The sequence below is a fragment of the Papio anubis genome, chromosome 12 (assembly GCF_008728515.1).
Source record: "Papio anubis isolate 15944 chromosome 12, Panubis1.0, whole genome shotgun sequence".
NCBI classification, from domain to species: Eukaryota; Metazoa; Chordata; class Mammalia; order Primates; family Cercopithecidae; genus Papio; species Papio anubis.
This window is the reverse complement of record NC_044987.1, coordinates 11,787,793-12,061,298: the sequence shown is the minus strand read 5'-3', so window position 1 is coordinate 12,061,298 and position 273,506 is coordinate 11,787,793. Positions and strand designations below refer to the sequence as shown.

Sequence of the window (273,506 nt, the reverse complement as noted above, 5' to 3'; positions counted from 1 at the left end):
CATGGTGTGTATGTACCACGTCTTCTTTATCCAGTCTACCATTGATGGGCATTTAGGTTGATTCCATGTATTTGCTGTTGTGAATAGTGCTTCAGTGAACATATGTGTGCATGTGTCTGTATTGTAGAATGATTTATATTCCTCCGAGTATATACCCATTAATGGGATTGTTAAGTTGTATGGTATTTATCTTTTTAGATCTTTGAGGAATTACCACACCATCTTCCACATGGTTGAACTAATTTACAGTCCCACCAACAGTATATAAGCATTACTTTTCCTCAGCAACCTCACCAGAATCTGGTTTTTTTTGTTTTTTGTTTTTTGTTTTTACTTTAATAATAGCCATTCTGACTGGCATGAGATGGTATCTCACTGTGGTTTTGATTTACACTTCTCTAATGGTCAGTGATGTGGATCTTTTTTTCATATTATTGTTGACCATATGTATGGCTTCTTTTGAAAAGTGTCTGATCGTGTTCTTCGTCTACTGTTTAGTGGGGTTGTTTGCATTTTTCTTGTATATTTGTTTTAAGTTCCTTAAAGATGATAGCTATTAGATCTTTGTCAGATGCATAGTTTGCAAAAATTTTCTCCCATTCTGTAGGTTGTCTGTTCACTCTGTTGATAGTTTCATTTGCTGTGCAGAAGCTCTTTAATTTAATTAGATCCCATTTGTCAATTTTTGCTTTTGTTGCAATTGCTTTTTGCATCTTCATCATGAAATCTTTGCCTGTTCCTAGTCCAGAATGGTATTGCCTAAGTCATTTTCCAGGGTTTTTATATTTAAGTCTTTAATCTATCTTTCGTTAATTTTTGTATATGGTGTAAGGAAAGGGTCTGGTTTCAGTCTTCCACATATGACTAGCCAGTTATCACAGCATCATTTATTGAATAGGGAGTCCTTTCCCCATTGCTTCTTTTTGTCATATTTGTTGAAGATGTGCAGCCTTACTTCTGGGCTCTCTAGTCTGTTCCATTGGTCTATGTGTCTGTTTTTGTATTAGTACCATGCTGTTTTGGTTACTGTAGCCCTGTAGTATAGTTTGAAGCTGGGTACCATGATGCCTCCAGCTTTATTCTTTTGGCTTGGAATTGCCTTGGCTATTGGGCTCTTTTTCGATTCCATATAGATTTTAAAATAGTTTTCTCTAGTTCTGTAAAGAATGTCATTGGTAGTTTGATAGGATTAACATTGAATCTATAAATTGCTTTGAATAGTATAGCCATTTTAATGATATTGATTCTTCCTATCCATGAGCATGGAATGTTTTTCCATTTGTTTGTGTCCTCTCTGATTTCTTTGAGCAAGGTTTTGTAGTTCTCCTTACAAAGATCTTTAACCTCCCTGGTTAGCTGATTCCTAGGTATTTTATTTTATTTTATTTTCATAGCAACTGTGAATGGGATTTTGTTCCTGATTTGGCTCTCATCTTGACTATTGTTGGTGTATAGGAGTACTAGAGATTTTAGCACATTGATTTTGTATCCTAAGACTTTGCTAAAGTTGTTTACCAGTGTAAGGAGCTTTTGGGCAAATAACCTGTTCCTGAATGACTTTGGGTAAATAATCATATTAAGGCAGAAATCAAGAAGTTCTTTGAAATTAATGAGAACGAAGAAACAACATACCAGAATCTCTGGGACACAGCTAAGGCAGTGTTACGAGAAAAGTTTACAGCACTAAATGTCCACATAAAAAAGTTAGAAAGATCTCAATTTAACCACGTAATAACACAACTAAAAGAATGAGAGAACCAAGATCAAACCAGTCTCAAAGCAAGAAGAAGACAAGAAATAACCAAAATCGCAGCTGAACTGAGGAGATTGAGACACGAAAAACCATGCAGAAGATCAATGAATCAAGGAGCTAGTTTTTTGAAAAAAAATAATAAAATACATAGACCACTAACTAGACTAGCAAAAATTTTTATAATGTAAGAATAACACTGACACCTGGCAACAGATATAAAACAAAGCTAAAGAAGATTAAATTTTATAATTCTTCTCTAGCAAGGGCTCCTTCCAAAGCCCTGGCCCAAAATTTATACTAGTAATTCACTGTTCTTTTTCTTGGAGTGCCCCCCAAATTATAGAAGCATCAGGCTTCTTAAAACCTAGGTCAGGCCGGGCACAGTGGCTCATGCCTGTGATCTTGGCACTTTGGGAGGCCAAGGCAGATCACCTGAGGTCAGGATTTCAAGACCAGCCTGGCCAACATAGTGAAACCCTGTCTCTACTAAAAATACAAAATTTAGCCAGGTTTGGTGGCACATGCCTGTAGTCCCGGCTGCTTGGGAGACTGAGGCAGGAAAACCACTTGAACCTGGGAGATGGAGGTTGCAGTGAGTCGAGATCACACCACTGCACTCAAGCCTGGGCGACAGACTGAGACTCCATCTCAAAACAAACAAACAAAACCTAGGTCCACCTCTCCTAAAATCAAAACCCAATAAAAATAGCACAAAAATAAGAAAACCACAGTATGATTTTACTTATGAATATCAATACAAATAATCCTCAAAAACTGTCATTAAACAGAACTCAGCAGCATATAAAATATAACACATTATGACCCACTGGGTTTTATATTAGGAATTCAAAGATAGATAGAAATTCACTAATATAATTTATCATCATAATAGCTCTAAGAAGAAAAACCACACATCTTCATAGCTGCTGAAATCCATTAGTTAAATATAATAGTCATTTTTTAAATTTAAAAACCCCATTAGGAATAAATGGAGTCTTCCTTAACATGATAAAGGTACATCTAACTATACTAAAAAGTCTGCATTCCACTTGTCTATTACTATGTACCAAATGCATTTAAAAAATAGTGGTTTTACAAAGATATGGAGTTAACCTAAATGGCCATCAATGATAGACTGGATACAGAAAATGGTGTACACATACACCATGGAATACTATGCAGCCATAAAAAAGAGCAAGATCATCATGTCTTTTGTGGGAACATGGATCGAGCAGGAGGCTCCTTTGTAATCCTTAGCAAACTAACACAGGAACAGGCAAACAAATTTCACATGTTCTGTCTTACAAGTGAGAGCTAAAGGATGAGAACACATAGACACATAGAGGGGAACAAGCACACACTAGGGTTTTTTGGAGGGTGGAGGGTAGGAGAAGGGAAAGGGTCAAGAAAATTAACTAATAGGTACTTGGCTTAATGCCTGGGTGATGAAACAGTCTGTACAACAAACCCCCATAACACAAGTTTACCTGTGTAAAAACCTGCACTTATACCGCTGAACTTAAAATAAAAGTTAAAAAAATAGTGGCTTTAAAACAATAACAATTATTAATTTTGCTTACAAATCTGGAGGTTGCCTAGGCTTTGCTAGGCAGCTTTTTACAGGGTCTGTCAGAGTTACTGTCAGACAGTGGCTGTGCTCAGGCCACCTCCAAAGGTTTTTCTCTTCAATGTGTGGTGCCCAGGCAGCAAAGACTGAAACAGCCAGGGTGGCAGCAGTTGAAGTTCTCTGGCATTCCTCTCTATATAAGACCTCCAGGTAGAGACCTCAAGATAGCTAGATTTTTAAAATGACAGCTAAAGGTGCCCGAAGTGAGTGTCTCAGTAGAGAGAAATTGGCATAGTCTTTTCTAACTTTCTGGGAAAGCCAACAGAGCTAACTTTGTTGCACTGTATTTCTTGAGGCAGCCATAAAGCCCTATCCAAGTTCAAGAAGAAGATACATAGGTTCCATCTCTTAAAAAGAGACTGTCAAAAATTTGCAAATAGGTTTTAAAAGCCACTGTGGCGTTATACAATGGGGAGACAAAAGAAGCATTCTGATTAAAGTCAAAAACAAAATAAGGATTCCATTATTAATTATGATTTAGTATTTGATATTATTCTAGAGTAGAAACGGGCAGACGTTTTCTGTAAAAGGCTGGGGAGCAGTTATTCGTAAACCATAATGTCTCTGTCACAACTACTCAACTGTAATGCAAAAGCCATAGATGATACATAAATGAATGGATGTGGTTGTGATCCAATAGAACTTTATTTACAAAAACAGGTGGCAGCCTAGATTTGGTCCATAGGCTGTCATTTGTTGACCTTTTTTTAGAGTTTGTGGCCAACACTAATTCAGGAAAAGAAAGCAAGAAGTATAAAAATTGGAAGGAAGAAGAAAAAATTACTATTGTCTTGTAAATAGTATGATACATATCTATAAAAACCCAAAAAAATCAGCCGTAAATCATATAATAAACAATAAGAAAATTCAGAAAGATAAATCGGTACACAATGGAAACACAAAAATGAATATAACTCGACAATACAAGTATTAGGCCGCGCACGGTGGCTCACACCTGTAATCTCAGCACTTTGGGAGACTGAGGTGGATGGATCACTTGAGGTCAGGAGTTCGAGACCAGCCTGGCCAACATGGTGAAACCTCATCTCACTAAAAATACAAAAATTAGCTTGGTGTGCTGGTGGGCACCTGTAATCTCAGCTACTCAGGAGGCTGAGGCAGGAGAAGCACTTGAACCCGGGAGGCAGAGGTTGCAGTGAGCCGAGATTACATCACTGCACTACAGCCTGGCCGACAGAGCAAGACTGTGTCTCAAAAGAAAAGAAAAAAATAAATAAATACAAGCATTAGGAGATATAACAAAGGAGTAGCAAAAAAAAACCTAAAATACCTAGGAGTATAACTTTAATACCCAAGAAGCAAAAATTATGGACAATCTATAATGAAAATTTTAAAATGTTCCAGAAGACCATAATTTGTTCTACATATTTGCTTGTGAACCTGCAAGATAATGAAAATTCAAGGTTATATATTACAGTAGTATTTGAAATTGCAAACCATTGCAAACAACACATCTGACAATAGAGTATGGGTTAAATTATTGTATATGCATCCAATAGAATATTAAGCGTCTCTTAAAGATGAATGACGAAGCCTTTTGTGTATTGATGTGAAATGTGTTTCAAGTCATATTGTTGTCGGGCATGGTGGCTCACGCCTGTAAACCCAGCACTTTGGGAGGCCAAGGCAGGTGGATCACCTGAGGTAGGGAGTTCAAGACCAGCCTGGCCAACATGGTGAAACCCTGTCTCTTCTAAAAATACAAAAATTAGCCAGGCATGGTAGTGCATACCTGTAATCCCAGTTACTCAAGAGGCAGAGGCATGAGAATCACTTGAACCTGGGAGGTGGAGGTTGCTGTGAGCCAAGACCGCACCACTGCACTCCAGCCTGGGCAACAGAGCAAGACTCTGTCTCGAAAAAAAAAAAGAAAAGAAAAGAAAAAGAAAAACAGAAAAAAAGAGATATAAGAGATATATCATTAACAAAACACACCTGTATAAAATATGAAACATGTACAGTCTTCTACCATTTGTCTGAAAAAGGTTGAAAGAGGGAATATATAAAAATACATACATGTAGGCATTTGCTAAGATGTTTGTGAAAAGATACACAAGTGACTGAGAACATTTCTCCCAGAAAGGGCAAATGGTTGGCTGAGAACAGAAGTGGAGGAAGACTGTGCACCAAATATCCATTCTAGGTTTTGATTCTTGAAACACATAAGCACATTAACTATTCAAAAATAAATACTATTTTTAAAATATTGTTCATACATTAAGTAAAGTCAAGTGTTTTTAAATCCTTTAAACCGTTCGTAGTTATTGTTTACTTTTCCTCACAAGTCTTTATATGCCACAGGCTTTGGAGGCGCACAGATCAGAGCAAGCATAGAGAATAGTGGTTAAGAATACAGACGCTATAGCTCCAAACCTCCTGCATCTGAATCCCAGCCCTTCCAGTTAGGATCTGTGTGATCCTGAACTAATTAATGAATATCTCTCTGTGCCTCAATCTACATACCTGTAAAACAGCAATATCAATAACTCCTTCATAAGATAAATGGAATTATCTCTGTTGAGTGTTTTATCCAGTGCCTTGATGGAGTAACTGTGTATTGTAATTATGCTGTAGTGTCTAGACAAACAAAAGATGGAGGAGGAAATAGAAAAGAGAGCATGTTTCTGAGGATATTTATCTTATAGGTTAGTGAACCATAATTTTAACAGGCCTTAAATTTGAGAACACTTCTCCTGCTATAATCTCCTGTCAGAGCTTTGCAATGCAGGATAGAATACCTGTTTGGCTTTGTTAAAATCCACCTGCTAAATGCAGATGTTCCTAAGCTTGTTTGATAATGGTACCTTAGACACACAAAAAACCTATTATTATCTCTCAGGAAACTTTTATTTAGAGCCGAGCTTCTCAAACTTTAATATGCATATGAACCACCTAAATTTATTCTTAAAATGCAGACTCTGATTCAGTAGGTCTGGGGTGGGGACTGAGATCCCTTTTTTCTATTTCCCAGATGAAAGGCTTTTTAGAACCAGCTTGGGAAATGCTGACATGTATCATACTTCTATAGATAACTGGAAACATCTACAAGTTTCCATTCATTTCTCCATTATTCAAGTGCATTACTTGTCAACTTGTATTTAATGCCTTTTCACCCTTTCACAGGACAGATTTTGTTAATTAAATGTGCCAGTTGGCTTATTATGCAGTCAAGAAAAAAAAAAAAAAAAACCTCAACCAGCCCCAATAACAGTGACAGACATCAAAACTTGTAACAGTGCATACATTTTGCTTCAAATGAAAACAGCAACAATAACAAATATGCTATTTTTAAATGACATTCGCATAACATTTGTTACTTGGGTATTGTTTGTATTTTTTAAATCTTAGGATAGTGGACAGAGCCCTGGACTTGTAATTGCTTACTTTTCCGAGCTCTAATTTCTTCATCTGTAAAAGGAGAATAATAATTTGCATGTCAGAAAACTAACTAGAGATCAAGTGGCTTAAGCAAGATGGGCAACTAGAGGTACCTAGTGCTAATCTCTCCCTCCAAAAAGGACCAAAACAATAAATAAACAACTACATTTTGACTACAGGGTCTAAAGGAGAGTGCTGGAGTAGAGCAAAGAAGTGGCAGAATCCTTGTGGAAATCTAGAATGGCAGCAAAGGGAGGTGAACAAAGCACTCTGCTTCTGCCACCCCATCTGCCCCACCAGGATGGTCTTGGAGCCTGGGGTGACTTCTTCTTGTAGGGAAAAGATAAGCTGGAGGCTTCTAGCAGACCCTGTTACCACCACAGACACTTGCAGTCACTACTACAAGAGAATCCCACGGTCCTCACAGGCCTTGAGCCCAGGATGGGGAGCTACCTGGAGTTCACAAGGCTGCACTGCTCCAGAGTAGGAGCCTACGTTGTGCACCGCCCACCCACCCACACATCTACAACACAGGGTCATCTTGAAGTCAGACCTACTGCCACAGTATGTCCTGCTCTTGGGCCACTAGCAACTTTGTCTCTCCATCTCTGAGACTCCACCATTATTTTTCCATGTCTATAACAGGTGGATGCAGTGCTCCTACTCAGAGCCTAGGCCCAGTGGAACAGCTACGACTCTGATAGCTGAGCCTGCATGGTGCCCAGCCCTCCTCCCTGACCAAGAAATAGGCAGTCCCGCACAGTGGGGAAACCAGTCCAAAACCAGTGGACCTGCCATATGTGCATGCTCTTAGCCTGAGAACCAGCCTGGAGGCCCTGCCTCCAGAGAGCTTGTCCCCTAGTCAGGCAACCCATCATATATGTATGCCCTTGGCCTAAGAAGCAGTCCAGAGGCCCTGGACCCAGTGAGCTTTCCCCCCAACCCAGCTGATCAGCCATGTGCATTCCCCCCTTGGACTGAGAGCCAGCCAAGCACGCTGCTCACAGCAAAGTCACACCACTGCTGATATGGTTTGGATCTGTGTGCCGACCAAAGCTCATGTTCAACTATAATCCCCAATGTTGGAGGTGGGGCCTGGTGGGCCATGGGGGCAGATTTCTCATGAATGGTTTCGCATCATCTCCCTTGGTAGTGTCCTCATGTTAGTGAGTGAGTTCTCATAAGATCTGGTCAATTAAAAGTGTGTGGCACCTCCCCGCCCTCTTGCTCTTGCTCCTGCCATGTGAGACACCTGCTCTCCCTTTGCTTTCTGCCATGATTAGAAGCTTCCTGAGGCCTCCTCAAAAGCAAAAGCCTCTATGCTTCCTGTACAGCCCGAAGAACCATAAGCCAATTAAACCTCTTTTCTTTATAAATTTCCCAGTCTCAGGTATTTCTTTATAGCAATGTGAGAATGGACTAACACAGAAAATTTGTATCAATAATTGGAGCATTGCTCTAAAGATACCCGAAAATGTGGAAGCCACTTTGTAACTGGGTAATGGACAGAAGTTGGAAGAGTATGAAGGGCTCAAAGAAGACAGAAAGATGAGGGAAAGTTTGGAACATCTTAGATATTGGCTAAATGGTGACCAAAAAGCTGATAGTGATATGAATAATGAAGTCCAGGCTGAGGAGCTCTCAGGTGGAAATGAAGAACTTATTGGGAACTGAAGCAAAGGTCACTTTTGTTATGCCTTAGCAAAAAATGTGGCTGCATTGTGCCCCTGCCGTAGGGAATCTGTGGAACTTTGAATTTGAGAGTAATGATTTAGGGTATCTGGCAGAAGAAATTTCTAAGCAGCAAAGTGTTCAAGATGTGACCCAGCTGCTTCTAACAGTCTATGCTTATATGCATTTGCAAAGAAATGACCTAAAGTTGGAACTTATATTTAAAGGGGAAACAGAGAGTGAAAGTTCAGAAAATTTGCAGCCTGGCCATATGGTAGAAAGGAAAAGCCCATTTTCAGGGGAGTAATTCAAGCAGGCTGCAGAAATTTGCATAACTAAAAAAGAAGCAAGTGCTTATAGCCAAGACTATGGGGAAAAGGCCTCAGTGACATTTCAGAGATCTTAGAGGCAGCTCCTCCCACCATAGGCCTAGGAGGACAGCATAGTTTTTGTGTGCTAGACCTAGGGCCCTGCTGTCTCACACTACCTCAGAGTGCTGCTCCCTGCATCCTGGCCACTCCAGCCGAGCTGTGACTCAAAGGGACCCAGGAACAGCTCAGGCCACTGCTTCAAAAGGTGCAAGACGTAAGCCTCGGCAGCTTCCACATAGTGTTAAGCCTGCTAGTCCACAGAGTGCAAGAGTGAATAAGGTTTGGAAGCCTCCACCTAGATTTCAGAGGATATATGAAAAAGCCTGGGTGTCCAGGCAGAAGCCTGTTGCAGGGACAGAGCCCAGACAGAGAACCTCTACTAGGGTGGAGTGAAGGGGAAATGTGGGTTAGAGCCCCCATATAGAGTCCCCATTGGGGCACTGCCTAGTGGAGCTGTGAGAAGAAGGCCACTGTCCTCCAGACCTCAGAATGGTAGATCCATGACAGCTTGCACCTTACCTCTGGAAAAGTCACAGGAAGTCAACACCAGCCCATGAGACCAGCCACAGGAGCTGAACCTTACAAAGCCACAGGGGCAGAGCTACCCAAGGCCCAGGGAGCCCACCCCTTGCACCAGTGTGTCCTGGATGTAAGACGTGGGGTCAAAGGATATTACTTTGGAGCTTTAAGATTTCATGACTGCTTTGCTGGCTTTCAGACTTGCATGGGGCTTGTAGCCTTTTTTTATTTTGGCCAATTTATCGCTTTCAAAATGGGAGTGTTTACCCAATGCCTATACCTCCAATGTATCTTAGAAGTAACTCACTTGTTTTTTATTTTGCAGGCTAATAGGTGGAAGGGACTTGCCTGTCTCAGATGAGACTTTGAACTTTTCAGTTAATGCTGGAATGAGTTAAGACTTTGGGGGATTATTGGGAAGGTGTAATTGTATTTTGCAATGTGAGAAGGACATAAGAGTAGGAGGGCCAGAGGCAGAGTTATATGGTTTGGATCTGTGCCTCCAGCAAATCTCATGTCAAATTGTAATCCACAATGTTGGAGGTGGGGCCTGCTGGAAGGTAATTGAATTATGGGGATGGATTTCTCATGAAGAGTTTAGCACCATCCCCCTTGGTACTGTCCTTGTAATAGTGAGTGAGTTTTCATGAGATGTGCTTGGTTAAAAATGTGTAGCACCTCCCCTCCTCACTTTCTCTTGCTTCTGTTCCTGTCATATGAAATGCCAGCTCCCCCTTACTTTCTGCCATGAATGGAAGCTTCCTGAGGCCTCCCCAAAAGCAGAAGCCACTATGCTTCCTGTATAGCCTTCATAACTGTGAGCCAATTAAACCTCTTTTCTTTATAAATTACCCAGTCTCAGGTATTTCTTTATAGCAATGTAAAAACTAACACAACTGCCACCATGAACTCTCACAGCTAAGCCACTGAGGCACACATAAACATTGCTGACATGAATTACAGCTGAGGAAACTGCTGAGACTACACAACTGCATCCACCAGAATCAAAGCCAACACACCTTACAAAACTGACACCCTAGAACTTATTTGCATTAAAAAGGATTTTCCTTAAAAAGCTACTTTAAAATTGGAAGAGGCGACCGTTCCGTAGATGCACAGATACCAATATAGGGACATGAGACACATGAAGAAGCAAGTAAACACAACACCCCCAAATGAACATAATAATTCTCCAGTAACAGATCCAAAAACAACAGAAATTTATGAAATGCCTGAAAAGGAATTCAAAATAATAATGTTAAGGAAAATCAGTGAGATTCAAGAAATACAGATTCAATGAAATTAGAAAGACAATTTATGATATAAATGAAAAATTTAAGAAACAGATATCATTTTAAAAGAAACAAACAGAAATCTTGGAGTTGAAGAATTCAATAAATGAAATTTTAAAAATGAAATTTAAAAATACAATTCAGAGCTTTATCAACAGACTAGACCAAGAAGAAAAATATTCTGAACTTGAAGGCACATCTTTTGAAAAATCCAGTCAGAGGGGAAACCATAAAATAAAAAAGAATAAAGAAAGCCTATGGGACACCATTAAGCAAACAAATTTTCACATTATTGGATTTACAGAATGAGAAGAGATAGAGAAAGGTAGAGAAAACATATTTCACAAAATAATAGCTAAAAACTTGGGAAAGATACAAGCATCCAGATCCATGAAACTCAAAATTCCTCAAATAGATTTAACCAAAAATGTGCTCTAAGGCACATTATAACCAGACTGTCAACAGTAAAAGGCAGAATTCTAAAAGCATCAAGACAAAAAGCATCAAGTCACATATAAAGGAATCCCCATTAGACTATCAGCAGATTTCTCAGCAGAAGACTTGCAGGCTAGAAAAGAATGGAATGATATATTCAAAATGCTAGAAGAAAAAAAAAACTGCCATCCAAGAATACTATACCCAAAAAAGGTTTCCTTTAAAGATGGAGGAGAAATAAAATTCTTCCCAGACAAGCAAAAGTTGAGGGAATTCATTGCAACTCGACTGGCCTTACCAGAAATGCTTAGGGGAGTGCTACAACTAGAAGCAAAAGAATAATTACTATCATGAAAGCACATGAGATTATAAAATTGACTAGTAACTCTAAATTCATAATCAAACTCAGAATACTCCAGTACTGTAAATGTGAGATGAAAATCTTTCAAACCTCTAATATGAGGGTTAAAAGTCAAAATGGTAAAAATAACTACAGCTCAAATTAGCTGTAAGAAACATAATATATAAAATATAAATTAAGTCAACACAGATGTAAATTGTGGGGGGCAGGGTAAAAGTTTAGAGAAGTTTTATGCAAACAAACATAAGTTGTTATCAGATTAAAATAGTCTAAGATTCTTTATGTTAGCCTCATGGTAAACACAAAGAAAGAAATTGCAGCAGATACACAAATACAAAAGGGAGGAAAAAATAAAAGCTTAGCACCACAGAAAACCACCCAACCACAAAAGTAAACAAGAGATGAAGAAAAAAAACAAAATATCTACAAAACAACCAGAAAACAATTAGCAAAATAGCAGCAGTAAGCTTTTACCCATCAATAATAACTTTGAATGTAAATGGATTAAATTCTTCACTTAAAAGAGATAGAATGGTTGAATGCATAAGAAAAACAAGACCCAACTATATACCGCCTACAATGGACTCACTTTCCCTGTAAGGGCACACAAAGGCTAAAAGTGAAGAGATGGAAATAAAAATATTCCATACAAATAGAAACCAAAAGTAAGCAGGGTGGTCATACTTACATCAGACAAAATTAACTTTAAGTCAAAACTGTAAAAAAGAAAAAAAAGGAAAAGAGGGTCATTATATAGTGATAAAAGGATCTATTCTATCAGAGCATATCACAATTAGAAATGAATATGAACCCAACATTGGAGCACCTAAATATATAATACCAATATTAGAGCTGAAGGAAGAAATAGACTGCAATAGTGTAATAGTAGGAGACTTCAACACTCCACTTTCACCAATTGATAGATTATCCACACAGAAAATCAGCAAAGAAACATTGGATTTAAAATGCACTCTAGACCAAATAGACCTAACAGACATGCACAGAACATTCTAATAGCAACAGAATACACATTCTTCACAACTGTACATGAAACATTCTTCAGGATAGATCATATGTTAGGCCACAAAACAAATCTTAACAAATGTAAGAAGGTAGAGATCATATCAAGTATCTGATCCCAATGGTTTGAAACTAGAAATCAATAACAGTATTTACAACTGCTACCAAAAATATAATAAATAAGATACCTATAAATAAATTTAAACAAGGAAGTGAAAGATCTCTTCCCTGAAAACTATGAAACATTAATAAAAGAAATTGAAGAAGACATAAATAACTAAATAAATATACCTTATTTAAGGATTGGAAGAATTAATATAGATAAAAATATCCACATTATTCAAAATGATCTACAGATTCAATGCAACTTCTGTCAAAATACCATTGACATTCTTCACAGAACTATAAATAACAATCCTAAAATGTAAATGGAATCACAAAACTTTCCAAATAGAAAAAGTAAGTTTGAGCAAAACAAAGCTGGAGACTACACTACCTTACTTCAAAATATGTTACAAAACTATGGGAATCAAATCAGCATAGTACTAGCAAAAAACAGTCCCATAGGCCAATGGAACAAAACAGATAGCCCACTAATAAAATCCACACAGTCAAATGATTTTCACCAAAGATACCAAGAACATACATTAGGAAGAGGACCCCACTCTTCAATAAATGGTGCTGGATAAATCAGATATCCATATATAAAAGAATGAACTGAACCACCTATCTTTCACCATACAAAAAAAAAATCAACTTAAAATGGATTAAATACTTTTTTGTGATTTAAAATTTTGATTTAATTTTTTTCCATAGGTTATTGAGATACAGGTGGTGTTTGGTTAAATGAGTAAGTTCTTTAGTGGTGATTTGTGAGATTTTGGTGCACCCATCACCCAAGCAGTATACACTGCACCCTACTTGTAGTCTTTTATCCATTGCCCCCTCCCACACTTCTCCCCAAGTCCCCAAAGTCCATTGTATCATTCTTATGCCTTTGTGTCCTCATAGTTTAGCTCCCACATATGAGTGAGAACATACAATGTTTGGTTTTTCATTCCTGAGTTACCACACTTAGAATAATAGTCACCAGTCTCATACAGGTTGCTGCAAATGCCATTAATTCATTTCTTTTATGGCTGAGTAGTATTCCATTGTGTATATACATATATATGTGTGTGTGTATATATATATATATATACACACACACACACCACAGTTTCTTTATCCACTCATTGCTTGATGGGCATTTGTGTTGTTTCCACGATTTTGCTATTGCAAGTTGTGCTGCTATAAACATGCATGTACAAGTATCTTTTTCGTATAATGACTTCTTTTCTCTGGGTAGATACCAGATAGTGGGATTGCTGGATCAAATGGCAGTTCTACTTTTAGTCTTTTTTGTTGTTTTTTATTTATTTGTTTGTTTTGAGACAGAGTCTCACTCTGTCACCCAGGCTGGAGTGCAGTGGCATGATCTCAGCTCACTACAACCTCCGCCTCCCGGGTTCAAGCAATTCTCCTGCTTCAGCCTCCTAGGTAGCTTGGATTACAGGTGCCCACCACCACGCCTGGCTAATTTTTTGTTTTTTTAGTAGAGCCTGGGTTTCACCATATTGGCCAGGCTGGTCTCAAACTCCTGACCTTGTGATTCACCCGTCTCAGCCTCCCAAAGTGCTAGGCTTACAGGTGTGAACCACCACGCCCAGCCTCTACTTTTAGATTTTTAAGGAATCTCCACACTGTTTTCCATAGTGGTTGTACTAGTTCACATTCCCACCAGCAGTGTAGAAGTGTTCCCTGATCACCATATCCATGCTAACATGTAATGTTTTCTTATTTTTTTTTATTATGGCCATTCTTGCAGAAGTAAGGTGGTATCACACTGTGGTTTTCATTTGCATTTCCCTGATCATTGCTGATGTTGAGCATTTTTTCATGTTTGTTGGCCATTTGTATGTCTTCTTTTGAGAATTGTCTATTCATGTCCTTAGCCCATTTTTCGATGGGATTGTTTTTTCCTTGATGATTTGTTTGAGTTCATTGTAGATTCTAAATATTAGTCCTTTGTCAGATGTATAGACTATGAAGATTTTCTCACACTCTGTGGGTTGTCTGTTTACTCTGCTGGCTGTTCCTTTTGCCATGCAAAAGCTCTTTAGTTTAATTAAGACACAGCTATTTATCTTTGTTTTCATTGCATTTGCTTTTGAGTACTTGATCATGAAATCCTTGCCTAAGCCAATGTCTAGAAGGGTTTTTCCAACATTATATTCTAGAATTTTTATAGTTTCAGGTCTCAGATTTAAGTCCTTAATCCATCTGGGGTTGATTTTTGTATAAGGTGAGAGATGAAGATCCAGTTTCATTCTCCTACATGTGGCTGGTCAATTATCCCAGCACCATTTGTTTAAACGGGTGTCATTTCCTCACTTTATGTTTTTGTTTGCTTTGTCAAAGATCAGTTGCCTGTAAGTATTTGGTTTTACTTCCAGGTTCTCTATGCTGTTCCATTGTTCTATGTGCCTATTTTTATAGCAGTACAATGCTGTTTTGGTGACTATGGCCTTATAGTATAGTTTGAAATCAGGTAATGTGATGCCTCCAGATTGGTTCCTTTTGCCTAGTCTTGGTTTGGTTATCTAGACTCTTTATGGTTCCCTATGAATTTTAGATTTTTTTTAATTCTGTGAAGAATGATGATGGTATTTTGATGGGAATTGTGTTGAATTTGTAGATTGCTTTTAGCAGTATGGTCATTTTCACAATATTGATTTCACCCATCCAGAACATGAGATGTGTTTCCATTTGTTTGTGTCGTCTATGATTTCATGATTTCTTTCAGCAGTGCTTTGTAGTTTTCCTTGTAGAAGTCTTTCACCTCCTTTTCATTAGGTATATTCCTAAGGTTTTTTTGTTTTTGTTTTTGTTTTGTTTTGTTTGCATTTATTATAAAAGGGATTAAGTTCTTGATTTGATTCTCCACTTGGTTGCTGTTGGTGTATAGGAGAGCTACTGATTTGTGTACATTAATTCTATATCCAGAGACTTTGCTAAATTATTTTATCAGTTCTAGGAGCTTTCTGGAGGAGTCTTCAGGGTTTTCGACGTAAACCATCATATCATCAGCAAACAGTAACAGTTTGACTTCCTCTTTACTAAATTGGATGCCCTTTATTTCTTTCTCTTGTCTGATTCCTCTGGCTAGGACTTCCAGTACGATACTGAAAAGGAGTGGTGAGAGTGGGCATCCTTTCTTGTTCCAGTTCTCACAGGGAATGCTTTCAACTTTTCCCTATTCAGTATTATGTTGGCTGTGGGTTTGTCATAGATGGCTGTTATTACGTTGAGGTAGGTCCCTTGTATGCCAATTTTGCTGAGAGTTTTAATCATAAAGAGAGGCTGGATTTTGTCAAATGCTTTTTCTGCATCTATTGAGATGATCATGTGATTTTTGTTTTTAATTCTGTTTATGTGGTATATCACATTTATTGACTTGCATATGTTAAGCCATCCCTGAATCCCTGGTATGAAACCCACTTGATCATGGTGGGTTATCTTTTTGATATGTTGTTGGAAGCATCTATGTTCATCAGGAATATTGGTCTGTAGCTTTATTTTTTGGTTATGTCCTTTCCTGGTTTTGATAATTAGGGTAACGCAGGCTTCACAGAATGAATTAGGGAGAGTTCCCTCTTTATCTTGTGGAATAGTCTCAGTAGGATTGGTACCAATTCTTCTTGAATGTCTGATAGAATTATGCTGTGAATCTGCCTTGTCCTGGACTTTTTTATTGTTGGTAACTTTTAAGTCACCATTTCAATCTTGCTGCTTGTTATTGGTCTGTTCAGGGTATCTACTTTTTCCTGATTTAAGCTAGCAGTGCTGTATCTTTCCAGGAATTCTCCATCTCTTCTACATTTTCTAGTTTATGCAGATAAAGGTGTTCATAGTAGCCTTAAATGATCTTTTGTATTTCTATGGTGTCAGTTGTAATATCTCCCATTTCATTTCTTATTGAGGTGACTTGGATTTTCTCTCTTCTTCTCTTGGTTAACCTTGCTAGTGGTCTATCAATTTTATTTATCTTTTCAAAGAACTACCTTTTTGTTTTATTTATCTTTTGTATTTTTCTGTTTCAATTTCATTTAGTTCTGCTCTCATCTTGGTTATTTCCTTTCTTCTGCTGGGTTCGGGTTTGGTTTGTTCTTCTTTCTCTGGCTCCTTGAGGTGTGATCTTAGATTGTCAGTTTGTGCTCTTTTAGTCTTTTTGATGTAGATGTTTAGGCTATGAACTTTCCTCTTAGCATGCCTTTCCCGTATCCCAGAGGTTTTGATAGATTGTGTCACTGTCATCGTTCAGTTCCAAGAAGTTTTTAATTTCCATTTTGATTTTGTTTTTGACTCAATGATCATTCAGGAGCAGGTTATTTAATTTCCATGTATTTGTATGGTTTTGAAAGTTCCTTTTCAAGTTGATTTCTAGTTTTATTCCACCATGGTCTGAGAGAGTGCTTAATATAACTTCAAATTTCTTAAATTTATGGAGGCTTATTTTGTGGCCTATCATATGGTCTATCTTGGAGAAAGTTCCATGTGCTGTTGAATAAAATGTGTATTCTGTGGTTGTTGGATGGAATGTTCTGTATATATCTGTTAAGACCATTTGTTTCAAGGTATAGTTTAAATCCATTGTTTCTTTGTTGACCCGGCCTACTAGGTATATATTTAAAGGAAATGAAAACAGTACATTGAAAAGATAACTGTATTGTCATGTTTCTTGCAGCATTATTTACAATAGCCAAGATATAGAATCAAGCTAGGTGTTCAATAACGGATGAATGGTTAAAGAAAATGTGGTATATGGCAGGGTGCGGTGGCTCACGCCTGTCATCCCAGCACTTTGGGAGGCCAAGGCAAGCGGATCACCTGAGATCAGGAATTTGAGATCAACCGGACCAACATAGAGAAACCCCATCTCGACTAAAAAGATAAAATTAGCCGGGTGTGGTGGCACAAGCTTGTAATCCCAGCTACTCAGGCAGCTGAGGCAGGAGAATCTCTTGAACCCAGGAGGTGGAGGTTGCGGTGAGCCGAGATCGTGCCATTGTATCCCAGACTGGGCAATAAGAGCAAAACTCCGTCTCAAAAAAAAAAAAAAAGAAAAGAAAAAGAAAATGTGATATATATACACAATGGAATACTATTCAGCCATAAAAGAGAATGGAATCCTGTCATTTGCAACAACATAGATGAACCTGGAGGGCATTATGTTAAGTGAAATAAGCCAAACACAGAAAGACAAATACAGCATGATGTCACAGGAATCTAGAGAGTTGATCTCATAGAAGTAGTGAATACAACAATGGCTACCAGAGGCAAGGAGGATAGGGGAAAGGCAGAATGGGGAGAAACTGACCAGTGAGGAACCTGGATAGCTCAGTTGGTAGAGCATCAGGCCTTTAATCCAAGGGTCCAGGGTTCAAGTGCCTGTTTAGGTACCTGCATTCCTCCTTAGGCTGGGTGGAGCGGAGCTTGCCGTGAGCCGAGATCATTGTGCTCCAGCTTAGGCAAAAAGAGCAAAACTGCATCTAAAAGAAAAAAAAAAAAAAGAAGTTGGGCAATGGGTACAAGGTTACAATTAGAAAGGAAGAATAAGTTTTGGTGTTCTGGCCGGGCGCGGTGGCTCACGCCTGTAATCCCAGCACTTTGGGCGGAGCTTGCAGTGAGCCGAGATCGCGCCACTGCACTCCAGCCTGGGCGACTAAGTGAGACTCTGTCTCAAAAAAAAAAAAGTTTTGGTGTTCTATTGCACAGCAGGGTAATAATATGGTCACGTATTTTGATGTTCTGTTGCACAGTAGAGTGAGAGTATGGTCAACAATAAAGTATTATATATCAAACTACCTAGAAAAGAGGACTTTGAATGTCCCAACACAAACAAATGATAAATATTTTAAATGATGGATATGCTAATTACTCTGATTTGATTATTATGCGATTATATATGTACCAAATCATCACATTTCCCATAAATATGTACAAATAGTATGTGTTTCATTAAAAATCTAAAATAATTTTTAAATTAAAATAAATTAAAATGTTTAAAAGTTTAAAAAGAAAACTAACTAGAAAGGTTCATATACAGAATACATGGCATTCAACAGTTAATCAATACATTTTTAAAATTTTACATTCAGGAGTACATGTGCAGGTTTATTAACATGAGTATATTACATGATGCTGAGGTTTGGGCTTCTAATGATTCCATCACTCAAGTAGCTTTTCAATCCTTCCTCCCTCCCCCTTTTCGGAATCTCAGAATTTGAAATCTATTATTCCCATCTTTATGTCTGTGTGTATCCAGTCAATACATTAATTTTTAATTAAAGTAATTCTATATCACATAAGTTAGGATTTCTTTAGAATGATTCTCAAATTTTATTGTGCAGCAGAATTACCTGGAAAGCTCGTTAAAACAAATAGAGAAATAGGCCGAGCGGGGTGGCTCACTCCTGTAATCCCAGCACTTTGGGAGGCCAAGGTGGGTGGATCACCTAGGGTCAGGAGTTCGAGACCAGCCTGGCCAACATGGCGAAACCCTGTCTCTACAAAAACTATCCGGGCATCGTGGCACACGCCTGTAGTCCCAGCTACTTGGGAGGCTGAGGAGGGATTATTGCTTTAACCTGGGAGCCGGAGGTTGCAGTGAGTGGAGATTGCGCCACTGCACTCCAACCTGGGCAACAGACAGAGACTCCATCTCAGAAAAAAAATATAAAAAATTGGAGAAACCCCCAGAGTTTCTAACTCTGCATTTTTTACAAGTTCTCAGGTGGTGCTGATGCTATGGGTACAGGGACCACACTTCGAGAACTCTAGAAGAAAAGAGAAAAAGATGTGAGAAATTGTATACATTTATAGAGAGGCTAATCTGATAAACAGTACTTTGCCATAGTACTAGTGATAGGACTTTGTGATACAGTATAATTTTTTGGAACAAATTTAATTTCCTCATTCAATTTAGTTTCAGTCCTTTGGATTTAGGTTTCCCGGGCACCTAAAAAGAAAAAACAAGAAACCCAGAAGGGTGCTGATTGACACTTTTTCAATCACATAACTTTCAAAATAAAAATAAAGCCCTATGTTATTCCATAGTATTCTAATATTTATAAATGTTTTAAAATGTGTTTTTCCATATGCTACTGATAATCACCTGGGAGGTAGGCAGGGTAAGAATTTGTATCTGCATTTTATAGGGGAAGACCTGAAGAGTATGGGAATCAAATAATTTATGCAAAGACACACAGCTAGTAAGTAAGAGAGCCACAACACAAACCTGAGACCCCTGATTCCCCAGCCTGGGCTGTTTCCACTAAACCCCACTGACTTTAATGAGATAGTATTAAATTATATCTCTTCATTTCTATGCATTGTATCCCTTGTTTAAGTCTTATTGCGCCATCTTGTTTTGAGTCTTATCAAAGACTTGTTTTAAGTCTTGTTTAAGTCTTTTTTTTTTTTTCTTTTGAGACTGAGTTTCACTCCCATCGCCCAGGCTGGAGGGCAGTGGCGCCATCTTGACTCACCACAACCTCCGCCTCCTGGGTTCAAGCGATTCTCCTGCCTCAGTCTTCCTGAGTAGCTGGGATTACAGGCATGCACCACCATGCCCAGCTAATTTTGTATTTTTGGTAGAGATGGGGGGTTTCTCCATGTTGATCAGGCTGGTCTCGAACTCCCAACCTCAGATGATCCACCCGCCTCAGCCTCCCAAAGTGTTGGGATTACAGGCATAAGCCACCGCGCCCGACCTAAGTCTTATTTTAAGTCTTGTTGCTCCATAACTCACAGTCAGAAATGTACATAATTAAACCATGGTATTCCTAAACTTCCATCAGGGTTGATTTTCCAGCCACCACTCCTAACCTTGATATTTAATGAGTGCCACCAACTCACCTTCATTCGTGCCAAGTATTGATAACATTAAAAATACATTCCATGTAGAACTGGGAATAAATTCTCATACACTTTGAAATTCCAGTCCTATGGTTGTTTTTGTATGAATAACTAAAATGTATCACCAAGATTCAGGTTGAACAGTAATAATTCATTTTAACAATATATATTCCTCCAAAAAGTTTATAATTATTACATAAGCTCACAATATAATACAGCTCTAATATTTAGTTAGAATGCAATTTATTCAGGGGAATTTTACATATATTATAATTTTGTGCCTTTATCCTCTTTTCTTTATAAACATTCACTCTAAATTATCAATTTCTTACTTAAAAACATTAGTTATACATTTCTCCTCTTGAAATGATATCTGAAAATTGTATCAGTTCTTTTCACAGGTCAAATTATATAGAACCATAAACTCTGAAAAGTTTTGAGGCTCAGCAATATTTTCTTTTCAATGTGGTAAAATACTATGTGGTAGAAAGTAGGAAAATTTTCAGAAAAACATAGAGAAAAATCAAAGAAGGGACATTTACATGGCTATTTAGAAATACTGACAGAAGGGGGTGAAGGATAAAAGAAGACATATTGGATACAGTGTACACTGCTCAGGTGATGGGTTCACTAAAATTTCAGAAATCACCACTAAAGAACTTATCCGGCCGGGCGCGGTGGCTCAAGCCTGTAATCCCAGCACTTTGGGAGGCCGAGGCGGGTGGATCACGAGGTCAGGAGATCGAGACTATCCTGGCTAACATGGTGAAACCCCGTCTCTACTGAAAATACAAAAAACTAGCCGGGCGTGGTGGCGGGCGCCTGTAGTCTCAGCTACTTGGGAGGCTGAGGCGGGAGAATGGCGTGAACCCGGGAGGCAGAGCTTGCAGTGAGCCGAGATCAGGCCACTGCACTCCAGCCTGGGAGCACAGCGAGACTCCGTCTCAAAAAAAAAAAAAAAAAAAAAAAAAAGAACTTATCCATGTAACCAAAAACCACATGTGCCCCAAAATTATGAAAATACTAAAAAATCAAAAAAGAAACACTAAAAGGAGGAAATAGTGATAATTCAGAACTAAAACTGGTTCACCAAGAGCATGACATGTCAGACTAACCTTGAGTTTTTCACTGACACGGTCACTGAACGTAAATAGATTTTATCAAAGCATGTAACAATGACTTTCAATGGTATCATGTAGGAAATAAAATATGTTTATGAAAAAATAACTGAAGTGATATCAGAAAGATGGTTGACTAGAAATGCCTGGCACTAAGCAGTACTAAGAGGCAAGATTATATAAAAAATGCTTACATCAATAAACTAGAAAAGTTTCAAATAAACAACCTAATCATACATCTCAAAAAACTAAAAAAGGCTGAATGTCGCAGCTTACGTCTGTAATCCCAGCACTTTGGGAGGCCTCCACACAAGAAAGGACTAAGAAAATGAAGAAATGACTAAGGTTTGGCTGGAGTGTCGAAGGGAGCATGCTGAAGTGCAGTGGGGGAGTGGAGGCACGCCTGTGGTGAGTGGAAGTCCAGGAGGGCAGCATGGAGGCACCCAGCCTCTGCAGCCCCATCACCCAGGCGCAGATCACATCTGCCCAGAGTCAGAAAGGACTTCCCATTGCGAGGAAAAGATAAGAGGAGATCCCCACCCAGACCCCATTGCCACTTTACCTGCAGTCCTTACAACAAAAGAATCCTAGAGTCCTCGCAAGCCCTGACCCAGTTTGGAGAGCTGCCAGAATTCACACAGCTGAATTGCCGCAGATTACCTTACCTGCCCACTGTGAGTCAAGCTGCTGCAGCATGGCACCATCTTGAAGCCAAAATCATTGCTGGAGTGTACCTGCTCTAGGGATCAGTAGCTACTGCTCCTCTCCAGCACTGGGCTGAAACAAATTTCTTGAAACAAATGAAAACAGAAACAAGGACAGGTGTGGTGGCTCACACCTGTAATCCCAGCACTTTGGGAGGTCAAGACGGATCATCTGAGGTCAGGAATGCAAGACCAGCCTGTCCAACAGAGTGAAACCCCATCTCTACTAAAAATACAAAAATCAGCCGGGCATGGTGATGTGCGCCTGTAATCCCAGCTACTTGGGAGGCTGAGGCAGGAGAATTGCTTGAACCCAGGAGGTAGAGGTTGCAGTGAGCCGAGATAGCGCCATTGCACTCTAGCCTGAGTGACAAGAACAAAACTTCATCTCAAAAAAAAAAGAAGAAAATAGAAATAAAACATACCAAAACCTATGAGACACAGTAAAAGCAGTACTAAGAGGCAAGATTATATAAATAAATGCCTATGTCAATAAACTAGAAAGGTTTCAAATAAACAACCTAATCATACATCTCAAAAAATTAGAAAAGGCTGGGCGTAGTGGCTTACACCTGTAATCCCAACACTTTGGGAGGCCGAGGTGGGCAGATTACCTGAGGTGAGGATGTCGAGACCAGCCTGGCCAACATGACGAAACCCCATCTCGACTAAAAATACAAAACTTAGCCGGGCGTGGTGACAGGTGCCTATAATTCCACTTACTTGGGAGGCTGAGGTGGGAAAATTGCTTGAACCTGGGAGGTGGAGGTTGCAGTGAGCCAAGATAGTGCTATTGCAGTCCAGGCTGGGAGATAGAGTGATATTTCATCAAAAAAAAAAAAAAACCTCGAAAAGTAAGAACAAGCCAAACCCAAATTAGTAGAAGCGAAATAATATATATAAGAGAAAAAAATAAAATTTACACTAAAAAAATACAAAAGACCAATTAAAGAAAAAAAATGCTTTTTAAAAAAGAGAAAATCAACAAACTTCTTTCCAACATATAGTCCCCATCAGTAAAAAAAGTCAACAAAGCATTAGCTAAACCAAGAAAACAAGAGACGAGATCCAAATAAATAAAATCAGAAACAAGAAGACATCACAACAGATACAATGGGAACAGAAAGGATCATTGGAGACTACTATGAACCACTATATGCAAATAAATATAAAAATCTAGAGGAAATGAATAAATTCCTGGACACATACAACTTACCAAGATGGAAACAAGAGGAAATAGGAAACCTAAACAGACCAATAACAAGTAACAAGATTGAATCATTAGTTTAAAAAAAAAGACTTCCATCAAAGAAAAGTCTAAGACAAGAAGACATCGCTGTTGAATTCTGCTGAACACTTAAAGAATAATTAATATCAATTCTTCTCAAACTATTCCAAAAAATTAAAGAAGAGGAAATTTTTTCTAACTCATTCTACAAGGTCAGCATAATGCTGATACCAAAACCAGAAAAGAACATGCACATAAAAGAGGAAAACTATAGGCCAATATCCTTGATGAACATAGAAACAAAAGATTCTCAACACAATAATAGCGAACTGAATCCAACAAAACATCAAACAGATAATATACCACAATCAAGTGGCATTCATCCCAGGAATGCCAGGATGGTTCAACATATGCAAATCAATAAATGTCATACATCACATCAACAGAAAGGAAAAAAACCATATGACAATGTCAGTAGATGCAGAAAAAGCATTTGATAAAATGCAACATCCCTTCATAATAAAATTTCTCAGTAAAATGAGTATAGAAAGAAAGTACCTCAACATAATAAAGGCCATATATAACAAACCCACAGCCAGCCTCATACTGAATGGAGAGAAGCTGAAAGCTTTTTCTAAGAACTGCAAAAAAACAAGGATGGCCACTCTCACCACTCTTATTCAACATAGTAGTATATATCCTAGCTGGAGCAATTAGGCAAGAGGAAAAAATAAACGTAATTCAAATTGAAAATAAAGAAGTCGAATAATCCCTGTTTGCAGACAACATGATCTCATATATAGAAAAACCTAAAGACTCCAACAAAAAACTGTTACAACTGATAAATCCATTTAATAAAGTTGGAGGATACAAAATCGATGTACAAAAATCAGTAGCACTTACATATGCCAACAGTAAACAATCTGAAAAAGAAATCCAACTGTCTGATGCAGCAGTCTCATTATTGGGTATACACCCAAAGTATTAAAAATCGTTCTACTATAAAGACACACACATGGACACAAGGGAACAACAGACAACAGGGCCTCCTTGAGGGTGGAGAATAGGTAAAAGGCAATGATCAAAAACTACCTGTATATCAGGCACTATGCTTATTACCTGGGTGATGAAATAATTTGTATACCAAACCCTCACAGCATGCAATTTTACCTATATAACAAACCTGTATATGTATCCCTGAACATAAAATAAAAATGTTAAAAAGAAAAGAAAAAAGGAAAACAATCCCATTGACAATAACTACAAAATGTAGGAAATGCCTAGGAATGAATCTAACTAAAAAAGTAAAATATTATACAAGAAAAACTATAAAAGTCTGATGAAATAAATTGAAGAGGACACCAAAAAAATAGAAAGGCATTCCATGCTCATAAAGTGGAAGAATTAATGTTGTTAAAATGACAATACTACCCAAAGCAATCTACAGATTAAATGCAGTCCCTATCAAAATACCAATGGTATTCATCACAGAAATAGAAAAAAATCTTAAAGTGTATGTGGAACCACAAAAGATTCCAAATAGCTAAAGCAATCCTAAACAATAAGAACAAAGCTGGAGGCCTCACACAGACTTCAAAATTTACTACAAAGCTATAGTAACCAAAACAGCATGGTACTGACATAAAAAAAGAAACATAGACCAACTGAACAGAATGGAGAATCCAGATATAGATCCAAGCATTTATAGCCAACTCATCTTCAACAAAGACACTAATAACATACAATAAGAAAAGAACAGTGTTTCAATAAATGGTGCTGGCTCATGTGTTCATCGCAGCACTATTCACAACAGCAATAACATGAAATCAACTCAGTGCCCATCAATACTGGACTGGATAAAGAAAAAGTGGTACATATACAACATGGAATACTATCCAGCCATAAGAAACAATGAGATCATGTCCTTTGCAACAGCATGGATGGAGCTGGAGGACATTATATTAAGAGAAATAAGCCAGGCACAGAAAGACAAATATCACATGTTCTCATTCATATGTGGGAGCTAAAAATGTAGATCTCATAAAGATAGTAGATTGGTGGTTACCAGAGGCTGGGAAAAGTAGAGTAGTGGAGGAGATGAAGGGAAAAAAAAAAGAATATAAATGTAATTATTATGACTGAACTCTGTACTTAAAATGGTAAATCTTATATGCACATTTTACCTCAATAAAAATTAAATTAAAAATAAATTAAAAATTTTAAAAGGCATAGCATTTTGAACCCTTTAAAAAGAAGCAGAAGCACAGGCAATAAAATCCAAAAATAAACAAATGAGATTATATCAAACTAAAAAGCTCCCGTGCAGCAAAGGAAACAGTCAACAGAGTGAAAAGACAACCTACAGAATGGGAGAAAATATTTGCACAAACTACCTATCTGACAGAGGATTCATGTTCAGCATATACAAGAAACTCAAACATTTCAACAGAAAACAAAACCCTGATTTTTTTTAATTTAATTTTTTTTACCATTTTAAAACTGGTTCTTACTTTTTTTTTTTTTTTTTTTTGAGACGGAGTCTCGCTCTGTCACCCAGGCTGGAGTTCAGTGGCCGGATCTCTGCTCACTGCAAGCTCCGCCTCCCGGGTTGACGCCATTCTCCTGGCTCAGCCTCCCGAGTAGCTGGGACTACAGGCGCCCGCCACCTCGCCCGGCTAGTTTTTTGTACTTTTTAGTAGAGACGGGGTTTCACCGTGTTAGCCAGGATGGTCTCAATCTCCTGACCTCGTGATCCGCCCGTCTCGGCCTCCCAAAGTGCTAGGATTACAGGCTTGAGCCACCGCGCCCGGCCTTAAAACTGGTTCTTACTTTTTTAAACGTTTTATTTCCGTAGGTTTTGGGGGGACAAGAGGTGTTTGGTTTCATGAATAAATTCTTTAGTGATGATTTCTGAGATTTTGGTGCACCCATCACCCAAGCAGTATACCTCAAACAATCTGATTTTAAAATGAACAAATGACCTGAACAGACATTTCTTAAAAGAAGATATACATATGGCCAACAGGCATATGAAAAAATGCCACAAAGAGGTATCATCTCACCCCAATTAGGATGGCTGTTACCAAAAAGACAAAAAACCAACAAATACTGACAAGAATTCTGAGAGAAGAGGACACTTAAACACTGTTGGTGGGAATGTAAACTAATATAGCCACTAGGGAGAACATAATAGAGGTTCCTCAAAAAAACTACACAAAGAGAACTGCCATATAACCCAGCAATCCCACTAATGGGCATTTATCCAAAGGAAAGAAAATAACTACATTGAAAAGACAACTGTATCCCCACGTTTATTGTTGCACTAGTTACAATAGCCAAGATTTGGAATCAACCTAGGTATTCGAGAACAAATAGGTGGATAAAGAAAATGTGGTATATATACACACAACAGAATACTACTCAACCTTTAAAAATAAGAAAATCTTGTCATTCACAGAAACATGGATGAAACTGGAAGACATTATATTAAACAAAATAAGCAGGAACAGCAAGTTAAAGATATGTTCTCACTCATATATGGAAAATTTTTTAAGTTGACCTCATAGAAGCAATAGGTAGAACAGGATACTAGAGACTGGGAAAGGCAGTAGGGAGGGGAGGATTCGGAGATACTTGTTAAAGGATACAAAATTACAGACAGGAGGAACACATTCTAGTGTTCTCTACCATTGTAGGATGCTTATAGTTAACAATAATATGTTTCAGAATGGGAGAAAATTTTTGCAATCTACTCATCTGACAAAGGGCTAATATCCAGAACCTACAAAGAACTCACCAAACAAATTTACAAGAAAACAACAACCCCATCAAAAAGTGGGCAAAGGATATGAATAGACATTTCTAAAAAGAAGACATTCATACAGCCAACAAACACATGCAGTAGGAAAAAATGCTCATCATCACTGGCCATCAGAGAAATGCAAATCAAAACCACAATGAGATACTCATCTCACACCAGTTAGAATGGCGATCATTAAAAGTCAGGAAACAACAGGTGCTGGAGAGATGTGGAGAAATAGGAACACTTTTACACTGTTGGTGGATTGTAAACTAGTCTCAACCATTATGGAAAACAGTATGGCGATTCCCTCAAGGATCTAGAACTAGATGTACCATATGACCCAGCCATCCCATTACTGGGTATATACCCAAAGGATTGAGTAAATTATGCTGCTCTTAAAGACACATGCACACGATAAGCCTATTGCAGCACTATTCACAATAGCAAAGATTTGAATCAACTCAAATGTCCATCAGTGACAGAGATTGGATTAAGAAAATGTGGCAATATATACACCATGGAATACTACAGCCATAAAAGGATGAGTTTAGGTCCTTTGTAGGGACATGGATGCAGCTGAATCCATCATTCTTAGCAAACTATCACAAGAACAGAAAACCAAACACCGATGTTCTCACTCAGGTGGAACCGAACATTGAGATCACTTGGACTCGAAGGAACATCACAATAACCGGGCCTATCATGGGAGGGGGGAGGGGAGGGATTGCATTGGGGAGTTATAATCTGATGTAAATGACGAGCTGGATGGGTGCAGCACACCAACAAGGCACAAGTATACATATGTAACAAACCTGCACGTTATGCACATGTACCCTACAACTTACAGTATAATAATAATAAATTAATTAAAAAAAAAAAAAAAAACAATAATATGTTTCATAGTTTCAAATTGCTAGAAGGAGGATATTGAATGTTCCCAACCCAAAGAAATGATAAATGTTTGAGATGATGGATACACTAATTACTGTGATCTGATCAACATACAGTATGTGTGTTGAAATATCACCATGTACCCCATAAAGATATGCAATTATTATGAGTCAATTTTTTAAACCCTAGGAATTAAAAAAATAATAATAACTAAGGAAATTAGCATATGGTAGAACAAGAAAAAGGAACACTTATACACTGTTGATGTGAATGTAAATTAGTTCAATTTCTATGAAAAACAGTGTGGAAGTATCCCAAAGAACTAAAAATAGAACTACTGTTTGATCCAGCAATCCCACTACTGGCCATCTACCAAAAGGAAAGGAAAGCATTATATAAAACAGACATCTCAGACGTTTATTGCAGCACTAAACACAATAGCAAATTCTTGGAACCATCCTAAGTGTCCACCAATGGTTGATTGGATAAAGACAATGTGGTATATATACACTGTGGAATATTACACATCCATTAAAAAAGAATGAAATCAACTGGGCATGGTGGCTCACGCCTGTAATCCCAGCACTTTGGGAGGCCGGGGCGGGCAGATCACGAGGTCAGGAGATCAAGACCATCCTGGCTAACATGGTGAAACCCCGTCTCTACTGAAAATACAAAAAACAAAATTAGTCAGGTGTGGTGGTGGGCGCCTGTAGTCCCAGCTACTCGGCGGGCTGAGGCAGGAGAATGGCATGAACCCGGGAGGCAAAGTTTGCAGTGAGCTGAGATCGCGCCACTGCACTCCAGCCTGGGCAAGAGAGGGAGACTCCGTTCCCCCCACCAAAAAAAAAGAAAAAGAGAATGAAATCATGTCCTTTTCAGAAACATGAGTGGAGCTGAGGCCATTATCCTCGGCGAACTAATTCAGAAGCAGAAAATCAAATATCACATGTTCTCACTTATAAATGGGAGCTAAACAATGATTACAGGCCGGGCGTGGTGATCCATATCTGTAATCCCAACACTCTGGGAGGCTGAGTGGGAGCATCACTTGAGCCCAGAAGCTTGAGACCAGCCTGGGCAACGTAGTGGAACCCTGTCTCTACAAAAAAATACAAAAATCCGCCAGGGGTGGTAGCGCATGCCTGTAGTCCCAGGTACTCAGAAGGCTGAGGTGAGGACTACTTGAGCCTGGAAGGTTGAGGCTGCAGTGAGCTGTGATGGTGCCACTGCACTCCAACATGGGCAACAGAGTGAGAACCCGTTTCAAAAACAAAACAACGGGTACACATGGACATAAAGATGGAGATAATAGACACTGAGGACTCCAAAACAGGGGAGGTTGGGAGGAAAGTGAGGGTTGAAAAATACCTGTTGGGTACAATATTCAATATTTGGGCGATAGGTGCATTAGAAGCCCAATCCCCACATTACACATGTAATATCCTTATAACAAATGTACTCCCTAATATAAAATAAAAATTTTTTTAATGGTAGGACAAATAATCAAATGATTAATTGAATTTAAAAAATTATACATTAGGAGTTTCCTGCTGGTGGATCCTGAGTCAACAAATGCAAATTAGCCTTGGCCGGGTGCAGTGGCTCACACCTGTAATCCCAGTAATTTGTGGGGCTGAGTGGGGAGGATCACTTGAGGCCAGGAGTTCAAGACCTGCTTGGCCAACATGGTGAAACCCCATCTCTACTAAAAATACAAAAATTAGCCAGGCATGTTGGTGGGTGCCTGTAATCCCAGCTACTCAAGAGGCTGAGGCATGAGAATCACTTGAACCCAGAAAGCAAAGGTTGCAGTGAGCCGAGATCCTGCTACTGCACCCCAGCCAGGGTGACAGAGCGCGATTTCGTCAGATGGACAGAGCAAGATTCCAAAAGAAAGAAGGATGGAAGGAAAGAAACAAAGAGCGAGAGACAGAGAGACAGAGAAGGAAGGAAGGAAGGAAAGAAGGAAGGAAGGAAAGAAGGAAGGAAGGAAGGAAGGAAGGAAGGAAGGAAGGAAGGAAGGAAGGAAGGAAGGAAGGAAGGGAGGAAGGAAGGAAAAAGAAGGGAGGGAGGGAAGGAAGGAAGGAAGGAGGAAAGAAAGAAAGGAAAAAGGAAGGAAAGAAAGAAAGAAGCAAGAAAGAAAAAGAAAGAGAAAGAAGAAAGATGAAAGAAAGAAAGGAGGGAGAAGAAAGAAAGAAAAGAAAAAAGAGAAAGAAAGAGAAGGAAGAAGAAGAAAGAAAGAGAAAGAAAAGAAAAAAAGAGAAAGAAAGAAAAGAAAGAGGGAGGGAGGGAAGGAAGGAAGGAAGGGAGGGAGGGAAGGAAGGGAAGGAAATGTTCAAATATTCAACCTCATATGTGGGGAGGTGTCCTATCACAGCATCCCTCTGTTCTTAATCCCTTGATGTTCCCCAACTCCACTGATGTGTTTGCAAATCTCTCGCTCTGATATGCCTCATATACACCCAACATTTTAGCCAAATCGAATTGCACACTATTCTCCAAACATATCCCAGACTTCCTTGTCTCTGCTTTTCTTTATGCTACAGCCTCTAAAATGTCTTCTCTCTCTCCCATATCCCTCCTCTGCATGGCAATGAAGCTGGAAATCTACTATCAGTACACTCAGATGTGAGCTCGTTTATTTTATGCCTTACTGATCCAGTGTTCTCACAAGCCCCTACTCGGTGGTTAAGTAGGAAGGAAAATCTGCCTATATTTAGTTGAATTCAGTACGGTAATCTAAATTGTCCTTTAGAACATACTTAGCCTTTATGTGTAAAACTGAATGCCCGTCCCCTCAGAACAGCCATTCTCCCGCCTGCCTCTCCAGCTCTCTGTAGCGACATCTGAGCATGCCGTGGGGAGGCAGGAGGGGAGGCTTGCTGGATCTCTTGGTGGAAGTAAAGACTATGGGATTCTTGAATGTCTCAGCCTCAAGGGGGAGAGAGGAAATGAAAAGGTGAAATCTACCTTTCCCATAGCCCACTCTCTCTCTCCTTTTCCTTTGCATTCCTTCTGTAAGATTCCTAATCTAGGCTGGGTGCGGTGGCTCATGTCTGTAATCCCAGCACTTTGGGAGGCTAAGGTAGGCAGATCACTTGAGGTCAGGAGTTCAAGACCAGCCTGGCCAACATTATGAAACCCCATCTCTACTAAAAATACAAAGATTAGCCTAGTGTGGTGACAGGAGCCTGAGGCAGGAGAATCACTTGAGCCCGGGAGGTGGAGGTTGCAGTGAGCCAAGATTGCACCACTGCACTCCAGCCTGAGCAACAGAGCAAGACTCCATCTCAAAAAAAGAAAAAAGAATCCTAATCTACCTCTAGGTAGATGGGTATCTAAGACCAAAAAGAAGATCATGTGCTGAGAGTCCAAAAACACAAGAACCCAAGCCAAAGCCCCTTCCTAACTCCTGCATTACACTTTTACCATTGGTCATCCTATGTTGCATTGTTTCAGTGTTTCTTGTATCTCTTAAGGAAAGACTTAACAAGATAAAAAGCAAGGGAAAGGAGTGAGCCAGGCCACTCCAGCAGTTACTGAAGCAGGTGTGACAGGATGGGGAGAAGAGCGGAAAGCTGATTGACTAAAACATTCAACAGAAGAAAGGGAAATAACAGATGAAGCAGAAGGCTTTGTCAGAAAGAGCACATCAGGCCAGGTGCAGTGGCTCACGTCTGTAATCCCAGCACTTTGGGAGGCCAAGGCGGGTGGATCACTTGAGGTCAGGAGTTCGAGACCAGCCTAGCCTACATGGTAAAACTCTGTCTCTACCAAAAATACAAAAAGTTAGCTGGGTGTGGTGGCAAGCACCCATAATTCCAGCTACTCGGGAGGCTGAGGCAAGAGAATCACTTGAACCTCTGGGACGGAGGTTGCAGTGAGCCAAGATCACACCATTGCACTCCAGCCAAAGCAACAGAGCAAGACTCTGTCTCAAAGCAAAAAGAAAGAAGGAGTATGCCCTCCAGGACAGCTTCTCTGATTCTCTAGCTTTGTGCTGGATGCCTCTCTTACTGTGTTCCCACTGTGGTAAACCAAGAGAGGCTGCACCCCAGGCAGTGAAGTCTAAAGTCATGGAAAATGTTCCTAGGTTCTAGAGGTAGGATGGACACAGAAGGGTAGTGGCCCTAAAGGGACAAATTCATATGGACTCGGGCCACTCAGCAGACAGTGGCTGACAACCATTGACCAGAAGAGCCTCCCCAGTGGTTTAGCACTGGGTGACCTTTGTGCCTTTGTATGTTCTTGGAGACAGGAGCTCTGATAATGACTGAGGTTTAATTTCCTGCCAGCAAATTGGTTATTTTGATTCCGATGCAATTTTTTAAAGGAAATTAAGAAATTTGATATGCTTTGCACACCTGGGTTTGTACACTATGATCTGTTCCCACTATAATAGCCCAGCTTATCCCAGGGGAATTTGAACCTGGAGGTGAATCTGTGCTTGCAGTCTTTTAGTTTAAGACCTTATGCTCTCCACCCAGTGTCCAGTCAGATTGGTTCAGTCAGCTTGGTCATGTGCCTAGGTCACTCTGACTGTCTCATTATTAATAGGTAATATGAACCCAACACCATGATAAACCACAGAACATTCCCTGATTCTTCTCTTTTAAGCTTCACAATTCATGCTAGGAGATACATAGCATAGTGCATATATGTATAGATATTATATCTATATATGTATCTATACATGTATAGATATCTGTGTATCTATATATAATCTATGTATATCTATATATGTATCTATACACATGTAGATACATATGTATAGATATTGTATTGTATTCTGTGATGCTATCTCTATGTAAAATGTAGATACATTGTGTGATACTACTTTATATCTATCTACCTATCTATCTATAAAATAGTATCACACACTATAATATCTTGCCCATTTCCAACAGTGTTGAAGAATTCATTGAGCTTATCTGTGAGCCATAAGCATCTTCATCAAGTGATTATTCTTTTCTCCCCTAGCCCAACCATCAGGTTCCACGCACCCATACCCTGATTCAGGTTGCTGAATATAGATGTCAGCCAAATGTGTTCAAAGCTAAAGCCCTCAGAGGTTCCTAAGACTCTAAGCATCCTAAGGCCCTTCCCCTTCTGACTTCAAACTACCTTTCAGGTTTTGTCTTCCAGCATCCACTTGCTGTGTGAAGACACACACACACACACACACACACACACACGCATACACACACATGCAAATACTACAATTTAGCCATATCCAGCAGCTTCCCTTTTTTGAATGTACCATAGTCATTTACACCTTTGTATCCCTACACACACACACACTATTAATTCTTGGGAATGCCCTCCTGTTTCTGTCCCCCTCCACTTGATTAACACCAACTGAAACATCAAGATGCATCTCAGATGTCCCTCCCTCTCATGACTCAGGACAAGCTAGAACTCCCTAGTCCCCGGGCTTAGAGTGTTTAGAGAACACTTTGTTACACAGTGCATACACTTTTATAGCAACTGGTTTATCTGCCCAGTCATTAACACATCAGCTCCCACAGCATGTACTGTGTGTGCATCTTTGGATTCCTAGTTGATTGCAGTATCAAGCACAGAGCAAGCACTTGATACATATTTCCTGTATAAATGAATGACTGATAAAGCAATGAGGTAATCAGGAAGTCAAAATGATTACATTACCCACTACAGAAATCAAAGGAATTTGGATGGGATGCTCAATTCAATCCTATTTTAATATATTGCCAAATAAATTTTTTCTTTACATTTTTCTTTTTTAATTAAAAAATTAAATTTAATATAGAGATGAGGTTTTTCCGTGTTGCCCAGGGTGGTCTTGAACTCCTGAGCTCAAGCAGTCCGCCCATGTTGGCCTCCTAAAGTGTTGGGATTATAGGCGTGAGTTACCACCCCCAACCCAAATACATTTTTAAATGGATATTTTTCATCTACTAATGCCATTCTTGGGCCTTATCCTAAAGAAAACATTTTAGATGCATTTAGGTATAGCACAGATTTATTTCATATATCACTCTTGAGCATAGGGAAAAAACAAGAAAATACCTACAAAATTAATCAAGATATTTTTTTAAATTTCTTATTCAGACTGCAACTGTTCAGAATACCTCAGAGCTGTTGATATCTGTGTTTTCCCACATACCATTTATGGCATTATATACCATCAATGCCATTAGTCATTAAATGCTTATAAAATGATGGAATAACTTGTACATGTTGCCGCGTTTTCACTTCTATGATCTTCAAAATGCTCACTGCACTTGCATTTGGAGAGTGTTGTGACCTACACATTTTGTAAGCACATGCTGTTCACTTGAAAAACTGGTTATTCTTGGCCATTGCAAGTAAGCAATTTTCTGCTTTTGTAGCACCAATAATAATTAGCTTTTTATCTTTCACCACTAAGGAGCCTCATACACTTAACTTATCGCAGCCTTTTTGCAAAGAAACAATTTCACAGCTCTCTTTCATTGTGTAGTGAAGAATTCGGTCAGAAGGAATAATATTCATCTTCTCCAATACCAAATCTATGAGTCAGGGTTCTCCAGACAGACAGGAGTAATAGGACATATACATAGATAGATGAAAGAGGGTTTATTAGGGGAATTCATTCATGTGATTATGGTTGCTGAGAAGTCCCATGACAGGCTGTTTGCAAGTCAGAGACCCTGGAACAGTGGCAGCATGGCTCGATCGAAGTCCAAAGGCCTCAGAACCAGGGAAGCCAACGGTGTAACTCTTGGTCCAATGATGAAAGTCTCAGTATCCAGGGGTCCCCTGGTGTAAGTCCCTGGGTCCAAAGGCCAGTGAACTTGGACTTCTGATGTCCAAGACAGCACCAGCAAAGTCCGTCCCAGCTCTCAGAGAGAGACAAATTCGCCTTCTGTATTTGTTCCTTCTGGGCCCACAGCCAATTGGATGGTGCCCGCCAGCACTGATAGCAGATCTTCCCCCACCTAATCCACTCAGACCCACACACTAAGCTCCTCTGGAAACACCCTCACAGGCACATCCCAACTCATGCTTGACCAGGTTTCTAGGTATTCCTTTTTCCCGTCAAGTTCACACCTAAAATCCAGTTCAGAAATCCACCCTTCGTCACCTTGGCACTCGTATGCATCTCCTTCAACCATACTTAATTTCCAAGTAAAGACAATAACAGGGTAATAGTCCCACCTACCATAACACAAGTGTGATTTTGGAGATTTTAGATGCTAGAAATTTTAGATTTTATGAATTTTAATTTTTAGGGATTTCAACATTTGGGACTAAGGCATTCGGGACTGTCTTTCGGGATTATGATCCACACTCAAGCCAGCACATATAAGGAATACGGCAGTGTGAAAAATACTTCATCAACTGTGATTTCATTTGATTCTCATAATATTCCTCTGAGACTTGGTCCTTGTAAAGTTCCTGATGCTGGTGATGGAGCCAGGACTGAGCCACCGTGAACTAGATCACCAGCTTTCCTCTTCCTCATTCCTTCCAATATTAGGCATCATCCAAAGTTCTGGACTGTGGCAGACATTCCTGAGATGTCCTTGAGATCATTATTCTGACCTTGCTCCAGTTTTCCCTCGCATTTATCCACCTGAGTTTTTTCTGATACTTCAAATCATGGCTATAACAGCTCTTCATCGGCTGCCACCGCTGCCTCCTCTTTCTCCTATTTCTGTTCATGGGCCCAGCTCCCTTCCAGTTAGATAAGTCAGAGTCTCTGTTCACTTCATTCTGAACCTTCCTTAACATTCAACTCCCTCTCCACACCATGTCTTGTATCCATCTCCATTCTCCTGCTCTAGGGCAAGCTCCTAGGGCCTACGCATACATAGATGAAAGAGGGTTTATTAGGGGAATTGATTCATGTGATTATGGCGGCTGAGAAGTCCCTCTTCCATTACGAGATTGTCCCAACGAACACCCCTCCAACCCATCCTGCCTGCTTGCAGGACCAGACCCATGAAACATCTGGGGGCTCCACATTCTCTACTGAGTATCAATCTGCCCTTTGTCCTAAATCCTCACTGATCTATTTTCTGACGAGTTGTGGTCATGGGCCAAATGCAACCCCCGCCCCCATCCTCTCAAACCTGCTCATACCCAGAGGCCCCTTTCAGAATCTGTGTCTTCGTCAGAGGTCAGCAAACTACAGCCTGTGGGCCAAAGTGGCCTGCTGCCAGAGCTAAGGATGGCTTTTGCATTATTTAATAGCTGAAAAAAATCAAAAGAAGAAAACCATTTTGTGACACGAGAATTAAGTGAAATTCAAGTTTCACTGTCTATAAACAGGGTTTTATTGGAACACAATTATGCCTGTTTACCTGCTGCCTATGGCTACTTTCATGCCACAGTGGCAGAGCTGAGGAGTCACCACAGAGAATGCACAGCCCACAAACCCTAAACAGTGACCATCTGGTTCTTTACAGAAAACGTTTGCCAATTTCTAGTCTATGCTATGATCTTTCCAATCTTGATGACTATGCTTGTTTTTAAAGTATTTCTGATACATATTGTAAATGTTTCTCAGTTTGTCTCTTCTGATGTTAATTGCTTAATGTCTATAAGTTTTTACTTTTGTGAGATCAGTTCCATTTTTGTGTGCATTTATGATCTGCCCTTCCTTTTATGCTAGAAAGGTCTTACCTGTGTTGATGACAGTAAAATACTCATATTTTCTTCTAATTTTTCTTTTTTTTTTTTAGAGATGGGATCTTGCTATGTTGCCCAAACTGGTCTTGAACTCCTAGCCTCAAGTAATCCTCCTACCTCAGCCTCCCAAAGTGCTGGAATTATAGGCGCGAGCCACCGCACCCAGTCCTTCTAATTTTTTAGTGATTTATTTTCAATCTTTTAACTTTTTCACATATATGGGATTTCTATTGGTGAGTGCTATGAATTAAAGAAACTTAGCTTTTATTCAAATCATTATCCAATTGTCCTAGCACCATTTGTTGGATATATTTTCCTGATGATGTGAAAAACTGCCATTAAAATACACTGGGTGCCAAGTGCACTGGTACACACCTATAGTCCCAGCTATTCAGGAGGCTAAGGCAGGAGGATCACTTGAGCCCAGGATCTTTATGTATCTATTCTGGATTTTATTGGGTTTTTGTTTGCCAATTTGAGTGTTCTCTCGTTTTGTTTTATAATTCATAAAATCTTGATCCAGGTGAGGTGAGGAAAAAATTAAAAATAAAAATGTAAAAATCTTGGGAGCCCTGCAGTTCGGTTTCCAAGCCGCAGGTGCCCCTTTGTCCACCAGATGGCAGGGCAGCTCTGCAGGTAACTTCTGGAGCCACCTCCGGCGGCCTCTGCCTTTGCCCTGAGCAAGCAGCGCCAGTTCATCTTTCAAACAATGTCTCCCTTCCTGTCTTTAGGATTTTCCCCAAATAATATTTTCAGCAGAAGTATTTTACATCTCAGCCTAGAAATGAACTTCCCCAAGAGTGTTGTGTGTAGGCTTGTAGGGTTTTTTAAAATTATTATTATTCACTATAAATCTGTATTAAGAAAGATTTAACAAACACCTAGGTACAGAAAGTCGATGTGAGGAAAGAAGACAGAACACACACACACAGCTGACGCTCCGACACAGGGCGACACACACACACACACACACACACACAGCTGATGCTCTGACACAGGGCGACAGCACAGCACAGCACAGGCTAGTTACAGCTCTGACACAGGGACGACACATGGTTCCTTAGTAAGTCTGGAAAATACGGTATTGCCACTTAGGGAAAAACAAAGAGGCGCGCTATACTGCCACCCAGTGGTGTGAACTGTTTCTTTCCAGGCTTAATGCAAACAAAACCCTTTTTTTATGCTTCTGATGGTGGCTGAGATCTTCCTCTCAAAAAACTACATTACACACTACTGCTTGTGCCTACCAGTACCTGACACGGGTGTCAGGCCCAACCACGTGCTCGGTATATTCATAGACCTTAGTCACTGGAAGCACAGTCTTGTCCGGATGCACAGCATGTGAGGACTTGCTCTCCAAACTTACCATCTTACTGCTCCAGTTAATATCACAGCAGACCATTCATGCGTCTAGGAACGTAAGAATTACCCTAGGACCCTGCTATTATTTGGGCAAGAGACTCATAATGACCTTACTTGACTGGCTGCATAAAAAGTCCCAAATCTTCCTGCCATTCCTTCCTAGTCTTGGCCTCTGGTCCAGGAGCAGAGAGCCTAGGAAAGGACGCGGGGACACCTCTAGGTGCAGATAAAGGAAATATCGAGGCACTGTTTTTCCCCCTACCACCTCGGCTTGGCCGAAGGAAATTTTCAGAGTAACTGAGCTCAGCTCCAGCATCCTCCTCTTCTCTTCTGATGTGGTTAGGCTTTGTGTCCCCAACCAAATCTCATCTTTTTTTTTTTTTTTTCAGTCACTCAGAGAGATATGTATAACCTCTCTCTTTTTTTATTTTACTTTAAGTTCTGGGATACATGTGCAGAGCATGCAGGTTTGTTACATAGGTATACATGTGCCATGGCGGTTTGCTGCACCTATCAATTCATCATCTAGGTTTTAAGCCCCACATGCATTAGGTATTTGTCCTAATGCTATCCCTCCCCTTGCCCCCCACCTCCTGACAGGCCTGGGTGTGTGATGTTCCCCTCCCTGTGTCCATGTGTTCTCATTGTTCAACTCCTACGTATGAGTGAGAATATGCCGTGTTTGGTTTTCTGTTCCTGGGTTAGTTTGCTAAGAATGATGGTTTCCAGCTTCATTCATGTCCCTGCAAAGGACATGAACTCATTCTTTTTTATGGCTGCATAGTATTCCATGGTGTATATGTGCCATATTTTCTTTATCCAGTCTATCATTGATGGGCATTTGGGTTGGTTCCAAGTCCTTACTATTGTGAATAGTGCTGCAATAAACATACGTGTGCATGTGTCTTTATAGTAGAATGATTTATAATCCTTTGGGTATATACCCAGTAATGGGATTGCTGGGTCAAAGGGTATTCCTTGTTCTAGACCCTTGAGGAATCACCACGCTGTCTTCTACAATGTTTGAACTAATTTACACTCCCACCAACAGTGTAAAAGCATTCCTATATCTCCATATCCTCACCAGTATCTGTTGTTTCCTGATTTTTTAATGATCGCCATTCTAACTGGCATGAGGTAGTATCTCATTGTGATTTTAATTTACATTTCTCAAATGACCAGTGATGATGAGCTTTTTTCATATGTTTGTTGGCCACATAAATGTCTTCTTTTAAGAATTGTCTGTTCATATCTTTGCCCACTTTTTGATGGGGTTGTTTGTTTTTTTCTTGTAAATTTGTTTAAGTTCCTTGTAGATTCTGGATATTAGACCTTTGTCAGATGGATAGATTGCGAAAATTTTCTCCCATTCTCTAGGCTACTTGTTCTCTCTGATGATAGTTTCTTTTGCTGTGTGGAAGGTCTTTAGTTTTATTAGATCCCGTTTGTCAATTGTGGCTTTTGTTGCAATTGTTGTTGGTGTTTTAGTCATGAAGTCTTTGCCCATGCCTATGTCCTGAATGGCATTGCCTAGGTTTTCTTCTAGGGTTTTTATGGTTTCAGGTTTCACATTGAAGTCTTTAATCCATCTTGAGTTAACTTTTGTATAAGGTGTAAGGAAGGGGTCTGTTTTCAGTTTTCTGCATATGGCTAGCCAGTTTTCCCAGCACCATTTATTAAATAGGTGCTGGGAAAACACCTATTACATCCTTTCCCCATTTCTTGTTTTTGTCAGGTTTGTCAAAGATCAGATGGTTGTAGATGTGTGGTGTTATTTCTGAGGCTTCTGTTCTATTCCACTGTTCTTCCCATTGTCCACATCCGAATCCATAAGCACAAATTTCCTCTCCTCTCCCCATTCTAATTATCCCCATCTCACGTGGGTGGCAGAAAGTTTGCACATTTTCCAGCCTTCATGGCTTAGAACTCCTTAGGGAATGGTTCCAGTCTCTACATCCAAGATAAGTATGGAGTTATTTTGTAAGAACAGGACATTTCTGGAAGAGAGAAACCACGTGAGCAAAGGCAGGCAGGTGTGGAGTGTGCACACCAGTGAATCTAAGATTGTGCAAACGGCATGAATACCAGATGAAAGGAAACAGAGCAGGCCTAAGTTTCAAGTGTGAGAATGGCAAACAACCTGTTACCTGTATCAACAGTTCATTCTTTTTTCTTATTGAGTAATATTCCATTGTAATCACTCACTATAGTTTATCTATAAACCTGTTGAAGGACATGTGAGTAGTTTCCAGTGTTTGACTATGAAGAATAAAATTACTACAAGTATTTGTGTACTGGATTTGTGTATACATGTTTTAATTTTTCTAGGGTAAATATCCAGGAGTGAGAATGATGGTACATATGGTGAGTGTATAATAATTTACAGCAAATTTTCAAGACAGGGCACAGTGGCTAAGGGCCTGTAATCTCAGCACTGAGAGGAAGAGGTAGGAGGAAGGCTTGAGGCCAGAAGATCAAGATCAGCCTGGGAAACACAAAATTTCTCTACAAAAAAAATTAAAATTAAAGTTAAATAATTTTCCAAACTTTTTCCAGAGTAGTTATATCATTGTTCACTTCTACCAGCAACGTACAGACGTTCCAATAGTTCTACATCCTTCTCAGCACCTAGTATTCTCAATATTTTAATTGTAGCCTCTCTAGCACGTGTGCAGAGGTATGTCACTGTGGTTTTACTTTGCATTTTCTCTTTTTTTTTTTTTTTTTTTTTTTGAGACAAAGTCTTGCTCTGTTGCCCAGGCTGGAGTGCAGTGGCAGAATCTCAGCTCACTGCAGCTGCTAACTTCTGAGTTCAAGCAATTCTCCTGCCTCAGCCTCCTGAGTAGCTGGGATTACAGGTGCATGCCACCATGCCTCACTGATTTTTGTATTTTTAGTAGAGATGGGGTTTCACCATGTTGCCCAGGCTGGTCTGGAACTCCTGACCTCAAGTGATCCACCCGCCTTGGCCTCCCAAAGTGCTGGGATTACAGGCGTGAGCCACCACAGTAGAAAATGCCTACTTTGCATTTTCTTAATGGTGATGTTGAACAGCTTTTCACGAGCTTATTTGCTACCCATATATCCTCACTGGTGAAACATCTGTTCAAGCTTCTCCCCATTTTTTAATCTGCTTGTCTTACTGATAAGTTTTGAGCGTACTTTATATATTCTGGATGCAAGTTTTTGTCAGATACATGATTTGCAAATATGTCTCCTAGTCTAGAATTTGTCTATCTCTTAACAAGTTCCTTTCTTGTTTAAATTTTACCAAAATAGGCCTGGTGCAGTGGCTCACCCCTGTAATCCCAACCCTTTGGAAGGCTGACGTGAGAGGATTGCGTCAGGCCAGGAGTTCAAAGTTGTAGTGAGCTATGATTACACATCTGCACTCCAACCTGAGTGACAGAGTGAGACCCTGTCTCAAAAAAAAAAAGAAAAAAGAAGTTTACTAATATATAAGTCCCTTTACACATACACCTTTGGGTCATACTTATCTTATATATTACATTTACATGCATTGAAACTCCGTTAAACAATATTGTGATTTTTGCTTGTACACATCAACACATCGTAAAGAACTCAAAAGGAGAAGAATACGCTCGTATACTTACCTGATATTTATCATTTCTTCATTTCTATTTCCTCTTCCTTCATTTCTTTGTTTTTTTGTTTTCATTTTTTGAAACGGGGTCTCGCTCTGTCCCCCAGGCTGGAGTGCAGTGGTGCGATCTCGGCTCACCGAAATCTCTGCCTTTCTGGTTCAAGCAATTCTCCTCCCTCAGCCTCCTGAGTAGCTGGGATTACGGGCATGCACCTCCACGCCCAGCTAATTTTTGTATTTTCAGTAGAGACGAGTTTCTCCCTGTTAGCCAGGCTGGTCTCGAACTCCTGGCCTCAAGTGATCTGCCCACCTTGGACTCTTAAAGTGCTGGTATTACAGGTGTGTGCCACTGTGCCTGGCCCTCTTCCTTCATTTCTGATGATCCCAAAGTTCTTCTGGTTTTTTTATTTGCTTGTTTAATTTTGTTTAGTTTTGCTGTCTAACAAACTTTATTTAGCAATTCTTTTAGTATGGGTCTGCTGGTAATGAATCCTATTCTATTCTATTCTATTCTGCTCTATTCTATTCTATTTTTTATCTGAGAATACCTTCACTTCATCTTCATTTCTGAAAGATACTTTTGCTGGATTTGGAACACTGGGTTTACAGTTCTTTCAGCACTTTAAAAATGTGTCATTTCCATCTGTCCCCATGGTTTCTGATGAAAAATCTGTAGTTGTTTAAATTGTTGTTTCTCTGCAGTAACATGTTGTTTTTCTCTGGCTGCTTTCAAAGATTTTTTTGTCTTTTCTTTTCTTTTTTTTGAAACTGAGTCTCACTGTATCACCCAGGCTGGAGTGCAATGGCGCTATCTTGGCTCACTGCAACCTCCCCGTCCTGGGTTCAAACGATTCTCATGCCTCAGCCCCCTGAGTAACTGGGATTACAGGTGCCCGCCACCACACCCAGCTAATTTTTGGTATTTTTAGTAGAGACAGGGTTTCACCATGTTGGCAGGCTGGTCTTGAACTCTTGAGCTCAAGTGATCTACCCACCTTGGCTGCCCAAAGTGCTGGGATTACAGGCATGAGCCACCACACTCGGCCAATTATTTTTCTCTTGTCTTTAGTTTTCAGGAGTTTGATCATGGTGTGTCTGGATATGCATTTCTTTGGGTTTATTGTGTTTGAGGCTCTCTGAGTTTCTTCAATCTGTAGATTTACATCTTTCACCAAATTTGGGAAGTTTCCAGCCATTAATAAGTCAAACATGTTTTTCAAGCTATACATTTTTCTCTTTGTTTCTAAGACACCAATGATGTAAATGTTAGACTGTTTTTGTCCCACAAGCCCCTGAAGCTCTGTTCTTTTTTTTTTTTTTTAACGTTTTTCTCTGTTGTTCATATTGTATAATTTCTATTGATCCATCTTCATGTTTATTGTCTCTTTTATTTGCCATCGCCATTCTGCTATTGAATCCATCCAGTGTTTTTTAAATTCATTTATTATATTTTTTGGTTCTAAAATTCCTATCTGTTATGTCTTCTATTTCTTTGCAGAGGGTTTTTATTTTCTTATTCATTTCAAGGGTGTCCATGATTGCTGTCAAAGCAATTTTGTAAAAGCTGCTTTAAAGTCTTTGTCAGATAATGCAAACATCTGTGTTCTCAGCATCTCAGCATTGACATCTGTTGTTTGTCTTTTCCTTGTGCATTGAGATTTTCCTGGTTCTTCATATGGCAGGTACTTCTGAATTATATCCTGGACATTTTGGATATTATGTTATCAGGCTCTGAGTCTTGCTTAAATAAAGTGGAGAAAGTTGACATCTTTGTTTTTGTAGGCAATCAAACCAGTTGGGCTCAGGTCACAAGTTCTAATCTGCCTTTTGTGGGCTATGGTTCCTATGTCATTTCTGTTTTCAAAGCCTTTAGTATAATTTGGGCCGCTTTGTGACTGAGACCTGGGCAATGACTTATCTGTTAGTTCAGTTCTCAAAATCTTTGGTATACTAATTGGAATCAAAAACATGCATGTGTGCCTAGAAGATGAGCCCAGGACCTCATAAATAACGTCACGGGCTCATCTTCCGAAGTTTTCTCTTTCCATGATTTCTCCAGTCCTTTCTGGTTTTCTTGGGCTCTCCTCAGTCACTGATCAGAAAGTCAGCAGTTTAAGCTAGATGTGGTGGCTCACGCCTGTAATCCCAGCACTTTGGGAGACTGAGGTGGGTGGATCACTTGAGGTCAGGAGTTCAAGACCAGCCTGGCCAACATGGTGAAACCCTGTCCCTACTAAAAATACAAGAAATTAGGTGGGCATGGTGGTGGGTGCCTGTAATCCAAGCTACTTGGGAGGCTGAGGCAGGAGAATCACTTTAACCTGGGAGGTGGAAGTCGCAGTCAGCCAAGATCATGCCACTGCACTCCAGCCTGGGTGACAGAGTGAGACGAAAGGAAGGAAGGAAGGAAGGAAGGCAGGAAGGAAGGAAGGAAGGAAGGCAGGAAGGAAGGAAGGAAGGAAGGAAGGACGGACGGGAGGGAGGGAGGGAAACAGACAGAAGGAAGGAAGGACAGAGACAGAAAGAGAGAAAGAAAGAAAGAAAGAGAGAGAGAGAAAGAGAAAAGATGGAAAGAAGGAAAGGAAGGAAGGAAGGAAGGAAGGAAGGAAGGAAGGAAGGAAGGAAGGAAGGAAGGAAGGAAGGAAGGAAGGGAAAGAAAGAAAGAAAGAAAAGTTTAATTACCTAACTCAACTGTGTATTTCTATGGCCGTGCTTACATCTTGGGCAAACAGTAGAAAACAGAGAGGAAAAAAAAGGCAATGGGGGTTTGCCTCACCCTCATGGAACCACAACTCCACCAGCCAGAGAAAGTCCTGCTTGCTCAGTGTTTCAGCTCTACAGACTCCTGTTGCTGCTGCTATTTCCAAAACAAGATTACTTGGGGGCTGGAGTTTGAGAGAACAGAGATGAGGAAAAAAAGCAGGGGGGAATTTCTTCATTCTCTGGTTGTTAAGTTGCCTGCTCCTCAAACCAGAACTAGGACCCTTCCCCTGAAATTCTTTCTGCACTTCTGTGCTCACTTTTGGGCTTGAGGCTGTGTTGGGTTCAGGACAGAGAATACTGGAAGAAAAAAAATAGCAAATTTACTGCAGGTTCAATGGTGCTTCGAATTCTAGTCTTCATCCCCAATTCACCCATCACTACTTACTTTCCAGAGTCCTTAAACAGCCGTTCCATGCATCCTGTCCAAGGTTTTAGACATGTTCAGTAGGGGACGCAGGGTAAAAAATGTTTACCCCATCTTACCCAGAACCAGCACCCCTGGCTGTTATCTAAGCACCAAGTGATATTGATATGCATTCAGGGTGAAAATTACTGCCTTCCACTGCTCCCTTCATTTTCCTACCTATGCTTACAAATATTGTGCTGATCCTTGGAGGCCAGGCTCAAATATCCCTTCTTCCGAGCTGTCTTCTCTGAACTCCTCGCCAGAGCCGATCTCTTTCCCTCTTCTGATCTTCCACAGTGTTGACTTGTGCCGACATGACAACATCTGTCCATCTTCTACCTCTAGACTTTTAGTGGCTTCTTAAAATAAAAGATACTGTCCGGACATGGTGGCTCACGCCTGTAATCCCACCACTTTGGGAGCCCGAGGCGGGTGGATCATGAAGTCAAGAAATTGAGCCCATCCTGGCCAACATGGTGAAACCCCGTCTCTATTACAAATACAAAAATTAGCTGGGCGTGGTGGTGCATGGCTGTAATCCCAGCCTCTCAGGAGGCTGAGGCAGGAGAATCACTTGAACCCAGGAGGCAGAGGTTGCAGTGAGCCGAGATCACACCATTGCACTCCAGCCAGCGCAGCAAGAGTGAAACTAGATCTCAAATAAACAAATTAATTTAATTAAATAAAAAATACTTTGTTTTAATCTTTCTTGGCTTGCTCTCAGTCCTAGGCCTGGTGTTTAGAACATAGTAAACAGCTACAAATTCAATTACAATAGAATTACTAAAGCACTGGCCAATTTTTTGTGTTTTTTAAAAATGATAAAGGAAATCAGGACTTCTGGTTATAACATAGTCTAAAGATGCATTTCCCTCTTTTCTTCTTAGAAATTATCCAAAGGTAACTAAAGAATGTGAAGTATTTTTAATAAAAGAAAACCTGAAGGCCAGGCGTGGTGGCTCACACCTGTAATCCCAGCACTTTGGGAGGCCGAGGCAGGCGCATCACTGAGGTCAGGAGTTCGAGACCAGCCTGGCCAACATGGTGAAACCCCATCTCTACTAAAAATACAAAAAATTAGCTGAGCATGCTTGTAATCCCAGCTACTTGGGAGGCTGAGGTAGGAGAATTGCTTGAACTCAGGAGGCGGAGGTTGCAGTGATCCGAGATCGCACCATTGCACTCCTGCCTGGGCGACAAGAGCGAAACTCCGTCTCAAAAAATAAAAAAGAAAACCTGAAAATATTTGTGTAAAATAGAGGGAAGAGACTCAGTAAACAGCCTTGCAGCTGCTAATCTGTTGATTATGGAAACTTAACATTGAAAGAACCCACTCGACTACAACATGGGGTTCTAAGGAAAACCTGCCTGAAACAGGGCACACTTCATCTTCTATATAGTTGGTATCGGAATACTTTATCTCATTCAAAGATGACTGATAATTAAAAAGAAGAAAGAAAAAGAAACCAATAGATGCTCTATAAAGATACACTACAAAATAAGGAAAAAAAGAAATGGGAAAATAAATCACAGAAAACACTAATGAGGGGAAAAAACCTATCCTCTTAATTCTTGGGTCGAAGAAGAAACTATAGCTAAATTACAAAACACTTTAAAATAACAATAATGAAAATGTCACATAGGAACAGAAGAAGATATTATTTATAAAAAATGAATGGGTGCTGACGAGTTGATGGGTGCAGCACACCAACATGGCACAAGTATACATATGTAACAAACCTGCACGTTATGCACATGTACCCTAGAACTTAAAGTATAATAATAAAAAAATGAAAGCAAGAATTAATAAATTATAAAATGGGGGAAAATGATAGAATTGATAAATAAACCTAAGACCTTGTTCTTTGAAAAACATGACCACCAAAAACATTTAGCTAACCTGATTTGTTTATTAAGTGAGCAACAAATATACAAAATAAGAAATATCATTGGAGAAAACTCTTCACCCTTACAGAAGAAATTAAAGGTATCATAGAACTACTTTGCTCAAGACTATGCATACAATTTTGGGAAACTGTATGAAATGGTTGACATCCTGGGAAAGATTAATTACCTAAATTAGCTTCATAAGAAATGGATCATTGAACAGATCAATTACCATTGAAGGAGTGAAAGTTTTGTTGTTTTTTTTTTAAGTATGAACCCCATACCTACAGGTTTAACAGAGGACTTCATCAAACATTTATGGAAATCGATGGATCCTATGTAAAAGTGGTATATCAAGTAATAGACAGCTGGGTGCAGTAGCTCACACCTGTAATTCCAACACTTTGGGAGGCCGAGGCAGGTGGATCACTTGAGGCCAGCAGTTTGAAACCATCCTGGCCAACATGGTGAAACCCCATCTCTACTAAAAATACAATAATAATAATAAGCCAGGTGTGGTGGTGGGCACCTGTAATCCTAGCTACTTGGGAGGCTCAGGCAGGAAAATTGCTTGAACCCAGGAGGTGGAGGTTGCAGTGAGCCGAGATCCTGCCACTGCACTCCAGCCTGGCGACAGAGCAAGACTCCATCTCGGGAAAAAAAAGAAAGAAAGAAAAGAAATACGGATGTGAATGATAGAAAAGCAGTTGAAAGAGTTCAATGAGCTTCTTCCCTGGCATAGGCAGGACTCTTGGGGAAGGAAGGATAGAAATGGGAGTTGGTCCCTTTTTTCTTTTTCATGTGGGGACTGGTCTTTTTGACACAAGCTTTTTAGAATCATTTGATTTTTTTAAACTACAAATATGTATTACTTTGCTAAAAACAAAAACTAATTAAATGCTTTAAAAGGTTCGTGTGAAACAGGACAGGTAATTGGATAATTTGTTGGGCTGGGAGCCTAGTGAAACGCTTGGGGAGGTCAGGTCCCCACTGTTTCAGATTAAGCTGACTCTTGTTCAGAGTGTGAATGACTACCCAAATTCCAATAGACACCCCTTTGCCTAGATATTGATGGCACTGGGCTTTCCAGCCCTCCTGACAGCCCTAACATGGCCTTCATTCTTCTGTCCTCCAGGTTCCCCGCTTCGGCCAGGTTAACATTGTCTCTTTCTGCACTTACTTCTCCTACCCCTGAGTGTCTGACTCATGGGTCTTTCTGAAATACCATCCATGCCCAGAACATTTTCCCCATACAGTTCTCCTATAACAGTATTCATAAACCACTTTACCTAGGTGACTTGCGTTTATCTTCCCTTCTTATCACACTTCTCAGCATCTTGAGGTTGCAAAAGTGAGTGTCTCATCTGGGGCTGGATGCATTTCTGCTGTGAACAAAAATGGGATTTATTAGCAGATAAGAAAAGGTAAATGGATATTGCGTAGGCAAATAATACGGTCTGCAGTAGAGGGTAATGGAAGGAGTAGGAGAAATCCACCCTTTCTCCCAGAAGGACAATTCAAGGTTCATATGCACTTAGATGTATGTGCTCAGTGCTCATGAAATAGTTAAACTATAAAGCAGTAAGGAGGCAGAAATTCAAATGTCTAAGCACAGCTGCGATAGAGGAATAAAGATTTGAGAGCGAGACATAAGAAGCAATTGTGGGGTAAAGGGTTTATCATCGTAGGATGAAAATCTCTCAGGAATTACTCAGCTGGGAAGTTCTTTCTCTGCCAAAATTCAAACATTCTAAAAATCTCACTTCACAACCTCAGGGGGTATTAACATGAAGCTGGAACAAACCTATTTGCTTCTAAGCAGAGTATGCAATCAGAACAGAAACTGCTAGGGAAATGCAAATCTGGGGGTGAACTTGAACTTGAAGCAGTTTCAGGATGAAAAACCAAGAACCCTTTGCAATTAGTATGCCAGAAGTGATAGTAAGAGGGAAATGGGTACTGTTGGAGAACACAGGAGATAATCAGAGAATGTCCACAAAAGGGGAGGTGGGAGCGGAAGACCTTAACTAGAATCAAAACAGGTTATTTCCCAGTCATTCCTGACAAGAGTTTCACGAATGAAATGGGTATTCGTATAAATGAATGACAAGCAGGTATGGACCTGAATCAGTTCATTACTATTGCTGTGTTTAGTAATTGTTATTGAGCACATTCGATGACCAGAATGAGAATGGTATGCTTTATTCTCACAGTAATTTTGCACATAAATATTATTTTTCACCAATATGCCAATAAAAAGAATAACATTAAGAAAGGCTTAGAAACGTGCCCAAACCCAATTCGATAGTAAGTGGCAGAGGCAGGATTCTGACTAAAACCTGTACGTCGCCAAAGCCCAAGCATTTCCACTCCTCCACAAAGCCATCTTTGGTCACTATGACACAAGCAAACTGTATTAATAATTATTTTCTTATCTGCAGTTTGTTGAATATATTTTAACTGCTTAGTAAATTCAGTTCAATCTAGTCTTGAACACTTTACCATGGGATCATTTTACTTTTTAATTGAAGACATTCTAATGGCATAAGAACTTACCTGTAATCCCAGCACTTTGGGAGGCCGAGGCAGGCAGATCACCTGAGGTCAGGAGCTCAAGACCAGCCTGACCAACATGGAGAAACCCTGTCTCCACTAAAAATACAAAATTAGCCGGGTGTGGTGGCACATGCCTGTAATCCCAGCTACTCGGGAGGCTGAGGCAGGAGAATCACTTGAACCCGGCAGGAGGAGGTTGTGGTGAGCCGAGATCACACCATTGCACTCCAGCCTGGGCAACAAAGAACGAAACTCCATCTCAAAAAAAGAAAAAAAAGCTTCTTTCCCCTTTCTCTTATGTGAGGTTACAGCGAGAAAACACGTCTTCACCCGGCACTGAATCAGTCAGTGTCTTGATCTTGGACGTCTCAGCCTCCAGAACTGTGAGGAATAAATGTCTGTGGTTTATAAGCTACACGGTTTAGGGCAATTTGTTATAGCAGCCCAACAGACTAAGACACCCATCGTCTTGGTTACTAAGATCCCTGACCAAAGTTTTGGTTGCTATGGCTCTTTGGGGACCTTGGGATGAGTTAAAAGACTAAAACTATTTGGCCAGAAGAATTATGATATTGTGTTGGTATGACTTTCTGTGCAAATTAGGTAAGATTTCCATTTCAGCCTGAATCACATAGTTTCCAAAAGATTTTACATTAACTCCCCAGTGCTCTCCCTAATGGCGCCCCCTGTCTCCACGGAAGGGGGAAACCTTGGAGATCAAGTGATACCACCGGGTAACAGTTCTTCGTTCTCATGAGAATCGGGCAAGATGAACAGACTCGGACAATTGTCTGTTGTTCTTAAGGAGAGTACTGGAAGGATCTGTGTGTGATTTTCCAAAAGAGAAGTTGTATATTTGCTACAAAGGAAAGAACATACTATGTTTTCAAATTTCCTGTCAAAAGGTCATCTTTGCCCAGAAATGATATTTCTTTGTTTTCTGGATATTTTATTAAAGAATATAGAGAGAAAGTTTCTCAGTGTCCAAATGAGATTTTTAAAAAGCAAGTTGGGATGGGATGTCTCTATAAAATTTGTTCCAAATTATGTAAGAGACTTATATTTAAATAATACAATTATCCTGCAACTTCTGCACTGAGGAAGACAGTAAAAGGGGTTAGAATACTTTAAGGTGGCTGGGCATGGTGGCTCACATATGTAATCCCGGCACTTTGGGAGGCCAGGGAAGGCCGATCACTTGAGGCCAGGAGTTTGAGACCAGCCTGATCAAAATGGTGAAACCCCGTCCCTACCAAAAATACAAGAATCAGCCAGGCATAGTGGCCGGCACCTGTAATCCCAGCTACTTGGGAAGCTGAGGCAGGAGAACTACTTGAATCCGGGAGGTGGGGGTTGCAGGAAGCAGAGCTCGCACCACTGCACTCCAGCCTGGGCAACAACAGAAGGAGACTCCATTTCAAAAAATAAAGAAAGAAAGAATACCTTAAGGTGAACACCTGGTTTGGCAGCCATCCCCTCCATCACCTGCTTTCAAAGACCAAGTAAATTGAACTTATTCCACAGTCCTGAACCACATGGATGATCAAAGACATTCACCTTCAGAATCAAGGCAGAAACCATGTATATAGTATAGAAGCATTTTTTTTTGTTTTTTGAGACAGAGTCTCACGCTTTCACTTGGGCTAGAGTGCAGTGGCGCCATCTCTGCTCACTTCGATCTCCACCTCCTGGGTTCAAGCGATTCTCCTGCCTCAGCCTCCCGAGTAGCTGGGAATACAGGCGCCTGCCACCACGTCCAGGTAATTTATTGTGTTTTTAGCAGAGTTGGAGTTTCATCATGTTGGCCAGGCTGGGCTTGAACTCCTGACCTCAAGTGATCTGCCTGCCTCAGCTTCCCAAAGTGCTGAGATTACAGGAGGGAGCCACTGCACCCGGCCAGAAGTATTTCTTGACACTACATTTTGATGTCCTGACATTTTCAACTCATTAAGAGTAAAATAATCAAATTACGATTTGGACTAAACAAAGGAGGTGTCATGTTTTGGGAGACCCTAACACAAGCCCATATAAGAAAGAGGTGGAAACAGAGGTACTTATTACTGTTTTGTCTAGGAGTCTTGTCCTGCTCTTCCAAGATTTATGAAGTGACCAATAAATTCATTTTTTAAAAAACCCAGTTCCTCTACATTATTACAGGTGAAGCTGTTTATTTATTTTTTTAAAAAATTGGAGGGAAAAAAGTAATATATAGAGACAAAAAAGTACCTTGAAGAACAATAGAAAGTATATAATGTAAATGTCTAGTCATGGATATCCTTTTTTCTGGAGGAGTTCAGTAGCAAACAGGGTCTGAAGGAAGGTGTGAAAGCTTTCTGCTCTGATGACTTATCAGGGTTCTTTATTAATTATTGGATATATTCTAAGCATTAATATTGCTCAATACTAACATAATGCCAATCAGAATCACAGAATATTAGAATTGCAAAAGTTCTCTCAGTCTAGTATTTTTCAAATTTTATTTAGCTATAAAGCCCATAATTTTTAATAAAGGAAGGGAGGGAGGGAGGGAAGGATGAAGAAAGGAAAGGAAGGAGGAGGGAAGGGAGGGAGGGATGGAGGAAGGGAGGGAAGGAAAGAAAAAGAGAGCAGCTGCTACATAATATGTAAAGCAGATAAAATAGGAGTAGCTTTGCCCAAAGAAATGAAGAGGGGGCTTACTGGCTTCCACTTTCTTCTCCATAGAGTCCTTCAAAACTTCTAGAGAAGTCCTTAGTCTTCTGGAATACAGATTTTAAATCAATCATTCTAGTCCAAACTTCTTTTACAGAGGAAAAAAATGAGGTCCCATTGGGGGAAATCATTGTGCAAAGCCATAGCTAGAATTCAGATCTTGCGGCATCAAATCCAAGACTTAGAGAAAGAAACTGTCCTCCTTCCAACAGCTGTGATGGAAAGATGAGCCCCGAAGACGTCTCTGCTGAGCCATGTTAGTTTCCTAATAGAAAACATGAAGTGAAATCCAAGCCTAGAAGCCATCAGGAAATTGATCTTCATAACAAGATAACGAGCCTGAGAAAGTGTGGTTACACTTTGCTGACAGCTCCACGTGCTGTTGCCAGAGTAAGCTCCAGAACCAAAGTGGCAGTGGGCCCATCCTCCCCCCTTGAGTGTAAGTCATATATGATGCTGTTCACAGTTCAATCTAACACACCCTGCAATTACAGAGAAAATTTTTCCTTTTTTTTGTTTTTTTTTTTGTTTTTTGGTTTTTTTGAGACAGAGTCTTGCTCTATCGCCCAGGCTGGAGTACAATGGCATGATCTCAGCTCACTGCAGTCTCTGCCTCCTGGGTTCAAGCGATTCTCCTGCCTCAGCCTCCCAAGAAGCTAGGATTACAGGCATGCACCACCATGTCTGGTTAATTTTTGTATTTTTAGTAGAGATGGGGTTTCACCATGTTGTCCAGGCTGGTCTCGAACTCCTGACCTCAGGTAATCCATCTGCCTCCACCTCCCAAAGTGCTAGGATTACAGGTGTGAGCCACGGCATCTGGCCACATTTTTCTTTCTTTCAAAGGAACAGTATTAACCTATAAAAACACAAGCAGTGTTAGCACAGAAAAAATCGTGGCTAGACTCCTGGCCTTCTGTGCCTTGTTTTTATGTTTGAGAAACTCACAATGATACACCAAGCTTAGTCAAAATAGCTCCACTGTAGTTTGTTTAAAAGGAAAATGTTTGGAGCCTCAGCTGAAGACCATGGGAATGCATGGAAACTTGTGGAGGGGAATCACTGCAGGTTTGCAGGGAATGGGGCTGGTGGTGAACTCCACCCATGGAACAAGAACTGCTTACAGTGGTCACACACCAAGTGCCCACTTTGAGCAAGACCCTCTAAAGGCACTTTACATTGAGTGTTTCTAATGGTCACTACACACCCCCAACATGAAGGGTGTATTATTATCCTCATTTTTCATATTAAAAAATAGGCCAGGCGCAGTGGCTCACACCTGTAATCCCAGCACTTTGGGGGGCCGAGGCAGGTGGATCACCTGAGGTCAGGAGTTCAAGACCAGCCTGGCCAACATAGTGAAACCCCATCTCTACTAAAAATACAAAAAATTAGCTGGGCGTGGTGGCAGTCACCTGTAATCCCAGCTACTCGGGAGGCTGAGGCCAGAGAATCGCTTGAACCCAGGAGGTGGAGGTTGCAGTGAGCCGAGATCGAGCCATTGCACTCTAGCTTGGGCAACAAGAGTGAAACTCCATCTCAAAAAAAAAATAGCTGGAGCTCTGAGAAGGTTAGGAACCCAGCTAAGTTTATTTAGAGGTAAGCTGGAAAACCAGTATTCATTCATTGAACAAATGTGGCGTCAGCACCTACAGCATGGTAGGTGCTGGAGAGTCAGTGGGGAATGAAGAAGAACAGCAATATCCACATTCATGGGGCTTATAGTCCAGGGAGGACACAGAGAAGGGAGCAGCCACACTGGAGTTGGCGAAGCGCTGTCCTGGTGGAGGCACAGAGCGTCTGTGAGTCATAGGGGAGCAGCCAACCCAGACGTGGGGGTTGACTGCTTAGCTTCTCAGCCTCCCGTTCTTATTGACACTGAACCTGTCATGAAGAAAGCCAGTGTGACCTCAGATAATCTCCCCAGAGCACCTCATAGCCTTCTCTCTGAGTCTCTCTGCAGAAGAGCTTCAAGTTCAAGTTGTCTAAGCCTTCAAGTAGAAAGAAGCAATTTTGTCTCTAGTTCTGGGCAACACAAGTGCCTGGGGAAGGGCATAGTTAAGTCCACTGAATGCTTAAATTTTATTTATCTACTAATATGGTGATAAATCGTACCTGGCATATAAATTTCACTTGGGGAATGTATGCAATGTGGCAGAAGGATTCCCTTCTCTTAATTACAAAGCGTGAGTGCTCCAGCACAGAAACATCCCTCAGGGGATGCCCACAGGGCAGCAGTGGCTATTTTTACCTCTCCACACCCACATCCCACCCTATTGCTCAGGGATGCTGTTCCCCTCCTAATCCTTCCCACCACCTTCTATGGCATCACATGTCCTTTAGCTGAGAAGGCAAAAGCACCCTTTTACAACAAACCCCTGTGAAGTTCTCCCCTTCCTTTTTTCCCTCCCTAGGTTTCCCCCCATCACCCCCTTCTCTTTTATACCTTCCCTAATCCTAACCACCTTCCTCATTTTGCTTTCTCTGGCTTGTGCTTTTTGTAGCTTTTTTTTTCTCTCTCTCTCTTCTTCATCTTCTTCAATAAAATCAATCCAAAGGGGAGGTAAAAGACAGGCTGAAGATACCGTTCTGCTTCGCTTATGAGCGAGGGGCCGGTCTTCCATCTCAATGAATCACAAACTTGCTGCACACTGCAATCGCCCGGATCTTCAGGAAACCCACGTCCTGACTCCCACCCCAGACTTCCTGGTCTCGTGGGAAGGAGTGCAGCCTGGACATCAGGAATTCTGAGAGCTCCCAGGGTGATTTTAATGTGCACCAAATATGGGGGACTACTATGCAATTCTGCTTCTCACGTGGGCACCCACAATAAATATGGCCTTCTGAATGGCAGACCTGGGCATTTGGGGTCAGTGGAGGTCCATTTTTAAGATTCCCAGCCAGGCTGATCCGTTCAGAACAGAGCCCTTGTCCCTTTTGCCGGTCTCTAATTCAGACTGTCATCCTGCAGAGAATATAAAAACAAGCATGGTTAAGTCAAAGCTAGAAAGAGCACTGAGCTGCTCAGAAAAAAAAAAAAAAAAAAAAAGACCTTAACTAATGATTACATTACAATCTTGAAGCCAATGTATTATATATGCAGGAGATGTCGACTTCAGACAAAACTCTATCGTTCTCTCTAACAGCTCCTCTTCTGGGAGGCAGAAGTGGAATCTATACTCTAAGAGTGATCAAACTGGAGCCCAGGAAGGTGGAAGCCTTGTCCTAGGGTCATACGGTCAATTTGTGGTGGACCCAAACCAAGGAGAATTCAGGTGATCTATGAAAATGGTTAGGGCCAAGCATGCTGGTTCATATCTATAATTCCAGCACTTTGAGAGGCCAAGGCGGGAGGAGTTTGAGACCAGCCTGGGCAACATAATGAGATGCCGTCTCTACAAAAAAAATAAAATAAATAAAAATTAGCTGGGCCTGGTGGCATGTGTCTGTAGTCATAGCTACTCAGGAGACTGAGGCAGGAGGATCACTTGAGCCTGGGGGGTCAAGGCTGCAGTGAGCTATGATTGTGTCACTGTACTCCAGCCTGGGTGACATAGTAAGACCTGGTCTCAGAAAAAAAAGAAAGAGAGAGAAAAAAGAAAAAAGAAGGAAGGAAGGGAAAGAAGGAAGGAAGGAAGGAAAGAAGGAAGGAAGGAAGGAAGGACGGACTTAGGCAAATCAAAATTGACATCAAATTCTACTAACATTATTAGTACCATATTAATAAATCATAATTACCACTAATTTTACAGTCATAATTTCATTTGGCTCTAATGCTGCCCATAAACAAGAAAATGATGATGACTTCTAGATAGCATCTCTCCATGCTTGTATTAACCTCCTCCATCTCTACCGTGGTCCCTGGAGTATCTGACTGGGTTTCCTGATGATGATACCGCAAGCTTTTTGCTGAAAAGTGATGTATTAGCCTGAGTGACTGGGTGGTCCTTGAGAACAGCCACGAGGGTATGCAAGGTCACTTGGTTTCGAGCACAGTCAGCTGCCCAGAGGGAAAAAAGCTTGTGCTGCATGTTACCTCAAGTTCCTAAACAGTGATTGACAACCTGGTGTAGAGGAAGGCACTGGGTCAGGGATCCCAAGCCACGAGTCCCTGTCCTGGCTCTCTACTGACAGGCAGGGTGGTCTCGGACAGCCACACTGTTCCTATTTGGGAAAAAAAAAAAAACCTTGGGCTGAACCATCTCAAAAGTCCCTTCCAACTCTCAGATCCATGGATTTCATTATCTGACTCACAGAACAGCAATGCAACAAGCTGCAGAGCCAGGCATACATGGAAATTTGCAGCACCCTGGAGTTCCATAACCTTAACTGAATAAGCTTCTTGGAGTGAACTCGAAGTTGTGGGAATTATATGCCTCTTTTATATTATGTAAATATATATATTATATATATATTATATCATATGACAGGGAAATCTGTGTGCGAGCAGACAGGTAGCATAATTATATAGAGAGAGAAACCAAAAGTTAAGATTTTCTAAGACATTTCACATTTTAACTGTTTAGTCATCCCCATAAACACATTTTAGTTGTGCAACTATAGTCCCTGATAGTTGGACAAGAAAGCACAATCTCTATTGACATAAATCTTTTAGACCTTCAACAAACACCAGATTCTGCAATTCATCCTTGGCTTCCAACAGAGCATATGCACATTTCTTGTTCTTTGGTTTTATTCTGGAGAGGTAAAACATTTATGTCTTTTGTCTCAAAATGATGCTACTTTATAGAGCACTTTGCTGTGTATTATCTTTTTTTTTTTTTTTTTTTTTTGAGACAGAGTCTTACTCTGTTGCCCAGGCTGGAGTGCAGTGGCGCGATCTTGGCTCACTGCAACTTCCACCTCCCAGGTTCAAGTGATTCTCCTACCTCAGCCTCCCAAGTAGCTGGGATTATAGGCACGTGCCACCATGCCTGGCTAGTTTTTGTATTTTTAGTAGAGATGGGGTTTCACTATGTTGGCCAGGCTTTGAACTCCTGACCTCCGGTGATCTGCCCACCTTGGCCTCCCAAAGTGCTGGGATTACAGGTGTGAGCCACCTCACCCAGCCCATGTATTATCTTTATTTATGGATTTGGGGTCCTTATCCATCAATCCTTCAAGATAGGTGGCATGGCACATTGCCCTATCTTACAGATGATAAAACTGAGGCCCAGGGGAATTAAATATTTTGCTAGTAAATGTCAGCATCTCTGCTGATTCAACTCTAATCTTCCAACTTCATTTCTTGTTCATTTTTAGTTCAGAATGATAATAGTCTCTACCCTGAGGAAACTTAGGGTAGACACTGATTTGGGTTTACCCAAACTTACAGTAAAAACTGATTAGGGGTTTGCCACTTGATTTGGGGTCTGGGATTTGTCAGTTATGAAATAGGCTTATTTGGCCCATTGTGATGGCTCATGCCTGTAATCCCAGCACTTTGGGAAGTAGAGGAGGGCAGATTGCTTGAGGTCAGGAGTTCAAGGCCAGCCTGGCCAACATAACGAAACCTCGTCCCTACTAAAAAAAAAAAAAAATACAAAAATTTGCCGGGTGTGGTGGCATGCGCCTGTAATCCTAGCTACTCGGGAGGCTGAGGCAGAAGAATAGCTTGAACCCAGGAGGCAGAGGCTGCAGTAAGCCAAGATCGCACCACTGCACTCCAACCTGGGCGACAGAGTGAGACTCTGTCTGAAATAATTAATTAATTTTAAAAAAGAAATAGTCTTACTAGTATGAGACAAGGATCAATACTGGCTCATGGTCACAGTCAATGTCTATAGACTACACTGGAAGGCTCAGAGTCCAACTCTGGACTGGGCAAGCAGGCCCAGTGCACAAAATAAGCCCTGGGTCCACAGATGCTTAACTTTATGAACCTCTAACATGTTATTAAACAACTAAACATCACTATCAATAAAAGAAGACGGCATCATGTTGGAAGCAGTAGTGTTTGAGACTGACTCAGATGGCGTTGGTCTATATTCTTACTGCCCAACTGGGATACAGCAGCATAAGTGTCACCTGAGAGCTTGTTAACATGCAGAATCAAAGCCAGGTGTGGTGGATCATGCCTATAATTCTAGTACTTTGGGAGGCCAAAGCAGGAGGATCACCTGAGGCCAGGAGTTTAAGACCAGCCTGGGCAACATACTGAGACCCCTGTCTCTACAAAACAATAGAAGTAAAAATGAGTTTAGCATGATGATGTGCACCTGCAGTCCTAGCTACTCAGGAGGCTGAGGAAGGAGAATCACTTGAGCCCAGGAGTTCAAGGCTGCAGTGAGCTATGATAGCACCACTGCACTCAAGCCTGGGTAACAGTGCAAGACTCTGTCTCAAATAAATACATAAATAAATAAAATGCAGAATCTCCACTACCTCAGAAGCACTGAATCAGAATCTGCATTTTAACAAAGGCACCAGGTGTTTCATATACACACTATGGCTGAGAAGAACTTCTCTGACCTTCCTACATTCTTGAGGTTCTAAAGACAATTATTTTATAAGTGCAGCTTCTAGTTCATGCTGGCAAGTGGGGTAGTTACAGCAAGCCCATGGCTGGAATCCTGAACATCAAGTGTTCACATACATGGGTCAAAAAAAAGCAATTATAACAACTGCAGCAGCTGAGGTGGTGGTTCATACCTGTAATCCCACATTTTGGGGGGCCAAGGCGGGTGGATCACTTGAGGTCAGGAGTTCGAGACCAGCCTGGCCAACATGGTATAACCCCGTCTCTACTAAAATTACAAAAATTAGCCAGGGGTGGTGGCAGGCGCCTGTAGTCCCAGCTACTCGGGAGGCTGAGGCAGGAGAATTGATTGAACCCGGGAGGTGGAGGTTGCAGTGAGCCGAGATCAGGCCACTGCACTCCAGCCTGGGCAACAGAGCAAAACGCTGTCTCAAAAAAATAAATAAATAAAAATAAAAAATAACAACTGCAGAGCATTTAGCATCATGCAAGGAGCCACTTAGAAAGTTGCTTGTTGGCCGGACACGGTGGCTCACGCCTGTAATCCCAGCACTTTGGGAGGCCGAGGTGGGCGGTTCAGGAGGTCAGGAAATTGAGACCATCCTGGCGAACACGGTGAAACCCCGTCTCTACTAAAAATACAAAAATTAGCCGGGCGTTGCGGCGGACACCTGAGTAGTCCCAGCTACTCGGGAGGCTGAGGCAGGAGAATGGCGGGAACCCGGGAGGCGGAGCTTGCAGTGAGCCGAGATCGCGCCACTGCACTCCAGCCTGGGCGACAGAGCCAGACTCGTCTCAAAAAAAAAAAAGAAAAGAAAAGAAAATTGCTTGTTGGTCCATTTTATGGGAAGGATTGTGAGATTACCAGGCCTCTCACTTTCCTCAATTCGAACTTAAGAAGGTGAGAGTTGAGATTTCAAAAACTGATGTCGCTGTCCTTCCTTCTCACCACCTGGTACAGAGAAGAAAGCTGGTTTTCTCCCTCTGCCCTCTCATTGACTTGTCTCTGCCTCTCCCTCGCTCTCCTTGTTTCTCTTTCTTCCTCGATGCACTCCCCTGCCCCCAACACACCCCCGCACACAAACAGTTGTATCTTCAAAGTTGAAGAAACGTGAAGATCCATCTCTTTTGATTAGGGCCCGGGAGAGAAGTTTCTGCAAAGACATTTGCATTAATTACCACATTAATTTCTTGTCCCAGGGCAAACTCAGCAAACCCAAAAGGCTTCCTGCAGGCAAACACCTGCAAGACCCGGCAGTGGGCTGGGGGTTCAGGGTTAGCGAGGTGGCAATGGCAGTGCTGGAAAGGAGCCTGCTAATGGCTTCCGCACAGGTGTTCAGCCTCATAGGGTGTTAATTGGGTAACAGGTGGAGGCACAGAGGGTGGAGTGAGCAGCAGAGTGAACAGGGCAGAAGCTGACTGCCATAGCCTAATTTCATAGAGAGTGGAATTTTCCTTCTCCTTACTGCAGGTTTGACTTAGAAAGCTCAGCCACATTAGAACTGAACAGCACATCATCATGTACCACAACTAATATTTATTGCTGCTTTCTAAGTGCCCAACACTGAGCTAAGTACATTACTTGCTTTATCCCTAATCTGCAAAGCGATTCTACAGAATAGGTATGAGAATCTTGGCCTTAAGAATGCCGAAGCCAAGGCTCAGAAGAAGATGAATAATTGCTCAAAGGCACACAGCTAGTATGTTGCAAAGCTAGGATTCTCTGCTACTAAATCATCTGTGTACCATCTTCTATATCGTTGATCTTCTTATAAGAGGCAACAAGCCTGTTAGACGCATATTGGTCACCCTCATCTGGAGTGTCGTCCTCCAGAACAATCCTCTCAACTGATGAAAACCTAGAAACCATGTGAGAACTGGCTAAATCCGAGATCGTCTAACTACCGCCCAAATCCAAGCCTACCCCGTTGTTGTAAATAAAGTTTTATTGCAATACAGCTAATATTTAAATGCTGTCTGTGGCTCCTTTCATGTGACAATTGCAGAATTGAGTGGTTGCAGCAGAGACTGTATGGCCCACAAAGCCTCAAGTATTTTATACTATGTGGACATTTACAGAAAAAGACTGCCCACCACTGAGCTACATAAATCATTGCCCTTGAGCATAATTACAGAGACTCTGTTCTGAATCACCACTCAGCGCTGCCAAAGAAATTGGAGGTGTTTGGCCTGAAACAATGAAAACTCAAGGCACATACTTGACATCATGTAGAAGTGGATTTGTTTGCAAGCCAATGGGTGGAAATTTCCAAGACGTGCTTTTTGGCCCAACCTAAAGACCTAATGTCTTTCCTGTTCCTAATGTTTATAAATTAACTTATAGGGCAATAAGTTCTTCATTGCTATTAGTATTTAAATAGTCAGATGAGCATCCTTCAGAAATGTCATACAGGTTGTCCTTCATGACCTCTATGATCCTTCGCAACTCCTGTGATCTTATGACTTTGTGAGTTTCGATATGACTAACGAACCATGGGAACTTTTTTTTTCCTGAGTCTCTGTGCCCCAGTCTACTAGATTAGATCCCAGCTACTCGGCAGGCTGAGGCAGGAGAATGGCTTGAACCCGGGAGGCGGAGGTTGCAGTGAGCCAAGATTGTGCCACTGCACTCCAGCCTGGGCAACAGAGTGAGACTGTCTCAAAAAATAAAAAATAAATAAGAAGCACTATGGTAGAGGCTTGAACTTTGGTAAAGAATAGGCATGGTTAAACAATGACCTATCATTTCGTAGCTTGCTTTTCCAGAAGTTGTTTGCTGCTCCACAGTCACATAACTGGGAAGGTCACAAGATTTATAACTTCCCCAACTACTGCTATAGATAACGTCACTATTGTGAAATAAAGAACTGGTCTTTGAGATATTTTTCAGATTTAACATTTCAGCAGACCAAGAGATGCTATTGATCCTGAGACCCCGTCCCAGGAACTGAGTCAACTACACAAAGACAGTTTAGACACCCTTGTGATTTCATCTCCAGACAATCAATTATTTCAGTTCCTGAGCTCCCTGCTTATCAAAGTACCCTGAAAAACTCTAGCCTCCAAAATCTCGGAGAGGCAGATTTGGGAAATGCCTCCTATCCGTGGGCTTGGCTGGCCCTGCAGTTATTAAACTCTTTCTTTGCCACAATACCTGCTGTTCTCAGTGTATTGATTTTTGTGGGCAGTGGACAAAAAAAGAACCCATCAGGTGCGACAGTGCTGGAATTACAGGCGTGAGCCACTGTGCCCAGCCTGTATGAAATGTTTTAACTATGTACAAGATAACATATGGCCAAGTACCAATGAAAACGGCACAAGGTATAAGTGGCTTAAAAGAATTTAAAAGACAATAGAAAATATTTAAAATTTTATCAAAGCTTCCCATTTAAAAAGCAGTAGATGAGTGAGAATGTAAATTAGTATAGCCTTTAAGCTACATGCAGATTCCTCAAAAAACACAGAGTTACCAAATGATCCAGTCATCCCACTTTTGGGTGTTTACCCAAAAGATTTGTTATCAGTTTGCCTGCATTCCCATAGTCATTGCATTGCTGGGTACGGTGGCTCACACCTGTAATTCTAACACTTCAGGAGGCCCAGGCAGGCGGATTGCTTGAGCCCAGGAGTTTGAGATCAGCCTGGGGAACATAGTAAAACCCTCTCTCTACAAAAAAATACAAAAATGAGCCTAGCATAGTGGCATATGCCTGTAGTCCCAGCTACTCGGGAGGCTGAGGTGGGAGGATGACTTGAGGCCAAGAGGTGGAGGTTGCAGTGAGCCAAGATTGCGCCACCACACTCCAGCCTGGGTGACAGAGAGAGACTCTAGACACTATAGCAAAAAAAAAACCACACACACACACACACACACACACAAAGAGAAACAAAAACAAAACATGTTCATTGCAGCACTATTCACAATAGCCAAGTTTTGGGATCAAACTTAGTGTCCCATCAATAGATAAATGGATAAAGAAAATGCAGATATGTACACAATGGAAAACTACTTGGACTTTAAAAAAAGGGAATCCGGTTACTTGAGACAACATGGATAGAATTAGAGAACCTTGTGCTATGTGAAGTGAGTCAGGCACAGAAAAAAAATACCACATGTTCTCACTTATATGGAACCTAAAACAATCAAACTCAAAGAAGCAGAGAGTAGAATGGTGGTTATAGAGGCTGGGGTATGTGAGGAATGGGGAGATGATGGCCAAAGGGTACAAAATCTCAGGAAGAATAAGGATTTTTTTTTTTTTAGATCTATTGCACAGCATGGTGAATATAGTTAATAATAGTGTAATTGCACACTTCAAAATTGCTGAGAGAGTAAATTTCAAATATTCTCACCACAAAAAAGTGATAACAACTTGAGGTGATGTATATGTTAGCTTGATTTAATGATCCCACATTGTATTTATAAATCATAACATCACTCTATACCTCAAAAAATATATATACCTCTGCCAGGCATGGTGGCTCATGCCTGTAATCCCAACACTTTGGGAGGCCGAGTTGGGGAGATCACCTTGAGGTCAGGAGTTCAAGACCAGACTTGTCAACATGGTGAAACCCCATCTCTACTAAAAATACAAAAATTAGCCAGGCATGGTGGCAGGTGCCTGTAGTCCCAGCTACTCGGGAGGCTGAGGCAGGAAAATTGCTTGAACCCAGGAGGCGAAGGTTGCAGTGAGCCAAGATGACACCATTGCACTCCAGCCTGGGCGACAGAGCAAGATTCCATATCAAAAAAAAAAAGAAAGAAAGAGAAAAGAAAAAGAAACAGAGAGAAGTCGGGGCGCAGTGGCTCCATACCTCTAATCCCAGCACCTTTGGGAGGTAGGGTGGTGACCGAATCATCCTAGGGTCAGGTTGAAATCAGCCTGGCCAACATGACAAAACCCCATCTCACTAACTAAAAATACAAAATTAGCCGGAATAATTGATCGTCAGGTCCTCCCAATCTCCCTCAGTCGAGCTCGGGAAAATCCTGGAAATCGAATCAAATCAGTCCTATAAACCGATCCCTATCAGTAATCCTCAGACAATCTCTTCCTTACCGCTTTGCGGCAAAACACGCGGCGGCGGCGGCGGCGGCGGCGGCGGGAAAAAGGAAACGTACGGGTACGTTTCTTTTGCAACGCGCGGCGGCGGCGGCGGCGGCGTGGCGGCGGCGGCGCGGCGCGGCGGCGGCGGCACGCGCGCACGCACGCGCACGCACGCACGCGCGCACGCGCGCACAGAAAAGAGAGAAAGAGAGAAAGAGAGAAGTTGCGGGTAGAAATGTCCTAAACTGGAAATGCAGGTTAAGGGAAGTTTCAACAAGACCATCGGAGGACACCCGAATAATAAACAGTCTAAAAGATTACAGGTCTTCCCGAAAGGGATTTAGCACCAGTTAGCATCTCCCAACACTCACATCAGTGGTGAGAGAGTTTCACACATATATGGCAATGGGGTTTCAAGGGCAGCAACTGAAAACGTGGGTCTCTTACACTGCTCCTCGCAAGAGGAGGCCAGCAGGTACCTGTGAGTGTTATGAGAGCTGGACAAAGCACAGAGAAGGCTTTCCCTCTACATGCATCTCATTGAATAGGAAAATAAAGATGATCTGGGTTTTAAGGGTCATTTTAAGAGAGGGGACTTGGGGAAACGGAGAGACTGCTGGTTTGGCAGTTGACAGAGCTCCTGAGAGGGGACATGGCAGTACCATGCTAAAGTGAGAAATGTCCTATCTTCACTTTGCTACTCTTTAAGACCAAGGGTTCCAATTCCCTTATGCTCCAAACATTTTCAGAGTTGTTTTTGCGTTTGTTTTTGTTTTTGTTTGACAGGGAGTCTTGCTCTGTCCTCTGTCACCCAGGCTGGCGTGCAGTGGCGCCTTCTCGGCTCACTAAAACCTGTGCCTTCTGGATTCAAGCGATTCTCCTGCCTCAGCCTCCCAAGTAGCTGAGATTACAGGCAACCGCCACCATGCCCAGCTAATTTTTTGTGTGTGTTTTAGTAGAGACGGGATTTCACCATGTTGGTGAGGCTGGTCTCAAACTCCCTGACCTCAAATGATCCACTCGCCTTGGCCTCCCAAAGTGCTGGGATTACAGGCATGAGCCACTGCACCCGGCCATTTTCAAGTTTCTGATAAAACTGTTCTTTCTGTGTTGCTTCACCTGCAGGTCCTGTCCACTCCTCCGGTGCCCTCCTAGGATATGGGATCTGTGGGGTAGGGCGAGGACAGTTAGCGTGGTGGCCCAGTTCTCCATCTGTCTGCCTGCCACCCTGCTCTTTCAGGAGAAGTTCTTTCTCAGGGGGGTCCTTAGCCTCTCATGCAAACACATCCCTGTGGGTCAAACTCCAGTCCTCCAGGCTTGAACCCACGTGTCAGAATCCTAGGCCAAGGGCAGGTGAATATAACTCAGCTGTGTATCTTCTCTACATTTCCTCCACGAAGCAATATCTCAGTCTCTTCCAAAGGTGCCCCCTTTTGTCTAAGAATCCTGTCTTCTCGTGGTAAGATCCACATGCATTAAGGCATAAAGTGTGCTTTCTTGAGTGTAAAGGAAGCTGCTATAGTACTGTGGGAATCTTATTATAAAGCAAAGACGGAGGGTACTAACTCCAGAAAATATACATGTTTTTTGTAGCTTTCTCTTTGCTTTGCTTTGTTTTTTGAAACAGAGTTTCACTCTTGTTGCCCAGGCTGGAGTGCAATGGCGTGATCTCAGCTCACTGCAACCTCTGGCTCCCAGGTTCAAGCAATTCTCCTGCCTCAACCTCCCAAGTAACTGGGATTACAGGCGTGCACCACCACACCTGGCTAATTTTTTTAGTTTTAGTAGAGACAGGGTTTGACCATGTTGGTCAGGCTGGTCTCAAACTCCTGACCTCAGATGATCCACCTGCCTCAGCCTCTCGAAGTGATGGGATTACAGGCATGAGCCACCGCACCCGGCTTTCTTTCCCTTTGTTTTATTCCAAACTTTGGCCATCGTGCACCACATGAAAATGTGAAAAAAATTCATGTGGAATTCTGCTGAGTGTCCTTAGCGGAAGGCAAGAAGTCCAAGAACCCACTTCCCCACCTAATAGAAAGGAAAGACTTGCAGTGGGAGGAGGACCCTTCCACAATACCAACCACGCATGGGTGACCTCTGGGGTCCCCTGAGAACAACTTGGTTCTTTCTGAAGTCAACTGGGAGTGAATTTCCAGGCTAAGCCAATACATTGCACAATTTTAAAATGAGAAGAGGACTTAGATATTGTACCATCTAAAGTTTCTGTACATTGGCCATGGCTTGGATTAGCAGTCTAAATTTCACCTTTTGTATGGAGGTAGGTGGGGGAAACATTAATATGCAAATTCCTGGTTCTTGCCTATAAGGATTCCAGTTCCATAGATCTTAGGCGATACCCAGAAATCCTTCCTTTAAAAAAGTTCCATGGGAGCTTGGGAGATTTTTAGGGTAGTGAAATTATTTTGTATACTGTTATAATGGTGGATGCATGTCATCACACATTTGGCAAAACCTATGGAAAGGGCTAGGCGCAGTGGCTCATGCCTGTTATCCCAGCACTTTGGGAGACCAAAACGGGTGGATCACTTGAGGTCACGAGTTTGAGACCAGCCTGGCCAACATGGTGAAACCCCGCCTCTACAAAAAAAAAATACAAAAAAGTAGCTGGGAATGGTGGCGTATGCCTGTAGTCTCAGCTACTTGGGAGGCTGAGGCAGGAGAATCGATTGAACCTTGGAGGTGGAGTTTGCAGTGAGCCAAGATTTCATGCCCACTGCACTCCAGGTAGCCTGGGTGATGGCAGAGAGACTTCACCCAAAAAAAGGGGCCAGGGTGCAGTGGCTCACGCCTGTATTCCCAGCACTTTGGGAGCCTGGTGCCTTGATCACAAGGTCAGGAGATCGGTGACCATCCTGGCTAACTCCGGGTGTCCAGTTTCACTTAAAAATACAAAAATTAGCCAGGCATGGTGGTGGCACCTGTGGTCCCAGCTACTCAGGAGGCTGAGGCAGTGAGAATGCATGAATCCAGGAGGCAGAGCTTGGTGAGCTGAGATCGCAGCCACTGCACTCCAGCTTGGTGACAGATGACCCTGGCCTCAAAAAAAAAAAAAAGAGGAATGTACAATTAAAGAAGGAACCCTAATGTAAACTATGAGCTTTGGTTGATAATGATGTGTCAATCAATGTTAGTTCACCTATTGTAATGATGCTGATGGTGGGGGAGGCTGTGTGGGTGGGTGGGGGATATGTGGGAACTCTCTGTACTTTCTGTTCAATGTTGCTGTGAATTTAAAACTGTTCTAAAAAAATACTCTATTAGAAAAATAAAAGCTCTGTGGGTTTACGAAGCCATCAAAAAAAGGAAAGAAGAATCCTGTCTTCTAAAGTAGAGAAACAGGTCTGGGCGCAGTGGCTCACACCTGTAATCCTAGCACTTTGGGAGGTCGAGGTGGGCAGATTGCCTGAGGTCAGTAGTTCGAGACCAACCTGGGCAACATGGTGAAACCCGTCTCTATTAAAAACATAAAAATTAATCGGGCGTGGTGTCAGGTGCCTGTAATCCCAGCTACTTGGGAGGCTGAGGCAGGAGAATCGCCTGAACCCGGGAGGCGGAGGTTGGAGTGAACTGAGATGGTGCCACTGCACTCCAGCCTGGGTGACAGAATGAGACCCTGTCTCAAAAAAAAAAAAAAAAAAAAAAGAAAGAAAGAAAAAAAAAAAAGTAGAGAGATGGACAGTCTTTTAACCAGAGTCCCCTTTGTCACTTTAATGAGCCTTGACCCCGGAAGTGCTGACTTCCACGTGCTGGAGAGTGTTGAGCTGTGAGAGTGTCGCCCCTTCCCCCACGCCCTGGAGCAGCACACATCCGTCTCCATGAAAGTGCTATTTCTGAGCCTCATCCACTTCCCACCTCAAGCATAACACACTCGGGATAGTCTCTTCCTGACTCTGGGAAACTTCCTTTGAGACTCTGTGGCCTGAAGGTTGGTCTCTTCATGCATTTTGGCTCAAGGTTAACAGCTGGACCTTAAGCTCCAGCCAGCTAGGCATGCTCCTTCTCCTGCCCCTATTAGCAGCCACGTCAGAGTCCAGCACTAGCCAGGGCTACAGCTCCCAGACGTAGAGAGGAGTTTTCTGCCTTTTCACAGATTGCCTCCTTCCAGCACTAAGTATTCCAGAAACTCCACCTCACATTACAGGGTGCAAAGGTGCCAGGCTTTGGAAAGGCTACAGATGGTTTAGACATCTGCTTTCACTCGCAAAAGTGACCTGCCCCTCTGTTTTCCATACTGCAATTGTTCTTATTTTGCTGCAAGAAGCTAGAGTCTTCTCTTACTTTTTTCAAAGTCCCAGCCTCCTCCAAAACACTTCACTAAGGGATCTCTGGTAAGAACCTATTTGAGGAGAACCTGTTCCACTGCCCCATTTCTGTGACTTTCTGGAACAGAGAGGAAAGAGGAATTGGCAACATCCCCTCACAGTCCCGCAACTCCACCAAAGTGAGACTCTGAAGCCAATGGACTTATTAAGGTTCATTCCCTGAGAAGTAAGAATAGAGAACCACTGAAAGCTAGTGTCAGTTTTGTTTGTTTGTTTTGAGATGGAGTCTCACTCTTTCGCCCAGGCTGGAGTGCAGTGTCACAATCTCAGTTCACTGCAACCTCCGCCTCCCGGATTCAAACGATCCTCTCGCCTCAGCCTCCCAAGTAGCTGGGATTACAGGTGTGCACCACCGCACCCAGCTAATTTTTGTATTTTTATTAGAGACGGGGTTTCACCATGTTGGCCAGGCAGGTCTTGAACTTCCGACCTCAGGTGACCCACCTGCCTTGGCCTCCCAAAGTGCTGGGATTACAGGCATGCGCCACCAGGCCCAGCCTAGTGTCATCCTTTCGTGATGTTGCCAGGCCTTTCCACTGAAACAGAAAATAAAATTCCCAAAGGCTTTTTAGCATTATAACAAGGACACTTGTTTAAAAACAGTCACAGTCTGGGCGCTGTGGCTCACGCTGGTAATCCCAGCACTTTGGGAGGCCGAGGCGGGCGGATCATGGGGTCAGGAGATCGAGACCATCCTGGCCAAAATGGTGAAACCCCGCCTCTACTAAAATACAAAAAATTAGCTAGGCATGATGGCACGTGCCTGTAGTCCCAGCTACTCGGGAGGCTGCAGCAGGGGAATCGCTTGAACCCAGGAGGCAGAGGTTGCAGTGAGCTGAGATAGCGCCACCACACTGCAGCCTGGCGACAGAGCAAGACTCTGTCACAAAAAGAAAAAAAAAACAGTCACAGAGCCTTGCTAATGGGGAAAATATCCTTTTCCAGGTATGAATTTGGATCATATAGTCTCTAGGAAATACCTAATGTTTGTCTCGGAGATTGGTTCTTATTTAACAAGTCAACCAGTAAAGGAATCAGCCGTAACAATTCTACCTGTTGGGAAGATTGGAAAGAAATTGGCTCCCAACATTCCCAACCAGCCATAACACCCAAGCTCATCCTCTCTGCGAAATATGCAATGCAGACAGACTCCCTGCTCATCTGGCAGAAGTCCAGAGTGACACAGAGATTGCAGGACTAAGGCAAGAGCCAAGGAGTGAGACTCCCTTCTCTGGAATGGACTGGGCTTTCCCTAATGGATCTTAGAACAGCGCCTTTAAAGTCCCACACACATAAGCTGGTTCTAATCCTGGGCACAATGGCAGATCACAGCACCAGAATTCATAAGGGCCCCAGACAAAATATCAATATTTGTTTTCTAAACTCAATAACAGGCTGGGTGGGGTGGCTCACCCCTGTAATCCTAGCATTTTGGGAGGCTGAGGCAGGTGGATCATTTGAGGTCAGGAGTTTGAGACCAGCTTGGCCAACATGGTGAACTCGTCTCTATTAAAAATACATAACTTAGCTGGGTGGTGATGGCAGGCACCTGTAATCCCAACTACTGGGGAGACAGAGGCAGGAGAATCGCTTGAACCCAGGAGGCAGATGTTGTGGTGAGTTGAGATCATGCCACTGCACTCCAGCCTGGGCGACAGAGCTAGACCCTGTCTCAAACAATTAAAAAGTAATAAAAAATAAACACAACAAAGGGCCAAAAAGAAAAATCAGGGCCCAATAAAACACTTCTAACTTTTTCTGCATCACTTAGCACAGTCCTTTGAATAGAATAGATAGGCAATAAATAATTGCTATCAATTTCAACTAAATAGCTTCCACTATCATTGAACATTAGTTTATCTGGTTTCATCCTTACAGCAGACTTCCCCAGTTAAAAGTCATAAAAAACTATTTAAAAACGTAAGCATCATTAAAATTTCACCCCATGGCTTTCAACTCCCTGAGGTCAACAGTGCCAGTATTTTTCACCTGCTCAAGTACAAATCAGCTCTTAGATCAGATGGTTGCTGCAGGCCCGGACTCTTCTGTTCCAAAATAGTTGTTTCACTGTGGTTGGAAGAAGCACAGTGGCTGCTGTTGGAAGGGGAGGGATGCAGGGAAAAGCTGTGAGGAGGCTTTGTGGGTTGGCAGATGCTACGACTTTCCTCTCGGTGCAGCAGTTGTGTTGAGCTATATGTTTTTGCATAGACACGTTCCTTTGGCAAACAGACTGTTCTTTTTTATTTCTGCTTCCAACAGACTGGTGGCATCCTGTGCAGTAAGAGGGAGGCATGCTCCTCCTCCAAGGGGGAACCCAAGGCTGGCTACTCTCATCGGAGCCAGCCCTTAGGGATGGATGCAGGCCCCAGGGAAAGCCACAAGGGGTCGCCTCTGTGCACGAGTGAAATCTGGTTTGAGAGACAAAATACCATTGTCAGTGGATGGGCGAGAAGGAAGCTGGAGATGGCGACTGGAGTTGTGAAAAGGAGAAATTACTTGTAAATCGACTGAGCCAGTTCAGCAACACACAACTCCTGGGTCTTTTTCAACAGGTGAAAATTATCTGCTCTCTTGCAACCTTGTGACCGGATTGAAATGAAAATAAGCCCCAAGTCAGATATGTACAAAAAGTTATTAAACAAGCCCTTCTTTGCAAACTGGCAAAGAACAGTTCATATAACCAGTTCTTTCTTTCTTTGTTTGTTTTTTGTTTTTGTTTTCGTTTTGAGACCGAGTCTCACTCTATTGCCCAGGCTGGAGTTCAGTGGCGCAATCTGGGCTCACAGCAACCTCTGCCTCCCAGATTGAAGCAATTCTCCTGCCTCATCCTTCCGAGTAGCTGGGATTACAGGCATGTGCCACCATGCCCGGCTAATTTTTGTATTTTTAGTAGAGACGGGGTTTCACCATGTTGGCCAGACTGGTCTCAAACTCCTGGCTTCAGGTGATCCACTCACCTCGGCCTCCTAAAGTGCCTCTTTTTGAGACAGGGCAGGCAGTGATAATAACAGGGTCATAGCCAAGAACTGTGGGAATCACCACTATTTGGTCACCCAGTTGGTGCTGCTAACACACAGTCTCCCAAGGAGACTGGCAGTGGGAAAGGCTCACTTTCTGGTGTGAGCCAGCCCCCAAGGAAAGGATGTTTTCTATAAATCCTGTTCTCACATATCCCACTCCCAAAACACACACACACAGACACACACCACTCCCTCAACGCTACCTGAACACCTTCATCTGCACTGTGATGAAGAGCAGTGACCTCAATCCTCAGTCCCCCACACATGACGGTTTCCACACATGTGGACCCAAGAGCAGACAGAAAGGTTGGAAGGCAATGCCAGGAATCCAAAGCTTTGGACTTTGCTGCATGATGCTGACTCTTTCACCTTTTATTCTTTCGTGTGGTATAAACTTAGAATGAAGGTTGGTTTGTTTTTTCATGAACTAGTCAGACAATTGACAATGTGATGTAGCATTTAGATTTCCCAATACCCAACTGCCCACCAGCAGAAAGTCATTGTGTCTACTCCAGGCTTTTTGAAACAATGTTTGTATTGAGGGCATCAGAAGCACCTGAAACTTGAGATGTTAAAATCATTGTCTGTAGGCAGGTCTTAAGGTATTGTGGTGGTTTGTACTGTGTCTGTTTAGCTCAGCTGGAACTACGTTTCCTGGAATCTCCTCTCTATATGGTCCTGGATTAGGGTCAGCCTCTAGGGAGATGTACAGGAAATGTGTAAGGTGAAAGAGGCACAGCAGGAATTACCTAGGAGGGTTAGGTGAGACTTCGGGTGATGCCCCAGTTGGTAGGTCATTGCTCATGGGGCTGGGAGGGTCATCTCTTTAGCACGGGGCCGTCTTAGGACAGGATCATGTTTTCAGTTCCTCCAAGTCCTGCTGGATCTCCCACTTCAAGTTCTGGAAGTCCTCAGCCAGGCATGTCTGCAGTTTTATGGCAAAGAGCACCAGCCTCTTCCTATGTCATTGGGATTAGTGGCAGTGGGAGGTGGATGAGGATTCTATGTTGTCCTTAAGAGCAGCCTCCAAGGCCGGGCCCAGTGGCTTAAGCCTGTAATCCCAGCATTTTGGGAGGCCGAGGCAGGCGGATCACCTGAGGTCAGGAGTTCGAGATCAGCCTGGCCAACTTAGTGAAACCCCTTCTCTACTAAAAATACAAAAATTAGCCAGGCGTCGTGGCGCACGCCTGTAGTCCTGCTTGGGAGGCTGAGGCAGGAGAATCGCTGGAAGCCAGGAAGCAGAGGGTGCAGTGAGCCGAGATCGCACCACTGCACTCCAGCCTGGGCGACAGAGCGAGACTCCGTCTCAAAAAAGAAACAAAGAATAGGCTCCAATTTCTCCTCAAGGGTTCCAGTTTATTCCTGTGGATTCTTGTGTATCTTCACTTTCCCCTGCTTCCTACTCAGCTGTTCTTCCTGAGTCCTTACCAACTGAGCTTCACTACCAGAGACAGGGTCTTCCACAGACATCTTCACCTATTGGGTAAGGTCCAACCCCTGTAATAAATCTCTTATTCCATATCATTCATAATGGTTCTTCTTGCCTGATGGGACCTCAACTGTTAAGACTTATGTCGATATTTTTCTGCCTCAAAAATATGGTTCTGTGGGTGAACAAATAAACAAATGTGGTCTTTCCATACAATGGAATATGATTCAGCCTTTCAAGGAAAGAAATTCTGGCACATGCACAACATGGAAGGAACTTGCAGACTTCTCTTAAGTGAAATAAGCCAGACACAAAAGCAAATATTGTATGATTCCACTTACATGAGGTACCCAGAGTAGTCAGATTCACAGAGATAGGGTTATGGTTAGCCATAGTGAGGAAGTGGGGAGTTATTCTTTAATGTTAATGTGTACAAAGGTTCAGTTTGGGAAGATGAAAAAGTTCGGGAGATGAACGGTGGTGATGGTTGCACAACAATGTGAATGTACTTAATGCTACAGAACTGCACACTTAGAAATGGTTAAAATGGGACCAGGTGTGGTGGCTCATGCCTATAATCCCAGCACTTTGGGAGGCTGAGGGGGGCAGATCACCTGAGCTCAAGAGTTTGAGACCAGCCTGGTCAAAAGGGCAAAACCCAGTCTCTATTAAAAACATAAAAGTTGGCCGGCCACCATGGCTCACGCCTGTAATCCCAGCACTTTGGGAGGCCGAGGCAGGAGGATCACCTGAGGTTAGGAGTTTGAGACCAACAGACCAACATGGCAAAACCCCCTGTCTACTAAAAATACAAAAATTAGCTCGGTGTGGTGGTGTGCACCCGTAGCCCCAGCTACTCAGGAGGCTGAGACAGGATAATTGCTTGAATCCAGGAGGCAGAGGTTGCAGTGAGCCAAGATCATGCCAGCCTGCACAACACAGTGAGAATCCATCTCAAAAAAAAAAAAAGTTATATCATATAGGCTGGTGCAGTGGCTCAGCCTGTAATCCCAGCACTTTGAGAGGCCAAGGCAAGTAGATCACCTGTGGTCAGGAGTTCGAGACCAGCCTGACCAACAGGCAAAATCCCATCTCTACTAAATACAAAAATTTAGTAGTGGCACATGCCTGTAAGCCCAGCTACTCAAGCAACTGAGGCAGGAGAATCATTTGAACCTGGGAGGCGGAGGTTGCAGTGAGCCAAGACCGTACCATTGCACTCCAGCCTGGGCAACAAGAGAGAAACTCTGTCTCAAAAAAAAATATATATATATATATACACACACACACACACACACACACACATATATATATATATATATCATGTAGTGTACTGAAGTTTTTATCACAGAAAAATTAGATTCCAAAGTTTTTCTTTTTTTTTTTTTTTTGATATGGAGTCTCACAGTGTTACCCAACCTATAGTGCAGTGGCTATGCACAAGCATGATCATAGCTCACTCCAGCCTCAAACCCCTGTGCTCACAAGCATGATCATAGCTCACTCCAGCCTCAAACCCCTTGGTTTAGCCTCCCAAGTAGCTGGGAACATAGGCACATGTCACCATGTCTGGTTCAAGAGCTATCTTGAATCTACAAAGAGCTTGAATACGTGATGGGCTGTCATGTAGAAAGCAGGTTTCAAAGAGTTTTCAATTCCTCCAATGTATAGGTTTTAGATCTAAAGGGACAAAAACTGTAACCCCATATAAAGATTTCTGGGCCAGGCACAGTGGCTCATGCCTGTAATCCCAGCACTTTGGGAGACCAAGGTGGGAGGATCACTTGAGGCCAGGAGTTTGAGACTAGCCTGGGCAACATACTAAGACCCTGTCTCTATTCACAAACACACACACACAGACACACACACACAAATTAAGATTTCTGTCTGAAATAGCTGCCTTGATAAGTGATGCATTCCCCAGAACTACAGTTGCTCTGGCAAATGGGGAATGACCTTTGGCAGGGTTGTTGTCAGTGAGTTCAGTCCTGGTCTGGATGCTTGCAAATTAATATTCTAGTCGGCTTTGTTCTATTGCTTACTTTGAATATTATCAAAGATTTACCCATCTTCTCAAGAGCATCATGGTGGGTTAAAAAGAGGAAAAAGGGAATACAAAGAAGTAGAGAACCAAATTTATTTCTTTGAAATATTTCCAGTATCCTCAGGCAAACAAGATACACAATTCAACTTAATACAATAAATATTTACTAAAGCTGACTTTGTGGTCAAGCCTAGGCTTGTTGGTAAAAATTCAAAGAGGAATTGAGACAACCCCAAGAATCCTGGAGAGGTATATATTAGAACAAGTAGTGTAAACAACAAGGTGGTATATGCTAAGGGTTCAGTGAATTTTTGCACTGTATGCCCTATATGAATTCAGAGGAAGGAGAAATCCTTTATTCTGAGCAGAAGCATAATTATGTATAGTCAGTAGTGCCTTAACAAATACTTTGTACACACAACTTGTCCTACTAATTGCAATAAAATATGTTTATATCTTGACCTGAGGACTTGCTACAAGCAGGGTCATAGTGAGAGGTGACAACATGCTAGCAGCCCTCGCTCTTAGAGCCTCCTCTGCCTCAGCGTCCACTCTGGTGGCGCTTGAGGAGCCCTTCAGCCCGACACGGCACTGTGGGAACCCCTCTCTGGGCTGGCTGAGGCCGGAGCCGGCTCCCTCTGCTTGCAGGGAGGTGTGGAGGGTGAGGCATGGGCGGGAACTGGGGCTGCGCCTGGCTTTCGCGGGCCAGCGCGAGTTTCAGGTGGGTGTGAGCTCGGCAGGCCCCGCACTTGGAGCAGCCCACCAGTGCCACTGGCCCTGGACAGTGAGGGGCTTAGCACCCAGGCCAGCAGCTGCAGAGGGTGCGCTGGGTCCCCCAGCAGTGCCCACTGTGGGCGCTGTGCTCGAATTCTCACGGGGCCTCAGCTGCCTACCCACGGGGAGGGCTCGGGACCTGCAGCCCCCCATGCCCGAGCCTCCCTGCACCGTGAGCTCCTGCGCTGCAGCGCTTCCCCAGCTAGCACCACCCCCTGCGCCGCTGCACCCCGTCCCATCGACCACCCAAGGGCTGAGGAGTGCAGGCGCGGTGCGTGACTGGCGGACAGCTCCACCCACGGCCCCAGCACAGGATCCACTGGGTGAGGCCTGCTGGACTCCTGAGTTGGGTGGAGACTTGGAGAATTTTTATATCTAGCACTCTGTCTCCAGCTAAAGGATTGTAAATGCACCAATCAGCACTCTGTGTCTAACTCAAGGTTTGTAAATACACCAATCAGTACTCTGTATCTAGCTAACCTAGTGGGGACTTGGAGAACTTTTCTGTCTAGCTCTCTGTGTCTAGCTCAGGAATTGCAAACGCACCAATCAGCACTCTGTCTAGCTCAAGGTTTGCAAATACACCACTCAGTACACTGTATCTAGCTAACCTAGTGGGGACTTAGAGAACTTTTCTGTCTAGCACTCTGTGTCTAGCTCAGGGATTGTAAATGCACCAATCAGCACTCTGTCTAGCTCAGGGTTTGTAAATACACCAATCAGTACTCTGTATCTAGCTAACCTAGTGGGGACTTGGAGAATTTTTCTGTCTAGCACTTTGTGTCTAGCTCAGGGATTGTAAAAGCACCAATCAGCACTCTGTCAAAACGGACCAATTAGCTCTCTGTAAAATGGACCAATCAGCAGGATGTGGGTGGGGTCAGATAAGGGAATAAAAGCAGGCTGCCCAAACCAGCTAATAGCAACCTACTTCTGTATCCTTGCCCACAGTGGAAGCTTTATTTTTTGACTCCTTGCAATAAATTCTGCTGCTGCTCACCTTTTGGGTCCACGCTGCCTTTAAGAGCTGTAACACTCACCGCGAAGATCTGCAGTTTCACTTCTGAAGCCAGCGAGATCACGGACCCACCAGGAAGAATCAACAATTTCAGACAGGCCGCCTTTAAGAACTGTAACACTCACTGCGAGGGTCTGCAGCTTCACTCCTGTCAGCGAGACCATGAACCCACCAGAAGGAAGAAGCTCCAGACACATCTGAATGTCTGAAGGAACAAACTGGGGATACACCATCTTTAAGAACTGTAACACTCACCGCAAGGGTCCGCGGCTTCATTCTTGAAGTCAGCGAGACCAAGAACCCACCAATTCCGGACACAATAGGATAAAAGCAGCAAGCATGCATTTGTCAGACTTCAACCACAAGAAGAAAAGTCAAGACCTTCAAAGCCTTCCAGAGTGGGGACAGTAAAGGAAGGAATACACGGAGACAGAATGTAAGCAAAGGAGTTGTCTACTGCGCATGATGATGGGCCAAAATGATACTATTGACTAATTTGTCATTTTTAAAAATTTTGCTTTGTCATTATGTAGGAAACTTAACAATTACTAAATCCTTTGATAAGTTCACAGCACATCCAATTTGCCTCAATTGTATCTTCACTCATTCTTTTCAAGAATTTCTGGGCCAGACTCAGTGGCTCACGCCTGTAATCCCAGCACTTTGGGATGCCGAGGCAAGTAGATCACCTGAGGTCAGGAGTTCGTAACCTCCCGGGTTTACGCCATTCTCCTGCCTCAGCCTGGCCAACGTGGCAAACCTCGTCTCCACTAAAAATACAAAAAGTAGTCGGGCATGGTGGCAGGCACTGGTAGTCCCAGCTACTCGGGAGGCTGAGGCAGGAGAATGGCTTGAACCTGGGTAGTGGAGGTTGTGATGAGCTGAAATCTTGTCACTACACTCCAGCCTGGGCAATGCAGCAAGACTCCATGTTTAAAATAAAAATAAAAAAGAATTTCTGTATTCCTTAGAGAAAGAAGTGAATAGGAAAGGAAGTACATTTTTTGAGACTACATCAGACACTTTATATACATTGTCCTATTTTCTCTTGAAAATGAGTATTATCACCTCTACTTAATCAATGAAGAAACTAACACACAAAAGTGTAATTTGCCCAGGTAATATCGCTGAGAAGAAACAATTCGAATTCAGATCCATTTGGCTACAAAGCACGTGGTTTTAAACTACCCTACACTGATTTCCCATTGTCTTCTGTATGTGCACCTAGCTATTGATGGTGATGATGATGGTGAGGAGGAGAATATTGATTGCAATATGCTGATGAACTGAATTACAGAATCAGATTCTCATGGTTCTAGAACAGAAGCAAGACAATGTTAACAACCAACACAAGAGGGACCTGTAACACCAGACTATAGGGAAATAGAGTTGTGGTTTTTTTGGGTTTTTTTTCCTGAGACGGAGTCTCACTCTGTCGCCCAGGCTGAAGTGCAGTGGCGTGATCATGGCTCACCACAAGCTCCGCCTCCCGGGTTTACGCCATTCTCCTGCCTCAGCCTCCCGAGTAACTGGGACTACAGGTGCCCGCCACCACACCTGGCTAATTTTTTGCTTTTTAGTAGAGACGGGGTTTCACCGTGTTAGCCAGGATGGTCTCCATCTCCTGACCTCGTGATCCACCCGCCTCGGCCTCCCAAAGTGCTGGGATTACAGGCGTGAGCCGCCACGCCCCGCAGGAAATAGAGAGTTTCTAAAGCCAGCCTGCCTAAGCCTGAATCTCAGGAGAGAAGCAGTCCTGGCAACACTGTTGCTGCTTCCAATACAGAGAGTTTGATATTGCATTTTAATCCTTAACTGATTTAAAAGTCAACAATCATCCTTTGATTAACTTTTTTAAAATTTTTTAATTTTAATTTTTTTTTTTTTAGAGACAAGGACTTTGCTGTATCACCTGGGCTGGAATACAGTGGCATGATCACAGCTTATTGCAACCTCAAAATCCTGGACTCGAGCAATCCTCCCGCCTCAGCCTCCTGAGTAGCTGGGACTACAGATGTGTCACCAAGCCTGGCTAATTTTTTAAGTTTTCTGTAGAATCGGGATCTTGCTATAGTCCCCAAGCTGACCTCAAACTACTAGCCTCAAGTGATTCTCCCACCTCAGCCGCCCAAAGTGCTGGGATTACAGGCGTGAGAAACCACACCCAGCCATTTAATTAAATTTAAATGAGTCTGTTAATAAGGCATTAAGAGGCTGGGCGAGTTGGCTCATGCCTGTAATCCCAGCACTTTAGGAGGCTGAGGGGGGTAGATCACTTGAGGCCAGCGGTTCAAGACCAGCCTGGCCAACATGGAGAAACCCCATCTCTACTGAAAAATAATTAGCCTAGCATGGTGGTGGGCACCTGTAATCCCAGCTGCTCAGGAGGCTGAGGCAGGAGAATTGCTTAAACCTGGGAGGTGGAGGTTGCAGTGAGCCGAGATTGTGCCACTAACTCCAGCCTGGATGACAGAGTGAGACTTTGTCTCAAAAAAAAAAAAGACATTAAGAAGGAATTTTGCATGGATTTCAACAAAACTACATGTGGCTTCATCATATGTTACTTTATTTATTTTTATTTTATTTCATTTAGATTTAATATCTAGATTAAATACAGAAACAATTTTCATGAAAAAAACATTTTTAAGTAAACAATTTCTAATTTAATCCCAATAACAAATCTAGCATTCTCAAAGAAAAGATAGTCAAATAAGGCCACTATGCCCCTGGTTGAACTGTGTGTTTTCAGGAGTGGGAGAGAGTGAGAGAGGGAGAGGATCAAATATAAGAAATTCAGAGAAGAGAGGGGAAATAGAATGAGAAACAGATGGTCTCAGATTTCCAAACCGGAACTTTTTTTTTCTTTTTGGGGGTTGGTTATTTACCATTTGTAATCTGAACCAAAAAGAGGAGACAGTTATAATTGCCTTCTAGTGACAACTCACGCAGCTGGTGGTGGCTGGAAGTCAGGCCAACAACTTCCTGGAAGCAGGGTAAGGCGAGCTCCGGGCCTTTTGCCCCACCCCACAAGCGGTGTAGGCTACTGTTCCTTCTGTTCGTGGTACCTTCCAATTTAGGGCTTTGTTCAGGCTGACTGAGAGAATCTCCGGTCCCACGGAACCAGCCTTGGTTTGGGCCCTGTGTGTTTTGTTGTTGTTGTTGCTGTTGTTTTGGTTTTTGGTTTTTGGTTTTGAGACAGAGTCTCTCTCTGTTGCCCAGGCTGGAGTACAGAGTGGCACGATCTCAGCTCACGGCAACCTCCACCTCCCAGGCTCAAGCGATTCTCCTGCCTCAGCTTCCCAAGTAGCTGGGATTACAGGCGCATGCCACCACACCCGGCTAATTTTTGTAGTTTTAGTAGAGACAGGGTTTCACCGTGTTGGCCAGGCTGGCCTTGAACTCCCAACCTCAAGTGATCCACTCACCTTGGCTTCCCAAAGTACTGGGATTATTACAGGTGTGAGCCACCGCGCCCGGCCCTGTGTGTGGATTTTATACTCGGCCCTATCCATGGTGTGCTGAGTGCAGAGGCCCCCAGTCCAGAGTGTAGCAGGGTGATCCCTACTGGTTCAAAAGAGAAGCATTTATGTCTGTCAAGTCCCACTTTCATATTTCCAGTTTGCTGCCATGACACCTTTTTCAACATATCCGAAATAAATTTAGCAAACCCCTCTCTTCCTGTCCTAAATAAGCTTCTCTTCTTGAATAACCAGTTTTTGAGAATGGCATTACCATTTTCTTAGTCCTATAGACTCAAATATTTCTCCTTCGTGGTCTCAATCCTCTAGAAAGGGTGGATTTACTTGGAAAAGATCTCTTTTACCTACTTTTTCATTTTTAACTGCACTGCCAACATCCTATTCAATTTCTCAACATCAAAAGTCAGTCCTTCTCTATCCCCAAAAACATGCTGTTTTCCTTGAGAAATGGATACTATTTTAAAGTGGGGAAAAAAAAAACACACACCACTGGGCGCGGTGGCTCACGCCTGTAATCCCAGCACTTTGGGAGGCTGAGACGGGCGGATCACAAGGTCACGAGTTCGAGACCAGCCTGGCAAATATGGTGAAACCCCGTCTCTACTAAAAATACAAAAATTAGCTGGGCATGGTGGTGTGCACCTGTAATCCCAGCTACTGAGGAGGCTGAGGCAGAAGAATTGCTTGAACCCGGGAGGTGGAGGTTGCCGTGAGCCAAGATTGTGCCACTGGACTCCAGCCTGGGTGACAGAGCTAGACTCTGTCTCCAAAAAAAAAAAAAAAAAGCCTGGGTGAGGTGGCTCACATACATAATCCCTACACTTTTAAGAGGTTGAGGGCACAGGATCCCTTGAGACTAGCCTGGGCAAAATAGAGAGATCCCATCTCTGTTAAATAAATAAGTAAACAGGGAAACATTCTATAGCCTTTCAGTGTTGATGTAGCTCATTTTGTATTATGATATTATTTAAATATATACAAAGACCAGGCACAGTGGCTCATGCCTATAATCCCAGCACTTTGGGAGGCCAAGGCGAGTGAATCACCTGAGATCGGGAGTTCGAGACCAGCCTGGCCAACATGGTGAAACCTCATCTCTACTAAAAATACAAGAATTAGTTGGGCACGGTGGCAAGTGCCTATAATCCCCTCCACTTGGGAGGCTGAGGCACGAGAATCACTTGAACCCGGGAGGCAGAGGTTGCAGTGAGCTGAGATGGTGCCACTGCACTCCAGCCTGGGCGACAGATCAAAACTCTGTGTCAAAAAAAAAAAAAAAAGGCCGGGTGCAGTGGCTCATACCTGTAATTCCAGCACTTTGGGAGGCTGAGGCAGGCGGATCACAAAGTCAGGTGTTCGAGACCAGCCTAGCCAACATGGTGAAACCCCGTCTCTACTAAAAATACAAAAAATTAGCCTGAGGTGGTGGCAGGCGCCTGTAATCCCAGCTACGCGGTGGCTGAGGCAAGAGAATCATTTGAACCTAGGAGGCAGAGGTTGCAGTGCGCCGAGATCATGCCACTGCACTCCAGCCTGGGCAGGAGAAAGAGATTCCATCTCAAAAAAAAAAAAAGAAAATTTTTTTAAAAAGAAAATATTAAGCATACACAAAAGTAAGGCAAATGGCACCATGAATCTCTTTGTACCCTTCACCAAGCTATAGCAACAATCACTTCCTGAACAATCATAATTCATCTATATCCTCAGCCACTTCTCTCCAGTCACTACCCCACTGGACTATCTTGAAGCAAATCCTAGATTCCATGTTAGCTCATATACAAATCTTTCACCATGTATCTCTAAAAAATAAGAAGTCCTTTTAAAGCACAACCACGATACCATTTTTATTTATTTTATTTTATTTTATTTTATTTTATTTTTGAGATGGAGTCTTGCACTGTCACCCAGGCTGGAGTGCAGTGGTGTGATCTTGGCTCACTGCAACCTTTGCTTCCCGGGTTCAAGTGATTCTCCTGCCTCAGCCTCCCAAGTAGCTGGGACTATAGGCATGTGCCACAACACCCAACAAATATATATATATATTTTTTGTATTTTTACTAGAGATGGGATTTGACATGTTGGCCAAGCTGGTCTCAAACTCCTGACCTGAAGTGATCCACCTGCCTTGGCCTCCCAAAGTGCTGGGATTACAGGCATGAACCATCGCGCCCAGCCCCAAAAAAATGCTATTTAAAGTGGACTGATTTCTGGATAGTTTAGCTCACATTTGTTCTACTGGGCTCCAGGTCATACATTGAGTTTTCCAATTCTGTCCTTTTATCTGGGAGAAGGGAAGGCACTACCACAGTGGGGCCTGGACTGGACTGAGAATGAGAGCCAGACACCTTCATTTGACAACCATTTGTGAGGAAGCTGGCCCGATGGGAGCGGATGATAATCTTTATTCTACCACTGCCTTAGCGGGTTCTCTCCCTCCTCCTGTACTCTGCCATTTCCCTCCAGAGTATCCATCGGCCCACGCCATCCCCCACCAGCTGCTGCTCTTCTTATGACCACGAAACACTTCCCACTTCACATCCTTCCACAGATGTACAAGTGCAAAAGCATCACCACAACAGGAAGCAGTTAAAGGAGCCGATCTCTCTCTCATGTCCATCCTTTTTGTCTTCTCTCCTCTCTCTCACCCTTCCCTTCCTCTGTCCGTCCTCCCCTCCTGCCTTGGGAATACAGCATGCCTTCTATTTATTATTAATATTGAGACCAAGTCTTATTCTGTCGTGCAGGTTGGACTGCAGTGGCTTGATGTTGGCTCATTGCAACTGCCACCTCCCAGGCTCAAGCAATCCTCCAGCCTCAGCCTCCCAAGTAGTGTGTGCCACCACAACTGGCTAATTTTTTTTTTTTTTTTAGATGGAGTTTTGCTCCTGTTGCCCAGGCTGAAGTGCAATGGCTTAATCTCGGCTTACCACAACCTCCGCCTCCCGGGTTCAAGTGATTCTCCTGCCTCAGCCTCCCAAGTAGCTGGGATTACAGGCATGCACCATCACACCTGGCTAATTTTGTATTTTTAGTAGAGACGGGGTTTCACCATGTTGGTCAGGCTGGTCTCGAACTCCTGACCTCAGGTGATCCACCAGCCTTGGCCTCCCAAAGTGCTAGGATTACAGGCATGAGCCACTGCATCCGGCCGGCATGCCTTTTAAACTCCTTCAGACTAACAGCAAAGGACAACTACTGGGGGTTTCTTGAAGTGGCTTCTGTCCCCTATGATGGACCCAGGAGATTTGAAGTTGTCAAGAATTTCAAGATATTCACTTATTTTCATTCCTTACAGATCATTTCTGTGAAACTAGCTCCAGCTCTCATTGTGTGGTTGTTACCCCTGGGATGTTAGCAATAGGCAAAGAGCTGTCCTTCCCAGGTTTTAATGAGTAGAAATAAGAAAACTCGGGGATTTGGAGGTAGATGAGCCTGGACTGTATTTTCACCTGTACCTATTTTGTTTTCCCTTTTTCTTTTCCCCCTTGCATTCTAATTCCAGTATTACTGGTAGTTAGCAAGTTAGCTAGACCCAAGCCGATTGTAAGAATGACTTCTCCTTTTAGCAAGCAAGTCCCTGCTAGGGACAGTCCAACTTTAAATATTGCATCTTATTGTCAGGTGACACGAGCTGAGGTTTGCCTCAGAAAATATGGCGGCTTCATTTGTAAGTGGCCACACACCTTCCCCAGGGACCTAGCAAGGCCTGTTTCACACCCGTTGCTTCTTAAGGAAGAACGCCAGCCAGACTGCAGCCATCTTGTCTTCATTTTTTTGTTTTGTTTTTTTGAGACGGAGACTCGCTCAGTCGCGCAGGCTGGAGTGCAGTGGCGCGATCTCAGCTCACTGCAAGCTCCGCCTCCCGGGTTCACGCCATTCTCCTGCCTCAGCCTCCCGAGTAGCTGGGACTACAGGCACCCGCCACCACGCCCAGCTAATTTTTTGTATTCTTAGTAGAGACAGGGTCTCACCATGTTAGCCAGGATGGTCTTGATCTCCTGACCTCGTGATGCACCCACCTCAGCCTCCCAAAGTGCTGGGATTACAGGCGTGAGCCACCGTGCCCGGCCTTGTCTTCATTTTTATAGTGTGTGCTTAGCACCCCATGAGAGCTTGTAGGGGCTCCAGCAATGTACAGGCTAAGAAGATGAAATACACCTCAACAAACATCCCCAGTCGGAACCCTGACATCCTTTCCCTCAAGGTGTTCTCACCTGGCAGTGGAGACAGGAAATTACCTTGAAAATAGATGTTGTCACTTTAGCCATTGTCATTAAAACGATTCCTAATTTCTTCATTTATGAAATGGCAACAGTACTGCCACCTGCCCAGGACTGTTGATGTTATAACTGTAAAGCCCCACACACGAGAGCTATTCCAAAGCCAATCCAGTTTCAGCTTCATCAGCCCTGCATAATGAATGAAGAAATAAAGGAATGTATGCATGAGTGGATGATTACATGAATACAGCGGTTTATTTTCAGTATAAATGGAGGGATGCGCTAGCTCAAAGTCTGTAGGATTTTGCAGTCTGCAATGTACTTGTTTTTGGGTTTTTTTTTAATTTTTGAAGACGGGGTCAGCCGGGTGTAATGGCTCACACCTTTAATCCCAGCACTCCAGCACTTTGGGAGGCAGAGGCAGAAGGATCACTTGAGCTCAGGAGTTTGAGACTAGCCTGGGCAATATAGCGAGACCGTCTCTAAAAAATAAAATTAAATTTAAAAACCAGGTCTTCCTTTGTTGCCCAGGCTGGTCTCTGAACTCCTGGCTTCAAGCGATCCTCCCGCCTCGGCCCCCCGAAGTGCTGGGATTTACAGGCATGTGCCATTACACTCAGCATTTTTGTAGCATTTAAAAAAATCTTTTTGTAGAGCAGGAATATGAGATTCAGAATTGCTTAAAGTGAACTAGGTCGGAAGTAGAAGAATCAGAACTTGAACTCAGGTCTTTTCCAGGTAAATCACTGCTATTTTCATCTGGTATGTGCACCTCCTGCTGAACGTTCAGACCTCAGCTTAAATATCACCTTCCTGCTGCCAGCCTTCCCTTCCAGCCCAGCTAAGGTGCCCTCTTCCCCTTCACTCTCTTTCTCATTCACCTGCTTTATTTTCTTCATTTATCACTACTATGATTTGACGTCATTTCATTTTTTGAGTTGAAGTCTGCCAGGTATTCTATGTGTCGGTATCTGTGTTGGACTTGACCTCCATTATTTAATAATCACACAGCCTTAGGAAGATAGTCTTCTATCTCTATTTTACCTATACAGAAACTGAAGTTTGTAGAGTTAATTTCCAAGTTTAAACAGCAGCTAACAGTGTTACTCTAAGTAGAAAGGCTCTGATATTTAATTGCAATGGCCACACACACTTTTAAATACTGGGCTAGCCTCCTAAAAGTGTTATTTGATTACCTTTCAAGGTACTGTTTTATTTTATTTTTTCAGATTTGATGTATAGTGTCTACATCTCTTTTTCTGTTTTGTTTTTGAGACAAGGTCTGGTTCAGACAAGGCTGGAGTGCAGTGGCGTGATCTCACTGCAACCTCTGTCTCCCAGGCTCAAGGGATCCTTCCACCTCTTGATCCTCTCACCTCAGCCTCTTGAGTAGCTGACACCATAGACACGTGCCACCATGCCTGTCTGAATTTTGTATATTTTGGGGGGTAGAGTCAGAGTTTCGCCATGTTGTCCAGGCTGGTCTTAAACTCCTGGGCTCAAGCAATCCACCTGCCTTGGTCTCCCCAAGTGCTGGAATTACAGGAGTGAGCTATCGCTCCAGCCCTACAACATCTCTTAAGAAAATTGGTGATATCCGCCAGGTACGGTGGCTCACACCTGTAATCCCAGCACTTTGGGAGGCCGAGGTGGGCGGATCACAAGGTCAGGAGATCGAGACCTTCCCGGCCAACATGGTGAAACCCCGTTTCCACTAAAAAATACAAAAACTTAGCTGGGCATGGTGGTAGGCTCCTGTAGTCCCAGCTACTCTGGAGGCTGAGGCAGGAGAATGCCGTGAACCTGGGAGGCGGAGCTTGCAGTGTGCGGAGATCGCGCCACTGCACTCCAGCCTGGGCGATAGAGCGAGACTCTGTCTCAAAAAAAAAAAAAAATTGGTGATATCCTGTTATCTATTTATTTCAGAATAATTGAGAATGATCTAAATCAGTGATTGATTGCTACAATAAAGGAATAATTCAAGTTTATTTTTCAGACTAATGGAGACAAGCAGCAGTGTGGGCTTCATTAATATCTGGCTTGAAAATAATTGTTCTTATTCTTCTCAACAAATTTCACCGAAAACCATTTCACTGAAATCATGGGCTAACTGGTCAGGAAAAGGAGACAGCCCAGATGTGTGGGGATGAAAGGACTATTGACCATCACGTATCAAGAAAATAGTAGAGTTGACTACAAATTACTGGAAACGGCAGACAACAGTGGAAAGAGTGTGGATTTCAGGTTCTGGTACTTACTAACTGTGGGTAAATCTCAACTGAGTCTTGCTTTTCTCATCTTGTAAAATGAGAAAAATAAAACTTTAGTTACAGGGATGTTATAAGGATTAAATGAAACAATTCTTATAAACTACCTGATATGCACTTGGTGATAAGTTAACTTTATATTTTTTTTTTCTTATTATTTTTCAAGATGGAGTCTCGCTCTGTCGCCCAGGCTGGAGTGCACTGGCGCAATCTCAGCTCACTGCAACCTCCACCTCCTGAGTTCAAGCCATTCTCCGGCCTCAGCCTCCCGAGTAGCTGGGACTACAGGCATGTACCATCATGCCCAGCTAATTTTTTTTATTTTTATTAAGAGGCGGGGTTTCTCCATGTTGGCCAGGTTGGTCTCGACCTCCTGACCTCAAGTGATCTGCCTGCCTTGGCCTTCCAAAGTGCTGGGATTACAGTCGTAAGCCACTGTGCCTAGCCGGTGACAAGTTAACTTTAGTCTCTTTCCACTGTCTCTTTTTCATAACAATTTACTAGTCCATATATGAGATGTGATTATGAAATAAAGAACAAGATCGATATTTCATGTGACTGTACTGAAATGAAAACATCTAAATCCATGCCATCCCCAGCATAGCAGCACATCTTGGGAAGCTACCCACTTAGCCTAATTCCACTCACTGTGTTTGCTCAAAACATTTTTGGAATGCTTCTCTCTGCCAGTCAGAGCCCGGTGCAGAAGACATTCACAGGAAATGAGATCAATGATTTACTATTCATCCACCATAGACTGTTACTCATCCTGAACAAGTGAATGAGTGATTATTTTCAAAACAGACGAACAGATAAGAGCAAGCCACAACCCTCACACCACTTCACAGAGTGGCCATTCAGCACTCAGACCAGTATCCCTCAGCTTCCCAGAACTTTTTCCAGATATGCTCAGAGAAGCACTTGTTGGCAACTTCACTAGGAGCCACTTTCTAAATGGGGAAGTGATTGGCTCTGAGGAACAGCATGGCTTAGTCACAGGAGGCGAGGGATGGTGACATTCCTGAAAACAGAGGGGACCAGAAATAGAATTACACATGTCTAGGACACTCTTTTCTCTAGAGAAAGGTTTAAAAACACTGGCTCTAATGAGGGGTGGGTGGTATGTAACAAGGGTAATGTGGGAGAGAGGCAAACCCATTTCAAGGGAAAGCATTTCCCTGGAGATGCTCTCAAGAGCCTTTATTTACAGAAAAAGTTGTGTGACCGTGAGCATCCTGAAGAAGAACCACCTTCCTTAGATTTCAAAGACCAACCATGTTGATGCTCTTAGCCAGTGATTACCAGCTGGATCTGTGGATTTGTGAGACGCCTGTGTGGTGATGTGAAAACGGAAAAGTCCAAGAACTGGAGGTCAAGCAGCTTAGATGGCTCTGGGGCCCTTCGGGCCAGTGCTAGGCACTCAGAGTGAGACCATCCCCTGCTCAGGTGAGGCATCTTTCCTGCAAGGCTCTGCCACCACTGGAGGGAAACCCAAGGTCCTCCATCATTTGAAAGGCTTAACTGCAGCCAGGTGCGGTGGCTCACGCCTGTAATCCCAGCACTTTGGGATCACCTGAGGTCAGGAGTTTAAGACCAGCCTGACCAACATGGAGAAACCCCATCTCTACTAAAAATACAAAATTAGCCAGGGTGATGGCGCATGCCTGTAATCTCAGCTACTCAGGAGGCTGAGGCAGGAGAATCGCTTGAACCTGAGAGGCGGAGGTTGCGGTGAGCCAAGATCGTGCCATTGCACTCCAGCCTGGGCAAAAAGAGCGAAACTCTGTCTCAAAAAAAAAAAAAAAAAGAAAGACTTAACTGCAATTTCTTTTTTATTTTACTTTTTGTTTAATTTTTAAAATGGAAACAGGGTCTCACAGGCCAGGCACGGTGGCTCACGCCTGTAATCTCAGCATTTTGGGAGGCCGAGATGGGTGGATCATTTGAGGTCAGGAGTTCAAGACCAGCCTGACCAACATAGTGAAACCCTGTCTCTACTGAAAATGCAAAATTAGCCAGGAATCGTAGCACGTGCCTGTAATTCCAGCTACTCGGGAGGCCAAGGCAGGAGAATCGCTTGAATCCGGGAGGCGGAGGTTGCAGTGAGCCGAGGTCACGCCACTGCATTCCAGCATGGGCAACAAGAGCGAAATGCAGTCTCAAAAAAAAAAAGAAAGAAAAAGAAAAAAGAAACAGGGTCTCACACTGTTGCCCAGGCTGGAGTGCAATGTCACGATTTTGGCTCACTGTAACCTCCACCTCCCGGGCTCAAGCAATTCTTCCACCTCAGCCTCTCCAGTAGCTGGGATTACAGACAGACACCACCATGCCCGGCTAATTTTTTATATATTTTTTAAGAGACAGGGTCTTGCCATGTTGCCCAGGCTGGTCTCGAACTCTTTGACTCAAGCAATCCCGCCCACCTCAGACTCCCAAAGTACTGGGCTTACAGGTATAAGCCACCATGCCCAGTCACAATTTCTTAAATGTTTTTAAAAAATTGAACATTTTCATGTCTTAATTTTTTTTAAAACGGAATATTTTAAAACCCCCAGAAAATTGGAAAGAATAATACAAAAAAAAAAAAAAAAAAAGGAGAGACTAATACAACAAATCCTCATATGTTTTCTCACCTAGATTCATAGCGGCAGGTTTTTGCCATATCCACCTTACTTCACTCTTTCTACTCACACACACTTCCCTTTAGCCAAATCATCCAGAAGGCTGCGCATATGATAACATTTCACCCCTAAAACTCCAGCCTGCATTTCCCAAGGGCAAGAACATTCATAATCACAACCTAATCACAACACCAGTATCACATCTATGAAAATTCACATTCATACAAAAACAGCATCCAACACTGCATCCACATTCAGATTTCCCAAACTGTCCCAAAAACGTCCTTTATAGTTGATTTTTTGGGGATCCAAGAACCAATCAAGGATCTGGCACATGATATTCTAGGCCAACCTTGTGATTGCCCTGCCTCTGACCTGGAATCAGCATCTCTCCATGAAGCTCTGGCTCCTTTTAGTAGAAAATGATACTTAGAACTCAAAATCTAGGTGCCAGGTATGCTGTCTCTGCCATTTTTCTTTTCTTTTTTGTGGAGATGGGGTCTCACTATGTTGGCCGGACTGGTCTCAAACTCCTGGGCTCAAGCGATCCTCCTGCCTTGGTTTCCCAAAGTGCTGGGATTACAGGCTAAACCACCGCACCTGACCTTAACATTGCTTTTTTTTTTTTTTTTTTTTTTTGAGACCGGTCTCACTCTGTCACCCAGGCTGGAGGGCAGTGGCACCATCACAGTTCACTGAAGCCTTGACTTCCCAGGCTCAAGGGATTCTCCTGCCTCAGCATCCTGAGTAGCTGGGACTACAGGCATGTGCCACCATGTCCAACTAATTTTTTTGTGTATTTTTTGTAGAGACAGGGTTTCACCATGTTGCCCAGGCTGGTCTTGAACTCCTGGGTTCAAGCAATCCAGTCACCTCAGCTGGATTGTGCTGGGACTACAGTCATGAGCCACCACACCTGGCCCACTACAAGTTTTATTTTTATTTTATTTTATTTATTTTGTTTGTTTGTTTGTTTGAAACAGAGTCTTGCCCTGTCACCCAGTCTGGAGTGTGGTAACTTGAACTCAGCTCACTGCAACCTCCACCTCCCGGGTTCAAGTGATTCTCCTGCCTCAGTCTCCCAAGTAGCTGGAATTACAGGTACATGCCACCATGTCTGGCTAATTTTTCATATTTTTAGTAGAGATGGAGTTTCACCATGTTGGCCAGGTTGGTCTCGAATTCCTGACCTCAAGTGATCCACCAGCCTTGGCCTCCCAAAGTGCTGGGGTTACAGGTGTGGGCCACCACACCCGGCCTGTGTGTATGTATATATATATATATATATGTGTGTGTGTGTGTGTGTGTATGTGTGTGTGTGTGTGTATTTTTGAGACACGGTTTCACTCTGAGGCCCTGGGTGGAGTGCAGTGGTGCAATCTCGGCTCACTGTAACTTCTGTCACCTGGGTTCAAGCGATTCTCTTGCCTCAGCCTCTCAAGTAGTTGGGATTACAGGACCTTGCCACCATGCCCAGCTAAGTTTTGTATTTTTGATAGAGACGGGGTTTCACCGTGTTGGCTAGGCTGGTCTCAAATTTCTGACCTCAAGCGATCTGGCCACCTCGGTCTCCCAAAGTGCTGGGATTACAGGCATGAGTGACCATGCCTGGCCCACTGCAATTTTTAAATGCAATTTGCAATCAATAAATTTCCAGGTCACTGTTCCTCATCCCAGGCATTCCTGAGACATGATGAGGGTTACTAGCAATACAGTATGACTCCAGAGGACAGTTCAACCTTCATCCTGAGAGAATTTCTATTTTAGATGCCTTTCAGAGGCTGAGGGAGTGAGTGAAAACTTCACTTGGCCTCACCTGAAACATTCGTCTTCACTGCTTTAAGGAACTTGCCCTTCCCTCCTAAGAGCACCAAGTCATAAGACATTTCTAGACCCTGTTCAAGAAAGAAAGATGAACATTAAACGTATAGCTTTGATTTCAGAAAACCTGCATTTCAACACTGATTTACCATCTTTCATCACTCTATTATCATGGGTTACTCACATAATTTTTCTAAGCCTCAATTTTTTGTTGTTCTTCCAAAGAAAAATGTATTGAAGCAAATTTCCCATGTTGTTTTAAACAAGATATTATGCCTGTAAGTGCTAGGAAATTGTAAAGAGCTATGTAAACACTATTACCAAAGAGGAACAAGAGTGTGACATTTTAGGAGGGCTGAAGTGGCACAGACAGTTGAAGGCCAGGAGCAGTCTCAGTCCGCAGCTTTTCAATTAGAGCCTTGAGCTAAGAGGTGGATTGGGGCTTGCTTTCCTTCCCCTCTCTTAGTTACCCTTAACAGGAGCTGCTAATAGAGGAGCAGGCCCTGAGGAAGCTCTTAGGAGGCTCACCTTGGACACTCAGTCCCAGCAGCACTCATACGCAGTCTGGTGGGAGGGCAATGACTAATGCAGACATCAGAGCCAAGAAACTGAAAGAAATGTGCCTCTGGTCATCTAGAGACGTGTTTTCCAAACCACACTTTCCATGGAACATTGGAGATTGGCTAAAATATCATTTCTTTTGCTGGTTCAGGCCAGCCCATTCTAAGAGGGTCATTTTCCCTCAACGCCCCCCTCCTCAAACTTCCAGTTGTCCTTGCTCCACTTCCTGTGTGTGCCCCTTCGACAGACCCTTCAGGGACTGCCTTTAAGGAGAATCCCCTTGAGGTTACTCACAGCACTCTGTGCACCAGAGACATGAGCAAGGGATGAAGGTCTGTCTAATCAACAATGAAACGAAATCAAAGGAGGGAGAAGAAAGATTATGACCAGGGCTCTGAGCCAGTCCAGCCCAGGTGGGGCTGTGAGGTGGAAGAAAATTTGTTGACTCAGTCTCAAAACCAGGGAAAAGAGAAAATGCAACTGTACTTGTGCTATCAAGACGCTTCTCATCTTAGCTGAAATGCAATTCAAGTCAATTCAACAGACATTTATTAAGCCCCTACTGAGGGCACAGCTAAAGTAAGATGCATAGAGCCTTATGGAGCTCCCATTCTACCCTGGAGATAAGCGCTTAAGCAAATGAAATGTGCTTCATTGTGCTTGGTGCTATGATAAAGGGGGCACAGAGGACAGGATATCCACTCCCTCATGAAATCAGCCCATTCCCTTTTGAATACGTCTTATAATTAGGAAGTGTCTTTTCTCTGTTCCTTCTCCCTCTACCCTCCTAGCCCTTCCTTCCTCTCCTCCTCCTTCTGTTTTTCTATTTCCCTTTTCTCTTCTTCTTTCTGCCCTGTCCCTGTTTTCCTCTTCCCTCCCAGGTCCCACCAGCTCTGAGAACCTGAGGTCCTGCTCCCTACCCTCTCTGTCCCATCTATGCGATGTGGGCAAAGAAGGGAAGTGAGGCCAGACAAGCCCTCTTAAAGGAGGCCAGAAGAAGGAAGAATTCCAGGCAGAGGGAAAAGCATAAATTGAGAAGTGTGGCTTTTCCCAACAGGCTTGGGGAAGTATGATTTACTTACTCATTTCTTGTCCCTCCCATAATCTATCTCTTCCCCTTAACCTAAGTCATGAGGCTGAAAAATCTGAACCTTGAAGCCCATTCAGCCTCAGAATTAGCTGCTCTAAGGAATAGTAGTGTGGTAGGTAAAATAATGGCCACCCAGAGATAGCAAGTCCTAACCAGGGTGTTTGGAGATGTAATGAAATTAAGGATCTTAGGCCAGGTGTGCTGGCTCACACTTGTAATCCCAGAACTTTGGGAAGCTGAGGCGGGTGGATCACCTGAGGCCAGAAGTTCGAGACCTGCCTAGTCAACATGACAAAACCCGGTCTCTGCTAAAATAAAAAAAATAAATAAAAAATAAAAAAATTAGCTGGGCATAGTGGTGGATGCCTGTAATCCCAGCTACCTGGGAGGCTGAGACAGGAGACTTGCTTAAGTCCAGGAGGCGAAGGTTGCAGTGAGCCAAGATTGCGCCATTGCATTCCAACCTGGGCAACAAGAGCAAAATGCCATCTGAAAAAAAAAAAAAAAAAAAGGAAAGAAATTGAGGATCTTGAGATGGCGAGAGTATTCTAGATTAGTATCTAAGTGGCCTTAAATGCGACCACAAGTGTCCTTATAAAAGAAAAGGTAAAAAGATGTCAGAGAGATGCACACAGAGAAGGTGATGTGAAGACAGAACAGGAAGACTTGAAGATGTTGCCTTAAAGACTGGGAAAGGTCAGGCACGGTGGTTCACGCCTGTAATCCCAGCACTTTGGGAGGCTGAGGCAGGTGGATCATGAGGTCAGGAGTTCGAGACCACCCTGGCCAACATGGTGAAACCCCATCTCTACTAAAAATACAAAAATTAGCGGGCATGGTGGCATGTGCCTGTAATCCCAGCTACTCGGGAGGCTGAGGCGGGAGAATCACTTGAACCCGGGAGGTAGAGGTTGCAGTGAGCTGAGATCGCACCACTGCACTTCAGCCTGGCCAACACAGCAAGACTCTGTCTTGAAAAAAATATATTAAATTATGTTTTAAAAAACTAGGAGGATGTACTGCCAAGCCACGGAACTCCAGCAGGCACCAGAAACTGGAAGAGGAAAGAAATAGATTCCCTTCCAGAGCCTCCAGAGGGAGCGCAGCCCTGAGGTTAGCCCAGGGATTCTGATTTAGAACTTCTGGCCTCTAGAATTGTGAAATTAACATTTCTGATGGTTGTAAGCCACCCAGTTTGTGGTCACTGGTTACAGTCACCACAGGAAACGTGTACAATCAGATTCCTCCAGAGATGAAGCATCTCTTTTGCCTAGGAGTCTTTTGGAAGGAAGGAGAGAGGAGAGAAAGAGGGTGACCTGTCTCTTCCTTGCTTAGATGGTGGCCAACACTGGTTGGTGGTCTCCAATCCAGAGAGCCACACTTGTACAAAGACTTGTCCTGCATATTTTTTGTTTGTTTGGGGTTTTTTGTTTGTTTGTTTTTCAGAGTCTTGCTCTGTTGCCCAGGCTGGAGTGCAGTGGCGCGATCTCGGCTCACTGCAACCTTCACCTCCCAGGTTCAAGCAATTCTCCTGCCTCAGCCTCCTGAGTAGCTGGGACTACAGGCACTTGCCACCAAACGCAGATAGTTTTTGTATTTTTAGTAGACACGGGGTTTCAGCATGTTGGCCAGGCTGGTCTCTATCTCCTGACGTCATGATCCTCTTGCCTTGGCCTCCCAAAGTGCTGGGATTACAGGTGTGAGCCACCATACCTGGCCTGTTTTTTGTTTTTTTTTTTTAATTATTTATTTATTATATTTTTTTGAGACAGAGTCTCCTTCTGTCGCCCAGGTTGGAGTGCAATGGTACAATATCAGCTCACTGCAACTTCCACCTCCTGGGTCCAAGCACTTCTCCTGCCTCAGTTTCCCAAATAGCTAGGACTACAGGCATGTGCCACCACGACCAGCTAATTTTTGTATTTTAGTAGAGATGAGGTTTCACCAGGTTGGCCAGGCTGGTCTCAAACTCCTGACCTCAGGTGATCCGCCCACCCCAGCTTCCCAAAATGCTGGGATTACAGGCATGAGCCACTGTGTCCGATCTATTTTGTGTGTGTGTGTGTGTGTGTGTGTGTGTGTGTGTGTGTGTGTGACGGAGTTTTGCTCTCATTGCCCAGGCTGGAGTGCAATGGCGTGATCTCACTTCACAGCAATCTCTGCCTCCCAGGTTCAAGCGATTCTCTTGCCTCAGCCTCCTGAGTAGCTGGGATTATAGGCATGCCCCACCTTGCCCAGCTCATTTTGTATTTTTTGTAGAGATGGGGTTTCTCCATGTTGGTCAGGCTGGTCTCTAACTCGCGACCTCAGGTGATCTGACCACTTCAGCCTCCCAAAGTGCTGGGATTACAGGTGGGAGCCACCGTGCCTGGCTAGTGCCAGGTCTATTATTATTATTATTTTTAATAGAGATAGGATCTCATTATGTTGCCCAGGCTGGTCTCAAACTCCTGGGCTCCAGGGATCCTCCTGCCTTGGTTTCCCAAAGTGATGGGATTAGAGGCCTGAGTCACCACATCTGGCCTAAATTTACATTTTAAAAAGTCTATTCATCTGGGAGTGGTGGCTCACCTGCCTTTAATTCCAGCACCCTGTGAGGTTGAGAGGAAGTTAGAAGGATCACTTAAGGCCAGGAGGTGGAGACCAGCCTGGACAATATAGCAAGACGTTGTCTCTACCAAAAACAAAACAAGTCTATTCAAAATTAGATCTTGAGGCCGAGTGTGGTGGCTCATGGCTATAACTCCAGCACTTTGAAGGTTGAGGCAGGAGAATCAGTTGAGTCCAGGAGTCCAAGACCAGCCTGGCCAATATAGCAAGACCTCATCTCTACAAAAAAAAAAAAAAAAAAAAAAAAAGCAGCTGAGCATGGTGGGACACACCTGTAGTCCCAGTTACTCAAGAGGTTGAGATGGGAGGATGGTTTGAGCTGAAGTTGAGATCCCTGCACTCCAGCTTGGGTAACAGAGTGAGACCCTGAAAAAAAACAAAGGAAAACAAAACAAAACAAAAGGAAAGACAAAAAAAAAAAAAAAAAAAAAAAAAACCACTTAAAAAAATTAGATCTCAGCCAGGCCCTATGGCTCATGCCTATAATCCCAGCACTTTGGGAGGCTTAGGTGGGCAGATCACTTGAGGTTGGGAGTTCGAGACCAGCCTGGCCAACATGATGAAACTCTGTCTCTACTAAAAATGCAATAATTAGCTGGGCGTGATGGCACATGCCTGTAATCCCAGCTACTCGGGAGGCTGAGGCAGGAGAATCGCTTGAACCCGGGAGGCAGAGATTGCAATGAGCTGAGATTGCGACACTGCACTCGAGCCTGGGCAACAGGGAGAGACTCCGTTTCAAAACAAAACAAAAAACACACAGAACGACAACAAAAACAAAACATCCCAACATATAAAGCTGATAGACTCACAATGAAAGAAAAGAGGATACCACACTACCCTCTTAATCCTCAGTTGGGTTACCCCAACCCCTGTCCCTCAGAGTTCCCGAGGGTCCCTTGACAAAATCCTGGCGATCCCTAGGCTAAGCTAACTCTCTCATTTGGCAAGCAAGGAAGTTGAGGCCCAGAGAGGGGCAGCACGTGGTTTCAAAATCTTCTGACCACGAAGGATCCCCTTAAAGTCTAGGGGTGAAAGTCATTCCCAGCAGTTCCAAAGCTGCCTTCGTTTGGCAAGGCAACAGCCCAGCCCTCAGGACTGGAAACACTGGGCAGACTTTACTGCCTGTTTTTGTTGTTTGTTTGTTTATTTGTTTTTTGTTTTGTTTTTTTTGAGACAGAGTCTAGCTCTGTTGCCCAGGATGGAGTGCAGTGGCGGGCGCCATCTCAGCTCACTGCAACCTCCACCTCTCAGGTTCAAGCAATTCTCCGTCTCAGTCTCCTGAGTAGCTGGGATTACAGGGGCCCGCCACCACGCCTGGCTAATTTGTTTGTATGTTTAGTAGAGACAGGGTTTCAGCATCTTGGCCAGGTTGGTCTTGAACTCCTGACGTCGTGATGCACCCACCTCAGCCTCCCAAAGTGCTGGGATTACAGGCGTGAGTCACCACGCCAGGCCTTGTGTGTTTTTTTAACAGGGTCTCACTTTGTCACTCAGGCTGGAGTGCAATGGCGCCATCCCGGCTTGGCTCACTGCAACCTCGACCTCCCGAGTTCAAGCAATCCTCCTGCCTCAGCCCCCCAAGCAGCTGGGACTACAGGCACGCACCACCATGCTGGGCTAATTTTTATATTTTTAGTTAAGATGGGGTTCACCATTTTGCCCAGGTTGGTCTCAAACTCCTGAGCTCAAGCAATCCACCCACCTACCTTGGCCTCCCAAAGTGCTAGGATTACAGACCTACTGCATGTTCTTATTGTTATTACTTGACCATTTCTTAAGGACAGAGTGAAGGAGAAGGAGAAGACATACGACATGCTTCAGAAATTATGAGTGCAGCCAGCTGGGCCCATCCTGGGTCTCCCTCTGGCCATCTGAGAGGATATACCATAGCGAAAATGTGGCAGGGGCCAGTGAGGGAGGGTTAAATATGCTCACATGAACAAAGAGAGCTTTGTGGTCCAGTGTGGATTCTGACCTGACCGCACATGGGGACATGTCAACTTGCTCTCCCTTCTGAGGGAGGAACTTCATGCTGATATGTCAGCTCTGTCCCTGTGCAAGACCCCTACTCCCATCTCACCTTTCTTGGCCACTGTAAGATATACTGCCAGATGAATAGTCATTTCTCTTCTTTCAACTTATTTATTTATTTATTTATTTTAAGATGGAGTCTTGCTCTGTCGCCAGGCTGGAGTGCAATGGCGTGATCTCAGCTCACTGCAACCTCCACCTTCTGGGTTCAAGCGAGTCTCCTACCTCAGCTTCCCGAGTAGCTGGGACTACAGGTGCGTGCCACCACGCCCAGCTAATTTTTGTATTTTTAGTAGAGATGGGGTTCACCACATTGGCCAGGATGGTCTCGATCTCTTGACCTCGTGATCTGCCCACCTCAGCCTTCCAAAGTGTTGGGATTAAAGGGGTGAGCCACCGTACCCAGCCCCACTCTTTTCTCTTTGTAATAGAACAATGTAGACATTTATGAAGCTTTTCCTAGCTTTTCAATGTCAACACAATTAACACAACACAATGCATCTTAACTGCCAGTCCCCCGACCCAGTGCAGAACAAATGGCAGGGGTCCTAAATAAAACAGGGCTTGGCACTGAGCTGAAGACAAGTGAGGAAGCGAAGCTGGGATTTCTGTAAAAGTGCCCCAGACAAAAACAGTTTGCGTCTAAGGTGGCTAGTTTTCCATAGTGCTTTTTCCAGTCTACCTAAAACTATTTTTATATCCGTCATTTCCTTTATCTTACAGTTTGCCTAAAGGCAGGGAGAAAGACAATTAATTCGATTTTTCTGGAGAAACAGAGATCCAGCATTTCTATGTCAAGGGGCATAGGTGGAGTCAAAAAACTATCTTAAAGGCTGATGTCGTCTCATCATCATAACAATGGTCATAAGTAGTTGTTTGGCCAAATGTTAAGAGTTCAAATCTTGGCTCTGCCATTTACTAGCCATATGACCTTGGACAAGATACTTGACCTCTGTCGCAGCACCTTCATTTGTAAAGTAGTTCCTGGTTCATAGTCTTATCAAGGAATTGTTTGAGTCACATGTGTAAGAAGCAAAGAACAACACCAGCATATAGTAAGTACTCAATAAATTTGAGTTGTCATTTATGTAGCGGTTTATGGTTTACAAAGCGCTTTCACGTACATTATTATCTCTTGACTAAGATCCAGATCACTTGACTTTCAAACCAGGCATTTGGAAAAAAAAATTCAGAATACTGGGTAAAATCCAGCATATTTTACTGAACACATCCAAGGAGGCTAATACTAGGTATGGTGTTTCCAGCCTAGTCTTGTCTTTTTGCTCCATACCCCGAAGAGCATTGTGCAAGGTCTCCAGGATATCCCCTTTGCTCTGGGAGAAGCTCCTATCCAGGAAGCATTAATTTTCCCTCATCCTTTATATAGCAGGAAGCAGAATTAATGCACATTGTTGCTTAAGCTCCAGCTGTCTTATCTCCCTGCTTCCAAACACCACTGGCTATTCTTTAGGAAGCCAATTCCTGGCTCAGGGAGTTACACTGTGTCATTTCCCCTGGTAAAACCTTTAGAGGCCTTATAAAGCAACCTCAAAATGCCACTCCATGGGTGCTGGTCACCATCCCTCCCCCATACTCCAACCAGGGACAGGCCCTGACTGACATTTCTGGAAAACCCAGTGTGTGCAAGGTTAGGTTACCACGGTCCATACAAATGAGGAAATTAGGCTGTAGAGAGAAGTAACTTGTCTAAGGCACTGTAGTGGATACAAGTGCTCTAGCTAGGCACTTACCAGCTCTATAATCTTCCCCAACCTCTCTGAGCTGAGTTTTCTCATCTATAAAACTGGGATAATGATTAAATACACTCCTAGGGTCAGTGTAAAAATTCAGTGAGTTAATTCATTTATTACGATCAGCACAATGACAGGCACATACAAGAGCCCAATAAATGTTAGGTTTTATTATTACTATTATTACCCAAAAAAGACTATTGGTTATGGTTTACTCATTGCCTCTTTCATTATAGCAAGTGGGACCCTTGTCCCTGACTGAAGACAATGACTTTGTTTCCAAATGAAAGAGCGTTAACATCCCCCTGCCAAATTTACCAGGTGGGGCATGGGGCATCAATATGGTTATGACTTCCACCATCTTTGCAGTGGGAGTAGTTTTGTCCAACCTACGATACAATTCACTTATTATTGTGCAGTGGTGATTCAGTCCTTCTTTGAATCCTTTTATTGACAGGATATCCACTCCCTCATGAAATAAGCCCATTCCCTTTTGAACACCTCTTATAATTAGGAAGTGTCTTTTCTCTGTTCCTTCTTCCTCTACCCTCCTAGCCCTTCCTTCTACTCCTCCTCCTTCCTCCTTTCTTTTTCCCTTCCCTCTTCTTCTTTCTGCCCTGCCTCTCTTTTCTTGTCCCCTCCCGGGTCCTGCCAGCTCTGAGAACATGAGGTCCTGTTCCCCACTCCCTCTGCCCCACCCAGAAGGCACTATCCAGTCACTGACCATAACCTTGTAGAGCACAGTAAGTCTTGAGTGCAGCCACTTGGACGGCTGATTGGGAACTCAGCCTCCGATGGTCCTAACAACCCTTTGGGTTTTGCAGGATCTTTGGGAAGCAAAACCTTTTACCTAGGACTTATGACTTAGCCTTCTGGTCCATTAGTATCATCCATCAGTTCACCCGATTTCCATTAATAACCGCATCTAGAACCACAAGAAACTTGAAATGGGTTGATCTGCTGTCTTGAGGCCCAGCTGGGAGGGTATGCCAGCCAAAGAGAGGGCTGGGGCGCCCGGGGTGACGGTCGGGAGGTGAAGCACACAAGCAGCCCATAAGGTTGGGATCCTCCGCCTCCAAGTAGCGCGACTAGAGCTCTTCCACGCACCGAGCAGCCTCGGACAGCGCGGCCGCTTTAAGAGAGGGGCGGGGCCCGGGTACAGGCAAGTCAGGGCCAGCCCACAAGGCTCCTTTTCCTTTTTGATCCATTCAAAAATTACTCATTGCAAATTCCCGGACTGCTAGGCGAGGAGAGGGAAGGGGGCGGAGGAGACAGGACTACTGCAGGCGCAGCGCTGGGGGCAGCCGGGGGCCCGAGTGGCTAAGGCTGGTCCCGCAGCGGCCGCTCGCCGGCGTTCTGGCTCCTGTGGCCTCACCAGGAAGCGTCAGAGTCTCGACACTGGGGAAGCTCGGAGCGCCGCCTCCGCCGCCGCCGCCTCCTGCCTGGCTCTGGGTCCCCGAGCCCCCTCCTCTGGCCGAGCCCGACTCCCTCCTCCTTCCCGGACCATCCGGCTCGGGCTCCTTCCCTGGCGATGGCTGGCCGCTGAGCCATGGCTCAGTACGGCCATCCCAGTCCGCTCGGCATGGCTGCGAGAGAGGAGCTGTACAGCAAAGTCACCCCCCGGAGGAACCGCCAGCAGCGCCCCGGCACCATCAAGCATGGATCGGCGCTGGACGTGCTCCTCTCCATGGGGTTCCCCAGAGCCCGCGCGTAAGTGGCCGGGCTCGCAGCCCTCGGCGACCACTCCCGCGCGCGCGGCCGGCCCTCGGCTTCGCTCCGGCTCGCCTCCCAGCGCCTGCGGGACAGGCGGCGCGCTCCCCGCTGCCCGAGACCTGTTGGGGGCAGGATGGGCGCGCTGGCAGCCCGGGACTCGGCTCCGGGCGGGGGTGCCGGGGAAGACGCGGCGCGGGGACATTGGGCCGGGGCCTGCCGTGGGATGCCTAAAGCTGTGGGAGGAGGGCGCGGGGTTCGAGTCCCGGGTACTATGCCCAGCCTCCGGGCCCCGCGGGTGGAGCTCAGCGTTTCTCTCGCGCGCTCCCCTAGGTCTCCAGCGCCGAGCGCCTAAGGAGGCGGGGCCCTGCGGAAGACTCGGGCACCCTTTCCGCCTGGAATACTGGGCTGGCCTGGGATCCTCCGGTGTCTGGGAAAGGGCGAGAGACTGCGGGGCAGGGAGGCCGGCGCCCCCGTTGCAGCGACTTCCAGCTCCGGATGTCGCTCTCGGGTTCGGTCTCCCCCTGGAGTAGGAGGAGCGGGAGCGTGGGTGTTGCTGCGTGTTCATTGATGGGGAGGATGGAATGAGAAGGAGAAGCGATCCCTCCAGAGAACCTGGGTTCTCGTCAGTGGTGACGGCAGCTCAGAAATCTGTGGGTGCCTGAGAGTAAGGAGGGGGAGCTGTTCTCCTTCATCCTTGCTCTAGGAGAGTGGGGTAGGGAAGGGCAGGGAGAGAGCAGGTGGCTGCCCCTGGAGCCTGCTGGGGAGAGGCCTCTTTGCCAGCATAGGGCGGCGGCGGCCGGAGTCGTCTTAAGCCGGTCGGCTCAAGTCTCAGGGGCTGGAACTCTGCCTAAGAGGAAGCCAAGGCCCAGCGGCCAGGCCCTTCTCCCCTGGTTAATCCCTGGCGTGCAGATTTCTTAGGTGAGGACACAAGGCCTGGGGTCCGGACTGGGCGCAGCTTCTTTTCATCTTTGAATTACATCACCTAAACAGGAGAGTTGGGCAAACTTTATCAGCAAGGGCCAAGTAAATGAAAGCGCTTTTTATTTTTTCCCTTCTCACATTTTTTTTTTTTCAGGTGATAACTTCATTTATTTATTTATTTATTTGAGATGGAGTCTCGCTGTGTCCCCAGGCTGGAGTGCAGTGGCGCGACGTCTGTAACCTCCGCTTCCCAGGTTCAAGCGATTCTCCAACCTTAGCCCCCTGAGTGGCTGGGACCACAGGCGTGTGCCACCACGCCCGGCTAATTTTTGTATTTTTAGAAGAGATGGAGTTCCGCCATGTTGGCCAGGCTGGTCAGGCTCAGGTGATCCACCCACCTCGGCCTCCCAAAGTGCTGGGATTACAGGCGATAACTTTAGGTCTCCCCTCCCCTCCCATGTCCCTGGGCAAACCTTGTTTATTCTTTACTAACTTGGTTGTAATCTCTTAATCAAAGTAGACCCTTGAATTTGTTATTCTCCAGGCTGCTGGGACACGTTGGAGTGACCTTAGAAGGCCGTAAAATGGACTGATGGTTTCTGCCTTCCACTGACTTCCTAATACAACTTCCTAATACTAGGGCTCCAGTTCCTGATACCAGAATTACAGGGAGAAAATGTGGGTTCTGCAGGGGTGTGTCAGGTGTGGACGCTTCAGGTGAAGTCATCAGTATGGATGATCAATGTGCATAGCTCTCCTTAAAAACTGGAGGTGGGGCTGGATGTAATCCCAGCACTTTGGGAGGCTGAGGCAGCCAGATCACTTGAGGACAGGAGTTCGAGACCAGCCTGGCAACATGGTGAAACCCTGTCTTTACTAAAAATACAAAAATTAGCTGGGTGGGGTGGTGCATGCATGTAATCCCAGCTTCTTGGGAGGCTGAGATAAGAGAATCACTTGAGCCCGGTAGGTGGAGGTTGTAGTGAGCCAAGATCGCGCCACAGCACTCTAGCCTGGGTAACAGAGCGAGACTTCATCTCAAAAAAAAAAAAAAAAAACTGGAGGTGGGAGTGGGGAAGTCAGCTGGGGAATGCTGCAGAATTAGCAGAGTCTCAGGCTACTGCCTTTTTTGAAATGAGGCCAGCATTAAAAACCTAAATTGCTTAATTAAGGGAAGAAATACTTAACCGAACTCCTCAGACAGTCATATTTGAGATTCAAATCAGCTTTAAAGGGACATCTTTTCTCTTGCACTGAGTCCGGGAGGTCTTGCTATGTCTTGACAGATTAGCATAAGGGTCTAATTTTGGCTTGCTCAACCCCTGAGATCTCCTAATAGCTAGCATGTATTCAATACTTATTCTATACTGTTCTAAGTACTTATATCTTTATTACCCATTTTATCCTCCTAGCAACTCAATGAGGAAGGTACCACATGCCCATTTTATGAATTGGGCAACTGAGGTGTAGAAGGGTTGCATAACTTACTCAAGGTCACAACAGTAAGCAGTGAAGCTGGGATTCAAACCCAGGTATCTGCACAGCCCAGGCCTCACACCATCTAGGGCCAGTAGGGCCAGGATAGAAATGATTTAATGTGGGTAAAATGCTTAGAACAGTTCCTGGCACATGGTGAGCAATCATGAAGTATTAGTTACTGTGTTAGCTTCCTGGGACTGCTGTAACAAATTGTCACAAACTGAGTGGCTTAGAACAGCAGAAATTTATTCTCTCATAATTGTAGAGACCAGGAGTTGAAAATCAGTATCGCTGGGCTAAAATCAAGGCATCAGCAGGGCCGTGCTCCCTCTGGAGGCTCTAGGGGAATCCACTCCTTGCCTCTCCTACCTTCTGGTGGGGGGCTGGCATTCTTTGGCTTGTGGCTGCATCAGTCTAATCACTGTGTTTGTGGTCAGATTGTCTTTGTTTTCTGTCTGTGTCCAATCTTCCTTGGCATGTCTCTTATAAGGATACATGTGGTTGTACTTAGGGCCCACTTGGATAATCCAGAGTAATCTCCCCATCTCAAGATCATTATCTGCAAAGTCTTTAAAAAAAAAAAAAACATATAAGGTGGCATTCACAGCTTCTAGGGATTAAGATGTGGGTGTCTTTTGGGGGATCATTATTTAGCCTATCACGGCTACTATTATATTACTCCTAGCACCGCCCCTCTTTACCAAAGAGGTAACAAGAGTAGGCCTGGAAAGCGGGAGGTTGGGTTTGCTGCTCTTTTTCTTAAATTCTCTGCCCAGAAGGGAGTGAAGCTCTGGGAGGTCACCTGATCTAGTCGGACTCCTTGCTCAGGCTTGCTTGCCTCCTCTGCTTCAACCCAGAAAGGCTGATGCGGTCAGCCTTCCTCCTAATAACTTAGACCAGTATGAAAAGGGGCCATCGGAAGCTTCAGAGAGCAGGCATTTAACTTCATTTTGGAGAGTTGAGAAGAAAGAGCAAGGGCATCAGGCTTAGCTCATCAGAAGCTTCTCTCTTGAGCTTTATGCCTGGAGAGCTGAGCATAATGAAAATCCAAAGCCCCAAAGAGCAGTGATGGTCTCCTGGGTCCAGAAGACTTGGATGTGATGCTTTAAGAAGGGGTAAGATGGTTGTCTCAAACCTGGCACTTTTGACAGACTGACATTAGCCAGGGCTGACTGCTCTAGGCCCTTTTGACAGAGTGACAGCAGCCAGGGCTGACAGCTCTAGTTTCCCCTGTGGGTGTCACCGGGTCTGGTGGTGTGTGGCAGCAAGAAGGGGCACTCGGGCCAGGCTCTTGGTGGGCTGGCAGAGAGGGTTGAGGCCAGCAAGGCTGGATCCCACCCAGCTCATGCTGGGCTGCACTGTGCTGTGATCTTGCAAAAGTCACTTAGTCCCCTCAGGGCCATGCTGGTGCCCTCTGAGGAGAACGCAATTAATGACTGCATGCTTGTTAAGTGCTTGACAGAGCTAAGAGGACCAGAGGGCTGCAGGGCTGGCTGGAGCAGGGTGACCTCAGGGTGTGCTCTCTCCAGCTCATTACTCCCTGGAGCTGGGCTCGGTTTTTTCCATTCCACTCTATGAACTTCAGTCCAACTTAGAGACTGCTGTAGGAGAATCTGCCACATGGAGAAGGACTGAGAAGTGGCGATTTCACGGTGCGTGTGTGTGTGCTCGTGTGCAAGTCCAAGTTAAGGAGGTGTTAGGGAGGCATCAGGAAGGAAACCTTTCAAGGGTCAGAATGGCCAATCGCTTCCTTTTTTCTATGCCCACTAGCACTTCCCTGTTTTAAGAGTTCTAAAAATAAGGGTCCGGCTTCCTTGAGGCTAGTGAGGTTGGTTGAGGGGAAAAGAATGTATTGGGGGCAAAGACCTGAGGAAGAGGAGGCCTCAGAGGCCAGGAGAGGGTCTGAGCCTAGAGAAGATGGGGCAGAACTCAGATCAGGGCCATCACTTTGCACAGCCAGACCTGATACCAGCACTAACATCCCCCTGCTGACCTCTGGTTTCTGGGGAGACAGGCTCTCATCTCTTCTGTAGCTTGGGGCTGACGCTGGGCCTTGTAGCAAGTCACTGAATAATCGAATTGGAGGAATCCTTGCTGATACAACCCTGATCAGTTTTTTTTGTTTGTTTGTTTTTTGTTTTTTGTTTGTTTTTTTTTTTGAGGCTGCCGGTGGCTGGAACTTTGTCTACAGCAAATGGCTTTCTAATGTTTTCAATGATTGAGAGATAATAGTCTTGGGAGGGACACTGTGGCAGGGGTCAAAGGTTCTAAGGTCTGGTCTAGCTCCTGAATGACATCTGCACATTTTAGGTCTTCTATTTAACCTCTTTTCCTTAATATCTTCACCAACTTCTGTGCATGGCAAGACTTGTCATGTGTCATCGGTCTTTGCAAAGACAAAATGAGATAACGGACAGAAAAGAACTTGGGAAAGTTAAAAATAGGATCAGGATGCAGGATGTGATTGTGGCATTATTGTGTTGGATTGGAAGAAGGGAGAGGAGGTGAGATGGTGGTTGAGGTGTCTGGCAAGGATTTACATGTATTACTGGACTGTCCTTTTTTTTTTCTACTGAGAATATTTGAACAATGTCAGATTAAAGAGCAAGGCAGTGGCAGAAGGAAAGAGCTGGAACGAGCGCCTTTGACTTGGCTTTGGACAGTAAGCTGTGTTAGCTATGCCTCACTGCCCAAAGATAAAAGCAGCTCCAAGTTGGCTGCATGAGGAGTCGAGAAGCGGGGTGTGGAGCCCATGAATTAAAGTATCTGGTTTCCCTGGCTTTCTCTATCTTACCTGTTGGTTGGCATTGGATCCTCTGAGAACACTTGGCCAAAACCCAGCATCTCGGAAATGTGGCTGACTCTGGCGTGGGGGCTGCAGCTGCTTTCCTGTCCTTAGATAGATAGAGGAACCCGCCTGGAGCTGAAGGGCTCTTCTAGGTGGGCAGGGCAAGGAGGTCTCTCATCTACCTGCTGTGACTGTGCCCCCACACAGCACACCCTTCTATTTGTGTTATTGTACACTGTAAAAATTGCTCTTATGTGCGTGAGATACCCCACAGCAGTCTTGTGAGGTAAAGCACACAATATATGCTTTGTTTTTGTTTTTGTTTTTGTTTTGTGTGTGTGGTTTTTTTTGTTGTTGTTGAGGTGGAGTTTCACTCTTGTTGCCCAAGCTGGAGTGCAATGGCATGATCTCGGCTCACTGCAACCTCTGCCTCCTAGGTTTCAAGTGATTCCCCTGCCTTAGCCTCCCAAGTAGCTGGGGTTACAGGTGTGTGCCACCACACCCAGCTAATTTTGCATTTTTAGTAGAGACAGAGTTTTATCATGTTGGTCAGGCTGGTCTCAAACTCCTGACCTCAAATGATCCACCCGCCTCGGCCTCCCAAAGTGCTGGGATTACAGGTGTGAGCCACTGCACCCAGCCAGCCGATGTGCTTTTTTTAAAAAAAAACTTTGTTGAGTTATAACTTATGTATAATTAGCTAACCTATGTGATCACCTACTACAGGACACAGCACATTCATTGCCCCTAAAAGTTTCGTTTGTACCCCGTTGCCATCAGTCCTCTCTCAACCCCCAACCCTGAGCAGCCACCAGTCGTTTTCTTTTTTTTCTTCTTTTTTGCGATGGAATTTCACGCTTGTTGCCCAGGCAGGAGTGCAATGGCGCGATCTTGGTTCACTGCACGCAATCTCCGCCTCCTGGGTTCAAGTGATTCTCCTGCCTCAGCCTCCTGAGTAGCAGGGATTACAGGCACGCACCACTGTGCCTGGCTAATTTTGTATTTTTAGTAGAGATAGGGTTTCTCCATGTTGGTCAGGCTGGCCTTGAACTCCCGACCTCAGGTGATCTGCCTGCCTCAGCCTCCCAAAGTGCTGGGGTTATAGGCGTGAGCCACAGCACCCGGCCCAGTTGCTTTCTTTCACTGTACATTAGTTTGCATTTTCTAGATTTGCATGTAGGTCATACAGTGCATACCCCTGTACTTACCTTCTTTCCTCCAGCATATTTTTGAGACTCATCCTGCATGTATCAATAGTTTATCTCTTTTAATTGCTGAGTAGACCTTCAGGTATTTGGATATACTAGTAGGGCATTTGTAACCCCTTGCACACAGCTTCTGTGAAAATTCCGTCTTATGCCCTAATTTCTTTTTTTTTTTTTTTTTTTTTTTTGGAGACGGAGTTTCGCTCTGTCGCCAGCCTGGAGTGCAGTGGCGTGATCTCGGCTCACTGCAACCTCCGCCTCCCGGGTCCAAGCAATTCTCCTGCCTCAGCCTCCTGAGCAACTGGGACTACAGGCACACGCCACCATGCCCAGCTAATTTTTTGTATTTTAGTAGAGATGGGGTTTCACCGTGTTGCCCAGGCTAGTCTTGAACTGCTGAGCTCAGGCAATCCGCCCGCTTTGGCCTCCCAAAGTGCTGGGATTATAGGCGTGAGCCACCGCGTCTGGCCTTACGCCCTAATTTCTAATAATACCTTAAGTTTTTAGACCACATTCGAGCTTACAAAGCAGAGTCACATATATAATCACTATCACATCTCAAACATTGATAATTTAATGAGGAAACTGAGGTTTGGAAGATTAAGTGCCGCAGAGATTGAAGAGTATCCTGCCTCACTGTTCTATCCTGTGGCTTTGATCACCGCCTGCTCCCCACCCTCAGCTGCCTCAAACTCCAGCTGCCTTTCAGGGAGTGGACAGTCATTCGCAGAGCTAAAGGCGCTGCTTTCTAGGGAAGCAGTCAGCCTAGGGAATTCTGTGTCTCCCGCCAGCTTTGCTCCAGCTGGTGATGATGTGGTGGTACGATCAGTGCATCCCCGATCCTAGCAGGCATCAGCCTGTGTAAGGGTATCTCCCTTCTTAGCCATCTACAAGTTGAAGAGACCCCATCATGATCTGCCCCATCCATCCTGCCCTGATAGACAGAAGTCTGAACTTGTGGCAGCCTGGCCTTGAATTCCAGCTCTGCCCCCTTACCAGCTGAGTGACTGACCTTGGGCAAGTTGCTGAACATGCTAAGCCTCAATTTTCCTGTCTGTACAAGGCAGGCAATAACAGCACTTACCTCGAAGGACCTTTGTGAGAGAAGGGTGCCAAACCACACAAACAGCTCGAGAGCACCTGGCACGGGGCACACCCTCAGTAATGAGGTAGATATTAGTGCCACTCGAGTGGCGATGTTATTCCACATGGCTCCCTCTGCGGTTTGGTTCCTTGGTCGCCTTCCACTTTGATGGTTCTCTGCTCCTCACTGAGCTCTGGGCATAAGGTGGTAAGGTGGGGCAGAGGCCAGTGGATGCTTTCTCCCTGGGAACTGCATTCTGCTATCCGTGCCTCTCTCTCTAGAGTGCCCAGAGGGGTGCGGGGCCTGAGAAAAAGCAGACCCAGGGCAGAGCGAGCACCACGCAAGCTGCTGACGATAATAAATGGCAGGGGTTGGGGAGTGAAAGGGGTACCATATGGTTGTCTTCTGATTACTTTCAAATGGAATCAGACTCAAGCCTCAGAGAGAGAGTGGGGAGAAAAACACCACAGTCAAGAATGGATCCTCTCTGCACGGTGACAGACACAGCCAAGCAGGATGCAGAGCCATTGCCAGGAGAATGACATGCCTGTGATCCTCATTGAACTGAACATTTCCGTCATTTTCATGGATGGATTCTCCCAGGGGCCACTTTGTATTTGCCCAAAGGTGTATGGAGAATCTCTGGTTTTTCTCTTTTTCCCTGGAGGATGGGTGGGTAGATGTGGCGGTGATCTCAGTCCTCTGGATCCTCTGCCCGGGGCCCTCGGTATGTGATAGGTGATCCCTTTTCTTGTTTCATCTTGCTCACATCCCTGTTTTCCTGGCGACTTTGCAGTCGTGCCCTTTGCCACCTACTATCTATGACGGTGAAGCCTATGGTGAAGTGTCCTAGATGAACATCCAGAAACTGTCTGAGCTTTTACTGTGCATACAGCACCCTACTAAATTCTGTGCAGTTCTCCGGAGGAAAAGGTAAATGTCAGGTTTTCCCATCTGGCACTCTGAAGTCAGCTGCTCTTCTGAGCTGGCTGCACGTTCTCCACAGTGGCCCTCAGAGGGGCAGGCCTGCCTCTTTGAGGCCTGTGTGAACACAGCTCTACAGAGTCCAGCGGCTCTGGATTCTGTGCACCGCCCACATGGAGCCTGGTGGTAGCACACTGTGAGGCGAGCTAGGTCTTCCTTTTGTTCAGACCCTGTCTTTGGGATGTCACTCTACTCTCAACTATTGGCTGCTTAGACTCATACACATCCTTTTCCTTCCCAGGCCTCAGTGGTCCCAACTGTAAAAGGAGTTGATGTCAACCACCTCTGCAATTCCTTGCAATTCTGACGGCTGGATCAGTGTGTGTGTGTGTGGTTTTTTCTGTTGTTGTTGTTGTTGTTGAGACAGGGTCTTGTGTGTCACCCAGGCCGGAGTGCAGTTGTGTAATCATGGATCACTGCAGCCGCCACCTCACAGGTTCATGTGATCTTGCCACCTCAGCCTCTCGAGTAGCTGAGATTACAGGTGGCATGCCACCATGTCCGGCTAATTTTTGTATTTTTTTGTAGAGATAGGTTTTCGCCTTGTTGCCCAGGCTGGTCTTGAACTCCCGAGCTCCAGCAATCTGCCAGCCACGGCCTCCAACAGTGCTGGAATTACGGGTGTGAGCCACTGCGCCCAGCTCAAGAGTGTGTTTCACTATCTCCCAGGCTACAGTGCAGTAGCACGATCCTAGCTCGTTGCAGTCTTGAACACTTGGGCTCCAGTAATCCTCCTGCCTCAGCCTTCTGAACAGTGAGAACTACAGGTGTGCCCCACCACACCTGGATAATTTTAAAAATTTATTTTATTTTTATTTTTGTAGAGATGGAGGTCTCACTGCGTTGCCCAGGCTTGTCTCGAACTCCTGGGCTCAAGTGATCCACTCGCCTCAGCCTTGCACAAGTGCTGGGATTACAGGCATGAGCCCCTGCGCCCAGCCTGGACCAGTGTTTTTGCACAGCACGAGGATGCTGTCACTGCTTCATGGGTGTGCTTCTCTGTTCCAGAGTATTTGGCTTCTCTGTTCCTGTTTTTGTTTTGTTTTTCGCAGTGCTTTATGGTCAAATTCTTCTCCTCTCCCTTTAAAGAAAACTCTTCTTGACTGTTGATACTCTGGAGAGTAAATAAATGGAAAGGAAGAAAGATATGAGGCAATTACAGTGGCGGGGAGCCGTTTACTAGTATACAATAGTGTAATTCTCAAATTGGTACAAAACAAAAACAATTTGTTTTCTTGCGAAATACAACCAAAGTGCTAGTTAAATAAGAGGAGGGGAGTGCCTTGAGCCCAGCCCCTGAGGTAAATAGATTGCTTATGGGTGCCTTTTTAATTAAAGGGACATCTTCCCTTCTGTGGAGTCACCAGCTGTTTGTGTGACACTTCCCGTGGTGCTCCCGGCCTCTGTGGAAGCATAAACATTCTCGTACATAAAGCAACTGTGGCAATGAACTCCACCAGGACCAAGGCTGTTCCCGTGCAGAGTGGGAAGCTGAAAGAACCACCGCTGTAGCCTCTCGCGGCAGTCCGGAAAGTGCCGGGGGGAAGCCGACAGCACAGATGGCCAGAGGCAGCTGAATGCTTCCCATTTCTTTCAGGTTTTGTTGGATGAACCTTCTCGGTGATTCAGGGAGCAGGATTGTTTAGAATCCTACTTCCACGTTGATGGTGCTCGTTTCAAAAACATTTACCGAGAGCATTCGCTCCCTAAGTGTTTATTCCTTTACCTTGGGAAGAACTCTGCCTTGCTGATCGCTTTTGTGTGCCGCCCATTTAGACACAGGCACATGTGGAATGATGCAGGGTTGCTGGAGTTCTCAACCAGTGGCATCTGCAGTTTCGTTTTGAATCAACTTTTCCTTGAATTGCCTGTTTGCTCATTTTTTTCTCCTCTTTTTCCCTAATCAGATTTTACCCATCCTGGAGAACTAGTTCCACCGTAATGCATCTGGCTCCTCTTCCCTTCTTTTCACTCTCTCTTCCTCTCCTCTCTCACTCTCCTCATCTCTTCTGCCACAGGACTTCTTAAGCGTCACACCCTGTGAAGCAAGCCAGGCTAAGGGGATTACCCCAAGTCACCTACGAAGATACACAGTGATCTGCCCAGGGTCCTCAGCCACTTTCTCCATGACATGTCCCCTGGTATAATGCCATTCTTTTTTTTTTTTTTTTGAGAGTCTCACTATGTTGCTCAGGCTGGAGTGCAATGGCACGATCTCAGCTCACTGCAACCTCCACCTCCTGGGTTCAAGCGATTCTCCTGCCTCAGCTCCCTGAGTAGCTGGGATTACAGGTGTGCACCACCATAAACCTGGCTAATTTTCGTATTTGTGGTAGAGATGGGGTTTCGCCATGTTGGCCAGGCTGGTCTCGAACTCCTGACCTCAGGCGATCACCCGCCTCAGCCTCCCAAAGTGCTGGGATTACAGATGTGAGCCACTGTGCCCGGCCCATTCTTTCTCTCTCTCTCTCTGTATATGTATGTATCTACTGTACAGACACTTCACACATTTATGTGCAACTATAATATCCTATTATAACAGGAGTTGAGAATATAAAGACAATTAGCTATAATCTCCACCCTCAGGAAACTGGCAATCTAGGGTGGAAGATAGACGATTATGATAAAGCGTGGTAAATGCGATGCAAGAGACAGAAGACGGAAGACACATCAGTGTGGGAGGGTGAGGGTCATAAACCAGATGGGGAGCACACGATTACATCTGAAGCACCAGTAAGACAGGAGCAATACTCTTCAGTTTGAGAGGAGAGGAAAAAGTCTGGGAAGGCCAGTAGACAGTTCAAATGACTTAATATTACGCCCCAGGTGTAAGATTCTGCTTGGAAGAAACCTCCAGAGGTAGATGCTCAGAAATCTCTAGCTGGAATTGCTAGTAGAGCTCATCTAGTCTAGTACCCTTTGAAACACTTAAGTAAAATGAGACCAGAAAATTAAGTGATATTTTCAAGATCCCACACGGCTAGTCTGTGATAGAAACCAGAACTTAGGCCTGCTGATCTCAGTCGAGACCATGGTTTCTTTTTTCCACATCAGGCTACCTCTCTGAGTCCAGGCACCTAGAGACAGTTTTCTTTTTTTCTTTCTTTTTGAGATGGAGTTTCATTCTTGTTGCCCAGGCTGGAGTGCAATGGCGTGGTCTCAGCTCACTGCAACCTCTGCCTCCCAGGTTCAAGCGATTCTCCTGCCTCAGCCTCCCAAGTAGCTGGGATTACAGGCACCTGCCAGCACACCGGGCTAATTTTTTTTTTTTGTATTTTTAGTAGAGACAGAGTTTCATCATGTTGGCCAGGCTGGTCTTGAACTCGTGACCTCAGGTGATCCTCCCACCTCCCAAAGTGCTGGGATTACAGGTGTGAGCCACCAAGCGTGGCTGAGACAGCTTTCTAACAAGGTTTTGGCTCTGTTTTCTGGAGGAATGGGATGATCTGTTATCTGAATTAGCCTTTTCATATGTTTTTCTCATCTTTTCCTTTTGCTCCTCTCTTGCTCCTGGCCTTTTGTTTGCATCTTAGCCTGTAGAAGACAAAGCTAACCTGTCCGTAGGCCATGGGAGTGGTCACCCCTCTAGGTGGGTGAGATGCTTGGGTGAGAAAGTGCCACTTGCACCAGTGATAGGATATTGAAGGGATAGACGGTGGTCTCAGTCACCCATCCATGAGGGTAAGAACAAGTGATATTCTGCTACAGCAGAAAGAAAATTGGCTTTAGAGACAAAAGACTTGGCTCAAGTCCTGGATCTGTCACTTTCTGAGGATGTGGTTTTGAACGTTATTTCTATAGGTGGCTGCATCAAAATGAGGCAATGGATCTAAAAGTAATAGAAAACCACAAAAAGTCATGCATATGCAAAGTGATACTATTATTTGTTACCAACAATTGGGTCCTGGTAGTTTGAGGCTCTCAAAGTACTGTGAACTGTTGGTTTTGTGTGGTATTTACTGGGCTATTCTAGTCTTCTTCCTTGCCAAGCACCACTGTTTCAGAGAGGCTAATTCTGTCAGGGTGAGGAACAGAAGTAGTCACTCGAGAAGCCATCTCCACCAAAGTAAACACATCCTTCTGGAAGCTTAAATTTTCACTTTATCTCTTTTGGGAACTAGGGACATGAGTCATAATGAGTTAGCAAGTGGCTTTTGTGAAATACAAGAGGCTTTGTGAAATGCAGCAAATATAGCCAAAAGCATGTGTAGTAGCTTCCTATGGCTGCTCTCACAAATTACTACAAATTCAGTGGCTTACAACAACACACATGCATTCACATTTATTCAGTTGGGAAGTCAAAAGTCTGAAATGGATATCATGGGCTAATGTCAACGGGTCAGTAGAACTGTGTTCTTCCTGGAAAGAATGTGTTTCCTTGACTTTCTTCCAGAGTCCGCCTGCATCCCTTGGCTAGTGGCCCCTTCCTCTTCCATCTTCAAGTACATCACTCCAAGCCCTCCTCATCATCATCACCTCCCCTTCTGCCTCTGACTCTCCTGCCTCACTCCTTTCCTTATAAGGGCCCTAATGATTGTATCTTCCCAGCTCAAGCTCCTCAGCTGAATCACATCTGCAAAGTCTCTTTTGCCATGTAAGGTCACATATTCATAGGGTCTGCAAATTAGGACATGGACAGCTTTGGTCACTATTATTCTGTCAGCCACAGCATGTGTGTGTGTAAGCGCTTGGTCTGCCTTTCCCCTGAGTTCATGACATTTCTGTTGCTAACTCATCACCCTTATCATTCCCAACCCAAGCAGCAGGTAGTCATAGCTAACCTTCACTGGGTACCTACTTTGTGCCAGACAATATCTTAAATACCTAACATATGTACTATTTTGTTTTATTCTTCATAACAACCCTATGAGATAGGAACTATTATTATACCCATTTTACAGACAAGAAAACTGAAGCACAGAGATTTTAACTTGCCCAACATCACACAGCTAGAAAGTGGTAGAAACCAGGTTGCAAACCCCAGGCAATTGACTCCACACTCAAGAGTTCTTAGCCAGCACCCATGGTATTGGCATGTAGCTAGTGTTCAGTAAGGTTTGATGAATAGCAGAAGGAAGGAAACTTGAGATCCAAATAAATGATGTGAAGTCTCTAGATTACATGGAACTGGGGTCAAGAGGGCAACCCAACTTGCCCATTGGTTTGGTCTTTGACTTGGCCCCAGCTAAATGCAGTGTGATGGGCTGTCTAGTGATGTGGTCTGGAGTTGGAATGATGTTATCACACTTTCTAGAATAGTGTGTGTGTGTGTGTGTGTGTGTGTGTGTGTATACACTGCCCATCTCAGCTCCCAACTGTGAGAAGATGGGCACAGGATTGTACTTACGGGTCACAGAGCACCACGTCTCTGCCAACCACCTATCCCAGCCTCCACCTGCTGCTGCCAGATGAACCTCTGTGGTAGAAATAGGAAGCGTGTTCTTAATCTTGCGGCCTCGAGAAGGGGCTCCTGGCGCAGAATGCATAGTGGTGTGTCTGGTACTTGAGTGTATGATCAAACTGATGTACATTGAAATTCATACTCCACTTAGGTTACCAAATCCCTCTAAGCTCAGTTTTGTCTTCTGTTAAATGAAGGTAATAGTCTGTGCCTCAAGGAATTGTTACAATAATTAGATGAGATAATACATATAAGCATGGTGAGTGCAGAGCCTGACCTTAAGTGCATGATAAATGGTAGGTACGGTGGTTGGGCTCAGTGTTGAGTACAGAAGGGGACTCTGGGTATGTTAATAAGCTATTCTAAGCCTTTCGGTAAGAGTGTGTTTCTGTTTCCTCCCCACCCTCTTCAAGACCTGGGTGGAGCCTAGGAATAATTTATTATTTATTTATTCGTTTATTTATTTGTCGAGACCGAGCTCTGTTGCCCAGGCTGGAGTGCAGTGGTGCGATGTGGCTCTCTGCAATCTCCGCCTCCCAGGTTCAAGCGATTCTCCTGCCCCAGCCTCCCGAGTAGCTGAGATTACAGACATGCTCCACCACACCCGGCTGATTTTTGTACTTTTAGTAGAGATGGGGTTTTGCCATGTTCCCCAGGCTGGTCTGGAACTCCTAACCACAGGTGATCCGCCCGCCTTGGCCTCCCAAAGTGCTGGGATTACAAGCGTGAGCCACCGCACCCTGCTAGAAGGAATAATTTCAATAGCATTCAGTTTATGTGATGAGTGTTCTGAGAAGGGGAACAGAGATGCGGGGAGCTGGCTTAGGAGTATGGAGCAGTGCTCCTCCTCAGCGCGCAGTGGGAGCCACACCACTCCTGCCTTCTGCTTGGCCTTGCAAGTTCAGAGCTGCTGTCTTGTCAAGAAAAATCCACGGGCCAGGCGCAGCGGCTCACGTCTGTAATCCCAGCATTTTGGGAGGCTGAGGCAGGTGGATTGCTTAAGGCCAGGAGTTCAAGACTAGCCTAAGCAACATGGTGAAACCCCAGCGTGGTGGTGTGCACCTGATCTTGAAAATCCACTGATCAATCAAGATGTCCCTCCCGGGATCTGCAGCAGCTTTTCTACATCAGGATGGAGGAGAACATTTGAAGTTCTTATCTTCCTCCAAACGTAAGACCACAGGCCCACAAATGGAAGACTGAACAGACAGCTGTGTCCGCTTGCTGTCTGGCCGCCTCAGGCGCCACAGATCTCCCGGTATCACTTTATCCATCAGGCCTTGGCAGGGAGGCCGCAAGTGGGCTGTCCTGTTCCGGCCTGTGGCTGCCAGCCCTGCAGACCAGTGGAGCAGGAGATGGGCCTCAGAGGAAGAGTGGTGGGACACCAGGAAAACCGCCTTCGTGAGATGGTCCACATCGTGTGTGACTGGTGAAGACTTCCGAATGGGATGACTCCCAGGGGGCGTTGAGTAAACAGACGGTTGCTGTTAGCTGTGCAGCTGGCTCCGAAGGATGTGGAGGATGGAATCTCAGTATTTGAAGTTTTTTTTTGTTTGCTTTTTGTTGTTTGGTTTTTCAATGTTCCCTTTCCATCTTCTGCATTCTGGGGCACCAGCCGCTGCCCCAGAATGGGTTGTCCTGGGAAACAGGTCGTGCAGGGCTACCGATGTTTAGTCTGGAAAAGACATGCAGAGATAAGGAAGATGTTGAGGCAGGACAGAACTGGGCTCCTGTTAGTCCAACAAAAATTTACTGAGCAGTGACTTTGTGCCGGGCACCTGGGAATTGTGCCGCATTCTGAAGGTAGAATCATGAATAAGACCCTGACCACAAGGAGCCCCCAACCTCTTGGAGAAGACAGACTCAAGCAAATGACTTCAACATAATGTGATATGATAGAGAGGGAGGGAGGGTATCTCTCCTCTAATAGTGAAAGGGCTGTCATCTGAAAAACAGATGCCTATTTTGTGAACTTTTTTTTTTTTTTTTGAGACGGAGTCTCCCTGTCACCCAGGCTGGAATACAGTGGTATGATCTTGGCTCACGGCAACCTTTGCCTCCCAGGTTCAAGCGATTCTCCTGCCTCAACCTCAACCTCCCGTGTAGCTGGGACTACAGATGCGCACCACCACGCCCAACTAATTTTTGTGTTTTTAGTAGAGACGGGGTTTCACCGTGTTGGCCAGACTGATCTCAAACTCCTGACCTCAGGTGATCTGCCTGTTTCGGCCTCCCAAAGTGCTGGGATTACAGGTGTGGGCCACCATGCTCGGCCTATTTTGTGAAGTTTAATGAGTGGTTATAATTGCTGGGGACAGGGTCAGATTTTAGTTCACAAGAAAAACAACTTTGGAAACCATTGGCCCACGTACAGATGCTCGACCTCCTCAGGGAGAGTGTCCTCTGGTTCTGGGTGAGCACAGCAGAGCTTCCTGGTTAACCTCCTCAGAAGGACCCAAGCCTTCTGCGTTGGAGTCAGGAGCATACCTAAAGTCCCTGGGGGACCAGGCTGGCCAGCCTGCAGTGGGGACATGGCCTCTAGGGGTGTCCTTTATGGACTAGCTTCTGGATAGCTGCTTTCATGGGCATGATTCCCCGGTTGGTTAGGGATGGATTATCCGCACCCCAGGGCTGAGGGGATGTGCAGTGATGAACTGATGGAATTGAGCAATGGCCTTAGGAAAGATGAGCCCTCAGCATTCTCTGGTTGGGCAAGCATTCACTGGCCAGCCACTGTCTGGCCTCTGGGCATGTGACAGTGAGTTGCGCTCAGCATTTTGGGAAGGGGTTAGTGCTGAGAGAGGCCTCGCGAAGGAGATGGGAAGCAAGTCCAGTGTAACCAAGCCAGGGCAGAACAGCCACCTTAGGAGGAAGAAAAGGAACTGTTGAGCTGGGAGTGCAGGTACTTGAGACTCAGGAGGATTTGAATTTGTAACAGTCAGGAGGCTGAAGTTTTCAGCAGTAGGAGGAATAGCTTTAGCCAACCTTTAACTCCTTACCATAGAAAGTTCCAGGGCTGGGCACAGTGGCTCACGCCTGTATTCCCAGCACTTTGGGAGGCTGAGGCGGGCAGATAACGAGGTCAGGAGATCATCAGATCATCGAGACCATCCTGGCTAACACAGTGAAACCCCGTCTCTACTAAAAATAAAAAAAAATTAAAAAATTAAAAAATTAAAAATTAGCCAGGCATGGTGGCGGGCACCTGTAGTCCCAGCTACTCAGGAGGCTGAGGCAGGAGAATGGTGTGAACCCGGGAGGCGGAGCTTGCAGTGAGCTGAGATCGTGCCACTGCACTCCAGCCTGGGCGACAGAGCGAGACTCCATCACTTAAAAAAGTTCCAGAAGGCCTGGTGCTCTTTCTGTTGTCACTGCCATTTCTGATGATGGAGAGAATGTATATTGCAACCCCTTTTTTTGCTAAAGAGTCCAAGACTATTTCCTTGTTTGGTCCTCTTTGCTCTGGAATTGCTCTTTCTGCAGAGGTGGTTTTCTACTTTAAAAGAAAAAGAAGATCATGATGAAGAAGGAAGTACTCTCAAATTTCTTCAGCCGTTCTCAGCTTACTGCTGGACTCCTGCCAGAATATTAAAGTATCTTTTTAGAGCTGCATATCTAGGGTTCAGGATGCCTCTTTTTCTTCCTTCCACGAATTTCCTGTTAATAGGGCTGTGTTGTTGTTTTTCCCACACACGTTTATTAAGTGCGTGCTCTGCTAGGATCAAAAGAAACAGATGTGAATAGAGAATGAGCTGCCACCTTGGTGCTCCCAGTCTAGTCGGGAAAACAAAAATTAAAATTAAATTATATTAAAATAAGAAAAAAAGAAAACCAAATAAGTATATAGCAGTCTGCTAAGTGCCCACAAACACAGAGACGTAAATGGTGCTATGGAATCATGGAAGAACTAGTGAAAATAACTCCAGTTGGGGTCCCTCATTCCTCTGAAGAGATGGATTTTGTCAAGTGAATTGATATTAGATCCTCAAAGGTGTTGGAGGTAAATACCATTCAGTCATCTCTTATGTGCCAATCATAAGCCATGGCACCTTACAAACGTTGTCTTTATTTTGAGACAGAGTCTAGCTCTGTCCCTGAGGCCGGAGTGCAGTGACACGATCTCAGCTCACTGCAAGCTCCGCCTCCCGGGTTCAAGCCATTCTTCTGCCTCAGACTCCCAGGTAGCTGGGACTACAGGTGCCCGCCACCACATCTGGCTAATTTTTTTGTATTTTTAGTAGAGACGGGGTTTCACCGTGTTAGCCAGGATGGTCTTGATCTCCTGACCTCGTGATCTGCCCGCCTCAGCCTCCCAAAGTACTGGGATTACAGGTGCGAGCCACTGCACCCAGCCCAAACACTTTCTTACTCAGGACAGCAAACCTCTGCAGTTAGTTGTTTTTTGTTTGTTTGTTTTTGTTTTTTGTTTTTTTGGAGACAGAGTCTCGCTCTGTGGCCCAGGCTGGAGTGCAGTGGCACAGTCGCAGCTCACTGCAACCTTCACCTTTTGGGTTAAAGCGACTCTCCTGTCTCAGCCTCCTGAGGAACTGGGATTACAGGCATGCACCATCACACCCCGCTAATTTTTGTATTTTTAGTAGAGACAGGGTTTCACCATGTTGGCCAGGCTGGTCTCGAACTCCTCACCCTCGCCTCCCAAAGTGCTGGGATTACAGGCGTGAGCCACTGTGCCTGGCCTGCTGTTAGTATTAATAAACCCATTTTACAGATGAGGAAACTGAGTTTATTAAACATGCACCATGATTAAGTGGCAGAGCTGGGTCCCTAACCCAAGTTTTCCTGGCTCCAAAAACCTTTTATTAGACCCATGTTTACAGTGCCTCAGTTTCTGCTTTGCCGGTTTATTTTTGTTCCTGGATAACAGCTTTAAACTTGCACACAGAGCTCTAGCACCCTGACTGGCAAATAAGCATTACTGGCAATGCAGCCAGCTGCTGTTTCCTGTGTTTAGAGACCACATTGCAGGAAAGTGTTTTAAGAGTTGTTTTGAGTGTTGGTTCTGTTCCTCTGTGTGAAAGTGTGGATGCTGTTCTGAGAAAGAGAAAGGTGACACGATGCTCAGTGTTCTGTGGCAGTTCCCATTCGGTGGGGATTTGGAGAGGAATTTATATGTCACCGACTGAGATCAGAGTCTTTGTTCTGTTTGGTCTGAGACCATGTGGCATCATGAAATCAATGGACTGTGAGGTCAAAGTTCTACAACTAGCTCAGCCGCTGTTCTGTCCTGTGACTTTGGGGAAGACAGTTTATGTCTACTTTGCCCATCTGTGCAATTTAGTTCTTCAAAGCTGCAAGGAGCACCTCTGTTGAGCCAAGTATTTTCGGTCCATAGCGCCCAGAGAGACAACAGGATGTAATCCTAGGCCCAGTGAATTCCTGAGATTAGGAAGGAGATAGACGCATCAACAGTAGATAATCACAAAACAAGGAGGCACCTGCTGAAGGCGGAGCCCATTTTCCTCCTCTTTGCAGCGGACCGTCTTGGAACTGCAGGGTATTCGGAACTCTTTATAATTAGAGAGTGAGAGCTTACATTTGTTCTGAACCTGCTAATGTGTAATTTTACTCTTTTCTCAATCCTGAGGAAAGTAGTAAGCAGTACTTCCATTTTACAAATGAGAGAAGCAAGACAGATACATTAAAGGATTTATCCCACTCAGACATGACTGTGCCAATGCACTTACATTCATCTGGCTTTAGACCCCTCAGCTCTCCCACCTCACGCTAACAGCTCTTGTAAGATTTCATTTTAAAAATTTTTGGCTGGGCGCGGTGGCTCATGCCTGTCATCCCAACACTTTGAGAGGCTGAGTCAAGAGGACTGCTTTGAACCCAGGAGTTCGAAATTAGCCTGGGCAACAAGGATAAACCCCGTCTTTACTAAAAAAATACAAAAACTGCCTGGGCGGGATGACTCATGCCTATAATCCCAGCACTTTGGGAGGCCGAGGCAGGTGGTTTACCTGATGTCAGGAGTTCGAGAGCAGCCTGGCCAACATGGTGAAACCTGTCTCTACTAAAAATACAAAAATGAGCTGGGCGTGGTGGCAGGCACCTATATAATCCCAGCTACTCAGAAGGCTGAGGCAGGAGAATCGCTTGAAAACCCGGGAGACGGAAGTTGCAGTGAGCTGAGGTTGCACCAGTGCACTCCAGCCTGGGCAACAAGAGCAAAACTCCATCTGAAAGAAACAATATATACAAAAACTAGTTGGGTGTGATGGTGCAGGCTTGTAGTCTCAGTTACTCTGGCTGAGGTGGGAGGATTGCTTGAGCCCAGGAGATGGAGGTTGCAGTGAGCCAAGAACGTGCCACAGCAGTCTGTACTCCAGCCTGAGTGACAGAGCCAGACCCTGTCTCAAAAAAAAAATAAATAAATAAAAATAAAAATCTAAATAGCGACATTCCAACATTCCTGTACTATTGAATTGTTGTCTCCCTATCTTTCCCTTAGGCTCCCTTCTGTATTTCCTGGCATCACTGTCACCTTCTGGCCCTTCCTGCTCACCTTTGCCTCCCGCCCCCAGGCCCTTCTGTGTGACTCCGCCACCTTTATGAAAGCCGCCATTATCACCTCTGGGTCTTGCTTATGGTTGTTGATGAATCCGTGGATAACTTCTTCCTGGGTGCATTTTTCTCTTAGATGAAATGTGATACAGTCGGCCCTCCATGTCCATGGGTTTTGAATTTGTGGTTTCAACCAATTGCAAATCAAAAATATTGGGGGAAAAAATTACACGTATACTGAACATGAACAGATTTTTTTCCCAGCCGTTATTTCCTAAACAATACAGTGTAACAACGATTTACATAACTTCTATGTTGTGTTGGGTATTATAAGTAACCTAGAGATGATTTAAAGTACACAGGAGGATGTGCATGGGTTATATGCAAATACTGCACCATTTTATATCAAGGACTTGAGGATTTCGATATCTGAGGGAGGTCCTGGAATCAATCCCCTATGGATACCAAGGGAGTGCTGTACATTCTTGTCAAATATTCTCTCCTTTGAGAAAATTTCTCAGGTTGTATTATCCATCCCTAACTCCTCTACATACTACATTCCCATCTCGGGGCAGAATGTGTTTATGTGCATCTGTGCTGCCCTGGAACGTTGTACATACCTGATATCATGCCTCTGGTGGAACACTTACCATTATCACATCATCAAGGTCAGCTTATGTCAGTTTCCCAGACTAGACTGTGACTCCTTGGAGAGACGGTGTCTTAGTCCTTTCTCTTTCCCTACCCCTTTGCACGGTGCCTGGTACATGATAAGCACTCAGTTCATTCATTCATCTCTTTAATAACCTTTTATTAACATTTATTATTTCATATACCCTGTGCTAGCTGAGATTGTGCCATTGTACTCCAGCCTGGGCAACAAGAGCAAAACTCCGTCTCAAAAAAAAAAAAAAAAGTCTCTTATAATCTTATAAGGGCACTATTCTGTTTTTTTGAGGCAGAGTCTTACTCTGTCACCCAGGCTGGAGTGCGGTGGCAGGATCTCAGCTCACCACAACCTCTGCTTCCCGGATTCAAGCAATTCTTCTGCCTCAGCCTCCCAAGTAGCTAGGAATACAGGTGCCCACCACCACACCCAGTTCCCACCACTGTGCCCAGCTAGTTTTTGTATTTTTAGTAGAGACAGGGTTTTGCCATGTTGGCAAGGCTGGTCTCAAACTCCTGACTTCAGGTGATCTGCCTGCCTCGGCTTCCTAAAGTGCTGGGATTATAGGCATGGGCCAAGGGCACTAATCTCATCATTAGAATTCCTCCCATGAACTCATCTAACCCTAATTACCTCCCAAAGGCCCCCTCTTCAAATACCATCATATTAAAGGTTAGGGCTTCAGTATATGAATTTTAAGAGGAAACAATTCAGTTCAGTTCATATCAGCCACCAGTGACCTGGAGAGAATACCTGTGTGAACTGAATGGTGGGAGTTTGAGGCCAGGTGGGACCCTACTCCATCCTGCTACAGCCCTGTCAGCTGGCAGGGGTCACAATGGGGACCATGCTGTCTGCCCTTCTTTCCACTGTGGCTGCACTCAGCCTCGATCTGTCTGGCTGACCCATGTTCCTTTGGGTCCAGGTGTCCAATAAGAAAATAGAAACCACAAGAAGTGAAAAGGGAAACGCCTGCAGCCTCTAGGAGTGAAGGTGGTGAAGACTGAATCTCTTTCCTAGGCCTCTCACTAACCACTTGGAGTTGCTTCCACATGACTCGTTAGTATACATGAGGATCCAGCAGCCACTGCCGGCATCACCCCAGGACCCACTGCCCAGAGGCTGAAAGGTGTGTTTTCAGGAGCTGACTGATCCCTGCGCTCTACAGAGTAGTGAGTGGCGGGGAGGGGCTGCCATTCCCAAACTCTTTTAGGAGTTTCAGAGCATTCAGAGTTTGGAATGCTATGGAACAAATTCCTCCATCAGTCAGGAGAATGAGTATCCACTTATGAGGCATGGCTTAGGGAAAAGGAACCACACACCAGGATTTAGAAAGTGTGGACTCTAGTCCCAGCTTTTCGCTTGGTTTGCTGCATAATCCTGGGCAGTTCATTTGTTCCATTCCAAATAACACTCATTATACCCCATGATGTACCAAGAACTATGCTTGGCTACTGGATATGCAGGAATAAACAAGGATGCCTCTGCGTTTAAGGGCCGTAGTATCACAACCATGTAATTCAGGCTGTGAAGAGGTCCACGAGGTACTAAGAGACCTCACTGAAAGCCACGTAGCCCAGACAGCATAAGACTCACAGGATCCAGGAAGGATCCACTCTAAGGAGGTGCCACTGGAGCTGAGGATGCGAAGACAGGAAGTTGGGCAATTGGACATGTTGAGGGTGAAGGGGTGGGGCGAGGAGGGGATAGTGCAGTTGAAGAGGTCAGTGTGTGCATAGGCACGATGGATGAGAAATCCTGGTGCACCAAAGGAGTGTGTTTGGGGGCAGTGGAGCTGGAGAAGCTGGCGACAATCACATTGTACTAGGGAGTCTCAGTTTATTTTGAAGGCCCCGGAAAGGCACCAAAGGATGGTGAGCGAGTTCATGATGTAACTGGATTTGTCTGAGAGAGCCTAGCCTTGCCACTCAGAATGTGGTCCTCAGACCAGCCCTTTTGGTACCAACCAGGAGCTTGTTAGAAACATAGAATCTCAGCTCTACCTCAAACCCACTGCATTAGAATCTCCACTTTAATAAGATCCTTAGGTGATTGGTATGTACACTGAAGTTTGTGACACCTGGATCACCAGCAAACTCTGCAAAGGGCCAGAGAGTAAACATTTCAGGCTTTGCTGACCATATGGTCTCCATGGTGGCTACTCAACTCTGCTGTTTTGCAGTGCAGAAGCAGATGCGGATGAGACATAAACAAATAAGCATGGCTGTGTTCCAATGAAAGTTTATTTGTTTATTTGTGGGCACTGAAATTTCAATTTTATATAATTTCCATCGGTCGCACCATTGTCATTCTTCTTTTGACTTTTTTATCTTCTTTTTCTTTTTTTTTTGCTTGAGATGGAGTCTCTGTCACTCAGGCTAGAGTGCAGTGACGCAATCTCGGCTCACTGCAACCTCCGCCTCCCAAGTTCGAGTGATTCTCCTTCCTCAGCCCCCTGAGTAGCTGGGATTACAGGCGCCCACCACCTTGGCTGGCTAATTTTTGTATTTTTTGTAGAGATGGGGTTTCACCATGTTGGCCAGGCTGGTCTCAAACTCCTGACCTCAAGTGATCTACCCGCCTTGGCCTCCCAAAGTGCTGGGATTACAGGCATGAGCCACCACGCCCAACCAATTGTTTTAACCATTTAAAAATGTGAAAACCATTCTTAGCTCACAGGCTGTACAAAAGCAGGAGGTGGGCTGGATTGGCCCCTGGGCTGTAGTTTGCTGGCTCTTGATCTGTAGGATTCTGGATCTTCAGCTTCAGATAAAACCTACTGAACTATAAGCTTCAGAGAGATTGTGAAAATCAAAGGCATGGGGAAGGACACCTAAACTAAGTCCTTATTTTCACATCAGAAAATAGAGACTCAGAGTGGGACAGTGACTTGCTGAGAGTAGCACAGCTTGTTACTGGTTAGGACTTCAGTGCAGGTCTGCTGCCTTTCTATCAAGTGCTCTTCCTTTATCTTTATTTTTATTTATTTATTTATTTGTTTTTCGAGACAGAGTTTCGCTCTTGTCACCCAGGCTGGAGTGCAATGGCGTGATCTGGGCTCACCACAACCTCTGCCTCCCAGGTTCAAGCGGTTCTCCCGCCTTAGCCTCCCTAGTAGCTGGGATTACAGGTGTGTGCCACCATGCCCGGCTAATTTTGTATTTTTAGTAGAGACGAAGTTTTCTCCATATTGGTCAGGCTGGTCCTGAACTCCCTACCTCAGGTGATCCACGCACCTCGGCCTCCCAAAGCGCTGGGATTACAGGCATGAGCCACCGCCCGTCCGTGCTCTTCCTTTATTCTATGCATAGCTGATTTGAAAGGAGAACCAGAGTCCTATCTTTTCTCCTCCACAACCAAAGCAGAGTAAAGGATGCGTAAAAGGCAAAGTAACCTTTCTGATGTGTTACAAATGGTGGGTAAGAGCTCTTTAATGTCAGAGCTGCTGTGTCAAAGCCAAAATGCTGTGAGCAGCCTGTCCCAGGGCAACGTGTTGTCCAGAACAAGACCCCAGGCATTTCAACACCTGAAATTAGATACCAAAACTCTTTTTATATTTAGCAAAATAAAAGTTAGATTTAGGTGCTATTCCATAACAAATGAAGTTTAGCTAAAAATTATTTAATGTATTCCTATTTGTTTTTGTTGAAACCTTGCTCTTGCATAGTAATTAATGAATCTTTCATTGTAATAGTTACTTAAAAGCATAATAGAATGAATCAAGCATTCCCTTTGTTTTCTTATCCAAAACTGTAGGATGTCTAAGTGATTTTTCTTGTGACAAAATCCAAGACACTGTTGATTTTTTAAAAAATCCAGCCAAAATTTCTACATACATAGCCCCAGCTCTGGCCCTGTTTCTTCTTGTTCTCGCCAGATTCCTCAGTCAAACAGGAGCAGTGCTCACAAAGGAAACGGAGTTTTGCCTTCTTGTACCTCTGCTGCTTTGGTTTTGGGCGCAGAAAGGCAATGATGAGATTGAGAATTTAAGTCCTAGACAAGCCACACTGAACAGTCCACTCTGAAGTCACATATGTAGGGAGGTCCTCGGGGAACCTGGATAAGCTTCCCTCCAAAGTAAAGCTGAGTCCTGGGAAGTAGCGACCTGGTCATCCACTGTTTGAGCATCTTATTCCTTGTTCTTCCACCATGACACTGGGATAGCACGCTGTCTGCGGGGGTAATAGACACAGGTTCATATGCATCCTCCTGTACACACACACGTACACACACACACACACAGGCACAGGCACGTGCATGCAAACCTACATGCTTACCCCTCTGGCTTGCTTGATCCCTTCAGGGTTTGAAAAAAAGATGCTTCTATTTGGAGGCTGGTAGAAGCCTGTTAGGTTACTGAGTGCTTTGGGGGAAGGGACACAAAGAGACAAGTCATCTGTCGCCATCACACAACTGCATGGTCAGCGCGTCTGCGATCCACAATGCTCTGCCTGGGCTTGGGAAGCCTTGTGTGCTGAGTGTGGCAGCGAGGCTGACTCATCACTGCCACCCAGGGTGGCCCAGCTGTCAGAACAAGATGGGCCCATCTCCTCTCTGTTCTCCCTGCCTTGTCAAAAAAGCACTGGTCATGAATCATCTGCCCATGTACAACTCGGAGGGATCGCTGCGAGGACAGGAGTGCAAATTCTCCTCCTGCGTAGTACCCTGCCGACGCGCTGTGAGGCCTTGGACAAATTGCTTTTTCTTAAATAATTAATTATAATAGTTTTTATTTAGTAGTTGACTGTGTGTTTGGTACAATGGAGCCACCATCAGACTCAAGTCTGACCCACGGCCCCAAGCTGCTTCTCACTGTCCAGTATGAGATCTCATCTCATCCTCATGGCAGTTCTTTGATGTGGACGGTAGTTATATTCCCATTTTATAGATGGGGACACTAAGGCACAGAGAAGTTCACTTGTCCCAGTTGCGGGGCAAGGAGTAACTCTAAATTCAATATTCTTTCCAATCTGCCTTTCCCGAGTTTTTATCTTTCTGTGTAAAAAGTTGAGAAACACTTCTTTCTCCTTCATTTGGTTCCTGGAGCCTGAGATGCACATCTCCTTCTAACCAAGAGCTTCTTTGAGGACGATGGTGATTAGGACACTAGGGGCCAACTCTCCATAACCCAGCTCTGGGTTGCCTCCTCTCCCCTCCAAGAGGGAGCTGCACCAAGCCCAGCACCGTCATGGGTAAGCTTGGTCTGTAGAATTCACTGGCCACCCTACAGTGATTAGAAATAAAATAAACTACTGATTAAAAAAATTTAATGGAAATTTTCTAACTTATTGTAAGGTAGTAAAGGGAAACAAATGCATCAAGCAGTTCATCCCTGATCCTGTTCCATCAATACCACCCACTTCCCCACCCTCCCCCATATCATTTTGAATTAAATTTTAGGGTGAGGCATGGTGGCTTACGCCTGTAATCCCAAAACTCTGGGAGACCAAGGCAGGAAGATTGCTTGAGCCCAGGAGTTGGTCTTGAGACCAGCCTTGAGATCAGGGCAATATAGTAAGACCCCGTCTCTACAAAAAATAAGTTACCCAGGCATGGTGGTGCATGCCTGCTGTCACAGCTACTTGGGAGGTTTAGGTGGGAGGATCCCTTGAACCTTGGAAGTTGAGGCTGCAGTGAGTCGCCACTGCACTCCAGCCTGGAGATAGAGTGAGACCTTGTTTTAAAAAAAAAAAATCTTAGATGTATCATGTAGTCTGTCTTTCAGTTTGCATCTTTGAAAGACTATGACGCTTTAAAATATGACCACAGGGCCTGGCATGGTGGCTCACACCTGTAATCCCAGCACTGTGGGAGGCTGAGGTGGGCAGATCACTTGAGGTCAGGAGTTGGAGACCAACCTGGCCCACATGACGAAACCCTGTTTCTACTGAAAATACAAAAATTAGCCGGGCATGGTGGTGCACGCCTGTAATCCCAGCTACTTGGGAGGCTGAGGCAGGAGAATCACTTGAACACTGGAGGCGCAGGTTGCAGTGAGCTGAGATTGTGCCATTGCACTCCAGCCTGGGGGACAGAGCGAGACTCTGTCTCAAAGAAATAATAATAAAAATAATAAAATAAAATATGACCACAGGATCATTATCACACCTGAAAAATAATTACTTAATATCATCAAATATCTAGTCAATAATCACATATCCTCAATTGCCTTGTAATTTTAAAAAAATCTGTGTGTGTGTGTGTGTGTGTGTGAGCCAGATTTCAAATAAGGTCTGTACTTGAGATGGAGGGTTGCATCTTTTAGGGTAGTTAGCTTCCCTGCCCAGTCTTTTCTGTTTTTTTAATTTGTAATTTTCTTGTTGATGACCAGGTCAAATGTCTAAAGTCTCCATAGTTCGGATGAGGCTGATCGCAGCCCTGGATGGCAGGGAACATCAATGTATTGTAGTTCCTTTAAGTTGATAGTTAAGAGGAAACTATCAGTTTTAATACAGATCTCATTTGGATCAAAAGCTCACTTGACCAACTCTTGGTAAAACATCAGACACAGCACACATTCTTATAGAAAAAATGGGAAGGTCAGCTGAAGAATAGACTGAGATGAGACATTTTGTCCTATTATACGCATTTACAAGGTGTATCCTGGAGTCTGTGTTCACATTCAACCCATCTAATAAATTGGCCATAGAGACAAGATGGATCAATGAGGAGTGATCTAGTGAGTAAGCATTTATTGAGTACTTACTATGTGCCTGCCTGATACTAGGTGCTAAGAAGTCAAAATCAAATAAGGAAGGCCTAGCCCTGGCCTGGGGATGTTTATCTTCTAGTGAGGGACAAGCAAAAGTTAGGAATGGTGGTATATTGTGAAAATGCTGTGTGTACTTATTCACAGATAGCAAGAGCTGTGGAGAAGAGTGTGTGTTCACCTCGCTAAAGCAGGTGAGGCTTCCTGGAGGGGGTGACATATGATGAAGCATGAGGTGTGAACTATTTTAGAACAGAAAATATTTGGTTCAGTTTTCTGAATTTGGAAAAGTAAAGAGGAACTCAAAGTGATGCAGGTTTTTGTTTGTTGTTGTTCGTGTTGTTTTGAGATGGAGTTTCGCTCCTGTTGCCCAGGCTGCAGTGCAGTGGCACGATCTCAGCTCACCGCAACCTCCACCTCCTGAATTCAAGTGATTCTCCTGCCTCAGCCTCCTGAGTGGCTGGGATTACAGGCGCATGCCACCACACCCAGCTCATTTTTGTATTTTTAGTAGAGACGGGGTTTCTCCATGTTGGTCAGGCTGGTCTCGAACTCCTGACCTCAGGTGATCCACCCGCCTTGGCCTCCCAAAGTGCCGAGATTACAGGCGTGAGCCACCGCGCCCAGCCTGTGTTTATTTTTTAAGAGATTTTCAACAAGGTTTCCAAGCAGAGGCTAGAAATCCTTACATAACTGATAAATCATTTGTCCAGATGTTTCGTTCTTTCATTCTTCTGGCTCATCAACATATCTTCACGGGCCCTGGGTCTGAAACTGCAGTATCTTGCCCCGGCAAGAGGAAAGTACTATCTTCTTCCCGCCAATTCTGGGTCTTTTCCTTGGAGTATCACTGAGTTTGCAACTGATGTTTCTGCAGCCTCAGAACAGGAAAATAGGGTGAAAGTCCATTGTGCCCTCAGTGGAAGGACAACTTGCCTTGTTTTTCTTCTTTATTTGCTTATTCTCTGTCCCATATCCCCACCCCCAGGATGTAGCTTTCTGAGAGCAAAGACCTTGACTGTCTCAGTCATTTACTCTGATTCTCCTGCCTGGAAGAGTGCTTGCCACAGAGCAGGTGCTCAAGAAATACTGTAGAGTTAATTAATTTGTTTATCTTTGTCCTTCTTACCTAGGGTAGGGTTTCCCTCTGAAAGTGTCTGCCTGTGAGTACTCCAATTTATAGGCAGACGTAGAGTTTTCAAATATAAAATGTTTTCATCCAACACCTCCTCGTGATAATGGCAACACTTCTTTATTATTATTATTATTATTATTATTTTGTGTCGCTCTGTCGCCCAGGCTGAAGTGCAATGGTGTGATCTCGGCTCACTGCAACCTCCACCTCCTGGGTTCCAGCGATTATCCTGCCTCAGCCTCCCGAGTAGCTGGGATTACAGGCACGCGCCACCACGCCCAGCTAATGTTTTTGTATTTTTAGTAGAGACGGGGTTTCAGCATGTTGGCCAGGCTGGTCTCGAACTCCTGACCTCAGGCCATCCACCCACCTTGGCTTCCCAAAGTGCCAGGCGTGAGCTACCACACCCGGCCAGCGCCTTTCATTTTTATAGTTCATTACATTCTACAAAGCATTTTCACCTCGTGGGGTCTTCCTTGAGCTTCATAGCAGCCCTATTTGGATACAGGCTGAACAGAGGATGTTATCACCATTTATTGAGGAGAAAACTGAGGCTCTGAGAAGTTGAGTTGCACAAGCCCACACAGCCAGGGAGGAGCAAAGCAGGTACTGAACCCAGGCCTGCCTGGCACTCGTTCTGCCACAACACTCTGCAGGACCACTCGGCCCTTCTCTCTCTGCTCATGGAAAATAAAGACTGAAAAGAGCAGGTTTCTCTCCGGTCACTTCCTCCCTGAGGAAGTCCAATCCCAACTATGGCCTTAAGTGGTTTGGAGTCCTTTGGGGAACATGATATTTGGGGCTGCTTAAGTGCTTAGCCAAAAGTCTGCCAGACAAAGTCTAAGTGGAGCTGAGAGAAGCAGGTTTTTTCTCCTATGAGCTGAGTCATGTCGAGGAAGAGACAAATGGCTACCAAGGAGAAATACGTAAGTAGACTGGTCAACACGCATGGTCGAGCATGAGACAGCGGACTCAGGTACAGTTATTCTGGGAGGAAGCAGAGGGCTTGACTCCAGGGTATGGACCAAGGATGCTGTTGACAGTGGACTGGTAGATTTATAGGAAAGGTGGAGATGGTACTGAGATGGTCTTAAATGTTAAGAAAACAACCATAGAACTTGTTTGGGGGCTGGATCTGTGCAGGATGAGTAAGGCTCTTGGCCGTGGTATGCAGGGAAAGAACGTGGCCCTGGAGGAAAAGCCATCCAGGCTTTTAATAGAGCTCCGTGTGCAGGGACTTGGGAAGAGAATGGAGGCTAGAAGGCACTGTCTCTTCTTCCTACTCTACCACAAACGCCTCAGTGAAATAACTAGTGCAGGCATTGACTTTTTCCCTTTCCTAATCCCCTTCTTCCCCAACTGCTATTCCTATGTGCCAACTAATCTCCGACAAATCAACCCATCTCTCTAAGCCCTGTTTTTCGGTAAGTAAAATGAGGACATTTCTTTTCTTTTCTTTTCTTTTTCGTGATGGAGTCTAGTTCTGTCGCCCAGGCTGGAGTGCAGTGGCACAGTCTCCACTCGCTGCAACCTCCACCTCCCAGATTCAAGCAATTCTCCTGCCTCAGCCTCCAGAGTAGCTGGGATTACAGACGTGCACCACCACGCCCAGCTAATTTTTGTATTTTTAGTGGAGATGGGGTTTTACCATGTTGGCCAGGCTGGTCTTGAACTCCTGACCTCAAGCGATCCGCTCGCCTCAGCCTCCCAAAGTGCTGGGATTACAGGTGTGAGCCACTGCACCTGGGCAAATGAGGCTATTTCTATTCTGTACCTCCAGTGAGGTGCAACAGATACGAAAGTAGAAAGTCTATCATGAGCCACACAAATGGTAGACGATTTTGATGGCATCATGGTAGACACTTTAGGAGTGTGTAATACATATAAGGTCATGGTATTTCCAAGTATGAAATAAGTTGGCAACTTGCCTTCTGCTTGGGCGCCTGCCTGATTCTTATTTAGCAATGATGACTGATGAAATGACTTACCCTTTGATTCAAACCTTCCACTTAACGTGGTCCTTCACAGCACTGGGCCTCCAGTGGGAGGTTTTATGTTACTCTTCTGCAAAAGGGAAAAATTTAGAGCTTGAGGAAGATAGAGAGTAGGTATGTTGTATTGGGGGGTGGCAGATGAGTGAGGAGGGACCGTGAGAAAGATATTAAGCACCTACTGCATGTCCCTTTGCTATGCTTCTACTCTGTGTTTTGTATGCTGTATTTATTTCTTTCAGCAGCCTCTTTAAACCCATTTTACAGATAAGAAAGTTAAGAATTCACACAGTGTCACTCAGTAAATGGGATCAGCATTTTAACCCATGTGTGCCTGAAGGTCAGCCCCTGTTTTTCCCCCACCACACCTCTAAGTCTTGCTATTTCTCCATGATCATCTTCTTCCTGGTGCTCCCATGTCTCCAAGATGAGAGAATTTGCCAAGACATGAAGCCAGTTCTGTCCTGTCTTATCTCCCTATCTTGCCATCAGTGCCTCATTTAAATACCTAGTAATAATAACAATCATAATAGTTGAGCAGAGATAGATTATGCATAAATTTCTTTTATTAATTGGTTTTATTTTTGTTTCTCTGCCCGACTTCTTTAGAACATAGGGGTCTGGGCCAATTGGCATGGTAGGTGCCCCAGCCTTGGAGAAAGAACTGTTCAACTGCCTTGGCTTCCCACTTATTTACTGCATACCTCAGGAACAAAGGGAGAAGCGGAGGGGACTTCTTGGTTTTCATTTGGGAGATGTCAATTGTATAGAATCTCAATTCTGTACAATTTTTATAAAAAAAAAAAAAAGCATTCCTCAGGATCCAGACACCAAGAGGAATGGGAGTTTGCTGTTGGTTCTTTCTTTCTTTTCTTTTCTTTTTTTTTTTTTCTGAGAGGCAGTCTTGCTCTGTTGCCCAGGCTGGAGTGCAGTGGCACGATCTCGGCTCACTGTAACCCCTGCCTCCCTAATTCAAGCAGTTCTCCTGTCTCAGCCTCTTGAGTAGCTGGGACTACAGGCACCTGCCACCACACTGGCTAATTTTTGTATTTTTAATAGAGACGGGGTTTCACCATATTGGTCAAGCTGGTCTTGAACTCCTGACCTCTGGTGATCCACCTGCCTCGGCCTCTCAAAGTGCTGGGATTACAGGTGTGAGCCACTGAGCCCGGCCAGCTGCTGGTTATTTCGGATGGGCTTTTAAATAGCCCCACAGTGTAAAAAGTAATGTATGTTTATTGTGTAAATTTTGAAAAATATGGAAAAACCCAAAGAACAAGCAAATACCATATTATTTATAATTATATTTAAATTAAACAAAGTTGAGGTTATTACTTAGCAGTTTGCTGTCAATTATTTGTCTAAACATTTTTCTGTCAATTATTTGTCTAAAATGATTTCTCCTGAATTTCTAGTACGTGAATATACTATTTACTCAGTACCCTATTTTTGGAAAACTAGGTCATTTTATTTAGATGAATATTCTTACACATAAATTTTTGTGTCCTGAATAGCAGAGTGGGATTAAAAGCCTTTAGTTTTCTCTTTTGTAAAATGGAGGTTGTTTCCAGAAAACTCTCAAACTGTGTTTTTGCTCTGCCCTTACACCACAACAGCAATCATCAACACCGAGGAAGGCTTCTATGACCACATGTGTGTCACGCGTCCGTGTGAAGAGACCACCAAACAGGCTTTGTGTGAGCAACAAGGCTGTTTATTTCTCCTGGGTGCAGGCGGGCTGACTCCGAAAAGAGAGTCAGCAAAGGGTGGTGGGATTATCATTGGTTCTTACAGGTTTTGGGATAGGCGGTGGAGTTAGGAGCAACGTTTTGCAGGTAGGGGGTGGATCTCACAAAGTACATTCTCAAGGGTGGGGAGAATTACAAAGAACCTTCTTTTTTTTTTTTTTTTTTTGAGACGGAGTCTGGCTCTGTCGCCCCGGGCTGGAGTGCAGTGGCCGGATCTCAGCTCACTGCAAGCTCCGCCTCCCGGGTTTATGCCATTCTCCTGCCTCAGCCTCCCGAGTAGTTGGGACTACAGGCGCCCGCCACCTCGTCCTGCTAGTTTTTTGTATTTTTTAGTAGAGACGGGGTTTCACCGTGTTAGCCAGGATGGTCTCGATCTCCTGACCTCGTGATCCACCCGTCTCGTCCTCCCAAAGTGCTGGGATTACAGGCTTGAGCCACCGCGCCCGGCCTTTTTTTTTTTTTTTTTTGAGATGAGTTTCGCTTTGTGGCCCAGGCTGGAGTGCAGTGGCGCCATACCTGCTCACTACAAGCTCCGCCTCCTGGGTTCACGTCATTCTCAGCCTCCCGAGTAGCTGGGACTACAGGTGCCCACCACTGTGCCCGGCCTACAAAGAGCCTTCTTAAGGGTGGGGGAGATTACAAAGTACTTTGATCAGTTAGGGTGGGGCAGAAACAAATCACAATGGTGGAATGTCATCAGTTAAGGCTGTTTTCACTTCTTTTGTGGATCTTCAGTTGCTTCAGGCCATCTGGATGTGTACGTGCAGGTCACAGGGGATATGATGGCTGAGCTTGGGCTCAGAGGCCTGACAACATGTGGAGGTTTTCCCCAAACAGCAAGCAGCGGACACCAGTTAGTATCCTCCAATTCAGTTCCAACACTGTCTACCTGGAGATAGCCTCAGATCCCACAGTGGGAGGGCTCAGGCCCCAGACTGCCCCCATCCCCACCAGTTGCAAGTCCAGGCTTCTGGAACTTCTGACTGACAGCCTTCAAGTTGGAGTTACCACAACCGCCTCTTTGGGCTCAATTAATTTGCTGGAGCAGCTCACAGAGCTCAGGGAAACAATTATGCTTACTGATTTACTATAAAGGATATTGCAAAGGATACAGTTGAGGAGATGTGTAAGGTTAGGTATGGGGGAAGGGGCATGGAGCTTCCATGGCCTCCCCTGGCACCACCTTCCAGGACCCTCCATGTGGGCAGCCCACCAAACCCCGCCTTCTTGGGTTTTCATAGAAGCCTCATTCCCTCAGCATTTCTTCCCCTAGGGTGGGACATTCTCTGGGGAGGGTCTTATGACCCATAGTCGGAGGCCTGTTTTGGAAGATTGAAGTCCTGCCTTAGGGCAGGTGAAAGGAGAACAGATCAGGTCAGATTCTGTTTCCTCAGGCCTGCTCCTGAGTCCTACCGCACTCAACATGATAACAAAAGGCTAAAGGGCGATGGGAGTCATGAGCCAGGAACCATGGAGGAAAACCTAATATATATAAAACCAAACTCAAAGGACACTATATATATGTATATAGGGTTCTATATTATAATACATGTAGAGTTCTTAGCACATTGCCTTACATGGAGTTAGCTCTTAACATCTGACTTTTGGTTTTAAGTGAAATGCTAAGTAGAATTATGTTCTCATGGTTTTGAAGGGTGTGTGGTTGCACTGTGTTACCCTCTCTGAGGTTCAGGTAGCCTCTGTGACATCTCAGCTGCCTCAAAAATGGGGTCCTGGCAGTCAAACTGCTGCTGTCCCAAGCATCCCTTGCCAAGATCTTCTGGCGTCCGAATCCACTGCCTGTCATGAGCCCAGCTGCTGCTAAAGTTTAGATACGTATGCACTGAGAGCCAGTGAGACACATAGCACTGTGCTCCCTCCAAAACTCACCCTTGTCGCCTTATTTCCCATCTTTGTGCCTCGGTAGTGGGGATGATGGCTGAGGGTGGTGCGCGCTGCTCTTGGAAGAGGATTCTCCTTAGGGTACAGCACCTGGGAGAGTTGAGTCAGACTCGGCATCTTGCGCTCTGTAATATGCTACTATAAGATCAGTATTTCTGAGCTGAGGAACTTGATCATTGGGCCCGATCGTCTCACTTCTTCTGTGAAAGGCTGAAGCCCAGAGTGCTTAAATGATTTACCTAAGGCCACGAAGCGAATGAGCGGTAAAGCCAGAACCAAACCCAGGGTCTTCCAGACTCCTCCCCTCTGCAGGATTCTCCCCCTGGGTTGTGCTCACATCCAGCAAATGAAAGGTCATGGTTAACTTGTTGTCCAGATACGTTTGCCTGTCTCCAAAACGGAGTGTTTCTCCTGAGAGGTTCATCACTGGAAAAACGAAACCACATGACTGTGTGTTCTGCTGTGTGCGTCTGCCGGGCCTTTCCTGCACAGAATTCTGGTAACATCATCAAGAAGCAGGAAGGAGCTTTTACAAGGTGGCTCTGATTCCTTTTCTTTCCTCTCAAATTTTATACAATTATTTGAAGCTGGCGTTTGTAGGTTAAAGTCACTCTTTTCTGGACAAAAACTTCTGCAGCCAAGCATCATTTCTCTGACTTCCTTGGGTGCAAACCAGAGGAAACTGGCCCTTGTTAGCTCAGATGCTTTCAACACAGGGCTGTGAGTGAAGAAAGAGCAGCTGTAACCCCTTTCCTCTCATGCAGGGAATGCAGTTATAAAAACCGGGTCAATATTTTCTCCCACTGGGGTGCTGCTGGACTCTCACTTAGCTCCTCAGTCAATTTAAGGCTTAAAATCTTTATTGTAAAGTGTTTCTATTCAGCTTTCAAAGATACCAGTTCATCTGTTATTGCTGTAGCCACCCACCACTTGCGGGAAAATCCCAAAATGTGGGTATTTTACAAACGAAAAAGAGACATTTCTGGAATCAATGAAAAGGCTGTCTTGCCTGGCCTTCTGCTGGGTAGGTGTGGAGCTGGTGATTTTGCTGAGTCCCATGGTTTGAGCAAAAGGCTGTGATGGCCATTTGTGACAGGGTTCTGTGTTTTGAGCAGGGTTTGCTTGGTGGCTTAGCTGGGCTCTCAAAGGACACAATCAGTGCTACCCCCAGGCAGGCCCAGATCCATCTGCCCAGGATGTGGCTTCTGATCATGAAGGAGGGAGGTAGGTCAGACAGTATAAGCTCAGAGTCCAAGCCAGAGTGATAGTTAAGAACACTGGAGCTTTTCAGGCCTCGTTCCATGTGCTGGCTCTGCCACTTACAGAACCTTGGACAAGTGATTTAATCTCCCTAAGCCCAGATTTCCTCACTTGGAAATTGGCATCAGTAGAAGTGCCTACCTCACAAGATGGGGATAATTAAATGAGATAATGTTGACAGAGTGCCTGGCAGATAGTAGGTACTCCATTTAAGTCAGCAATAAATTTAATATTTTTATGGTTATACTGACCTCAACTCCAGGGACTTTGGGATTGCTGAGAGAAGAAAGATGAATATTTTCTTACTAAACATTAGTAAAATATTTTCTTACTAAACATTCATTCTTTTCTTCAGACAGTATTTAATATCTATTGATTATCCACTATAAGATGCCAACCACTCTCTAAACCTTGGGGACACAAAAACAAGAAGCTCATAATTTACTGAATTATAGCAGCGGAGAAACAAAGAATTGCACAGATGTGGGACACACCCTACAGTAAAGGTGATATTCAGGGGCTATGGTGGGAACAGAGAGGAAGGAATGCACCCTTGGCTTGGAGAATGGGTCCCCGCGAGGCTTCTCAGCAGGCTTCTCAGTGGAAGAGAGTTTGCATACTGTCCAGGGCACTCTGGTCAAAGACACAGTATGTGGGCTGGGTGTGGGGGCTCACGCCTGTAATCCCAGCACTTTGGGAGGCCAAGACGGGCGGATCACGAGGTCAGGAGATCGAGACCATCCTGGCTAAGACGGTGAAACCCCATCTCTACTAAAAAAAAATACAAAAAATTAGCCGGGCGTGGTGGCAGGCGCCGGTAGAGGCAGGAGAATGGCGTGAACCCAGGAAGGGGAGCTTGCAGTGAGCTGAGATCACGCCACTGCACTCCAGCCTGGGTGACAGAGCCAGATCCTGTCTCAAAACAAACAAACAAAAAAAACCAAAGACACAGTATATGCTAAAACTCAGAGAAGAGAAAGACAGGGTTTGTCTCGTACGATCGGAGAATATGGGGAAATAGCCAGAGATGCTTTCATTCCACATGTATCTATGGAGTGTCAACTAATGCCGGGTACTGACAACGGAAATGGAAGACACATCATTCCTCCCCTCAAGGAGTTTAGAGAGTGGGTGGGAGAGAAAGGTCAAGTGCATTTGTGATTATAGTGTGATACGTGTGTGGTGTGCACACGGAGAAGAATGTCTATTCTCCACCCAGAGTGGTAAGGAGAAACCATCAAGGGAAGATGACATACCCTAAGGCTTGGAGATTTTAGAGTTGACCAGTTGGAGGAAAAGTAAAGCATTCCCTGAAAGGCACAGGATGGACAAAGTCATGGAGGGATGAGCGGGCATGGGTCATGGGAGGAAAAATAAGCCTGTAGATGAGGCTGAAATCGAGAAATAGAGAATGATGGCCGAGCATGGTGGCTCATGCCTGTAATCCCAGCACTTTGGGAGGCTGAGGCGGGTGGATCACTTGAGGTCAGGAGTTCCAGAGCAGCCTGCCCAACATGGTGAAACCCGTCTCTACTAAAAATACAGAAATTAGCCAGGCGTGGTGGTGCATGCCTGTAATCCCAACTACTAAGGAGGCTGAGGCAGGAGAATCACTTGAACCTGGGAGGCGGAGGTTGCAGTGAGCTGAGATCACGCCACTGCACTCCAGCCTGGGCAACAGAGTGAGACTCTGTCTCAGAATAAAATAAAATAAAATAAAAATAAAAAAGAAGGCCGGGTGCAGTGGCTCATGCCTGTAATCCCAGCACTTTGGGAGGCCGAGACGGGCGGATCACGAGGTCAGGAGATCAAGACCATCCTGGCTAACCCGGTGAAACCCCATCTCTACTAAAAATACAAAAAATTAGCCGGGCGTGGTGGCGGGCGCCTGTAGTCCCAGCTACTCAGGAGCCTGAGGCAGGAGAATGGCGTGAACCCCGGAGGCGGAGCTTGCAGTGAGCCAAGATCACGCCACTTCACTCCAGCCTGGGCGACAGAGCGAGACTCCATCTCAAAATAATAATAATAATAATAATAAATAAATAAGAAAGAATGATGAGACTAAACGATGCATCCATTCATTCAGTCATTCACACAGTTGTGTAGTGTACCTATAATTTTCCTATGTGACATTCAAAGCTCTGGGGATGCAATGATGGAGGCCCAATCATGAGGTTGACTAGGGAGCGCAGATGGTATCAGCTGACCCATGTGGCCTGATTTGGGTGATATGTAGACATGACATTAAGAAATGATGAATCACATAGTGAACAATTTTTCTTTTTACAATTCTAATTACAAACAGTGAGGGGCTCAGTTCAGAGCCTATTATCTTTAAAACCTCTCTAGTACTTGTTAATCTCTTTTTTATGAGAGCTATAGGCCTTAGGTTCAGAGCACTAGCAGGGAGGGGATGTAACAAGAATTTAGTAAGATTCCTTTGTTTCCTTTTTTGTTTTGTTTTTTAATGGCAAAGGGTACTAGTTTTCTGTTTATGGTAGAAATAACATTTTATTCAAAAGGTATTTGAATAAAAGTAGATGAATTATTTTAATGAAACTTACTTAGGCCAGCATGGTGGCACATGCCTGTAGTCCCAGCTACTCAGGAAGCTGGGGTGGGAGGTTTGCTTGAGCCTGAGAGTTGTAGGCTGCAGTGTGCCATGATTGTACATGTGAATAGGCACTGTAGTCCGGTCTGGGCAATATATATAGCAAGGCCCTGTCTCTAAAACAACTTGGAAGGAAGGAAGGAGGGAGGGAGGGAGGGAAGGAAGGAAGGAAGGAGGGAGGGAGGGAAGGAAGGAAGGAAGGAAGGAAGGAAGGAAGGAAGGAAGGAGGGAAGGAAGGAAGGAAGGGCGGTGGGGGAGGGAGGGGGGAAGGAGAGAAGGAAGGAAGGAAGGAACTACTTAAATATAGTCTTAAATATAGTACAGTATAGATACTGATATAGAAAAATTAATGAATTGATGATGGAAATGGCTGAAGTCTTGGAAATGCTGTTACTGATGATGGGAAGTCAGTGGAGGGAGTTTTAAATTTTAAGAGTTCTAAGCACAGGGAAGAGCTCCTAAAACAAGGCTTGTTTGGACTGTGGGTTCCTTGAGTGTCAAGATTTAGTATGCCACATTGGATCTGAAAACCCTAGCTCTTAGCATAGAACATTTAGTCTGTGCTTAATTTGAGGTATGCCAGGGTATGCCATTCACCACCGATCTGCTTTGTTTTTATTTTATTTTATTTCTTCTCTCTCTTTCTTTCTTTCTCTCTCTTTCTTTCTTTCTTTCTTTCTTTCTTTCTTTCTTTCTTTCTTTCTTTCTTTCTTTCTTTCTTTCTTTCTTTCTTTCTTTCTTTCTCTTTCTCTCTCTCTCTCTCTCTCTCTCTCTCTCTCTCTCTCTCTCTCCTCCCTCCCTCCCTCCCTCCCTTCCTTCCTTCCTTCTCCCTCTTTCCCCCAGGTTGGAGTGCAGTGGCACGATATCAGCTCACCACAACCTCTGCCTCCCCAGTTCAAGCGATTCCCCTGTCTCAGCCTCCCTAGTAGCTGGGATTACAGACACCTGCTACCACGCCTAGCTAATTTTTGCATTTTTATTAGACACAGGGTTTTACCATGTTGGTCAGGCTGGTCTTGAACTCCCTACCTCAAGTGATCCACCTGTCTTGGCCTTCCAAAGTGCTGGGGGATTATAGGCATGAGCCACTGCGCCCGGCCCACTGATCTGCTTTAAAATTCAAAACCTTGCATTTATTTCTTCTATCCACTCCTGTCATCACTCAGTCGCACGGGTGCTTGGAAGGAGCTCGAAGCTCTGGCATGATCTGATCAGAGCCTGCGGATGGGTAGGAGTTTGCAGTACTCATGCCAGCAGGCTGGTGAGCATATGCATCCGGCTCCTCCTCTGCAAACATGCTGAGTCCTCCCAACCTTGATAACGCTTCAGCCCCTTCTGGGAATGTCTCCTGGGGTGAATGCTAATAAGTGTCTGATGCTGTTGCCATTTCAGTAGCTCTTAGGAGACTCTGTGGTTTTCTTTCCTTTTTTTTTCTTTTCTTTTTTACTTTTTTCCCATTATCCATTAGCGTTTATGCACATCGTGTTTTATGCATTGTGATCCTCTTAGTGCCTTGGATATGTTGTTTGGACCTTCAGTTACACTGTGCCTCACCCCTGGAGGTTTAATGATGCTCAGGGAAGACGGAGAAGAGAACTGCCTTGCAGCATTTTTGCATCGACACATTGATTCCTGCATCCCAGCCATGCCCAGAGTGGTTTAAAAAATGAAGTTTTCATTTAGAGCTCCGAATGGCAGTTTAGAACTGTTGGGAAGTTACTAAATAGACACATTGAGCTTATGTTTCCACTCAGCCTGATAACCAAATAGTTTTTTTGTTTATTTTTTCTTTATTTTTATTTTTTTGAGACAGAGTCTCACTCTCTTGCCCAGGCTGGAGTGTAATGGTGTGATCTCAGCTCACTGCAGCTTGTGTCTCCCAGGTTCAAGCGAATCTCCTGCCTCAGCCACCTGAGTAGCTGGGATTACAGGTGCCCACCACCACGCCTGGATAATTTTTGTATTTTTAGTAGAGATGGGGTTTCATAATGTTGGCCAGGCTGGTCTTGAACTCCTGACCTCAGGTGATTTGCCCACCTTGGCCTCCCAAAGCGCTGGGATTACAGGCATGAGCTACTGCACCCGGCCCCAAATAGTTTTTAGTTTCTCAGTAATAAGCTGGCAGAATTTTAACCTTAATGAGGATTTCTTCAGGGCCCTACATTTCTTTTTCTTTTTCTTTTTCTTTTTCTTTTTGTTTGTAAGATGAAGACTCGTTCTGTCACCCAGGCTGGAGTGCAATGGCGCGATCTCAGCTCACTGCAACCTCTGCCTCCTGGGTTCAAGCGATTCTCCTGCCTCAGCCTCCCAAGTAGCTGAGATTATAGGCACACGCCATCACGCCCAGCTAATTTTTGTATTTTTAGTCGAGACAGGGTTTCACCATGTTGGCCAGGATAGTCTCAAATGCCTGACCTCTGGTGATCCATCTGCGTCGGCCTCCCAAAGTGCCAGGATTGCAGGAGTGAGCCACCACACCCAACCAGTAGTACATTTCTAAATCTATATTTTCAAAGACTTTAGCTAAAGACTAGAATGTGTTAGTTGCACGTGTGTCCGAGCTGTGCCCACCCTTTCCTGGGCCGTGTTTAGTATACAGCCACATCAGAGCAGAATTGCAGGTGGCTAATGGCCCCTGCCTTCCCATCTGTACAGAATACACAGAGAGCAGCCCAGTTCTAGGGTAGGCCAGAGTCTGTTGACAGACATTTCTCCTTATCTTGTTTTCACATCAGCTGCAGCCACGATTTCTGTTCAGAGCAAGCGTGGGTGGGGGTTCCTCCCGCCCTGCCCTGTGCTAGCTGTTAAAATAGGAGGGTGGTTTACCGTGTCGTTTTTCAAGTAAAGATCAGGCCACCAGGAGTTGGTGACTCCAGTGGGTCACTAGCAGTATTTGTTCATAGCAAAGAAAAGTCAGCCCAGCTCTTTTGGGGATACATGGGTAGTCTACATAGCAGCCATTTGATTTTGAAGATTAGGGTTTGGGGGAAGTTTGAAGTTTTGTTTGACTGCTAAGAGGAATTAGATAGCTCTCAAAACATTTTTCAAACCCAAGTAATTGAACTCTCCAAACAACAGGAATGGTGGCATAACAGACCCTAACATTTCAATTGCGCTTTCCAGGTAACAAAGTATTTTACATATGTGATTATCCCCTTTATTACAGAAGAGAAAACTGAAGCTCAGAAATCCAAAGCCATATGTCTTATAGCTAGTGACTGAAGGCGCTAGAATTCGAACCCAGATCCACTGCCTCCCACTTCTGGATCCTTTTTCCTCCACCATCCTCCCTCACACTTGTTTCCATCTTCTTGTCCAACTTGAATTGTTTATTTGCTGCTTCAGCATATAGCACCTCAGTGCCTTGATAGTCAAGACTTAGGGAGGGCAGGATAGCCACATTAAATAACCGCGGATTGAGTCATTGCATTGCACCATAGAGACATAAGCTTACAGCAACTTAGAATAAAGAGGAAGCAGCTGCTGTGCTGGGAACTTCATAGACCTGACACTGTCCAAGGGGGAATATATTTATATACCTCCTCATTTAACTCTCAAACAGCCTCCGGAAACACATTTTCTCATTTTCGCCTGACAGTTAAGAGCACTGGGGCGTGGCGATGTAAGGAAATTTGCCGAAAGTTGCATAACAAGTCATTGGTGGAGCCTGCATTTGAACCTAGATTTGTCTCATTCCAAAGCCAGCCCAGTCCAACCCGCACATTCTCTCAGTGAGGAAACCAGGGTGGTGGAATGACTGCTCTGGCAAATTAAGGGCGGAGCTGGGCTCAGCCACGTAGTCTCGGTGTTCTTGCCAGTATACCTGGCAGATCTCTTCTCTTAGAGTTGGAATTCTCCTCTGTCCTATTAGATGAAAAATTGTCAACATTGCAGATGCCCTCCTCTCCCCCTACCCATACCCCCCTAGTCATGCCAAATTTTTGTTGCAGTTCACACCAGGCATGGATTTCTACCTTCTGTTGCTCCCTACCTTCCAAAATCTTCCATGCCCCTCCTCTAGGCTCTGGCAAAAATTGTTCCCAAGTAACACTATGTGACCATGTGAATTTTACATTTTCTCCCTACCTTGCAACAAGGCAGGAGAGAATGGCTTTGGGACTATAGAAAATTAGGATGGCATAAGGCTGAGGAAGAGCAAGAAGATGGATGCATTATGTAATGAAAACTGCACTCGCAGTATGGGAGAGCCTGGGGCATATGTTTGGTAAGGCAGGTGCCAGCTGTGAGGATACTAGAAACCAGGTGTGGGAGCACCCTGGGTGCCGTGTATGGAGGCTCACTGAGTTGCTACAATGGTCAGAACCTAAAGCTAGTCCCCTAACTCCCAGTGATCCCACAAGCCCCCACATTCCATCCGCCTGACACCCAGCACTCCCCAGGCCTCTGGAAATCTATTTGCTTCAGTATGGTCATTAATGTTCACTTTAATCTGAAGTTGTGGGTATAAATGTGTAGTGTGTGCAGAACATATACTGGGATTTTATTTATTTATTTATTTATTTATTTTTTAAGATGGAGTTTCGCTCTTGTAGCCCATACTGGAGTGCAATGGTAAGATCTCAGCTCACCACAACCTCCGCCTACAAGTTCAAGCGACTATCGTGCCTCAGCCCCCTGAGTAGCTGGGACTGCAGGTGCCCAGCACCACGCCCAGCTAATTTTTGTATTTTTAGTAGAGACAGGGTTTCTCCATGTTGGCCAGCTGGTTTCGAACTCCTGACCTCAGGGGATCCACCTGCCACAGCCTCCCGAAGTGCTGGCTGGGATTCCAGGCATGAGCCACCACGCCCGGACTGGGATTATTTTTAAATCTTTTGGCCCCTGATGGAGGAGGGGCATGGGAGGGAACTGGTATCTATTAGGTGCCTGCTGTATCTAGGTTATTTTATTTAATCCTCATGGCAACACTCAATGTCTTACAGATGGAAAAATGTGACTTTTCATCTTAGAGAACTCACAACTCAGAGGAGTGTGGCACGTGGAGTCACAGAACTGAGTTTGAATCTTAGGAAGCTGCTATGTGTTCTTGGCATTTCCTGCAACCTCTATGCTATCTCTACTTCTGTGAAATACCTGTGGATAATATTATCCACCTTCCAAAATTATTGTGAGAAACACATCAGATGACTGATTTTTCTTTTTTTAATCCTTCCTTCCTTCCTTCCTTCCTTCCTTCCTCTTCCTTCCTTCCTTCCTTCCTTCCTTCCTTCCTTCCTTCCTTTCTTTTTTGAAACAGGGTCTCCCTCTGTCACCCAGGCGGTAGTGCAGTGGTGCAATCTCTGGTCACTGAAACCTCCGTCTCCAGGGCTCAAGCAATCCTCCCACCTCAGCCTCCTGAGTAGTTAGGACTATAGGGAAATGCCATGACAGCCAGATAATTTTTGTATTTTTTTGTAGAGACATGATTTCGCCATGTTGCCCCGGCTGGTCTTGAACTCCTGAGCTCAAGTAATCCGTCTGCCTTGGCCTCCCAAAGTGCTGGGACTACAGGCATGAGTCACCATGCCCACCCCAGATGACTGATGTCTTTTTCGATGTCTTGTAGTCTATTAAGCTTTATGTAAATATTATTGTTTAGCTTTGACAGTGGTACCCAGAGCCCAGCAGTGGAACCAGAGGCAGTGTTGTTGGTGGTGCTTTATTCACTTGGCCCCATTCAGTGGGTAGGTGTGCAGCATGAGGCATCGTGTGTGGGTACTAGGGGAGACCCGGCGTGCTGCACATCTGAGAGGCCAAGAGAAACTGAGGTAACCATCATTCCCCTGGGAACAGCCTTGCTGCTGGCGTGAGGAAGAGGTCAGTCTCTTATGATTAGGTAGAGATCCAATTCCTCAACACTTTAAACTAGCACAAAGTCCCCACTGCTGAATGAGATGGGCTGACATCATAAGCTTTATCTCCTCCTTTGTTTAGGCCCTGACCAGAGTTACATATGGTGAGTGCAGTTTTTAAATTCGTTTCCCAAGTTCGGGATTTGTTTAGTGGATAAAGTTAACATTTCTTTTCCAAACACCATTTCATCTTTTTTTCATATTTTTCAATGTAAATGTTCATATGTTCATCTTACTCACTCTCATGGTTTACTTCTGATCTTTTTTTTTTTTTTTTTGAGATGGAATCTTGCTCTGTCACCTAGTCTGGAATGCAGTGGTATGATCTCGGCTCACTGCACCCTCCACCTCCCAGGTTCAAACAATTCTCCTGCCTCAGCCTCCTGAGTAGCTGGGATTACAGGTGCCCACCACCACACCCAGCTAACTTTTGTATTTTTAGTAGAGATGGGGTTTCACCATGTTGGTCAGGCTGGTCTTGAACTCCTGGCCTCAGGTGATCTACCCTCCTCGGCCTCCCAAAGCACTGGAATTAATAGGTGTGAGCCACTGCACCTGGCCTACTTCTGATCTTGATGTTAACAGTAGGGGATGCAATTTGTAGAGGAAGTGTGTTTCTGACAGGCGAGAGACCACTTCACGTAGGGTGAACAGTAAACTGTCCCAGACAGGGATGTGCTATGTGGACAAGCACTGGGAAGCCTGTGTTTTCTCAGAGCTCCTGAGGACACCCTGCTCCACATTAAACCAGAATCATCATGTTTCATCACAAAAAGAACATGAGTGTTATGGGATATATTTTCTGTTTCATATTAAAAATTCCCAACCCCTGGCATTCGGACCCTGTCAAGCCCATGGGCTGCTACTAATTTGCATGGTTGTGTGATTTGTGTGATTCTGCTCCATCTGCTTTGAATTTCTTGGCTTCTTTGTCCGAGACGTTAATAAACCTAGTCATTTCTTGTGAGGATTTAAAGACGCTATGGATTGATTTTGGATTACAAAGAAACAAAAAGACAATGGGAAATGTTCTAATTGGGTCTTCTTATTGTGCACTGTAGCCTGAATCCCGCAGGGTAATTAATATGAAGTGCGAAAAGTTGAATGTTCCAGTCTAAAAGGCAGTGGGAGAAATTACATAGCATGGAAATAATAAAATGAACTCTTATTAATGAGAACGAGGCTCTTGCAGTGGCAGGTTCTGCTGGTCACCCAGTGGGGATGGGAGCCTTTCAAGCTTCTTTTTGGGCAATACTCACAGTTTCCAACATCTGTGTACTTTTCAGAATGAGCTTGTTCTTCCTTCTAACACTCATCTCAAAGCTCCACGGTGACGCAGAGGTCTGCTGAAGGTCACAGGGTCCTCGCTTGCAATGGCATACGGTCCTGTAGCATCACTTGCTAGCCCACTGCTGCTTGGAGGAACTAAGGGTATTCAGGGATAGAGAGCTGAAAATAGGATTAATTCTTTCCCTTGGACTCTCCCCTCAAGATGTCCTTGCTTTGGTCTGAAAACCTCTCCTGACAACTTTTGCCCTAAGCAAACCTCTGCCTTTTCTGAACTCTGAGTGAATATATTAGCGTCTTCGCTTCTGAGCCCTTGTAGTGCCATGTTTGTTTATTTGTTTCCAATAAACTATGTCTTGCTTTGTCACCCAGACTGGCGTGTAGTGGCACGATCATGCTCACCGCAGCCTCAAACTCCTGGGCTTACATGACCCTCCTGCCTCGGCCTCCCAAAATGCTGGGATTACAAACGTGAACCATCATGCCCAGCTGTAATGCCAGGTTTCAATCTTCATTCCCAGTGAAGACGACAGTTTCTTTGATGACAGATGCTGTGTTCTTTACTTCTCTATGTCTCCCTTAGTCCTAACATGTGGCTTCCAAGTAATGTAGCATATGCTCAACCAAGAGGGATGGTCAGCAAACAGCCCCTGAGGAAAAGTAGCATTTGTTCCCTAGGAAAACCGAATTATTTGCTTTAGTAATGATTCCAAGTCCAACATAGTTACGTGCAAGGAAACGTTTCATCCAGAATACTAATGACATCAGCATGGAGAGAGGAGTCTAAAATAAAGATCTTTTTCAAGTACTTAAAGGAGGGCAGAGAGTATCATCACATAAAGTATAATATAGGACCCCACCCCTACAAAGCATAGAGATCCCTTGCCTTCATCGTTCAAGGTCAGATTGGAGATTTCAGAGAACTCTAGGTTGCAAGTAATGTGTTTGGGATTTCGGGGAACAGATAAAACAGTAGGCAGTAGGAAAAAAAAAATCACCAGATTTTCTTTTTTGTTTTTTGTTTTTTTTTGAGATGAAGTTTCACTTTTGTCTCCCAGGCTAGAGTGCAATGGCGCGATCTCAGCTCACTGCAACCTTTGTCTCCCAAGTTCAAGCGATTCTCCTGCTTCAGCCTCCTGAGGAGCTGGGATTACAGGAGCACGCTACCACACCCAGCAAATTTTTGTATTTTTAGTAGAGACAGGGTTTCACCATGTTAGCCAGGCTGGTCTCTAACTCCTGATGTCAGGTGATCCACCCACCTCGGCCTCCCAAAGTGCTGGGATGACAGGTGTGAGCCACCGTGCCTGGCCAGATATTTAACTCAGGAAAAATGTATATTCTCCTCAATCATGTTTGAATTATACTAATACCATTAAACGAAGGAGTGGAATTGCTATAAAACTTACTACTAATCCTGATTCTGCATTCACTCATCATTTGTTTTCTCATATATTGACTCATTCTATAAACAAATCGGACACTCCCTGAAGATCAGTGCTGTATCTGGTTCCTTTTGGAATGTCCTCTTTCCTCTTACCCCCAAGCCTCGCCCACAGCAGGTACTTAGTAGATGTTTTCTGAACTGGGTTGGTTGCAGACATGCCACATACTTCCTTGAAATATTTTTTTTTTTTTGACAGGGCACAGTGGCTCATGCCTGTAAATCCCAGCACTTTGGGAGGCCAAGGTGGGCAGATCACGAGGTCAGGAGATTGAGACCATCCTGGCTAACACCGTGAAACCCTGTCTCTACTAAAAATACAAAAAATTAGCTGGGCGTGGTGGTAGGCACCTGTAATCCCAGCTACTCGGGAGCCTAAGGCAAGAGAATCACTTGAACCCAGAAGGCGGAGGTTGCAGTGAGCCGAGATTGTGCCACTGCACTCACTCCAGCCTGGGCGACAGAGCAAGACTCTGTCTAAAAAAAAAAAAGAAAGAAAAGAAAAGAAAAAAAAGAAATATATTGTCTCTTGTTTCTTCCCCCCTGGCCCTTTTCAAAATAAATAGTGTCAAATGATGCTTATTCCCTTGGAAATATGGGGAAACATGCCTGCAAGTCATAGATTAGGTTTAGAAACTTGGGCAGTTTATTGATTTGAAAAAGAAGTTTCGATCATGTCTGAAATAGAAACTTTTAGACATGGTGAATAAGTGGGATTGTCTGAGACTCAAGGGTTAAACACAAAGTTCTTGGCATAAATATAATGTTTTGTTTTATTGTACTTAAAGCTCCTTGTTTTTTGAAGACAAGCATCTCACGTCCCAGGACACAAGAAATGACTGGATTCTAAAAGCAAGAGAACATGGCGCCCTGGTGTTAGTTCAGTGGTTAGTGGAAAGAGGCATTTCTCTAGGGTAGAAGAGAGACTAGTGATGGCATAAGCCTGGGGATATACACTCTAGGGACCTGGAATTCTTGGAATGGGACCTGCAGGCATTGGAGGGGCTGTCCTTCCCTATCTTGGTGGACAAGATCTCTTAACTTGGGGGACACTGTCTCCAATGTGCTAATAGCCAAGGCCTCAAAGATGACTCACTTGGACTTGGAAACCAACCTAACTTACTCAGGGTGCCTGCGGCCGTGGGGCTTTTGTAGACCAAAGCCAAGTGTTGCCAAAGGCAGCAAGTGCTTTGTAAGCTGAGTGGGGAACTTACAGGAACGAAAGCTGAGTGACCTTTTATTTATGGGCTGAGTCCTTGGCTTGAAACCTGCCAGTTGAACAGTCTAACTTGGTGTCATATGGAGTGTCTGAATCACAACCTGTTCGGTCTTCCTCTGAGAAGGTGGCCGGAAGAAGTTCACATTTCTCAGCATTGAAAACACGCTCTGCTCTTTCTGTTGAAGATGGCCTTATGAAAGGCTACACGGGTCGGCCGTGAGTAGGAGAGTAGTTTCCAGGGGCACCTGAGCATGGGGGAACCAAAGGGCTTCAATTGCAGAGAATTCCCTGAGTGTCGGGTTGGTGGCGTGTTAGAGGCTGCTTTCCTCAGAGAGGCTACAGATGGGTGTCTCTGGAAACATTTTCTTTTCTTTTTTTTTTTCTTTTTTTTTTTTGAGACGGAGTCTCACTGTGTCTCCCAGGCTGGAGTGCAGTGGCGCGATCTCGGCTCACTGCAAGCTCCGCCCCCCGGGTTCACGCCATTCTCCCGCCTCAGCCTCCCAAGTAGCTGGGACTACAGGCGCCCGCTACCACGCCCGGCTAGTTTTTTGTATTTTTAGTAGAGACGGGGTTTCACCGTGTTAGCCAGGATAGTCTCGATCTCCTGACCTCGTGATCCACCCGCCTCGGCCTCCCAAAGTGCTGGGATTACAGGCTTGAGCCACCGCGCCCGGCCTCTTTTTTTTTTCTTTTGAGACTGAGCCTCACTCTGTTGTCTAGGCTGGAGTGGAGTGGCGCGATCTCGGCTCACTGCAACCTCCGCCTCCCAGGTTCAAGCGATTTTCCTGCCTCAGCCTCCCGAGTAGCTGGGACTATAGGCATGCACCACCACGCCCAGCTAATTTTTGTATTTTTAGTAGAGACAGGGTTTCACCACATTGGCCAGGCCGGTCTCGAACTCCTGCCTTCAAGTGATCTGCCCGCCTCGGCCTCCCAAACTGCTGGGATTACAGGCATGACCACTGCGCCCCATCAACCATTTTTTTTTAATAGGAAACTTTATTATGGGATTTCTTTAAGGGTCGCACTTTCTCAAAGTGGCATTGGGTGAAAATAGGCAACTGTCTTATGTTTTCCTTATTTGGGGGGTTAGAAGAAAAGAAGGTCACTCTGATAAAAAAGACCTGTGGTTAAAGAAGGATTTGTTTTAAGGCTCTAAGCCTAGTTACTGTAACTGTGGGAGGGAGCAGGCAATAACCTGGCCAAAATACTGTGTTTGGGCCTTGGCTCTGCACAGAGAGAAACTATCCCTGTGGACACAGTTTGCCCTCCTAGCTGCCAGCAAGACTCATGAGTCCCGGAGGGAAGTGGCTCTGAGGTTGCAGCTAAATCTGAAATCCCTGCTGGGCATGGTGACTCATGCCTGTAATCCCAGCACTTTGGGAGGCTGAGGCAGATGGATCATTTGAGGTGAGGAGTTCGAGACCAGTCTGGCCAACATGGTGAAAACCAACCATCTCTACTAAAAATGCAAAAATTAGCCAGGCATGGTGGCACATGCCTGTAGTCCCAGCTACTCAGGAGGCTGAGGCAGGAGAATCGCTTGAACCTGGGAGGCAGAGGTTGCAGTGAGTCGAGATCGCACCACTGCCCTCCAGCCTGGGCAACAGAGCCAGACTCTGTCTCAAAAAATAAAAATAAAAATGAGGCCGGGTGCGGTGGCTCACGCCTGTAATCCCAGCACTTCGGGAGGCCGAGGCGGGCGGATCACAAGGTCAGGAGATCGAGACCATCCTGGCTAACACAGTGAAACCCCATCTCTATTAAAAATACAAAAAACTAGCCGGGCGTGGCAGCGGGCACCTGTAGTCCCAGCTACTCGGGAGGCTGAGGCAGGAGAATGGCGTGAACCCGGGAGGCGGAGCTTGCAGTGAGCCGAGATGGCGCCACTGCACTCCAGCCTGCGCGACTGAGCGAGACTCCGTCTCAAAATAAATAAATAAATAAATAAATAAAATGAAAAAAATAAAAAGAATCTAAAATCCCTCCATTACTGACAGTCAGTCCAAGAGCCCACCACCCATTGCTTGAGGGCCAGCCTTCCCTTTACACACCTTGACAGTGTCTCACAGAAATTGTTGAAGCAAGGCCTGCCCTCTAGCCCTAATGAAGGAGGACTGTTTCCCGAGGAGCTACCGTCACAAATGTGCTTGGGGCTCCTGGGCTTCCTGACCAGGGACCTTAAATCTCACCAACTCATGGGGGCATCCATTGCCATCTACCACCTCATGTAGTTAATAGGGAGGCTGGGGGCTTTGAGAGTAGAAAGAAAATGGCTGCCAATGGATTCTTTCTGACCTCCCATCTTCGTTCAACTTTATCACAGGACTTCGTTCCACCCTTGCTCTGACTAACTCAATCTGCAGGGCCTGATGCCCTTCTCTTGTGGGGAAAGCCGTTGACCAGGCTCGACTCCTGTGATCACAGGTGTGGCATCCACTCCACAAGTCACACGGAGGCACTGGGACACAGGTAGGGGCTGCCTGGGTCCAGCTGTCAGGCCACCTCATATCTATTCTGAAGGGGTCAAAATATTCATCATGAAGAGAGAAGCCAAAAACACTTTTTTTTTTTTTGCCCAAGGACTTTTTTTTTTTTTTTTTTTTTTTTTTTTTTTTTGAGACGGAATTTCATTCTTGTTGCCCAGACTAGAGTGCAGTTGCATGATCTCAGCTCACTGCAATCTCCGCCTCCCGGGTTCAAACGATTCTACTGCCTCAACCTCCCAAGTAGCTGGGATTACAGGCATGTGCCACAGAACTCTAATTTTTTTTTTTTTTTTTTCAGACGGAGTCTCACTCTGTCGCCCAGGCTGGAGTGCAGTGGCTGGATCTCAGCTCACTACAAGCTCTGCCTCCCCGGTTCACGCCCATTGCCTCAGCCTCCTGAGTAGCTGGGACTACAGGCACCCGCCACCTCGCCCGGCTAGTTTTTTGTATTTTTTAGTAGAGACGGGGTTTCACCGTGTTAGCCAGGATGGTCTCGATCTCCTGACCTCGTGATCCACCCGTCTCGGCCTCCCAAAGTGCTGGGATTACAGGCTTGAGCCACCGCGCCCGGCCAGAACTCTAATTCTTAATGCCACCCCTGGATTCAGATCTAGGGCTTGGGACTTTAGAAAGTGTGTCTTCTATGGAAGAATCCCTCTCCATTGCTATATACTTTTGCTGGCTTCTATAATCCGAGCTCTGAAAGGCCCTCAAAGGTCTTGTTTGCACATCTGGCCATGTGTGGGGAAGTTCCTCCCATAAAGGTCTGGAGAAATGGCTTTGTTGCCAACAACTTGTGTTGTTGAGCTAGAGAGTGTACATTCTGCATTTTACTCCAGTACCCTAGATACGAGATTCTTTTAGGGAGTTGCTGATTTTCTGAGTGTGTCTGTGGAAGGGCTCAAGGATAGCGTTTAGAATGAAGAGTTTGAGGCTTGCTGATCTCCTGATGCTGGAATCTAAGAAGGCGTGGACTTGTAGGCTTTTAGAGGAACTATGTAGATGGATAGTTATAGAAATCCTTGGCTGGGAGTACCAAGAAGTAACATATATGTATGCAATCACATATGGAAAAGGGAATATAAGATGGAGAATTTCAGCTGCACATTTCTGTAGATTATCATGTTTATATGGCACCATTATAGGTAAAAGAAAATTGTTTGTCTCTAAATCTATCTGGGTTAATGGGCTACATTCTTTTCAGTCCCGACTTTGGACCTAAATTCTGTCAATATTGTCATTAGTCCACACTGAAATGAGTCAAGCCAAAAAGAATGCCGGTGGAAATTGCTGGATGATCTTCCTTAGAAGGAAGTGTCTTTTATTCTGAGAGGGTACCCTTTCTACTTTTTTTGTGATTAAAACGTCCTTACTTTTATGAACTGTTGGTGGTAATTGATCATGGGGATTTCAGATGCAGATTTTTGCTGGAGAAAATTGAACATTAAATCCACACGATCCACCCCCACCTACCCCATAGATCCCTGTTTTTCAAAGAACATTGGTCCACAAAATCCAAATATCTGGGACCAGCTGACCTACTTACTTTCTTGGAAGTCATTAGGCAAATGTCACTCTCCTGTCCCAGAAAAACAGGCTACAACCCTACTCTGCAGGCTTTTCCAGTATTTTCCTCTTGCTTCTGACGGGGAGTGGTAACCTTTTCCTAGCGTGCGACTTCTCTGCGTGGTGCCTCTTCTACTCCTTACAAGACAACCAATTTGCCTCTTCCTCCTCTGGGCTGCCCAGGCACCTTGTTTGTACTTTGCTTAGCACTTGCCATGATAAAAGACAATTATTTGAATGAGGCTTTTTTTCTCACTAAGCTGTGAGGTTTCTGACAGCTTATCTTTTTATTTTTTATTTTTTGTCATTACTAAGCACAGTGCCTGGTAAATATATATTTGCTGAATGAATAAGCATCCTAAATGTCAGGTTAAAGGCTATTGTCTCGTTTGTCTCTTTCAGTAACAATAAACAGCTAATCTTATTTTTTTATTTTATTTTTTTTTTTTGAGATGGAGTCTTGCTCTGTTACCCAGGCTAGAGTGCAGTTGCGCAATCTCGGCTCACTGCAACCTCTGCCTCCTGGGTTCAAGCGATTCTTCTGCCACAGCCCCCTGAGTAGCCAGGATTACAGGTGCGTGCCACCACACCCGGCTAATTTTTGTATTTTTGGTAGAGATGGGGTTTCACCATATTGGCCAGGCTGGTCTTGAACTCCTGATCTCAGATGACCCATCTGCCTTGGCCTCCCAAAGTGCTGGGTCATGAACGCACTGCACCTGGCCTCTAATATATAATTTATGATGCCTGAATACTACGATAGAGTTCTTCTTTGGCCATCTCTTCTCCTGACATCATAGTACTAGTAGAAACACACTGAGCCAGAAATCTGAAAACTAGGCTTTAGTTCCAAGCCACTTACTCTTTGGAGACTCAGTGTCCGAAGGAAAGGAATTAAGAGCAGGTTCTCACCATCTTGAACATCCCAGAGCAGAGAGGCTAGGAGGAATTGGTCCTCAGAGGTGAGATGCTGACTCTTCTCCAAGAAGTTTTGCTAAGTCATTTTGGACTTTGTGGCTTTTTTTTTTTTTGAGACAGAGTTTCACCCTTACCCAAGCTGGAGTGCAATGGTGCAGTCTCGACTCACTGCAACCTCTGCCTCCCGAGTTCAAGCGATTCTCCTGCCTCAGCCTCCTGAGTAGCTGGGATTACAGGCGTGTACCACCACACTCAGCTAATTTTTTTTGTATTATTAGTAGAGACGGGGTTTCACCATGTTGGCCAGGCTGGTCTTGAACTCTTGACCTCAAGTGATCCGCCCACCTTGGCCTCCCAAAGTGCTGGGATTACAGGTGTGAGTCTCTGTGCCCGGCCTTCTTGTTTGGCTTTTGGTAACTTATTTATTCATTCATTCTTCCAAAAAGTTGTATTGCCAAATAGCACCATTCACTTGTATCCCTCAGAAAGATTCACGCAGGTTTTGGAGTCAGGCCTCTCTAAGTTTGATGTTGGCATGAGTCTTAGCTCTGTCTTCCAGGAGCCATGTAATATGGGGCAAGTTTCGATTTTAGGTTTCAATTTTTCTCACCAGCCGGAAGTGTATAATAATAATCCTTCTGTCATAGTTATTAAGAAATAAGAACATATATATAATGTATTTAGCTAGTGTTCAGTACATGATCATTTCCCATCACCTCCCCTTAATGTAGAACCCAGTCAACTTAAACATGATAAATTCATTCACGGCCAGGTACGGTAGTGCATGCCTGTAGCCCTAGCGCTTTGGGAGGCCGAGGCTGGCAGATGGCTTGAGCCCAGGAGTTCGAGACCAGCCTGGGCAACATGGTGAAACACTGTCTCTACAAAAAATACAAAAATTAGCTGGGTGTGATGGCACATGCCTGTGGTCTCAGCTACGCAGGAGACTGAGGTGGGTGAATCACTTGAGCCTGGCAAGGCTGCAGTGAGCCATGATCACACCACTGCACTCCATCCTGGGTGACAGAGCGAGGCGAGACCCTGTCTCAAAACAAACTATGTTATTAGAGACTTAGAAGTCTTCATTTTCCCATCCCCAGCCCCACCTTCATGTCTACGTTGTAAAAGGGGCTGCAGCAAGAGGGCAATACCAATATCTATTCTAGAGGAAGAATTTGGTGATGATGGGCTTTCAGGAATAAAGGTTTGGGGGAAAAGCTGAGATTTCATCACTTACAAGTGAGCCACTGTAGAAGCCAGTCAAGTGTATTGCGTGGTAAGCGAGCTTTGACTTTACTAAATCAGAAGGGGATGGGGAACATGTGTGGGTGTTGGAGTGATTAGAGATTCAGCGTGTTTGTGTCCTGCTGCTTTGATTCCCTTATTAAAGAGAATGAAAATAAACCCAGCAGCTGCTGGTTAACTCTTTCTGGGTGTAGGCCTACAATCAGCAGAAATGTTCCAAGTCATCAAGCATTGCTGACATCCTGGGTGGAATTATCTAATCTAAGGCTTTTGCAAGGGAGGAATTTGAGTCCCCACCTAGCCTTTCCTCCTAGAGATCTGGAAGAGATTATCACACAGTCTCAGAAACTAGAGCTCTAACCTGTTTTTAGTTTATGTGTTTGTTCATTTGTTAGTTCATTCATTTGCCTAGATCAAAAGAGCATTCTCGAGGCCAGGGGCTCTGGGTCACGCCTGTAATCCCAGCACTTTGGGAGGCTGAGGCAGGCAGACCACTTGAGGCCAGGAGCTCAAGACTGCCTGGCCAACATGGTGAAACCCCGTCTCTACTAAAATTACAAAAATTAACCAGGCATGGTGGCGGGCACCTATAATCCTAGCTACTTGGGAGGCTGAGGCAGGAGAATTGCTTGAACCCAGGAGGCAGAGGCTGCAGTGAGCCGAGGTCACACCACTGCACTCCAGCCTGGGTGACAGAGTGAGACTCTGTCTCCAAAAAAAAAAAGCATTCTCAGCCATGGATTTAAGATAATTATAATAAACAACATGGTCTAGCTTCCAGGTTCTCACAACAGAAGAAAGATAAGGCCAACAGAAGTAAAGTTAGAAGACAGAGGTAAATGCAGTTTAGGAAAAGCATTTAGGAGGAGGAGAAAGAGCAAGTCCCAGAGTGTGCTAGTGGTTGGAGAGATGGTGGGGCCGCCATTGTTGTACATGCTTATTACATGCCAGGCATTGTGCTGCCCTTTGCACACATCATCTCTGTATCATCACAACCACTCTGCAAGGCAGGTCCAGTCTCATCCCATTTTTTGAAAAGAAGGCTCAGGGACATTAAACACCAGACATGATCTCCCCCACCTGAAAAGTGGCAGAGCCAGAAGTCAAACATTCATCCATCTGGTCGTGGTATCCTCAACCTCTGCCTCCAGAAGCATGTGATCTTGTTAAATTATAGCTAATGCCGATATAGCCAAAAATGGGCACATAAAGGCACCAAAGTAGAAGGGTGTGGGGGGTGGCTGCCCCAAAAGGGCCTGCTGGGGAGAATCGGGGAGGGGGACGGGGCATGTAGAATTGGTAGGCAATGGGAACACAGAAAGCCTATACTGCATTCACTTCCCTAGAGCTTTTGCACTCTCGTTCCATAAGGTGAGGAACCCCAGGTGGGTAGGCTTTGGCCTGGGGACAGGGTGGCGGGGGTGGAGATGGTGGAGCAGCCATGAGAACATCGAGGCATATACCCTGGATTTTCAGGGATAATCATAATTTTCAAATCATCCCTTTCCATTGACAGGCCATAGATGAAACATTGGTCTTGACTCTTTTTCAGAAAATAAGGTCCCAGCAAAGTTAATGGGTGAGGAAGTGTGGGAGCCCTGTTCTCTGAGGACTGTTGGAAATGAGATTCATGGAATGAAGCCTGGGCTCTCCTGAGTTTGTGCTTCAGTGTCCAGGCAGATCTCCTCAGTTAATTCCCCAGAAGAGAGCCCCCACCCTTCCTCTTTCTACACTCTGGCAAAGGGAGCTCCCAATCTTGCAGATCCAGGCTCCCAAAATCTCTGTAACAGACATTTTTGGGGGTCCCCCATCTCTTGTCCAATGCTTGGAATTCGTAATCATTTTAGTGCTTAGGGAAAGGGAGGAGAGGTAATTAGATCACATCTCTTGCCTTCCATTTTTCTGGACTCACTCTCCAGCCAGGTGGGTCCCATCACAAGTCATCAAGAACAAGATGGTCACCCCTGAGGCCCAGGGAGGCTCACAAGACTCAGGCAGAGTGAAGCTGAGCACAGGGCAGGATGTGATAAACAGGCCTGAATGGAGCCTAGGAAGGCCGGGCACTGGTAGCCTTTAAGTGCCTTGCAAGGACATGTGCCAGGAGTGCATGTATGCCTCTATGTCTCCTGAGCATGCCCCCAGGCACTTCAGCCTGGCCTTGGCCTCATTACTGCCTCATGCTGTGTAATGGGCACAGGTGCATGTGGAATAAGAATCCAGGTTTTCTGATAGAACCAATTTCCTTTGCTGGAGTTTGCGAATAACCTGCTGTCCTTGGGCCTTCATTTTTCCATCTCTAAAATGGGAATACTAATCCTGCCTTCGATGTCCCACTGACCACATACACCCCTCACAAAGATACTGTGAGGACAAGTGAGTAATAGCAAAGAGTCTTAAAGCTGAAAGAACCCCAGGGTTCATTTTTTCTATCCCTTTACCTCCAGCCAAGTTCTCTACACAACAATACCCACACCAAACAAAGGAATGTGCCGGGCATAAAGACCATCTAGAAAGGACGGCCCACAGCTTCCCCTTGGTTTGAAGCCAAGTTGGAAATTGTCATGCCAGCTGCATTTTTTTTTTTTTTCTAACTGCATTGCTGTTCATCATCAAGTAATTCAGGGCACTGGGGGGAAAAAACTTCTCTGAAAATGAGGGAGTGATTTGCAGCATCTGTTATTTCCTTTTTAATTGAATCTGTTCTTCTCAGATACCAGGAGCAAGTGCCAAAGTCAGCAGTAGAATTCAGCTGCGTACATTTTGAACGAGCTGGAAGATAAGTTTATGAGCACTATACGGATGCAGATTGTACAGATACCAGATGGCCAGATTGTCCTCAAAGTCCTCTGGAGGGCGGTAGCTGACATGAAGCTCCAGCATGAGGAGGTGGGAGGTCTGCTGACTTTCCTAAGGAGCTGCTTGGGTAGATACACGCCCAGGGTGGACTTGGATGCTGCCTTCCATCCAGGCCCTGAGTAATAGGCACAAGCCATGGTCCCATTGGTACTTGCTCTTTTTCCCTCACATTCTGCATCCTTGTTGAGCACCAGGAGGGTCACCAAGGGAAGCTAGGGAATTTCTACCCCAGAATTTCTACCCCTAACAGCCCTGACTAGCTGGGAGGCAAGAGAAGGACTCTATGGGTGTCACAGCTACCTTCCTACCCATGGTGTTACGAAAACGAAAGGAAACACCCTGAAGTATAAAGAAATTCACTACCAAGTGCACCTTCTTAACAGCAGTTACGTTTGCCGGAGAAGTAGGGATTTTGCTCCTGGATGAATGAGCAATAGTGGTACAGGGATGTACATCTCTGAGCTGAGCCCCAGCAAGCTGACTGGACATTCATCTTTCTTCTCTGGTGTTTTTTTTTTTTTTTTTTTTTTTGAGATGGATCTCGCTCTGTCGCCCAGGCTTCAGTGTAGTGGCACGATCTCGGCTCACTGCAACCTCAGTCCCCTGCGTTCAAGCGATTCTCCTGTCTCAGCCTCCCGAGTAGCTGGGATTATGGGCATGTGCCACCAAGCCTGGCTAATTTTTGTATTTTTAGTAGAGATAAGGTTGCACCATGTTGGCCAGGATGGTCTCGAACTCCTGACGTCAGGTGATCCGTCTGCCTCGGCCTCCCAAAGTGCTGGGATTACAGATATGAGCCACCGCACCCGGCCTCATCTTTCTTCTCTGAAAGGCCTACTTTCAGAGCCTTCGGGACCACAGCTTGGAGATTGACATGCCAATCTCTCAGCCTGTGTTTGTCTTTCTTATGCCCCAAGACTAGACAAAGTAACTTGGTATTAGGGTTCCTCATTTTCACACAGAGGAGTTGAGGCTCACCCGGGATGAAGCTCCTGTAGATCCCAGGAGCAGCCACACAACGAAGAGAGGCCTTGGTTTGGGAGGTAAAAAGCTGTGTGATCAACTGACTCTGTGGCATCAGGCAAATGCACGTGAAATCATGGATCTCACCCACTGGAGGAAAGTGGGAAGTTACATCAGCTGTGATAATAGATCTGTAGATGCAAAAGCCCTTGGAAGGAATATCCTATGGAAATGGAAGATATATCATAGCTTTAGCCTCTTAGGAGTGTACGTGATTTGTCCATAAAGATAAGCTTTATGTTAGCAATGATAAAGAAACTATAGGCATCTTGCATTTTTCTGAGAGCTGTGGTCAAATTCTTGGTAAGAGTTTTCTTGAAAATCATAGTATTTTATTTTGGGGGCCCTAAAGTTTATTTATCTTAGCCACTCCCAAATCTGGCCACATGTCAGTCATCTGAGGAGCTTTAAAAAATATTAAAGCTCACGGTCACCCCTGAAGATTCCGATCCAGTAGGCCTTGGGGAACATGAGGATCTGTATTTTTACTGCACTCCACCAGTAATTCAGATATGCAACTGGCTTTGTGACCTAATCCAGTCCAGCCTTCCATCAGATGTTTATATCCAGGTTAGAAACCACCTCTGGATAACTTAAGCAGGAAAGGAGTTTAGGTAGCTCACAGCACTGATCAGGGTCTTGGATAGTCAGACTCTGGAAACAGGCAGGAGCCAAGGACACTGCTACGGACGCTTGCCATGACCTCTTCACTGTTGGTCACTTGAGGTTCCAAAGTCTTTAATGGGAGCAGTTGATTGCCTTCGTCTAAGTCATATGCCTGGGCGTCATCTGTCAGGAAGCTGAAAGAGAGAACGTCTGCCCCATCACCCTCTTCAACGGGGCTGCCCCTGAACTCATATTGGGATTTCCCTAAGTAAGAAGAGTGCTTAGATACCGGACAGCCAAAACAGCAATTGCTGTCTACAGTGTTGCCACAGTCATCAAGACTGCTTGAATTCCTCCATTCTTGGGGAGCCCACCACCTTACGAGGCTATCCAATTCTCTCTAAATCTGCCTTCCTGAAATTGCTACCTATTGGCCTTTAGGGTCTAGCCTTTCCCAAAATCTCATATTTAGGGGACACTGAAGAAGACCTTCTGAGCTTCCTCTTCTGCCTTCACTTTAAAACCTGAAGCAAGGGAGAGGGGGACCTCTTCTTCCAGGTATTGGGCCTAGAGGCAGCGGGGCAAAATGGAGAGAGTGAAGGATTGACCTCAGTCCTGGCTCTGACTCCTGGTTCTGCTGCTTAACGGTCGTGTGACTTTGGACAGATTGCTTCACAACTTGTGACCCTCAGTTTCCTCATCAGTAAAACTAAAGAGACTGATGATGGTGACAATTAAGCCTGAACACTTTACCAACTGGCTTCCTCCTTCTGTCTTCGCACTGAGTGAAGCGATGTCAGCTGACGATGGGAAGGCAGGGTAGGATGGTGCTGAAGAACAGAGGTGTCTGGCAAGCCTGTGTCTGAGCCTGGGACACACTCATTATCTGCATAACCTTGTACAAAGTATTTACTTTCTCCTTTGCTCATCTGTAAAGCGAGTGTAATTATAGTACCTACATCATAGAGTTGTTCTGAAGACTAAATGAAATAAATTTGTTGTCGTTGTTGTTGTTGTTGTTGTTGTTGTTTGAGACGGAGTCTCACTTTGTGGCCCAGGCTGGAGTGCAGTGGCGCAATCTCGGCTCACTGCAAGCTCCGCCTTCCGGGTTCACGCCATTCTCCTGCCTCAGCCTACAGGAGTAGTTGGGACTATAGGTGCCTGCCACCACACCTGGCTAATTTTTTTGTATTTTTAGTAGAGACAGGGTTTCACCGTGTTAGCCAGGATGGTCTCAATCTCCTGACCCTCGTGATCCACCCGCCTCGGCCTCCCAAAGTGCTGGGATTACAGGTGTGAGCCACCGCGCCTGGCCGAGATAAATGTTAAGTGCTGAAACAGTGCTTAGCATTTAAATAACACTTAAGAAATGTCATGTCTTATTATTGATTGATGGTTGAGGTGGGATTTCATGGTCTGGACAGACCTTGCGTTGCTGCCGTTAAGGGGAAGTTGCCTTTTTCAAAACAGTTCTAGCGCTGTGTCCGTGTCTGTTAAGAATGAGGTGGTGCATATGCTGTGGCAGAGACCATCCAGAAAGCTTCTGAATCAATAGAACCTCCATGGCTGCCGTAGCTTCAGCAGAGCTATCATCTTTTAAGGCCATTTACCCGATCTGTCACCAAAAAGACACAGCAGAAACTGCTGGAGAAACACGGACCCGAAAGTCCAATAATGACGGCTCCTCTCCTCTTCTTTCTATTCTCTCCACCCATCTGTTCCCCTACTTCCTTCAAAGCACACATCGACACATACCCCTTTTTTCTCTCTCAAAACAGGGGATAATTAAAAAACCAAAATCCAAACATCCAGCAGAAGTTTATGCTTGAGTTTCAGAACACAACATATGGCTTCCCAGCCATTGCCAGGTTCTGTAAACCACAAAGGGAGAGGTCCCCAGCCTCCACCATGGCCCCCTGGCTTTGCCACTATTTGCTAAAGGAGGCAGCACCCCTCCCCCTAGGACTAGAGGGTCATGGTGTTCAACCCCTTGAATTGTAGTCAAAATTATATTTTCCTGTCATTTGAAAATTCTCCAGAAACAGAGGAGATTCAAATGCTTCCTTTCCTTCTTGTCCCTGTTTCAGCCCTCTCTTTCCAGTATTGGAGTAGAGTCTGTGGGGACTGTGGAGAGAGGACGAGGAGGTGGAATTTCCTGATCGTGATGCAGTGTCCCTCTGTGGGGGCAGAAAAACTGCATGGTAGTAGCAGCAAGCTGGGGCTGATGAGAACCCCGAGAGGAAGGGGGATCTCAGCTGCAGAGGAGAGCTCTGAGACAGGGTCTCACTCTGTTGCCCAGACTGGAGTGCGGTGGCTCATTCATGGCTCACTGCAGCCCTAGCCTCCTGAGCTCACATGGTCTTTCTGCCTCAGCCTCCCAGGTTGCTGGGACTACAGATAGGTAGCACAGTGCCCAGCTCATTTTTTGTGTTTTTAGTAGAGACGGTGTTTCGCCATGCTGCCCAGGCTGGGTTCTTTTTTATTTCTATTGCCCAAGTCATATGGAGGAATTGTGTCAGATTAAGTCGAAAGAGGATGATTCTACCTTATCCCTCCCTCCACAAAACACACACATGTGCCGTGAGTTAGCTTTTCATCTCTGCCCCTCTAATATCCTTTGTGGGACCTCTTGCGTGGGGAATCGCTGTCCACCCAGAGGCTTGGAACATCAGGATGTCCTTTCACCTCCTGAGGAAATGTCGCCTGTGGGAGACCTTACTCAGAGCTTTCAGTCTGCACCGCTCTGTAAGGAGGTTTGGGTTGCAGACATGTCCTCTCTCCACCTGAGGGCAGGTAATACAACCACAGTATCACCCACTTCTGTAAAACGCCTGTCTAAGGAGTCCAGTTCAGTTTTCTGAATCTTGAACACCAGACCAGGCTAAAGAAGGGAGCCTCAGAAAGCTTTGCTGGAAGGAAGAGAGAGACAAAGTGCCTTGCCTTTCCTCCCGGTGGAAGCTGTTGGCCATGGCTCTTCCAGCCTCATAATTTGGAGATGGTAGATGGAATCATGGCAATTATAGCCTCATCTCCCCTTCTCCCATCCTGTCCAAGTAGTCACACAGATTGATGCCTTAATTTCCCATAGCATGGCTGAGGCCAAGGTGCAACAAACTGAACAAGACTTTACCAGCAGCTCAGGATCAGGACCAGGCTTAGGATCAGCCCATTCTCAGGGGGTCCCCTCAAAGCTACCACTGTATGACAGAGACCCCTGTCCTCTAGCTTCCAGAAAAGTCCTCAAGTTTTGCCAGACTCCCGGGAGTACTAGCATAAGAAAGCAAGGCCCAGAGACATGGAGATTGTCTCTTCTTATCCCACCTAAGGCCTCCCTTCCGAATCCTCATTGCCTGTCCTATGAACTACCACTTCCTGGACTAATCGATAGCGGAAGGGCCAGGTTCCCTCTCTGCCCCTGGGGAAGTGATCCTACCCCACAGTCCCAGGAGATGATCACATCAGAATAGAGCAGACCTGCAGTAGTGTGAGAGATCTCCTCGCAGTAAGAAGGGGTAGGGAGGAAGGAGGGTGACCTTGCCACACCCAGGCTGCCTGGATCCTGTGGCCTCCACCATGTACACTAGGTGTGGCTGTGGCCACAGATCAGCAGAGGAAGAAACACTGCACACAGCATGGATACTTGTAAATGTCAACTGCCCTCAGTGGCTATAATTAGTTTCTCTGGTACCCTGTGTTCAGCAAAGGGGGGAAACAGCCCCTTAGAGAGTGTGTATTTTCCACCGCTGTACCTCGTGATATCACCACAGGTACCTTCTGGCTGACGCCAAGTTTCTCGTTGTTCTCCAGGAACTGCTGTGACTGTTGGTGGCAGTTCTGCAACTCTGAGAAGTCACAGGGGGCCTGGTCAACCACCAGCAAATGACTTCCTGTTCCCTTCCCCTACTGTCCCCCACCCCCCACGACACTAGGCCAGCCCTTGCCTGGTGAGAATGAATTCAACTGTATGTGGATTTCTCACCCAAGTTTCCTTCCTTCCTTTCTTCCTTTCCTTTCCTTTCCTTTCCTTTCCTTTCCTTTCCTTTCCTTTCCTTTCCTTTCCTTTCCTTTCCTTTCCTTTCCTTTCCTTCCCTTTCCTTCCCCTTTCCTTCCCTTTCCTTCCCTTTCCTTCCCTTTCCTTCCCTTTCCTTCCCCCTTCCTTCCTTCCCTTCCCTTCCTTCCCTTTCCTTCCCTTTCCTTCCCTTTCACTCCCTTTCCTTTCCTTTCTTTTTCTTTCTTTCCACCATTCTTTCTTTCTGCCTTTCCGCCCCTCCACCCTCCCTCCCTCTCTCTCTCTCTCTCTCTCTCTTTCTTTCTTTCTTTAAGTCTCAATCTGTTACCAGCCTCACTCTGTCACCCAGACAGGTGCAGGTAGTTATATCTTAGCTCACTCAACCTTAAGCCTCCTGGGTTCATACAATTTCCTGCCTTAGCCTCCCAAGTAGCTGGGATTACAGGCTTTCCTTCTTACGTCTGGCTAATTTTTGTATTTTTAGCAGTCAATTCCCTTCTCTAAGCTTCAGTTTCCTCATCAGATGATTGGTTTAGATACCCATGTCCACCAGTGCTCAAAATTTTACATCTGTGCTAAATTTAACCAGGAAATTTGGGGGTTATGTTAGTGATGTTTGCAATGGAAAAGAAATAGTTTAGGAAACTTAACATGGCCTGAAACTCTTTAACAGTCTTCCTTACAATTTTTCTTGTCCCTTTCTTTTACTATTCTCTCCTTGTCTTTCCCCTTCATCCTCCTTAAAATAAGTCTCTGAGAGGGAAAAACCTATGGTTCACATCATGAGTTCATCAGAACCAGGCATCTATGTATCCCATCACATAGGTCAATTAACCTCCCAGCAAAGGTAGTAATAATCAGCCTTAGTAGCTGGAAAGATCGTTTCATCAGTTTCTCTTCTTGCAAAACCTAATGTGTTAAATCAGATTCTTGAACAGTAACACGTCTCAAACAAGTTGTCTATACTGGCTGTTTCCACTTCCTGTCTTCCTCTTTTCTTTTAAACTTATTTCAGACTTTTGTCATGCTACCTACCAAAGCTGCTGGCATCAAGGTCACTAATGGCCACAGTATTGCCATATATTGTGAGCAACTCCATCCCCCATCAGCAGCATTGGATGCAGGCGATCAGTCCTCTCTCGATGCTTCCTTAAAGACTTCTGGCTTCTAGGAGTTTCTTCTCTCGGTCCTCCTACGGCAGTGCCTGCTTCTGCTCCAACTCCTTTGCTGGCTTCCTCATCTCCTCGCCTCAGCTGTTGGAGAGCCCTCAGCTGAAAACTACGGACCCCTTCTCTTCTTTGTCTAAACTCACTCCCATGGTAGTCTCCAAACTCCTGACTTTATGTTCTACCCATGTGCTGACAACTCCTGCACTTACATCCCCCGCCCAGTCCTCTTCCCCATTTTCCAGACTCCGCACTCAACATCTCCTACGGGTGTCAAATAGGTGTCTCAAACGTGGGTCCTCCCACAGTCTTGTCATCAGCAAGCAGGGTAACTCTTGCTTCCAGATGCTCATTCTAACCCCTTGGAGTCACCCTTAGCACCTCACTTTTTCCCTCATCCAGTCCATCAGTGAATCTGTCAGCCTCGCTGCTTCCACAGATCCAAATCCCTGGCATTCTCTCTTGCTTGTATTATTGCAATTGCCTTCAACCTGCTCTCCCTGTTTTGGCTTTTGCTTTCCTGTAGTCTCTTCTCATCAGAATAGCTGGAGATCCTTTCAAAGTGTAAGGCAGATGGAATCACTGCACTGCTCAAAATGCCCCAACGTTCTCTGTATCACAAAGTTAAATCTAAAGCCTTCATGTCTGTAGGGTGTTCCCTTGCTACCTCCCTGAATCTGTTTCCTAGCAGGCTCCTCCTTGCCCATTCAGCTGAAGCCACACGGTCTGTTCTTTGTTCCTTGAATACACTACACACGCCACTGCCTCCGGCCTTTGTGCTTGCTCGTCCAGGAAGGCTCTTCACACAGTGATCCACAGGGCTCTCCCTCCCTGACTCTCTCATTACCTTTATCTCATCTTTCCATGCAAAATAGGAATCCCTTCCCACCCTTCCCTGCCTTATTTTTTCCAAAACACTTACTATAAGGCGCATGTATTTACTTACTGTCTGCCCTCTCCCGTAGAATATAAACTGCAGGAGGTCAAAAATATTTGTATGTTTTTTTCTCTGCTATCTCCCCAAGGGTAGACAAATGTCTGACACGTAGTAGATGTTCACTTTATATTTGTTGAAAGAATGAATGACTCGGCCAGGCGCAGTGACTCACGCCTGTAATCCCAGCAGTTTGGGAGGCTGAGGCGGGCGGATCACGAGGTCAGGAGATCGAGACCATTCTGGCTAACAGGGTTAAACCTCGTCTCTACTAAAAATACAAAAAATTAGTTGGGCGTGGTGGCGGGCGCCTATAGTCCCAGCTACTCAGAAGGCTGAGCTGGGAGAATCGCTTGAACCCGAGTGGCGGAACTTGCAGTGATCACGCCCAGACTCGAGCAAGACTCCATCTCAAAAAAAAAAAAAAAAAGAATGAGTGACTCTAGGTCAGTTTCTACAACAGATTCTGAATGACCAACCAAGCTCCTTATGGAATTCTGTTCACTTAGAGTAAGCAGATCTTCCACAACACTACAGGGGGTGGGAGTGGGAATGTGGTGGCTGGGAGGACCACTAAATCTTTTTTGCTATAAATTGCTTTTCCATATGATGATATTTACCATACCAGGATTTCAGCTGTAGCTCAAAGCTTGCTTAAGGATATTTGTCAGAGTGAGCTTGCCTGAGAGTTCAGTATTTCTCAAGATGGTTTCCCTGAAAGAACCGTTGTTCAAACACCATCCCTTTGAAAGTCCTTAATCCAGACTGCCTGTTCTGCAGACTTTCTCAGATGCATTATTTAAAGTTATTTCCAGTGGTGCGTGGGTGGGAGGTGGGAGCTGCATTTGTTACTTAGTGGTTTCCAAAAGCCTTCCAGGATCTTTCCTTTTTACCCTAGTGAGGTTGCTCACTTTTAACCCTTCTTTTCCAAGTCTCCTAACATAACCTCTTAGGCTTAGTAGCTCATCGGCAAATCCGTTAATGCATTTCACTGCTATTGGGTGAAATTTAGAAACATGCTACTCTGTTCTTTGGGGATGCCTCTTAGGAGAATGAGGCTCCTTTTTCTTGAGGAGTCAAAGAATGACATTCATAGAGGATACTGTTTATTGGATGAACCAGTTGTACGGACTTTTTAATTCTTGGGAAAATGTTCATATCTGTGGTATAATGCATTAGTCATCATACTTTTGAAGAATAAAGACATCACATGGTATTTGCCCTCTCCCAGGGCCCTGCAACCTTTTGCATCTGTTATTTTGTTTGAAGCTCACAAAGCTTCCTGCAGTAGACAAGTTGTATCACATTTTACAGATGAAGACAGAGGCACGGGGAGGGTAGTGACCAGCTGAAGGCTGCCCTTGATGGATGGCCCAGTGGGACCTAGAGCTCCGCCCGCATGCTCTCTTGCTTCCTTGCCTTGCAAGACTTTCACTTATACATTTTGCCTCTCCTAATTCCCGATAGGTGTCCTGGTTCTCTTCTGTACTCCAGGAGCCCAAGTACTGGTCTCAAACACTTGATGATTGTCTTTTGCTGCAGGGGTCCATTTCTAACTTGCAACATCTTGTTTCTGGTTCTCCTGCTTCTTCCAGATACTGAGAGAGATGGGAAATGTCTGTGTGTCTCTGGATATTTTGAGACTGTTCTTTGTCTAGGAGAATGTTCAGTGGCAGAAGGAACCATCTAGATAATCCAAGGAGAAAACTGCCCTTCTTGAGTTCTTTGGTCTCTAAGGTCCAACTTGGTAGAGAATTGGGCTTCTTTTCTGAATATCCATAGTGAAGTCACATTCCTTAGAAATTCTTCACATGGAAGTCTGACAGCTCTAGGGTTACCCTTTAAGCATAATATTCAGACCTGGTATTTCTTTTACCACAGGGTTATAATACGACCAGCCTTTGCACAGAGCTTTAGAGTTGTGGTTATGCTTCAGAAACTCCCAGAAAGTTTCTGAAAATACAGATTCCTGGGCTCCTCCTGGCGATTTTAATTCAGTAGGCTTAAGAGGATCCGAAATCTGTAATTAAAAAAAAAAAAAAATCCTTTGGCAATTCTGACAGTTAACCAGGCTTGGAAACCACTGTTTAGATTACAAAGCCCTTTTGTATATAATATTTCATTTATACATCACAACACATGAGGAAGCCGTTAACCTATTTTTTTTGCAGATGTGACTCAAATACGGTAAATAACCTATTCCAAGCCTCTAAGTTAGTGAATGGTAGAGCCAAGTCTCCAGCCTAAAGCCTTTGTCTCCAAACCTGATTTCATTTCCACTGCGATCTCCCTTGGAGACGCATTCTCCCATCTGTCCGTTGCCCCAGGGGTGTTGGTTTCTTCTCATACTCTGTTTTGCTAACCAGCAAAAGTCCAAATTCATCTGTTCTTCCCTGCGAGCAGCTCTAAGCAGATTTGGAGGTGGTGGTGGAAAGGCAGGCCCCAGGCAAGTGTCTCAAAGCATCCATCCTTGTCAGTTATCTGGGCCCATCAGACAACAGTGGCAGGCAGGCCCAAGAGACCTTTCAGCCCAGTTCCAAGAAAGAGTCCTGAAGAGCACAGGGTAGAAACCACGGGCCGCTGGCTTAGAGAGTTAGTGGTAAACCTTTCCTCTTTCCATGTGCACTGTTTTGGAGCTCGATCATCATGAAGAAACCTCAAAAATCTCAAGTTTCGTTGTGATAGCAAGGAGGCAGGGTGGCCCTGGGGGTGACTGTGGGAAACTTTGAGTGGACTTTTTGGTGCTTCTGGGTGAGACTATGTCAGCGTGTAAAAGTAACTTGAGAGCAGGGCTCTTTTGTCCTAGCTGGGTCTGTGTCATTGGGAGCTCCCAGGGTTGAAATGCTTATGCGGACTTTGGTGGGTGGTGCCCTCATCCCAGATTCCCAGTGTGGCAGCTCTTCTCAGGATTTTATAAATTGGAACCTAGAGGACCTTTGCCTTAGGAATGGGAGTTTGATTTCTGGTTATTTCGTTTATTCATCTATTGATAGACATTATTACAGAGTAGTTAAGAGCCTAAGCTCTGAAGGCAGACTTCCTGGATTCCGTATCTGGCTTTGCCACTCACTAGCTTTGTAATTGGTGTCACTGTGCCTCAGTGTCCTCATCGGTAAGATCATGATGACACTGGTACCTCCTGCTTCAGGTTTTGGCGAGGAGCAGATGAATTATTATGTGTGGAGTGCTTAGAATCAGGGCAGCACATAGAAGTTGCGGCAAAGTGCTAGCTTCACTGCCGTTTGGCAAACATCACGTTCTGGGTCCACCACTGTGGCACAGAGGCAACCACCAGGGTCCTACCTTGCAGGAGTTCACAGTTTACTGGGAGACAGGCATGGAAACAGACTACTGCCATGTACAGTTGCTGTTGACATGGGAAATGCTGTAATAGAGGAAAAATCAGAGGACTGTGGGGACACAGAGGAGAGGCTAGCTGTGTGCCATGAATGGGCTGGGCCAGGCCTGAGCTGGCTTCTTAGAGGAGGTAGTAGCATTTGATCTTAAAATGTCATTAGCAATTCACCAGATGGGGGAAAGGGGAATGGCATTCCAGAGAAAGGCAACAGCACACACAGGGCCACAGAGGCATGACAACCCCAGCATGTGCAGGAAATGACAGAAAGTGGGGAATGTGCTGCATGAAAAGGAAGTGGGAGGTGAAGTGGAGAGTCCAGTGAGCGCCATCCTAAGATCCTAAGAATCATAAGCACCATGCCAAGGGATGTGGACTTTGCCTGGAGGAAAGGCACTTGAGACTCACTAGGAGTGTTTGAAGAACAGACTCAAATTTCTATTTTATTTATTTATTTATTTATGAGACAGAGTCTCACTCTTCCCCCAGGCTGGAGTGCGATCTCGGCTCACTGCGACCTCCTACCATCCTCCCACCCACACTCCTACCCCCTCCTTCAATTGATTCTCCTGCCTCAGCCTCCCGAGTAGCTGGGATTACAGGCACCCGTCACCACACCCAGCTAATTTTTGTATTTTTAGTACAGACAGGGTTTCACCATGTTGGCCAGACTGGTCTCAAATTCCTGACCTCAGGTGATCCATCTACCTCAGCCTCCCAAAGTGCTGGGATTACAGGCGTGAGCCACCGCACCCAGCCTCAAATTTGGATTTTAATAAAATCACTCTGGTTGCTGTGATGAGCGTAGCACCATAAACAAAAAAAATAAATAAATAAATAGAAGAAGAAAAGAAACAAACTCAGTGACTTGAGTACCTCACCGTTGTTAAATGTGAGTGTAAGGTATCTACCATTTCAGAGAGGGCCCAGCATCAACCGTGGTCAGGAGGCAAGGGTTTGGAAACTGTGGTGCTGATTCTGCCTACGACGTTCAGGGTACCCCTGAGAAGAGCCCTTCCAGTGTCTAGTCTCCCCATCATTCTGTAGGTGCAGTAGCGATATCATGCTCCCTTGCATAGCTCATCTTTAGACAGTGTTGGAGGAGCATGCTGTACTGGATTCCCTGCAAACATAGCCTGCTCAGGAGGAAAAGTGGGGCTCCATTGCTTGTTTCATTTTTCTTTCTTTTCTTTTTTTTTTTTTGAGACAGAGTCGCCCTGTCACCCAGGCTGGAGTGCAATGACTCGGTCTTGGCTCACTGCAACCTCCGCCTCCTGGGTTCAAGCGATTCTCCTGCCTCAGCCTCCTGAGTAGCTGGGATTATAGACGTGTGCCACCACGCCTGGCCAATTTTTTGTATCTTTAGTAGAGGCAGGGTTTCACTACGTTGGCCAGGCTGGTCTCGAACTCCTGACCTCAAGTGATCTGCTCACCTCGTCCTCCGAAACTGCTGGGATTACAGGCGTGAGCCACTGTGCCCGGCACCAGCATTTCTTTATGCATCTGTGAGCAAATGAGATCATAGATTCTTACTGTTTTCCCCTTCACTTGTAGGATGTATCAACAAGGTCTTTGAAAAATAAAAGTCATACTTGTTGAGGGATTTCTAGCTAGTCCGGTTATTCCTTCCACAGTGAAATAAAGGAAAGCAGAAGTTTTGCTGTGACTGTGTCTCCCTGCTCTGTAAAGGAGGGACAGTATTGTCCACTCTGACTCCCATGCAGGAAAGTAATAAGTAATTTCACATTTATCAACCGTTCTGAGCTTTCTGGCAGAAGGGATGCTCAGAGCAGTGCTGTTTTGATGATTTCTCAGCAAAATACTTCCCTCTTGTCCACGGGTCCCAGGACTCATTTTTTAAAAAGGATTCCGATTGCTAATTGTTAACAAGTTGTTGGGTTTTTTCCTCCCCTCCAGCTCTTCCTCTCAAAACTTCTGAGCCTCAATTGGCAGCCCCAGTCTCCGGCGGGACCATGTGTGTCTGATTTTAAGCCGCGTCCTGCCGGGGACTCCTGCTGCACACATGTGCCTGCAAGTGCTCCCCCAGTTTCTGTTGCAGTGTTCTTTCATTTTTTTTTTTTTCCACCACATGTGCTGAGCCACACAGAAGCTTTAAGACTCCAAATCACAGCGCAGCAGTGAGCCAGTGTTGGCTGTAATTAGCTAGAATTGCAAACTCCTGGTCCTAAAGACGTCATGTCTTCGCTTACTGTGGTGAATTTCCTGCGTTCTCTAAGGGTCGCTGGAGAGGCTCAGAGGAAGGAAGTTGTCTATGAATTGAGGGAGGGGTGAGACTAGATGATCCCCCAGATGCCTTCATTTCTAAAATTACACTTTAATGACATCTTCTCCAGGACCCGCCTGTCCCCACGTAGGGAGTGAACCGCCAGGCCCAGCAAGGAGGAGGCCTCTGAGATGGGCACCAGGAGAGAAGGACAGCGAGGCTATCGTCTCGACACCATGGAACCTGGTTACCGTTTTGAAAGGGATTCAGTTTTGTTTTGCTGGGACGCTTCCTGAAGTCTTTTCTTGAGGCACTGTGTTTATCTGGTTTCTCAGGTAGAGCATAAGGCTGTTTTCTCTCAGATGTGGACTTGGCAATGCGGAACTCAGTTCTGGGCCGTGATTCAGAGCCTTGCCAGCTTTGTGAATTCAAGAAATCCTTGTTCCCACCCAAAGACCCAAAGAGATTTTGAACGGTCATTTCACCCTCCCCGCACAGCTGGGCCAGACAGCAACAGTGGCCCAGTCCCTGTCCTGAAGGCTCCTTACCTAGAGGAAACCCACCTCACTGGGGACCTTCTCCTGCCCTGTAGTTTTAGTCCGTCTTATTATTATTTTTTTTTTAAATTTTTATTTTTAGAGATGAGGTCTCCTGTGTTGCCCAGGCTGGTCTCAAACTACGGGGCTCAAGCAGTCTTCCTGCCTCAACTTCCCAAGGTGCTGGTATTACAGACATGAGCTACCACACCCGGCCTTAGCCCATCTTTTTTTTTTTTTTTTTTTTGAGACGGAGTCTCGCTGTGTCACCCAGGCTGGAGTGCAGTGGCGCGATCTCGGCTCACTGCAAGCTCCGCCTCCCGGGTTCACGCCATTCTCCTGCCTCAGCCTCCCAAGTAGCTGGGACTACAGGCGCCCGCTACCACACCCGGCTAGTTTTTTGTATTTTTAGTAGAGACAGGGTTTCACCATGTTAGCCAGGATGGTCTCTATCTCCTGACCTTGTGATCCACCTGCCTCGGCCTCCCAAAGTGCTGGGATTACAGGCTTGAGCCACCGCGCCCAGCCTTAGCCCATCTTGAGGTGGAAGTATGCAGTTGTTCTGGGCGGATCTACATGCCTGTCTTCCATGAGGATGCAGAATCACTGAGTTTACTGAGTCACTGAGTTTACATTTAGCCGTCCGCGTCGTTTCTGTGGGCTTCCCTAGGCTGACCCTGGAAAGGGCTCCGGATGCTACTTGGGAGATTCTCCTCTTTGCAAATTGGCACAGACCTCTTTCTGCCTTTTCTTTGTCCTAGGACCGCTCTTTATGGTGTTGCTGTTGAAGCAGGTGGGGGGATTGGGAATTAAGTATTGCTGACAGGGTAAAATTTGAGGAGCAGGAAGCTCATAGATGGGGGCCACCAGCCCAGTTTCTTTATCTTAGGTCTGAGCTGTTAAGACCCACAGCTACTTCTCTTATAATTATCAAACTTTTCTTCTCCATTGAACATCTCCCTATTTAAATATGAGGCTCTCCAGGGAGATCTTTGTGATCTCCAGCCTAACATGGTATTTGGCTCACTGTAGATGCTCAAGAATTGGTTGTTGGATTGGGTACCCCATTCAGCAACATTTATTGAGTGCCCAGAATGCGCTTTGTGCCGTACTAGAATCTGGTGATGACAAAATCTGATAGAGCCCCTCCCTTTAAGCAGTTTATCATCTAAGAAGGGAGACATCTGTGTACTTCCAACATCTAGCACAGCGGCAGAAACAAAGTCATTTGGTGGCTTTTGAGCTTAGAGTCATAAAATGTCAGAGCTAGAGGGTCATAGGGATTGTTAAGTCCCTCCCTCTCACTTTGGAAGTAAAGAAGCTGATTGGTCAGAGTCTTGCTCAAGGCTACCCGGTCAGACAGGGACAGAGAGTGCTCAGCCTGCCGTCCCTGCTTTCGGCTCTTTCTATCACCCCATGCAGCTTGTCTTTGGCCTTTAACTAGAAAGATCAAATCATGAAAAGTAGAGGCAGTACCAGAGAGAGCAGGAACCCACTTTCATTGCAGGTCTACTGTGGCTCAGTGACCTAAATCCTGGGAGGACTGGGAGGCTCTGGACAGTGGCTCTCGGACTAGGACTGCGGAGTGAGTACTCCAACGCCACAGGGGCCAGCTCCCTGCAGTTCCCATTGAGACTTATTTCTCCAGAGGCCAGAAAGCCCAGAAGACGAAGGCTCGCCACTTTTGGTCTTGTGGCCCAGTTCAGCTGAGATGCCACGTGGTTCTTGTTGAGGGAAAGGCGTGTGAGAGGCCCTGGCGCCTGAGCCACACACTGGGGCTTTCCATCCTGCTGAAGTCAGGACCTTCATTGGCCCCGATTCAAACAAACTGATTGGAAAAAGACATTTTGAGACCATCAGGGGAAAATGAATGTGAATTTGATATTAGTGATATTAAAGAATTATTATAAATGTTAGATATGATAAAGGCAACTGATTATGTTAAAGATAAAACAATCCTTATCAGTTAGAGATGCATGTTAATGTCTAGGTTGTTTTAAAATACTGTAGGGAAAATAAATCTTTATGAGTATTTTATAGTAAAATGATATGATATCTGGAATTTGCTTTAAAATGTCCTAGGCTGGGCATGGTGGCTCATGCCTGTAAACCTAACAGTTTGGGAGGCCCAGGTGGGAGGATCGCTTGAGCCCAGGAATTTGAAACCAGCCTGGCAACATAGCAAGACCCTATCTCTACCAAAAAAAAACTTAAAAAGTTACCCAGGCACTTAGCTTCGTACCTGAGGTCCCAGCTTCTGGGGAGGCTGAACCAGGAGGATTGGTTGGGCGTGGGAGTTCGAGGCTGCAGTGAGCCGTGATCATGCCTGCACTCCAGCCTGGGTGACAGAGTAAGACCCTATCTTAAAAAAAAAAAAAAAAAGGCCAGGTGCGGTGGCTCACACCTATAATCCTAGCACTTTGGAAGGCCAAGGCAGGTGGATCACTTGAAGTCAGGAGTTCAAGACCAGCCTGGCCAACATGGCAAAACCCATCTCTACTGAAAATACAAAAATTAGCTGGGCATGATGGTGGGCACCTGTAATCCCAGCTACTCGGGAGGCTGAGGCGGAAGAATCGCCTGAACCCAGGAGGTGGAGGTTGCAGTGAGCCGAGATGGCTTGGTGGCTGTGGAAGAAGTGGCTTCCACAGACATGACAGGGTGTGGGTGACATCACACAGGTCCTTGAACAATTGTACTCACATGGGTCGGGGGGCGGTTCCTGCCTTTCCATGCGTCCCCTAAGAGACCCAAGGACTTGGCCAGGCACAGTGGCCAAGATGAACTCCATGCCATCCTTGGTATTTTCCATTCATGTTGCCAGACCATCTCTGTTTCAGGTCAGCCTCCTCTGGCACCCAGAGAGGCCCATCCTAAGCCAAACCCCCTCATAGAGCTGTAGGGCCAACACTGCACATCGCTGCACAACGGAGCTTGCCTTCTCAGCCCACTGTGATGCAAATATTTGGATTCTTATTCTCCTTCTGTCCTTGTTTTGCCCTCCTTCCTTTCCCTTCCTGACAGTGGAACCTTCACCACTTCTACCCGCTAAAGGTTCTGCCAAGTCTGCAATCCCCATAGTCTCTACGATGCGATTTTCCTATTACAGTGGCCCCTCCTTATACTCGGGTATACTCAAGACCCCCAGTGGATGCCTGAAAGCATGGATAGCACCAGACCCAACTGTGTCAATCGGGTTCTGCTTCAGGTCATGCCTTCCATCCACAAATTTCACACTTTTTCCATCCTAACTAAGCAATTATCATGCACCGTGGCTATAACTTTTGCAGTTTGAGGTGTGGCAGCAAAACCAGCACAAATTTCTTTTTCCTTCTTCACAATTTCACGGATGGAAAAGGAGTTCTTACTGTAGACCTCAGCTACTTCGGCATGCAATTTTTTTTCCTTTCATTATTAAGTTAAGAACTTTCACCTTTTCACTTAAACAAAGCATTTTACGGCTTCTCTTTTGGGATATCCAAATTGCCAGCATCACTACTCTTGCATTTTGTGGCCACTATAAATTAAAATAATGGTGACGTGAACATAAACACTGCAACACTGGGTCAGTTGGGCTGATAACCTAGACGGCTACTAAATGACTAACAGGCAGAGAGCTAACAGCATGGACTCACTGCTGCTTCCACAGTCTGTATCCAGACTAGACGAAGAGATGATTCATGTCCCTAGTGGAATGGAGTGGGATGGCTCGAGATTTTATCGTGCTACTCAGAACATCGCACGATTTGAAATGTGTGAGTTGTTTATTTCTGCAATTTTTCATGGACCACAGTTGACCACTGAACCCTTGGAAAGTGAAACCATGGATAAGGCAGGACTGCTCCACTAGTTTGTTTAAATGTTTACTCTCTTATCGCACCCACTACTGAGGCTTTTGTACGCAGACCTGTCCTAGCCTTGAGCGCTCCATTCTGGTCTTCCCATGGCCACGTTCTTTAGTACAGAGTGAAGAGGTCTTAGTTCCAAGGAGACGCGCATACACTGGAGCTTATGTGTCTCCCACCCTGACGACACACACACACACCATGCTCTGGATAGTCAGAACACAAATGACTAGGAACCTGCTTCTGGGGTCTCTCCCCCATCTCCAGTCTCCCAAAGACAGACAGCCCTAGCCCTGAGGATGACAAAGGAGCTTCTATTTGTGGGGGTGTGGACACAACTTTGACATCTTCTCGGGGTACCCATAGGCATACATGTGAGGACCCTCCTGGTACCCACAGAAGCCAGGGTCTGAGCTAAAAGCAGATGGAAGCAGACCACAGGAGAAGCGATCAGGGCCAGCTGGCTGCTGGCTCTTCCCGAGCTGCCATAGCCTGGCACACAATGGCAAGAAATCTGAGCCTCTAACCAGGTTGTTATGAAGGTGTATTGGCCAAGGTAGGAGGCTAAGGCATATTTATGAGTTGGTGGTCGCTTGATTATTTGTAAACATTTAGACATTGGCGCATGTGGGCCTCTCTTTACACTCTTGCCCAGGCCCTGCACGTTGTAAGTATCTATTTCCTAATGGAGACACAGGAAGTTTGCTCTGGGCTGGACTTCATCTTGCCTTAAGGAAGGCTTGTGTTCTTCCATGGTATTTCCTGCAACTTGTAAAATACAACTTGTAAAGTCCTATTGTAGCACCACGTATTTCCTGTGTTTATAATGGAGATGAAATCATGGTTTGTCTTTCCACCACCCATCTTTCCACCCCCAACAACGCTCAATTACATAAACTAACAAGCTAATTAAAAATAGCCTTAAAGTAAGGATACTTGTGTAAACCAACAACTTTATCAGAAAAGGTTTTCCCTGGAATTTCCCATCCTCATTCAAAGGGACAGGCACTGTTCTGGACTCCAAACAATAGATTTTAATCAATAGCTCCTCCTATTCAAACAGCGGCAGAATCCTACCTGCCTGCCTTCCCTCCGGTGAAATGTTGTTGTCTCTCTTAATGAATCATTGAAATTCCTGGCTTGTTATGATGTACCCATCACTATACCTACATAATATCAAGCAGAAAGGTTTTGAAGGCGTTTTGGGATGGCAGAGCAAAGGTCTCCCCACCCAACTGGTCATGTAATTGGCTTTTCTCTCTTTAAAGACTCAAAGCCTTTGTGCTAAACAGAAAATGCCAAAGGTCTTTGCATATGGGGAGTCGAGCGTAGAGGTGGGGTGTTGGCTTCATACACAGCAGAAAAGGTTTCCCTCCTTTGCTGTGGAAGACTAACCTTAGCAGCTTCCCACTCACTCCATCTCAAACCCAATTAAATTTTAATTCAGATCATCACAAATACAAAGTGCTTTCTTCAATCTCCATTATTTCTGGAGTTCCCTGGTGTCCAGTTTAATAAATTCTTCAGGGAAAGATGTCTGGCAGTGATTGGATGAAGTGAAGGTATTGACTTTGGAAAGAGGAGTCTTAACATCAACAAGTATGTCAACGATAAGTCACTAGAAACAAATCCCAGCCATCCAGTTTGCTTGTTTATGTGGTTCAAGTGCCTCGCGCCAAAACATGGCCCAGATCCAAGTTTCACATCAGTAATTCCTGCCATTCAACATGTTTGGCTTTTGTTTCTTAATGGCTGTTGACAGACAAAATCTACTTCCCATAATCCTCCATTCGCAGCCGGCTTCATTGACATATTCATTCCACAAATGTGTTGAGTAGCCCTGGAGTCTTTGCCTTACAGACACCCGTGGATATGTCAACAGATTATTATTGTCATGATAAGAGTATATGATAATAGAGGTATGTATAGCACTGCATGAACTCAGAAGAAATAGTGTCTTGTCTTATCAAAGAACTAGAATATCTTAGAGGGTGACAGTTGACTTGTATCTTGAATGATGTACAAGATAATTCACAGGAGAGTTGAGCAGTAAAAATTTAATGTCTCCTCTCTTTTTTTTGTTTTGTTTTTGAGACAGAGTCTCACTCTGTCGCCCAGGCTAGAGTGCAGTGGCATGATCTCTGTTCACCGTAACCTCTGCCTTCTGCGTCCAAGCAGTTCTCATGCCTCAGCCTTTTTAGTAGCTGAGACTACAGGTGTGCGCCACCACACCTGGGTAATTTTTTGTGTTTGAAGTAGAGACGGGGTTTCGCCATGTTGGCCAGGCTGGTCTTGAACTCCTGACCTCAGGTGATCTGCCTGCCTCAGCCTCCAAAGTGCTGGGATTACAGGCTTGAGCCACCATGCCCAGCCGAAATTGAATGTCTCTTCTCTTAAGATTTGTACTTCAAAAGCTTTTTGTTTTCATGAGCACAAAAAAGGGGCTGGTAGCCTGATGATCAACTGTGGGCCTTATCAACAGCTGCAGTGAAGAGAGAGACATTGAAAAGAGCTTGGCATGGCTGAGCCTGAGGACAGGACTTGGCCTGAGCAGACGGGGATTCCCAAGGAGAAAGGAAGAGGCTCAAGGTCTGAAGCCACTGTGCTCTGACCCCATGTCTTGCTTGAATGGTGTTCATAGATTTACTAGTTGTCCGTGGCTTCCAGGATGCCACTGGGGTGGGAACTGGCTGTCCAGAAAAGCCATCTGGGAGGGACACTTGTGAGCACACTGGCTTAGCTCAACATCCTGAAGATGTGGCGTGCTTCACAAGCAAGCCTCACACCAATTACCGCCTTGGTTTACATCTTGAAATAAGTCCTCATCACTGGATGAGTATTTTAAGATGCAGCTTTCATCAAGAGGGTTTCATTGAGGCAATTCCAGTAGAGTGAATAATCATTTTCCCCCCTCATCAGATGTGCTTATCTTATAGAATTATGATGAGTTTAATCCTCACTTTTGAAGCTGTATCTTAAAAAAAAAAAAAGAAAAAGAAAAAACCCTTAGAGAAATGATCCTGCATCTGTGTCAAACGTTTCCCTCTGCATTTTCAGATCCGTCTTTTCTAGGTCACCGTTGCTCTTTACGGCTTTCCTTATCACAGGTTTTTCTAACTTCCTGTTTCCTAGCAAACTTTATATAAACTCATTTTATTTTTACTTAAGCCATTCAGCAGTGAACTTTTCCCCTTTTTGGAGGCCAGTACTTTTTCTGCACCTTATTATTATTGTACACATGAGGGTCAGAGTTATTTCAAATGTTTTGACAACCTTCAATTATTTGCACTTAAGAGGTTGAGTAGAGAAGAAGAACTGCATAAATTCCGAGCAAAATGACATTAGAACAATCACATGGATAATACCCAATAGCATATATTTCTTGTTGGTTTATTTGCCCTTGGAATGTACTTAAAAGAGTATTTTTAGCACACTAAACTGCTTCATTTGCAATTCTTACACTAGATGGGCAAAGAAATTTACAGTCCCCAACATGTGGGTAACAGAAAGCTAGTGTAATAGAACTCTCTGCTAACAAGAACAGCTTGTCACAAAGACAGGCTAAATACACACTTTTCTAGTTAAGGAAAGAAATGCAGTGCTAGATGAACAGGAAGGCCTGTTCCACCAACCCGATTCACAAAGACCTAGACCTCATTCCTTTAGTTATTAAACATTTGTTGAGCGCCTAATATGTGATAGAGGCGAGAGATTCAAAGAAGAAAAAGACATTGCCCTGTCTTCTTTGGGTTCAGTAAAGGAATACACAGTGTGGGAAATGCCCAGAGAGATCTGAGAGTCCCTAGTAGCAACACCTAATTCCACCATATTTCACAGAGAAATATTTGGTCTGGACATAGAAAAGTATGTAGAAGACGTCTATCTACGTGTCGAAGTGGGAAACCGAGTTCCAGGCAGAGGGCCAGCACGTGCAAAGGCAAAGAAGAAAATGAGGTAGTGAGGGAGGGAGAGTTCAGAGCTGTGGGATGTAGGGGGCATGAGAGCAAAGTGACGGCTTGAGCCTAGAGAGATAGATTCGGGAACCATCATGGAGCACTTTGGACACCATCTGAAAAGGATTTTACCTGTAGGTAACAGAGAATCCCTGAAGGTTTAAGCAGAGGTAATATGGTTACATCTGAGCTCCAGAATAACTGATAGCAATGCGGATGGTGTATAAAATCGGAGAAAAGACAGGAAACCAGACTTGCCAGGTAAGAGACAAAGATATTCTGGCCCAAGACAGTGGAGGTTCAGAAAGGGGAAAGGAAGTGCAGTTCAGCCTCATTTAGGATGCTTTGGTACCTGACAGAGAAAGATGGAGAAGTCAAGAATGCTTCCTAACTTCTTGTTATTTCAGCTTTATGCCAGTTCTCCCAGGGCACAGATAAAAACATCTACTCCTGGGCCAGGCGCGGTGGCTCAGGCCTGTAATCCCAGCACTTTGGGAGGCCAAGGTGGGCAGATCACAAGGTCAGGAGATCGAGACCATCCTGGCTAACACAGTGAAACCCCGTCTCTACTAAAAATACAAAAAATTAGCCGGGCGTGGTGGCGGGCGCCTGTAGTCCCAGCTGCTCAGGAGGCTGAGGCAGGAGAATGGCGTGAACCCAGGAGGCAGAGCTTGCAGTGAGCCAAGATCGCACTACTGCACTCCAGCCTGGGCGACAGAGCAAGACTCCGTCTCAAAAAAAAAAAAAAAAAAACAAAAACCCAAAAACAAACATCTACTGCTAAAGTCCAACTCCCTCTGCTTCTCGGTGTTCTTCCATTTCTTTTCAGATCTGTGTAACTCATCCCTAGAGTTTTTTCAGACACAACCTCATTCTATATTCTGATGCTTTTCGGTCTGAGAACTACAAGTTCTCAGCATGGGCATCATGCTAGAAGTTAAGGCATGCAGAAGGGAGACCTGGTCTTTTTCTCCAAGAAGGTCATAACTTATGGAGGAGAGAGATAGATAAAACTCTAAATACTAATTCATCCAGAATGAAAACAAAAGGGCTAGGGGACCACAGAGAGAGGGCTGGGAGAATTCACGAGTTCATGTAGAAGGTGGGGCTTGAGCAAGACTTTTCATTCTTACGGAGCATCTACCTCATGGCCTGTACTACACTTACCACTGAGAACAACAGGCTAACATGCACGTATGATGAGAAGGAAGATACACATCAAATAAGTAATTAACTACAGGCAGAATGCATGCTGGGAAAGAAATGCAGAGTGTCATGAGAATGTGTAACTGGGAGATTTAAGGATCAGGAAGCCAGGCGTGGTGGTTCACACCTGTAATCCCAGCTACTTGGGAGGCTGAGGAAAGAGGATCGCTTGAGCCCAGGAGTTTCAGTCCAGCCCAGGCAACATAGTGAGACCCTGCCTCAAAATGAAATGAAATGGAATGAAATGAAATGAAGAAATGAAATAAGTACCAAGGAAAGCAACATAGAAGATTTAAGCTAAGACATGAGAGGTGGGCAGAGATAGTGTAGGGAAGGAGAAGAATGTTCCTGAAGAAAGAATGCATGCCCACTGCTCAGCTGTGAGAAAATGTGGCACGTTCGAGGCACTGAAAGAAATCTAGTGTTGCTACAAGAGGGTAGCCTAAAGTAAACCAGGGAAGGGCCAGAAAATAGAGCATGCAGGTAGGTGGCTTAGCCATGTTAAGGTTCTGGAACTTTACCCTAGAGGAAATAGGGAGCTACTGAGATGTTTTTGTCACGCACATCCGTGTGAAGAGACCACCAAACAGGCTTTGTGTGAGCAACAAGGCAGTTTATTTCACCTGGGTGCAAGCGGGCTGAATCCGAAAAGAGAGTCGGCAAAGGGTGGTGGGATCATCATTGGTTCTTATAGGTTTTGGGATAGGCAGTGGAGTTAGGAGCAATGTTGCGGGCAGGGGGTGGATCTCACAAAGTATATTCTCAAGGGTGGGGAGAATTACAAAGAACCTTCTTAAGGGTGGGGGAGATTACAAAGTACATTGATCAGTTAGGGTGGTATAGAAACAAATGGTGGAATGTCATCAGTTAAGGCTATTTTCACTTCTTTTGTGGATCTTCAGTTGCTTCAGGCCATCTGGATGTGCACATGCAGGTCACAGGGGCTTAGCTTGGGCTCAGAGGCCTGACAGTTTTAAGCAGAAGAGTGTATGATTATTGTTGTATATTTGGAGAATAAATTGGAAAGGGCAAAACTGGAAGCAGGAGATATGTTAAAGCTGCTGGAGTACTCAAAGCAAGGGGTGATAAGGGCTTAGCATAGAGAGAAAACAAGGGATCAAAGAGAACCAATGCCTAAGAAATTTAGGAGGCACACATGGGCAGGACTTAATGATGAATTAGATAGGAGAGGTGAGAGAAAGAGAGATGTCAAGGACGGATCTTAGGTTTCTAACTTGGGAAATTGCACGGATGCTGTGCCCTAAGCCAAGAGACTCTGGAGAGAAGCAAGATTGGAGGGGAAAAAGGCGAGTTCATTTTTTAAACACATGAGGTTTAGTGCAAGTAAGATATTCAAGTGAAGGTTTCTAGTAAGGAATAGGTCAGGAAGCCAGAGGGTGGAGCAGGAGAAACTGCAGGGACCTGGAGACTAAGGGCATCCTTAGCATGTAAAAGCCGGAGGTAGAGCCCAGGGAATAGCTGAGATTACCCAGAGAGAATGAGTAGAATGTATGGAGAAAGACTGGACAGATTCTTGAGGAATACTAGCAATTAAAGTGCCTGTAGAGAAGTCAGAGTTTACAAAGGAAACCGAGAATAAGCCACTAGAGAAAAGGGTAAAAGACAAACCAAAGGGGCAGAATCAGGAAAGTAAAAGTAGAGAACAAAGGGAGGGTTCATACCGTTGAGAGGCCAAGAGACAAAAATCCCGTTGAATAGAGTGTGGTGACTCAGATTCTCACTGCTGCTTACTCAGTGACCTTAGACCTGTTATTAATTTTACACTGAGCCTTATCCGTAAGTTGGAACGATTGCATTGTATTTAGATTGGCATCTTAATACATGTTCAGTAAATCTTAGCCATTATTATTCAATGGCGTGAATAACTATTAGGGACTTTGTTAGTGGGAAGTGCCAAATTAGAGTGACTTTTAGCTGAAGGGGACAGTGCAATTGAGCACTTCAGAGAGGTTGTTTAAATGCAAAGAAGCAGTTCCAGGGAGGAAGAGATAGAAGATAGAGAAGACAGGCTTTCAATGGGAATAAAGTGAAGCAACACAGAAGGACAGGCATGGCAAGAAGCCTGAGGCATGGGGTTACACGGCATGACAACAGATGTGGTCAAGTGCAATGGTCAAGAAGAGGCAGGAAGAGCTACTGTGGGAGTTGAGCCTGTAAAGAATGTTACATTCATCCAGGCACAGTGGCTTATTCCTGTAATCCTAGCACTTTGGGAGGCCGAGGTGGGCGGATCACCTGAGGTCAGGAGTTTGAGACCAGCCTGACCAACATGGAGAAACCCCATCTCAACTAAAAATGCAAAATTAGCCGGGTGTGGTGGTGCATGCCTGTAATTCCAGCTACTCGGGAGGCTGAGGAAGAAGAATTGCTTGAACCCGGGAGGAGGAGGTTGCGGTGAGCCGAGATCACACCATTGCACTCCAGCCTGGGCAACAAGAGTGAAACTCTGTCAATAAACAAATAAATAAATAAATAAAGCTTACATTTATGAATTTGAATATTTGAATTTTGCTTTGTGGATATAAGGGAACCGTGGACAATTTTAGAGGAGTGGAAGGGTTTTGTTTTGTTTTTGTTTCATTTTTGAGACAAGGTCCCACTCTGTTGCTCAGTTGTGGAGTGTGGTGGCTTCCTGCAGCCTCAAATTACAGGGCTCAAGGGATCCTCCTGCCTCAGCCTCCTGAGTAGCTGAGACTACAGCACATGTCACCACACCCGGTTAATTTGTAAATTTTTTGTAGAGACAGGGTCTCACTACGATGCCCAGACTGAGGAGTGGAAGGTTTAACTCAACCTGTTTCAGAAAAATTATTCTAACAGTAGAGAGAAGTATGGATTATAGAGGAGGAAGACTTAGGCAAGAGCTGTCCACAGTGTGTGGCAGGTGGAGGAATTTTAATAGAGAGCAAAAAAATCGCTTGTAAGCATTTAACCTCGGTTAGGTCACTTAACCTCATCAAGACTCGGTTTCTCCACTAATAAAATGGGAATAATAAGATTTATCTCTGAGGTTCTTTTGGACATTGCATTTTCTATCAAGTACCTACTATAGTGCTTGGCATACAGTATTATTCTCATGCTCTCTCCTCCTCCTGACGGCTCCATGCTGTCGGTGGGTGTCCATGTCGGGTATCCGAATGTCTTGCTCTCCTCTGATTTTCAGGAGACATAAATTTGCTTCCTAACTTTGCAATACCGAAGGAAAACAACAGTCTTGTCTTCTGAAAAGTTTCCTTCCAAGTATAGGTCTAAATTTCTATCTCTGCTCACTCTCTGATTTGGCAAATTGACCTAGCTCATTTGCTATGTCCCAGATTGTCTTGATGCAAGAGTTTTTGTGTTTGGGGCTGGGCAGTGGTTCAAAAGTATCACTTTCCCATTAAGCTTTCCGGGATTTACCTACAAGATGGATAACACATCCTTCGGACAGATGGCACAACCCTGAAGCCATTGCCCTAATTTCTTCTTCCGTGTTCTCCTTTTATCCTGTCTTCTATGATAGCTGATTTCCTTACATTCATGTCCACCCAGAAATAACTAGTTTCTGGAAAAGCTGTAATATGGATTGTATTTCTGTAAAGCCATATGTTCCATACATCCTGACATCCTCACAGATGCGATTTGATTCCATTTTGTCGTATTCATTTAATAAATATTGAGTGTCTGCTTGGTGCCTGGCGTCTGCGGTGCAAAGAGGAATAATATTCAGTTCTGCATGCTGAAGGATACCATATTTTGTGGCAAAGCAAGATCTAAAGACATAATTTCAGTAGACTGTGGATAGGTTAATTTGGAGCTACTAACTGGCTATCATGTGGTTGGGGATTGGGAGGTCACAAGAAAGTTTCAGCAAATCTGGCATTTGAACCGCACCTTGAATTGTGAACTGGATCTTTCCAGGTGAAGAAAAGGGGATGGGCTTTCCTGACATGTTTCCTGATGAAAGAGCATGTACTTGAAAGAGAATGGCTGGCTCTGAAAAGGGTGAACCACGCATTGTCCCAGGATTAGGATGCCAGCAGCTGTTTACTGAAAGCACAATATGTGTTGTGTGCATGGTGCTAAGTACTTGTTTTATTTCACTTGATGCACATAGCAACCATATGAGGCAGGTCCTATTCTTATTCCCATTATACATGGGATATCACTGATGCTTAGAGAGGTTGGATAACTTGCCCATAACAGAATGACAAGGTATAATTTGAATATAAACCATCCTGTACACTCCTGAGTCTGTACTTGCAAGCCACCCTGACTTACCAGATGTGTGCAGACCATTCGTGTGCATGTGTGTGGGGCAAGGGGCCAAGCTGAAGGCAGAAAGGTCCACTGAAGCCAGTTTTGAGATACTGAGCACCAAGACAGAGGTTGTTGTAGACAAACATCTCCGCAGGTTCATTTTTTATAAAAATTCACTGTATTACTTTTAAAGTGAAACAGAACCCACGATTTAGACCATTTTTTAGCAAAGTCCTGCTTTAGTGGGACATAATGATGTACATGAAATGGGGATTGAGGTTAATAATCTAACTAAAAACAAATCGTTCTCAGGGATTTTGATTCCTTGTTACTTCAAAGTCCTTATTGACATATAGATGAATTCTGTCCTCAAGGTAAGCCCCAATTATGTAAAAGTATTTCCAGGTTATTAGCTCTTTTCACCTTAAAAATGACAAAGTTTATTTTTTTATTTAAAACTCGAGGAATTCAGAACTTAACCTCTAAGCTAGCTTGAGGACTGAAGCTGTGGTGTGATTCAGATTTTATAAGATCTTCGCAGAATAAAATACTCAGTTTACTCTCAGTTCATAGGATATTTTCATGTTTGGCTCTTTTCCTTCACAGTGAATTTAAAAATTTTTCAATTTGATCTTAAAACACGAAGTGTTGAGCAGAAACAAGCCCAAACCCACAAAGATGCAAATCAACAACAATAGCACTCTTGGTGTTGGCTGTTTACCAATAAATGAACATTCAAGTTCATGTTAGAACTCAGCGAATGAGCAAAACCAGAGGTTGTGTTTGCTTCATTTCAAGCCCCTCCCTTTAAGATCTAAGTCAGTTCACATAGTGGTCAGTGAACATCCCACTGCACAGGAACTGCGTGAGTGATCGAGTACTCCAAGCCTGAAGTCCTCGGGGTCTCCTGCTGGGAAGGCCAAGACATTTGCATTAGGAGGCCCCGTGATGCTTTGCTTGGGAGAGCACAGACCCGTAAGCAGCAGAGCGTCCAGCTGCTCCTCTTCCCTCCCATGAGGCCCTCACGACAGCCAGGCCCCAGAAACGTGAACTTTCTGAACTTGGGTGGCCAGGCTGCTTCAGAGCGTCTTCTGGAGTCAGCAACCCTCCTTTGCTCTTCCTCTCCCCTGGGTTCTGTTTCCTGGACCCTTCTGCTGACCAAGACCAAGGAAATCAGCCTTGAGCAATTCCTTAGTATTTCACTCAACCGAAGCAGTCCAACCCCCCTAAGACGACTCCCCTCCCCTTTTGCCAGATCTCTCCTGGAACCTGGCTCACTCTCACTACTCATGAGATGAGATTTAGCCTCTCTGGTCTGATGGTGGAGCAGAATCCTGAGAACCCCTCCCTCCCTCCCCTAGCTCAGCAGCAACGAAATCTGGAGGTGGACACAGTCCAAGATCATCTCAGGGATCTGCTTCCTCCAGGAAGATCCTTCCTCACTTGTCAGTCAGCGAGGCTGCGTTGGTCGCAGTCTCTGACCTCAGGGATTATTCAAGCCTGGAAGGGAGAAGCTTTTTAGAAAAGGGTGGGACTTGGAGAAAAAGAGATTTGGACAGTACTGCAGACAGGAGAAGCAAACCGAGCCAAGAAGTGCAAGAAACCCTCCCAAGGACAGGAGTCTCTCGTTTCAGTCTTGAAGATCTCCAGGAAAGGAAATTCCAGGGCTTCCCCTGAGTCTAACCCATCCTTTTTCCTATGACCTCTGATGCTCCATTTTGTGGGTCCCGGCTGTGAAATATGTAAAACCTAAAAGGAAGAGGGCCAGGAAAAGGAGGCCATGGGCTGCCACAGAAGTGCTAGCCTGGCGGAAAAAGCCAGTCTGGGCTTGTTTTGCGGCCCACTCTTGTCTCCTTTCAGCCACACGTGTGAGATCACTAGGCCTTCTCTTAGGCCAGTATGGGAGGGCGGCCTGCCGGCATCCCCACTCTCCCCCCTAGAACCCCCTTTGTCAGGAATGCAGCACAGGAATCAGCTGCCTGGCATCGAGGCCATTTTCCTCTGCGAGGTCACTACTGTGGGAAAATGTTTCCAATCACTTTTCTCAGAGAAAGGGAAAAAACTGAAGTTCCAGGGATGTCATTCACCCCCAGAAATGTCATACTATGACTTCCCCTTAATCTTTTTCTCTGTATGTTGTGGAAATCAGTTCCAAGCCACTCCAGCAATTCAAGTACGTAAATGGAGTGACCCCACCCCCGAACACTGCCTGAGCTTGAGCCTGGCCAGCTAGAGTTCATTCGTGAGTGTGTGTGTGTGTGTGTGTGTGTGTGGTGTGTGAGAGATGGGATAGAGTGAGTGCCTCCATGGCCCACCTGGCCCTGGGTGCCCGCTTCCTGTGGCAGCTCTCTGTTCCTTCTCTCTTTAGTCTTCTCTCCTTTCAGCACCCTTGTTGCCATCAGTTTTTGCTCTGGCCGTTCTGAGGTACCTTAAGAGCCAGAGTAGGAGATAGGAGTTATGACAGTCTTGAAAATGGAAAGTTGGGATCAGAAAGTCTACTTCTGGGACCCTGGAACAAGTGACTTAACCTCTCTCTCTCTCTGTCTGTCTTTGAAGCAGGGTCTTGCTATGTTGCCCAGGCTGGAGTGCAGTGGCATGATCAGAGCTCACCGCAACCTCCAACTCCTGGGCCCATGTGATCCTCCCACTCAGCCTCCCGAGTAGCTGGAACTACAGGCATGCACTACCATGCCTAGCTAATTTTTTTATTTCTTGTACAGATGGGGGTCTCACTATGTTGCTCAAGCTAGTCTCAAACTCCTGGGCTCAAGTGATACTCCTGTTTCGGCTTCCAAAGTTTCAGGATTAGAGGAATGAACCCATGCTTGGCTGACTTAATCTCTTGCCTTCAGCTTCCTCATCTGTAAAATGGGTATCCTATTAGCCTCATGAAGCTGTCTTGAGGATTGAAGGAGATGCTAATTATGAAAAAAACTGTAAAACACAAAGTGCTGCAAGGATGTGACTATTCGAAAGCAGATCCCTGGTCTCTTTCACTTTGGAGTGGGGTTGGGGTAAGGCACAAAGCAGAATGTTTCCATTGCAAAGGAGTATGATGGAGTAAGCAGCAGAAGGCCTGAGGGACAAGGCAGCATGGCAGGCACGAGTTAAGTCTGGAAGGGCTCTTGGAAGAAGCAGTTTCCAAAGGAGAGGGCCCCATATTGGCAGACAGGAAGGTGCAGGGTGCTCCCTTCTTCCTCACAGAAAACCCCTAGTGAGGAAGAGGTGTGATTTGATCAGCGTGGCTGCATCAGACGGGTGTTCAGTGCCTTCCCCGCCAGAGCTGGTGCTGCTCAGGAGCTGAGCCAAGTCAGGGCCTCGCGCAGCCCAGCTCTCCTGCCTGTGAGGGAGACCCAGGCGCCAGTGAGATGTCCCTTTTGAATCCAGCCCATGCACCTGGGCCCCTTGACAGTGGTTCTCACTTCACCAGCACCTCCCCTTCCCACGCAGGCTTCCTGTTTTGAAACCACCAATAGATGGAAAATGTGAGTACTGCCGCTTGAATGGCTCAGGCTGTGTGTATGTCTGGGTGTGTGAGGTTCTGTGTGAGTTTGTGCTGTGTGAGCCTGTGTGCACACATAAATGTGTATGTGCAAATGTGAATTTGAGTGTGATCGTGTGATGTGTGAGCATGTGTTTGTGCATGTGGGTGAGCATGTGACTGAGTGGTTGAGTACATGGGCTCATGTTGTGTGCATTTGAGCATGTGTATCTGTGTGTGACTGAGTGCCTGTATAAGTATGTGATCATGTGTGTGTTACTGTGTGTGTGTTGCCTGAGCATGTGTGTCTATCTGTGAGCTCGTGTTGTGACTGTGATCATGTCTGTGTAAGAGTGCCTGTGTGGGTGTGTGACCATGTGTGACTGTGTGTAAGGGTGTTTGTGTGCATGAGTTGCATAAGTGTGACCATGTGTGTGACAATGTGAGTGTATGATCAAATGTGTGTTACTGTTAGTGTGTGTTGTGGGTGTGATCAAATGTGTGTCACTGTGAGGGTGTGTTGTGGGTGTGACATGTGTAACTGTGTGTGTGACCTGATGTGAGTGTTTTGTATGTGATCATGTGTGTGATTGTGTCAGTGTGTATTGTGAATGATCACTTGTGTGCTGCATGAGTGATCATGTGTGTGACTGTGTGATTGTGTGTGATTATATATGTGTGTAACCAGGGGAGAATGTGTGTTGACTGTGGTCACGTGTGACTGTGTGTGTGTGTGCACTAGCGCATGTGAGTGTGCCGCACAGCCCAGGGAAGGGCGACTGAGGCAGGGGACTTTTCCTTGCAGGGGACCAGTCTGGTCTGGGGAGAGGGGAGGGTGTTGAGGAGCGGTGGTCCTCCCAGGGAACCTGTCTGCCTGAGTGACAAGAGCAAGGAGCAGGGCAGCACTGGCATCTGCAAGCACGTCCTGGAAGCTGCCTGAGGCCTTCCATCCACACTGAAAGACTCACCTCTCAGCTTGTATCTTTTTTTTCCCTCAAGCTTTGAAACAAATAATTTCTTACCACTCCAAAAATGCCTTCCTGAGAAACTGGATCACGTAACAAACAGATCAGACTGTCAGCCTTCCTAGCTGGATGGGCAGGCAACATGTCTAGTCCATTTTCCTATTCCCAGTACCTAGCACAGTTCCTGGTAGCCGGCAGGGCCCGTGCATTCATTCAGCAAGGATTTATGGGGCGCTTGTGACCATGTGGGAACACAGATCATAACAAAGTCTCTGATCTCAGGGAGTGTACAGCAGTGGGGGGCATGATCACAGTCCCATTAATACATAGGTACGTGTGACTGGTGCTGGAAATCTTGGATGCAAGAATGGATTCCGTTTCCAGCTCTTTCCATAGCTTTGTAGAAGAGACTCTTGGCTTTTTCTGGCTAGTGGAAGAGGCAAGGCCATAATCAATATGCCTTTCTTCCTTTACAAAGATATTATTGACCCACAGGCTTTGAAAACAAAAATTTTCCCCTAGTGAGAAAATATAAATGGATAAGCTTTGGCTCCCCTGCCATGCCCTCTCTCACTCCTGTGACCACCTTGTGGCTTCTTGGATCCCTTCCCCCGTTGCACCCACTATTCCATCGCTCTTGTCTGGGTAGCAAAATTCTGCTTATGTATCAAGGCCCAGCTCAAATCCTGTCCCTTCTGAGGCAGAGTTTATCTCCCACTACGTGACCCACCTGCATGCTTTAAATGACTGGGGGAGCACGTCTATCACAGCATTACCATGATTTGCTCTGTGTTTGTTTTCTGTCTCAACTGAGCTCCTTGAGGCCAGACTTTGTTTTGTCTATCACTGAAGTTCCCAGAGCCTGGCACGGGACCTCGTCCTTCTTAGATGTTCAACATGTGTGGGATGGATGAATGGATGGGTGCACAGGCAGACGGATGGTTAGATGAAGGCTCCGTTGCCTGCCCTACAAAGATGGCAGCCCAGCACTGAGCTAAGGCCCAGGGACCATGTAAGGGATAGTGTTTCAACAGTGGCTGGCATTCAGTCAGGGCAGCTTTTACATTTTTATAAATAATCTGAAAAAGGAAGTTCAGACTGAAACTCACCATGTCTATGGGTGACACAGAGCTCTTTCGGTAGGGAGGTTCCATGCCAAAAAGGTACAGGAGGGGAGGATCCCCTAAGACATGAGTGGGCGGACAAGTGGAAGGTTGCTTCAGCGTGAACAAACTCAAACCACTGCATTGACGCGGAAGTTATCTGAGGTGTAAGATGGTGCCTTTGGGTGATGAAGTTTGACGAGAAAGAGTCACTTCATTCAATCAATAAATTAAACACCTACTCTGTGCTGGGCTTTGTGCTCAGGCCTGTACCTCCTACCCTTGAAGATCTCAGAGTCTAATGGAGAAGAATGCTTCCAATGTAGTGGGAAAAATAGACATAGAAAGAAATAATTAGAGATAAGACTGGAAGGGCTAATAGAAGAGTGATAGAGAATGCTATGAGACTTCCGAAGAGAGCTGCTTGGCTCTCTGTGGTGGGGAATTCCGGACGGTTTATTGATTCTGTACTTATTTCATGAATATTTCAGGGCGTTTACCATGTGCTCAATTTTGAAGGCACAAAGTTAAGCAGATATGGAGTCTTATCTCCAAAGAGCTTACAGTCCATTGGGATTCATGGATAGGTAAAGTGTGGGAGGGGCCCTGGGGGGGGATTTGTGATTCAGAAAGGATTTCGCTGAATGGTGAAATCTTGGCCTAAAGTCATCCTTTAAATTCATTCGGCAGAAAAGGGGGGATGTGGACAATCCCAGCAGATAAAGCGAAGTGGGCAAAGGTTCCACAGAGAGAACACCAGGTTGTGTTTTGGAAACTGCCGAGGCTCCCTGCTGAAGCAGAGGCTGCGGGGTGGGGGCGGCCACGGGAGAGGCAGCCGGGCTGACAGGGGCCAGCACAGGCATGGCCGAGGATATGGGGAGCCTCTGCAGGATATTAAGCAGCAGAGTGATCTAGATTAGTATTTAAGAAAGATTATTCTAGTCTTGGTGGAGGTGGACTATAAAGTGGAGAATGAAAGGGAGAGTGAAACCAGCGGCCAACAGGACCCCTAAAATCATCCTAGCAAGAGCTTATGCACTGAGAAGAGAATGAATGAATAGACCCAGAACCGGTGGAGTGGAATTGTCCTGATGACACCAGCCAATGAGTTTGGGGAAATGTCATTCTCTCACTGTGCATGTAAGGCACCCGGGGCGGCGGGGTGGCAGCAGGGGCGGGGGGGCAGGGCTGAGCTTAGGACCTAGAGGCAGCATCAGATAGGAGGGGAGAAAAATGCACCAGAGTCCTGGGGAGTCTGGGCTGGGCCACGGCTCTGTGTCCTTAGAGAGTTGTCAGACTTGCCTGAGCCCCCGTTGGGACTGCTGCGAGAATGAAGCGGGATAACATATTGTAAACAATAGCATCTGCAGCTGGAGTGATGTTGGGTGGTTTGGGTTCCTGCACATTTGGAGACAGAGTCAAGGCTGGGAAGGTCTTTAAGCTTCTGAAAGCTTTCTTTATAGAGACGCAATGAAAATTTTAGAGCTGTTCAATGTGGAAAGTACAAAGGGAGGATGGCAAAGTTTAAGTAAGCTATGAAGCGCAGGCATGGAGAGGAACTCTAGTCAAACTGCCTGGGTTCAAATCCTGCCTCTACGACCTAAGATCCATATATTCCCTTGAGTAAGATATTTAACCTTTCTTTTTTTTTTTTTTTTTTTTTTTTTTTTTTTTGAGACGGAGTCTCGCGCTGTGTCACCCAGGCTGGAGTGCAGTGGCGCGATCTCGGCTCACTGCAAGCTCCGCCTCCCAGGTTCACGCCATTCTCCTGCCTCAGCCTCCGAGTAGCTGGGACTACAGGCGCCCGCCACCACACCCGGCTAGTTTTTTGTATTTTTAGTAGAGACGGGGTTTCACCATGTTAGCCAGGATGGTCTCGATCTCCTGACCTCGTGATCCACCCGCCTCGGCCTCCCAAAGTGCTGGGATTACAGGCTTGAGCCACCGCGCCCGGCGATATTTAACCTTTCAAAGCCTCTGTTTCCTCATTTGTGTAACAGGGATAATAATGAGCTGACTGTTGTGAGGGTTAAATGATACAATGCAGGTAAAGAGCATAGTACATACACCACATGACACGTGATAAGTTCTATAAGCTCGTAAGTAGCAGCAGCTATGAAATCATTAACTGGGACACTCAGTCCCCCAATCCTGCAAAAGGAGAGCAAGAATACCTCCCTTGTGCTGGAAGAAACACACTGTGGCAAATACGAAGAGGTGGAGCGACTTCATGTAGTGGTTTAAAACTGATGAAATCCACCATTCCAAAAAAATCAGTGTGGACAACTCCAAACCTTCATTCTGCCCTTCAGCTGTAGGTGGGAGTTGAGTAGAAGCTGCCGCCTTTCTTTCATTGTTTTAACTTTGTGGTAATTATCAAACATTCACAAAAGCAGAGAGGATGGTGGAATGAACCCCCATGTATCTTCATCCAGATTCAGTAACGATCAACGTACCTCCAGTCTGGTTTCATCTCAGCTGCCCCTATAGATGGGCACGCGCCATCCCAGCTCCCTGTGCAGTCAGAGAATTCTCTTCCTCACTTGCTTTTCCCTCAGTGCAAATGGAAAACAGCCAGTTGTTAAATGTCATTTAATCTCAGTTTAACTTCCTTTACTTTGGGCTAAATAATTTACATTTATGCAATTTGTTATCACAAAGCATTTCTTGACATTTTTATCTTCTCCTTGATTCTTTGAATACTTCCATTTCCTCCCTGCCCGCAGTAGACTGTGAACCCAGAACAAGACACCAGAGCTCTGTGAGGGTCCATCCAAGGGTCGCAGTGACGTGAGGCTAAAGGCAAGGCCTGCTTCCCACCCAACTCTAAGTGCCTACCAGCCCCAAACTGTGGCACAGTCCCCGGGTCTCTTGCACACACTTGTGCTTAATACTGATTTGCCACTTAACAAGTCCCTTGGATGTCAGCAAAAGAGTGAATACACAGAAGGAAAGCGAGCCCTTGTTTTTTCTTTCTTTTTTTTTAAATTTTTGTTTTTTAAAGAACACATCACCCCTGCAAGAACCCTCAACTTTGGCTATGCCTACGTGGAGAATGTTTTCATGGCCAAGACAGTCCCCGACAGCTGTATGTTCTCCTGAACCTGGAGAGGTCCCAGCACACTGTGCGCCTCATACTACACATGGCAGTATGTGCATCATCACTGCGAGAGGAAGAGCCTTCTGCTGACACATCGAAAGTACTCAGATCGGATCCCTTGTGGCTTTAGCTGTCATCAGAAGCCCTCCCCTGAGTTACAGCTGAATCATGTACTGCATGTCTTTAGTTGGTGTCTAATTTGTGGGGCTGGCAGCCTGGAATGTAGTTATTGCAAATGATACTAATCTCTGAGCTGCATTCCAGAGCGAAAGAAACTGCTTCTATGGATGCTATAATTAGCACAGACTTATTATGCATTTACTATATGCAAAGCACTTCATGTATTGGCAACACTTGCCTAAAGCCTAGAAAATAATCACAATTGTTTGCATTTGCATTGCGCTTTGCATCTTACATCTGTAATATTAACAAAGAAGGTTTATTGGGTGCCAACTGTGCACCAGGCATTGAGTCGGTGAAAACCTCCAAACAACCCTCTCTGTATTGTTACCATTCTCTATTGTCAGATGAGAAGCTGAGGGTTAGCTCTATTTAGTGAATTGCCCAAGGGCCTCACAACTAGTGAGCAATGGAACATAATTCAAATCCAGGACTGTGCATCTCTTAAGTCCATGGGTCTGACCACTGCACCACACTGTCTTCTAACTCTAACAAAGTAATCGCTATTTGAGAGGTAATCATTCTTTATTATATTTTATTTTATCTTATTATTTTATTTTATTTTATTTTATTTTATTTTGAGACGGAGTCTCGTTCTGTCTCCCGGGCTGGAATGCAATGGCGCTTTCTCGGCTCACTGCAACCTCCGCCCTCTGGGCTCAAGCTATTCTCGTGCCTCAGCTTCCCGAGTAGCTGGGACTACAGGCACGTGTCACCACGCCTGGCTAATTTTTGCATTTTTAGTAGAGATGGGTTTTTGCCATGTTGGCCAGGCTGGTCTCGAACTCCTGGCCTCATGTGATACACCAGCTTCGGCCCCCCACAGTGCTGGGATTACAGGTGTGAACCACTGCTCCTGGCCAAGGTAATCATTCTTAAACCACTTTTATAGATGAGATACCAATGCCCAAAGAGATTTTCTTCAAATCCCACTAATAAATAGCAGAACCAAGGCTCAAAGTCAGATCCTGTGACCCCATATTCAGTGTTTCTGAGGGCAACGCCTGTTCCTCAGGCCTATGCTGCTTGGGCCAGGAGAACAGCTCATCACCACTGGCCTCCCACTGTTGGGAAGGGGCTCAGTTGCAGGACCCCCACCTTTCTTCTTTACTTCTGGCATATTGCCCAGGCTGGTTGGGAGGGACAAGTTTAAAGAACACATTGCCTGGGCAGGACCGGGAGGGGCACACTCACAGTTACAATGTACCCTCAGTTACCACCACAGAATGTTGTGATTTTGACCTAAACCCCCAAAGCTACAACAACTTCAACTTAACTTACTGGCACACTCGTATTATGTGTGTTGAGGGCAAGTGACTAATTACTGTATTCTCCACGAGGTAAGGAACCAAATCCCACCCATCCTGAAGAGAAAGGGAGAAAGAACTCTTTCCAAAGGATCCTCGTGAAATGAATCTGGAGAAACTAAGAATCCAGATGCTGCCTGCCTTGCACCTGATGGTGATTAATAGCCATTTTGCATCTCCAGAGTCCATTTTTCACAATGCATTGAAGGCTAACCTAGTAAGCTCAGAGTGACAATCTTGATTGCTTGCATTTTAAGATCCTAGTCCAAGCTCTACTTCTGTCATGATAGGGAAGCTGGGGACAAGTCACTTGAACATAGAGCCCCCTCCTCCTTCACCAGGGAGACTCAAATGCTTGTCCCTCTTGTCAACCTCTTAGGAAGGCTGGAGAAACAGGCAACCGTGTGAACATGCCTTGAGATCCTTGATGGAAGGATACAGAAACTCCTTTTACTATCATTATCCCAAGAAAGGTGCATTGAACACTGATAGTGTGATCATTGAGATAGAGTTGAGCGAACATCAGCATTTCAGTGCCTGACAAGAGGGATTTGCACCTGCAGGTAGGCAGAAAGAACCGTACCACATGCCTGGGTTTTGGGCCATGTTGTTTACAATGCTTCCCGACCTCTCATATTTTGGGAAAGTGCATAATATATTGCAGTGCTTTGGCCAACAACAAGGAGCTTTTAAGTTACACCTGGCAGCATTTGTCTTATCATAATGGAAAAATTAGATATTGTTTCAGTATGTAGATGAGACAGTCGGGTCCCTAAAACGTGAAATTCCAATTCTCTTGCACTGAGGAGTGTCTTCCCAGAAGCCTCCGGAATACTCCTTGGGAGAATACGGTCCACGCCCTAGGAGCTAAAGAAGCAGTGAGGTGTGTCACACTCCTCTGCCCTCCCAACTCTGTTGTCATCTATCCACTGGAGGCTCATTCCAGTCTGAAATTGGATGTGGCTTGTCAGGGAGATGCTGGCAGCCTGGCCAGCAGCTGGCTTCAGGGCCACCAACAGAGCCCACCTCCTGGCTCCAGCCTACCCTATAATTATGTGTTTTAATTGTGTGCTCTGTTTATACTCGGTCAGAACTGTTGTGCTGGCTGAGGCCTCACACAGGCAATGCTGCCTGGCTGCAACCTGTTCTCCCCTGGGAAGATGGTGTTTATTATGAAGGGAATGGCGTCTAGAGCCACACACCCAGGCCTTCTGCAGTGGACTGGGAGCCTGGCTTATTTTCCTAGATTATCCTGGCTGATCATAGTGCTCCACTATTCATTAGAGTGCTGATTTTAGGACACTGTGCTCCACATCACATCCATCATCGTATCTCATGTTAGCTCCATCAGCCTTCTCCAGTGAGAGAAACCTCTAGATGAGTCATGGACATTTGATCTAGGGTGAGACCAATTGCTACAACCAAAAGGAGTCAGATCTCCAAAGAACAGCCACAAGTAACTAAAACTCTTTGTCCTTTTGACTGGGCTGGAATTATATAAACCTAAAGTATAAAAAAAGGGAAAATTAATTATTATAACTTAATAAACACAAGGTATTTGAAATTATTATACTAAAACAGGGTTTCTGTTGAAGGAATAGTATAGTCCATCTGTATAAAACTAAACTATCTTTTCAAACCAAATTTTCTTCCTGTCTTGCCTTGCTGTCCCTATCAATCTGGCCCCATCTAACCCCAGGCTTTCAGGGTCAACCATCTGTCCCCATCCTTCCCCATCCCTTGGTACTCCTGAGATGCCAAGCTCTGCCTAAGCATACTCTCTGAGTGTTGTCTAATGCTATTGAGGAGATAAGACACACAAAACAATCAGAGAAAAAGTCCACATGGGAGAACATGTTACAATGTGCAAGGCCCGGTGGGCATTAAGAATGACAGGGTTACACGGGGCGGGAGTTAGAGACGGTGAACTCAAGGGACCAGGTGCAATTTGCAGAGATAGAAGAAGGAAAGGCATGGGTGGGGCCTGGGTCACACTTGTAAGAGGAATAAGGCTTCTTGCCTCAGGAAGCTCCTGCAAAATGAAACAGCAGCTTCCTAAGCAAACGGCACAATGCAGCAGCAAATACGAGAAGGAGTTTGGTCTTGATCTTACAGGCAGTAGGGAGCCATTTTAGTCTTTGCGGCGTTGGCACGTGATCCTAGTGGTATGTTAGCGGAATTATTTTCTTGGAGGTATGCATGATGGATTGAAGTATGATCCCAAGGCAGGGAGAGCCGTTGAAAGAGGCTGCAAAAATATTCTCAAGGATTATGGCAGTGGGACTCGAAAGGTCAATAACACAAACATCTAACTCTTGACAGTCTCCAGAGTGTGTTCCTTTATATTTTCACGTGATTCATACAAACAACCAACCCCTGAGGATAGTATTATTACTCTCATTTCACTGACCGAAGAGACTGAGACTCAAAGGGGCTGATGGACCTCACCTGCCCTCCTGTTTGGAACCCGTGCTGGAACCTGGCTCTTTTCTTTCCCAATCCTCTGTTCCTCCCAATACATTCAGCTGCCTCTTTTCTTTTTTTTTTTTTTTTTTTTTTTTTTTGAGACAGAGTCTCGCTCTGTCGCCCAGGCTGGAGTGCAGTGGCGCGATCTCGGCTCACTTGCAAGCTCCGCCTCCCGGGTTCACGCCATTCTCCTGCCTCAGCCTCCCGAGTAGCTGGGACTACAGGCGCCCACAACCGCGCCCGGCTAATTTTTTGTATTTTTAGTAGAGACGGGGTTTCACCGTGGTCTCGATCTCCTGACCTTGTGATCTGCCCGCCTCGGCCTCCCAAAGTGCTGGGATTACAGGCGTGAGCCACCGCGCCCGGCCAGCTGCCTCTTTTCTTATTGTTGTTGTTTTTCATATTCCTGGTAGCACTCAGCTTAGGAAAATACAAATGAATGCTCAAAAAACATCTTCAAGTATGAATACTAGGAAAAAAAAAAAAAAAAAACGAGTTTCTTGCCAGGCGCTGTGGCTCACACCTGTAACCCCAGCACTTTGGGAGGCCAAGGCGGGCAGATCATGAGGTCAGGAGATTGAGACCATCCTGGCCAACATGGTGAAATCCCATCTCTACTAAAAATACAAATATTAGATGGGTCTGGTTTCATGTGCCTGTACTCTCAGCTACTCGGGAGGCTGAGGCAGGAGAATGGCTTGAACCCAGGAGGCAGAGGTTGCACTGAGCCGAGACTGCGCCAGTGCACTCCAGCCTGGGCAATGGTGCAAGACTCCGTCTCAAAAAGAGAAAAGAAAAAAACCCTGAGTTTCTTTTTTCTTTCTTTCTTTTTTTTTTTTTTTGGTGGGGGGGACGGAGTTTCACTTTTGTCGCCCAGGCTGGAGTGCAATGGTACGATCTTGGCTCACCGGAACCTCCTCCTCCTGGGTTCAAGCGATTCTCCTGCCTCAGCCTCCCGAGCAGCTGGGATTATAGGCATGCACCACTACACCTGGTTAATTTTGTATTTTTAGTAGAGACAAGATTTCTCCATGTTGGTCAGGCTGGTCTCAAACTCCTGATCTTAGATGATCCGCCTGCCTTGGCCTTCCAAAGTGTCGGGATTATAGGCGTGAGCCACTGCACCCAGCCAACCCTGGGTTTCTTAAAAGAAACCTGCTGAAAATTTTTGAATGATGAACATGCCTTCACCAGGGAATACTACAGTATTCCCTGCCCTATCTAAACTGCTGTCCATGAATTCAGTAAATGCATTCGACAAATCGAGTGCCTTCCCTGTGAAACTCCTAGTGCGGCAAAGTCCAGCCAAATGTTCTGTGATGATGGGAAGGTTTCATATCTGCACTGTCTGACATAGTAGCCACTAGCACCTGAAACATGGCCAGTGTGATGCGGAACTGAATGCTCAGTTTTATTCAGCATGTGGCTGGTGGTTAGCATTTTGGCCGGTGCACGTCTAATGGAATGGTTTTACAGTCAATAGTGGAACTCCAGAGGTTACCCTCAATTGCTAACAAAGACAAATTACAGGGGAAACGAGTCTTTTCCTAGGAAAAAGGGAGCCTGCCTTTCTGGCTTATCAGTGCCACTCCAGAAGCGAAGACGGATGTTTCGGGCTTCTCTGTCGTCTCCTCAAGGAAACTGTCTTCCTGATAAGCTAAAATTGGTACCTCATTTCCTGAAGAATCGTTCTTTTGGGGTCTTTACTAGTGAACACAGAATAGTAATTGGAGGATCCCAACCTGTGTTGCATCTGGGAGGACATCCGGATGGTCAGTCTGTGCACGAGTGGCTTGGAGAGTGAGTGTCTGGTATCTTCTAGCTGGGATGAACAGCATTCGGCTTGAGGCTGCCACCTGGAAGGAGGTGCTAGAGTTTGGAATGGCCGCTCTGTGTTGCATTGGGTATTGTGAGTGTGATTCCTGCTTTGGTGTCTGGCCTTGGTTCCCACTGACGATTCTCCATGAACCCCTCACTCCCCGAAGCCTGCTCTTCATCATCAGCCCACACCTCAGCCACTCATTGTGATCTAAGGTTAAGAAAACAGCCCAACTTCCTCCCTCTGGTGGAGAGAAAAAGAAGAGAATCCGCAGCACACAGAAACTCAAAGGCTATCAGAGCTGGAAGGGGCCCTTGAAATCCATGTAAGCCCCTTTTCATTTTTTATGACCGCTGGAAGGTTGGAGGACTTGCCCAAGGTCATACTGCTAGTGACAGCAGGACTAGACCCCTGACTGTACCACCAGCTCGGTCCTCCCCCTAGAGCTGCACCATAGTCAGTCAAAAGGGGTGGAAAGAAGGCTCATGTTGGAGTGGTGGAGTGGGCACTTGACAAGGACTTACAAATGTAAGCTCTGCACCAAGTCACTATGACCTTAAAGAAGCCGTTGTTCTCTCTAAGCCTTGGTTCCCTCCAAGCCTTGGTTCCCTCCACCATGCAATGGAGAAGTCAGACTACATGGTTCTCCCTTTTCGTGGTTCAATGCTGAATAATCTCTGCGTGGGTTTCAATGACGCCCCAGAGCTCTTAAGCATATTTATGAAAGCTAATACCCACTGTCATTCTCACATTGCACGTCACCAGGAGTTCAGTTTAATACATGAGCACAAGCACATGCAGCTCTACTCCCATCTCTGAGTCTCGGTTTCCCACCTCGTCCATGCAGAAGGCTCCGGTAACCCACAGAGCAGTTGGCCTTTTGGCTTATAGCCTTCTGTGGAAAGGACTTGAACATTTTCTTTTATTTTTTGGAAAGTGAGGATCAGGTTATTGCTTTGGCAAGCAGAGGGAACAACTGGGGCCGGAGGGTGTGGCCACATGGAGTGCTGGTCTGGCACCGAGGAGCTTTGCCTGGCCAGGTTCAATAAAACCTCCACCATGAATGAAAATGGCTCTGCAGAGAAAAGGCATGCTCTCCGATCCTGTGTTGTACCAAAGTGGCTCTCAGCCCTGAGCTGCTTATCTCCCCCTCCCACTCCGTGAGGGAGGCCATATCAGTAAGGAGGAAGCAAGGCAGGAAGAAGTGAGTCATTTAGGATCCTCCTCTGAACTGGGGACAAAAGTCAAATTAGGCTTTGTCAACTCAGGCTTTGTCAACTCAGGCCCGAGGTCCTATAATTTTAAGATTGGGTATCTATTTAGATAAAAAAGAAAACTTATGGCTAAAGATAACCCTGGTATAAACATAGGTAATTAATTATAATCTGCTTTTTTCCCATACTCACTGATTAATTTGATTGTCTGTTTCCTGGGGCTTAGGGCTAATTATAGGAGTCTTTTGTACCTAAACATTGCAGTGTTCCTCTCCCCGTTACCACGGAGGGCACTGAACTCAGGAGTTCCTGGGCAATTCATGAGCTGGTTATGGAAGAGGGTCGATTAATTAGGACGGAAGGAATCCATTCCGATTTAGGCATAAGCACTAACACGTGTTGGCCTAACAGGAATCAAGGCTGACTGTATTCAGGGGCAGCATTTGAGTGTGGCAATAAGAATGAACTATGAGGAAAATTCTCAAGAGCTTTTGGCCTTGAAAACCGTGGAGACTTACCTAGACCTGATTCGAGTCCTCTTTGTACTCCAGAAATGTGAAACTGACTAAGTCTCGATAATTAGAGCCAGTAACTAGATTGGATTCTTACGCTTGCACATTTGTAAGCTGAAGCCTAATACTGCCTCTTTCTTTAAAGCCTCAGCTCCCTGGTCTTTAAAAATCTGCCTTCAAGGCCTGCCTTAAGGATTAAATAAAATATTGCTACATGAGCAAATGTGCCTAGCACAGTGGAAGATACAGTCCTTCTTACACTGCCTTCTTTTCCTGCCTCAGCCCCTCTACACCCCATTTATTTCCAGTGTCTGGTTCCTAAATGTCAGGGAAGGGACCATTTCGGCCTCTTTCACATTACTGATGATTCTAGCTTCTATCAAAGGCTGTGGTGCCCCATTGTGGAGGGCTGTGGTAGGGCCTGGGGGCAGCCATTGTGGAGGAAGTCAAAGGAGGAAGTTAGACCCCAGGCAAGGAGGGCTAAGCTGTGAACAGGAACAACCCATCTCCCCTGCCATGACCATACTGCAGAGCCAAAGGCAAGCTGAGGGGTCATCTCTTAGGCTGCTCCCTATGAAGGGGATCCTCAAGCCTCTCAGCAAATTAACACTTGACCAGAGAGGTTGCACCCGATCCAACAGAAATTAAGAAGTACAGCGTAAGCGAAAAAGACAGAGACTCAGCATGGTAACGTGCAAAGAGCACAATTTGGGGAGTTACAAGACCTGGCTTCCTGTCCTCATCAAATCACTTGCCTCTGCAGGTCTTAGTTCCTCATCTGTAACATGAGAGGATTGAGGTAAGTGATCTTAGTCTCTAAGGCCTGAAATTCTGTGAGCAGCTTTTCCTAAATATCGTATCTTAATATCTTAATACACATCCTGTTATTCAATCCTAAAATCATAACCTAAGTATCTTTGCCTACATGCACATACACTTACTGTCACACCCAGGGGTGCCCCAGTGCAGTACTGAGCATGTTACTGTAGATGTTATGGACTGAACATTTGTGATTCCCCCACAATTGGGTATTTTAAGATAGATACCCAATCTTAAATTATAGGACCTCAGGCCTGAGTTGATCTGGGGATCGTAGTTGGGCCAGCAGACACACGGCTGGCTAGAGAGTTTTGGACCCGTCTCACTTCCTGGCGTGTTTGATCAAGTCCCATTTATAATATGTAAAGTACTCCCATAAAAGGGGATGCAGTAAATCATTTGAGGAAATTGAGCGTAACCTTTCTTAGAAGCTTAGCAGTGGTGGAGCTGGGGGGGTAGAATTTCCTGGGATTTCAGCTGCAGAGTAAGTCTCCAGAGCATCCGCCAAGAACTCCTGCCTCAGATTCCCTCCAGGAGCTTCCAAACAGGCCTAGCCTGCTTAGAGTCAGGATAGCTGAAAAGGGCAGTCAGTGGTGGGGGCGAAAGGGGCACCCAGTGGCCGTAGAACACTGACCCTGTGCCAAACTCAGAGCTAAGCATATCACATAACCCTAACAAGCTGGTGTGAATCTCCTTTTGTTTACATATGTGGGGACTGAGATTAGATGGGTTAGGTCTGTGTGGTTCTTTTTTTTTTTTTTTGAGACGGAGTCTCGCTCTGTTGCCCAGGCTGGAGCAGTGGCATGATCTCTGCTCACTGCAAGCTCCACCTCCCAGGTTCACGCCATTCTCCTGCCTCAGCCTCCCGAGTTGCTGGGACTACAGGCGCCCACCACCACGCCCGGCTAATTTTTTGTATTTTTAGTAGAGACGGAGTTTCACTGTGTTAGCCAGGATGGTCTTGATCTCCTGACCTTGTGATCCACCCGCCTCGGCCTCCCAAAGTGCTGGGATTACAGGCATGAGCCACCACGCCTGGCCAGGTCTGTGTGTTTCTAAAGTAGATACACCTGCCACTCCACTCCACTCCACTCTACTCTCTCCCTTAAGTTGCCAAGCTTTAACTCTCAGACTAGAAGGACTTAAATTACGTTTTAACTGATGGCAGGAGTGAAATACAATGAATTCAGATCAGCAGTTTCCACTGGTTATGGGATTGGGATCTTCCATCTCCTGCATTAAATGCCTAGGTTACCCTTTAGTGCTGTTTAGTGCTGAGCTTGGTCATACCAGCTCATTTCAGCCAATGCTCACTCTTCCTTTCCTATTTCCCTCTTCCTGAAAAGCTAGGTGTTTGCACTTTTTACGATGCAGCACTCTGACTTTAGTGGCTTAAAACACACATTTTCCCAGTTTCTGTAGGTCAGGAGCCCAGGCATGGCTTGACTGGGTTCTCTGCTCAGTCTTACAAGGTTGCCATCAAGGTGTTGGCCAGGCTGTGTTCTCACCAGAAAGCTTGACTAAGATCCACTTATGAGCTCACCCATATTGTTGACAGAAGTCATTTCCTTTTGCTTGTATGACTGAGGGCCCCAGCTCTTGGTTGGATGTTGGCTACAAGCCATTCTCAGGTCCTAAGAGGCTGCCTGCTGTTCCTTGCCACGTGGCTCTCTTTTCATAGGCACTCCACAACATGCTGCTTCTCCTTGGCCAGCAGGAAAGCAAATCATTTAAAGCAGTGGTCCCCAATCTTTTTGGCACCAGGAACCGGTTTTGTGGAGGACAGTTTTTCCACTGACCAGGGTGGTGGTGTGATGGTTTGGGGATGATTCAAGTACATTACATTTATTGTGCACTTTATTATTATTACATTGGAATATATCATGACATAGTGATACGACCAACTCACCATAATGTAGAATGAGTGGGAGCCCTGGGCTTGTTTTCCTGCAACTAGACGGCACCGTCTAGTTGGAGACCCCTGACTTAGTTGGGACCATCTGTGGGTGATGGGAGACAATGACAGATCATCAAGCATTAGATTCTCGTAAGGAGCCTGCAACCTAGATCCCTTGCATGCGCAGTTCACAGTAGGGTTCGTGCTCCTGTGAGAATCTAATGCTGCCGCTGATCTGACAGGAGGCGGAGCTCAGGCAGTAATGCTCACTCGCCTGCCCACCACTCACCGCCTGCGTGCAGCCTGGCTCCTATCAGGCCACAGACCAGTACCCGTCTGCGGCCCAGGGGCTGGAGACCCCTGACTTGGATGTGTCTTATGTGTGTCATAATGGAATTGCAGAAGTGATTCCATCACCTTTGCCATATAGAGATAAGTGATAGGTCTCACCTACACTTGAGGGGAGGGAATTATACAGAGGAGTGAACACCAGAATTTAGGATTATGAAGGTGTCATGGAGGGTCTGTCTGCCACACTGATATATATACCTTTAACATCTTGATGAAGTTCATATTTTAAAAATTTTAACACCTACTATGTGCCAGCTACTAGAGATGCAAAGAAATCAAGAAATGGTCTCTGCTTCAGGTAGATCATGGTCCATTACAAAGACAGATCATTTAAATATAATTTGGAAGGTGCTATGATACAACCGCCTGGCTGGTAAGGGTGCCCAGGTAGGGACCACTTCCTGGAGGAAACGAAATGCAAGTAAGTGTTAAAGGATAGGCAGGAGCTAGCCAGGTAACTGAGGGTGGAGTTAGCCTTGTAGGAAAAGGAACCAACAGAGAAAGGGTTTTTTTTTTTTTTTTTGAGACAGAATTTCGCTCTGTCGCCCAGGCTGGAGTTCAGTGGCGCTATCTCGGCTCACTGCAAGCTCCGCCTCCCAGGTTCACACCATTCTCCTGCCTCAGCTTCCCGAGTAGCTGGGACTACAGGCGCCCGCCACCATGCCCGGCTAATTTTTTGTATTTTTAGTAGAGACAGGGTTTCACCATGTTAGCCAGGATGGCCTCGTCTCGATCTCCTGACTTCATGATCCACCCACCTCGGCCTCCCAAAGTTCTGGGATTACATGCGTGAGCCACTGCGCCTGGCCGAAAGTTTTTTTTGTTATTGTTCTTTGAGATGGAGTCTTGCTCTGTCGCCCAGGCTGGAGTTTAGTGACTCAGTCTCAGCTCCCTGCAGCTCCGCCTCCCAGGTTCAAGCAATTCTCCTGCCTCAGCCTCCCAAGTAGCTGGGATTACAGGCACCCGCCACCACACCTGGCTAATTTTTTGTATTTTTAGTAGAGATGGGGTTTCACCAGGTTGGCCGAGCTGGTCATGAACTCCGAACCTTGTGATCCACCTGCCTCAGCCTCCCAAAATGCTGGGATTGCAGGTGTGAGCCACTGCGCCTAGCCCCAGAGAAAGGTTTTAAGTGTGAGAGAAGAACCAGGGAGGAGAATGTTTGAGGATGTTTGAGGGTGAAGCTGAAGAAGGAGACAGGTGTGAGGCCATGGAGGGCTCGGCATGGTAAGGAGTCTACACATGTTTTTGGAGATGAAGAGTTTAAAAAGTAGGATGGGATGCCTTATGTTGAATCCTGGTGGCAGCAGTGTCTAAACTGGAAATCTCTTTTGGTCACACCATATTCCATACCTAATTATAGTGGTCATCTTTTCATACCGTGAACCCCAAGACCATCCACTTGTTTCTCTACCCTGGATTTCGGTCTCCCTGGATAACTCTTGAAATAGTGACCAGCAGGATGGGTTTGACGATGCAGGAGTTTTTGCCATGACAGTATTTCCTTTGGTAGAATCTGACCTATAGTCTGGTTTGGAGGAGTTTCAAATCTTTCTGACAGTGTCAGTTGACAGGGCTGAGGTGGCAGAGGAGGGTTTCTCTTTAGTGGCATCTCCCCACTCTCCTTGGAAGGTCTTCTCAAGAATCTCATGATACTAACCCACCCTCCTGGTAGAAAGACCTGAGCTTAATTCTCCAAGTCTGTGATTTCTTTGTGTTTACTCACATATTCTTTACCCCCACCTCTACCAGCAACCAAAAAAGAAAAAAGAAAAAAAAAAAGCCTGGCATGTTGGCACACACCTGTAGTCCTAGCTACTCAGGAGGCTGACACAGGGGGATCACTTGAGGCCAGGAGGTCGAGGCTGCAGTGAGCTACGATTATACTGTTGCACTTCAGCCTGGGTGAGAGTGAGACACTAACTCCAAAAAATAAAACAAAAATAAATGTTGCTAACAGATTACTTACCAAGAAGAGTTACAGAGAAGTGACAATGGCTCTGTCTGGTCTGTGTACATTTTCTCTGACCCACCAAACCCATTAGCCAGAGTCTCCTATGTAGCTTTGGTCTGAAACCATTTCAGAAGGACTAAAAATCACCCAAGTTTAAGTATTTTTAGCTGATTCTAGTGGTTTAGAGAGAAAAGGGGTGGAAATAGGAGAAAAAACAGTCTCTGTTGTCATCTGCAACTTGAAATGACTCTTCATATTCATCTGTTTCTCCCAGATCTTTTTTTTTTTGAGAAAGAGTCTCACTCTGTCACCCAGGCATGATCTCAGCTCACTGCAGCCTCCACCTCCCAGGTTCAAGGATTCTCCTGCCTCGGCTTCCCAAGTAGCTGGGACTACAGGCATGCACCACCACGCCCGGCTAATTTTTTTTGTATTTTTAATAGAGACAGGGTTTCACCGTGTTGGCCAAGCTGGTCTCGAACTCCTAACCTCAGCTGATTCGCCTGCCTTGGCCTCTCAAAGTGCTGGGATTATAGGCGTGAGCCACCACAGCCAGCCCCAGATCCTTTTTTTTTTTTTTTTTGGTGGGACGTGGTGGCGGCTGTTTCCTCTGTTTTAAATCTCACCAGCCAATTGCTGCAGCGGAGATTCACTTCATCCCACCCTCGCCGCCCCTTTGCTCCCTGAGACCCAGTAGTACCTCAGAGCTCTGGACGAGACAGCAGGAGTCACCCCTCTCCTACATTAATGACTGGGGATGAACGAATCTTTTAACCTGTCTGTTACCTCCTTTTCCTAATCTATGAAATAAAAGTCATAATGATGTCCTACCCACTTTGTGGGCTATTATGAGGATTCATGAGAGTGATTATATGAGAGTCTTAAGAACAGCTTCAGCACTGCCGTGGCACTGGTGTTACACACCATTTTCATAAATAAGCTCCGTTCTTTTCCTCCGTAGTAGCAGTCACTGCCTTTCCAGTTTTCTGTGTCTTTCCCCAGAACCTTTCATACCTTTTACACACCTGGGAGCACTTCCCCATCGTCTGCCAGCCTTGATAGGAGTTTGGGGGTTCACTGTGGCTCAGTGTTAGCCTCCCAATTCCACAGCACCCCAGAGAGAAATAGCCCCTTTCACTCAATGGACACCGTTAGCCCCAAACCAGCTGTGCTTTCCTCTGCAGGGATGCAAAGCCTCCTGACACTAACCGGACACTCTCCCTCCCAGATGCCTGATTTCCATGGTGCTCTGCAGAACCTGTAACCTAGAAACAGAATCTCCTGGACTGACAGTCAGAGACTGATGCCTTAAACATGAAATGGAACCGAGCGGCTAGAGAACTAACTCACATTCCACTCCTCCCTCAGGTATCCCTCAGGGAAAGAATGTGTGGAAGCTTGCAGAAATGGTAAAGTCCTGGAGAGAAGTTAGTCATAAAAATATAACTCATGGCCATATTTATTGAGCACCTATTATGGGCAGGCGACTGCTAAGTGTTATTAGGTTGGTGCAAAATTAATTGCAGTTTTCACCATTACTTGTTTGTTTGTTTGTTTTTGAGACAGAGGCTTACTCTGTCACCCAGGCTGGAGGGCAGTAGCGCAATCTTGGCTCACTGCAACCTCCGCCTCCTGGGTTCAAGCGATTCTCCTGCCTCAACCTTCCAAGTACCTGGGATTACAGAGATGCGCCACCACGCCCAGCTAATTTTTGTATTTTTATTAGAAACGGAGTTTCACCGTGTTGGCCAGGCTGGTCTCAAACTCCGGACCTCAAGTGATCCGCCCACCTCCACCTCCCAAAGTGTTGGGATTACAGGCGGGAGCCACTGTGCCCGGCCGGTTGGCGATTACCTTCAATGGCAAAAACCACAGTTACTTTTGCACCGATCTGATAACATCTGTGATCTCATTCTGGAATCACCATGCCCCTGGCTTGCTATTGTCCTTGGGTAAGACAGGCTTCTGATCCTCTGTTTCTCAGGAAATAATGATAGTTCACCGCATACAATTGAGAGAGCTTTTGAAACTTACGCCCTCCAGAGACATTCAGGTGGGCAGAGTTACTACCCTGCCAAACTGAGAGTAAAGGCTTCAGGGATAGCACTAATGACTTGATCTGAGGATCTGCAAGGAAGAAGGCAGTCCTGGCTAGCCTCTCCCCAGAGCCTGACTGTGGACACCAGCTCAGGGCTATCACTCTTCTGTTAGGATACCTCCGCTGAGCAGAAACACACACCCTCCACTGACTGCCTAGATGATGACAGACAGTGGGAAATGTTGCTTTCTTTTTCTCCACGCCGTGCTGAGAGTTCTCAGTGACTCCCCACTTTCTTCCTGATCAAACCTAAACTCCCCTGCCTGGCTCCTAACAATCTGTGTCATGTGTCCTCTTCAGCAGACTCCTGCCACCGTCACCTGTTCCCGGATGGTTTCTACCTGTGCACCTTTACCTTATGTTATCACCTTACCTGAGGAGCTTTTCTCTCTCCCTGAATCCCATACATGCTTTAAGACCTTCCCAGATAGTTGTGGATTATTTTAGCAGAGAAAGAATCTGGGTCTTCTGGTCCCCAGTCTCGAAATATTTCTATTAGCATGGAATTTACAGACATTTATTCCAGGAAAACTGCAAAGATTGATTAGATAATATGCACAGGCGTATGTGCAAAGGTTATTTCTGTTAAGTACCTAATATATGCCAAACATTGTGCTGAGCTCTTCAAATACATTATGTGATATTAATCATTATTCTACCCTGTAAGGCAGTTATTATCGCCATTTAAGAGATTGGGAAAGTGAGTTTTAGGATAATTAACTTGTCCACAGTCCCATCGCTAATGAGAGTTTTGTTCCTAAGAATGTGCTCCCACCTGTGCCTCTGTGCAAAAACTCATTGATCATGGGGAGCAGAAAGGCATTGTCTAGATGCTAGAGGGACACATAACAGAGGCAAAGAGAAAAATGTGTTTTATTTTGTCACCACCCATGGTCTAATGGCTGGTTTCCCAATTACAAACTGCTGCCTCCCTACAGCAGAGGCCAGAGTTCCAGCCCCTTTTTAGCAGGAACAAAACAAGGCCTCCTATATGGGCTGCTGGGCCCTGCCACATAAAAACATCGGGAAACCTAAACAGCATTTTCCCTGCTAACCACCCCCTAAGGAGGGCTGCCTAACAGGCTCTTTATGGGTTGGAAAACAGAGTCTTGTTGATAGGAGAGAAAGGCCTCCCCCACAGGTTGGAGGCCTTCAGCTGGAAGACTTACTTAAGCCCCCAAATAGCTCAGGAAATTTTTTTCCCTTTCTCTGATTAGCTTTATAAAAAAACAAAACAAACAAACAAAAAAACCCAGAGCCTTTTCCCATTGGCTGGCCTTGGTGGTAATGTCCCCAGCAGGCTTGCTATCCCATTGATTGTGGGATGTACAGCTCTTACACTGGACAACAGCTGAAAGCAGAAGCCATTAACCCCAGCTAACTGAAAGGGTTCACCACCAGGAGACTGATTCTGAAATTGAGTCTTTGTGATCAATATATCTTTCTCCATTAGTTTCATTTCCTCTGAAGGAAATGGGTAGAGACGTTATGGTTGATATTTACTGACAGGCTTCTCTACTGCCGTCCCTCAGCCTCATGGGGAGGAGGCTAGGGGAGAGGGGACAAGACTTCGGAGATGAGATTGTTCAACTGAACTGCCCAGGCTCTTTGCAAGCCTATTTTACTGGCCTTGGTGATAAAAAGTAGCTGGATTTCCTTGTATGAAAGTGATAGAATAAATAATCTTATTATGTAGGAAAGTGACCAACTGTACCGGGTACAGAAAAGGGTGGCATAAGTTTGAGTGTCATTGGAAGGAGTTTGGACACATGGAAAAACTTTCTGAGTGCAAGGGCCATTAAGCAACCAAGAGACATTGCTGGATCTCCTACTCTTAATATCTGTGAGAAGAGGAAAAAGTCCTTCAAAAGTCATGGATGGTCTATAGTATAGTCTTATCTAGCCATAAGGAGAAATGAACAGGATTGTCCTAAGATCCTTTGCGGCCAAGGAATCACTATCACTTATGGTTGCTTCTGAGGACCTCAAAACACTTTATAGATGTCACATCTTTCTCAATCTCCCTGTGGGCTTGTAATCACCTCCTTTTTGAAAACGAAAAAACGAAAGCACAAAGAAATGACTTCCTTTGGGAAAAAGACACCTACCCGTGTTCCAGCTCCTGCGAGAACTTGCTAGAGCAGCTGTATGTGGCCAGTCCCTGATTTTGCTTTAGCCTGGAAAGCTTGGCTGAAATACCACTGCTTCCACTCCTTGGCTTGCACAACTCTTAAGCTATTCCCCCAAGGCTTCCCAACACTTACTTGACCTCTGTTGATTGAAGGTGGGACTGAATTGCATGAGTCTTATTGGCCACCGGTAGCTGAAAGAGTGACCATATCAGAAACTGAAGTCTCAACTAACAGACGGTGGTAGATGAGAGGTGCTGTAGTATGTGAATTCAGGGAATTTGGTTGGTTGCTCTGCCAGCATCTTCCATCCCTGGTCACGGAAGTGCCTGGAATCAGGCTGGCTCTGATTCTGCCCATCCTCATACCCAACTGCTCTGCACATGGAGTAGACTCCATTCCCGGAACCAGTGTAAGCCAACAGAAGAGAAAAAGGAAGCACGCTGATTTTAGTGTGGGGTGGAACTGAACCTTTGCCAAAGCAAAAAGGTAGAATCCAAGAGGAATGGGTATTTAACAAAAGCCTAGAAGCAAGTCAATTCTGCTGCATAGAAAAAAAAATGTAGGGGGAAGCTATCCTTTTTAGATTAACAGGATTTTTTGTTTTGTAGTCATAAAAGCCCTTTTCATGTCTAGACTTGCACCCACAGAGACTAGGTTCAGTTTTATTCATTTTTGTCTCTGAAAGATAAGAAGGAAAGCCTTTGCTGATATAGCTAAGGTAAATGTCAGGGGCACAGGCCCTAAGACTGAGAGGCAGATACTGAAATTCTCAATATCCCCAACTTCCTCTAATGCCAAGAAGCCCCATTCCAGCCTGGAAGGCACCAAGGGTCTGGAGTAGAGCTCCATGATTATGCCTAAGGAGAGGTTTATTGGTCACTTCTCCCTGGGTTTCCAGGGAAGAGTGAGCACTTGTGACGCTTCCCAAGGCCCTGGGCTCAGTGTTTCGACACTGGTAGTGGGACTCTTGCTTTTACCTGAGACTCAAGGATTCCAGCTCATCCAAGTGACTTAGAGGGTGAAGGGGAAGAAAGAATTGCTCTGGCTGCTTGCTCAGACCCCTCCATGACAGGACATAGCAGGTACATCAGAAGAGGGTGACAGCTTTTTCATAGGGTTGAGTTCTACCTCAGTGGAGGAAGAAGTTGAGCAGACTAGAAGTGGTTGATCATTAATTAACCACTCTGGCAACCACTGCCTGATGGATCTCTGGCTCTCAGCCCATTGGGTTACTGGATGCTTTGTGCCTAGCCCCTATCTCCAACATATGAGTCTTTTGGAAGCCTGATGCCTGGGAGCTCACGTATGTTTAAGTCCTGGACCTGGTGCCCAGGCTGCTTCTGGGCTATGACTGTGGCTTCGGTGTCTTCACCCTCCCTTTACACAGCTTCATGTAACATAGTCTCACTCCCATGCCATTGCCTGTGGCCACTCTACACATCATTTCCTGCTCAGCCTAAAATTGGAACAGGTTAGGCCTTACCTGAGGTAGGCAGTCTCCTGTATTAGTCACCCAGTGTGGCTGGTGCCCTGCAGAAAAGTGATGGCCTTTCACTAGGCTGTGAAAGCTGCCTGTCTTCAGGGAAGAAGCGAAAGGAGAGGGGCAGGATAGCAGCTGTGGATACCCAGGGTCCTTCTCAGCGGAATGAGTTGAGGGAGAAGCATCTCCAAGTGAAATGGAGGCCTCCATGAGTCAAGAGCTATCATGAACTGCCTGTCTTATTCTGCCAGGAATGTAGACGTTAGGAGAAGAGACACAGTGATATAAAATAGGATATAGTGGCCGGGCGCGGTGGCTCATGCCTGTAATCCCAGCACTTTGGGAGGCCGAGGCGGGCAGATCATGAGATCAGGAGATCGAGACTATCCTGGCTAACACGGTGAAACCTCGTCTGTACTAAAAATACACACACACACACAAATCAGCCAGGCGTGGTGGCGGGCGCCTGTAGTCTCAGCTACTCGGGAGGCTGGGGCAGGAGAATGGCATGAACCCGGGAGGCAGAGCTGGCAGTGAGCCAAGATCGTGCCACTGCACTCCAGCCTGGTGACAGAGCGAGACTCTGCCTCAAAAAAAAAAAAAAAAGTAATCTCTGATAGTAAAGGTTTCTTTTTGTTTTGTTTTGTTTTGTTTTTTGAGATGGAGTCTTGCTCTGTCGCCCAGGCTGGAGTGCAGTGGCATGGTTTTGACTCACTGCAACTTCTGCCTCTCAGGTTCAAGCAATTCCCCGGCCTCAGCCTCCCACGTAGCTGGGACTACAGGCATGTGCCACCATGCCCAGCGAATTTCTGTATTTTTCAGAAGAGACGAGGTTTCGCCATGTTGGCCAGGCTAGTCTCCATCTCTTGACCTCCTGACCCGCCTCAGCCTCCCAAAGTGCTGGGATTACAGGCGTGAGCCACTGCACCTGGTGTCTTATGCTCTTTTTGTATTTCAAGGGAATGCTATTGGTTAACTAAGGGACAAAACTTTACCACAGAGAGGCAAGCTGACTTTTCCCAAGCCACACAGCACAGAGGACTAAGAATGAGATTTTCAAAGCTCTGACTGCAGTCAGGTCTCTTGGGCAGCATTCACAGAGGAGGAGAAGCAGCCAGGTGGGACAGGTACTGTGGAGACAGGCAGGGTGGGCAGGAACGTTGCTCTGGAGTCAGAAGCAACTGAGTTACAGACCTGGAGGCCTTCACATAGTGCACTCCTCAAGAGCAAGGCCAATGTCTTAATGATGTCTCTGTGTTTATTTGGACCTTACACATGGACATCAGGTGCTGAATAAATGGCTCTTGACTTGTAACGGTTGACTTGCATGACTGTCGTGTGGCCTGAAACCTCAGTTTCCTCATCTGTAATAGGATAAAAATGACTGCTAGCCTGGGAGCCCTCCTGAGTAGTTGGCTATATGGGATGATTTTCATGCATCCTTCTTGGGAGAGATTTTTCCCTCCCACAAATCTCAAGCTGCCTTCAGTCCTGCTGCCACATTGCTTAACTGAGAAAGTACAGGGAACAGAGAAGTAGATATCCCAGACCTGATTGGCTCCATTTGGTAACTAGATACAGGCACAGTGTCCTTCCCACTATCACGGCCAATGACTCTCCTGTCAAGAGGGCACTCTGTGGAGAAGCAGAATTGCTGTGTCCGTGAGGGCTGTCTGGATGGCATGAGGATTCAAATACCGTATTGCAGTCAGGAGTTTTGGGTACTGAATCATGTATTTACTCATATATACAGAAAAAAATATATAGATATAAAGAAAAAAAAAATATATATATATATATATTTTGAGACTGAGTCTCTCTATTGCCCAGGCTGGAGTGCAGTGGCACAATCACGGCTTGCTGCAACTTCTGCCACCCTGGTTCAAGTGATTCTCATGCCTCAGCCTCCTGAGTAGCTGGAATTACAGGTGCCTGCCACCAGGCCAGGCTAATTTTTATATTTTTGGTAGAGACAGGGTTTCACCATGTTGACCAGGCTGGTCTCCTCAAACTCCTGACCTCCAATGATCCACCCACCCCGGCCTCCCAAAGTGCTAGGATTACAGGCGTTAACCACTGCGCCCAGCCTATTTACTCATATATTTACAAAACAAAGTTAAACATCTGACCCTCTCAAGATTGGCAACTACTCGGTACACTGATTTATGGACTTTTAATCACAACCTCTAGAACCAACCCCTATTACAGGACAACCAGAGATGACTTGACTGTTGGCCAGTCAGGGCAGAGCCACCAGGTGCATGGAAGTTCCTAACAATACCAACTTCCTAAGTTTGTCATGAAGTAGCTTGGTCCATTTTTATTACTATAAAGGAATACCTGAGGCTGGGTATAAAGAAAAGAGGTTTATTTGGCTCACAGTTCTGCAGACTATACGAAAAGCATGACTCCAGCATCTGCTTCTGTCAAGAACCTCAGGAAACTTCCACTCATAACAGAAGGCAAGGGGAGGAGACATTATATGGAGAGAAGAAGGGAGAGAGAGAAGGGAAAAGCTGCCAGGCTCTTTTCAACAACCAGGTCCTGTGGAAACGAAGAGTGAGAACTCACTCCCGGGAGACTGACTCCAGGCCATTCAAGAGGAATCCACCTCCATGATCCAAATGCCTCTCACCAGGCCCCACCTCCAACACTGGGGATCAAATTTCAACATGAAACTTGGCAGGGTCAAGCAAGCCATATCCAAACCATGCCATAAAGGTATAAAGTCTGAAGTGCCTGGTACATAAAGGCCCTCGATCATGACTGACTCCCTTATCCTCATTTTTCTTCTACTAGAGAAACAAATAGATGGAGAATCACCTGTGTGCCCTCAGTTCTCAAGATGGCCGCCAGCCCCAGGCACTCTGTTGAGCAGCCTCAGAGCATCCTGTAAGGATATTCAGCACTGATTCGGCAATTCATAGAGCACAACAGAAGGCTCTGGTATTTCTACCTAAAACTACTTTATGAAAAAAATGTTGTTTTCCAAATATACCCAAAAAGAATACCTCCATCTTCCTTTGTGGCAACAATCACCACTGTATGGCTGGACGCTTCAACCAGGGAAAAGAGGAGTTGGGTTCTACCTCAGTTTTCCCATCCCCCAGTTCATTGCTGACTTTTAAGCTGATTTTGAGGGAGGAGAAGGAGGCATCTGATTAATTAGGTCATCTTTTAATTGAATTCAAACTGTTAGGTGCGGAAAATTTAACAACTGGTATCCTGGAGGTTGAGAACATTTTTAAAAATATTACAGTTAGTATTAAATGTTTCCAAATTTAAGATCATCTTAGCTACATGAAGGAAAGATAGAATTTAATTTTGGTTGCATAGGGAATTTCGTCCACTTGAAGGATTACATACTTGACGCTGTGCCTTCTCATTTCTTACGTGAACAAGTCCTTGGTGACAGAGAACCAATGCATGGAGCAGGTGTGGTGCCTGCGGCCACACGTATGAGTCCACCAGCAATGCAAAGCCAAGGACAATACAGCTCCAAGTAACTGGAAAGCCCAACAAATTAGTTTGCTACTTACTTGGATGAAAGTCTTACTATTTTAAGGAAGTATATTTTTCATTCCATTAGCATATATCTTGCCTCTTGCTTTTTATGGCAGGTGTCAGATATTTGAGTTTTATCAAGTGACAATAAAATAGGGGAACTGTCCTCTGAAGCCATATGCTGAGCATCCCTAGAGAACCTGCTGGTCTGGGCTAATCTATCCCTCTGAGTTGGGGATGTCTTAAGCGTTTTTTTGATCACAGCATTGAGTGATTTGGGAGCCGAAGGTATTCCTTACACAGGAAATAGGAGCTCAATGGGTGGCCCAAAATAAATGTCTGGATTACAAACAGAAAGAGACAAGAAAGTGCAGTCAAGCCAACAAAGAAAACGACACCTAACAACAAGACTGGGTATGTCTCTTCAATGATACCTGGTCTCACTATCCTCCTGGAACAATACTAACCTCACTGTCACTATCACCCCCAGTCCCAACTTGTTTCTACTCCTGCATTTTCATTCAGGGGGTGTCTCCACCATCCACATAAATATTCGAGCTGCAGTACCAGATCAGTCTCAGCTCTATTCAGTCAACCATCTAAACATCATTGCCAATATCCTCATTGTCACTGCTTCAGTTCAACCTCTCAATGTGTTCTTCCCATCTGTTGTCAAGGCCTTCTAGTCTCCCAGCATCCAGCTGTATCTCTCTGAAATTTATCCTTCAATGCAAGCAAATCTGATCGTGCCTCTCTCTAGCTTAATTTGAGTCAGGTCCAAGCTTTAAAGTGGCGCATAAGGCCTTTGCAAGTGATCTCCTGCCTATGTTTTCAGGTATCTGCAGAGGCCTTTATCTTTACCCTCTTCCAGCTTTACAATTTTGGCCCTAGCATTACCAAACTCGAATTTTCCTGCACATGCAGTGCTGTCTCTTGCTTTCATCTGTTTACTGCTGCCATTCTCTCTACTTCAAATGTCCTTCTGCTTTCCTTTCTTTCTCTAGTCAGCTCTCACTTTGCCTTTTTTTTTTTTTTTTTTTTTTCTTCTGAGATGGAATTTTGCTCTTGTTGCCCAGGCTGGAGTGCAGTGGCGCAACCTCGGCTCACTGCAACCTCCGCCTCCCAGGTTCAAGTGATTCTCCTGCCTCAGCCTCCCAAGTAGCTGGGATTACAGACGCCCACCACCACGCCACCACGCCCGGCTAATTTTTGTATTTTTAGTAGAGACGGGGTTTCGCCATGTTGGTCAGGGTGGTCTCGATCTCCTCTCCTCAGGTGATCCACCCGCCTTGGCCTCCCAAAGTGCTGGGATTCCAGGCATGAGCCACCGTGTCCAGCCTCTTTTAGCTTTTAAGGTCTAGATCAAGCATCATTTCTTGTAGGAAAGAATCCTAAACTTTCTCAGCCCACAACCCCCTAGTGTCCAATAATTTTTACATAGAGCCTGTGGGCCAACATAAATACCAACAGTTCTGTTTATTTAGTAGTTAGATCTAAACACCTTAATAAGGATTTTTGTCCTGCCAACTTAAGAGCTGTGTCAACACACACAGACACACACACACACACACAAAAATTGGAAGAAAAATCATATTTGTATTCTTAAGTAACCACAGCCACTTACTAACGGGATGTGTGTGTCTGTGGGGCACTGTACAACTGCCCAAACCTTAGGATCAGATGGGGCACTGCCACTGTCATTACCTGTTCCACATTGATTTTCACTGGCTACTTGGTTTTTATTACGACAGTTGCTGAAACTGCAGCTTCACCAAGATAGGACCTCAAGAATGCAGCCCAGTCTGATACTGTGAACTCTAACTACCTCAAGCTAGAAGCTTATGTGGTGTTCAACAGATGAGTATGCTGCGTTTCCCTTATAACATTTAAAACATCCAGTGGCAACTCTTTGAGTTTGCTGTGGTGTTCTGACCTAGAGTAGCTTGGTGTACAATTTGAGAACCTCAGGCTTGGGAACTCCCCACTATAGAGCTGGGCCCACCGTGAGCTCTCTTAGCACCCTGCACGTCTCTGTCATGGCCCTTGGCCTATTGCATTGTACGAAGCTGCTTTTGTATCTGACTCTCTAAGGCTGTGAGCTCTCTAAGGGTAGGGACCATACTTTCCTCCTCTTTGTACATCCCGTGATAATGCAGGGGTTTTTTTTAAATTTTCATTTGGTTTCCTGGTAAGAGTTCCATAGGAGGAGAAGAAAAAAGAGAGTAGAAGGAAAAGAAATAAGGGAGAGGAGGGAAGGAAAGAAGGAAGGAAGAAAGAGAGAGGGAAGGAGGAAGAGGAGGGAGGGAAGGCAGAAAGAAGGAAAGCTGCTTTGTCTCAGGCAGACTAATAGGAAAGCAATTTTTGCTTGCAAACCTCCTTCAAGGGAATGAGAGGTATTCTCCGTGACCCTGGGGTCAGGCCAACCTTGAATTCAAAAATCCTCCGCGCTGATGGCAGAAAGTAGGAAGAATCCCGCCTGAGCGTTGCAAGGCCATTGGCGGGCACTGCTGGTCCCTCCCCTGCGGGAAGGATCACTGCTCACCTGTTTGTTTGTTTGTTTGTTTTCTTAGCCATTGTGTTTCTTTTCTTTGTGCTGTTCTTCTCCATCCTCAGTAAGCATGAGAGTTTTTACACTATTTCTTTTTCATATTCTGCTACAAATGGGATAATCAGAAAGATTAGGGCTAGGATCAGAAGTCAAATTTAGGTTCACACATGACAAAACTTCAACAATTCACATTTCACCAGTTCTAACCAAGAAGGTTCCATTTAAATCACTGATTGCTGTCATTTGTTGCTGTCATCCAATGGGTGCATTTTCGTTTCAAGGGATATGCCTCCTTTATCTGCTGGAGGTCTCAGACAGTGTCTGAGCAAACTCTCTGCCAACTCCTCAGTCACCCTGAGGATAGCAGATGCACAGGCGCAGGCTGGGGTTTAGGGTCCACCCCACATACTCCCACTTGCCCTTGGCATTGGCCCCATGGGTGGACCACGGAGGTGGGTGCTCTATGGCAACAGTCTTTCTTCAGCAGAGTGGAGAGGGAGAGGCATGTTCTGCCGCGCCCATGTTCAGTCTGTTCTGTGGGCAGAGTTTGGGGAACACACTTAGCCCAAATCGGTGCCAGCCTGGCAGTGGGTGAAGGGCCAGCAAGGTTTGTCTGTGGCTCATGACCTTAGGGAAAATGAGATTTTACTCCTACAACCTCCTGCCTGGAGAACTGCACTGTTTCAGATAGGTAACAGCTTTCTCGAAGCTTTCAAAAATAAAAATAAAACCTTTAACGTACATAGCTGCCAGAAAGTCCTTCCTGGAAGCTAACTTGCGCCCTTTGTGCTTATTTTATTTTGGCCAACCCTCCCTGGAGCATGTGCACCACATACGATAACCTTCCACCAAACCGGGACCTCTCAGATCTCGGCTTTTCAGAACAAAGAATTCGGATTTCCTTAGCCTTTCATCATCATCTTATCACCCAAACCTTTCATTATCTTTTTCAATTTTTTCTTTGAACTCTTTCCAAAACTTGTCTTTTGAGTTACGGAGCCCGTAACTTAATTAGATCTTTCATTTCCAGAGGATACTCCTAGTGCCTCGGAAGAAATAAATTAAATTTCAGTTGGATGTATTTCATTGGGGGAAGGGTGCAGAAAAAAAAAGAAATTGAATTCCTTATATAAATAGCACATTGTCTGGTGCCACAAATGCGTTTTCCTTTTCCCAGTTGTTTTTGGAACAATGGGTCCTTTTTTGGTGACTTTAATTCCTCAGAGATTCTAACCTCTAAAAGGTCATGGTTTGTGTTCTTTTGTGCATACACGGCTTCTGTACTGAAAAAAAAAGGCGAGATGTGTGGCCTCTGATTGTCTGGTAAGTCGTGAGGAAACAGACAAGGCTGCAGCCCAGCAGCAGTTAAGCACCTTGTCAAAGTGCGGGAATGAGCATGTGTGGGTCTCTGTGCTTCTAGCCTTTTCTGCACCAGATGTTCCAAGGGGAGCAGGGGGATCTGTCTTGCTTCTCCGTAACTTCATCTCTCTGTAAGTAGGCTTGCGTTTTACAATGCTGTTCTCATGAGATGTGCAGACTTCCCTATCCTGATCATTTGGTATCTGTCCACAGACTTTCATGGGGGAAAGGGACAGTCTTTAACTTGTCTTTCTGCTGTGGAGCAGAACAACAGAGGCTGGCCTTTGCTCAGCCATCACCCCAGCCAGGCTGCTTTAAGCGCATTTCATCACTTGTTTCCACTTGAGTTTTTCCTTGTGTCAAATGAAGAAGTTGGGTTCACAGATGACCTCTGAGGTCCCTTCCAGTCCAACCCTGTGATTCTCACAGCATCGGTCATTCTAATTGCTCCATAGAAGGGTAGGACAAGGAAGCGGGGGGTGAGTTTAGCAGCCAGTTGGGGAAAGGATGCTTGCAGAGAGTGTCAGTGTAACTTGGATTCCCACTTATCTCTTCTCCCTCCCAAGGATCCTGAATCAACGTAATGTGAAGGGACAGGAAAGAGCACCTATTGATCACCTGTGATGGGTCGGATGCTCCTTCTCTACACTGGCTCATTTAATCATTACCTCTCACGTAGAATAGATGTACCAGGTGTTTTCCACCTCAACAACCGCCACGCGCCCCATCCACCCCACCCAGATGTGTCTGCACCCTCAGATTTCACTTGAAATGTTCCCTCCTTAGTGTAGCCTTCCCCAGCCCCTCAGACCAGATTAGATCTCCCTGTCCTATGTTCTTATGTCCCCTATGCTTTCCCTCCACTGCACTTAATGCCAGTGTAATTAAATCATTATCTGTATAATAATATTTACATGCCTACTCAACAGAAAACTACTTTAGGGCAGGGATCTCATAACTCTTGTTCATTACTGTATTCCTAGAGCCTAGCACAGTGCTGACAAAATAGTTGAAATTCAGTAGATGTTTGCTGAATAAATGTAAGCATGAATGCATGAATGAAAGGATGGATGAATAGCAAGGCTAGATACAAATCCAGAACTATCTGGCTCTTGGAGACCTGTGTATGATTTCAGAAGAGCTCCACTTGTAAGTTTGTACACAGGGCTTCACTGCTATAACCGGCCTATGGATACTTAGCCACAGTTAGTTATGCTCTGAGTCATTTCTCCAGAAGTGGGAATGATAGCTGTACTGCTGTGGCCATTCCTTTTAACCCAGTGATACTCGTCCCCAAAGATGTCTATAAAATACTTGGAGATGATGGATCCAGCCTGGTGGTGGTTGGAAGTGGGTGGAGGGAGGCAATGAATTAATCCAAACCAATTGTCCTTGTAAGCATTTAGCCCTATGTCTTAATTATAATCAGCACCAGCCTGGGCAACATAATGAGATCCTGTCTCCGCAAAAATAAAAAATTAGCCAAATATGGTGGCATGCACCTGTAGTCCCAGCTACCTGGGAGGCTCAGTGGGAGGATTGCTTGAGTGCAGGAGGTCGAGGCTGGAGTGAGCCATGATCATCACATCACTGCACTCCAGCCTGGGTGACAGAGTGAGACTCTGTCTCAAAAGAAAAAGAAAAAGAAAACCATCAGCACCACTTCTAATACTTTCTACCAAACGAGCTGAAAACAAGAATCTGCTCTTTCGGGGATCTGGGTCAGTAAGAATGAGCGGGTGAAGAGGAAGGAGGAAAAAGCAAGACATGACAACCTTTAGAGAAGCAAAAATAAAACTCTAATGTGGAAACTGCTGAAAATAGACTGCCTGGGCTGTCAGACTGCATGCAAATCTGATGCTAATTACATGGAAATTAATTACAAGTCCTAACTTCCATATGTCTCGATATGACCCCTGGGGGAAAACCTGCTGCAGGTGTCTACTCCCCACCACAGAGTAGTGAGCAGAGCACAGGCTATGATGTCGCCTCCTTCACACTCGCTCTTGCCACTGCAGTGAGAAAAGCTGAGAGGAGGCTAAAAATACTAACAATAGAAATTTGATTTCTTCTTTCAGACAAAAAGCCTTGGCATCCACGGGAGGAAGAAGTGTTCAGGCAGCATGTGACTGGTTGGTATGAGATAAATAAATTGAGAAAATAGCATATAATTAACTCTAAGTGCATGTGGATGAGTGGGGAGGTGCAGACTTTCTCTAGTGGACTCTTCCAGAAGAGACAGGAGCCAAAAGACTGTGGCAAGGCCATTTATCAAGTCAATTGCCTCCTCTGCCCTGGCCCCAGGGTATATTTCTCCTTGGAGCTGTTTAAAGAAAATTCTAAGTAATTCCCAGATAGAGCCCCTCTCATAAGATCTGTCCCCGCTCCAGTCACTTAAAGATTCATTTTAGGGGTATGGATACTGGGCAAATCAATTTAGAGAAGTACCCTACTTACCTTTCAGGGTGTCCCTACCCAGGGTGGATCCCACAAGGTTCCCTTTCTGGGAGGTTCCCTTGTCTTTGGAGGGACATGGGTTTAATTATAGGCTGACCTGAGGGACAGGCTGGGTTGGTCCTAGTGGATTGAGAAAGGATTTGGAGTTGATCCAAGAATGCTTCCTGGAGAGTGGTTTCAGGACTTTTTTAAGGAGTTGTAGGATGAGGAGGCAATATGACAAGAAGGAAGACAGAAGTTGCTGCATCCGAGAGTTGATTGTGAAGTGTGAGTTTCCAGAAGTAGATTTTCAAATCATGAATGAAAACCCTTCCCTGCGCGCTATGCCGGGGATTCGGAGCACATGGAGGGTGGATATGTCTCTCAGTTCTTTTTTTCCTCCCGTTATTCTCAAGCAACACCTCATTGGCTTACTTCTGTCTTACAGGTTATTCTCCCACGTCGGTGACCCCTTCCTGGATGACCCCCTGCCCCGGGAGTACGTCCTCTACCTCCGTCCCACTGGCCCCTTAGCACAGAAGCTTTCCGACTTTTGGCAGCAGTCGAAGCAGATCTGTGGGAAGAACAAGGCACACAACATCTTTCCCCACATCACACTCTGCCAGTTCTTCATGGTGAGCGGCAGCCCCCCGCCCCTGGGAAGCCTGACTCCCAGGATCCCAGCCGACCCTTTGGGACCTGGAACAAAGGGGGAGCCTCGCAGGAAGATGGCAGGAATAGTCGCGGGCTCTTAGAGCTGGAGGGACCTTCAAGGGATCAGTGAGGTCCACCATGAGCCCCTCACCGCAACGCTTCCTAGTTTTATCTGCTGAGGCCCAGGAGCACCCCAGGATGGGGGCAGCACCAGATTGTAACCCTCTGTGAGAGACACACGGGTCTGGCTGCTGGAATAGAATCACTGATCTAGCTTCACACTTGTTTGCTGTCTACCCTCTCCACTCTTACGACAACCAAAGAGGAGGAACTAAGAGCAGGGAACAAAAAAGGTAGTCTATAGACAGGCAAAGCCATTTCCTATCCATGGGGGTTTTTTTTCCCACTATATATTTCTAGAGAATGCAAAGATATTTACTTGCTGTTGTTACCTAGTCTATAATCCTAGCTGTCAGGAAGCTTATCTACTGACAAATTTTTTTTTTTTTTAAGAGACAGAGTCTTGCTCTGTCACACAGGCTGGAGTGCAGTAGCATGATCTCAGCTCACTGCAACCTCCATCCCTCGAGTTCAAGTGATTCTTCTGCCTCAGCCTCCCAAGTAGCTGTGATTACAGGCATGCGCCACCATGCCCGGCTAATTTTTGTATTTTTAGTAGAGACGGGTTTTCACCATGTTGGCCAGGCTAGTCTTGAACTCTTCACCTCAAGTGATCCGCCCACCTTGGCCTCCCAAAGTACTGGGATTATAGGTGTGAGCCACCGCGCCCGGCCTCTACTGACCAAATATCATCCCCCTCACTATCACACATGTAAATACATTTTGTGTACTTTAGCTCTCTGTGGTAATACAGAAGAGTTGATTTATCTCCATACATTCAAGACCAAACAAAGTGGTTGCATTTTAAAACATTTTTATAAAAAATATTTTGCTTTATTCCCCAGATATATTCTCTCTCTTTTTCTCTCTCTCAGGTAATAATATGTTCCTAACACCTTCTCTTTTACCATTCAGCCTGAAAATCAAAGTGACTATCATTTCCTCTTAGTCATCCCAGGATCTTTCTCAAAACCCTTCAGAGTTTGAGAGACATTCATTCTTTTTTCCAATGCTCTCAGGAAGGTAGGAGGATGATGTCACAGCTCTCTGGGACTCATTCTTCCAAACTCTCATGAGGGTGGATGTAGAGTCAACTTCTGATCATCTAAGAGGAAAAGAAAAGGTACAGATGATACAAAGTAGTAGAAAACACGCAGCTTCTCCTGGGATGCTGCACTCTCTCCTGTCACATTCCTTCGTTTTTTTTTTTTTTTTCCACAAGCAAGGAGAACTTTGATTTTTTTTTTCTTTTTCTTTTTTTTTTTTTTTAATTGATATATAGTCTCTCTCTGTCACTCAGGCTGGAGTGCAGTGGCGTGATCTTGGCTCACTGCAACCTCCACTTCCCAGATTCAAGTGATTCTCCTGCCTCATCCTCCCACGTAGCTGGGACTACAGGCACCCGCCACCACGTCTGGCTAATTTTTGTATTTTTAGTAGAGATGGGGTTTTACTGTGTTGGTCAGACTGGTCTCAAACTCCAGTCCTCAAGTGATCTGCCCACCTCGGCCTCCCAAAGTGTTGGGATTACAGGCATGAGCCACTGCGCCCAGCCTGATTTTTTCTAATTGATAAAAATTGTATACATTTATGGTGTATAACATGATGGTTGAATAAATGTGTGCATTGTGGAGTGCCTAAACCAGGCTAATTGTATATGCATTACCTCGCATGTTTATCATGTATTTATGGTGAGAACAAAATCTACTGTCTTCGTAATTTTCAAGCATACAATACGTTATGATTAACTATAGACACTAACAGCATAATAATAGGTCCCTTGAACTTAATTTCTCCTGTCTAAGTGAAGTTTTGTGTCCTTTGACCAACATCTCCCCAATCTTGCTCCCCTTTCTTGCTTTGTGCTCGACCAGTCCTACAGCATTTTGGCTGGGTTCACAGGGGCCACTTCAGAGCAAGGAAAGGAGGGAAGAGGTTGCGTGTTCCCCAGATTAATCCACCAGTTGGGTAATCTGTGTCTGAGTAATTGGAGGTCTGCAGTTCCTCTCTCTCCCCACAGACGGGGGTGGTGGTTAAGTAATTGCATTATCAGCCTCCTCCAGTATCTGGGGAGAGGATGCCAATGTTAAGTAGCAGCAGACTTCCATCTCCCCTCGTCTCTAAGTGAAGACTGCCTGTTTTCCCTGCCAGTGCGAGGACAGCAAGGTGGATGCCCTGGGGGAAGCCCTGCAGACCACGGTCAGTCGCTGGAAATGTAAGTTCTCCGCCCCGCTGCCCCTGGAGCTCTATACGTCCTCCAACTTCATCGGCCTCTTCGTAAAGGAAGACAGTGCGGAGGTCCTCAAGAAGTTTGCTGCTGACTTTGCTGCAGAGGCTGCATCCAAAACCGGTGAGCAAACAGCTGCCAGGCCAGCCCTGGGCCCTGTCAATCAAAGAGCTGGAAAGGAAAAGGGATAGGAAATGGTGGTAGAGGAGCAGGATGGGGTCAGGAGGTGGAGGGCCCTGCAGGAACGGGCACGTGTGACAAAAAAGCAGCCTTGTCCTGCAGCACCCCACGCCTTTTTGCTCCCTTGTAAAAATGTTCAACTCCTTTTCTGCTAACCTGGAGAGACCGTCTAAGGCTTATTACCTAACCCCCAAGTTGAAGCTTCACAAATGACTTCCATACGGAACTAGAAATGTATTTCTTTGTAGCACCACCATCTCCTCCTATTTCAGAATTAAAGAAACATCCTTTCTCCCTCCCAAGCTACCGCACATGTAGGTGTTTATCTGGGTCTCACTGTTTACTCCACGACAATCCAGATCTTTTCTCAGTGGGTAGCACAGGATAGAGAGAAGAGTGAAAGCACTTCGTATTATATCACAATAAAATCCACTGAGCCAATACCCTTCAACTTGCTGAACACCATTAGATAGGACCCCAGGCCCCAAGAGTCTGTCTAAAAATGTAACCCCTTCCAGATGTCTCCTGCTCTTCTCATGGGAGCTTTTAGCTCAGGGCACCTGAGATTTCCTGTCAAAGGAATTAGCTTAAAGCTTGAGGCAGGAGACACGATGGAGGTGACAAGAGGGAGAAGTTTGCAAAGCTCTCGTGTCTGGCTACAGGTGTGGACAAGCTCACTTAGCTCAATGACAGCAGGGAAACAGACAGACAACCAGGTGCGGGGAGAGCCTCTTGGCTCCCTCCAGCATGAAATCACAATTGGCAGGTACTTACTGGTCACCTACCATGAGGATTCCTCCTACATGAGGAGTGCAACAGGGAAGAGAACAAGAAGTGGTTTCTCCTGGCCAGGCCCTGTGTAACATCAGCTCTGAAAACAGAAAGGGGTGGTTCCACCGTCATGGAAGGAAGGAAACTTGCCCTGAGACTATGTTGATCAGGACAATGGAGGAAAGACCGGCAGGTGGGCGGGTGGCAGGAGCACAGGCAGGCAGGCATGAGGAGGGTGTGAGCAGAGGACAGTGGGGAGGCTGCCCCGGCCAGAGTGGACGGTGCAGGATGCACAGTGGAAGCCAAGTGCTGAGTGCAAAGCTGGAGGAGACCTGGAACTCCCCTACCCATAATTTTATGGAGTGCCAGAGAGGGGGAAGACCTGAGCAAAGCCGCACAGTTTGCTCCTTAGCCTTTTGGCCTATCCCTCACCTGCCATTGTTCCCTGCTGCTATTTTCATCACCATTTCAGGCCCTTTGGGGGCCTGAGATTCCTCTTTACCAGAAAAGCCCCACACAGGGCTTGGGACTTATGAGTGTGATGGGGGCTCAGCATCACTGCAGGATCACAGCGCTCTCGGAAGGAACACAAGGACCTTAAGACCCCTCTGTACCTGGGGAGGGGTTCTCTTTAGACTCCGCAACCCCCACCCCCACCTCTTCCTCTCCCTCAGCGACGGGACTAGTCTGGGTCCTGACTTCAGTGAAACCTGACATTTCATAGGAGCTTAATATTTCAGAGCAAGAGCATAACAGAGAGGCAAATTATTTCCTGTTCTTATCCCTCAATCTCAAGGAAATGGCTTTCTCTCATCACACAGTAGTTATCGTCAGAACCACTAAATCCCCACAAGGACCAAAACTAATGTCAAAGCCGCAAAACCCAAATCCTTCACAAATGAGAAAAGCAAGCTTCAGCCAGGGCCGCAGCAGATTCTTGGAGTGCATACTGAGCGAGAAGCAGTCGAAGCCCCAGCTTTCCCCGTGGGAGGTGGGAAGAGCCAGTCCCTTTCCAAGATCCTGCTGTCATGAAGAACTTGGCCACCTTCGTTTCTCTGCTGTTGTGTGGCCCCCTGGTGGGGATGTGGAGAACTGGATGACCCTGCACAGCTTAGCTGGTCCAGCTCCTTGTTACCTAGCATGGAAAGCCGGCCACCATGTCTTTGCCCTGGAACTTGGTATTCTCCAGTTGTTGGCAGGCCCAGATATAATCAAGAAGATTTAGTGTCGTCCTCCATTCAAAGTGGTCAAAGGAGATTCATTCATGTGCATTTATTCATTTAACAAGTACTGAAAACCTGCATGATATGCTGAGTAAGGACACAGTGTAAGCAAGAGACAAAAACCTTGTCTCATGGGACTTACACCAAAGAAAGGCAATGCAGTATAAAAGAAAAAGTACTTAAAACCGAAATACTCAATTTCTGCTTCTATCTTGGGCCACTAATTCTCTGTGTGACTTGACCAAGCCCCTTAAATTCTCAAATTCCCTAATTTCTTCTAGTTGCAACTTCTTCATTATTCTAGCTTGTACAATAGATGATTCTCCCTCACTGAAAATACAAAAGAGGCCAGGCATGGTGGTTCACACCTGTAATCCCAGCTACTCAGGAAGCTGAGGTGGGAACATCACCTGAGCCCAGGAGGTTGAGGCTGTGGTGAGCTGTGATCATGCCACTTAACTCTAGCCTGGGCAACAGAGCAAGACCCTGTCTCAAAAAAAAAAAAAAAAAAGTACAAGAGAAAGAAAACTTAAAAAGCCATTCCCTCATGTAGGTAGGGTTGTTTTGTTTTGTCTCTTGGGGTATCTTAGAATAAGTCCGTATACTTTAAATGAGTATGTCTCAACTAAGGGTGATTTTGCCTCCCAGGGTACATTTGGCAATGTCTGAGGTCATTTTTGGCTGTTACAGCTTGGAGAGTGCTGCATTAAACTTTGAAAATATCCATCTTTTTCCCCTCATTTCTCCATCAATCTCACCCAGAAGCTAAGAGACCTAGCTCCAAAATGAAGGGAATATAGCCTTGGGAGTCATGCAGTTACAAAACATGCTTTGTATTTCTACACAAATTATTTCACCACTGTAGGTCATAGTACCCTCGTCTCAATGGTGGGGCTGGTGACCAGCCACTGGAATGGTTGTGAGAGGACTTAACTAAAAGGACTGCCCTCAGCCAACCCGTAGCTCCTAGAGGAAAGCCGTACGGTGGCTCTTTATCTCTTGAACAGTGGCTCGGTTCGGAATCTCTTGCCATCTCCTTACCCCCTTATTCTACTGCTGTGAAGGAGAGAAACATCTTTTGTCTTCCTTGTTATGTGGGAAGCAGAAAATTTCTCAGGGTACCTTTCTAAGCCTTTCCTTAAGTCTTCACCATTGCTATGATCGCCACCTTTTAATTACTGACTTTTTTCTTCCTTTTTCCAGAAGTGCATGTGGAACCTCATAAGAAGCAGCTACATGTGACCCTGGCTTACCACTTCCAAGCCAGCCACCTACCCACCCTAGAGAAACTGGCCCAGAACATTGATGTCAAGCTAGGGTGTGACTGGGTGGCTACCATATTTTCTCGGGATATCCGATTTGCTAACCATGAGGTAATGTCTCACTGTGGTTCCAGAAGCTACCAGGTGCAGGGTGCGATCAGAGTCAGCAGCTCGCTGCTGCAGGGAGATGGGTACCTACAGGGGAAAAATGGAGCAAGCACCTAATGGAGAGTCCGTTGGCCCAGGATTGTGTCCAGCCTCTGCCTGGCTCCCTGGGAGGCTTCCAGCGTGCCTCCCTCCTTTCTGGGTCACAAGTGGCTCATCTGGGTAACATAGTTCTGTCTCCCCTGCCAATCTTACCCCAGCGAAAAAGAAATGAAATGAGAGAGAATAAATAAAAAATATATTGGAAAATTTTTAATATTATATAAATTTATGGTGTTAATGGAAGACATCATTTTGACCTCAGGTGAGTTGAAGAACACATAAATACAAACAAAAACAAAAACCTTGCAAAGACATAATCAACATATATTTGCTGTGTATCTGTGTCATGCGAAGTACCATGTTGCATACTGGAATTTTTAAATGTGGTCCTGTCCTCAAGGAGCTCTGAGGACAGACACGCATGAAAAGAAAACTCAAACCACCTGTTGTGAGAGTCTTTGCACATCCCAGTGGGAGGCCTGAGTGAGAAAACTGAAGAAAGATTGGCACAGCCCTACCATCCTTCCTTTGAGGGAATCAACATTGCCTTCTAGACAAGTATGTGACATCTTGGAAGCATAATATTGCCTTTTTTTTTTTAAATGGAGTTTCACTCCTTGTTGCCCAGGCTGGAGTGCAATGGTATGATCTTGGCTCACTGCAATCTCTGCCTCCCGGATTCAAGCGATTCCCCTGCCTTAGCCTCCCAAGTAGCTGGGATTACAGGTGCCCGCCACCACACTGGGCTAATTTTTTGTATTTTTAGTAGCACCAGGGTTTCACTGTGTTGGCCAGGCTGGTCTTGAACTCAGGTGATCTGCCCGCCTCGGTCTTCCAAAGTGCTGGGATTACAGGCATGAGCCACCGCACCTGGCCGATATTGTCTTTTTTCTATCCTGAAGGAGAAGCTGAGACACAAAAACATTAGTGTCTTAGTAACTTAAGGCCAGAGATGAAGCGAGAGCCCAAGTATTTTGACCAATAAAGAGGGGCAACCTGTCTGAAACAAAACTACATCATAGCCAGGCATGGTGGCTGTCACCTATAATCCCAGCACTTTGGGAGGCTGAGGCAGAGGTATTGCTTGAGACCAGGAGTTCCATACCAGCCTGGGCAGCATAGTGAGACTGTATCTCTCCCCACCCACAAGAGACCTCATCGTGTGTTAAAAATGTGCCTTCCAACTTAACTACATTTATTAAGCAATACTTAACATTTATTTCCCAATTTTTCAAGCAGCCAAAGAACTGGTATTTCTGTTAGTTTGCATAGCCTTTTAACATCTCTTTGAGGCTTCTTTAAAAAAAAAAAAAAAAAACCATGAGAAAACAGTTAGAACCCCAGGGCTGAGAGCAGACAAGCTCATTGTTTTGGAAGTGGTAGAAGAGCCAACCCACGAATCAGAGGTTCAGGGCTCAGCGTGCGCCTGTGAGTGTCAGGGGCGTGCAGCTTTGTCTGACTCTGCTCATGGGAACGTGATGTCCTCCTTTTGAGTCATTTGATGCAGGTTTCTGTAAGATGCCATGAGCAGACTGGGCCTGATCTTACTTAAGAATTCTGACATCTCAGGCCGGGCTCGGTGGCTCACGCCTGTAATCCCAGCACTTTGGGAGGCCGAGGCGGGTGGATCACAAGGTCAGGAGATTGAGATCATTTTGGCTAACACGGTGAAACCCCGTCTCTACTAAAAATACAAAAAAATTAGCCGGGCAAGGTGGCGGGTGCCTGTAGTCCCAGCTACTCGGGAGGCTGAGGCAGGAGAATGACGTGAACCCGGGAGGCAGAGCTTGAAGTGAGCCAAGATCGCACCACTGCACTCCAGCCTGGGTGACAGAGCGAGACTCTGTCTCAATAAAAAAAAAAAAAAGAACTCTGACATCTCCTAGAGTCACTTAGAACTAGCCCTGAAGATAACAAAGGAGGTGTGGCTGGTTGGACTCCTTCTGAGGGCAAAGAAAAAAAAAGTCAAGGGTTGCATGCAGATGACCTCTGAGAAGTCACCTTTCTAAGAGAAGGAAGGTGGCAGTGGAATTTTACAAGGAATATCCTCTAATCAACACTGTCCTCCAGTTAACTCAAAGGGTAATTGCTTTTCTGCCTGACCCACATTCTGCTCAACTGGCATGGAAGGAAAAAGGCAGCAAGCGCCCACGTGAATTATGTTCTAAAAATAACTTGGCCTCTTTTATCTCTTATTTGTAAAAGCTCATTTATTACCGTTCATTCTGATAAAGCTCTCCTCGGCCCCTTTGGACTGGACCTCTCCCGTGAGGTCTTTCGGTCCTACCTGAACCCTCTTCTTACCTGCCTTCTTTAACGTGCCCCCAGGAGGCAGTTTTGATTGACTGTTCCAGTGAGGGGACAGATGTCCAGAGAAGGAGAGTGGTTTAGGCAAGGACACTCTGGCAAGGCACCATGATGCTAAGGAAAACTCCAAGGCCTCATCCCTCTGCTGTTTAGATTCTCACTCGATTTGGACACGCGGATCCTCATTTGTATTTCACATAGGCTCTTTCATGTTAGTGATTACGTTGGGCCATGCCAGTTTAATATACCAACCAATAGAAATCCAGAGGAAGTACAGGGTGATCCAAAAAGCATCAATTTTGGAGTCCAGCACACTTGGCTTCAAATCCTGGCTCCATCACTTTAGCAAGGGTTAAATTCACTTTGACAACTTGTACAGATCTCCAGTCCTTAGTTTTCTCATCTGTAAAATGGTGACAATGTTTTGCTAGATGGTTATGAAGACTAAATAAAGAAGATGTATGGAAAGGCTTTAATGTAATACCCAGCACAAGGTGTGTGCAACAGCAACAAAAAATTGCTGCAGCTATTACTGTGAGTGAGAATAAAAAGGGCTCCAAAGACATTTCAGCTCCTGTATTCACACAGGGCTGTGGCTGCCTTTCATTCAGCAAACAGAGTTTCCTCCCACTGTAGTAAGGGAGGAAAAACATACCTGAGGTGGATTCAAGAGTTCGTTTTGTGTTTTTTTTAGCTAGAGTCTTGCTCTATCACCCAGGCCAGAGTGCAGTGGTGCAGTCTCGGCTCACTGCAACCTCCACCTCCTGGGTTCACGCCATTCTCCTGCCTCAGCATCCTGAGTAGCTGAGACTACAGGTGCCCGCCACCACACCCAGCTAATTTTTTGTATTTTTAGTAGAGATGGGGTTTCACCATGTTAGCCAGGATGGTCTTGATCTCCTGACCTCGTGATCCGCCCGCCTCGGCATTCCAAATGCTGGAATTACAAGCATGAGCCACGGCGCTGGTCCTGGATTCAAGGGTTCTTAGAGTACAGGCCAGGCACAGTGGCTTACACCTGTAATCCCAGCACTTTGGGAGGCCGAGGCGGGCGCATCACGTGAGGTCAGGAGTTGGAAACCAGCGTAGCCAACACAGTAAAACCTTGTCTCTACTAAAAACACAAAAATTAACCAGGTTTGGTTGTACACACCTGTAGTCCCAGCTACTCTGGAGGCTGAGACACGAGAATCGCTTGAGTCTAGGAGGCAGAGGTTGCAGTGAGCCAAGATCATGCCACTGCACTCCAGCCTGGGCAACAGAGCAAGACTCCATCTCACCAAAAAAAGAAAAAAAAAAAAAAAGAAGAGTTCTTACAAGTAGATGGCAAACATAAAACAAAATAAGTAGAATGTAATATAAATTAGGCTTGTGTTCTCATATCTCTCAAACTTAGGCTAAGGTTTTGAATCTGCTTTTGGTGAGTGAGAAAGGGCAGTGGGGACATGGGTCCCAGTTATAATTTTAGATTTGCTACCATGCCTTAATTCTTTTATTGTTCATTCAATAAATCGAAGCTACTTATTGCCCAGCTTCCCTATGCCTAGGACATATTGTCTCTACCTTTTGCTGTGCCTCAGTTTTCCTGGGGATAACCTAGAAATAGAATGAATACCCACCTCCCCTGTGTGATAGAACAAGTGAGGACTTCTCTGAAATCGCATTGAGTTTCTCAAGGGAAAGGCACTACTGGGCCAAAGGCATTATTAGCCAAGACCATGCTGTGCTTGAACATTTAAGGAACACGAGTTTAGGCTTGTTTCCCTGTGACTCGGTGCCTTTCTCCACCTTGTCCCAGAAAAAAAAAAGAATGTTCCTTTTCATGGGACGTCACACATTTAGCTTTGCAGTTTATGAGATTTTGCGTGAATTTTTTTTTCCCTTTAAGCTGATTTAACAATCCCACAGAAAACCTTCCTGGCTTGTTTGGAGGGGTGGTTTAAGTGTGTATGAGGCAGAGGGACAGGAAGAATAAGGAGGAATCAGAGCAGGAAGATCTAGAACTGAAAGATGCTGGAGTCAGAATTAGAGAAACAAACAGACGCCCTACATAAAAGGAGCATCAGAAATACAGCAGTACAAATGAGCTCCCTGCACAATCACTCTCATCCTCTGAAAAGAATCACACCTTAAAGGCTCCTTTCTTTAGAGATTTCCAGAAGGAAATTCTCTCTTCATAACATGTTCTGGTGTATCACCTTGACATCAACGAGCCAATTAGTTCACAGGCCCACCCAGCGCAGGGTCCAGGGATCAGGGTTGGCTGGAAGGAAGGATGTGACCTGGGAGATCAGGTGCTCTGGTTCTGTAGAAATTATTATGCCCCGGCTCATGCCTGTAATCCCAGCACTTTGGGAGGCTGAGGCGGGAGGATCACCTGAGGTCGGGAGTTCGAGACCAGCCTGACCAACATGAAGAAACCCCGTCTCTACTGAAAATACAAAATTAGCCCGGCGTGTTGGCTCATGCCTGTAATCCCAACTATTCAGGAGGCTGAGGCAGGAGACTCACTTGAATCTGGGAGGCAGAGGTTGCGGTGAGCCGAGATCACGCCATCGCACTCCAGCCTGGGCAGCAAGAGCAAAACTCCATCTCAAAAAATAAATAAATAAATAAATAATGATGCCCCTTCGGTGCACAAGGCTCTGTCCTAAGGTGTTTTCTTAGATTGTCTCATTTAACTTTTATAGTCTTAAGTATTCTTTTATAGATGAGAAAACTGAAGCCAAAGTTAGAAATAATGCAAGTGGAGACCAGAATACATAGCATCCAACTAATGGCTTTGAGACCCTAGGAAACGGTGAAAGCTATTATAGCTTTCTCCGTCTTTATGTCCCTTGTGAAGCAAATAAGATAGGAAATATTTTCCTTACTATTGAGGTTTCCCACTATTAGTAACAAAAGCTAAAATAAATGTTTTCTGCAGCACCTTCATGCCTGTATCTGTGATGTTAATACATCCCAGGGAAGGAAGGCAAAAAGAAGAATAAATAGCCAACTGGCATGGCCTGTTTTTGGCCTAGGGGCTGTTTTGGAGCACAAAGTAAGAAGGTTTTCTCCATCGGATGAAAGCTGGCTACATGCTGACACAGACACTGATGGCTAGACATTTTTCTTTCAGGATCTTTGTTAAAACTATAGGTTTAAAGAACTCTCCTTTAAGGCAAGAACCATGTCTGGTTTAAAGAGCTAAGTTGGCCAGGCGTGGTGACTCACACCTGTAATCTCAGCAGTTTGGGAGGCCGAGAGAGGGGGATCACCTGAGGTCAGGAGTTCGAGACCAGCCTGGCCAACATGGTGAAACGCTGTCTCTACTAAAAATACAAAAATTAGCCAGGTGTGGTGGTGGCTGCCTGAAATCCTTGCTACCAGGAAGGCTGAGGCAAGAGAATCACTTGAACCCAGGAGGCGGAGGCTGCAGTGTGCTGAGATTGCAGCATTGCACTCCAGCCTGGGCGACAAGAGTGAAACTCCATCTCAAAATAATAATAATAATTCATAAATAAAGAGCTAAGTTACATAGAAAGAGGGGTACTTCATTCCCTGAGCCTTCCTGTACGAGAGACACTCCACCTGGCCCATCCGTGACCCCCATATGGAAGACTGGCTTTCCATGAGCTGGGTTTCAAGTGTCTATCATGGTGACTATCAGATGAAGCAAGGGAAACTAGGTCCAAGTCCATTTATATAGCAGTTGGCCAGCGAGCCTACAGGATTTCAGGTCAGTTTCCAAAAACGATACTTGAATCCTGATGGGAAATCTAGACATGCCTGAAGAAAAGTACGGAACCATTTCTAGCACCAGGCATACACCTGCAGTACTCTGAAGAGAGAGGTGCTCTCTGATAGGAATTCACATCTACTCAGGGCACATCTCCCCCTGGAGGTGTGCAGTATTAATGCAGAACACACAGTCCTGCCCTAAAGGCACTCAGGAGAATGGTGAGGCCTGGGGCTTACTCACCCTCTCTTCCTTTTTCAGACATTACAGGTCATCTACCCCTATACCCCACAAAATGACGACGAGCTGGAGCTGGTCCCCGGGGACTTCATCTTCATGTCTCCAATGGAGCAGACCAGCACCAGCGAGGGTTGGATCTACGGCACGTCCTTAACCACCGGCTGCTCTGGGCTCCTGCCTGAGAATTACATTACCAAGGCTGATGAATGCAGCACCTGGATATTTCATGGGTAAGCAGATAGCAAGACCTTTATGCCATTTGAAGAACGTTGCTAAGGCAGACTGGATCCTGGATACACAGGGCAGCAGTAAATGGAGCCCATGGGAAGAAGGCCCTGTGGGTTCCAGGCTTCCGGGAAAGGAGCTGACTTGAGGCATGGGAAAAATGCGAAAGGAATTGCTCTGCTTCCCTCTGCCTGCCCCGTTCGCCATAGTTGTCTGCTTGAGTTCCTGATTGGAGACTAAACCGAGGCTGCATGGGGTCCATCTCTTCTGGCTGAAGGGTGGCATCATCCCAGCACTTCGTCTTCACTGCTTTAGGGCTTCTGTCCACCTTGTCCTGGGTCATGACTCAGGGTGGTCTGACTCCCCGAAGCAGCTGGGCAGATTACTACCCTGCCAGCCAGACCCATAGAGAAGGAGGTTTCAAGAGGCAGGAGCCCTAACTGTATCCTTCATTTGCTAAGTGACCCTGAGCAAGTCCCTAGACACAGCCCGTGCATGCCTAGACAACAAAGACCGCGTCTAAGGGAACAGGCAACTGCCAGACTGAAAAGGGATCCATTTCCCCCTCCCCTCTGCCAGTCTTCTTTAGGGTAATAACTTTCCTCCCATCCCTCATTACTATTTTGCCCCTATTCCATACTGGTCCCGTGTTCAGTGGCCAACTTTGTTCCAACAGAGAAAATAGAAACAAAAGGCATCTTCTCTTTCTTAGCTGGAGCAGCTCGAAGCCAGCGCTTCCCTGGCACACTGGGGCATCTAGCCAGGGCCTGCGTGCTGGTTTGTTTTCCTCCCTCTTGTTTTTGTCATGTGGCAACATGGCTGAGAGGCAGAAGCCCTGAGCACCAGCTGCTTGGTGGCTAACATTGTTATTATCACCATAAAGGAGAAGCAGAGAGAAATGATTTCATCAAGTCTTTTGCCTGGAAGGAGAAAATAAAGGTCCCCTACCCTAGTGAGCCACAAACAGACAAACCACAAATCCAAAGATGGGAAATAATATTTTCTTCCTCAATAACCCCACCCAGCAATCCCTTCCCCTCTCTTTCACTCCGCTCCCACCTCAGCCCAGCCCGTGAGCCTGCAGAACTGGATGGCACAAAATTAGAGGTCAGAGTTGTCTCATGTTCCCCAAGCATTTGCTTTTTCAGAAGTGCTTTGGAAGATCAAAATATATAAGCTGGGTTTCCAAAGTCTCCATTTTAATCCCTATAACAACAAGGAAAGCAAAATTGCATGAATAAACTGAGAACTAAAAGATTATTTGCCTGACAAAGCATAGTTCTCAGATCTATTATTTTTTATTTTACAGTACTTGGAGTTGCTGTTTTATCAGATCTCTTTCTTAAAAGTGGGTGTATGGCCAGGTGCGGTGGTTCACGTCTGTAATCCCAGCACTTTAGGAGGCCAAGGTGGGTGGATCGCTTGAGGTCAGGAGTTCAAGACCTGCCTGACCAACATGGTGAAACCCCGTCTCTACTAAAAATTTTTAAAAAAATCAGCTGGGCGTGGTGGCACACGCCTGTAGTCCCAGCTACTCAGGAGGCTGAGGCAGGAGAATCACTTGAACCTGGGAGGTGGAGGTTGCAGTGAGCCGAGATCACACCACTGTACTCCAGCCTGGGCAACAGAGCAAGACTTTGTCTCAAAAAAAAAAAAGGATGTATGTGAGAAGCAGTGCTGATCTCTTAGAGTTCACTCCATCCAAGCCCACTCTTCCCTAAATCACAGCTCAGGCTGACGTATAGGTGAACCTGAGTGACTTCGGTCAGTGCGTCCCAGGGAGGTCTTTGTGTCATCTTTTATTTGAGAGATTACTCATGATGTCATGTCTGTGAGAACAATGTCTGAAATTAAACTAACAGCTTCCCCAGCCAACTCCGTTCAAAGTAGGGAAATAAGTTAGGCATTAGTTTATTGTAATTAAGAATTTGAGACTGGGTTCCAATAGTCTTGGATTTAAACGATAACTCTACCACTTACCAGCTATGTGGCCTTGGCCAAGTTGCATTACCTCTCTGAGCCTCTGTTTGCTCATCTAGAAAATGGAACTAATCATTGCACTTACCTCATAAGGTTGTTGTGAAGACTGCAATGCCGAGCTTCGCTTTACATGGTTCAGAGTCTGGTGTATAGCGGTGACTATAAAATCACCATTTGCATAATGATGACTTTTGTCTATCTTGTGTTTGCCAGTCCTCACTGAGTGCTCATCAAAGGACATGTGTCTTCCATAAAAGCAATCCTGTAGATGAACTGCACTTTCCTATTTAACCCCAGAGGTTAAATGACTCAAGGAGGCAGAGCCCAGCTTCCTTGTAAGACAGATCTTCTCTCACTCCTAACCCAGGATAGACATCAGGAGGTAGAACCCCAGGGGAATGGCAAGCATGGCCTGGCTGGCATGGTGGGAGTTGCCCAGGGGATCCAGGCAACAAGTCATGATTGGGGGTCAATGAGTTTAACAACACTCCCTGCCAAGTGCTTCTCAGTTCTCTGAGTCCCTCCTAAGGAAATATGTTCTCTCCACACTAACTTGAGTGTCTTACTTGGTTCTAAGTAAGGCAAGTTGATGAAGCCTCCTTGTGTTCTCTGAAGCTGGGTGAGCTGCCTGGCCGCTCGGGCTTAGCACAGGCCTGGCGTGTTGCAGGGAGAAACCAGCTCTCCTGATGCTTGAGATGTTCTGGATCTTAGACCCGGCTTCCTCCCTCCACTGTTCTGAGCAAGAAGCATCTGACTATTGTCTTACTGGAACTGGCAGCTCCAAGCTGTCTCAGAGTGAGTCAGGTCCTTTGATTATAATGACAGTTAAGAAGGGAAAGAGGCTGGCATTCGTCTTGCCATGGGAGCTGAAGGAGGGAGAGAAGGAATCCTATCAGTATCTTCACAGCTGCAATAAAGTAAAGAAACAGACATGTACACGCAAGATGTCAGCACAATTCTAGGTAGCCAGACGTTTTGCACCCTGAAGCTTTGATGAGTCAGACAATAAAACTGGATTTTCTTTTTTTTTTTTTTTATTTTTTCTGAGATGGAGTCTCACTCTGTCGCCCAGGCTGGAGTGCAGTGGTGTGATGTCAGCTCACTGTAACCTCCGCCTCCTGGGTTCCAGTGATTCTCCTGCCTCCGCCTCCTGAGTAGCTGGGACTTCAGGTGTGTGCCACCATACCCAGATAATTTTTGTATTTTTAATAGAGACGGGGTTTCACCATGTTGACCAGGCTGGTCTTGAACTCCTGACCCCAGGTGATCCACCTGCCTCAGCCTCCCAAAGTGCTGGAATTACAGACGTGAGCCACCGTGCCCAGCCAAACTGGATTTTCTTGAACTGTGTGATGTTTGGAAGGGTCTTAGTTTAAAATAAAGTAGAATCGCTGGTCTCTTACACCGTGTGAACGGCACAAGATTTCCTTGGGCTACAGTTACTTAAATTTTTCCATAACAGGTTTCACTTGGCAACATATTCAGATGGACTGATGCAGGTTTCCTGGGTCCCACTCTGACCTACTGAATCACAGCCTGTGAGGAGCAGAACCCCAGCATGAGTGTTTTTTTTTAAAGTCCCCTGGTGATTCTGATATGCACAAGTATTCAAAATCAGTTTTTCAGGGCATGAGACTTCTGAGACCTTCGCTTATAAGTAGATAGAACGAATCTGTCACTTCTAGTGAAAAAGCAGCCACTTCTGAAAGTGAACGGGGTGCTAAGATAGTTAAAATCACATAATTTTTGGAACAAAAATTTACCAACAACCAGTTCGCTGTATTATATTTGTGAATATAAAAAGTTATTTTCAAAAATAAAATTCTGGGCCAGGTGCGGTGGCTCACGCCTGTAATCCCAGGATGACTTCGGGAGGCCAAGTGGTCAGATCACCTGAGTTCAGGAGTTCGAGACCAACCTGGCCAACATGGTGAAACCCCGTCTCTACTAAAAATACAAAAATTGCCAGGTGTGGTGACGCATGCCTGTAATCCCAGCTATTCCAGAGGCTGAGGCAGGAAAATCGCTCGAACCTTCAGGGTGGAGGTTGCAGTGAGCCGACATCATGTCATTGCACTTCAGCCTGGGTGACAAAAGTGACACTCCATCTCTAAAATAAAATTCTGATAATACAATGTTAAAAGTGAATAATCCAAAACAGGTGGTAGCCCAGACAGGTTGCTGGGTCAGCAGATGCAAGCTAGGAGTATATGGAGAAAACTGGGATAGATAGCTACCCAAATTGTAAAGAAGCAAGAAATCTATAAAATTTAAATGTTTCCCCTGGACCCTGCTCAGTGATTTCCAAAGATGTTCACTGGATTTGCCTAACAACCACATTTAAATTGCAATGTTTATTAGATAAAGCTTTGTGGAAGTCTTACTATTGACAACAATTTAAGCTTGGCAGGTTTTGACAGTCTTCCTTTCAGCAAGACCTCTTTTTAGGCTTCTGTAGCTATAGTGTTACACTCAGAAATGAGAGTTCTTGGCTCACAGCTCTAAACATCTGGTGAGAATGGTCTTCTCTGAAATAATTCTATTTGTAATCATCTTGTTGGAGGTGTGATTGAGGGGAGATAGGGTTTTGGAGACTGAAGAGGGTAGAATAGGGGACTTTGGCACAATGTTTCCTTGACCGTTAGGAACCACTGGCTAAGTGGTGGAGATGGTGACAAGACCCCCCTATCACTCTTCACTTCAGATGGAAATTACCACGGGAAATATTAAAGGCAACAGGGATCATAGATTTCTTTTGAACCAGAAAAACAGCTGCAAACAAATAATTGATATATTGTTATTCTTGAACTTGTCTTTGGCGTGAACCATGCATGGCACAAAATCACTAGGACCCATCCTTGCCCAAAGGAATGAATATATCTGTCTTCAGTGCAGAAATCCATCTACCTCTAATTTATTTATTTACTTATTTTTATTTTTATTTCTTTTTGAGATGGAGTTTCACCCTACCGCCCAGGCTGGAGTGCAGTGGTGCGATCTTGGCTCACTGCAGCCTCCACCTCCCAGGTTCAAGCGATTCTCATACCTCAGCCTCCCGAGTAGCTGGGACTACAGGCACACATGACCACTCCCAGCTGATTTTTTGTATTTTTAGTAGAGGTGGGGTTTTGCCATATTGGCCAGGCTGGTCTCGAACTCCTGACCTCAAGTGATCCACCTGCCTTGGCGTCCCAAAGTGCAGGTGTGAGTCACCATGCCCGGCCTACCTCTAATTTATTAACTGCAAGTCTTCAGTATAAAAGAAGGTATTCTTCCTTTAGGAATGGGACCACTCTGGCTCAGCTTCCCTCATCATTGGGCTACCCACAGAGGGCGCTGAGTTAATTCCCACACTCCTGTTGACCCCAGGAGGAAGTGCTGATAACTGCTGGCCAGAGCGTTCACACCTTCCTTATCTTCCTCTGCAGTTCTTACTCAATCTTAAATACATCATCGTCCAACTCTCTCACATTTGGGGATGGAGTATTGGAGAGGCGGCCGTATGAGGACCAGGGGCTCGGGGAGACGACTCCTCTTACTATCATCTGCCAGCCCATGCAGGTAAGGCCGATTGTTAGGATCACACCCCAACTCTAACCAGGATTCACTGAGAACCTATTTATTAAGTATGAGGCATTGCCCTTGCTATCTCCAAAGGTTCCATGATCTCTTGGGAAGAAAGGACACCGAATTATAAAAGATATACAAAAATTCAAGGCTGGGAAGAGTCAGATGAGCAGTACTGACAGTTACTTCCAACATTTGAAGCTAGGCTCATAAGGAAGGTTGTTCCACAGACATAGGAGGAAATTTTCTCTCTAAAGTAGGAATAATGCCCATAGTTGTATCTGTTTTGTAGTTTGTCACAAAGATAAAAGAAAATAATAAAATAAGGCTGGCACAATAACTGGCATATAATGAGTGCTCAGTATGTGTTAACTTTTTCAAGAAAGGTTGGAGATGGAAGGAGGCAGGGAGTCGTTGTTGAACAGTACAAATAGAGGCAAGCTGAAAGTTCAAGCATGTTGAGGATCAAGAGAGTAGACCATTGTGGCTGGAGCCCAGGATTTGAATGAAGGAACAATAGGAAAAGAGATGAGAAGGATCATGCCACCATTCCATGTATTAACCTTGTCAGGGCCACTAGAAGCAAATGTGAAGTGCTGGCCAGCACGAAGGAAACTGGAAAAGCTGACTATATCAGAAAGAAGGAATGCAGAAACATCTGCAAGGTTCCATCCAGCAGTTATAGAAGCCAAAGTCATTTGGACAAGCCTTTGACTCGATTTGCCTGTGTCATCACCCAGAGGTCGCAGTTGTCTCATTTTGGGGATCACCAACATATATATAGTCAGACAGCAGAGCCTACATTGTGATTAGAATAGGAAAACAGGGTCTCATTGCTGGAGTGGACCATGAGGACCACGTGGTCTGGCCACACACTTTAGAGAAAAGGTAGACACATTTGTGATCACAGAAGCCCTCTCTCCCTGAAGAAGTTGATGAATTGCCCCTTCTAGGGGGGAAGATGTCCCACTAGATGGCTGTCTCTACGTGAATGGCTAGTTTTACCTCTGAGCTGTAACTGAAAGTGTACGGCATGTTTTAGTAATGGCCAAATGCTACTCCTACCAAGGGCAGCTGTAGCAACAATAATGCCCTTTTCACAACCCTTCTCATTTTATAAAGACATGCAGTTTATCTTATTTGAGCCTCAAAATAACTTATGAGGTCTGTAGGATGAGTCTTACTGTCCTCACCTAGTCACACCTTGGCAGAACTTTGGTAGGAGAGCTCAGCTCACCTGGCACCTGGCTCCAAGACATGTCCACTTTGCCATGTGAGTCTTCACTGATAGCCTTTCTTTCTCTGTAGCCGCTGAGGGTCAACAGCCAGCCCGGCCCCCAGAAGCGATGCCTCTTTGTGTGTCGGCATGGTGAGAGGATGGATGTTGTGTTTGGGAAGTACTGGCTGTCCCAGTGCTTCGATGCCAAAGGTGAGTTGTTGGTGGGCCTGCTCAGCACTGCCATACCCATAGTGGCCTCTAGGGGGCACAGTCAAGCTACAGTTATCTGGATGGAGTCATTTATAGTTTTGTGTACTATAGAAAATGTCTGTTATCCGTAAGCCCCTCCTGATTGTCTTGAGCTTTAGGGAAGAAGTAAGTGTTCTTGTCCCCATTCTATAAACTTGGATGCCAGGACTAAAGAAGACAGATGTCTTGCCCAAGGCCACATGGCAAAGTCAGCAGCAGCAACGTGCCCTAATCCCATGGCCAGAGCTCCTGCCATTAAACCTCCCGGGTTCGCTGGGTTCCATTTTCACTTGAGTGGCATTTGAAGACACGGAAGCTTGCCTGACCAGGGAATCTCACCTGCCTTAGGGTGCATGGTTATTACCTTCACTGAGAAACTACCTCATGTCACTTTTGTCAGTAGAATGGAAGAGTGAATTCCAAGTCACTTTATGAGACAAAATATCAGCCTTGATATTTTCCATCAGCTCCAGAGAGCTCAATGTGATCTCTTTAGCCAAGAAGGAATGGGGGTGGAGAGTGTCAGGATCAGTAAGGGAGTCCCAAGTAAACAAGAAATGTATGTATCCTCTGTCTAACTTTTTTATTTTTCAGGCCGCTACATACGGAGCAACCTGAACATGCCTCATAGTTTACCTCAGCGGAGTGGTGGTTTCAGAGATTACGAGAAAGATGCTCCCATCACTGTGTTTGGATGCATGCAAGCGAGACTAGTGGGTAAGTATCCTGGAGTGACTATACTCCAGGCATTTCCTGCCGCCTCCTTCAAAACGCTGGTACCATGGATATGCGGGACCCTTCCTGGGGGCTTCTATAACTTTCCTACAAGTAATAAATTTCCTCAATTCAAAAGGAACTTGCTACACAACCATTAAGTTTAGGACACTGTGCTCAGCCCTGGGTTGGTTGACCAAAGTGAATGAGGTGTGGTCCTTATTGAGGACCTCGTGATCCAGTAATGGCTTGGGTTACTGTGCTCACTGTTGGATGTAGCAGACAGGTCAGCATCTAGTTCAAGACAGCAGCATCTGCCAGCATGGCTGTGGAAGAGGACAAGAGTGAAGAAGACGGACCTGGACTTGCTGAATTTATAAAGGTCAACTGATCCTTTGAAGATGCCCAGCTCTTTGCAAGCCCATTCCATTACTGCTGCGGGGAGATAGTACTTTCCTGTTCAGTCACTTAGCAGATATGTAGTGCTCACTTACCTTGTGCAAGGTATTGGACTAAGGGAACCCAAGTGTGAGTCAGGGAAACAAACTTATGTGTGGATAAATATCATACAATATGATATACATAGAGCTATGCGTGGTCACCAAATATGGGAACACAAAAAGACATCTAAGAGGTGAAGAGGTGAGCTGGGAACTGAAGTGGAAGTTAGCTGGGCAAAGAAGGAGCAGGAGTGAGGAAATGGCATTCTCAGTGGGAGGGACCACATAAACTGTCTGAGGCTTGAGAAACAGCCTCAGGAATGCAGGGGAAACAAAGTGTCTTGTGTCTAGAGTATAAATTGCAAGGCAAGGCAGAGATGAGGCTGGCAAGATGGATAAAGGCAAGTTCATGGAAGACCTTGATCACCATATTAAGGTGCTCGGATTTAATCCAGTAGACAAAATAACTGGTTTCCAGGCCCGGCGTGGTGGCTCTCACCTACAATCTAGCACTTTGAGAGGCTGAGGCAGGAGGACTGCTTGAGACCTGGAGTTTGAGGCTGCAGCGAGGTATGATCGCACCCCTGCACTCCAGCCTGAATGACAGAGCAAAACCCTATCTCTGAAAATTAAATTAAGAAGAAGAATAAATTTTTGAAAGAAGTGGATTTTATGAGGATAGCATTAAAGTATGAGGTGTTGGGATTTATCTCTGGTGTCTAAGAATATGACATGTTGAGATTTTGGTTAGCACAGAATAAAATTAAAACAAGACCTAATATTCATAAAATAAATCCTCTTTCACAAACTTGAAGCCAAAGTATTGTCCTGTTTCTTAATATCTCCTAGCTAAAGGCTTTACCACTTGTTAGCACCAGAGGGAAGGGAAAGAAAAGACAAGAAGGGCTCTGTCACTTGCTCTCACAGGAACACCGATGAGGGGTTTTGTTAGAAACTAACAAAGGCTGACACTACTGGCTCTATGTGAGCCCCAGTTAGGAAAGAAGGGTTTACAGGGGCTTACTGCTTGGCCCCCTCTCACACTGCGGATCGAGGTGAGACTGAGTAAATCCATCAGACTGATTCTTTTGTGGTTTTCTTTGCAGGCGAAGCCTTATTAGAGAGCAATACCATTATCGATCATGTCTATTGCTCCCCGTCCCTTCGCTGCGTTCAGACTGCACACAATATCTTGAAAGGTAAGACTTGCAGGTTGACAAAAACAAGTAGTCCATCCCTCTGTTTCTAGGCAGCCCCACACATAAATTATCTTAGAGTCATGGGACATTTGCCAGTTGAAAGCTTCGAATTTGGAATGAAGCAAGGATTCTTTCAGAAGGCGATCTTTGCCCAAGCCACAAAAACATACTCTGGCAGTCTAAGTGAAATAAAAGGAAGTATACTAATCATGTTTTCTTTGAGAATTTAAAGCGCTCTTGGATGAATCCTAGGCTTGCAAAATGTTTACTTATAGAGTGTGATCCTTTCTTTACACTTAATAGTCGAATAACTTTCCTGTTTTGATCTGTTGTTTGCCTCCTGTGGTGCTCCTAGGAGCCTCAAATCTTAATCATCATTTTTTCTTTACTTAATTGGAAAGACTTTAAAAGCACCATTGCTACCAAGATACTCAAGTCTCACCCTAAAATCTGTGGAAGCATGAGTTACAGGTATCTCCATTCTCATTTCATGGGAAGGAAAACTAAAAGGAACAGGATTAGACTGTTTACTTCTACCAAAGAAATGAATGAGCCAGAAATAAGCCAACAAAGAACTTGACACTACATCTGAGTCTTCTATCCTTTAACCTTAAGTAGACCTCTTCACTACCAGAAGGCATTTATGTATTCAATTTGCACAGAACAACTGGACTGCATGCAATATGACGATAACTAAGCAGGGACCATTTCTAGGAAGCCAGCTGCACTACAGTAAAACAGAGGGCTTCTGCACTGCTACTAGTAAATGTTCAGCATTCGATTTTCTGGTAGAGAAAATGAACAATTTACATGATATTCAAATACGATGTTGGATACTCAGAAACTATCTGAAGTTTCTTGGTAACACCATGGAATTTGCTTTAGAAAGAGGAATTATGGGGGCCGGGCGCGGTGGCTCATGCCTGTAATCCCAGCACTTTGGGAGGCCGAGACGGGTGGATCACAAGGTCAGGAGATCGAGACTATCCTGGCTAACCCGGTGAAACCCCGTCTCCACTAAAAAATACAAAAAACTAGCCGGGCGAGGTGGCGGGCGCCTGTAGTCCCAGCTACTCGGAGGCTGAGGCCGGAGAATGGCGTGAACCCGGGAGGCGGAGCTTGCAGTGAGCTGAGATCCGGCCACTGCACTCCAGCCTGGGCGACAGAGCGAGACTCCGTCTCAAAAAAAAAAAAAAGAGCTGGGCATGGTGGCAGGCGCCTGTCATCCCAGCTACTCGGGAGGCTGAGGCCAGAGAATCACTTGAACCCAGGAGGCAGAGATTGCAGTGAGCCAAGATTGGGCCACTGCACTCCAGCCTGGGTGACAGGGCAAGAGACTCTGTATCAAAAACAAACGAACAAACAAAAAACAGAAAAAGAAAGAGGAATTGTGGTAGTCACAGAATTGAATAAATTTTCTTTTTTTGAGATAGAATCTCACTGTGTCACCAAGGCTGGAATGCAGTGGCACAATCTTGGCTCACTACAACTTTCGCCTCCAGGGTTCAAGTGATTCTCCTGCCTCAGCCTCCTGAGTGCTGGGACAAGTGCATGCCACTACACCCTGCTAATTTTTGTGTTTTGGGTAGAGATGGGGTTTCACCATGTTGGCCAGCCTGGTCTCAACTCCTAACCTCAAGTGCTCCGCCCTTCTCAGCCTCCCAAAGTGTTGGGATTACAGGTGTGAGCTACCGAACCCAGCCTTGAATAAATTATATGGACAATGACTTGTGGCTTTTTTCCTTAAGTCAGATATGACTTAAAGCCAGCGTACATCCTCGGAGTATGGCAGGAGTATGAAACTCACGTGTTAGTAATGCACAAAAATTAAAAACCTTGTCCAAATCCACATGCTTCCACTTCTGTTTAGCTATGTATAGCAGCCAGTAGGAAAGAGAATAACTGATTTATCAGAATTTTTATAACAATTTGGCCTGAGAATATAGAGGCACTTCCTTCATCTTCACTGTATTTTACCCCTAAGGTTTACAACAAGAAAATCACTTGAAGATCCGTGTAGAGCCCGGCTTATTTGAGTGGACAAAATGGGTTGCCGGGAGCACGTTACCTGCATGGATACCTCCATCGGAGTTAGCTGCAGCCAACCTGAGTGTTGATACAACCTACAGGTAAGCCTGGGAAACTGCTGCTTACTGAGGCCAGTGTGGAAGTGCTTTCTGCACTAGCACTAGGCCAGGTTCATGAAGGAGACAGGGCTGGACATCACCTACAGGCAGTTGTCCATAGTGGTGGAAATCGAGCTACGATTTTAGAAATCAAAACTGGAGAAAAGCCAACATTTTTTTCATATTTGGCATTAGTGTGGATTAGATTCTCCAGCCTCACCCCCGTGTTGGATTTTTCTGACTTTATTATACCTGCTTCAGTGTAATAAAACCATTTTGCATTCCAGCAATAAGCACCAGCTAATGATGATGCAGTTGAGAAGATTGGAGCGATAAGGGAGATGACGATGTCTTGCAGTTTCTACATTTAATTTTTCAAAGCATTTTTAAATCTCTGTATTATCTTTGTTTATTATTGCTATATGCCCAGAATGTAGGTAAACCATTTTTATATATGAGAGAGTTCAAATAACTTGCCTAAAAGTATTTATACATTTAGTGACCACATATAACAATAATAATAATAAGCTTTATTCATCATTTTCCACATGTCCAGCCCCATGCAATCTTCTGGGCAGTCATCCCATTCCTGTTCCTTTCCTTTTTCCATTAGACCCAAGTGTGCTGGGATTTTAAAAAGTGTTTGTAGATTGCTTACAGCTGAATAAACCGCATGTACACAATTAAGAATTAATAATAGGGCCAGGCGCAGTGGCTCACGCCTGTAATCCCAGCACTTTGGGAGGCCGGGCTGGGTGGATCACGAGGTCAAGAGATCGAGACCATCCCGGCCAACATGGTGAAACCCCGTGTCTGCTGAAAATATAAGAATTAGCTGGGTGTGGTGGTGCGCACCTGTAGTCCCAGCTACTTTGGGAGGACTGAGGCAGGAGAATCACTTGAACCCGGGAGGCGGAGGTTTTGCAGTGAGCCGAGATCGTGCCACTGCACTCCAGCCTGGTGACAGAGTGAGACTCCGTCAAAAAAAAAAAAAAAAAAGAATTAATAATAACAAGTTGTCAAGATAAGCAGAACTTTGTTATGTGATATCTATTGACCTTTCATTTCAAATACCTACCCAAACCACAAATAAAGCAATGTGCATTTCTAGCTAAGGTAATAAAGAATATCTTCTTTTTCCATACTCATTTTTTCTGCTCAGCAAATAAGACCTCAGATGACCCCATTAACTAGTTATGTGCTGCTGCCTCTTGTCTGAAAGGAATTAGCATTGCTCAAAAATAAAATTAGATCGATCAACAGGATCCCCCACGAATACACTTCACATTTTGTCCTATCCCCTTTCTGGCCACCGTTTTTCTGCTCTTTGCAGGCAATTAGCAATAAATTGTTGTCCCCGTGCAACAGCCAGCATCCCTTTGGCCTGGAAAGAGGGGGAGTTGCCACCAACATTGGTTAAGTGACTTTCATCATTCACCACCAGTCCCACCCAGACCAATTTGGGTCAACTATGTCTTTGAAATTTCCTTTAGGTGTGTTCTGCCATTGCCTCCCAAGCTGCCTTACAAAGGTCTCCAGAATCATCCTACCTGAGCCTGTCAATGTACACTCAGATACACACCCCACCAGCAGTGTGAGCAGAAGGATGAATGCCAGGAACTTGGGGGTCAGGACACAGTCCTGATTCCAGATTGCCTTTTCCTCTCCGGCAAATCAGAATTCAATTCAACCATTTTCTGTTTGGTGAGGGAATTGGGGGAGGAGATGAAGCCTCTAATTTGAAAAATCAGTTGAGAAAGCCAAAGTGTAAGCATGTGAAAGGGACAGCCCTGGAGTTTAATTACCTATGAAATTAATGATGCCAAATGAACAAGCCTTTGGAAGCAAGGAAGTGGTGCCCAAATGATTGAAGACACATGGTGACAGGCAGAAGGGCAAGCCCCGAGAGCCGGGGTAGTGTGAGTCAGGCAGGCTCTGCTGAAAGAGCCCTCTCACCTTGCAACAGGGGTAGGAAGAGAACAGGAGGGAGGTGGGACTGAAAGCCGAGTTAGGGAAGCTAACCAGGCTGGTGACTAATATCGAAGCATCATCCACAGGCAGCAAGACCAGCCTAGGGCCTGGGGGATTGAAAAGCAACCCTAGCCTTGAGGAGCTGGGCCAGAGGAGCAAGGCAGAAAACACAAAATCCACACCAGCTGGGTGGGGCTTCAGAACGGGGCATGGGACTGGGGCAGGGGACTGGGGGAGGGCATAGATCTGGAGTGTTAGAGGGGAAACAAATCAAACTTTGGTGTGAAGCTCAAAGCACAGGCCTGTGCTTACAACCTGGACCACAGCAAGATGGGGAGCAGAAAGTATATGGAGGAGGATACTGTTTCGGGGATGCCACCTGACTTCCAGAGCACCGTATTCCAGGTTGAGTGGGTGGTGGGAAGGCCACCTGACTCTGAGGACAGCACAGGGCCCGCAGGTGTGGCTAGCAGCATGACATGACCTGCTGACAGGGGTGAGGAAGCTCTGACTCAGGCCAAGCCCATCAGGGCTCCAGACACTGGAGTCATTCACAGGCTCCACTTTAAGGTGCTGGGAGAAGCCATAGGCAAGAACTGATCAGGAGGAACCAGATCCCAGTACGTCTCCCGCTCTTCACCTACATAAATCTCACACATTACATGGTCTCACCCTTGAAATGACTCCCTGGGCCATACAAAGTGGCCTTTTGTTACTGTGGGGAGGGGACAGGCCTGGGAGATCAGGTGACATAAATGGAGATGGAACTGGGTGAGAGGTGGGGATGGGGAGAGAAAAAGAGGAGAAAGAGCTTGCTCCAGAACAATGAGGTGCAGCCCCAACAAGTGGTGATTCAGGTCTCTACCTATCCCCCAGGGTGTTGTGAGACTCAGAAGGCTGTTTCCTAGGAGAAACATGCATGCTGAGAGAATGCAAGTTTCCTTCAAGTGGAACGGCATCCTTCCTCTCTGGACAGTAAGCCTATGTGCACAGAAGGGCAGGCTTGACAAGGGCACTGTCAGAAGCTGTGTGTGGAGGATAGGCTCACAGGCCAGACCCCAGACTCGGGTTCAAATCCAGGTTCTAAGAGTCGCTAATGGTGTTAGCATAGGCAAGTCAGCTGCAGCCTTTCTGAGCTTCTGTTTTGTCATCCATAAACAGCCTTTACAAAAGCATTGCTGGGAGGATTAGACTGAAAGAATGCTAGAAGGACACTTGCACAGAGCCTGACACATATGGGAACCTCAGTAAATATTTTGTGCTAATAGTAGCAGTAATAGTATATTCTGATCCAGAGGCCATGTGAATTCATTTTGAGAACTTACCACACCTCTACCAGGCACTAAACACCCAGCAGTGAAAGACAAAATGAAAACTGACAAAGTAAGAAAATTGAAATGACATAGTTGTACCCAGAAAACAAGATAAACATCTTGTGGACCAGAAACAACACAGAAACTCTACATAGTTAAGCAGGGCGGAGGCAAGCAGAGGTGGGCCCTAAGGGCACTGGCGACTGGGTTTGAAGACATGCAGGGGCAGCAGGACAGGAAGCCTAGCTTTGATCATCCTCTTCCATGCTGTGTTAGTTCGTTTTCACGCTGCTGACAAAGACATACCTGGGACTGGGCAATTTACAAAAGAAAGAGCTTTTAATTGGACTTATACTTACACGTGGCTGGGGAAGCCTCACAATCATGCCGGAAGGCAAGGAGGAGCAAGTCACGTCTTACATGGATTGCAGCAGGCAAAGAGAGAGCTTGTGCAGGGACCTCCCCTTTTTAAAACCATCAGATCAGGCCGGGCACGGTGGCTCAAGCCTGTAATCCCAGCACTTTGGGAGGCCGAGGCGGGTGGATCACGAGGTCAGGAGATCGAGACCATCCTGGCTAACACGGTGAAACCCCGTCTCTACTAAAAATACAAAAAATTAGCCGGGCGCAGTGGCGGGCGCCTGTAGTCCCAGCTACTTGGGAGGCTGAGGCGGGAGAATGGCGTGAACCCGGGAGGCGGAGCTTGCAGTGAGCCGAGATCGCGCCACTGCACTCCAGCCTGGGAGACACAGCGAGACTCCGTCTCAAAAAAAAAATAAAAAATAAAAAATAAAACCATCAGATCAGCCAGGTGCAGTGGCTCACGTCTGTAATCCCAGCACTTTGGGAGGCTGAGGTGGGCAGATCATCTGAGGTCAGGAGTTCAAGACCAGCCTGGCCAACATGGTGAAACCCTGTCTCTACTAAAAAAAATACAAAACTGGCCGGGCGCAGTGGCTCACGCCTGTAATCCCAGCACTTTGGGAGGCCGAGGCGGGCGGATCACAAGGTCAGGAGATCGAGACCACGGTGAAACCCCGTCTCTACTAAAAATACAAAAAATTAGCCGGGCGCGGTAGTGGGCGCCTGTAGTCCCAGCTACTCAGGAGGCTGAGGCAGGAGAATGGTGTGAGCCCAGGAGGCGAAGCTTGCAGTGAGCCGAGGTCGCGCCACTGCACTCCAGCCTGGGGGACACAGCGAGACTCCGTCTCCAAAAAAAAAAAATACAAAATTAACCAGGCGTAGTGGTGCATGCCTCTATTCACAGCTACTCGGGAGGCTGAGGCAGGGGAATCGCTTGAACCCAGTGGGTGGAAGATGCAATGAGTCAAGATCAAGCCATTGCACTCCAGCCTGGGCAGCAAGAGTGAAACTCCGTCTCAAAAATAAAAAAACAAAAAAAAACAAATAACAAAAAATAAAATAAAAATAAAATAAAAAATAAAACCATCAGATCTCGTGAGACTCATTCACTATCATGAGAACAGCACAGGAAAGACCTGCGCCCATGATTCAGTTATCTCCCACCAAGTCCCTCCCACAACATGTGGAAATTCAAGATGAGATTTGGGTGGAGGACACAGCCAGGCCCCCAAGCCGGTAGAGGACACACAGTATCACATGCCTTTGTAGCTTGTATAGTAATCATCATTTACATCACTAGCCTCTTCACCCCCAACCACAGACAGAGAACTTCTCTAGCACAGAAATTGGGTTGTCTTCATCTTTATGCTCTGCACTTCTCTTTGTGCCAAGTGTACGGTCTGTGTTCAAAATAAGAGAGAAATAAAAGGAAAAGGCTGGTGAAGTGTTATAAACTCACAAAGAATCAGATGGACCTAATATCTGCTTTTAAAACCTATCCTTGCAGCTCTTGAGGAGAGGCCTGGGAAATCCCCACTGATGTAAGTAGGTTGAGGGTTCCCATCTCTGCTTTGCTTTGTATTAGCTATGTGACTAGGACCACCAATCAAGGGCTTATATGTTATCCTGTGAATGAGACTTGCACTGAATGTCTCATTTTTCACCTGGTCACTGTGACGCCATACACGTAGCTGTTATTTCTGTACATTTCCATTCCATGTTCATACAGTGGAAATACCCTTCCCTATACCTTTCTCCTTTCTAGGGAAATGGATAAGCAAACAGATCTATGGGATCTTTAGAAAGGCCTTGAAATAAAAGTTTGGATCTTCCTTTGTCTTAAGATCAAAATGTTTTCATTTCCTTTGTTCATTTTTCTATTACAGACCTCACATTCCAGTCAGCAAATTAGTTGTTTCAGAATCCTATGATACTTATATCAGTAGAAGTTTCCAAGTAACAAAAGAAATAATAAGTGAATGTAAAAGTAAAGGTAAGTGGTTATTATTCTGAGCTCCATCTTTACATACGTGATTATTTCTCTATAATGGTTAATAGGCTATTCAAGATGTTTCAACTTGCTTTGGCTAACCAAAGAAATGTATTTCCAGATTTTCTTCCAGATACTTTTACATTAAATGTGTAATATTCTGTGAGTATCTAAAATGGTAGATATTCCAGGGGTTTATGCCAGACTTAGTTACTATTCTTAATGACTTAAATTCTGCATTATAGCTATTCTTCTTGCACCCTGTGAGATTCCCTCTTACAATTTCCAAAAGCTCTAGCATGCCACTGTTTTGCCTATCATTGATCCAGCAGCATGCACACCTACACACAACACTCCTACACAGATACACACACCTTCCCTGCTATCACCAAGAGCAGTGTTCTGTAAGGCTCAAGTGTGTTTGCTATTGAATTTTCTAAACATTGAGCTCAAATATTTAACATGTAAGATTGTTCACTATACATTTTTTAGTGAAAAAGACAGATTGCAAAAAAAGTGTGGACATTCCCTTCATCTCTTTTTTTTTTAAGTTAAAATACTTATATTCAAATGGTAGACAGCCATGAGCAACAGTATTATGGATGATGCCCACCTTCCAGTTTTCATTGATTAGCCAGTCACTGCCATAAAGGTACACAACATGTTCTATCAACCAGAAAGTCTCAAGTACTCACAGTTCTATAGTGGGAGCATTGAAAACTATATTAGAAGGAGTAACCCAGAGAGCCCTATGGACCTACAGCAGTTCTGTATCTTGATTGTCATGGTGTTACACAAAGCTACACATATGATAGAATTGCATGAACTGTATCATCACATACACACAAACTACTGCTTGCACACCTGCTAAAATCTGAATACGCTGTGTGTATTGCACCAGCATCCATTTCCTGGGTCTGATACTGTACCATAGTTATGTAAGATGTTACCATTGGAGGGAGCTGGGAGGAAGGGTTCATGGGACCTTGCTGGTATGTATGTATATGTATTATATGTAGCCCTCCCATAAGTCAATAATTATTATTATTACTGAGACAGGGTCTTGCTCCTGTCACTCAGGCTGGAGTGCAGTGATGCAATCATGACTCACTATAGCCTCAATCTCCTGGGCTCAAGTGATCCTCCCACATTGGCCTCCCAAGTAGCTGGAACTACAGTCACAGGCCACTACACCCAGCTAATGTTCTTTTAATTTTCTGTAGGGACAGGGTCTCACTATGTTTCTCAGGCTGGTCTCAAACTCCTGAGCTCAAGTGATCCTCCCTCCTCGTTCTCTCAAAGTACTGGAATTACAGGGATGAGCCACCACACCTGGCCCCATACATCTGTAACTATTTTAAGATAAAATGTTTTCTTTAAAAAAAATTAGGCTGCCTTATCAATAACAAAGCACTTACAAAATATTGCTTAGGCAAGTTGTCTTTTTCTTGAGTGTGTTTGCTCCCCTCCAGAGCATTTAGTTAGCTTCCAGTATTTGCCGTTTCCATGTCTTTATAGAAACAGTCTTCCCATTCCTTGCCATTTTTCCCCAGGAAATAACATCCTGATTGTGGCCCACGCATCTTCCCTTGAAGCTTGTACCTGCCAACTTCAGGGCCTGTCACCTCAGAACTCCAAGGACTTCGTACAAATGGTCCGAAAGGTAATTCATTCTTGCTCTGTGGGGTCCGTGATGGCTAGTAGTTTGAGGTCAGCACAGTGACTGGCTGATTACTAAGTTCTTTGAAGCATGTGTTTATGCTGAGCTGGGAATATTCATTTACTGATTCTCTCAACCAAGACATATTGAGTGATACTCTGTGCAGGGCACTTTATTAAGCCTTGTGTTAGAAAAACAGTGTATTAGAGCTAGTTCTGGCTTCTAAGAGCTAAAATGTAGGAAGCAGCTAGGAATTATAAGCAAATTGTCTGGATTTCCCTGAGAGACCTTCTTTGAATTTCCCGGAGGGAACTTGGGTTGGATCAATAGAGGTCAGTCCAAAAGACAGCATCTGAAAGCTTAACTCAAACACAGGTCCTTGAAGGTAGGCTGAGGCGTGCAGCAATTTAAAATGAGGAGGCTAAGAGGCAAAGCCAGGAACAAGACAGCAAGACAGAAAACCCATGAGGCTGACCCACACATCTGGAGGCTTCCTTTCTGTGGGAGAGGCTTTCTGGTCAGCTGCCTCCCACACACTTCCCTTCCGGCGAATTACATACTTCCTTTCTCTGCCACCAGAGAAACTGGTTCAAACTCATTCGCAATTGTTTTTCACATTTTTGAAAAGTTTATTTATGCATCTGTCCTCATTTGTCAGTGCTGGAAGATAGAGAATTTTGTCTTGTTTGTAAATGCAGCTCTCTGGACACAGACAAAAATAAGTTTTAAAATTGCTGTGACAACTGAAGTGAGGGAGAGCACAGCTTCAGCTCTGAATGTTACAGAGACTCATAAGGAGAAAAAAAAAAAAAACGGGTGAAACAAATTTTTTAAAATTGGAGCATCTTTTCCACTGGGTCCAAGTATAATTTCAGAAATGTTTGAGCCGCCTTTTTCTTTTCCTCTTTTTTTTTTTTTTTTTTTTTTGAGACAGAGTCTCACTCTGTCACCCAGGCTGGAGAGCAGTGACACAATCTCAGCTCACTGTAAACTCTGCCTCCTGGATTCAAGCGATTCTCCTGATTCAGCCTCCCAAGTAGCTGGGATTACAGGCACACGCCACCACGCCCAGCTGATTTTTTGTATTTTTAGTATAGACGAGGTTTGCCATGTTGGCCAGGCTGGTCTTGAACTCTTGACCTCAAGTGATCCGCCTGCCTCGGCCTCCCAAAGTACTGGGATTACAGGCATAAGCCACTGTGCCTGGCCTTAAGCTGCCTTTTTAACTTGACTTGCAATTAGGAATTAACTCCTGACATTGTAGCCTTATGTATTTTGGTCCTCTTTTTCTGTATTAAACCTATCTTCTAATATCCCCTTCCTTTACGACTCTTACTTCAGATCCCATATCTGGGATTTTGTTCCTGTGAAGAATTAGGAGAAACTGGAATATGGCAGCTGACAGATCCACCCATCCTTCCTCTTACCCATGGACCAACTGGGGGCTTCAACTGGAGAGAAACCTTGCTTCAAGAATAAACCACACCAGTGAACAAGACGGAAAGGCCTTTTGGAGACGTGTCTTTTTGTGTGTTTAAAAATCCACACCACATTCTAAGTGGACAGCTCAGAATAATTTAGCATTTCCTTTCACACTTAAAGTTCTTCAGATGAGACTGTGTCAATGAGAGAAAGACTTGATTCAGAGGAAAAAAAATGTGTTCTCTCTGGACTCTTGCCTAGCTCACAAGGCTTTGGAGAATTGTCTCCCTAACTTGGGGCACCTGCTACAGAAGAGAATGTTTCGTTTCTTCCAGGTATGCACAGCTAAGGGGCCTCATTCCTCCCAGAGGGAGCTGCTGGCCCGCTCTAAGGGGTACAAGAGGAAGGAGTGTGCCCAGACCAGCTGGGGGAGCATTGAAAGGGCAGTTTGGGGATGGAATTTTTTTTTGATCTCCATTTTCCAGTTAGGCAGAGCCAAGCTGAGGAATCCTTTTAAGATTATTAGAAAACATGCCCTGAAGAGAGTTGTTCTTAGGTTACACGTGAAATCCTACCCTCATAGCCCCCATACACCGGTGTTGCTGGCTGAAGACACCTGCTTAAGGATGCTAACATTTACCCTGGTACTGCCACATTCTCTCTAGAGCAGCTGGCCCTTCTTGCTACAGCCCTTCCCACCCCCTTGCTTCTGTGAAATGGGGAGACAAAGCACTTTTGCTCTCCAAAGCACTTTTGGATACTCAGGAGGAAAGATAAGATACGTGTTTGAAGTATTCAATCATAGGAGCAAAGAACTTGCAAAATATGAAGTGACTTGGAATTACCCGTGTTGTAGCCTAATGTGCTACTGCATTTCTAAATCACCAATATTTGCTTGTCTTTGCCTAGGGGCAAAGCCTAGACTCTAGACTATGTTAACTAGTTAAGGATGTTACATTTTGAAAGGATGTATGTTAGATATATTACTTGCAGCAAGAAGTTCACTCTGTGCAATATGGACGTGTTTGCAAACCATACCAAGGGTCAGGTTGCTGTACACTTACAGTACATGTCAACCATAACAGAACATCCACAAATGCATCAATTATACCAGGGATGTATAGTAAGTCAGGGAACTAATATAAATGATGACAGTCATGGCTGCACTGCTACTTGTGCTGTCGTTTTGTTTGTTTTTCTATGATAATTTAAAATATATAGGTAGGGCTACTTGAGGAAATTTGGAGAGCCACATTCTGTGGTTTCTCATTATACTTCCTGCATTTAGAGGGAGTTTATTTAAAAGAAAAATAAATGACAATCAAACCAAATCATCAGTTATCAATGTCTGTTTAATTGTGTGACTATCTGACTGTTGATGGCCACAGACGATGGTCTCCTATGGTATAGTTCACTCTGTAGAAGATGTATGCAAAGTGAAATGCCAGCCCTTTAAAGAAACAGTAGTTAGTGTAAAATGAATGTTTGTATGTTGCAGTAGCATTGACTGTGTTTCAAAACTCAGATGCATAAAACGTGAGGTATATAAAAATAGATCTATGCCTGTATTTGAAACTACAACTTGATAACCCCTAGAAAGAAGAGGACATGAAAGGATGCTGGCTATATATGTTAATCAGCAAAAGGATTACAGTTGTTTTGTTCTGTTTTTAGAGACAGGGTCTCACTATATTGCTTAGGCTGGTCTTGAACTCCTGGGCTCAAGCGATGCTCCTGCCTCTGTCTCCCAAAGTGCTAGGATTACAGGTGTGAGCCACCACACCTGGCCCATAGTTGTATTTTTTAGGTCACTTAGAAAAATATGTCATGCATTTTACATTTTGAGAAACAAATCATGGTTTCTTCTAGCATTGCACAAACATTGACCCAGCTTCTGGGTATGGAAATAACCCTGTGGTGACATGTTAATATAAAATGTTGGGGGGGAATATTCCCAGTAAAGGTCTTAAAAGAAAACTCACATTACAGCTAATGTAATGGCCCTGCCATTCATTCTTCTGGTATTTGTAATGAAGTGAATCTACTGTTTAATCAGATCCATAATCTTTAACAGATTCACCACAAATTTTTTGTGGGCGTTGAGTGCTCAGAATAATGCTTGAACGCTTCACCTTGAAACTGTAGCAGTGTGTTCTGGGCAGTATCTGTAATGTATGAAATAGAGTCTGGAATAGGTTATCCACTCCATCTCTCTAGGTTATCTTAGTCATATGATGGCCTGATAAATCTGTCTGACTGGGCTAAAATCCATTGTTCTTAGTCCAATATGGACACTGCCTTAGGCAATGGTCTATATAAGCAAAAGGAGATAGAGATCTGAAATAATTTTCTGAATAATTTAGGTGGAAAACAAGAAAGAGTGTATTTCTCTGCTTTCATTTCAATTTCATTATTTCAAATTGCTTATCAAAATGGCCCAAAAGATCTGAATTCACATTAAGTTCTCCTTGCACACTTACCTACTTAAAAAACTAAACTTGCACTGCAACTGAGAAATTATTTGGAAGTCATGTGGAATCTATGTATAATCAAAGAAACAGACAGCTATATTACTCAATTTCATATACATCCAAAAAGTATAGGCTAATATTATATATAACCTGAAGTTGCAGCTGGTTCTTTTTGATCTGAAGCTGATGCTTATTAGAACAAATGATATATGGGGACAGGAGAAGGAAGGAGGGGCAAGGAAGGAATTGACAGATAAGAAGCAAATGGTTTCTTGTAGAGAGGAATTTTGTTTTAATGTAGAAAGTTATTTGAAATGAACTAGGTGAAATGAAATTAACTAAAGGTTTTAATCTGGGATTGAAAGCCTGAAACCGTTTCCTCTACAAGTGTGCCACATCAATCCGGTAATGCCCCAGTGTTAGTCACAGATAGAACTTTGTTTCCTGTGATTTTAAAATACCGCATCTGTTCCTCCATGGACTAGAGTAATTGGCACATTTTAATGCATAAGCTGGGGGTTTCATTTTCCCAGGCTGTCTTCACCATCACTGCATTGGTAGCTAGGAGCTTATTGCTTCACCCCAGTATGGAGTTCAGATTACAGTGTTTTCCATTACATTTAGATTCATAGAATCTGAATGGCTGATTAAATGGCCATCTGATGGCTGAAAGAGGGGCGTATTTTTCACTCTGTAGTGAAAGGCTTGGAGGAGTTTCTACTTTTTATTTTAATTATACTTTAACCAAAGAATTATTTTAAAGTAACCTTATATTTGAAAGATGATTTTGCAAAAAATAAAAAATAAAAAATATGTCTTCTGGAGTGATGTCTGTTTGGTAAATCGTTGTTGATAATTTCCTTGTTAGTGGTATTTGGAATGCATATAGATTGTCCTGTCACTGTGTTTAGCATTACCATAAATGTATCTTTTCCACTCAACTAGCTGTATTCGTATTAAAATGAAGTCTGTTATTTCAATTACCTAGTGTCGTTGGGAACTAATTGAACAGCTACAGTAAGAGAAGTTCCTATCTCATTGCCTTTGTGGAAAGGCTTCCCTATGTGGTAAAAGGAAGGCATTCCTCCGTAACCTAGGCACTCTGCAAGTCCAGTGTTTAATTTCAAAGCAGTGATGAATTGCTCTTTTGAAATTACTCTAAGTAATCCATGTGTTAGAATACAGATGAACCTCCATTTGATTTCACAGGCTTCAGCACAGACAACTGTTACTGAGTCTGCACGAACTTAGATAATGAGGTGCAGGGTTATTTGCATTTAAATTGTAATCCAGCACACGTGTGAGAGAGAAGAGGCGCTAGTCTAAAAGGCTGCCTTGCGGGGAGAGATGAGACAGGCGGAGGAGGGTGGGGTAAGGAGCGATGTAACATCTATTTAGGTTAATGTTCGCTTTACAAAGGTGATGGGGATATTTTGTTAGGTGATAGCAGATGCTTTTCATTTTTAAACATAGGATTAAAATTGGATTTGCTTCTCTTTAATACTTCAACATATTGAATTTTCCTAGGAAAGTGACTAGCTATAATGAAAATTCAAGGGAAAGGGGAAAAAGATTGTCTGTAAATGCAGATGAAATAACTTCATTTTAAAATACAAATAATAGTAGGTTTGGTGTATGTAGGTTTAAAATTATAGTGATGAGTAGTCAAACTTAATATACAATCAGTTCTTACAAATATTTTACACTTAGCTGCCATTACACAACAAATTGGAATTTTGCAGCTGTTCAACTATCATGGACTCTGTACAGGATAGACGTGTATAATGGGAAATATGTACTGCTTCTTTCTTTGATTGCCACTCAAGATGGAAACACCATGCCAAGGCATTTTGGTTATACACAGATCATTCTAAACCTGTTATTTTGGAGAGGTATATTGGTTTCTTTCTCATTTATAAGGCTATTGTATTTTTTTTCTATGTGATTCAGGTGTATTTATTTGAAGACTATTTGTAATTATAGGAAAACCACACCTACCTGTATTGCCAAATTCTCTGTAAACTCTCCGTGGCATTTGTGCTTTCCTGGCTGAGAGCTCTCCCCTGTTGATACAGCTATGGCACCATTGTAATTACAGGTGCACCTTTCAGGTGCATCTCCATTAAATGGTTCCTAGATGATTTAATAAAAAGAAACTTCTTAGTTGATCCAGAGCAATGTCATTTTAAATCTGAGTGGTCTCTTCCTATCATGTTTTCAGATGTTACTTTGTTCATTATTATTTCATAAACGTGCATTCAGAGTGTGATTCTGTTTTCAAAAGGCCAGAGGACACTTGCTGCCGATGGAAGGGGAGGATGCCCCAGCAGCACTGTGTGTCTCTGGACCCTTCTGACCAGGCATCAAGCCTCCATGCCATTCAGACTGGGGAGCTGGACACCCACTGTGTGTGAAAAAAGCAAGCTTCAAAATGCTTCCCCTGCCCTACGTGCAAACTAGGGAACAAAAAATATTTGTCCTTCTACCTATCCTAGGTTCATGGCTGAGGCCCCTATAACAAAAGATAGATTGACAAAAGAAAAAGCATATAAGTTTTTCATGTCTTGGGGCCAAGGGAAAGCTTCACCTCTACCCTCTGAAGGTTCACTGAAAATAATTGACAGGAGGCAGATTAATAGAAAAAGCATATAAATATATTAACTATGTGAGCATGTAGAGTATCACAGAGTGAGTGCCCAATCTCCCAACGGGGTACAGAGGCTTATATACCCTACATCTTAGGGGAAAGAGGATGGGGAAGTGTGGATGATTTCAGGCAGATAGTAAATGATTTTTAAAGAAATTCAATGGACTTGAAGAACATACCATGGTCTGGGACAAAGTCGGTTGGACCCACAGAGTGGACAGTCATTTGGGACAAAAGTCTGTCCAGGTTTGTTGTCAGACTTTAGTCTACCTTCCTGTGATGTGAGTTTAGTCAATGAAAACTCCGAGAAGGGACCAGAAGTAATTGTTTCCTTCTTTGGTAGATATGAGAATAACCTCATCCTGTGCTTTGGGACAGGTAGAGGACTGAAAGACAGGGGACAGAGGAAGGAAAAGCAATTATTCTCCTTGGTGGGTCTGTCCAGTCTTTATGTAGATAGGGGAAAGGTTTCTTCTAGCATCTGTTGATCCCTAAGGGCCTTTAATTCAAAATACTCAGCTGGGTGTTGTGGCTCACACCTGTGATCCCAGTACTCTTGGAGACCAGAGCTGGAGAACTGCTTGAGCCCAGGAGTTCGAGACCACCCTAAGCAACATAGCAAGACCCTGTCACTACAAAAAAAATACAAAAATTAGCCAAGTGTGGTGGTGTGCACTTGTGGTCCCAGCTAATCAGGAAGCTGAGGTGGGAAGATCGCTTGAGCCCAGAATGTGTAGGTGACAGCCATGATCGTGCCACTGTACTCCAGCCTGGGCAACAAAGCAAGACTCAAACAAACAGACAAAAACCCAAAATACTCATTATACCAGGGAGCCATATTGGGGGGGGGGAGTTCCCTGTGTTCCTTTACATACACAAAAACCTTCATACGGAATTTGAAGAAAACCAGTTAAACCTGAATATTTCAATGCAAAATTTGGTGAAGAGTAGACAGTCATGGAGAAACACGATAGAGCTAAGAGTGTGATCTAATGGTAATAAACTGGGAGGACTTAATGAGGCCTGTGTGTTCAGATTCCCCTGGGTGTCCCTCTGTCTTCAGAGATGAAGGTGCTCATTTTCTTTGGGTCTAGGGAAGACACCTTTCCTAGCATAACAGCTAGGAAACATAACCTGCTTAGGAAAGGTTAGAGTCCTTCCTAGGTTTTATCACCGATTCAGGGGAGAAGGGTGGGAAGGGAGGAATTGGCCAAAGTGACCTTCCTGCTCCTGTTGTTTTCTCACATTCCTTCATCTTAAACTATTCAAAATGCTGAGATGCAGTATTTTCGGGTATTGTGCCCTGAACTCCATGTCACCTTCGTAGCTGACTACTACCCACCATCCACCTCAAGGAGCTGCACCAAGAATGATCCAGAGTGAGAATTTGGGTAAGAGAGAGGGCACATTCAGCTCAAACTAGGATCTGCACTTCTAAAAGTCATATACCATTTTTGTTTTGTTTCGTTTTTGTTTGTTTGTGTGTTTGTTTGAGATGGAATTTCACTCTTGTCGCCCAGGCTGGAGTTCAATGGCGCGATCTCGGCTCACTGCAACCTCTGCCTCCCAGGTTCAAGCGATTCTCCTGCCTCAGCCTCCCAAGTAGTTGGGATTACAGGTGCCTGCCACCACTCCCAGCTATTTTTTTTTTTTTTTTTTGTATTTTTAGTAGAGACGGAGTTTCACTATGTTGGCCAGACTGATCTTGAACTCCTGATCTCAGGCAATCCACCCACTTTGGCCTCCCAAAGTGCTGGGATTACAGGTATGAGCCACCACACCTGGCTGACCCTATTTTTTGAAGTAATTATGTGTTAGGCTAATAAGATCTTAAAATAAGCCTTGAATGCAAATTTGTACCAAGGACATGAATACAGATTTTCATTAACACAACTATCTACTACCTTGGCAGGGTTTACTTCCTGAGGAAACATAACAGCTAATGTTCATATGCGACAAAAGACCAGGCTATATTTAGCCTTCTGGCTGGTTCTCAGCGGTTCTCTGCTTGACAGATTCCCAAACTCATTCTGCTCTTTTGTGATGTATGTAAAGGCTGCTTGCATATCCAGAGAAAATGAATAATGTACTTGGGATTTGTTTAAGTTAAATCAGCAAAGTGTCTGTTTTTGGTTTTTTGTTTTGGGGGGTTTATTGGAAAGTTGTTTGAGGACCAAAAACAATCTTCTTCCTGAAGAAAGAAAATACTTCACTGTGCCAGAAATAAGCATGTAAAAGCTCAGATGGCTTGGTTCTGGCTATGTAAAGAGGTAGAGGCATGAAGGGGAACGTACCAAGGGAACTGGGTGGAAGATCAAAGGTGATAAAAGGAAGGAAAGACAGAAATGTTAACTGGTAAAGTAAATTTTAGAGGAGCCAGTTTGGAAGTTTTCCAAAAAGGCCAATGAAGTTCTAGTTAGCAAAAAGGAAAAAGAAAAAAAAAAAAAATGCCAGACGCAGTGGTTCATGACTGCAATCCCAACACTTTGGGAGGCCAAGACAGGCAGATCAGTTGAGGTCAAGAGTTCAAGACCAGTCCGGCCAATATGGCAAACCCTATCTCTACTAAAAATACAAAAATTAGCCAGGTGCGGTGGTGCATGCCTGTAATCCCAGCTACTTGGGAGGCTTAGGCAGGAGAATCATTTGGGCTGAGGAGGCAGAGGTTGCAATGAGCTGAGATGGAACCACTGCACTCCAGCCTGGGTGACAGACCAAGACTCTGCCAAAAAAAAAAAAAAAAAAAAAAGAAAAAAAAGTGGGGGTGTGGGATAATTCAGCTGACCAAGAAGTTCTCATGGGAAAAAATATCCCAACAAGAAGAGAAAAGCCTTAAATATATATATAGTCTGAATATCACCTTTTAATTAAGCTGACTTCTGAGAATAATACTCTTTTAAAATGTCTTTTAAGTATATTATTACCAGTTTTGGGCAAACAGCAAACATTCTCATTTCCTGGCTTTTCTTTCCCTGAAGTTTGCATTTTAAGAGGGATGGTTTCTTAGGTAAGACAGGGGAAAGAATTGACAAGTACAGAGAAATACTGGAAGTTTTTAGAGGTTCAGGGTAATTAACAATCAAATTTTTCCTTTTGAGTATAAAGTACCTTTTTAGCTCAAATGAGAAGGGAGAAAACAAACCAACAAAACAAAACAAAACAAAATGTTTTTAACATGCTCTGAATATAAACCAAAATTTTAATCCAAAGCTATATTCAGCAAGTGACTGAAGACTCAACTAATAAGCCTCTTTATGGCTTTAACCAAGGTGGCCCTTCCAAGATCCAGACCATTCTCACAGGACAGCCAAAGAAAGGAAAGCTTAGTAAGCCACAAATGGATGTAAACCCACATTTTAGTTTGGCCACGTTCTTGAGGCTCTCAACTTTTTGTCTGGCTGCCTGCAGCAAAGAAAGGTGGGATAACCTACATGCCCCTGATAAATGGAGAGTCAAAAAGAAAGAACAGTCAGTAAGACAAAACAGGAAAACAAAAGTTGTCTGTGGCAGTGAAACCACTTTTGCAAATATTATGACTGAGAAAATTATTACAGTGAAAGAGATCTGACCTAACCAATTTTGTCTGGCTTCTAACCTCCAAGCTGTCCTTGTTCATTTCTAGGTGTAGGCCAAACTAACTTGGGGGAACTTAGTTTATAGTTTAACTTTGAAACAAAGACAATAACAGCCTTCTCCAAAAACAAACCCCCTTCTTGTCAGGGGACTATACTGCCTTTGTAGAACTAACAAATTAGCCACAGGATTAGAAATTATGGTTTAGGAGTCATTGCTGTAAAATCTGAGATCAGTGTTTGAGATATTTTGAAGACCCTGCATTGATTGATACACCAGCTGACGCCACCCAAATTGATAAACTGGCTCATCTGATTTTGTGTCATCCACCCAGGAACTGACAGCACAAGAGGACAGCTTCAAACCCCTGTGATTTCATCTTCAACCTGACCAATCAACACTCCCTACTTTCTGACTCTCTACACACCAAATTATCCTTTAAAACTCCCATACCAAAATTTTGGGGGAGATTGATTTTAGTAATAACTTTGTCTCCTATGTGGCATGGCTGGCCTCACATCAATTAAACTTTTTCTTTACTGCAATGCCATGGTTTTATTTGTGCAGTGGGCAGGAAGAACACATTGGGAAGTTCCAAATTTGAGGGCTCATCCAGGATCACCCTTGTGACTCCTGCTTGTGGCTTGGTAGCCCCCTCTCTGGCGATGAATCTAGAGGCCAGCCCAAGAGGCTACTTAATTCTCTTCAACTGGAGGCTGTCTCTGGCATAGTTTCTACTGGCAGGGCATTGCCAATCCATGGTGCATGGATTTCATTGCAATGGAGAAAAAGTCCTATAACTGTAACACCATCATTAGGTGTCTGTGGTCCTATCATGGAGTGTCTGATTTGGTGCATATTCTAGGTGCTTCCAGCACCTCCTTTCTCCTCCTGATTGGCTTGGCTTCTTCTGGGGTCTTGGTTCAGCTCCTTTAAGGGGTTTGGCTGGCTCTCCCCAAATAGTAGGAAGAGTCTTGGTTCAGGAGATTTTTCCTTAATCAGGAAGATTTTGGGGAGATTTCTCAGGAAAAGATTAGGTGGTTAGTTTGGGAAGAATACTTAGGAGTTTTGGTTAGGGATCTTGGTTTAGAAGGTCTTCTGTCTGTCTTGTCTTTGTTGTGTGTTTGTTTATATATGTGGAGGTGATCTCTGAAGGAATTGTTAATGGAAGTCAAGCAGGCCTAAGTTGGAGAACCCTCCTTATTTTTCTGGTCATATTAGGTAACCCCTGAAGCAATTGTTAGCAGAAGCTCCACAGGTCTGACACAAGGTGACCATCTGCTCTTCATCTTGCCCATAGTTCACCCACTGAATTCTGAGTTGAAGGTCATCTCTCCCCACTTTGAGTGGATCAAAGATGACAGGGATGAACAGGAGCAAATTTGAGACTTGCCAGGTCAATATCAGGTGCTGAGTAAGGTGACTAGTGTCTATTTTGTTATATGTAGTTTGCTTTGGCTGGGATGGAAAATGTTCATTTGTTCCACATGCAGTCTGTTGGGCAGCATCTTGCAAAATTGAAAGGCTTTTGCCTATGGTTTTACAAAACAAAAAGAGGTGATTTTCCCTTGTGATGCTTCTTGGCTCCCATGGTCATTGGAATAGAGGGGGAAAAAACAAATATTCAGTATTCTCATAGAGAGCTAATATATTCATGTGGTTTGCTAATTCAGTATCAAGCAGAACAGGAGTTAATGCATGTACTGAACTAGTAGAAGACTGAAATTATCTCTTATGATTTTTGTTTAAAATATTTACTGATTCTTTATGTTTTCTTTTTAGAGTCAAGAAAACTTTTTTTTTTCTTTTGAGCTATTTACAGCTTTTATCTATTGAGTAAAGTATACTCTGTGAGAAAACCTTGGAACATATTTCTTTCTCTCTACCTAATTTCTCCAGAATTTGGAAACTATTTGTGAATATTCTTAACTTATGGCAGTATAGTTATTTACCTACATGTAATAACAATGTTTGCTTTTGTAACAAGACATCACTGGAGACACTGATTATTTTACCAAGGCTTTGACTGCAATGGCATACTTTCATATACAAACAGACTGCTTTAAGGAATCAAAGTTGACTTATAGGGCCAATAAAAGCCCCTGGTAAAAGCTGGCCTCAAACCTTTTCTATGCAGTCCCTGTCCAGGGTTCTCAATCTGTGGTAAGTAAAGAATGTCACTTTCTGACAAGCCCAGGAACCCCCAGTTTTCTTGGAACCTCAAGGAGAGGAATTCACCCAATTCATACTGATATTTGCAGGCACAGATAAATCCATAGCTGGGTTCAAGGCTTTGAAAAATCTAAGCTGAGATTCCTTATGGAATAAAGTTCCATTACAGCCAATTTTCAAAAAGGCCTATATGGCAAATAATTATTCTTGCTGACTTTATGCAAATATTCATGCCAAGTACGATAAGACTAACACTTATTTTGCAAGCAAATTTGTTTTTAGTAAAAACGGGAATGGAGAGAGACAAAGTGTATTTCACAGAAAGCTATAGTACCTCTGTTGTTAGATTCTAGTCTTGTCCACTGTTTTTGAGTTTTTATTATTTTCTGCAATTTAGACTGATTCCTGAATTCTGTCTGGGTTACAAGTCTCAAAACGAATGCTTTCAAATCTTTCTTTCATTTTTCTGACTTGAACTCAACGAAATTGCTACTACATCTTCTCTGAGGCCCTGAAAGCTGAAGCTTATTCCTTGTGGTACAGGCAAGAAAAATATGTCAGATTATCACTGCCTTCCTCCTCTATAACTAAAGATGCTTTGAGTCTAAAGTTTCAATAAATTATGCCCAACATTAACCTTTGTTTTTCTTGTTTCCACAGAAATGCCTCTTATTAAAAACTTGTTTGCTGTCATCATATATAGAGGCCTAGCTCATCTGCACTGCCCCTTCTTGATATGGTAAACAGCTATTTAACGGGACTGATCTAGTCTCAGGACTAGGAAGCCAACTAAAAATATATGGGTTGGTATATTTAAATTTGTCCTTTCCTGTCTATCCTCATCAGCCTTTCTAATAACCTCTGACCCAAATATCTCTCTACTAGAGACCCCATGTCTGATTGGTTCTCCAAGCTATTCACTTGGATCCCTCAGAGATTCAGATCAGTTCTACAAAGGCTTCTGAAGCTAGGTCTCTCACTCCTTACCCTAGAACTCATTATTTACTTTATAGCTCATTTAAATGCTGTGCTAAAACAAACGATAGAGGAGAATACTAATGCTTCTGTCATGCAAGCCTTGAAACCCCAGTTAGGCACCCTGAGTGTGTGCAGACAGCTGCAAGGCAGTTCCACTCCTCTTACCTTAGAGTCAACTCCTACTCCCACCATGCCACCTGTCAGCAAGAAAAAGCTAGAGTGATCATTGCCCTTTTTCCTTCTTCATAGCCCACATCTTAAGAATAAGGTGTTATAAAACCCAAAGAGAGAGATTGAAACTGCCTTTGCAAAAATTATTACTGAGAAAATTATTACAGTGAAAGAGACCTGACCTAACTGAATCCATCTGGCTTCTAACCTCCAAACTTCCCTTGTTCATCCCTGGATGTATGCTGAACTAACTTTGGGAGGAACTTAGTTTACGGTTTGACTTTGAAGCTAAGATGATGACAGCCTTTCCCAAAACAAACTCCCTTTTTGTCTGGAAACTAGATTGCCTTTGCATGACTAACAAATTAGCCACAGGATTAGAAATTATGGTTTAGGAGTCACTGTTGTAAAACTTGAAATCAGTAGAGTTTGTTTTTTTTGTTTGTTTGTTTGTTTGTTTGTTTTGCACTCCCTGTATTCCAGTGCACCAGCTGATGCCACCAAGATTGATAAACTGGCTCATCTGATCTTGTGGCCTCCACCCAGGAGCTGACTCAGCACAAGAAAACAGTTTCAACTCCCTATGATTTCATCTCCTACCCAACCAATCAGCACTGCCTACCTTCTGACTCCCTACTCACCAAATCATTCTTTAAAACCCCAATCTCCAAATTTTGGAGGAGATTGATTTGAGTAGTAACTCCATCTCCCAGGCCGGCATGGTTGGCCAGCCTGACATCAATTCAACTCTTTCCTTATTGCAATGCCGTGGTCTTTATTTGTGCAGCAGGAAGAAGAACCCATCAGGCAGTTACAGCAGGGGGAGGATCATTAAGGAATGTCCAGAGTCATACAAATAGCTTCCAAACCTCTAAACGTATTCCTTCTTCAATTGTGACTCAAAATCAGTAAGAATTTTTATGACTTAAAACCAATAAATGTAAGAATTGAGTTTTATAGAGGATATATGCAGTCCCTCTCAAGATTTAAAGTCTCTTTCAAAAATAGCCTAAGACAGCAAAGATTCTCATTATTAATAAAACAACAAAGTTTGAGACAAGACAAATTTTCTTGAGAGCTGGTACATTCAGATAAACAGACATTTTGGACTCTCAGCCAACTGGCTGCCTGCCTGGCATAAAGCTGATAATTTATTCCCTTCGAAGTAGCACCTGAGAACAAATTCACTGATTACAAAGCCAAGTTTCTCAAGACATAAAAACAGGACAAAAAGAGAATCTTATGGTTTTCCTCCTTATGACAAACCACACCAAATACAAAAACAAGAAGAACAAAGACCATTTGTAGGAGTTTACAGATCAATAATCAATAAGCCTAAAATAAGTCTACAAGAGTCACAGATTCAAAGCACTAGTTTTAAAAAATCTCCTATTATTTTAAATTTGGAAAAGAAAAAGACAAGAAGTGACTCTTACTGTCTGCTCAACTGGATCCCATAAGTAAAGATTCACAGGACTGCCTGATAAGAATTTCTTAACCTTTTCCCAGCTTCATCAAGTCCTAGGTTCTCTCAGTTGTAGCTTTCAGAGGAGCAGAGCAGTTTTAGTATCCTGCCAGTTATGCCAAATCTGTAAAGCAAAGAGAAATTCCCACCTCCTCTGAAAGTGCAAGTCTGCTAAACAAATGGACAATACACAGATTAACAGGAGGAAAGGCATACAAATTAACTAACCTCAGACATAGGAGTTCCACAAATACACGACTCTAAGAAGGGCCAGATTATTGAGGCTTAAATACTCTCTTTATAGGAAACAGAGAAATCACAGTGTAGGCAATTTTGAGGGGTGGTAAGTGATTTTCAGGAGAATTAAATGAGCGCAAAGAGCCAACAATAGTTTGTAAGTGATTCTCGTTTGAAACCAAATGGGAACAATAAGTTATGGAAAGGTGAAGGGCAGAATTGCACTGCAAACAAAGGCTGTCTTATTATGCAGATAAAGTCTCCTAGGTGATCTCTCAGAGCTGTCCTTAGAATAATAAATGAAAAGTCTGTCTGGGTGTGGTAACAATTTTTAGCCTCTTCTCTGATGGTTAATCTTGCCTTGTTATTTGATGAGATACTTACAGAGGAGGTCTTTTATTATTATTATTATTTTGAAATGTAGTCTCACTGCAATGCCCAGGCTAGAGTACAATGGCACGATCTCAGCTCACTGCAACCTCTGCCTCCCAGGTTCAAGCAATTCTCCTGCCTCAGCCTCCTGAGTAGCTAGGATTACAGGCACCTGCCACCACACCCAGCTAATTTTTTTATTTTTAGTAGAGACAGAGTTTCACTATATTGCCCAGGCTGGTCTCAAAAACATGAGCCACTGCACCCAGCCCAAAGGAGTCTTAAGACAAATTGCATTTCTTTTGAAGGCAACTTCCAGAGAGAGCCCCTCTCTGGACTTGGGGGAGAAAAGCAAGAGAAGGTTAGAAAACCCTGGGTGCTGAGGCAGCTTCTCAGACTTTCCTAGTTTCTTTAATTCAAAAGTGTTTAGCACCATATTTTGGCGTATTGTTCTCTGAATCACAATAAGAATGGTAAAAATTGATGTGTTGGTTGAATTCTGTAGCTTGTCTAAGATGTTGCCTTAATGATTTACCACTTTCCTTTGTATAACTCTTTATAATTTAAAAAAAAAAAAACACTTTCTCATTTGATCCTCGTAACAATTTTACAAAGTAAGGAGATCAGGTATTATCAACTCATTGAATGAAACTAAGATACTGAGCTTGTGGAGTCATTCATCATTCTGTAATACTTATTGAACACTATGTTTCCAGCAGAGCAGGCCCCTGCTCTCATGAAGTGGGAGAGAGAGAAGAATACATAGATAAACAAGATAATTACAGATTTTGATAAATGCTCTTTAGGAAATAAATTGGGTAATATGATAGAAAGTAACTTTGAAGGGATGTGGAGCAGGGGTTACACTCTTAGGTAGGGTATGGTGTCCCTAAACAGGTGATGATGAAACCAACAGTTAAAACTGAGCAGGAGCTGGTTGTGCTGAAGACCTAAATGAGGAGGGTATCAGGAAGCTGTACATACAGAAGCCCTCACATGGGAAGAAACTAGCTGGGTTAGAACAGAAGAGGCTGGGGAGCTAAAGCGTAGTAAGCATGATAGAAAGTGGGGGGCACACCCAAAGACATGGGGTCTTATAGACCAGGAGTCAGCAAAGTATTGCTTATTGTGCAGAATCTCACTCATGAGCAGAATCTGGCCCACAGCGTGTCTGTACAGCTGCAGGCTAAGAATGATTTTTAGCTTTTCATATCTTTGGGGGGAAAAAAAGCAAAAAAAAAAAAAAAAAAAAAGAATGATATATGAAATTAGAGTTCCAGTATATATAAATAAAGTTTTATTGGAACACAGCCTCATTCATTTATTTATGTATTGCCTATGGCTATTCCAGGATACAAGCGCAGAGTTGAGAAGTAAAACTATTTTAAAATGTTTATACTTGGCCCCTTGCAGAAAAAGTGTGTTGATCTCATCATAGACCATGGTGAAACATTTGGATTTTATTCTAAATCTGCAGAATCCAGCACAAAAACTATTTTACCTGACATAACAATTCATAGATTGGTGGCATCCAGTGGCTGGCAAAGTAACAGCCAGCATTTGAGTGCTTGTATTTATCAGGCACTTTTCTAAGTACTTCACATGTGTAAGCTTTTTAAATCTTCTCACCAACTCTGTTCAGTAGAAACTATGATTCCCAATTTATGAAAGAGGAAGTTAAGTCTTAGAAAGGTTCAATAATTCGCACACAGTCACATGTCTCATGAGTGTTAGAGCTGAGACCAGGACCATGTCAGCCTGGTTCCAGAGCCTGGACTAATCATGGAAAATGTTTTTTGAAAGAAATTTCAATGAAAATATTGCAGAAGCCTGAGGCATCTTGGGGATGCTCGTGTTCTTCAGAATACAGTTTGGAAACCACAGCTTTCATCTAATCTCATTTACAGATGAAGACACCAGGGCTGGTCACTCATCTGGGCAGAGCTCCATGAGCTGGGGCCTGAAGCTGGCCCTTGCTATCCTGTGGTATATTCTCCAAAACCACAATTGCTTTCTGAAATCACCTCATGTTTGGGTTGTTTTCAGAATGATCTATTTCACTAGACTAAATAAAGTTTCTACGCTCACGAAAGCCCAGGTTCACAATGGCAGGTTTTTCAGGCAGAAGCCTTCAGAACAAAAGCCAAATGATCCCTTTCCTCCTCCCAGCACACCTAACCTACCACGGTTCCTGTGGGGATGAGATGCTGCTCCAGTCACCTGAGGTCTGCAGATTTATGGAGGATGTTTTTTGTGCCAAGGTGCTAGGTATTCGGGGTATTATTATATATTTAATTTAACCCTCCATGAGTGCCACACAAAGAACGTGTGACCCCGGGTGAGGTGATTCTCTTCCACTGAGGGCAAGTATAAAAATGTGAAGTCCCTCAAAGGAATCTCATAGACAAAGCAAAAGATATATGTGTGTGTGTGTCTGTGTGTATCACTGATTCACTGTGTCACTTCAGGCAAACTTCTTAATTCTTTTTTTTTTTTTTTTCAGACAGAATCTCGCTTTATCGCTCAGGCTGGAGTGCAGTGGCGCGATCTCGGCTCACTGCAACCTCTGCCTCCGAAGTTCAAGCAATTCTCCTGCCTCAGCCTCCCAAGTAGCTGGAACTACAGCTACTGTAGTCTGGCTAATTTTTCGTGTTTTAGTAGAGATGGGGTTTCACCGTGTTGCGCAGGCTGGTCACAAACTCCTGAGCTCAGGCAATCCACCTATCTCGGCCTCCCAAAGTGCTGAGATTACAGGCATGAGCCACCACGCCCAGCCAATTCTTCATTTTTAAAAGTGATACAATCCAACTTTCTCAGCTCCTGCCTTATGATTCCTGGACAGTCACCTCAGGCTATAATTACTCTTCCCATTTTACAGGTGAGGAAACTGATTCCAACAGGCAGGTAATGTGCTTAAGGCTACACAGCTGCTAGTGACAAGGCCTAGGGGCCAAGCCTGGGCCTGTCTGCTACTCACTCCCATGCTCATTCCACTAAGCTCCTACTACTCCTAGGAAACTTTTCTCTGAATCAATAATTAATTTCAAAGGCTGCTGCTCTGGCTTAGAAACTCCCCAGTCACTTTGTGCAACTTTGTTTGCACTTTGTGCAACAACAGTGCTCAGAAAACCTCAACGCTGGGTGTGAATTATCTGAGGCATCTTCTGGGAGATGCAGGCAGGTCCACCTCTTACTCTGACTTGGGAAAGGCCACGATTCTTCACAGGAGCTGTGAAATGTCAAGAAGCAATGTAGGCCTCTTTTGCAAATGCGACAAAAAACCCAGTGGCTTCTAGACACAGGGAAATCCCCTGTTTTCTGACCCCTTAAAACAGTTCATCTTTAGCCTGTTTAACAAATGTGTTCTTTTTCATGTTTGCACCCCCCTCACCCCTAAAACTCATGTTGACAAGGGTGATGATGAAAAATAGAGAGGATGTTTGTTTATTTCTCCAAAATATGTCCCCCTCTGCCACCCCACCAGATGTTACTTCCTATTAGTATTGAAACCAAATATGAAGATTTCATAAAACAGAGATCAAAATGACAAACTAGCTATCAGTTGTGAGGTCTCCCACATACAAGGTGGTCAGTAGACTCTCTTCCATTAGAAAAGAGGTAGACCACTTATTAAACTCCAACCTCATCTTTTTCTCCCAATTCACTGAGCGGCTACAATCTGCTGCCCTCTCCTGTTGAATACTCCATAAGCTGCAGGCTGAAGTGGGGGAAATGAGAACAGGGACCCTGGAAAGCACACATGCATGTCGTCCACCAGTTCACCATGTAGCATTTCCCCCACCAACCGTTCTTAATGTCCGAGTCCAGTGGACTACTGTGACATTTGTCAAGGTTTTCAACCAGTTGAATATAGCACCCGTGGATGAAAAGGATATACTCACCATTGTCCAAAGTGCAATTTAAAGTAAGCACTTCTCTAACGCTCCGGGGAAATTGTAAGTCAAACATCTTTTTAGACTTCAGAGCAAAAAGAGTAGCATTTACATCTCAAATAAAGAGTCCATTTAGTCTTTCATTCACTCACTCATTGACAACCTATGTCAAGTGTTGTTTTGGGTCAGGTTTTGGGGAAACAGATGCTGAGACAGAGATATGTGTGCCGAAGTTTATAGACGAGTACTCTCGGTGACAAGAAGGAAGCAAGATGGGGAATCAGTAGAGGCTGGACCGAGGTGCAGTTACAAAAGATCTCAGCTGATCCTGATCCCTTGGGGAGCTTCAGAGTTGCTCCACCTCAAGGCAAGGGAAAAGGACCTTGAGACCCCCTCATGGATGCCCTATGGAGGAATTGTGACCCTGGGTAAACCGTTCTCTTCTACTGAGGACAAGTATAAAAATTAGAAGTTCCCGGATGGAATGTTACGAGCAAAGGGGAAAAAATCAAAAAACGAAAAATTTGAAAGATGAAATATTTTGTTTTGGAGGTTTCTTTTACTTTTATTTTTTTTAAGACAGGGTCTCACTTTGTCACCCAGATTGCAGTATGGTGGTGTGATCATGTCTCACTGCAGCCT

The 273,506-nt window shown here is 44.8% G+C and overlaps 1 protein-coding gene across 5 annotated transcripts; it reads left to right on the top strand.

The window, feature by feature from the left end:
* Nucleotides 1-99,373: 99,373 nt before the first annotated feature.
* Nucleotides 99,374-259,530, top strand: UBASH3B (ubiquitin associated and SH3 domain containing B). 5 transcript variants are annotated; one of them, XM_009187526.4, is made up of 14 exons: nucleotides 99,374-100,401; nucleotides 221,178-221,235; nucleotides 221,984-222,170; nucleotides 224,461-224,659; nucleotides 227,914-228,083; nucleotides 234,469-234,677; nucleotides 240,081-240,213; nucleotides 241,528-241,648; nucleotides 242,282-242,404; nucleotides 243,948-244,040; nucleotides 246,025-246,169; nucleotides 251,700-251,806; nucleotides 253,357-253,466; nucleotides 254,805-259,530. In XM_009187526.4, the coding sequence occupies exons 1-14, from the start codon at nucleotides 100,350-100,352 to the stop codon at nucleotides 254,940-254,942; spliced, it is 1,845 nt and encodes a 614-aa protein (XP_009185790.1). In that variant the 5' UTR covers nucleotides 99,374-100,349; the 3' UTR covers nucleotides 254,943-259,530. The 5 variants fall into 5 exon arrangements, with proteins under 5 accessions (XP_009185790.1, XP_003910900.1, XP_021782333.1 ...); XM_003910851.5 differs by having other exon boundaries at nucleotides 221,178-221,231; nucleotides 254,805-259,528; XM_009187531.3 differs by lacking the exon at nucleotides 99,374-100,401 and adding an exon at nucleotides 103,881-103,919.
* The last annotated feature ends 13,976 nt before the right edge of the window (nucleotides 259,531-273,506 follow it).

Bases quoted from the DNA above. Each gene is read 5' to 3' on its own strand.
- UBASH3B (XM_003910851.5), top strand. From the start codon at position 100,241: ATGGCTCAGTACGGCCATCCCAGTCCGCTCGGCATGGCTGCGAGAGAG. The intron at 234,678-240,080 runs GTAAGCAGATAG...CTTCCTCTGCAG, and splicing joins AGCACCTGGATATTTCATGG to TTCTTACTCAATCTTAAATA. The intron at 246,170-251,699 runs GTAAGCCTGGGA...TTTCTATTACAG, and splicing joins AGTGTTGATACAACCTACAG to ACCTCACATTCCAGTCAGCA.